The following is a 218,931-nucleotide window of genomic DNA, read 5'->3' as shown; positions in this document are numbered from 1 at the left end:
GCCATATTGCTGCTCTTGCAAAGAATCCTGTGTTTTTTCTCAGGTTTCAGCTCCATAAAAGCTACGTCGATTACGACCCCGTCATTGAAAACATCCATCATGCACAACATCACCCAGCAAAGTTGGACCAGTCTTTATGGATGCTAACAAAGTCATGATAGCTGAGCTGAATAACTCACATAAATAATTCTGTTTGGTTGTATTGTGTAAATTCATTTTGCTGGTTGTATAGACACATTTAGGTTGCTTGATCTAAAAACTTTGAATTCAGAAAGTTTCCTTTCACTTGCCTCATTTGTTCTTACTGCCCACACAGTCACCTGGAGTCTCATATATTGCCTTCCTGTCTGTGTGTTACTAATGCACACAGTCATGCAGTGACTCACTGCAGATCAGAACTAAACTTATGGTCTAATAAGTAACGACATTTCCTAGAATCAGGCACAGCCGTGTCGTCATGTGAGTCTGCTGATATTGACTTATTGGCAGCTCGGTAATGCTATCCATTACTAACCCCAAATGGGATAAAAAGAAATTTTGATTCAGTTGATGATCAGGAAAACTGAAAAATATAAACTTTTCACCACATTACCATCAGCCCTAAAACATACATATTAAAGCCAAATATTATTGTGGCTATATTTTGTGTTTTATTTCAATTGGAAACATGTCCCAAAGTTAAGATAACTCGGAAAGATTTGCTGTGAAGAAACAATTAAACAATAACATTTTGAGTCTGTAAAAAGAAAACTGTATTCTGGGAGCAACATCAGTATATTCAAACGTGAACTCCAAAGGGATGTTAAAGCAGGCGAAGCAGAGGGCACAAAGTGTCATGAACCACACTGGACTTGACTTCCAGCATCTTGCTGTCTGAACAGGACACGGCTCCAGATTTGAGACTGCCATCTTGTGGTTCACTCAGCTTCTTGCATGGTGCATGAATTCTCACAGCAGGTTAATACCAATTAGTGTGAAGCACTGCATGTATGAAAGATGCTTTATAAATAAGTTAAATAATTTTAAAAAAAAATCTCTGTAGAACTATCCCACCTGTCACCAGAGTTTGTGCTGCCATACACAGAATCAAGAGGCTTAAAGGTGCAGGGAAAGTCATATTGCATATGTACAATATCACCTACTGTAGGTTTAAATCCAGACAAATTCATGTCTGCAAATTAAGAGATAAAAGTTACAATATACTGAAAGGTTGGTGACACATTTTATGTTTTAAATTATCTTTGCTTTGTTGCTGCTAGTGGTTATTGCCTTTTCATTGAGTAGTCCCTGTGATGAGGGGAACGTGCAGAGAAGAGCAGGTTCAGGTGATGGGCAGGAACGAGGAACTGAAGACTTGACATACATACATACATCTCAGATATATTTATTAAAGTATACTTACATTTTAGATATATTTTAGTTTTAGATTTTAGATTTAGGGTTGCACAGTGGTGCAGTGGTTAGCGCTGTCGCCTCACAACTAGAAGGTTCCTAGTTCAAATCCTGGTTTGGATGTAGTCGAGTTTGCACGCTCTCCCTGTGCATACGTGGGTTCTCTCAGGGTACTCCGGCTTCCTCCCACAGGCCATAGACATGCTCATTAGGTTCATTGATGACTCTACATTTCCTGTAGGTGTGAACATGACTGTGAAAGGTTGTCTGTCTCTGTGCGTCAGCCCTGTGATTGACTGGCAGCCAGTCCAGGTATAACCCCGCCTCTCACTCAATGACAGCTGGGATAGGCTCCCACGTGACCCTGAACAGGATCAGCGGTATAGATAATGGTGGGATTTTAAATGTATTAAAGTATATTTAAATTATTGGTGTTACTAGTGTAAGGATTATTTACTGGGTGTTCATTTTCTCCAGTGGTCCAGGGAGGAGAGAAGTTCCGGAAAAGTGAGATAGAGCAGGTGTTGTCATGGCAGGCTGCTAATCACAGTGTTTAGTTTGAATTACTAAACTATCAGAATAATCAGAATATCTCAGGATCGTGTCGTGCTGTTTTTTGTTTTCTTTAAGTACACAACAGTTTATCTGCTGTCTAATAAAAGCTTGCCCTCCTTTTTTAAGTAACACATGAAATCTTTTATATCTGAATAATATTTACAGTACTAAATTTGTGTACTACAGAGTGTTACTATTATAATGACTTCAATTACCTGTCCATGTAAACAAAGGAAATGGGAACATCAGAGTCAGACTGCTGCGTTTTATTCTTAAAGAGAAAACTGAATGAGGAAATGTTTTTACTTCACTCAGCCTTTTGTAGAGGAGATGTTTGTGTGTGTTTGTGTATGTTTTGTAGGGGGTTAATGTACCTTGAATGGTCCTAAGCAACCCCCCCCCCCCCCCCCTCTCTCAGCTGCATGTGTGATGTCCAGCAGGATGAGTGTTCACGTGTTGCCGCTGACCACTCTCATTATTCACTCCCACTGACTCCACGCACACTGAACATCGCACACTGGAGCTGGATGACAGGTGCTGCTGTAGGTGTGTGTGGCAGTCAGCAGCCTTGGCGCGTGTGTTTTTACTGAATGGTATTGTTGCAGCCACGTGCTGCTGATGGGGGACGCTGTGCACCAGGCAGAGATGGAGGGTAGGAGGCAGAGAGTCTCAGTTATACAACCGTTTCTGTTATTTGATATTAATGGAAGAAAAGGAACTGCAGAGGATGAATAACTGCAGAACAGAGGAAAAGACGTTCGAGAGGGCCATTCACAATCCTGACATTTACCCGATTAAAAATTAAGATACTTGAAAACAGTGGACAGACCTTTTGAATGAATTTGACGTAAAAAGCAGATGATACACTCAAACATAAACGTTTGTTTTCTTAGAGCTGCTGTGGAGGTGTCCAATTCTTTCAAGTCAACTTTTATTGTCATTCATCTACATACTCGGTATACAGCTGACGGAAATGTCGTTTCTCACGGACAAGGTGCTAAGAAATAGTACAAATAAGACAGTAAACAGACAAAACAAGATAGACAGACAAGACTGTGAGGGCTGGTGCGTTGTGTATGGTGATGAGTATAACATTTAGTTATGGAAAAATATATAAATACGGAATGTAAATGTACCAATTTATCTTGTGTCATATCATTTATTTTTTTACAAGGCCATTAGCCAAATTCTGGCTTCTTAGTGAACTCAGTCTTTTGTGCTAGTTTTTGGGGTCCAATATCCCACACTGTTGGCATTAGTCGGGCCTTGACCTTGGTCTTTTGGTTTTCCTTTTTTAATCACAAAGGTAGACTACTACAGAATGGTACTAAGAGTTACTTCCTCTCACATAGGAGCATAGCATACATGTTAAGTGTAGTGTGTTTAAAGCAGTTTTCCCTTTGGTCAAAAAACCTGCTAACACCCAGCTTTTTTGCTTCATGGGAAAGGCTACAATCGGCATTCAGACCCGGGTCCAATGACTCTGCAGTAGACCCGGGTAATTATCGCCTCGGCTCCGATCAGCATTGATGGGAACACAAAAACCGGGTCAACACACTAACCTCCGCCCCCTTTCCAGCGCGATGCTATGCTCTGTCGGTAACTTCTGCATCATCTCTTTGCAGGGCTCAAACATCTTTCCGAATTTGTCGGCGCCGAGTTTGATAAATATACTGAATGAGTAATGGATACAATAAAGACCTAACCACCGTAACATCTTCACTTTTTATTAACCCCGTCTCCGGTGCGTTTGTGACGTCAGAAAGAGACCGACAGGAGGACACTCCACTGGTAATGGGAAAAGAGACAATCTGCATCTATAAGCGGGTCTTCCCGAGTGTGAAAAAACCGCGGCAACCCGCTAATTTTGAATGGAATGGAGTATAAGTTGACCTTCTTGACCAGGCACAGGCGACCTGAGAGGACTCAATAGTCAAGCTCACCTGCTGCTAGTTCTTTGATGTCGGTTTGTTGTATCTGGTGCTCCAACGTCCAGTGTGTAAGTCCCTTCTAGTGGTGAGGTTGCAAATTGCATCTGCCTGATAACCAGTCACCCGATGCTTATACATTTTTGGTCTGTCTGTTCAGGGCGACTCTGTACAAGCGGGCCGTCCACCTCTGTAGATTTATAGGCTCATTCTAAGGTGAAAAAAGCACTACCATTGTTATTTTCATGTGATAATACACTATAAAAAACATGGATATTATATTCCATTACATTTATAGATGCCCATATATCTACACACTGGTCCTTTAATCTAATCTTATTCTGTTTAATACCTTTGTACATTTTTGAACCAACGTAAATAGCAATGATGAAATTTATAGAAGCAAAAGAGACATTTTATTTTAGTAGAAAATGTCACTATTTTCTGTCCTGTTTATGTTTGTTTTAGTGGGGTTTTTTTGCCTGTATGGTATGTCACTGTGACAGCACAAAGGAATGTGAAGCATTATGAACAGTGTCCTAGGGAAACTATTGAGACTCACCCCACTCTAAGAAGTGTCTGCAGAATCGCTGCAGGCCATCTGATCATCAGCCAGGACTGTGGGGCAGCTCTCACGTGTTCCTGTCTGTCATCAAACAAAAACAACAGCTTGTATAACACTCTGCACATCCTCCCTCCCTCGCTCTTCTTCTTCCTTTACTTTAACCAACATAATCAATAATTATCATAATATCATGTTTACTTCATGTCCTTCAGCAAATATTCTCCAACAGATCAGAAGAGACATTTTATCTGAGACTCGTTCAGCTTGTTTGTTGGGAGCCGTTCTTGTTGTTCACGTCCATTTTTAGTTTCGGTTTTGTGGTTGACCTCTTTGGATTAGTTCCAGTTATTATTTCTAATTCATTTGGCATTTAAAGCAACCACTAAACCACTCAGAATCAGATAGATGAGTTTTTTACCCTGTGTCTCTCAATTTAAACAAAGATCACAGTGTTTTCTGCTTTTTGAACCACCAAAATAAAAGCCGTATTTTAGTACACATACTTTGTAGTCTAAAAATAAATGTGCTTTATTTATTCTTTATCTTTTTACAAATCAAAGACAATAGGATCCTCTGAAAAAATGCTGCTCTACACCTTCCACAAATGTGCACTAGAAAATAAAAATAGGAACACTTTTTAGGAACTAGCTTGAAATTCTCCTGTTAGAAATAACTCCCTCCATCAATGTTGAAGCTTTTCTCCAAACACCTGAGTTATTGTGCATATAATATAGGCCAAGACCAGGTAGTTTGTCTTTTTCAAACGTGTACTTATATTTAGCAAACTGGGTCAGAGTACAGCTGCATTCAACCATGCTTCTGTTTGCACGTAAAACCTGTAAAAAGAAAAAACGATGAGACTCCGTATAAGTGGTTTTAGTTTGAGCCTTCTAGGAATGTGTCTGTGGCTTTCCTATTTCAGATTCAGGTCAAAGTCTGAGTGTGATGTGTTTACATGTCTTCCATCTGGCCTTTGACTCCCCAACCAGGTCATGTGATCATATAAATAATCAAAGTGCAATTTATGTAAACGCTTCCTAGAACAACACAGACGATTTTTTTTTGTTATCAAATGAGGAAGTGAAAACAGCTTGATGGTTATGACTCTGTTTATAGCCCTGATGGCTGGTGTCATGCTCACATGTGAGCTTCCTCATTAGTCAGTAGGCGTGTTGGAAATGATGTGTGACTATTGGACTATAATCCCAAAGCTTACAGTCCAACAGAGAACCCCTTAGGTGTGGGTGGCGATTACCACATGGATTAAGACATAAGGTGTTGGTTGGAGTGGCTTCAGATGTTGGCAGTCTGTGTGGGCACCTGACCAAGGCTTGACAGCCTATATTTAAACATAATAGACGAAAATGTCACGTCAAACCTCAGCATCTGATTGAACTGATTGTTCATTTTAAAATTTTATGTCATAACTTTTTTTAAATCAGACTTACAAAAATGAGATTTGTAGCGCGAGAAGTTTAAATATATTGAACTTAGAAGAATTCTGGTGCCTTCTCATCAATCAATTTTCTGCACACTCTTCCTCCATCTGTTTTGAAAAGTTGTTTATCTCTTACAGGAACTTTAAACTGTGATAAGCAGGGTTCTCTTGGAGCAGGAAACCACCACTTATGGTCGAGTTGTAGGAAACTTCCGTCACGTGAGCATCTCGTTCATTATTTTCAGGGGAAAGAAATGGATTTCCTGTCAAAGTCAGCTGTCGTGAATTTCATGGGAGAAAAAGAAGTGATACAACTTGTAAACTATAATTGTATGCAGCCTATATAATGTGTAAAACAGTACGTCTAAAAGTAGTGTAGGTGCTTTTTTGTTTACCAAATGAGCAGGGTTATACAGAAGCAAATATATTAACTAACATTTATAAACCCAAAATATAAACAGTAAAAGACTAGATATTAATAATTTTCCTTCGATGTACCCTCACTCATATGGTAGCATGGTAAATGCTCACGTTATAAATTAGGCGTAACAAGCTTGTTAGTGTTGTAGGCTTGTATATTGGGTGCAAGAGCTATATGGTGGTTGTGGCCTGTGAGGTAGACTGTGTTGTCTGCATGTTAAAGTGTCTTTAGGGAAGATGCTGAAGCCTTCGCAGTCTCCGCCTTAGTGTATGAATGTGTGTGTTAATGTGGTTAATTTTATCATGCCATGTGTTTAATATGATACAATCATTACAAATGTACTGTATTAAAGCTGGACTGGTCCTTTAGGGAGGTAAACTCCATCTTAGAAAAGAATGTAAAGTTGAAAATGAATAAATATTCCTCACACACCTAATTACAGTATACAAGTAAAATGTCAGCAAAATAAGTACAGAAATAAACAACATGTGCAACCGATTATGCAGCTCGATAACTGTAGATGACCTTTAACTCATAAACGCTGCTTTCATAAGCGAGTTTTATGACAGCTTGTTTGTCATCATGAGTCATGCTCGCAGGCTGACTGAGCATGAAGAAGAGTGTATTAGATTGATCATCCACATTAAGACATGCCACGTGTTTTACTTCAAGAATGAAATAAGAGACTGTTTGGACAAGTAAGACAGTTGTGATGTCATTGTTCTTGGAATAATATAGTTTTGTGGTAGCCTAAATGCTTATATCAGACCTTCTGTGTACAACCTGCATCAGTCACTTAGTGTCACCATCTAGTGGATGTAATCTGCCATCATAAATATTTCTGCAGAAGTTCAAACTTTGTTTTTGGTCTTGAACTGACACATTTGATTGATTTTGTCCCCAACAACAATATTGCTAAACTTTTGAGGATATAATCTTTAACATTTTGTCTGTTGTCTGAGTATGGGCTGCTAAGCTTAAAAACTGTAACTGTCGTGTTTGTCTGAATTTAGCTTGTAGTCAGTGTAACCCATGATCGGATGGGTTACACCAAGATTGGGACCCTGGACATTTTTTACAAACTGTGCTCTGTGGTTTAATGTTTATTTAACAGTTAAAGGGTCCTTTATGTGAAACCATTTAAGAAAGCTTATAACATACTGACCATTTGTGTGCAGCGGCAGAGAAGTGGATGATGCTGCACTTTACAAGCAAATGGGAGCCCATTTCTGATAGTAACTATTATGTATACATTTAGTTTTATTTTTTCCTCAGTGCTTATAAAGAATATGATTTCAATTAATAAGGATTATTCCCATATTGGGATAAAAGTGTCCATCTAGTTCTGTAGAAACACTGATAAGCAAATAAAGGGGAACTAATTTTAGGTCAAGTAGGAATCTATACAGTTCATGATGAGTCTGAAAAAGTTTCAAGCTGTAAACACATTAATATTTATGACATATCACATACTGTTTCATATAGGCTAAATGAATTGAATTTGACAACATTGATGCCATCTGTCTCATTTAATTTACTGATATTAATTGGTGCTGACAGAATCATTTGATGCTCTGATGAAGTCTTTAACCTTGTAAACAGCTCCATGTGGTTTTTCTCATGTGCTACAAGCAGATGAAAGCGTTTGCATTTGCAGTATTATAGTCTGTGGTGAGCAATCTACTATGGCTGAACAAACACAGAAAAGATCGATGACCAGAGATACAACTTCAAAAAAATCCAAAGAAAAAGAAACAAATTCGACGCTCAGATGAAGGCAAACAGTCTAAAAAGGAAAGCGGCCGTCAGCGAGGAAAGTCAAGAGTAACGACCTTAACAAAGGGAGCAAACCACGGACGTCTGGTTAAACTGGGAAGTGTCCTCCTGCCACTACCGCCTATCGCCAAAGGTGCCACCAAAGAGAACACACCTGAAATCTTCAAGATTAGACCTTTAACGTTTCTACCACTAATTACTAAATTTCAAGCTAGCTAAGTTTCAACAAGTTGCCACTAAACGATGGCAGAGACGTGTTTTGTTTTTGGCTGTAATTTTAGGAGACACGTAGTATATAGTGGGCGTGGACAGATTCTGGAATTTTCAATAAAGGAGAAGGAGGAGGTGCTTTGGGAGGATTTTTACAACGTAGTTAAACATTTGTTATTGGAAGTTTTAAAACTGCACATTTACACTTAGACTTTTAATCTTCTTCTGTTCTATTCTGTCTCAATCTGACACCCCAGGCAAATCAGAAACATCATTTCCAGTAGCATTTTTAATAACAGCTTTAGTGAGTGAGACAGAACAGCAGAAAAACCTATAATTATTTTGGATGACGGCAACAAGCTGGTTGTTTTTCTGTGTTCTGCTCTCTAGTGGGTGTACCTTCCACCTCCTCCGTTTTTTTTTATTACGTGTACTGAAAGCATCTTCTGTCTTATCCTTCTGAATTATTACTGAAAGGCTAATGTCTAATTAAAGTCCAAATCAGTGGGTGTCATCTCAAGCTGGGCTCCGCAGTGAAAAGAAAATGATTCATCACCATCACCTCATGTGCTGACACACTTCTCCGACAGGCTGCGTTATGAAGCGCTCCAGCTCTTCCATTTCAAACGTGAGATCTGTGTCAAGAAATTACAAAACGCACGAAAGTTCAGAATGTGGGTCGCTCGGGCCTGTTTCATAAGGTAATAACTTACTAAAGAAGGCACAGCGCTGTATGTAAGCAGGGAAAAATAGACCGTGTCATAACACTCACTATCAGGCACACACTGTGGCTCCATGAGGAGTGTGCGGTATTTGCATATTTAAGCGAGCATGAGCACAGGTGCCCTACATGCGTCTGCACATGTCTGTACCTGTGTGCGTGTGCAGGTTGTATTACCCTACGATACCTCAACAACACACGCACACATTTCCTGCAGGGCGTGCTGAATAGAGAGCACAGCAGTGATGTTATGGTTCTTTCGGGAGGCGCGTGTCATCCTTATACAACTGTACAGTTATGAAAACCTCAAAGTGGAAAGTTTTTGAGGGAGATGTTAAGCAGAACATGCTCTCGAATTAATTTAATAGCTATAGATTCATGTAGCAATTTTTATTTGTCAGTAAAATCCTACAGTAGAAAACCATTTTACCTGTGGTTTCCAAATGCTAACAAGACATATTTTCTGGAGTGAAATGAAGGTAGTTTTAGGTTTTTTTTTAAAAAAGGTTTTGAGATATAACATTTGGCTCAATCTCCCCTTAAAGGATAACGTCGGGATTTTCAACCTAGACCCTACTTTCCCATGTGTTTGTGTGTACGTAACCAGTGGAGACAACAATTATTGAACTCGATCCAGTATTCAGGGAGGGAGCACCTCCCTTTAGATACAATGTAACTAAACGGAAGAAAGAGAGAGGAGTGAGAGAAGACGAAGAGGGAGAGGGATCTTCAATCTTTTGGATAGCACTGAGCAACGCTTTCTGTACTCCAACACCACAAACGGCACCTCTCCCTCTTCGTCTTCTCTCACTCCTCTCTCCTTCTTCCTGCAACAACTACGGTCTCGCGCGAGATTTCAGCGCGAGACTTCTCCGTGAGCGAGACTTGGTTACAGACAACAACAGAGAGCGTAAGGTAAAGTAGCATGGCTGCCACAGTGTTGTCAGACACTTATTATAACGATCTGAGCCTGTCAGCAGCAAAAACAAGCGTGGCTGTATATTGGCGTATGCCCGGTGCCCCATTTAGTTACATAGTATCTCATTTCACAGCTGCCGGCCGGTGCTCCCTCCCTGAATACTGGATCGATCGAGGTTGAAAAATCCCGAAGTTATCCTTTAATTACACTACATAATTAAGAATGCAAGGAAAAATGTACATTAAAGCTCCTGTGAGGATTTTTGGTTTGTCTTGATTTTGGCGCCCCCTGTGGACAAAGCCGTACCTCTTATCCCTTTGCTTATTTTGTCCTGTACATGCTCAAGTGGTGGTTTTTAACAAAAAATCTCATCCTGCTTTCTTAAACAGTCACATGCATCACTCACTTAAAATTTCTGCAGCGTGCAGTTAATCGCTTCGTCTGACACCTACCCCCCACCAACAGATTCAGGCCTTAAAAGTAACTACATAGAAATTATCAATCTTGTCGCTGATGGTCTGGTTTGCTTTTGTAGGTCATATAGAGACATCAGAATTAATTTCAGTCTGTTTCATAACCAGCAAAAAAACTCCTCACAGGAGCTTTAATCGACATCAAACATATGTAAATACACCCGATTTAGCTTAAAGGCTATTGGCAGTCCCTCTGCCTGGTGTTGTTAGGAGGCCTTTGTGTTGTTCACGACAGTGAAAAATCTAATTGAAAAGAAATACCAGAGCAGCATATGTTTTTATAGAGAGTGTCCTAGTTACCCTGTTCAATCCATTGACCTTCATGTTGAGAGCTATAATCATAACCACGTTCTGCCAAACAGAATAGCACACCCAAAAATACTGGGAGATCAACAGTTCACCTCCTTTGTAGTATGGTGGAGGAAGAAAAAACCTGGAAGCTGTGTATCTCAAAATAGGCTGAAGCTATTATTGTACTCTCTGCAAAGAAATGATTGGAGTTCTATTTTTCATTGAGGTGAAGCAACCTTTTAAAGGTGACCAGCAATTGAAACACCTCTCAGTGTTAAAGGATACAGGCCAACCTAAAAAAAAGGGACAACATTGTCATGGCCATTCTAACCTGCTTTTGGGTCCTTGGGAAAAAATAAACCGTGGGCCCCAAACTGACCTGCTGCTTCTCTGTATAACGTGAGAATCCTGTTGCCAACAACTTCCCAAAAACAACAGTACATACAGCATGTCAAACTATAGGTAGCTTTATTTTACTTAAAGTTAAAGAAATCAACAGGTGGTCCTTAACCTCACTCTGGTCCGTCTTTTAAAGTAATAATCTCAAAGATTTTCGTTTAAATAAATGTCTGTTAAGTCTCTATCTATCGCCGAATGAGGTAACACAATGGTGACTCAGCCTATGGCCCACTGATGAAAGCCTTTGCATTTGCCGTATATACCGTTATCATTATTATTATGGACTGGGTGTCTAGTGCAGCTTTTGTGGGAAAAATCCCAAGCGACGCCCAGTTAGTGACCCCTTTTCCATCACCCAGCAGTGGTTGGTGGCGGAGCTAAGCAGCTGCTTTTCCGGTCTTTGCAAGTGTTGCGAGTAAACAGTAACAAACAAAGAAAAGATGGATGACTACAGATACAACTTCAAAAACAAGTGAAAATCCAAAGAAAAAGAAATAAATTTGACGCTCAGATGAAGCAAACAGTCTGAAAAGGAAAGCGACTGTCAGCCAGGAAAATCAAGAGTTACAACCGGAGCCGACCGTGGACGTCACACATGTAACACTGTCAGGATATCTGGGAAGTTTGCTCCCGCAATTACCGCTTATCGCTGCAACTGTAACCGGGCTTAAAAGATTCCATGCTATAGTGTTCCAACAGTTTTATATTTGACTCCTGTGTTAATTAAAAATAGATTTTGAACTTCTAAAACATTTAAAATGTTGTCTGCACTCAACAGGAGCAGCTGGAGGACTTATCAATTGAGTCTTAAAGTTATGTTGTTATTAATGCTTAGATAAAACTAGTGTTGTTACTGACAACTCAACATTTTAGTGTTACATATACTGAAAAAGTCTTTCTTTATTGCTGTCAGAATTGTTAGGTGATTACAATTACTTTAAATGTGAATTGAATATTCAAATAGAGATCTTAGAGGTTAAGAAATTACAGTTCAGAGAGAATGAATGTTTAAAATGTAGGTCACTCAAGCCTGTTTCATAAGGTAAAGATCTACTGAGGGAAGCAATGTCTTGTATGTAAGCATGAATACTTAACTGTGTCACTCACCATCAGGCATTCACCTTTGCTCCAACGGGTGTTAAACAATAGGAGGCTGAAAGACGGGTTGTTACGAGACTATGCTGACCTTAAAACAGAAGTCAGAGCTTGTACTACATCTGATCTTGTGGAAAGGCTCCTTAGGGTCCTGATTGATTGGTGACCAAAGATTTTTCCTGAAAACTCAGTCATTTGAAAACTTGGATGACTGATAATCCTCGTCAAAGCAGCATTTTATTACTACTATTTAAGTTCCTGTTTCTAAGTTAGGAAGATCGAAGTGAGAGGAGGAATTTCATTAATTCACACTTTTTATTTCCGTAAGATTTTACATTTAAGTTTTTTCAAAAGTTAACAAGGAATAGACCCAACTTTCCCCCAGTGATTCTTAAAGACAGCAGAAATTAAATTGACTTCTCTTTCTTGTGACGTTGGTTTACGTTGTGTTCATCAGTTTAAGTTCAGTTTAAACTGTAATATATAACTTGTCCTAGTATGGTTCACATCCTGTAGTACACTTTGCCTGCCAAATGTGCTGTGCCCCAATTCCATAATCTTCACTGATTATATAAATCAAATATTATTTTTCAGTTAATAAATGCTTTTTTTGCGGTGACAGAGGACCTAATCAAGTCACCCAAACAGTTTAAACACTTAAATATACATTTTAATTATTTTAAAAGGCAAGGTTAATGAAAGTAAGTAAATTCAGAGGTTTGAAGCCCCCGTGCAAATCCTGACCTAAATTGTATCCCCCCTTAATTTTTTTATTTTGAGTATCCTAAATGGGATATAAATTGCATTGGTGAAATAATTTGCCTTGATTTGTCCAAGTTTTATAGGTCACATTGTATAATTTGTTGCATGCTGCATATGTAAGAATTGGAACACAATTATGTGGGCTATATAACATTTAAGTATGTCGTCTGAGCTCGGGGCCCCATGCAGTTACTAAATGGTAAAGTCTGCTCCTGGGGGCAGGATCAGCTCAGCCTCCAGTTACTCTGAAAGGATCCAACTCTGTGGGCTGGGTCATGTGGAGAATCTTGGTCCCTGAATTGGGTCACAGCTGAATAACACCACAAAGTTTGAGATTGGTTCAAATCCAGACTGGATGTTTCTATTTTTTTTTAGTTTATTTTGGCTCAGTATGATCAGTCTGAACCTTGATATGTATTCAGGTGCTTTACATTTATTTAACAACTCCAAAACTAGACTTGTAACACTGCTTATATAAAGCATTACATAAACAATGAATCAATCCCACAGCCGGAAGTAAGGGTTAACCTGGGACAAAGTGATAATTCGGGGTCATTAAGAAACACTGTGATTTTATTTAACCTGAATGTGTCTTATTGTGTTAGCAAGTGTGAAATCTCAACATTAAATATGAGCCTCTTTTGGTGAAACTCACAGACATGCATATACCGCTGTCTGAGTCTGAGAGGTTATACAATATAATTGCGTTATATAAGTGAGCCACATATCGGACCAATGGCAGCACGCCTCGTGCGTCACGTGACGCCCTGCGTTTGCCTCAGCGAATGATACGTGAAATCCGAAGAAGCAACAACCTTTAGCCAGAGAAGCTAGCTGGCTAGCGACCAAGATGGAATACCCAAGTGGCTGTTTTGTTTTCATCGGGGATTTCTCATCTTGTGAGAAGAGGACATGACACCTGGATTCATCGAAATATACGAGATTTGGGACAATAGGTTAAAAAGACTTTGCTTATGGAGTTCGACGAGAGAGAGGAAGAGAGACGGGGCGATCGGTGTTAGCTTGCCGTAACGTTTGCTAGCTCTCGGGTTTAGTGCTCCCAGGGTCTCTTACATAAAAACAACAGCCGATCAGCTGCGGTTCACTGGAGTAAAGACTGGCGTGTGGATCTGTAGCAAGGATATATTCTTTATATATTCGACTTGTGTTTACCGTACATTATTGTAAACTTGAAACTTTGCCTTTATTGAGTTTATTTGTTATCTAAACGACGAGTTCGCAAGACAGACCAAATGGAAATTAAGCTTCTTACTTGCTAAGCGCGGAGGACTTTACCCACCGGCTGTTGAGTAAATATAAAAATACTGTAGATTAATTTCCGTGTTTTCAGAAAAAGTAACATTATCTGGAAAGTTTCCAACTGTAACCGTGAGACGTTATCAGACCGCCTCCTTGCTGTAAAGAGGGCGGAAACAACACCGACCTTCTACCTCACAGAGCCGGTGTTTGTATGACAACCACGTCTCGTACTGGCTTCATTGGTGAAGAGGACATAGTTGTTTGTTTGTGGGACTTTGACACGGACTAACTATATTACACAGACGTCCTATTTTATCGGGGTTGAGGTCGTATGACTCGGAATGAGTCCTAGTCTACTTATAATGGCCTTCAGTGAAATCTGGCACGATTCGGGGACTGGTGATAGTTTGAGCAATGATTTCTGAAAAGCTCTGGGAGTTAGGTCTGCTTTTGCAAGACTATCATTGAACCTAGTAGCCGTCCAAGTATCTTATTTTCTCTTCGGAAGATGGAGACGAGCGTAAGACCCCACCAGGGTGAGCTCTTCCTCCACCCGCTCTCCAACCCTGGGGCTGCGGGGATCTGCCCCGAAATGCTGGAGGTAGCGGAGGAAGCCAACCGGGCTGGGGACTATAGCCTGGCAGTGGAGATCTACAGCTCCCAGCTCGCAGACCTCCCGCATCCGGACCGGGGCTTGTGTCTGAGGAAAGCGGACTCTCTAGCCCGTGCTGGGCGGATATCTGAGGCGCTGGACTCGTACTGCACAGCGGCCAACCTGGGTAAGCTGCGCCCAGACGAGCTGCCCCTCTTGGTGGACACTATTGCTCGGACTCTACGTGAAAAAGAGCTGGGCATCTCCGGGACGTTAAACGTACTGACTAAATGCAGCAGTAGTGGAGAGGATGGAGTTGAAAATGATGGCGAGTTTGGAGAGGACGAAACATTGGACTTGTTTTCATGTCGTCTCTGCAAATGTCTCCTCCACGAGCCCACCACAGTGGAGTGCGGACACACTTTCTGCAAACGCTGCCTGGAGGACGACGCTGTGAAAGAGTGTGTGCAATGCAAACAAAAGTTGAACAAAAAAGATGGACTACCAAACGGAAGGAGATTGAATGTCGTTCTCAGCGGCCTGCTGGATAAACTGTTTGCAACTGAGAGCAAAGCTAGGAAATTCTGGATCGAAGGGGAAGTTTTGTGGAAGAAACAAAACCTCTCCGATGCCTTGGAGAAGTACAATGCAGCAGTGGATCTAGGTAAGAAGGCACATATTTCATTTATGCATTGGTATTTAATGTGCATGTTTCTGTGTAAAACGTGGCACGTTTCGCACCCAAACTGCAGAGCTTATATATATGACCTACTTTTTTCACTCTTCAGTGTCACCGATAGGTGGCGCATCTCTTACATAGCCTGACTGCAGTGAGGTCAGGCGTTATGTGACACACCAAACCTCATCATTACCTAAGCAGCACACATACTGATCATCTGCCTTCAATGGCACCTTTACATCATTTTTCCTGTGTCTACTCTGCAATGTTTTAATAGAGAAGCTACAAGAAAGGGATTTATTCCACACTTTTGCCAGTTTCCTCTGTATATTTCTAAAATACTATATTTATTTGAAAGTAGCTTATATAGGCTATTGCATTCATACATTCCTTAGTTGTGACAGACGGTGCGTGAATCTAGCCTTAACCAACCCCTCCCCCGGTTGTGTTTCATAAGCAGCCGGTTAATGATGTGTTGGATAACAAGCAGTGAAAATAGGGTAAACTGTAGCTATAAACTAAATAAGTAAAACAGCTGTCTTTAGCAGTTAAAAGGTCCTCTTTTCCCTCTTTTCTATGTTCCATCTTTTGGGGACAGTTGTGTCACTTTAAGCAGCTGTTATCCTGAACCTCCGCAGCCGAAATGCGGAATGTTCTGTCCCCCTGGCACATTACATAAATAGTGCCAGTGGGTTTCGTTAATTGTGTGCCAGGGCAGGTCTCATGTTGCACAGTTTGAATCCTAAAAGACAGTTGAACTGCCCTCCTTCCACCTCTGTCCTACATAAGAGGCACACATTAAAAATCCATTTCCTGTCTGTGGTCCTTGAAAAGCTTAAGGGGTGTTAAAGGTGCTGCCACAGCTGTCCATCTCTGATACTTAGACTCACGTTGGTTAAAGCCTTCATCAATTGGAGAGGAAATTGTCTAGCAAAAGGATGTAATCCATCTTTTTTGTCATTTGGAGCATTCCAATGGCAATTTTTCAGACGTTTCTCTCCCCAGATCAATATTGATTCATGCCTTCTGTCTTGTGAAGGACTTTGGGTGACATGAGGACAGAGTGCCTTCACAGCTCTGTCAGTGTTTTCCCAACAAACGCAGAAGGAGGCCGTCTGGTATCTGGGATGCAGGAAGAGCATAATGGGCTCATGATGTCAGCAGTAGTGCTGCAGCTGTTATCCAACCTGTGCCATTTAGGCAAAGCTTTGTCTTGTTGCTGGTTGATTTGCACAACAATGCATGCAGAAAGGGATGTCATATTTTACTGTCTGTGTTTGGTGCAATATTGCGTACTTAAAAAGAGATTGCAGTCGTTCTTTTATGTACCCACTTTTGCTCTGTGTTTATGCCTTAAGCAATAAAGGGTGAAAAAAATGAATAAGACTAAATAAAAATAGTAATTATATAACAATAATAGTCAGAATGACCTGAAAAAAAGAAGAAAAAATTACAATTTAGCTGTAAAAGTTAATACAATCTGAATTTAATTATGACTATGTGATGAAAATATTAAAGCATTGTACAGGCTTAAAACGCCCAGAGATTTGTAACATTGGGAGAAACAAAATGCCCATTTTTTTCGTGACGTGCTCTGTTAAAGCAGACATGAACTACATTTTGATGTAACAATAAAGTTACTACTAAATTCCACCAAAAAATATAGACTGAAAGAGATTGTAGTATGTTTTGCAAAGTAAGAAAACCCAGACAAAGCCTACATTTTTGGAAATCGTTTCAGTTTTTAAAGAGATGAATAACTTATAGGATAACAGTAATTCAATTAAAAAAAAACCCCAAAAGAAATAAACTTTATCTGCCCAGAAGAAAGAAAACAGACTGTCTACAGCAGGACTGAAACAGGGGAAAACCTGATGCTAAAAAGCAGCAAGATAACCTCTTGTGACTGCTCCTTCTGGATCTCTTGAGCTATGAGGATTTAGGTCATCCACCTTCTGTTGAAGCACCTCCATCTTGAGGAGCTGCAGTCTCCTCTCCATCATAGCTGAGCTAATGCACTCTCACAGCCATGTTACTGTGAATTGTCATTCCTGCCAAGTTTGTTGTTGCTCTGGTGAGTCAGATGTTCTTGGTCTTGATGGATCAAACTTCCCATCATAGAGCACTGACACTCCAAGGATAGGAGTAAACAATGCCCACCAGCTTTGTGAGCAATGATAGGACATGCTGGTGTAGTTTTACCTCGTTGCCCAAGAGGGAGTCTAACTCGGGAAGATGTTTCCTTCTCATAACCAACACCTTGATGTTTACGTCAGGTTTTAGCTTGTTTTTTAAAATACAGTGAAAAGATTTTATAGAGTCATGGTGCCACCTTGATTAAATTGACATTTGATTTGATAACATCTTAACATATATCTGCTTACTGTTCATTTACAAGAGATATGACTCTAGGTATGCACTTAAGTCTCTTTGACTAAAGCCCTTTTCCCACTGGTCAAAAAACCCGCTTACACTTGGCTTTTTTGCTCAGTTGGAAAGGCTACAATCGGCATTTAGACCCGGGTCTGAAAAACCCGCGTCAACACGCTAATTTCAGTGGGAAAGGGGTATATCTGTGACATTCCCCCACTCCTACTGAGGGATACCAATAGATTTCTGCTGCAGCAAATCCTACAAATGTGTTTCAATAAAATACAATATATATATTGTCGGTCCTCAACTGACTCAGCTCAGGCAAACTTTTCACCTTACGTTCAGTTTTCAGGAAAGATGAGTGTTCGAGCCTTTGGATAAATATAACTCAAAGAACTTTCAAAAGGGTTTCAGTATCCAAAGTTCCACCTATGAGGTGCCAAAGCCAGAAGCCAGTAACTTTTTAGTTGGAAAATGAGTTAGGGTCACCAACTTAGCGGGCTGGAAGGAACACACTGTGTTGATGCCAGGTTTGTTCTTTTCCAAAATGTTGGAAAATAATTACTTTGAATCAAACCAAGGATGGAAAAGCAGAGTTATGTAAGTTATGATATGATATAAGTTTAGTTGCAGGGCAAACTCTTTAAACATGTTTATGAAAAATGAAGAAAACAACTTGTCGGGTAGTTTAGATGTCACTGTCCTGTTTCTTTACAGGCTTGTGCAATATTGAATATTGTGTGTGTACGTAATACACATTTATTTAGTGTTTAAGTTAACTGTCAGGTTTGATTCTTCAAGATGAGAAAGATTTCTGTTAAAAAATGCTCCGCTGAACAAACAGCAGCACCAAGTTAATCTATTATTTATCATATTTATATGTTAACAAATACTATATTATCAAAGGATGAAATAGCGCTCTCGTAACACCCAAGCTTCTTGGTTCGGATAGGAGAAAAAAAATGAGGACAGACAGGATTAAAAGAGGTGCCAAAAGTCCAAATAAGGTATATAAGGTGCTTATGTAACAATTAGTAAGGAGTTTAATTTGTAAATGGGGCAAACGGACATCTGTGTGACAATGCAGTGTCTGGGTCTACAGCTGAACCAGACGTAGTCGTCCTCTGACCTGACCGGCATCAGAGTTATTATAGGACACAAGTTACATAGCATTCTGATACATAAAATAGGTCTCATGTCGCATTGTTGCCCTACTTCTGTTAGACCTAGAAAAAGCACGCCCATCCCCTGGAGGCCTGTCCACTGACCTGATGCTGTATGTGTCTGTTTCTCTGTGGTGTATAGCGCCCTCTTCAGGCAGACTGCTGTGTCAACGGGCTGAATTGCACATGGAGATGAGGGAATTCAGTCAGGCAGTGCAGGACGCCGGCAGCCTCTGCAGGATGAAACCTCTCTGGACAAAGGTGAGACACAATTTAGGAAACCGAAGCTGTTGATTGTGATGCACAAGTTAGCAATAAAGTACTATTGCTTTTTAAGTAGAACTACATAATGTCTGTTTTTGTTTAAAGTGAAGAATATAAGTTAGGAGATATCTTCATATTTTTGCCGACTTGCAACCTTGCGGCAGCTTTGAAAAGATGTTGCCAAACAAGGAAAAATGTGGTTTAAAGGTTGTGTTTCTAATAAAGTTGCAGTGAAATTTCTTTTGCATTTAGAAAGAAAATCATGGTTAATGTTAATCACAGTCTCATACAATTCTTTTCTTTCAGGCTCACTGTCTTAAAGCTACAGCACTGAGTAAAGCAGGACGTAACGATGAGGCCTTGCAGGAATACTTGATGTGTGCGGCACTAAAGCCAGACTGGACCAAAGTCAAACTGGAGGCTCAGAAGGTAAGAAAAGCGCGAATGCAAATCGCAGACATCTGGAAAAAACCAAAGTCAACAACAACTACTTCTGTGTGTATTGTGAACTTAATTCATTTGTGTGTTTCATCCTGCAGGTTCTCAGCGAGGTGTTCTCCTCTGTGTTTGAGAATGAGGACATGCCAACGCATCTGCACCCACTTCAGGGGGGGATGGCCACCCGCCTCATCAAACCGCCAGCCTTGCTCAGGACCCTGAGGCCGCTCACACAGAGAACTGGCTCCTCCTCCTGTTCCTCCTCCGCACAGGTAACTGACCAAACAACAGACATTTTATGTAAAGCTTTGACCTAATGAATTAAGTTTCCTTTATCGCCTTTATTTTGGGTTCGTCAGTTTAAAGGGGTTTTTAGAAATCGATAGACATGCTCCTCTTATCTGAGATCATCTTACTGAGCTTTACCTGCTTGTATAATAATGTATTTTCTAAATCCCTTATCCCAAGAGATCCAAACACTTCTGTATGAAAGGACAACATTTCAAAACATGACAGGCCTGTTCCCCATTTGTGTAATTATGAAGATTAGTGTGAATGAGGCTGAGCGGGGGAGGACATTGTGATTTAATCTGAGTTGTAGGGGTGTTTATGTCAGCAGGATCATATGTAACCGATTGTATCTTGGCACATGGATAGACAATCTGTCTCCACATATATAACGGTGTTGAATAACAGTTTTATTTTCAAAAAGTACAGGAAGTGCTATAAAAGCTGCTGTGGTAGCATCCAAACCTATATGAGAACATACATATTTCTTCCTCCCTGCTCTAGGCTAAAAGTTGTAATAAAAAATGTACACATTAGTCTTGAAATTTTGATTACAGTTCATCATATTTCCTTCCTATTTGCCATGCTCACTAATCTATGTGTGTGTCTGTGTGTTCAGGACTCAGAGTTCAGCGTGACGAAAAGTGCTCCAGTGGAGGACTCATCCTCCAGACTGTCTGCACCGTCTCCTAGCAAATCGGACGCTGCTGCTGCTGCAGGGGAGGAGAGCACCAAGAGCCTGGCTGGAGTTCTGGCTGCACTGCCAGCACCCCCTAGTGGCCTCAAGAGGAAACACAGCGGAGATGGACCCTCAGCGTTATTCAACACTCCCTCCAAACTACCCAGACCTGGTAGGAGAATTGAAATTTTATTCCAAAATGTTGCTATCTCTCAATTTTCTTTTCTTTTATTTAAATTGTAAGAAAGCAAATGCTGGTCTAATTTCAGTACACACATTACTGTAACTATTCTCCCTGTTGCATTTGAGGGAAGTGGGAAAAATCAGCATTTGAAATAGCACATGAGCAAGAAAAAAAACCTGGAAATATGAAATTAAGGATGTAGATATAATTTTAAACAAGGAAGCATTACACAGTAATTTCAGGATGCAATGCAGATTGGAACAAGAAGCACAGCTGATTACTAAGTTTATGAAGTTTACGGATGTGTCCTGTCTCTTGTTCAAACAATCCAGTGCTGCTTCATCCCACAGCCTGCATCCGTGTAATGAACCAGTTAGACTACTTTTCTATTCAGGTTCAATTCAAAGATCTTTATTCAACTATGCTCCATAACATAAACATTTTTTACAGCTTTTGAGACAGAGCTCAATAGTCAATCCATAAAAATACCAAGCAGCAAATAGGCCACGTGATACAATCTATAAATGGTTGCTGTGAGAGTGTTATGAGCCATGGCGGGGAAACACACTGAGTCACAAGAGGCACAGCGTGCCATCTCTCCTCCGTAGACTATAGATAACCTGAGCTCTTTCCGAGAAATATTTATCCTGATGTTGTGATGTTTTTGCACAGACGAGGTGAGCCGCCCTCACAAGGCCGCAGTGTGTGGAGGAAGGATGGTTCCTGCCGAGCTGCTGGACAGTGGAGACATGGAGTGTTCTCTCTGCATGAGGTGAGCGCACACAGTCCAACTTTCCAACACAAACACCACCTGCATGAGTACTCAGCATTCAGTAGCTGTGGTAACAGCTCAGAACAAATGTTTGTCTTTTCTTTCTTTGCCTAAATACAATTGTGTAATCATAGGGGTGTAGCTGTATGTGAAACACGCAGGCATGATGTCAATTGGCTAACAGCCAGAGTTGGCGGGTGCAGCATGTTAACAATCCTTCCATGTGCTTTCTGACGTCTGTCCTGCAGGTTGTTCTACGAGCCGGTGGCCACTCCCTGCGGTCACACCTTCTGCCTCAAATGTCTGGAGCGCTGCCTGGACCACAACTCCAACTGCCCCCTGTGCAAAGAGAATCTCTCTGAGGTAAACACACACATTTCATATAGTCAAATGTGCTTCAAATGTAGGGCTTCATCACTTTATTATGGTTGAGAATAATATAGATTCATCATAAAAAAACAATTGTTTTTTGTAGCTCTAGAATGTAACAGTGCACATACTGACTGTGCTTGGGTGTTGTCATTGCAGTATCTGGCCACCAGGGGCTACAACATAACAGTGCTGATGGAGGAAGTGCTGCAGCGTTACCTAGGAGACGAGCTGACAGAGAGGAAGAAAATCCATGAAGAGGAGATGAAGGAGCTGTCCAAGTAAGTTTTAAGTCAATGGATTATATATGATACATCTGATGTATTTTATACCCATTCAAACATACAGATTTGATTTTCTAGTTCCAGAAAGTTCTTTTGAAAAGCCTTCTAAAGTAATTTCATTTGTTTGTCTCTTGCAGCCTGAACCAGGAAGTGCCCATCTTTGTGTGCACCATGGCCTTCCCCACCATCCCCTGCCCGCTGCACGTGTTTGAGCCGCGCTACCGCCTCATGATCCGCCGCTCAATGGAGACTGGGACCAAGCAGTTCGGCATGTGTATAGCTGACGAGCTCAAAGGCTTTGCAGACCACGGCTGCATGCTGCAGGTGGGTGTCTGCCATTAGAGCGTGCATTCGATGTCATTTACTTTAACAACATGCAGTCAAATGAAAGAGAATTCCATCAGTGTTAATATTAGTTATTCTGTGTTTCAGGTGCGAGATGTAAAGTTTTTTCCTGATGGTCGCTCAGTCGTCGACACCATCGGCGTGTCACGGTTCAAGGTGCTCAGCCACGGCCAGAGAGACGGCTACAACATCGCCAAGATCGAGTACCTGGAAGACAAGAAGGTGGGCTGAGAGAAGGCTCTGTGGGTGTGCTGTCTTTTACAGCTTGATGTCTCGGGCACTTCCCATCATGCTGCTGTCAAGCTAATGTCACAGAGTAGAAGTAGAACTAGCTTTTGCCTGAAGCAGCTCTGTGACAGTTGAGCAGCGGAGAGAAAAAAATGCATGTCTGAGTTCTTTCTCTGTGCCAATGGCAATTTTTCTGCATATATAAACACATAGTTTTACTGATGATGATAAATATGAACAAATTATTCTCTTTTTAGTCAGGTTGAAGGTTTTTTTCATGGGAAATGAGGCAAACTTGTGTTTAAAGAAAATGAAAACTTATATCTGTGTCTGTCTCATCAGATGGAGGGGGAGGAGCTGACGGAGCTTGTGAAGCTGCACGATGCTGTGTACGAGCAGGCCAACAGCTGGTTCACCTCCCTGAAAGACAACATGAAGAGCCAGATCCTCAGCCACTTTGGACACCTTCCCAGCAAAGACACCGACCCACAGGTAAAGATGCCATAGTTTCACCACTTTCATAACAATTTGATCATTTTTTATGAAAGATTTGCACGATTTCTGAGAAGTTGAACCAAGTAGGGATTTTGCCTTGGTATAATTTTGGATATGCAACTTTTTTTTAAATGCCTGAAGAGGTGAAACAGCTGCTCATTATTTTACAATTAAGACCAAAGTGTTTAGGGAAAAGTAAAAACATTATTTTGTGCAGCCAAATTTGCATTTTGCTCGAAGGTTGCATAAAAATACAGATAAAAAGCTCCGCGCTGAAAAGAAACGTGGCCATGAATCCACTTAAGCCTCTGAAATCAGATATTTTTAAAGAGATCCCTGAAGGACGCCACTTCTTTAAGCTCTGTCTAAAAACTATATTTATTGTTTTCTCTCCTGCAGGCGAGTCCCAGCGGTCCGGCCTGGTGCTGGTGGCTCCTCGCTGTCCTTCCGTTGGAGAATCGAGCCCAGCTCACCATCCTGTCCATGACCTCACTCAAGGACCGCCTCATCGCCATCCGCAGGGTCCTCATCTTCGTCACGCGCAAGAGGCCGCGGTGATCGGTCATCGGCTCGAGCTTCCATGCAGTTCATCCATTAGTTGTTCGGTCATCCGTTTGTTTAATTTGACTGATTCATCCACTCATTTCTACGAGTGTTTACTCGTCCATTTACTAACATCAAGTCGTTCTCTCAGATGCTCATGAACTCTGAGGAAAAAGTTGAGAGCGGCAGGTGGGCAGGGGTGCTTTTCATGCAGCCTCCCCCCCCCACTTGCCTCCTCTCACTGGATGAATTAAGCTACAACACATCTCTGAACGAGTGACCTCTGACCTCTCGGCTGTCTGACCAAGCTGCGTCACCTCTGGGGGAATCTGCCTGACTCTCTGTTATGAAGGAACAAAAACTTGTGTGTGTGTGCGTGTGTGAGCAAAAAGGTTCAAGAGGATTGATTCTCTCCGACATATACAAACCAGTATTCTCATAAGCTGGAACAAAAGATGGCCGACCACAGCGCCGCGTGGCATCCTCAATCCATCTCTGACAGTTGTTCCAGGTGCAGTCCAAACACAGACTCATGCAACTGAAATATGAAGCAAAAACAGAAACACTTGGCGTGACGGCAACACACAAACGTGAATGTACTGGTCTGGCTGTATTAGGTGGACATTTTTCTTTTCCTCTACCATTTACAAAATCCGTTCAGCAAGTTGCACATGAGGTCAGATTCCTGTACGCGTTCATGCGACAGAAAATCGAAAATCTTCCTGACTGAGCGTAAATCCACGTGCAGAAACCTGGAGCGCTCTTTATCTGCTGCCTCACCCGGCTCGTACCTCAGACTGTCTCATAGAAAGTAACGGACTGCAAAGTGTGAGATCGACTCTGCAACGTCTCTCTGCTGGTTCTGAAAGGAAAGACGCACGTGGGGCTATCGCACAAGCTCTCGTCGCATTTAGGAAATGCAAATACAAATGCATCCTCCCAGATTCACTTGATCTGGAACTCTCTGTCCTGTTGTAGCATATCTCTGGGACTTCAAATACAGACTTAGTTTTAGGGGTTGATTGTGTATTTTTTTTTCTGTTTCTCTCTCTGCTATGCCCTTAAGTGTAAGTGTATGGTGAAATCTTATTTTGGGTGATTTTATATGTATATCAATGTAACTCGGAGGCCTTTGTAATGTTTTATTTAAGGAGCGTTTCACCCTCTATCCACCTCTCTCTCTCTCTCTCTTTCTCTGTCAGTACATTTACATGCACACAGTAAGACAATTACAAAGCTGAAAGTTACAAGAGTGTTTATACTCAGTGTTTCTCACTTAAACACATTGTTTGTCTCCTTGAGGCCTAAAAAAAGATTTTCCTTTCTCATACAGTATTTGCAAACAGATTTTTTTCCCCACACATTCTCACATTGTTATTCTTTCTTCTTACCCTTCACCGGCATATTTCTCTCGCTCTTAACATCATTAACTGTTCCTCCATTGGCAGGAATGTTTTATGTCTCCGTAACACTTCCAAACTTTACAGGCAACTTTGAAAAAGAAATGTGACCCATACTTAATAAAAGCCCATTTTTATACGATTGGATTAGCGCTACCATATTCAATTTTTACCACTAGTAGTTCTGTAGAGCAATGTTTTTATGAGTGGGGCCCTGTTTTGTTTATCTTCCATCCCAGTGCCAGCAGGTGAGCCCATACTAGCCGTGTCCTGGTTTGATTTAACATGTTAAACCAGCCAAGAAAATGTGCAGCAAGAAGACGAGCGCAAACTGAATTTACATAAAGATATACAAAAGTAAAACAAAAGTTTTTACCAGGATTCAATTAGTTTTTGGTGAGAAACACTGAACATAAACTTTCCTGTGTTTGTTTAAGATGAATTCCAAATGAATGGCGATGAAAGTTTAAATATTTCTGCAATTCAAAACAGGAAATGAAATCCCACTTATTCCACATTTTAAAGAAAACTCTCAGTCACTTTGTTCCGTTATGAGCCCTCTGTTTGTAATTGCATTCTGGGCGTGCGTGTAAATGCACTGTTTCTCTGTATAATTCTGTCCTTCCAGATGTTTGTGACTCCACTGCAGTCGGTCGCTCTCCGTACGGGGGCGGGGGTTCACAACGTGCTGCATTTCCCTGGTATATTTGTAAAGGGAGATCTTATACCTATTTTTTATCGCAAATAAAGAAAAACACATTCAGTCCCGTCTCTGGTTGTCTTTTGTATCAGTGGATAAAGTTCCTTAAACCAACATAAAAATGCTTTTCAAAATAAACACGTACATTTGGAAAAGTTCGGGCTGCACGGTGGTGCAGTGGTTAGCGCTGTCGCCTCACAGCTAGAAGGTCCCTGGTTAGAATCCCAGTACTGATGTAGGGGGCCTTTCTGTGTGGAGTTTGCATATTCTCCCCATACATGCATGGGTTCCTCCTCCATCCAGGTACTCCTCCTTCCTCACACAGACTAAAGACATGCTTGTTAAATTCATTGACTCTAAATGGGCGATCAGTCCAGGGTATTTCTATACGTCCCTTTGGGTTTTATTTCACTCAGTGAGGTGGAGAACAGTTACTGTTTCCACAATCCAAAACAAACATATTTTCTTCATTATACAAAAGTAGTAAAAGTTACTGTAAGTCCAACATCTCTTTGGTTAAAAATCTTATACTGTAAAAAGGTTACCTGACTAACAGGGAAGGTTGAAGAGAGGTCGTGAAATGAGTTCAGTCTGAGGAGCAGGAGCCTCGATCGGTTCACTGTGTCTGTCTCACAGGTGCAGGTCTCCTCCCTTTTCTCCCCTCACAAAGTGTTTCAGAGTTTTATCTGCAGGAATCGGTGATACAGGCTGAACAGGTTGACAGACTCTGATGCTCACGTAAGTAGAAAGTTCCCAGACTTCCAACAGGTAAATATTATTTTGATGGCAGATTTAGAAATGTACTTTATTTGTATGTGTGAATATGGAGGGCAGATGCAGGTGCAACAATCGAACACCTGATTCCACAGACGAAACATGGACCATAGTTTAGCTAACATTGTGTGGAACTGAGTCACACCTCGACTAAGAGAGAGAGAGAGAGAGAGAGAGAGAGGGAGGCCTGAGATTCAACCTGAGCTCTCCAGGCTTGTCATAGACTGTCAGGATGCAGCAGCCTATTTCTACCATGCTTCAAAAACTGGAAGATGTTGGAGAGCAGATCGATGATGCTCTCATCCAAGAACGATGATGCAGTTTTGTCTGGTGTCTGTTCTCGACACTATGAGCATCTTCCTGCTTCCTTTCCAGGCTGAAGCTGTTTTATATAGTCTGACTGTTGCTGGGCAAAATGAACTCGAGCTGTTTCTTTTTATACAATATCTCCCCGCTCGCCTGTTGGATAGAGTAGCGTCTGCTGACCACAAGGGGGCAGTGTTTGTTAATGAAATATATAATAAGGAGGGCATTGAGTTCACTCAGGGTTGTCTCAGAGAGAAGAGACAGCAGACAGACAAAAACAGAAGCTGACATCCCAGATCGCTCATTTCGGTAAGAATGACTTATTTCATGTTCCTGGGAGGAAACATGTCCTGAAGTAACGCCGTTAACACGTCCATACACGACATCAGACACAAACAGTTTGAAGTTATATAAAGAGCATTATATAAGCTGAGCTCTAGTCATCGTCCTATATGCATCCTCACAGCAGAGTCACCGGGACGCTCGACATCATTACACACAAAAAAATGGTGTTAAAAACCATCAACATTTACAGCACAACACTAAAGAGTCTTTTCTTATCACCTCCCCAGGTATGCTGCATTTGAACCACCAGAATGTGCAGCACCTGTAGGGAACATCATCTAATCTTACACTGACTGAAAACACTTGAGTGTTGACTCTGCTGCAGCAGGTAGAAATCCTCCCTCAGTATGTAAGGACTGAACGATACAAAGGACACTTTATCAAAGAGAGGGATTTTCTTCCTGCTTACTTCTTATCTTATCTGTCAGTGCTCCTGTCACGTACGCCGTCAGTCTTCAGGTAAATTGATCAGGAGAAGTGGGCTCCTGGTTTGGACGTAGGGGGCCTTTCTGCGTGGAGTTTGAGTTAGACTCATCAGAGCAGGAAAAGCACGGGTGGATTTAATAACATTGGTGATGGCTTCCCATTAAGTGTCCCAGTTAGCCTTGCGAGTGAGCGAGCATGTACGCTATCAGAGGTTGTACGTAAGAGGAGAGAGTGTCGTTGTAGTCGCTCTGATCCAGCTCTGGAGCTCCGCCCTGCTTCCATTCAGACCGAACACACCTTCAGTCCTGGCTATACGAGTAGAAACAATGGTGTGGCTTTGCTCAAGGGCATCAGGGCAGAGCTGTGGAGCTCAAACTGGTTCTGTTGTTTTAATATAATATCAGTTTAATGTGGTGACAGACCTGATGTTCCACTTGACGCAGCTCTTACTCACCTTCTTCTTTTTGAGCAGAAAAGAGGAAGCAGTTGCGAATCAAAGGCAAACAGACTGTGTTTGCTCAGAGTTTGACCCACTTACACACACACACACACACACACACACACAGACACACACACACACACACGGGCAGTTGAACACACACGATGGAGATAAAAGAGGAAGTAGGGGATTCTTTTGATTCTTTTTAAAGAACTAATAATGATAGATGTGAAAATCGTTTAAACCTAGAATTAAGGACTGTAAGGAGTCATACTTTAGTGTTCATGCATGTAATCCGTAAAATCCCTGTAAACTGTTTTTATTGGAGCTTAAAGTTTCACTTCAAGTTTGCATCGGGATCATGGCAAAAAGTAGAACCTCAGCAAACCAACGGCTCGATTTGAAGTGTGAAAAATGTTTTTGTGGGGGCAGAAATGAACCTACAACCTTTTAATTATAGTAATAATAACTTTACTGATATAGCACCTTGAACAACAGAGTTTACAAAGTGCACTGACAAAGCAAAAGCAGGATATAAAGATGTCAGTATAATAGAAACACAAAATGAAGATTAGAGAATAGATAATAGGATGATGAATGATGACAATAAAAAACATTAAAAACTGTAAATATGAATAAATACATCACAAGAATACAGGATTAAAGATATAATCTCAAAGGTCTCAGTTTCGTTCTCTTTGGCGGCACCTATGGTGATAAACGGTAATTGCAGGAGTTTGCCTTCAACTGAGCGTCGAGTTTGTTTCTTTTTCTTTGTATTTTCACTTATTTTTGAAGTTGTATCTGTAGTCATCCATTACTCGCAACACTTGCAGAGAGCGGAAAAGCAGCCGCTTAGCTCCGCCTACCCTCTCTGGCAGACCAACCACTGCTGGTTGATGGAAAACGTGTAACTGGGCGCCGTTTGTGACACCCAGTCTGTAATACTGCAAATGCAAAGGCTTTCATCAGTGGGCCATAGGCTCAATCACCATTGTGTTGCCTCATTCGCCGAGAGATAGAGACCTAACAGACATTTATTTAAAGGGAAATCTTCGCGATCACTTTAAAGCAATAAAAACACATGAATGCAAGTAAATAAAAGTAAGACGTCAGTGATCCTGTGAGCCTCATCTCTCCTGACAGGTTGTTTTAAAGGCAATGAGCTTCTCTCTGTCGCGGGCAGCAGGGCCCCGCCTGAGGCTCTACGGATGTGAAGTGGGTCATAAGGTGCGACCATGTTTGTAGTCTAGTGTTTTTATTGTCTACTTTATTCTATTCAAGTTTCTCGACAGCAGAGGATCAGCTGTTTACTTTGCTTCCTATTATTTTTTCTGTTTCTGTGTTTGTGTTGCACCGAAACAACAAGAAGGACTTCCTGTATGTGTGTATGCTAACCCCACTGCGGCTCTGACCTTGATATTTCCTCTGTGTATAAAGAAGTCAGGAGCACACACACACGTTTAATCTTGACCTGAGTGAGAACTGTTGTTGTTGTCACCATGTTTATGAGTTGTATCTGTTTTACTGATGTATTTACTACAGGCAAGCGGACACACATTCACACAGGTGCACATGCCACACACACGCACACACACACTCTTATACCTAGTAGGATAGGCCTGCACAAGCCTGTAGTAGCAGCCTGCCAATAATACACCCACTTTATTTCTGTCTGGTTTGTGTCATTAACGTTCACACACATCACCCATAGAAATGAACAAATCTACAGCAGTGGCCATTGTCCATCCCGAAGGTGTGAAAGCATGGAGGAGGGAGTGTTTACAGCAGAGATTAAGCAGCGTTGTTGCTCATTACAGGTGCAGCCAAGTCGCATTGTAAGACAACATGTCCATTCTCACCACCCACAGCTTTCAGGCCGTCTCCTCTGCTATTTTTATTTAGTCACATCGCTGCATCAACATGAGTCACATGACGCTGCCTGACAGGACGCAGAGATGATCAACATCTCCCCTTTCCATCAAATATTATGTTCAAGTACTTTAACGACTGTTCTCGTCTACTATTACAAATCATTATTCCATGAAGACAGAAAGACAGAAACATTGTAAACCTTAAAGGAGCAGTCCGCCCCCGTGAAAAGCCTCTGTCAGTCAAAGCTGGAGTTCTCTGTAATCAATAGAAGCAATAATATTTGAAATTGGCGCCATAGCTGTGGAGAAAGTTGTACAAACAGCTCGTGGTTTCGCCCATTCTACATTCCTACAACACCCAGCATGCATTGCGCCCCTCCCTCTGAAAGAAACGGCCCAGTGAGAGACGCTGGAGTGAAATACGACTGTTTCTGCTGCAGGCAACGGCTCAGAGTGGTACAGAATCTAAAATACGACGACAATATACCGGTGGATCGTCTAAATAATCTTCAGGTCTGCAGTCTACATTTCAAACCTGACGATTTTGAACGAGACATGACTTCGGAGGCGGGCCTCCTCCAGATGACGCGTTTTACGTAGTCTGGTGGAGGTTTTCCAGGGCCCACTGGAGAAGCGGATAGCTTCCTCCAAAGGCGCAGAGCCAAATTGCATATTTTTTTCCCACCATGATTAGCTCCCCATAATAGCATGATAGGACTGAGGTTGAAAATCGGCAAACTGGTCTATTATTATCACACCCTGCTAATATGAAGCAACATTAGCATTCACTTTGAGTCTTATATTTAGCCACCCGATGAATGTAAACCCAGTATTAATTTTGCTTTGAGCTCTATTTTTGGTCTCCACCAACATCTTGTGTTCGAAAGCTACAGTAGGTGCTTATGTTGTTTGTTGGCTGTTTCGTTCGTAGAAAGCAACAAGCTGTGTTTTTGTTTTTGCTGATATCTGTCGCTTGTTGATGCCAAAAATGACACCAGCGAGGAATGAGTGAACGGAAACAGTAAAATTAGAAAACCAAATGAAACAAACCGGAACAAGGAGCTGAGAGACGCTTAAAACCTGCACGAAGTTGCAGGAAAATGCAGTCGAGTGTTTGATTCTCTATATATACACACATTTAATACTTTATTATTATATAAACATAGATTATAACTGTTCCCACACTATACCGTCTCTTCTTTCCATATATCTTAGACGAATAAAAACACATTTGATACAATGTAAGTCTTGAAAAAGAAACTGAAATTTGGACCAAAATTGGCACATTTGATGAAAAATGACACACAAGTCTAAACTCGGAGTCTCTTTCCAGGTCTGAAATAAACTCACTAATTTAGACGTCCAAACAGCTTGAAGTCCTGGAAATATCCGCGCTATAGATAACACATGAAAGCAGGGCACACCCAGTGGGCGATACTTTGATGTCTGCGGGTCGTCCCCCTCCATCACCTTCAAAGGAGAGACTCGCTGCAGAGCGGAGCTCAAGTTCTACAACATTACACAGAAGGCCTTTAATATTTAACGTCCAAGTACGAGAATGTATTTCAGATTAGTTTTATGAATGTCGTCTGATGTCTTTATATTTTACTTTGCTCAATATTGCTGTGAACTGTGAGCTGCTTTTCAGGAGAATAATGTTGAAATATAAGAAGTTAAAAACAGGTTTGATGCTTAAATTTTCCTGTTTCTTTACAAAAAAATAAAATGAATACATGGCAAAATACTAAACTTATGTCTGTTTGCTTGAACGCATTATGTATGTAATATAATACCCATAATCACTGCATGCATGTCCCGCTCTGTGCCAGTTAAATGACTCTGAAGTCCTGTGGTTTCTGTGCCAACAGATGCTCATTTTTCGGCATTTGTGGAGCAGAATTAAAGTGAGTGCGGCGGTGGAATAAGCTTTAACATCTGGATAACCAGCATCATTAACAGGCAGCAGTAAAACTGTGTTAGAGCAGCAGACAGCCCCATGTAAAAGAAAATACAAAGAATTGAAGTTACACCAGAAGTTGAGAGAAAGTTTAAGAGCATAGCACGGGGAAATCTTCTGCAGACACAACTTTAAACAAACGGCTGAAGATGAAAGAAAAGAGAAGTAAATGTGTCAAAGCTAAGAGGTGAGAAAGTTTTTGTCTACTGAAACTTACACTTCATTTTGTGTCAAGGATTTTAACACTTATTCTAGCAGCTCTATAGATGTCTGTTCTCTATAACTTGGACAGATGCTGTCTCTCTGAACGGGTTGTAATAATAGACTACCCGACTCTTAATCCAGCACCAACACCAAGTCAAACTCTAAGAATGAACAATACTTCAGTTTATGACCAAATACCTGCAATTAATGCTATAAACAAATGTTTGCATGTCATCACACAAGATCCCAGGAAGCTGCCCACACTTTGAAACCAATGACAGTGTCCCAATCCAGGGGCTGCATCCTTCAAGGGGCACATCGAAAACTGTCCCAATTCGAAGGCTCCTTCGGATGCGTCCTCCTTCCATCAGGTGCATCCTTCACGGCCCAAATGTATCCTGAGATTCATTGCACACCAATTAAAACAAGATGGCGGACTCTACGCGGCAGAGGAATACTTTAAATTAAACTCAGTCGTATAACTACTGTTACAACTGTTAAAAATAACGAAAGGGGCCTTGAAACTTTAAATTATCTTCAAAATATTAGCCTAAGTAACGTGACGTGAGTTACGTTAGCTAGTTAGCCAGCTAGCTACCTGTTGCTAGGCGACACAAATCGGAAATCCTCCATAGACCATGCCGTTTAATTTCAGTTCGGCTTTAGCGTCTACACAGGCTATGAATGACTCATCCTTTGTAGACCGCGTCCTTCGAAGGACACAGCCCCGGAATTGCAACACAGCTATCGTCACATAGTGGCCAACAGCGGAATTACAACTTCCTGGTCTGTCACATGATGCGTATTGGCCCTATCAACTTCTTTCCCATCTACTAACATCTTGCTTCGTAATCCATCAGAGGCATGGGTGTTGGGAGGCGGGGTTAAAGGAAATGCTGGTGCGTTTGCTCTATTGGTCCCATGCTTCGGAAGCTATCTGGAAGATCTGAATGCTCCTACAGTGAAGAGACCTTGAGTGTGTAACTACAGTGCTTGAGTGAATACATTTAGTAACGTTACACCAGGTTCAGTTACGGCCTCTGACAGGTACGAGCGACGTCAGCAGGATGTAATAATGCAGACTGTCTGGGTATCATCCCCTCTAACTGAACAGCAGAGCACTGACAGCTGTACTGAAATATTTATCACTGTTTCCATTTCACATGCTCTAATTGTTCTGTGTCTGACAGGGAGACAGGGGAGGAGACGCAAACAATGTCGGAGAGAAGACAAGATAGTAAATCAATTACACTGTTAGTTAGGAGTGCTTATCGTTTTGGATCCTGAGGCGAGACGTCTGATTGTATTGATCTTTTTATTAGAATATCAACTAAAAATAAATATACTTGCATGATATTTCATTATGTTTCTCTCGGCGTCCTCTTCGGGTGCGAGGGGGCGGTCAAATTCTGTTCAGGGCCCCCAAAAAGCTTGGGCTGTCCCTGCTGGAGAGCGAGGAAAGGGGCGGGGAAAGAAGAGAGAGAGGGAGAGAGAGACATGAGGACAGACTGCGAGGGAGAGAGGGCGGAGAATAGAGGTAGAGAGAGGATACACAAACAGTGAGGGAGAGAGGGCGAGAGAGTAGTGTTGGGAATTACGACTCTTTGAAGGGAGTCGGATCTTATGGCCTTTCCGAGAACCGGTGCTCGGAAAGGAACGGAGCTGAGGTGAGAGAGTGGTTGGACACGTGCCTGCACTCTTTTCTCCCGTGTCAACACACACACACACACATATTTAAAATTCTACACTTTTAATATTTAAAAGGAAACAGCAGAACAATGTAGGAACAATTAATCAATGTCATTGATTTGCCAATAATTTATGACACAACTGACTACAGAGATGCCAACAAAAAAACAACAGACTTGGCGGGAGGATTATAATGTTGCTCTCCGTCTGCGCTATGTTGTAGTGATATGATATGATTCCGCTGCAAGTGACCTCGTATAGCTGAGTTGCAGTTATAAAAAGCTGCCTGTGGTCATTTGGCATAAAGGGGAGTGGATCTAGTTGCGGGCAGTGAAATTTGGGCACAACTACAGAAAGAACGGCTCTCACCTTCGACTCGGTTCGTTCGCACCAAAGAGCCGTTCAAAAGAATCGGATCGTCCGCGAACGTCACACCACTAAAGAGCAGGCTGAGGCTCAGCTCTGGCAGTTGGTCGGTATGTAGCAGCAGTAGCGGAGCTTCTGCCTGGGATTACAAAGAGGGGAAAAACGCGCCTTGGAGAGCAAATATCACCAACGGGATTAAATATACAACCACCCGAGGATGAGACACACACCGTCCCCCTGAAGGAGACTTAAAAAACGCCGTTTTTCTTCTTATTTAGCACCGTTTTTTTACGAAAATGGCGAACGACTCACCGGCCAAGAGTCTGGTGGATATAGACCTGGCATCCCTGAGGGTGAGTGCGTGAGAAACAGACATTTTCAGAGTCATTTTTATTTTTTCATAATCAGAAATAAACACACATTCATGCTGCAAGCTGTACAGTTGTTGACACAGCCCTGCAGTTGCTGTTCTTTGTCTTATATATTCGCTGGCATGGAGAGGCCAGTAAAACGGGCGCAGCCGGCTCTTACATCGAGCGAACCCGATTTTAATATTATAGGGAATTGATTTATCTAGTTTGTTTAATATGTGTTTGTTTTGTATGCTTTTTAAACACAGGATCCGGCTGGGATTTTCGAGTTAGTGGAAGTGGTCGGAAATGGCACCTATGGACAAGTCTACAAGGTTGGTTTAAACCTCCGTTTATGTGTGTGTGTTTGTGTGTGTGCGTTAAAGCCTCATCCGAGAGAACAAACGGGCGGAAACTGGAGCACAAACATGCATTTATGTATTTCTTCCCCTCTCACGGTCTCAGGAACACGTTTATTCTAACATGTCCCCTCCCCTGCTTCACTGGGGACCGGTGCGGTCTGGACTGGATTATCTCTTTGGCCTCTCGCCGCTTCACATCCATTCATTATGTTTTATTTCAGCGCTGCAAACATCCATCCTCCCTGTAGCAACACCTATTTTTGGTCCCTCCTCCCTCATCTCCTCTCTTCATCCACACCCCTGTCAACTATTCCCTGCATACTGCACGCTGTGCATTGCACTGATATCGGGCCAGCCCCATCCGTGCATCATGACAGCCTTTTCCACGCTGACCGACTTGTGCGCCATTGGGTGGGCGGTGTTTCATTGCGCATTTGTGCACACCATTGCCCAGCAGGCCTTTTGCTGGAGTGGCTCTGTGCTGCATTAATAGGGATAGGCCTTTGCATCCCATCCCTCTTTCTTACACACACACACGCGCGCGCACACGCACGCACGCAGCGAATAAGGCATATGATGGAGATCTGGTGCTCGTGCAGCCCAGATTTCCAGCTCCATTGCCCCCATCAGAGATGAGCAGCGACATCCTCCTGCTGTTGCCTGGTAGAAATAAGAGCAGAGGAAAGAGGAGCTGATGGATCATCTACCTAATTGTTAACATGGACGTCTCTGCATCTACATGTTGTTGAGAGAATCACATAAAATTGCTCTTGAACGCCCCCTCGAGTTGCAACAACAACCCGGAAAGTCAGAGAAATTTTGGTACCCGACTTGGCTTCAAATTATGATGGCTTGCTAAGCATTAAATGCTGTCCACGTAGAGTGACCTAGATTAGTTCTAAGGCATACAATCCGACATGTATTGGTTGTGAAGTGTGTGATGTGCATTTTGTTGTTGAAAGTGGCTGATCAAAACCAGTCCTCTGTGTTTCTGCACTGCATCAAAGCTTTGGCATTTGTGTAAGCAAGTGTGTCGGCTGCAGGGAAACGGTTTGTTTAGAATTACGGCCGATTAATGTCGTGTGAGACAGAAGACGGCAATTTACCTCATTCACACAGCAGCCATTTTCCTATGACATCACACTCAGGACGGGGCGCTCAAGTGTCTGACATAAGGTTATCCTGTAACCACTTTCTGACTGATTAGCATCTGAAAAGACGATGTATAGTTAAAATCTGGAGGCTAATTCATCCATATTTAAAAGAAAACAACCTATTTGCGACAGCTAATCAACAGCTAACGTTAGCATATAGCTACTTCCTAGCTAACACTACCGATACGACAGGAAAGGCGTAAATTAACTCTGACATACCATCATGGCCTTGCGTGAGAATATCATTTAAATAAGGAAACAGTGTAAGAAGTAGTTAAATAATTTTTCAACATATTGTGCAACATTATCAAGTATTAGCTTGGATGTGGGAGATGCTAACGCTAGCTGTCTAGCATTAGCATAAAAGTGGGTTTTGTGCAAACCCAGAGAGTGACATCATAGGAAAATGGCGGCCTTGTTCGTATGTTGAATAGGTTATAACCAGTGAGTATTCACACCATTCAACCATACATGCAGACATTTGCCTGCAACAACCTGCAAGTCAAACAGGTGATTGACTCTCATTTGTTTGTGGCAGGAAAATAAACATCACTTTCTTTGCATTGAATATTTGTCTTTTCTAGCATCGAGCACTGTTTGTATGATATAGTCGATCATGTGAGAGTAAAAAACAGACTGCATTCACTAAATAAGCATTTAACTATAACTTAATTACCTTAAATTATTGACACTCTTATTGACTCCCTCTAAAATGAGATTACCAGCTGTGCTGTTTGGAAGTCGATGCGAGCAGCTAAATATTCCCTGTGACGCTGAGGGCTGCATTGGTGTAGGACATCTGGAGGTGATTGTGTCACCTCAGGGTGAGAAAACACACCTGGAGACGAGTCGACGTTGTGGAGGAGGAGAGCTGCAAGATCTGCACAATCCCTCTCCCTCCTTTTGCTTTCTTATTACTAATACTGCAGCTTCTGTGCTTAAGGCCTTATTGTTTGACATACTCAAATGTCTTCTGACGTGTTCTTGAAGGTATCATAATGCTGTTGGATGTGGCTGATGTTAGCTGCTTTGTAGCAGGTGTTTTCATGCTGCAGATGTCTCGTGCACTGAAATGCTAGAATAAGACATTTGTGTTTTTGCATTTTGATGCCACAAACTTAAGACAAACTTTACATTGAACAGTGATTTTGCTTTGAGTTCGAAGGCTGCAGAATGGAACCGCTTCCTGATGACTGAGGTGAATGTTTTGGAAAGACTTCCTCCACAGCTCACGCCACACTCTTGAAATATTACTGTGTTTGTCCACTTTGTTTGTGGTTGATTTATAATGACACTGACATGTCATCCTTTAAAGCCCTGATAGAGTCAGAACTGGAAGCAGATAGTGACATGGTTCTCTTTAATCTAAACCCGGTTTCTCTGCATCAAGACTTCTTCACACGTGCGGTCACAGAGTCGTCATTTTTGGGCTGCGTGAGTCCACTAGTGTCCACGTGGACGCTGCAGACACGTGCAGATTGAATGCAGAGAGTGTCCTGCAAGCTTTATTCTACTTCCTGTTTGAGATAAACTGCTTCAGTTTATTGCTCATGGTAAACAACACCTGAATCGCTGCATTAAAACCAGGTTGCTACATGTGAGCTGCTGCACACATTAGAGCCAGTCGACTTCCTGTCACATGACAACTAGAGATACTCAGCAGAAGAATATCCAGGAGTTTGAGCAGGCACGTAAACAGTTTGAGTTGCCTCTCACAGCGGGCCTCGCAGGGTTAATTTACTCATGTACAGTGTGGCGTCGGTGTCCACTGGACTATCTCAAGGTCTACTGTATCTCCAGTTCTGCCTCTGAGTATTACACAAGAGACCAGCAGCATCCAACCGTCCCTCTGCTGAGACCAGTGTCACTTTGAATCAGATATTCTGGTCGTGGACGAAGAGGACGGGCCCGAGGCGAGCTTTAAAGAGCGCCTGCTCTGATGTTACCTCACAGTGTGAACAATAAAACGTCTCCCCGTACTTGAGCACAGTGGCCGCGGTAGGGTTGCATTTAGTCTCATGTTTCTGTGCCGGGAGAGACAATGGGACTGAGTTCACATCTTGATTTGCTTCGCTTTGTTTATGTTGTGTTTTATTTGTGCCCTTTTGTGGCTCAGGGGAGAATGGCGGCTGCTGTAAACGTTTCATTAAAGCCGGGGACAAGTGGTTGTGGAAACGCTCAGATGCTCTGGAACACAAATTAACCTTGACATTTTGAGTTTAGTTCCTCAGGATTCGATGAATCATAACCACGTGTGCCATGCGAGGATGAACTGAGCTCCGTTTCTGTCTGCGCTGCCTGCCTCGCAAACATCTGACCCAAAATCTTCTGTGTGTGTGTGAGAGAGAGAGTGTTTGTGTGTGTGTGTATGGGTCTGCACATGTGCACTTGATCCTCAACACTTGGCGATTGGTTGGGTTTCCCAGGCTGGCGAATAGCTGCAGAGCGGCTGACTGAGGCTCGTTGCAGCTGTGAGTCGACAACAGCTGTCGGATGGAAAAATAAAGTAGAGGGAGGCGGGGGGAGAAAAGGAACTCACCCTTTAATCAAAAAAGTGATCCATCTTAAAACTCAGTCCATGCATGAGTTCAGAATTTTTACTAACAAGTGAAAACATCTGTCAGTATCTTTTACTTCCAATTTTAGAACCAGTTTGCTCTCGGCGGATGAGGATTAAGCCTCTGGGTCTGCAGGCAAAGATTTCAGGGCTTCCAGTGTAGCCAGAAGATATCCCGATAATTACATGGGATACCTGGGCCAAAACTTCCTCTTCCATGTTCTGGTCATTGTTTACAATCCGACTAGTAACTTCAGACACACGAGTGGAGTTTGAGTTGAGAGACAACATCTATGACCGAGCTGTTATCTTGTTTATTAGGTACACTTTGTGTGCACCGGGCAGGACCCCCTTTGGCCTTCAGAACTGCCTTAATTCTTGGTGGCGTCGGTTCAACAAGCTGCTGGAAACATTCCTCAGAGATTTTGGTCCATGTTGACGTGACAGCATCACGCATTTGCTGCAGATTTGTCGGCTGCACATCCATGATGCAAATCTCCCGTTCCACCACATCCCACAGGTGCTCTATTGGACTGAGATCTGGTGACTGTGATGGGCATTGATGGATGTGCAGATACTGTATTTGTTTATAGAGATTAATAAAACCAATGATAGCCGATGGGTTCCTGGTAGAGATGTTCCGATCTTCCTTACTGATACCTAGACTTGAGCATTAGCAACAATCTGATACTAATGCATTAAAAAATGTTCATGATACTGCTAGAAAAACTCTGATTGTTGACATGTTTGGTAGCTTTCACTAACCTTACACTCACTGCTAACAGCAAACTGTTTGTTTGTTGTTTTTGCACAATCGTTTACCCCCAAACCCGTTGATTTTTTTAAACTAACTGGTTATGGTTTAGATCGATGCACTGAATTGCATTCACCTGCATACGATCCAACACGAGTGGTTGATACTACTCGGACTACAAACAAGACTAAACCCCTGCTCCCTCTCCTACAGAGTTTTCTTTTCATAGAGTTTAGACTTAAACTTTTTCAAAGATGGTGCCAGATATTTCTAGAAAATTAATCAGGGGACAGTCAGAACATATTCTAATTATATGTATACTTCAAAAACTAATTGGCAGAATGTAAAAGTTAGTTAAATCGGAGAAAACGATGTTTGGTTTCACAGCAAAGCGTGAGTTAGAGGGGAAAAAATCAAGGCAGTAAATTGAAAATGTCCGTCAAGAACACATCAATCAGTGTGAGAGAAAAAAACATAATTGCAAACAATCCTAATAGTAGAATTAACTAAATTGCATCAACAGCAACTGTGTGTTAAAAGGTCAAAGGTCACAGTTTCCATTAAACAGTGGGAGTTGGAGGAGAAATTCAATCAGAGCTGCACAAAGAGGCAGAGTGAATTTTAAAAACCCTGGGGTAAGACCACACTGAGCATGTGGGGCGGGGAATCCCCCCTCTCTGAGGAATGGTTTAACCCATTTTAGTCTCACAGAGCTTCTGTCTTCAAACCACAGCTGTGATCGTCTCCGCCACACAGACACGGTTTATAAAACGTCCGATACGAGCGAACAAATCAAACTTTTCATCTTCTATCGTAACATAAAGCAGCGCTGTAGTTGGTTCCCCGTGTGTGTGCGTGGAGGATGTTTGTGAGGAAGAAGTGAAACGGCGGAAGTCATGAGAGCTGGGGGGAGAAGTCAGTGGCTTCTCTGTGATTAGAAAGCAGATTAGAAACCACAGCGCTGTTCCTGTCGCTCTTTCATGTTTCCACATTAAAAGTGTGAAAAATGACAGCATGAAACTCCCCGCTGAGCGCTGTGATGTGTCATACTGATACGTTTATTGTTCGGATAATTTGTGTGGATGTTTTTAACAGTTTGAATTAACATCAGTTAGTCATGGTGAAGAAAACCAAACAGCAGTTTAAACTTTTACAAGACCAGAGTTATTATTTCCATTTGCAATGAGTCTGATCTGTAGTCAGGATTATTAGGTTCAACATTCGGTAACAGTAAAGATATTACAGATATTAGTTTATTGGTCCAGCCAACAGTTGAAAACACCATAAACATCACATAAAAAATAATTTAAACAAAAGCACAAAACCATCACTGTTGAAAGGCTACAGCGAATGTTCAGCATTTTTTCAGCCTTTCAGGGCGTTCGTACCGTACCCGAGTACAGTTGCCCCCCTCTCTTCTCTCCCCCGCCGGTTAGCTTTCACATGAATAATTTCGTACTGTACCCGAATACAGTTGCGGTAGGAATCAAGTGCGGGGTCAAGTTGGGGTCAAGTGTGCTCCGATCCGGGCACGAGTCCCTAATGTGAAAGCCCCCTCAGTCATTCTGTTCGTAGTTGTTGTAGACTTCTAATATGCTAGTTTTACCTTTCAAATTGTTTTCGATGAGTTCCACACAGAACCGTCTCTGCATTTTTCTCCAGTTCCGAATCTCACAGCTCAGCGCCTGTTTTGCTTTCTTCTTCTTTTGTTATTTAATGGCAGCTAGCAAACAGCTCTCAGACACGCCACCGTCTGGTGGTAGTGCAGCACCAGGCGCCGGTAAAAGCAACGGGAACAAACATATTTATAAGATGAGATAATAGTTGCTTGAACTTTTGATTTGGTTATAAATTAAGGACTATTTGAATAATCGAAATTCATGCCCCATCCCTGGTGTCCATAGAAAATATCCACCTCCACACCACGTAAAAAAGACTCACAACATTAACGGGTTATGAAAACTGCTTTCACTTGTTTCCTGTCGATTAAATCTACTATCTATATATCATACGACTGTAAGAAAAAAAATAAATCAAAAGAAATCTGTAAATTTTCTCGTGAAAGTAAAAAAACGGAAATAAAGAGCTTTATTTATTTATTTTTTGGGCCTTTTCTGCCTTCAGTTCGAGAGCGGGGACAGTGAAAAGTGTTGGAGACCACTGCATCGAGAGCCTAGTAACATGATGTAACCACTGAGCTAAACCGAAGCCCCAACAGGTTATTAATGAAAAAACAGAACTAGGCTGAAAACTGATTTTCTATAAATGGAGATAAAAACCAGATTTCCCTGCAGGTGATGTGAGCAGGTGATGAAACCCTGCATCACATCAGAGGTGCGATAATGCATCATCTCTCTCTGATGCTCTGTGCTGTAATCTTAGCTCCCTAACCTGTCATCTCACAGGAATGTGAGGATTCCTCTGCGGTCTTCCCGTTTCTTCAACAGGGGAAAATCCAGTGTGGGATTATCACCTCAGATGGAGGCTGAAATGTCCATTTGTGTCTCTTCAGTCAATTGTATCTTACATCCACGCAGCATATTCATGAAAACTGCATTCAATCAAAATGTATTAGCCAGACCACACAGGTGTTTATGCCTTTTGACGTCACAGGAAGACAGCAGAGGAAACGAGAGTAGATGGGATATCATAAAGATGTTGCAGCAGCAGTTTGCATCAGCTGGAGGCTGGAAACATTTGTGTTTTTAAGAGTGTTTTGAGTTACTTGATTTATCTTGATGAAATTGTGACATTCGAGAAGCTGAAAACAGGAAGTAAGATGAAGAAAATGATGCACACATGAAGATAAAAGAACAGACAGCTGTTCAAAGCTCTTTCACTTCCTCTCTTCTCCTCGCTCAGGCTTCATAACAGGAAAGATGCTCGTTTGTTGTCTGTTGCCGATAAAGTGAAGCCGGGCGTGGCTCTCCATCTGAAGCCTGTCAGGACCGTGGCTCCATCAGAGCAGATGCACAACAGCACTTAGCTGTGTAAAAAGAGGCAGATCTGTCAGATGCATGCACGTCTGAGTGCCATTCTTCCTCATCCTCCTTTTTTAGTCCAAATCTGAAGCTGCAGAAACACAGCTGGGCATGTTTCAGTGTTTTCATGGACTTGTTCGAGCAGGGCTGAAAGATAAGAAATGTGGTTTATCAGGACGTCACACTGGCCTTACTTTACATGCAGAATATCGACCACTTACTTTATGTGGCCACAAACGCAAGACAGTAAAACATATCATGAATTTTGTTGCCTATTTTAATAATACATTGAGAATTACATATGTTTGTAATTTGAAGAAGTTTTACCTCCTGTTTTTTTTAAGGAAAATTATGACGATAAATATTCGTCAACGACCTTTTTTCCATGAAGAACTTTGTCTGTTAACCCAGGTGCTCTGCTTCAGGCCCTGTGCGCTCAGAAAAAGGCTTGCTGTATTTGACGCGTCTTCCTCACAAAAAGGAGCGATCATCGGCTGTCTGCATAAAACGTTTGGACTAAAAGAAGGGATACACCGATAACGATACCAGTATCGGAACTTCAGTACTTGTACTCGTAAAACTACGACGAGTACCGCACCTGAATACCACTTTACGGCTTGACGTTAGCCTCCCGTTAGTTAAGCAGGTCGGCGGAGAAGGAGCACTTTTCACAGCACTAACTCACGGCCAAACTGAAGCTAACAGAGAGTAACATTAACATTAAAGCAAACTAACTCACATATTCATGGACGCACACACAACAGAAAGAGTCCGTCGGCGATCACTGATGTCTCCGTTGTAGCTGCAGTAAACAAGTCCGGGCATGTCTCCCTCACTGCCGAGTTTCAGGGGATGCGCTGCATTTTTTTAGACTATATTTGGTATGTTGTGTGAGGAACATCTGATGAAATGAAACTTGCTTTTAAAGTCATTCTGAGAACTGTAATGATATTAAGTACTCATATCGGTACTCGGTCCAACTTTAAGTACTTGTACTTGGTCTGAAAGAAAGTGGTATAGTTGCATCCTTGACTAAAAGTAATGACTACACTACACTGATCACTTTTTATTGACTAAAAATGTACTAACTAAAATGTTTTGAGTTGTTGTCGACTGAAACTAAAAAGGGTAAAAATAACTAAAATCTAAAATTGCTGCCCAAACAAACGCTAGTTTGGTGCATCATTCTGACTTTTACAGGAACTGAAAACTAGGATTTGATTATATTTAATACTTTCTCAATTATTGTTTGTAATTTAATTAACTTGCTTGTTTTTCTTCTTACCAACTTCCTAAAATCTCTTAATATTAAATTTCCACAAATCCTGACATGCAAGACATATAAACCAATAAATTATTGGCATTTTTTAAATAATAAATGGCCAAGTATTAGATTAGGAAACATTTTCAATCTAAAGTTTCAGCAGAGCATCCTTTATCTTAACAAGAGCAACTTTTTGCTTGATATTAAGAATTTAAATCAATCTTAATTAAAGATATCAACCTAAAATATCGTCTATCAACTGCTTTAAATGACACCAGACAAAGTAAGGTATCAACAGAACACGTCTTAAACTCCTATTGTTTTCCACTTCTCCAGCTCTATGGGCTCTATTTATAGCCCGGCCTCCGCGCCGTGAAGCGGTAGAACTACAAAGCTGTCAGGAGGAATACACTCATGCAAAGCTGCCTCACCGACCTTCCGGCTATTCAAACTGGAATGTTAGTTGTGTCTGCTGTGACCTTTCACAGAACAGGAAGTGAAGTACGGCCGCGACCGACAACAACAGCAGCAGCAGTAAAAACTGTGCCCGCACCAGGAACTTTGATAGCAGCGGTTATCTGCTGTGACCTTTGCCCGCAGGAGAAGTGGAAGCCGAAAGCAGCGACGGGAACTTGACTTTGTCACGATTTGGGACGCAGACGTTTGTGTTCTTTAACCAGGGCTGCTCCTTATCTTTGCTTTTAATGTGGAGGAACAAACAGAGGGATTTCTGTAAACTGCTTTATTGTTCCGTCAGCGCTTTGACGGCCAGAAGTTGGCTTAAGAGAAGCATCTATAAGTGGCAGAAATATACACTTAAATAAAGTATAAAAATACTTCTTACACTCAGGTGACTTTAGTCTTCGTAAACGTGTTAATGAGTGTGTTAGCCGTGTTTAGCTCGGCTGCTAGCTTCAGTGAAGCTAAAAATAAGCCTCAGTCAGTATCTGGGTCACGCTCTTTGATGCTCTCTGTGTGGACTGATGCAGTGACGCTGCTGCTGCTGCTGCTGCTGGTGGTGACTCTCAGGACACGCTCCGACATCAGAAGCATCATTTCTGTGTTCGCTTCATGTTCGCAGACTTTTTGACACATTTGTGCCGTTTATTTTTACACGACAGTCAGAAGAGCACAAGACAAGTGATGGGAATTACGGGTTTAATCTCTGCTCGCTCTGATTCCTTTCCAAGAGCCCTTTATGAAGAACGTGTCATCTTCTTTTTCACGGGGCTTTGACATTAAGCTCCCCGAGGTAACACCGAGTCTGTGAATCTTCACCCAAAACAGGAGTACATCTTGTGATTGTTTATGAGTGATTGACGAGCCTTAGAAGTCCATTAGGGCCAGCGACAGGGCTGGAGCACAACAAGGAAACAAGGAGAGGAGATTTAGGGCGACGATAAAAAGAAGGGCTTCAAAGTTCGACAATTTGAACCAAAGATTCACACAAAATAAGCAAATCATTTGCAAATGTATCAGATCTGCACCTCTGACCATGGCAGGGTTTGTGGGTACAGGAATCAGAGCTTACCTTCCCTATATATAGTCCAGATTTTCTTGTTTTCACCTGAACACAGCTTTGATTTCAGACACCTGCCTCCCCATGTGCTGTCACCTTGTCGTGGTGGGGACACTCTGTTTGCTATACCCGCAGGGGTCATACCCCCAGCAGGTTCAACCAAGCCGGGCAAGTTTCAGAGGCCAGACCAACTGCACCACCTGGCCCTCCAGGTTGGGGGTTGGGCCTTGGGTTAACAACTCCACCCTGTAAAACACCATCTAGTTACAGAAGCTACGACATGCTAAAACGAAGCAGATAGTCGCAGCCTTATGTTCCAAAGAGAACGTAGCACCAAGCTGACATAGCTGTCGTTCTGCTGCTCTGCTCTTTGTAACAGAGCTCCAGGTGTGACGGAGGGCGGAGCAGACAGACACACAGTCGACTTCGGCCTATAAAAACTAAACCCTGTACCTTGCTGCGGGGTCGTACGGAGGTGAAGGCGTATGATGTCTTATTTCTCTGTTTCGCTCGCTCTCTTCACTTCCTGTATATGTTGCACAGCTGCTTTATCTCTTTGGCTTGCGGCAGCTTTGGGTTGAAAATCTGACTGTAGATTTTTTTTTTTTCCAAAGCTTCGATTCTATCAAATGTAAATATAATGGAGATCGTATCATATTAAAACTCGTGGTATCAAAAAGTATCGAAGTATCGAACATTTTGACAACATTTAGTTGTTCATTAAAGCAAACTAACTCACATATTCATGGACGCACACGATAGAAAGAGTCCGTCAGCGATCACTGATGTCTCCGTAGTAGGTGCAGTAAACAAGTCCGGGCATGTCTCCCCTCACTGCCGTGTGTCAGGGGATCACCTAACCTGCTTTGGCTGCCATGAACCTATATCACACACCTGCACTCAACTCATGACAACATGCTTAGTAGATGTAAATGTTTTATCCGCTTACAGGCAGCAGGGTGTGAACGCACAGACAGGAGAGGCTGTGACAGAGATCATAACGCTGCAGGGACCACAGCTAGCTCAGCTGCTGAGATGCTGCTGAGAAGAGCTCTCTGTTTCCTCCTCCCTCAGCCCACCCAGCCTCTCACCCTGGACGAAGATGGAAAAAGCTTTTCCTCCTCTTCTCCTGCGACTTAGAGCCCGTCCTCGATGTGGAATTTAAAGGTCAGGCTGCAGAGGAGGAAGAGGAGAGATGTTGGGATTAAGAGCTGCGAAGTGAGGGATGGATTCAGGAAGGGGAAAAAGAGCAGCAGAGGAAGGTCGGTCACCCCCGAGCATCCCTCCTCCTCTTCAGCCCTGGTCACATGTTTCTGAGGAGGAGGAGGAGGAGGAGGAGGAGGAGGAGGAGGGGGGGGGGGGGGTGATGGAAGGCACCACGGTGGCTGTAATCCCTCAGCAAGAGACGACACACGCTGGGAGGAAGAGGAGCGTGCCACTTGTCAAACACGTACATGTTTTTAAGATGTGATGTCGGAAATAGAGCGAAAATTAGCTGCTTTCACTGCTTGTAATGTTTTATAAAAAGACACGAGAGTTTGTAAAAGGGTGGAGGCTACATCCTTCCTCTTTAACTAATTATAAAGACTGTATTAGGGTTCTTACTTCAGAAGATGGAGCAGCCATTTGTTTGTTGACACTGCAGCTGTTTATTTTTTACTGAAAAAATGCAGCGTGGAGTAAAGTAGCTGTTTGTTTTTATGGTCTATTTGATAGAGTACATTACTTAAACTACATGAGATCAATCAGTTAGTTGTGGTAGCTGAAAGGCATATTGATAATCAACATATTCTTCAATCACTTATCAAGTAAAATTACTTAATATTCTCTAGTTTCAGGCCCTAAAATGTAAAGATTTTGTGCTTTTCTTGAATATCTTTTTGCTTTTGGACTGTTGGTCTGACAGAACGAGTACGACTACCTGGCTGTTTGTATTTTACGGCCTTTCTGAAATTATTTGAGATTAATGGGTTAGTAGGTTTTTTTGTAAGCTTATATTTTGGTTGACGAGAGATAGGAAATTCTGGGAGAAGAGAGTGATAGATGACATGTAGCAAAGGGCCGAGGGTGGGAGTCGAGCCTGCAGCCGCTGCGTCGAGGCGCCTGCTCTACCCACTGAGCCAAACCAACGCCCTGTTGTAGTAGTTTTAAGGGGTATTGATAATCAATCAAAACTTTTGTCACTTATGAAGCAAAATGAATTAATATTCGCTCGTTCCAGCCCCTAAGATGTAAAGATTTTGTGCTTCTTTGTATTTATTTCTTTGTTAGTTGAATCTTATTTTTTAATGAAATCTGCTGGTGTGACAAAAACAAGCATTTTGAAGACATTACTTTGAGCTCTGTGAAGCTGTGATGATTTTATAGATCAAATAAAAACAAGTTTGATCAATATGGAGAATAATTGATAGTCAGTTACACAGCCCTGGTGTGGTATCAATCTTACTTTTTTGCTTTTATAATCAATTTAACATGGAAACTGGGTCATAACCTGGTATGTGACCAGGTCAATGTGCGCTTTTGTGGGCAACACTGGAAGCGTGGCGTGTGCGTGACGGCTGCAGGACGTGTTCATTTCCACTTGGAATGCATGAAAACAGATGAGAGTCTTCACAATGCTGGCGTGACACGCGTGTATCTCGCACGACTCATGCGCCGAAAATGTAGAGAAGAATAGGAGGCTCGCCTATTTTTACTGCGCGCCGCTCGCGGTTCTCGGTCAAAGTACACGGTGTAAATGAATTGTGATGAGTCCCATTGATCTCTGACGGCGATATCAACATCTCTTCCTGTCGTAAAAGTCACAGGCACGGAGAGTAAAGTAGGTCAACACTTCCGGTATGCTTTTTCAAAGTAAAAGCCCGATCTGGAGTTCTGACTCCCCTCGTTTCTACACAATGCTTTTATTTTGAAGTGTTTCCTGGACCGTTGTTTTTAAAAAAAATTTTTTTATTTGGCTCTGAAAGCACCGTCACTCACTCACTCACTCACTCAGTGAGTCAGTTACTCACTCAGTCACGTACAGACCCAAACAAAATAAAGCAGCACCTTTCTTTTACAGCATTTTGTACACATTCAAGTTTGAAAAAGATCTGCAGTGTACCCTTGAGATGTTAGAGAGTTTTATATTTATCGCAGAGTCATTAGAATGAAAAAGAAAGTCCCATTATAATGTTGATGATTTTCTATCGGCCTCTCAGAATCAGTTAAATGCCCCAAATTAAAAGAGAAATCCAGACAGCGTTATCCGCCGTGTGTTTGTCCCGCTGACACTGCTAAAATAAACTCATCATAATGAACAAATTAGGCCTTTTTATTGTTCTGGATTTGTGTGTCTGCTGGCTCCTGTAATTGCTGTTCTATAATCCATCCACAGTACCGTGTTGCTGTGGGGTTGGGTGGAGCGCTGGCTGCGCGCAGACCGTGCAGACAGATGGCCTGTTTCTGTAGCAGCGAGGCCGTGATGCTGAGGAAACATGGAGGGTGTTAACTCTGACTGTCCGTTGTGTCGAGTGTTGATGGTGAATTATGTTAAAGGAAGTAAATAACTGAGCTCTTATGTTGAAAAGCAACAAGATGTAGCTGCTAGACCTAATTTTTTTTAACCAATTTATTTGCTTATCTATTTCTACAAGATCACACCAAAGAAGGTTTCTTTGTGGTATCAAAACCGCACAAAATTCAAGGCCTCATTTTCGTTTATTTCAGTGTGCTTTTATTTTGGAAAATTGTGAATAAGGACAAAAATAAACCACTTCTTTTACAAGCAATAAAAACCAATGCGGCAAAGATGAATAAAAGTAGTTACTCCTTGTGATCCTGTGCTGTTCGTACGCTGTGAGCAGATGGCAGCAGATTGTATGAAAACATTTTTAATCTTTTATTTTAATTTAACATTTAAACCTGTTCGATATGTTTCCTGTCAGAATCAGGTTTAATCTTGACGCTTATTTGAATGTGCCAACCAGTTTATCCACAGATCCTCCTTCCTCTTCCTCATCCGTTTCCTCCTTTGCTTCCTCAACTCTCCTCGCTTTGTGTTCTTCTTCTCGTTATTTGTAAACTAAAAACGCCTGAAATTTATTAAAATTATTATAACTCCTCCTGGGCGCGTCAATTGTGTTATTTATTATTTTTTCCTCACATTTTCAGCCAAATTACTCTCATTTCTGTCTTTAAACGCTACATGGTTTAAGTTTGGATCCCACCGTGCTACAAAAGATTACTCTTCAGCCTCAGTGGTTCCCATTGTACGTCTCCATGCAGAAGAGTGTCTGAAATGTAATTTGCTGAGGTTGTGGGGTTGCCTCTCTTCATGAACAGGCTGTTGTTTGACTTATAAGACGGGCGATTTGTAGTTTATTAGGTTGATTATGTCTCCTCTTATGAACAGACATCCCTTTGTGTTTGCTGCAGTCACACTGACGAGCAGACACACAGACAGACGAACTAATGTAGGTCTCTGTTTAACTGCAGCTTCATGTAGAAGAGCTGTAATGTGTTTTAAACTGCTCCGAGCAACAGAGAAATGTTTTCAGGGTTTCAGTTTGCTGTATGGTAAATCAATCACGCTTCAAAAACTGCTGACCAGCAAAAACCTCTTCAAATACTCGACGTCCATGTGACCGAAACTGAAGTCCAGATGGCAAAGCAGCGTCAGGAAAAAGGATAATCCAGCAAAATATAAAAGAACAAATCCAACCGATGTTCAAGAGCTGACGCCACAAAACATTTTCAACTAGAGGTTTGTCATTACGTCAAGTAATCAGATCAGTTTGACGTAATTGCTGGTTGTAGCTTTAAATTAGTCCAGTCGGTCACGTTGGTAGGACCTCGTATGGTTGGGTCATCAGGCCTTGAACCATGGAATACATCAGTACATTAAGACGTTTTGTTGGACTCAATCATGTAAAATATTGTAGACACCAGTTCAGAAGATGATTTAGAGTCTACAGCGCTGCTAGCTGCACTGTGAGCCTGTACTTTGAGCTAAATGCTAAGGCAACAATGCTACAAATGACAGCAGATAGCAGCTAACATGCTGATGTTACATCGGTATAATAATCCTACTATGTTCGACATCTTAGTGTAGCATGTTAGCACGTGGACACTTGCAACATAGCAAAACCAACTGAGAATCATTGGAAGCTGATTAAGTTATTTGGTCATAAACAGACATTTTTTTTGACCTCATATCAGTGCTTGTGTTAACCAGTTTCATGGTGATCCATCCACCAGTTGTTGAGCCATTTAATTTAAGTGTCAGCCTGATAATGTGTGCCAGAGGAAAAGGCTAAGCATCAAAGTTTTTAGAAGAATCCTCTGGGAACCATGAACATCCATCCCAACTTTGATGCCAATCTGCCCAGTAGATATTTAGACATGTCAAAGGTCAGGGTTGAAATTTGAGCTGCTTTTGGCACTAGAGGAAATTAGAGGATCATCAAAGACATTAGGATCAATCCTCTTAGGACCATGATTGTTTATACAAAAGTTCATGGTATTTCATTTAATAGTTGTTTAGATATTTAACTCGAAACCACAAATTAGCCTCATGGTGCCGTTGACGGCTAACTCAGAAGACCATCAGAGACTTTAAGATTCATAATCTGGGAACAATGAACATCCATACCAAGTTTGATGCCAATCTGCCCAGTAGACATTTAGATATGTCAAAGGACCGGCAGGCATTTGAGCTGCTTTTGGCACAATAAAAAATCTTGGGATCACCAAAGACATTGGGATTAATCCTCTGGGAATCGTGAATGTCTGTACAAAATATCATCCAAACCAACAAATGTTGAGACATTTTACTCAAAATCTGAAATGTTAGCCTCATGGTGGCGCTAGAAGAAAAGTCAGAAGCTCATTTAATTCTTAAGGATCTATCATCTGTGAACCATGAACATCCACACCAAATTTGATACCTTTCATTTTTGTAGATTGTCAGATATTTTAAAGAACAAGAGAAAGTTTTGACCTTCTTTTGGCAGTAGAGGAATATGCCAGGGATCACCAAAGTCATTAGGATTAATCCTCTTGGAACCATGAATGTTTTTCCAAAACTCCATGGCATTCCATTCAACAGTCGTTTAGATATTTCTCTCAAAGACACGGATGTCAGCCTCATGTTGGCGCTAGAGGAATTGTCAGAGGATGATCAAAGTCTTCAGGATTTATCATCTGTGAACCATGAACATTTCTACCAAATTGAATGCCAATCCATCCAGTAGATATTAAGTGAAAATGTGGACCTAGCTTTTGACTTCCCAAAGTGATTAGGATTAATCCTCTGGGGACCATGAATACCAAAACAAAGATTCAATTAATTCAACCTTATAGTTGTTGAAATATAACAGCCCAGAACAAAGTGGTTGAGGCTGCTGGAGGCCACAGTTTGTGTCCTCATCTTGCCCCTTTTGTTAGCATAGCATTTAAACTACGGTAATAAAAACAAGAGTAAAGTCCAACAGATGTTTTTTAATGTGGATCATTGTTTGTCCTCTTGAGGCTCTTGTGCTTTAAACCAGATGGTTTATCAGTAAATCCAATCTTCCACTTTAAGCTGCCAGTGCCCACCAGAGAATTAGAGAAGGAACTTCTGGTGTTTAGTTTGGACACGGAGCTGAAAATATGTGTGCTGCGACGATGCTGAACCTAAGATTTAGTCTATATACTCAGACGAAGAGAAAACTTGAAACACATTCGTGAGCTCGGTATCTGAGTCATTCATTTTTCTTCCATCCTTGGGTTTGAGCTCAGCTGAATGGTCATGAGTACACTCACTCAATCACATTGCCAAGGTCGGAGCATCAGTCATGCGTGCCCGGGGTTTCTAGATGTGTTTCATGCCTGCCTCTCTCTCTCTCTCTCTCCCGCTCTGTTATCCCAGGACTCCACCCTTATTGATTTTCCACAGCAGTAACTAGCCTGGTGTACAACAGCCCCTTCATTCTGTTATCTGTGACCTGCTCCTGCCTGATAAAACCCAGTGAAAGCCGCTCTGTTAGGAGCCAAAATGGCCGACTCCCGGGCGCCCGAGCTCTGAGTTCAGCCGTTGAGATGATCATGTGTGCACGTGTGCTCTCGTAAACGTGTGTTTACCAGTGAGGCTGTGTCAAAGCAACACAATTATTTTTGTTTAAAAATGGAGTTTATTGTGGCTATAAATCTGCATAATAATCACATTGTGGGTTATACTGTTATTCTTGCAACCTGTTGCCGTACAGTAATCCTACAGCCCTGCCTGCAGTGTAATGAACTTTTGTTGACTCGCGTGTCTTTAAAAAATCTCTACCTTTTGCTTTAAACCTGCAGCTCAAAGCTTGTAAGAAAACAGGAACTGGATATCCAGCTTGGCCTCTCCACATTTCTGTTGATTGTCGAGGCCTCTCCCTTTTTCCATCTGAGAAGAATATTGTGTTTATATCCAAGAAAAGGTGTTATATCTGTCATGCTCTCATTGCCATTATTGTTGTTTTTTCCTACAAGATTGTGCCGTCTAAATTCGGAGAAAACCGAGTTAAAAACCTTTTGTGTCAGTGGATTTTATTTGATTTAAGAATGCATTTGCTGTATCATGATTAATGACATCTGTCACTCCCAGAACGACATCCACTTTGATACAGTGATATTGATTTCGATCTTGCCCGGACGGTATCAGTGTTTCCCACAGCTTCAATTGATCTGAGCAGTGACTGTGTGTTACAGAATCGGCTATTGTAAAGTGATCTGTCGCATTGTTCCCAAAGAGAAATCCTTTACTGCTGTCTTCAATTTAAGGCTGTTTACAGTCTCACTGCGCGTTCACACCGAACACGGAGCGAATGTTGGCCTCATGTGACGCGCATGAGTTTGACCGCCGGATCAAAATTAGTGTTTAGATAACAGGCGGATATTCAGCCCTCGCTTCCGGAATGGAGGAGAGGAAGCGGGGCTTATCTCCATGGTTACCAATGCCGTCAGGAGAATCTCGACGCTGATAGGCTTTTGCTACACCACATGATGCGTATTCGCCGAGGAATTAAAATGTTTTAAACTTGATGAATTTGCGTCGCGATCATTCACATGCCGCAGATTCGTGTCTATTCCCGTATGGTGTGAATGCACAGTTAGGCTGCAGCCTGAAATGCATATAACGCTCTACTACATACCCCAATATGTGTACTATTGTCAATGTACGTACATACATTAAGTATAGCAAAGCTGAACTATAAACGTACACTTAAACTGAAGGTCGCTCTCCCCCATTGTCTTTTATTTTGGTATTGTTGTTGCTTCATGACATAGTGGACTATCTCTGCAGGCGTAGTGTCCCGTGCTTGCATAGTGTATTATTTCTCTGGGAGTAGTACGCACTTTAAGTACTATAACTTTCATACTGAAGTTCTGTACATGCTAGATGCAGCTTAATGAAGCTTTAAGCCGCAGGTGGATGCAGAGGTTTGCTGTGAGGGTGTTATGGTCCGTTATAGGATTTAAAACATACGGTACATATACCTTCTACCTGATCCCTGTGGATAGTTGGGTTTATGCTGAAGTACTGGTTCACTGCGTTCATTATTTAGTCGGGAAGGTTAAAGTTCAAACTCATTTCCAGTTAAACCTTTGTCTGCAAGTTTGTCTCCATGAAATGTTTCTGTCTTGTGAGGATGAATGTAAAAAACAAACATAGATTTGAAGCAGTGACGGTACTCGGGCCACACAGGTAATGCTTTCTCACTTTATAGCCAGACTGTAAGTTTTGTTGAGTCCAAAGTTAGAACAGTTGGTTAAAAACGGTAGATATTACATCATTTAACATGACCCTGGGAATATGTTGCATTAGGGTGCAATGAAGCGCGTCAGATTAAAGATCTTATTTGGAGAAAATCTAAATTCTTCTCCAGGATTTAGAAACGTCTTGACCTGGCCTTCCTTCAATGAATCTGGCACTGGCTGAATTCTGGACTTGTAGGACTGAATAAGAAGTAGACTAACTGGCCCGCCGGATAAAGGCGCATGCCAAGGTCCCTCCTGCTGGCCTATTAAAGCCCCTCCCCCCCGACACACGCCAGCTAACTCCCAGCGTCTGCTCGAGCCTCTTAATGACAGTTGTCGGCCTGTCTGAGCTTCTGTGGTTTAAACGGGTGGACATGGTGGACTTTAATGTATGTGTGTGTTGTGGGTGTGTGTGGGGGGGTATGTGTTACTGTATGGGTGGCCATCTGGAGAGGCAAAACAAAGCTGCTATTGGGCAGAGGGGTGCAGGGGGGGCTGTTTGTCCTGGGACCAGCTTTGGAGAAGTCTTGCAGAGCAGATTGTTGAACTGAGGCAGAAGTTTGTCTTTTAGTTCAAAGCCTCAATATGAAACTTTGTGTGTGTACGTGTGCATTTGTCTTCAAACTAAAAACACACTCGGCAGCTGTCCTCAAATTGTTGCCAAATTTCTTCCAGCACAGAGATCCGTATCTGGGTAGATTTGAGGTGAAGGAAAGGACATCCAGTTGCAGCGTGAAGGTTCATTTTCATGTGCAATCACGCCGAGTTAAAGTAGTCCTTATCGAGCTTTGGGATTATTGGATGGAGGGCAGCCAGGTTTGTCATCAGGTAAATGTTTGGTGAATGGTCCCGTACCTGCCTGAGCCTCCAGACGTAAACCAGGCTTATGGTAATCTTGTTGGAGAGCTGAGCGTGCAGGACGAACCAAAAAGCCCCCAGTGCAATTTTCCAACAGGACTTTTTATGCTTTTGATTTTTTATTCGCATCATAAAATGTCAGAAAACAATTTCCCAATCTGAAATGATATAAAACATAGAAAAGCAGCAAATCCGAATCATGGAGAAGCTAGGACATACAAATATTAGCTCTTATCTTCTCTAATCTTCTTACAAATTATTGAACTAATTGTCGGACCAAGTGTCCTATCAGTGCCAAAAAAGAGGCTCTAAAGAAATGGAGATTATTTCCTTTTCTTTTGCTGTTTTAAGGCAATTTAACATTTAACAATAAGTTGGAAGGCCTGCTTTGTAAGGCTGCCAATAAGCTGTCATCGTGATATGAACAGACACGACAAACGTCCCAAATGCCTGAAACTCAATGAATATGAACACCATAAAATTCAGGATGCAAACATTTGACCTCTCAGTTTGACCCCAGCCTGTCCATCATCACTGTTTGGTCCAAACTATAAAATCAAAATACACTTCAAATACATTTTTCTCAAACATTATAGTTAGTTCTTATCATGCTGATTTACGTCCAAGTGTTCGTTTTTCTGACAGAGTATTATTAATTAGTTATTGGATGCTGTAAAAAGGATGATTGACAGCTCTGTTGACCAATCCGGCTCCTGCAGTTGGTCTGTTCCGGATTAGCAGAGTGTCGGAGGAACGGTGAGAGGAGACGTAACTAAAACAATCACTACAGTCACTGAACTTTCCATAACCATGTTGCTTCAGACCAACACAACAATCTGTTAAATATGCTGTTTTTTTCCCACAGTAAGTTAAGTGTGTGTTTTGGTTAGCTGTGGCTACGCCGGCTCCACCCGCCGACCTTTATTGCTCATGCAGCTCTGGCTCCAAATGACGTCACCGGCGCTATGATGGCAGCGCCTCTCATGGGGAGTATTTCAATTCCCGTACAGTGAGAGTAGACTGAGACGCGTCGCCCGTCTTTATATACAGTCATTGCTTTGGTCAATCGGAGGAGGCTCAGGCTGATGTCAGATAAGTTGGTGGCGCCTGCGAGAAGAGTGAGGGAGATATAAATGATGAAGACCCTGTGGTGAAAAAGGACTTCTGCTATTTAAAGCTGTACTGTGAACAACATACAGACACAGGAACTCTAATTTTATCACATGATGCACAATTTATCTTAGTTTATTTTGTGCTGTAGTCATGTGGTAATCGCAGTCTAGACCAATGTTATTGCACATGGTGGATTTTTCTCATATCGTGCAGGACTTCTGCTTTTATTGGGCTGAAGCAACAGACTTTGAGGTTTGCTCGGAAAGTTTTACCTCCCTCACAGATAAAAGGACAAACTAGACACTGGGTTATCTCTGTTAGAAGTCCAGAAGTGTTTAACAGAAGTTTCATCACTTTTTGTTACTTTTAATTTAAAGAATCTTTGCACCGAATTAAACAAATCAAACCGACACTGAGGTCAGATCATGATATAATTCTTCCTCTCGTGAATGTTTTTAGAAATCTAAACTTCTTTTCATCCTTCATACACTTGCTTTTGTCTTCATTATCTCTCATGCACACGTGTTTGTTGCAGTAGTGGTAATAAAGCTGCTCTCTTTCATGCAGCTCTGTACTTTCTTTCAGCCTCGTGCACACACACACTCTCACACACACACGCACAGCGAGGCAGCTGGCAGGGACGACTGACAGCCTCATTAGCTTTTGTTTTCATCTGCTTCAAAACACCACTGTGAGCCGGTCTGAGCCGGTCACCTGACCGCAAACCCCGACGCCTGATTGGACCGCGGCGATGAGCCTCAGCCAGCTGACCAGAACCGAGGCCTGTGATTGGGCCAGAGTTTATCAAAGCACTTCCTCCTGTAGCCGGGCAGACTCTGTGCAAACTCCCATGAGTGCTGAGAGGTTTGAAAACACATATAGGCTGCAGTCAAGAGGAAGACAGCTAGAAGTATTGTATATTAATAATCTGCAACAGTTCGACAACCATATAGTGATCATTTCACTTCCTATCAGACTGTCTGGAGCTGCAAAGATCAGCTCTACTGGATGTTTACATGTATTTTAAAGGTTTTAAAAAGCAGAGCGAGAGACACGTAGTCCTTCAGCTGAAAACATGAATGTTATCTAAGCTGTGAGGTTTTCCTCTCACTGTTTCTACATTTTGGAAAACCTCAGGAAAGCAGGCGCTGTGGTCGTGACTCTGAGACTGTTTGTGTTTCCAGGCAGATACAGAAAATCAAATGATGGAGGGAGGGAGAAGCTGCTGGAACTGTTAAAGGAATAGTGGAGACATTTCTTGTTTGCCCTCAAAGGCTGAATCACCGGAGAGAATCAATATGAGTTTCATCTCTGTGCTTTAGATCCAAAGATAGATCAGGTGTAGCTTAGCTTAGCATAGTTTAGGGGCTGCAATCGGGAGTTATTCTTGCATAATATTGTGATTTCTGCGAATCCTGCAGCCTATGAAGTTTAAAGTTCAAGGGTTTTGTGCAGATATGGAGAAGATGAATGAAGCTGTGAACACAGAGCAGGTGGAGACACGGCACCTGTTAGCGTGAAAATACATCATCCATTTAGAAAGGATTTTATTTTACTGTTTTGTGGAAAAAAGAAAATAAGATGTTTCATGGTAGAAGATCTCGGTCATATCCCCCAACCTGATTCGACGTACAGTGAATCTTTTTGTCTGATTTTGGGTTCGACAGAGAGCGTGCATGTTTTCAAATATGTTGAATTTGCAGTATCAAAAATAAACATACTTACTGTATCCAAAGTGGAAAACTGAGGAAAAGACATCCTAACAACCATTAATATCTCAAAAGGAGACGCCTCTCTATCATCTCCTCTGTCATCTGTTTACAAAGAACTCTCTTAAAGGGCCAGTTCATCGATTTTCATCCTCAGTCCTATCATGGCTCTTTGCCTTTGGAGGACGCTATCCGCTGCTCCAATGGGCCCTGGAGGCCAGGGAGCTCGCTAAACTACACTTCCTCAATCTAGGACGCCCGCCTCCGATGTCATGTGTCGTTCAAAATCGCCAGGTTTGAAATGTGGACTGATTTTTCTTTAGACGATCCAGCGGTATATTCTCGTCGTATTTCAGAGTCTGTCCCGCTCTGAGACGTTGCCTGCAGCGAAAACAGTAGTATTTCACTCCAGCGTCTCTTGCTGGGCCGTTCCTTTCAGAGGGAGGGGCGCAATGCATGCTGGGTGTTGTAGGAATGTAGAGTGGGCGAAACCACGAGCTGTTTGTACAACTTTCTCCACAGCTATGCCGCCACTTTCAAGTATTACTGCTTCTATCGATTACAGAGAACAGAGTGACTTTTTCCAGGGGTGAACGGCTCCTTTAACTCCCCCTAATACTAAATGCACTAATAAATCCTGTCATTTGTGCACATCTCTTTTCTTACTTCCGGACACACACACACACACACACTTGTGTTCTCCTGCAGTGTATGCGCGATGATGTCAAGCTCAGTCTGTGAGGAGCCTGTGTTTTGTTGTGGTGGGCGTTAAGAGGCCTGTTGCTCTGCCTCCAGCACGCTGTCAGCAGCTGGTACGCGGGTTACTGTAGGGTCAGATCTGCCAGCGATGCCCGCCCACTGCTGTTTTTCTCCTGGCCGTGTACGACCCCCCCGTCCCCTCCCTCCCCTCCGACCATCCTCTGTTCACCCGGCTGCCATGGAGACTGACTGGAGCGTTTAGTAGTCTGATGTTTGGCTTGAAGTAAGGAGGGGATCCTGCAAGTGTGTTACAGGGTCTGACGCTGCATAGACGAGCTATCTGATGATTGTAGATCGATTATTGAAGGCTTTAATAATGGACGTTTAAATCACTAAACTTTATAAAGACAGTTTGCTTTATAAATAAACTTTATTCTCCTATTATTGATCATATATTAACTTAATTATAACAATTTGATATTGATTTTTGTTGGGGGTATTTCAGTTACAATATCAGTGCACCTCTAACCTGATGATGATTTTTGTTTACAATAAGAATTGACCCCAAAGAAGTCACATCATGTACTTTTTATTAACACGACAAACACACAGCAGTCAAAACAATATTAACATTGTTATGAATTAGACACCGTATGAAGTTTTTATCCAGTTCAGATTTTTAGTCTGAACATCTGGCTCATGGTTTTGATTAAACGAACTGGGCTTCAACTTGCGCAAGATTTGGCCACGAGATCTCATAGTGCGAAGAACAAAGCCACACAAGAGTTAAAGGGAAAGGCATACTGTATAGCAACACGCCGAAAGCACACTCGCGGCCAAAGCCGACGCTAACGGAGAGTAACATAAACATCAAACTAACTTACACGTTCATGGACGCACACACGATAAATAGAGTCCGTCTGCGATCACTGATGTCTCCGTAGTAGCTGCAGTAAACAAGTGCGGGCATGTCTCCCTCACCGCTGTGTTTCGAGGGGATGTGCTGAGTCGTGCTGCGTTCAGGAGCGCTCAGAAACGTGAGTGATCAGACACGTTTTTACACAAAGATCGATCTCTGGATTTTTGAATCGATATGGGGTCATTCAAATGAGAATCAATTCAAATCGGACATTGACACCCAGCCCTATATATTATTGAAGCATAGTATTGAGCCTTTCTTAAGGGGCATGTGCGACACTTGTGAATGTATATTCTCCTCTTATTTTTTATTCAGCTTTATGTCTCTTATATTTAATATTTAGCCTTTCTCTTAGAGCCTCCCAGCATAAGAGTTTCACATGATTGTTCTTGTATAACCGGAGTGATAATAAACATCTTGAATCTCGAATCATTGCAAACAATTTTTGCAGCTCAAATGCAGCTTTGAACCAAAACAGCTGCACTTCATAAGCGTGTTGCACCTCTAAAAAAATGCACTTATTGGCACAAAACAGCAGATTTTAGTTTTACTGATCTAGGAGCTGCTGTCTTTCTATTTTGTTTTGTCTCTTGTTTTTAAAATTGAAATATTTTAAAGGACCACCAAGAGGCGTTTTGTAGGGCTGCACAATAAATCTCAATTTCATCATAATCGCAATAAACACATCGTAAAAGGGTGAATTTATTGCGATGTATTTTGTAAGCTGTGCTTTCTCACAAAAAGAGCAATTACAATATTTTGGAGAAGGACTAACCAGTTGTACTCTGGGTCGTGCAACAGCTTCCTGTAGAGAAAGTGACGTGTATCAGGAAAGGGAAACAGGATATGTTCGAAAGTCTCTGGGGACTGTTTACTGCCTTTGTGAAAGATTCATCAGATAGTGAAGGAGAGGTATGAGCGTTCCTGAGAGGAAACTTTGGACAAGGTTAAATTGAGATGAAACCCAAGCAGCTATCGGCTCCCCTCAGATTAACTGCTGTCAATCAAGTGATGATAAAAAAAAGCGGGAGAGGGACATGTTGCAGATATTGTGTAAAATGTGTTTATTTATTGCGGTCCAGTGTTTTGTCAGCTGATGTTTTAAAGTAAACCAACGAGGACTCCATGAAGCCGACGCAGATCCATCAAAAGATGACTGGCTGTGGATAGAGTTGGGACTTCCTGAGCGCTGAAGCTTTGTGGCGGCATGTGGGCGGATGTTTCCTCCATCATCGTGCTGCAAGGAGCTGACGAGTCTTCAGCTGCTTTTCTTATGTTGCATTGATGTGGTTTCAAGAATCTCACAATGCTTACAGAGTCTTTCCCTACGTGGTTAGCTGCTGCTTCACGCACAAGTCGCTCTACATTGTATGTTACTGTTCATAACGTGCTCTTTAAACAAGAGGGGGAAAATATTTAGTCTTCAGAGTCCTGTTGTTTTGTGAAATGCTCCCGTACGCTTCTCTGTGAGTGGAGCAGCAGGATTTACTTTACTTACTCTTTCCGTCAGTACTCCGCCTCTGTTTAAAAAAAAAAACCACAGACGAAAAGGCTGCAGGAGGCGTTCAATGCTCAGTGAACCGTCGTAAAAGTCGGCTCCAGCCTCTTAGAAACACCTGATCCAGAACTAACTCTCTTCTGTCTCCTCAAAGCTCAGCGACAACCTGCAGAGCTCGGGGACAAGCCCGGACACGTCTGAGGGGAACGCTCACTGCTAGAGTGCAGAGAGTGTGTGACAGAAGGAGACATGTCCCAGCTACACATATACAGTAAACCTCGGCTGTGATTTGAGTCAATATTTTGTCTCTACTTTTCCAAATAGACTCCACATGAGTGTACGGTATATCTTGGCAGGTAAACATCATAGTGTGTACACAAAACACAAAATCTATCCATCCTGTGTGCACTGTTTTCCACCGTCATGTTGCTGTTACAGGTGCATGCAATATGAACGATATTTGAACTGAATCTGGAAGAGTAAAGCCGGAGATATACTCGCATTTAACTACGCATTTGAGTGCGCGTGCTGGCTGCCACACGTTCCCTGCGTCTGTTTGGAGCGTCCGCTGTGCACGTCCTCCAAAAATGAACGCTATGTCAACGCAAGGTGCAGTATGCACATGAACTCTAGGGTAGTGTAGAGGCAGAGGGGATGTGACAGGATCAGCACAGCAGCAGGGACAACACGACAAGCTGATAGAAGTCTACAATTATCAACATCTGTGCGATGAGTCATTGCCACTGCACAGCGACAAACATGCCTGTCAAACAGCTGCAGACAGATCGACGTGGAAACCTGCAAAATCCGTTACGTCCGTGCACGGAGGAAGGTGTTGAGAAACAGAGTTGGGACGGTGCAGACGGCGTGTTCTGTCCACCGCTCATCAGTCGCTTGAGCTGGGCCACTGAGAATGCAGAATGAGCATCACAGTAACCTCCTCGAGTGCCGCCATCTCTCTTGTTTACATCCCGCTCATACGGTAGTTGCATACGGTGTGAGCTCTCTGGTGTGTGTATCCTCCAATAACAGGCGTAGTGCATAGAGAAGTGAGAAATGATACCCTGCAGGTGAATATTACTCTGTAGCTGAATGTGTGTGTGTGTTTATTCAGCTCAGTGCCCTTCTGAAATAACTTTGACCCCCTCAGATCTGTGTGGATGGATTGCCTATTTGCCGCCACGCTGCACATTTGGGCCTTTCTTTGGTTTCAAGTTGAAATGCATTCTAACCTGTTGGTGCTCTGAATCATGACCTGAAACGATCGTCTCCTCAGCTCTCACATTTCTCTGGAATATTTGAATCTGATGTGAACCACAGAGGAGCATGATGACAGGTTTTAGATCCCGTGTTCGGCAGCATAGGCTGGTTAAACAGAATTTGGACTCAGTCATGATATTGGAAAGTTCTTTATGAATTATTTATCTCATCCAACCAAGCTTTTTGATCAAAATGAGTCAAATAAAATGCGAGCAAATACTATGGCAGTATGTTTTCAGTAAATAAAGTTTGTTCTGTGAAAAAAATATAAATATTAACGGGGCGCCGGTTTAGCTCAGCGTTTAAAATCGTGCACCACAGGCTGCGTGTCCTCCCCACTCTCTCCTCCCCCGTCTCAGACACTATCCACTCTCCCCTCCATCTTCATAACGGCATAAAAATAATCTTTTAAAGAAAATAAAAGTTTTTATTTGCAAAATTATACAAGTGGGGAAATCTTTCCCTCCACGTACGGACGCTTTACCGCTCTTTAAACAGCTGCTTGAGTCCAGTGAATGTTCATCTGTTGGTTAATAAACTCCCTCTCTTCTCGTCTCTTCACGGAGGAGAGAGAGGCAGTGATGGAGAGGTGCTGGCATGTATGCACAGATCTCAGGGCTCCTTCACACCCATAAAGTCATAAAGTCACATGACCACTGAATAAACACTCGCAGAGTTTTCTTTTTTATTTTAATGAAGGAAATTGAAGGCAGAACGTTTTTTAAATGTTTGTTTCTCTCCCCGTAGATCCGTTTATCGAGTTGTGTGTGTATAAATTGCGAAACCCTCTGAGACAAACTTGTGATCTTTAGCTCTATAAATATACTCGGCTTGACTTAACTTGTCTACAGGGGAAAGTGTGTGTTTGTGTGTGTGTGTGTGTCTGTGTGCGTATTTACGAGCAGTGGAAGCATCAGTGGAAGTCTGGAACTTTGTCAACAGATTGAAGGACAAAATAAAAGGCGAGAATGAACAGAAGATCTGCCGACACACACACACACACACACACACACACACACACTGTAAATCACTCAGTCAAGCCACAGGGCTTCTGTTTTATCATCCTGGCATTTCTCTACAGTGAAATCACCCTCCTCCTCCTCCTCCTCCTCTTCCTCCTTCATCATGTGATCTAAACAAATACCCTCCTCCCCTGCCATTAGACCTTGTGGTAACTTGTGATGCATGCTGGGATTGGCGATCTTTGGCCTCTCAGCTGATGAGCCCTGCAGGCCTCAGGCAGGAAACGGTTAAACGCTTTAATTGGGAAGTGTTAACGGCAAAGTGGTCGATAGGTTTTAATGGTATTTATGTGTGTGCGCACGCCTGTGTGTGTGTGTGTGTGTGTGTGGTCTTTGGGGTTTTAGCCTCTGGTCTGATCAATATGTCACCCTTTCACTGAACCAGATAGAAAGTTTTGACTTTATTGAAGGATGAAGTTCACGTCACTGACGTGCGATTGGAGCCACTCTCCACTGTCCCTCAGATTAGATGGCTAAAACATGGAGCCACTGTGAATGCAAATCAGTCCAAACTAATCTGTCATCACACCTGTTTCTCTGACCGGAGATCACATGAATTAAGAGCTGAACAGCTTCAGTCCCAGTGTGTAAAATCGATCCATTGGTCTATACTGGCTCTGTGAACACAACAAAGATACATAAACAGTGTACTTTTGTGGGATGAGAGTCTCTAACAGCCCTAAAAGTTCGTCTCTATTTCGTTTGGAGTTGCTGGTCAGCGTCGGCATAGTAACGGAGCTCGTGCTGGACTTGCTGCACGGACACGGCATCCCGGTGCCGACGCCGGAGTGTTGGAAGCTGCAGCCGAGCGTGGAGCACGGAGTCCGTGATGGGGTCTGACCGAGGCGACAGCAGCGATGCCGGGCGCAGACAGTGCTGACTGTATCTTGTGTTTTGAGGTGATTTTCTTGTGGTTGCACTTGTTCCTGTATACTGATAGTTGATAGTTGCTTTTAAGCAAAATTTCGACCTCCAGGTTCTCAAATATGAGGGGTTTTTCTTTGTCTTTTGTGCTGGTAAGCAGACTATCTTTGGGTTTTAGACTGTTGGTTGTTTGAAACGGGACTAAATAATTCAAAGATGAGTCGATAAAATGATTCTCGGGGCGCTGGTTTAGCTCAGCGCTTAAATCGGGCTAAAGTCCTCGATGAGGCGGCCCCAGGTTCGACCCTTTGCCGCGTGTCGTCCCCACTCTCTCTTAGCCTGTTTCCGACAGTATTCACTCTCCTCTCTATCAATTAAAGGCATAAAAGACCAAAAAAACAATCTTAAAAAATGTATAAATAAATAAATGAGCTTTACATGAACTCTATCTTGGTTCAGCAGCGATCTGAAATACATTTAGTAAGCCGAAAACATTTCTGAGGCAGATTTGTTTGTTTTTGTGGATGAAACATGAGCTCTAGATTCTCTGAGATGCTTCTGAACAACAGTTTTTGATCTGCCTCCTGGTGACTAATGACTCAGCCAGTCTGCTGATCTCTGTCTGCATGAGGAGCCTGCAGCAGGGAGGTCGTCTACAGGACGGACCGCCTCGCCTGCCAGTCAGTCCGTCCTGCTGTCGCGCCATGTGGGTCGAGACGGGAGTGCACACAGCGAATGTGTGACATCATTCCAGACTTTAAAATTAACCAGCGGGGTGGATGATGCAAGCTCGGTGCAAGCCCACCTGAGTGGAAACCTGAAGACCCGAGGAGGATTTACAGACGGTCTCTGTGTGTCCGACTCTCCTCCTGCTGGCTCAATAAATCATGCGAGGCTCAGAGTGTCGGAGGGTTTGTGTTGTCAGATGAGAGGCTGTGGGGATTATCGGCAGCAGAGCAGAACGGAAGGTTTGACACTTTTTTCTTCTTCTCTGGGTGCGTTCACGCTGCAGCTCCTGAATCTGATGTTTGATTTCCTTTGACACCTTTTTACTCCTTTTTAATGATGTTGATTTCGCTCTGGAGTCATTTGAGGCTGCAGTGTGTTTGGCAGATTTAGGCCCCGTGTCCACACTGCGCCTTTTTTTGGGGGAGCGCTGGGATGAAGCGCCGGTTTTGTTTCTATGGCAACAATAAGTTTGACTTACTACAGAGCTAACAACAAGCTTACAACGCATAGGGCGATAAAAGCACAACACTTAACAGCAACATTTAGTTTCCAGCCAATCGGCTTTTCGGTCTCTATTGTGATACTGTTTGTTTGTCATACCGTGCAGCTCCGGTCGACAGAAACAGCCAAAACAAGTTGCTCCTCCATGTTTGGTGGTAACCAGGGTTACGTGTGGCGCCTCATCTGATAGGTTGCCTGAAAAACGCGGTGGTGACAACACCAGTGCCTTTCGGAGAAGTTCAGAGATTTTCAACTGGAAGCGCTCGGAGCGGCCGCACGAAAAAGGCGGAGCGCTCTGAAAAAAAGACGCTGGGTGCAGCGCTTCATGGACACGAGGCCTTACATCATACTTTGTCCAACTACAGTCATACGTTTGAATCCGGGCAAAGATTTGAGTCCCTTCATCATTAATAGCAGATGTTTTGTTCTCTTTTAACTGATCAAATGTTTTTGATTGATGTTATTTCATTATGTCATGCATAAATAATATGCCCAGCCCAAAACAAGTTTACTTTAACGTTTGATTAAATCTGTAGTAATAATTAATTGACCTTGTTACTTTTTTGACCTAAATTTGTCCACGTCAGAGTCTCATACGTGCCCATCATTCAAACAGTGCAAGATATAAACTCCAAATATCCCTATTTTAAACCTTTATGCAGAAACAACTCAACGATATATATTTAAAAGATCAATTAATCATGAAAGTTCTTCATCGCTTTATGTTCCCATCATTTAACCCTCTGTGCTTGAATGTCCCTCTGCTGAGGATCAGTCCAGTTCACGTCGTCAGTTTTATTGGAGGTCGTTCTCTGATCTTCTGACCCGCTTTGCTCCCAATAACTCTCGTCCGTCTGAGGTCACCTGGTGTGAAAGGCGGGCGCTGTAACTCATCAGTCTGGAGGACAGATGGATGGGACTTCCTGTGGCTGCTGATTACTTGCAGCTCCTTTCATCGCTGCACGCTCTTCATACTGCTGCAACGTCTGAGTTACATGTGCAGAAATCAGATATTTGAGCATCGTTATCGTCAGATTGGAGCTCGATGATCTCATGTTTGTTTCTGTCCTCTCCCTCTGCGCTGCCCTTTCATTCTCTCCCTTCCTCCCTCCCTCCCTCCCTCCCTCCCTCCCTCCCTCGCTGTAGGTTAAATCTCTGTCTATTTATAGCGCGCAGCAGCAGAGCTGAATTGTGGGTCAGTATGTTGAGAAGGAGGAGGGGCCGCTGCCGCGTGGCGCATCATAACTTGGCTCCATGTCTCGAAGGAGAGAAGAAAAATGGCCGTGTTGATCGTTACAAGAGAAGAAGAAAAGAAGTCTTCTGGGGGATTTACAAAAACAAATTGAAGCAATTTGTTGCACAAACATTAAAATAGGTCACTGAAGATCCAGCAACTATTAAAGTGTTTCTCTTTATTATTTGTGTTCATGTTTATGCTGTGTAATCAATAACACACCAGCCTACTGTACCTGTCATAAAGCATGTTAATGTTGACAGGAGGAGATGGTTGGATGGAGCTGAATCCAGGTCAGCAGGCGATGCTCTATTATTAGCTCCACCAGCAGCCAGCTATAAAACAAACACTGCAGAGTGTAATGAGAATGATTTAATCGAATCTGCATGGAGAACTTTTTCTGCATTTTTTAAACACTTGTAACAAAAGAAGTGGGATTTGTCCGACAGCAGGGATTCTGTGGTGGATTCGAGAGCTGTGTCAAAGTAAAAGCAAAATAAAAACAACCTCATTTGACAGATTTTTAACTGAAGTGACTTTATTTATTTTTATGACAGGAAAACAAAAAGTCTATTTTAGGGATGCACGATATTGGATTTTTTGCCGATATCCGATATGCCGATAATTTACAACTCATTTAGCCAATAACCGATACCGATATTTTTTTCCCGCACACCTAATTGCAGAGATCATCAACTCTCTTCTATATTCGAATTAGCGTACAGTATAATGGTGATACTCTTATCACATTTGTTGCAACGGTCGGGGTGACGGGTCTTGAGATGGTTAATCAAGTTTGTAGTGTTGAAAGACTTTGCCTTGGCTCCTCCTCGCATCACCGAAGCTGAGCAGTCATTGCAAATAGCAGTGTTGCTATCTACTTCCACACCACGGACATTTTGGCTCTCTCATGCTGCAGGTAGACGCACGTGACGTCATCACGCTCTGCCGTGCAGGTCTTCTTTGCGCCGGGGACATTGCGCCGAGGTCGGGCATTTAATCAAGTATGCAGCAGTTTATCGGATAATTATATCGGCGGATATCGGCGTGTTGGCTGATGTCCGATAGTTAATTTTTAAGCCAATATCGGCCGATACCGATAACGTGCCGATAATATCGTACAACTCTAGCCTATTTTATTCCAATTTCAATAGAAATAGAAAATGCTTTATTGCATGCAAAGGGCAGAAGTGTGTCATATAAAACATAGTAACACATTTACACAAGGTGGTACATTTAAAACCATTCAAAATAGTTAAAACACAACTCGAATATAATGAAAACAATAGTGCAACATTAAAGGAGGTGGATATTAAAGGGGTGTTCAATAATAATATAAAGAGCTATGTGCAGTATGATAGCAGGCTGACAAAGCAGACAAACTCTCTTTAAACTTTAATGAGAACATTAAATGAACAACACAGTGAATCAAAACAGTTGTTTTGATATATTTTTAATCACATTTTAGTTGTAAAAAAAAAAAGTAGCACTCATTAAAAAGCTTCAAATGCTTCATTTGTAAACAAGAAATTCTTCACTGAAAACACACGTGGACCAATGTTTAGGGCCAAATTATAATAACGCTCAAATAATTTTTTTCTGAAACGTTAAAAAATATAAGAATATCTGTCCGAGCATCACTGGAGCTCATTTACATCTCAGGACTGAAACTTCAGCTGCTGAAACATTGTATTAGCGTTGTTCGAGTATCTCTGCTCTGATGCCCTCTGTAACCTGATTTCTGTTTTTAACCCCAAAATATTTTCCTGTCTGCTTGGAAAAAGCTTAAAGACACATCATTGTAAAAACAGAATACTTAAAGTTGTCTGTTTTTAGCAGCACAGTTGGTGTTCTGTCCGTGTGGTTCTTTATCCACTAGCCGTGTTATGCTAGCAGCTAATCTGACCCGGATCAGCGTCCCTCCTTCAGCAGTGAGCGTGAACGTTTGTGCGCTCTCTGTTGACTTTAAGGCTTTTCTGAATTACCCTTTATTCCTCATAATCCCACAGCTCTGTACACAGCAGCTCTGTGCTGCGTTTAAGGAGCGTTTTCATCCCCAAAACTGAACCCTGAGCTGTTTTTAGCCGCCGCTTTGGAACACCGCTCTGAATAGTTCTCACTGCGGCCGTTCAACGTGTGGTCGTGAGTCTTTGTTTTGAAATCCTACAAAGGTCTTTTCACTGCAGTGAGCACCACCAGTTTGCTTATGTGTGATGTGATTACACATGAAAGCATAATTTTGCGCCGGAGCCTAAAAAACGCAGACAGAAAAGTGGCCAGATTGATGCAGCTTTGCAGGACCTTTACGAGGTCTTAAATTGTCTGCAGGATTTCTGGACACTAACTTTCTGATAAATTGGGCAGGTTTAAGGTCTTCCAGGTTGTTGACATGCTGGTATGCTGGGGGCGCTTTGAAGACAGAAATTAAACACCATTATTGGTTCGACCTTTGCCGTCTTTATGGCGACCTTTTGTAATGGTTGTCACAAGGACAGCGGTGCAGAAAACCCTCTTTGTGCTGGTTTGCTCCGAGCGCTAACAGAGTCGGCACTGTGTGCTGTTTTAATATATGAAGTAAAGAGGCTGCTCTCTGCAGTGACAGAAAACCACAGGCTCATCCTGAGCAGCGGTTTGGTTCTGACGACCTTTGTGCAAGTGATGTTTTTGTTGTTAGGAAACTCTGACACTACATTTTCCTGGTTGTGTTTCAACAGTCAGTGTTTGTTACTTAACTATCCTTTTCTGTTTTATGTGCTTGAACTAGTGCACAAGTCAGAGTTACATAAAAGCTACAGTTTTCAGCTTCTGACGTTGAAAAGTTCTGACAGTGTGATGTTTTTTAGACACATGCAGCCTCACGTGGACTTTTCTTGATGAAAAAAAAAGGGAAAATTGACACATGCAAACCTGACGAGTCATTCATCGCAAATGATTTGTTGCTTCAGCCCTTTTTGCTGCTCTGACAGAGGTTAGATACTCTCAAACATTTTAAGGCCGTTTTACTCGACTGATCAACTTCTAGCAGATCATGGTCACATTAAGAGACACACTGACAACCTTTAGACTCGTGTCTTGCATGGCCGTGTGGTTTTAAATGAGGTTTGGACAGAGCACTCTGTAACCCCGACAGGGTGATGATTATTTTCCGTTTTCACTTTGAAAATAGTCCGTTACACTCACTGTGAGAGCTGCGTCCATAGCAACCGTTAACTCTGTAGCCTTCTTAAAATGTTAATGGGAACATTTCCTTTGATGGTGAAGAAGCTCAAGGTGAACAGGGCCGCAGGACTCAGCAGCTGATTGAGGTTTTCTGTCTCGTCACTGTCGGAGTCTGTTGACATTTTCTTTTCCGTTCACCGTCTTTAAACACCGCCGTATCCCGCACTGTGTTCTGCTGTTTCGTCTCTTTTCTTTTTTCCCTCTGTAATCAGGCTAATGTCAAATTAACCGGACTTCTTTAGGCAGATTGATATGATTAGTTAGTCCTCCGGATTGTGTGATAAGAGCTGCATCCCTAGCAACAGTCTGTTCTTCATAGCAAAGGTGTGTTATCAAGTAATATCAGACCTCGGAATGTCGTCATTAACCAATCAGAATCAAGTATTTAACGCAGCAGATATCCTGGGTAATATCAGGACATGAAGTCAGATCAGTGCATCAGTAGTTGTGTTTTTTAAAGGAGGAAAAGTTGCCTTTTAAAGTGTCACACTGCAGTCTGATTTGTTCCAGTAAATTTATACAACAGATGATTTAAACTCGTGCAAAAGTCAAGTGATTTATCCGTCATTGCAGCTCATCTTGTCGGCGTGAGAGCTCGGATATCTGGAGGGATTTCTGTTGTTTTGTTCCTCGGTGAGGTTTTGAAGTCATCGACAGTGATTTAAAAGTGTTGCTCTCTTTCTCTGTTGTGGTTAAATGTTTCTTTAAGCCCCTTTTTTAAGGATTTTTGCTTCTCTATGTTTGTTTTCATCTCCCTTTTTAGCTTTCTACCTCTTGTCCAAACATCATCGGGCTGAAAAGTGCTGAACAGAGTGATGAGTGAGAGAGACTCCGTGTTATCCAATCCTCGGTGTAAAATTTCCCTTCTGTGCAGCCCTGCTTGTCTTTTTTCAGCTGTGTGTTTTCACTGGCGGTTAAAACATCTCCGTCTTAATTAAGTGCGCCTCACCCTTCCCCGCGCTGCAAAAAGAGCCGCTCTCTTTTATTACAGCCCGCTGCGAACGTGAAACCTCCTTCAGACCTCACTCCTCGCCATCGCAGGGCCCTATATTTACCAGAGCCGCCACCCGGCCCCCCTCACACCCCCTCATTACACTTACAGGCCTTTTGAAGAGGTGATAAAAATGCCAGTGTAGAAAGTTCCAGTGGTTTGGATGTCGCCCTGCCCTTGTGTCTGGAAATGAAGGGTGTAGTCGGCATCCTTGGCTGCAACCTTGTAGGAATCATAGCGAGGAGATGTTACAGGCTGGTAGCATCATTCCCGTAACCATCACTTCCTGTCACTTCTCGTAACGTCCTGTTGCTTTGCCAGTTTGTCTGGCAGAATCTTCCTGAGGTGAACGAGTTCAAGACTTTTCATTAAACGACAGATCCGGAGGAGGAAAAGAGAGTTCATGGAGAAGATGGATCGTTTTCCTTTCTCTGAAAGGTTTGGCTCTCTTCTCCTCTCTTTGAAGATCTCCTCCCATCTCCCTGTCTTCCTTCCACTTGTACGTTCAGAGGATTCTTCCAGCGCTCTAAACACTGCAGTACCCTATGCACCATCCATCAAAGGGCCGAGTCATCAATGGAGCCAGGGTTTGGTTTGGAACTGGGCCGAGCTCTTCTGCTCAGTCAGGCACTTCTATATATTCCCCACTGCAGGGGAATCTTCCTCTCTTCCTGTCTATTCCCGTGTCTCTCTTTTCTTAATTTAACTTCCATCCTGATGGTCTGTAGGTTTGTATTTAAAGCGAGAGGACGGTGGATGGTGACGGAAACAGGGGACGAGAGAGTGGGGATGACACGCAGCAAAGAAGGGTGGGAGTCGAACCCTGGGCCGCCGTATCGAGGACTGTAGCCTCTGTGTGTGGGACATGTAATTGAACGGCTGAGCTAAACCGGCGCCCCTACAACCTTTCTTTTAAAGTGGACAGCGGTTGTGTTATTTCACTGGGAGGCTTTCAGGTCCAAATCAATGCAAATTCATGCAACAAACCAGAAGTCGACTATGAATGTGCAGCAGGACGAAGATCATGGCTGCAGCAGAGTGCAGCTCTCCTTCTGTGGCCGCTGGCAGCTTCATCTGCCAACAACCTGAACCATACACGTACTCTAATCTAGCTTAGTAGCATTAGGCTTGTAGCTTAAAGTAGACAACAATTTGACATAATTATAATGCAAATTTAGCTGAAAATAATCATAAATATTGTTTTTGGCCCAAAAAACCTCCTCAAACTTTAGAGCTGAAGTTGCTTCACGACAGTTTTTTAGATTGATACGTTTAATTTCCTTTGAAGCCGTGTTCATTTTGGCAGCTATTTTAGATTTAGTCCGTCTACAGACGAAAATGCTTCTTAGTTTTAGTCACATTTTTTACTTTATAGGTTCGTCTGGTTTCAGTCGTCAAAAACACAAAACATTTGAGTCCAGTTTTTGTGGATAAAAAGTCACATTTGAGACATGACTTTGAGTCGAAACGTTTTCTCTCTTGGAAAAATATGACGCCCCCGCCCACCTCCCGTCTCCTGTTTCCCCTTTCTCTTATTTACCTGTTTGCTTCAGGTAAAATTAAATAAATACATTTAAAGACTTAGAAAATACAAGAACGATGAAGACACCGCATCTAAAGATTACTTTTCATCATCGCTTTGAATTTAAACTGTCTGACTGAAGCATACAGCCGACGATCGCTCCTTTTTAACTCATCATCATCTCGTCGTCTTCGTGGAAAAAAGATCATTGACGAACATTTTTCGTCATTATTTTTAACGACATTAACACTGCTTTGAAGAGGTTCATATTTCAGGAAACATCGTAGACTATTAAAATAATCTCCTGCATTTTTGCGGTTGTAAATTCTTGCTCTTCAAACCAAGAGTTTTATCTTCTTATCTTTAATGGAGACCTTCTGCCTCAGAACCAGGAAATAAAGACTTTAACTAATAAAACCTTCACAGACGTCTGAATCTACCAATAAATCAAGCTGCATTTTTCTGTCTGCAGGATTCCTCCTTGAGTTCTGTCCTGACCTGACTTTGTTTCAGCAGGAAACACATCACGTTATGTATCCTCAGATGCCTTTTCACTGACACAGAATGTTTTTATTCAAACTCACATCATCCCTGAATAAAACATGCAGGCGGAGAGACTCTAAATATGAACATCTTTAACTCACGTGTCTGTATATAACCTCTTGAGTCGACACTGTGTAAGTAAGGACACACACTGCATGTAACAGAGCGTCCATAAGTCTACCCACGCTGTGCTTCTACCTGTTCCAGCGTCGGATGTTTCAAGAGAGGTGATATAAATTTAGAAGAAAGGGTTCATGACCTTTGACCCCCCCCCTTTTTAAATCACATCCTCAGTCTCAGTTTGCTCTGTTTCCATGGTGATGCAGTGAGCGGTGCTGCAACTGCTGGAGGGGCAGATGCATTATGGGAATGAGTGCTTTAGTACCCTACCACACACACACACACACACACACACACACACACACACACACTCAGAGGTACATTAACAAATGCCCTGCAGCTCTTTCCATAATGTCAATGCAAAGGAAAAGCTATAGATGGAAAGATGGAACACACACACACACACACACACACACACACACACACACACAAACAGGGCTTTTAAATTTACTCAACTTTATTACCGTTGGGTTTCCATTGATTTAAAATATCTTAATTATGAGAAATATAACATTACTCATGGCTGCTGCAAAATTACGCGACAGTCCAGGAGGCCAACAGAGCCAGACTGAGCCTGTGCAGCCTGACGTGCCATTATACAGTGTTGCTTTACATCTTGAAGATCTCAGCTTCGTTGTCTTTGGCGACACCTATGGCGATAAACGGTAATTGCGGGAGCACACTTCCCAGATATCCAGACAGTGCTGCATGTGTGACGTCCACGGTTGGCTCCGGTTGTAACTCTTGATTTTCCTGGCTGTCGGTCGCTTTCCTTTTTAGACTGTTTGCTTCATCTGAGCGTCGAGTTTGTTTCTTTTTCTTTGGATTCTCACTTATTGTTGAAGTTGTATCTGTAGTCATCCATCTTTTCTTTGTTTGTTCAGCCATAGTAGATTACTGTTTACTCGCAACACTTGCAGAGAGCGGAAAAGCAGCCGCTTAGCTCCGCCTACCCTCTCTGACAGACCAAACCACTGCTGGCTGATGGAAAACGCGTCACTAACTGGGCGCCGCTTGCAAATGCAAAGGCTTTTATCAGTGGACCATAGTCTCAAGATTATTACTTTAACAATTTAAACCAAAAAGAAAACGTAACTAGAAGCCCTAACCTCAACTGGACATAAATAGATGAATAAGTAAGTTTCTGCTCTGCACTTGATTTGCGTGGGAATGTTCTTGGAGACTTTCCTGACAGCCTACCTGCTCAGGAGAAATAAAATTTGCTGTACTTACCAGGAGGAATCTGGAGTCTGTTCCTTTTAATACAACCTGGGAGAGGCAGGGAGGGTGTTGTCAGGGACATGCCTCAAAGACCAACCCAACGACTGACTTGTGTTCTCGGAGATGACCATCAGGCCACGTTGCGACGACATTACGACACATCTTCAGTCCCTCTGTATAACACACCAGCTGTCACAATATAGACAAAAAAACAGTAAAAAGAAACCTTACTCTAAACTGGACATGAAGGTGACATCTTCAAGCTGATCCTCATTTTGTTCCAACATCACTCCAGCATTTAATTATTTGCTGTCTGTGTGCCTCCTCATTCTGTACAGCCTGTCGTAGGAGTGGCCATCTTGCATCCGAGGCCGGGGAAAGTAGGCCACCGGCCGCTTTCACTCAGCGCAGACAGACAGGGCCGAGCGGACACACAGCTGATCTCTCGCAGCGCACGCGTGTCATCAAAACGAGCCGTGTCTGACATGGCCGACTGCACGCACATGCTGCACTTCCACTCTCGCTCTGCTTCCCGTCGTCAGATGGAGCCGACACCGCGTGAAGCGGCACAGGCGCGCAGTGATTGATGCTTCTGAAGCAGCAAAGATTAAACAGTAAATCAAAATCTTTAAATAGATTTCTCCGTATTTTGCTTTCACTGAGATTTCTCAGGATGCTCCATCTTGCTGCTGTTTTTTTTATGTAATCTCCTCCTCCTTATTAGCCTTTATCATCATATATTTTAATCCCTCAGAGGAAGAATATCCCTCCGTCATTAAGAGCATTACAGTATCGTGCTATCTGACTACATTGCCAATCTCGAATAAGTGAAAGATTGGGTGGTAGCTTAGCAGTTAGCGCTCCGCACTCTCTTCAGGGAGCAGAGAGGCTAAAAACACAGCCAACCCCGGCTAATAAGCTAATTAATTTAGCACTTTAGCCTGACGCCGCCCTGCTCTGATTAAGCTCAGCGTTGGTTTCCAGGTTGAATGTAAGCAGCTTCGACCCCCCGTGGATTAGCCAGCCTTGCTCCAACAATGCTCAGCTCCTTCCTCTTGTTTCACTGCAGATTTTTTACTCACATCGTTTACATTTTGGAGTTTTTCAGAAAGCCCACAGTGGGTAGCTAGCGAGAGGATTTAAATCCCCAAACTGTGCTAAAGAAATTAATAGTTTAAGCCGCTGGTGCCCACACAGAGTCCCTGCAAGAAGGCGGTAGATACAGAATCTGTGGAGATTTTTGTAATTAGTGTACTTAAACCATGATTAATCAGATTGCTACTCATCTATACTCCCGTCATTATCTTCTCATTCACTATAAAACCAAATCTAATTGAAATGCTTGCAGAATCAGCAGGATTGAGTGTCCCTTCGGTGAACTCGTGCTCCTGTTTATAAGCAGGACGTAAACAGTCCCAGTGTCTCGTCTGATGTTGAGGCGGTGGGTGGAGGTTTTCTTAAGCCGGGCAGGATTTAAGTTAGTGTGTGTGTGGGAGTTGTGGGTCACTGAGGGAGCTGCAGGAGGCAGTGAGCCAACCAGGAGAAAAAAAACAGATGCTGTGTAGTCGATGTTGCTGGTGTCCGACTTCTCTCTGAGTGTTCGGCCCACAGGACACATTCTGTTCCTCTTTCTTCTAAGTTCCTCTTCATGTTAAAGGGGAGGTGTTCTGGGTCTGGAGCTTTGAAATGATACTTTAAGAAATTAATAGATATGGGAAGAGGATGGACAGAATAATACATGTTAGAATACAAGAGATTTACTTCAGGACAACCGACACTTATTAAACAACTGTTAACCAAGACTGTACATTCACACATCTTTTAACTAACATAATGCTTTAGGATCCAGCTTGTCCTGTTTGCCCTTAAAATATATGTTTAATGATATCAGGGACATCTGCTACAGTAGAGTACAGGAGGGGCCTTCAGGGAACCTAATCCTACCACAAGGTGATAATGAACAGACCTGTTCCAGAGTCAAAAGTGTACAGCTCCACAAAAGAATAAGAGACCACTCCAAATCTCTCCCTTCATGTCACGGCCAGCCCAGTCCAGATCTGAACCCCTTTGAAAAACCTCCTGTATGTGATCAAGAGGAAGATGAGCTGCTCCAAGAGCGGCCTATCGTCACCCAACAGCACTGTGACAGACTGGTGGAGAGCATGCAGAGACGCATGACAGCTGTGGTTAAAAACCAGGTTATTACACCAAATACTGATTTGTGAACTCTTCCTGAGTTAAAACATTCTGTTGTTTAAACATGAACATTAACTTGTTTTCTTTGCATCATTCGACATCTTTTGGTTTTCTTAACCAGTCGCCATTTTCTGCAAATAGAAGACCTGAATGAAAATATTTGGTTTGGAAGTAGGAAAAAATATTGATTACAATAAAACAAAAGTTCATTTTACTCAAACGCAAACCTTTAAGTAGAAGAACCACAGAAGAACCGACTAAAAGTCAACAGCCAATGCTAATATGCTAATATGCTACAGTAATAATGCCAACATTGAAATGATAAGTTGGTATAATGTTTACCATGTTCACCATCTTATTATAGCATGCTAAAACTTGCTTATCAGCACTTAACAAGCTTACGTTGATGAGAATGTCATTAGTGTTAAAGTTATTCAGACAAATTCAAAGTTTGACCCAATGATGTCGTGAGACGGAAGGTCAAAGGGTCACCAAAGTCGCTTGGATTCATCCTCTGGGGACCTTGAATGGCTGCACCAAATTTCTTGGCGATCCATCCAAAACTCGTGAAGGCATTTCAGTTTGGACTAAAGTGGTGGACCAACTGAAAGTGCCATTTAAAGAGGTAGTGATGTGTGTGTTCAAGACCATGAAGCAAACTCAACCATGAGTGCAAGAAAATCTGATTTGATTTTACACTCTGTTTAAACACGTGTCCACCAGTAGCTGAGGTTTTCACCAACATCCGCCTTTCGACTGAATTCAATTTCCTCCCAGTGAATGGCTTTAGCTTCTTTCCTACAAAACAAACTTGTATCACTTTATCTAGCTTCATCCTAAGCCTCTCGAGCAGGCCTCTCTAACAGGATTTGTTTAATGGCGTTCTACTCCCTGATTCATATCTCTGCAACCCCCAGTCAGCCAACATCAACACTAATGAGTCTCTGAGAGAGAGTAATGAGCCTCCAGCAGTCGCTCGACTGTGTCTTCTCTGGATGAGGCGGGACAGCGTGTGGAGGCGGAGTCAGCGCCCAATCTTGTAACAACAGGGGTAATGGCGTCTGACAGCGAGTCAATTCCTCTGGTGTACTCAGCCGCTTCATCTGGGCTGCGTCCAGAAAGACCTGGAGACCTGATGATTCAAAGAGACGATTCTTGGTTTCTTTACTTTCTCTTTATGGGACGAATGCAGAACTTAAGTTTATTTTGAGTACAAAGGCAAACAGTCAACCCCAAGAACTTTTAATCTGACAAGGAGTTGATATAACTTTGAAAACCATTAAAGACTTATAGGTATCATTCTGCAGAACATTCAAGACTACAGCTATTGATGTGGTCCAAAACTATGTTGTGTTTCTACAGGTTTGCACATCGATACAGCATTCTTTTAAACATCAGTTCAACATATGTCTTTTATATATTTTAAATTGCTTAAAAAGTTGACCAAGAAATGCTAAATCCAGATCTCCGTCTCAAAAAGGATCCAGTTGGGACAGTATTTAGAGGTTCAACTTCGACGTTTGATCTTGAATTTGCGACGCTGACTTCAGTGGACGATGTCTGAAGTTTAACCCTGAACAAACACCTGAAGAAAGGTTGATCAAACATGGCTTGTTCGTGTCAAACAGAGCGGATACAACCCAAACAAAAGCTTATCCTCTGGTTTGAACCAAATGCACCACAGAGCAGCCTTTATCCTTCTTGTCTTTCTTTTCTTCCATCCAATCCCATCACCTTTCTGTACTTGATTCTCTCCTCTCTGCCTTTGTCTCCTCCACTGTGTTGTGTTGTCTCTGCTGATCCCCCTTGACTAAAGACGGCTAATGGAGGAATGTGATGATAAAAGGAGCAATGAGAGGACGTCTGGTCGTCTCGTGTCTGGACGTCCTCGGACCGTACGCTCAGGGCATGCGGCGGCACCTCCTCTTGTCTTTGTGGCTTTGAACTTCAGCTGGAGGCAGGAAACAGAAGAAGCTGCTTCAGCTGGTTTTCTTCTCAATCTACTTTTGCTTGTTTCAAGTCGCACCAGAATGTCACACCACAATCTTTAGCTTTTTACAGACTCAAACATGATCTGACGCTGCGTATTTTAAATGTGTATGTGCAGGAAGTCCTCCAACACATGACCATATGAGTTGTTTGTTCCCACACTCTAATATGACCCATAGATTTAATGTAGAAGCAGGCAACATATCCTATTACCTACACGATCGTACCAACAAAATAAAAGCCATGTGAAATGGTGGTTACGATAGGTTTAGTCACCAAAACTACAAATATTATGGTTTCATTAAGATAGGTGTGCTAGTTACCTTTTTATCAAGTGATGGTACAAACATAAGTGAGCTTTGGTACATTTGTGACGCGACGTGAGTTAGTGACGTGCGCTTAAAGTCGAGCTGAAACAGCATTTCGAGAGTATCTAGCTTCCGTATCGTGACGTATTTCCGAGTGAAACAGGACGTGCAGGCGGGACATATCATTAGAGGGATTTGATTTGATCGTTGAGAAGTGGGTGTAGACAGACGTTCTCCACAGCGCAGTAGCTAGCTAACTGACCGAGCGTTCTTGGTGCTCTGCGGCTAAATGTTGCAGATTGATTGGTTGAAATTGTTTGGTGCTAACTTACGTAAGCACGCGTGAAATTTAGTTTTACCGGAAGAAAAAAACGATCGGATTTTGATATAAGAATACGAAGACATTGATTTTCTTATTAAAATTACATTTTTCATTTCACCTCGACTTTAACTAAAACAAATTAAATGTTGACTCTTGGTTTCACAATGGACTTGAACTCTGGTCTCCTTGATGAATGTGTTGTTGGTTTGACTTTCATGCTACGTCACCTGACTACAACCTTTTTTTCCCCTGTCATAATTGTATAATCCGCCAGAGGATGCCACCTAATTCTATGCAAATAAGGAACCTAATGAGCCACTGCACAGGAAACCTTTACAGTCTCCAAAAGGGACTTGTTTGATTCGGCTACATCTCAGGAATTGAATTACCCAGAATCCAATAAGGCTTACAAAAGATTTTAAAGTACTTTTGCCACTAAACAATACCTTGACTTACAGAACAATTATCTGTTGGTATGACATAGTTATTATCTCCCTACCAAACCTTTTAGAAAGAAGCAGAGAACTGTTGCTCCTCAGACATGCTTTGAGTCGCTCTTTGAAAGGACTCAGCGCTTTCCCTGCATGGCTTTTTAAAAGTCCTGATGTTGTGGTTTGTCGGACCGGTCATAAGCGGTGTCCGTTTCGCCGGCGGTCATTCCCCCCTGTGAGGCTAAAAATGGTGCGATAGCCGGTTACGTTATGGAAAGTTGCACCAGTGCCCAGAATGTAACCCCCTTACTACTACCAGATCTGATTACAGCAGCTATGCAACACTGCCTGTCTCTCTTACTGCCTGTCTGTCCTCTCTCTGTCCTTATCTAACTGTGTGTCTGTCTTTGACTCTCTAACCTCCTTGCTTTACCCTTTTCTGCTTCTTTCTGGATCTTTTAACTCTAAAGATCTTGCTTGAAAAGCTTTGTATGCTCTGTAGTGCCAACATCCCAAAAACAGAGGGACCAAAGAAGAACAAATATATTGATATGTAATTTACATTTTCAATCAGAAATGTAAATTTGAAAGAAGAATCAAAGGAAGGAGTAACACATTGATCTGTCCTCATAGTTGTGTGTTTCTTATCAGTGTAGCAAAGGAGCAGACCCTCCCCTGGTTTCAGCTGCACCCCAGTGATCAATACAGATTTCTAAATGACCGGCCTTCTTCTTCGTCTTCTTCTTCTCTTTCTCTCTGCGTCTCTGTGACTCTCCCCGGAGTGAGCCTGTTTTCTTGGCCTACTTACACTGAGCGTCCTGTTTGAACACTCAGGCGGAGCCAAGCAGCAACAGAAAGTGAGCTAAAGAGAGCAACATCTCTTCATCCCTCACTAACGGTTTTTCAGCCTGAGATGTGCCCCGAACTGAACCTCTTCACCTCTTTCCTTCTCAACGTTTGTTTGACTCCCCCCGCCCCCAAAAAACAGCATCTGTAAAGGCTGCGAAAACACAGAATGAACAACAAACTGTCTTTGGTTTTATTGACACTGTGTTAGATAGTGTGTTGATTCAAATCTGTGGTCACTTTAAAGGCCGTGGTTTGTCACGAGACATCTAATGGAAGGATGTTTCCGAGGAAAAGACATGACATCTTAAATATAAATATGTTCCCTGAACACACCAAACTGCAAATACCATAAAGCCTCAACTCACATCTCTTTGAAGCTTTTCTTGGGGATATTTATACTCTCCTCGCTGTCGCCGTCGCTCTCTGTCTCTTTAAAGAAAAGGCCGTGCTGGTCTTCCTCAGGGATTTCTGTTAAACATCTCAACACCGGAGACGTTTTATGTTTAGTGTGTGTGTTTCTGTCTTTGAAAGCAGCTCATCAGCACAAACTGAGACGATGCGTCTGCAGCAACTATGGGATCACATGAAAAGCTTGTAGACTGATTGTGTGAAAAGATCATTCAACCCTGTGTTGGAGAATCCCACTCTGTCCATGTGTATGTCATAAATGAATATCTGGACAAAAACTAAAAATGATACAAAGCATCTCCTTTTAATGTCCAGTGTTGCATTTAGCAGCAGTATGAGCCTTCAGCACATTATAACCACAACATTAAGGGATAATTTACTCTAAAATACTCCATCATTGAGCGACCTGTGTGCCTGCTTGTTCTTCCAAAGCAAACAGAGTTAAAACCCTCAAACAGTCGATTCACCTATAAGTCCATTGACCAGTTAACGGCTTCCCAAACCTTTACTGGTCCCAGTTCCTCAGATGTAAAGCTCTCTTTTACTTAATTTAAAGGCAGTTAGAAAGTGTCACCTACAATTTGGGAACTTGTGTTGAGCGGCTGCAGCTGCAAAAGAGAGAGAAGCGGCGTGGGAAGAAACTGCTGCTCGAGTAAATGTGCAAGTTTGAACTGGTCTATTTATTTAATACTTAATCACGACCGGAAGCTAAAATGTATATTAAGTTAGGAGCAATCCAGCAGGAGAAAAAAACGTACATGGAAGCACTTCAATCATATTTTAAATATTAGACTAATGAAATATCATTCAGTGGCTGTTTTAATGTGCATTAGCTTTATCCCTAACATGATGCTGACTTTACATTCATTATAATTCATGTTGATTAAACTGAATGTGTTAGTTTAAAAAAAAAAAATTTGATAACTCACGGCGTCTTATTTGAGTGCTCTCTGCAGTGGTGGTGGAAAATCTACAAATGATGACTTTGACACAGATTTGTATTTTGATTTTTTTTTATCATAATTATAAAAGACTTTTGCAAAGCGGTCAGAGCAGCACAGAGACGCAACGTTTCTTCTTTTAATTCGGTAACCGCTCAAACACACGCGTGAGACGGGCTGAATGAATGAGGAAGTCGAATGAGGGTTTTATATTCTAGAGGGAGGAGACAGAGCGAAACTCTGAGTTTCCTGAAAACCTGCTCACGACCAGGTTTGGTTCATAGAGTCTGTTACTACGGTAACTGACCGAGAGCTTAAGTTACCTCTCTCTGTGAAACAGGCTAGAGTTACCCCTCTTTCTCTGGTTTGAGTTACCTCCCTTTGTGAAACGGAAAACTCAGAGTTTCCCTCATTTCAGGGTTAACAGACTCAGAGTTTTCAATAAACCTGCTTTGTGAAACGGACCCCTGGTTGTAACAGTGAAGCTTTCCTTGCTGCTGTTGTTGTTAATAAAGTGTGAGAAGAAGTGCAGCAGCAGCTGCTGTCTGCTCGCTCATCTGGACCCATCCAGAAATATTTAAATCCTCCTCTGGACCTCATCGTTCAGATTATTTTCCGCCCCCGACTGTGTGTGTGTGAGTGTGTGTCTTTCGGTTGTGTATGCGGCCTGTATCGAGCTGCTGTTGGGCGTGTGAGAAACAGCCCGAGGTGTGGAAACCCGTCGTTAACGCTGATGATTAGCGTCATTTTCATAACTCAACGCATCACTGATTCAATCAATAGAGACTGTTAGCGAGAGTTTCACTTTCTGAGCTGCAGCAAAGGGGTGTGTGTGTGTGTGTGTGTGTGTGTGTTTCCATGTGCACAAGACTGTGTGTTTGTGTGTTTGTGTGTGTGTGTACCAAAGCTTGCACCTGGCTCCTTGTATGTGCCCCAAAGCCCAGAGGGGTGCAATAAAGAACGCCTTGTCCCAAAAAGTGCAATGCATGACACACACACATACACACACACAAACTATGCAGGTGTGTTGACAACAGATGATTATGTGAAAGTGTGTGTGACCTGTTTAAGATGGCACATACATGCGTGAGAAACTTCTGCTGTGTGTGTGTGTGTGTGTGTGTGTGTGTGTGTGTGTGTGTGTGTGTGTGTTGGTCCGGGATGACTCCACTCCCCTGGCATTTCCTTGGGGGGGAAGTCGCGTTTCCCTCGTCTTGCTTCTAACTGGCTCTCATCTTCCACACAAACACGCACACACAAAATGTTATCCCGACTTCTTCCTCTTCCTCCTCCTCTTTAAACTCTCTGACACTGAGCCTTCTCTCTCTCCTTCCTCCTCCTGCTCATCTTCACGTTCTTTCTTTCTTTCTGTTTCCAGACTTCCTGCGTTTTCTGGCAGCAGCTGAAGAGTATGGATAACAAATTATTTCCAGAAAGGAAAAGAACAGATTAAAAATGTTTGAAAAAGTGGGAGGAGAAAAATGTTGCTATGAGATGTTGCGGCCAGTATTTCTTTTCTTTTAATCAGACAGAAGTGAGAAAGCAGGGAAGAAAACATGTGTAACGTCTTTGTTTCCATGCACACAAATGTTCCACTGTTGTTGTATATTCGTCACTACTCTGGAGTTTTATGTAGGTCATGTAGACGGTATACAGACTTGCTGATATTGATCAAGTTGTAGGCGCATTCTTTGCACATGTGCACCATGCATTTGGAATTCAAGTCTTTGTTGTTGTTTTTCCGTCAGTTTGTGACACCTGTGCTCTTTCTTGTCCCCGATCAGCACTGTATGTTGTAAACAGAACAACTAGCCAACAGCTTGCCAACCAGGCTGGAGTTAGAGTATGCATGGCTGCATGTGATAGAGATTATTAGTGGAATATTCATTTTACATTAGACATGTAAACAGCTCAGTAGGAATATTGTCTCTTTTTGAAAAAGGGCAAAAACTGTATTTTATACATGTTATGTTGTGGTAGAATAATTATCAAAGGTTAACCCTTTAAACTTATAATCTTGAACATTTCACTTTCGTTCTCTTTGGCGACACCTGTGGTGATAAACAGTAATTGCGGGAGCACACTTCCCAGATATCCAGACAGTGCTGCATGTGTGACGTCCACGGTTGGCTCCGGTTGTACCTCTTGATTTTACTGGCTGACGGTCGCTTTCCTTTTCAGACTGTTTGCTTCATCTGAGCGTCAAGTTTAACTTATTTTTGAAGTTGTATCTGTAGTCATCCATCTTTTCTTTGTTTGTTCAGCCAGAGTAGATTACTGTTTACTCGCAACACTTACAGAGAGCGGAAAAGCAGCCGCTTAGCTCCGCCTACCCTCTCTGGCAGACCAACCACTGCTGGCTGATGGAAAACGCGTCGCTAACTGGGCGCTGCTTGGGATTTTTTCGCCACAGACACCCAGTCTGTAATACTGCAAATGCAAAGGCTTTCACCAGTGAAATAAAAAGCTTCGACATTATTGCTTTAATTCCAAGTCATACTTTCCTACAACGGATGAATGTAAAAGCAGTAATCACTTCTTGTTCACTTCCAACTCCTGTTGTAATTCGCCTCTTTAGCTGCTAAATGAGCCACTATGTTCACCAGCGAGTCGCTAACTGTGTCTGGTTTGGTGCTGAGCAGGTAGCAGGCAGTGTACAGCGTGTTTTTAAAGCTCATTAACTGGAAAGAACTTCCTGCTGCAGTTGGAAACAAGACAATAAGAGCGGGCAGACTGAAACAAAATAATAAAGTGGCAGTAAAGCAAAAAACAAATGTTGTCGTTGAGTCAAAATGATTTAAACAGAAACCATCAAATCCAAACTGGCAACAGAACACAGTCTGTTCTCTGAGCCCTTCAGCACGCAGCATCCAAACTGACCACAGATCAGTGTCTGGCTTCAGCTCTTTCATTTTAATGAGAAGCACAGATCTCCGTCTTCCCTTCCCCATTTGAGTGGAAGCTTAAAGGTCAAAGGTCACGCCAGCTGGAGGATCATGAAGGGGGGTCTGCCTTATGAACTGAGGGGTCAGGTCCCCGCAGTCTGAGCGAGGGACCTCATTAAATCTGTTGTCTGCTGCGTTGGAGGGTCAGGATCGGAGCTGAGGAGGGATCAGAGCGGCGGAAGCTCTCAAGGTTAAGATGCGACTGTTTGAAAGGTCCGCTTAGGGACTCGTTAAGACTTCATGACGGTGGTTTTAATTACCTGCTTTTATTGTTTCAAACTGCTGCAGACGTGCTTCAGCAGCAACAGTCTGTGAAACTGTCGGCACATAAACGAGTGACCCCACGTGTCTCTAAGGAAGCAGGTTGGAGGCCGGTGAGCGTTCGTCAAAGATACAGGAAGTAGTGCTTTACAACCAATGAATGAATACATTATCTTGAGATCAAACCATGAAAACACTGATTGATAACGATGAAGAGAAAGATGTGAGGATTTTCTTTGACTTATGTGATTGGAAACTGAATAACTTTAGGAAGCTGTGGACGTTTTATAAACAATACTGAAGAAGAGGAAAAATGATCTGCAGACGACTTCAGCAAATCATCAGCTGAAGCCGCAGTGCTGACGTTCCCCTGGGCTCTTTAAGATCCTGATGCACATTTCTAATATTTTGTGACCATTTATAGAAATTTTCAGTAATAAAGAACAGGAATAGTAGTTGCAGAGTCTGCACTTTGTAACACATGCTGTATACAGTCCACATTCTGCATGTGCATGCTCTCCTGCTGCGCTGAAGCTGTCTGAATCAGGCCAAAGATGCTTTAACCGCCGACCTTTATATACTCCATCAAATAGAAAAATTGTGCATATTTGTTTGTTTTTATTGTATATATTGACTGAAATTGAGAATGAATTGCTGTTTGAAACATGTGGACAGGAGAAATATTTCTCAGGGAAACTCTGTAGAATCTCTGTAGATTCCAGCTTGAATTCAGAGACGTTAAATGATTTGACTCGTACTCGACTGTGAAAATCCACAGAAGCTCAAACCACGGGTGTATTGTTGTCTGAGACTTTGAGTAAAGCAAACCATCTCCCACAAACACTAACCTCCCTCGAGGGCGTCTGAAAAAGTGTGTAGAGACCATGTGAGTGTAAAACTCTCAGTGTAAGGCCTCTCGCCTGCCGAGCCCTGCGGGCTTATTCATGAAGGGTAACTCAGGTCCAGACGTCCCGCACAGACTCGGCCGAGCGCTGGATCCTGGTCATGGGAGAGTCTGATGACAGAGTGGAGTCAGCTGGGAGTGTTAACAGAGACCTTCAATAACGACGTTATTTAAATTCATGGGTTGTAAAAGCTTTGAATCTCTTAGATCTGCTGTTTGTCCCGTAGGAAACAGCAGCATGCAGATGCTCTTTAATAGAACCACAGCAGCTTTTTTCCACATGTTTTCCTTTTCAGTTCAGTTCCTAGAAATCTTGTAGTGTGGCTTCAGTGAAGAACTTAATTCCCCCCCGGATAATGTGTGGTTGAGGTGAAGAGGTTCAAGGATCACAGCTGAGTCTGGTTTTCTGTGGACTAAGCACTTAATTACGGCTGTTCTGTGAGAATATTTGAGCAGCGAAACCAGAATTTTAATGGGAGAAATTGAAGTATAAAACAAAGTGGATTTGTCATTAAGATATCTGCTTCTAAAGGTATACAGACGTTGCTTACAGATTAGTAAATATGAAGGGTGTAAGGATGCAGTGGGATCACTACAAATGGGCAGGAATATATTCTTACAGAGCTAAATAACGGCCCACAATGGCTTGTTGGAAAGATCGGGAGTTGTACAGATTGAGGCGACAACCACACATGTATGTTTTTCTTTTAAAGTGTCACATTTTTGCCACGTTAAAGGCTGTTGTTGAGACTTCTTTGGTGTTTTTGTGCCTTTAAAACTGAGACTTTTGAACATGTTTCAGTTTGTAAACTGCAGCATTGCATTTCAGTCAGACAACTCACGTTTGTAATAGTTTGAAACATTTATTGCAGCAGCAGGACGTAGCTTGTGTTTGCCATCTGAACCCCGACCTCATCGCTCCTTGCTGATCTATTATACATGCAGAAATGTAAAGACGCTTGAGTCACCTGCCTGAAGTAGCTCGCAGACGTGCTTAAAAGGAGACTTTTGAAAAACAATGATGTAGACTCCTGACGTAACTTCCTGAGTGGGTCTTAAAGGAGCAGTTCGCCCCTGGAAAAAGCCACTGTCATTCAAAGCTGGTGTTCTCTGTAATCAGTAGAAGCAATAATATTTGAAGTTGGTGCCATAGCTGCGGAGAAAGTTGTACAAACAGCTCGTGGTTTCGCCCATTCTGCATTCCTACAACACCCAGAGTGCATTGCGCCCCTCCCTCTGAAAGGAACGGCCCAGTGAGAGACGCTGGAGTGAAATACTACCGTTTCTCTGCAGGCGGTACAGAATCTGAAATACGACGAGAATATACCTGTGGATCGTCTAAATCGGAGGCGGGCGTCCTAGATTGAGGAAGTGTAGTTTAGCGAGCTCCCTGGCCTCCGCCAGATGTACGCGCTTTACTTAGTCTGGTTGTGGTTTTCCAGGGCCCGTTGGAGAAGCGGATAGCGTCCTACAAAGCTTTCCGTAATAGCATGTTAGGACTGAGGTTGATAATCAGCGTACTGGCCCTTTAACAGTCTTAATGTGGCCTTCCACAATTCGTCAATCCCCTCTTGACACCAGCTTTGACTGTGAGCATTGAATTCAACACGAATAACTCGTTACAAGTGCTGCTGACCTTGTTGCCTTTATGCTTCTAAAATCTTTTGCTTACACACAAAAGATGCTTGAACACGTGTGCGGATGGAGATCGTTATCCTCTCTAAACACTGGACGTGGCCTGACTTCCTGTACTCACCATAGTTGTGCATGTTCAGGGTTTTTCTGTGCAGTCAGTGATTCCTGATGTATCCCCACATCTCATTAATAACCATTACTGGGAGATGATATCATACCTGAAAAGGACTGATGGTTAGAACCATAAAACCCAGGTGATAGAAACCAACCTGGAATTTTCCTTCAAGCTACAAAAAGCTTCAACAGCTGACTCCGTCTCCTCTCCTGATGGACTGTCCCTCCGTCTCTGTCCTGCCTTTCATGTGTCCATTCTGACCAGGTGTGTGTGACTGACTGTGTGTGTGTGTGTGTGTGTGTGTGTGTGTGTCTCGATTCTGAACAAAGAAACCAGAGAAGATGATGATGTCATCCTTTAACCGTTGTGAGGCTGTCTGTGTGTCGGCGGCTGGGGGGGGATTCTGTAATTATTACAGTCTGCTTTCTGAGGTCACCTTTTTCACACACGCAGAGGAGACACATGCACACACACACACACACACACACGCACACACACACACAGGAATTTTCTTGTTGATTGTTTCCTTCGACCAGCAGCTTCAGATAAAGAAAAAAATCCGGATGCGGATGCAGTAAAATCTGTTTTCACGCTGAATCTCTTCCTTCAGGTTTAACACCAAGACATCGCTGTCAGAACACACACCTTCTCCTTTACACACGTGCACACACACACACACACACACACACACACACACACACACACACACACACACACACACACACACACACACACGCACACACACACCATTAGTGGTTTGTTTCCCCTCCAGGACTCGTATGAAACTGAAACTAAGGAGGGAAAGAGACGTGTGTGTGAAGATATTCATTCATCAGCGTCTGTCATGATGTCATCGTTCGCCGTTCATGCAGAAGCTCCTGTGCAGTGTGTAGGCCTCAGCGTGAGTGTGTGTGTGTCTGTCAGGTTGGGAGGTGTGTAGCACTAAATGTGTGTGTGCAGAAATTAAGTCTTCAGTTTGGACAAATGATGTACACTGTAAGAGCGTACAATGTGTGTGTGTGTGTGTGTGTGTGTGTGTGTGTGTGTGTGTTATGAATAAACTCAGTTAACACTCATTTTTAAGAGAGATGTCAGTACCTCTGTGTGTGTGCGTGCGTGTGTGTGTGTGTGTGTGTGTGTGTATGTGTGTATGTGTGTGACTTAGAAAGCGATGACTCAGCAGTGCTACAGTAAGATGGATGCTGGAGTTTAATGGAGCCTGATGGAGGTCGGTGTGTGCTGACCTTCTGTGGCTGAAAAGAACAGAGACACCACACTCTTAAAACACACACACACACACACACACACACACACACACACACACACACACACACACACACACACACACACACACACACACTAGTCCACTACATTTCCATTTACACACCACAGTTCAAGGATGACCAAATCACTTTCAGGACTTCGGCCTGTTTTTGGTTTCATCTTCTGTTAAGTCCAAGTCACTGATTTGTTTATCTCATTTTTTCCAAGCAGCAGAAAATCAAAATGTCACTGAGGTTTTTGTTTAACAAAATAGTTCATACGTAAATACTTTTTCTGACAACTCACAGAAATATAGTCCTGACATATCATCACTTTAGAAAGTTGTTGTGGCTAACATGTTAGAAGAAGAAGAAAGAAGAAGATGTACTTTATTAATCCCTTTTGGGAGATTACATTTTTCACTGTTAGTACAAACATGCTGCACACACATAGACCCGAAGTACACAAACAGGTCTCTTGTTTGGGGTTTTTAGTGCCTTACACAAGGAAATGAACTTGCACCCCTCCAGCTACTAGCCCCAATTCCATGCTTGGGACTACCGGGACTTGAATTTGCCACCCTTGAACTCGCCACCCTCTGGTTCATGAGCCTACCCCAATGTAGCCAACATTTCCCTCTGTACAGATCAAGCAGAAGATAATTTAGCACCAACTTTGGCCCTCCTTTTAACTCTGGTTTGGTCTCTACAGCATCCTGAGAAATGATATCCCCCTTTAGCTGCTAGATGCTCCGCCATTTTCACCAGCTAACTCTGTCCTTGTGCAGTTTGGTGCTGCAGAGGTGGTGCAGAATTTATCTGGATAAGCGACCCCTTACTGCAACCAACCCCTTTCAAAGTGCTATTTTCTGGATTCATTTCTATCTTAAAACTGTTCTTTAATGCAAGTTAAGTTTTAATATGTGAATCTTAAAGTCTAAATTATCATAACTTTACGAAGCTGCTCCATATTAGATTCAACAAAGTGCTTTAAAGGATTTAGTTTCAAAGACTTTCAGTAACTTTCCCTGTGAAGGAACTCTTTAGTCTCCTCTGCCCTGAAACTGCTCTGTTTATCTTTCCCTTCCACTCCCCTTCACTGCTGTTTGTCCTGTCCCTCAACTGTCCCTCCTTTCCCTTTGTTTTGATACATCTGATACTGTTCGACATCAGCCCACCTACACTTTGCTTTTATCGCTATGTTTCCAAGTTCACTCTGCACCATCGCTCCTCTTTTCTTGCTTATAACTTCCAGATTCACACAAGACGTCATGTGTCCTCCTCCGTTATCTTTACTGTTTCTTTTAATCTTTGCCTTCTGCTTGTTGCATCATGAGTTTCCCTCGAGTTCGGTTCACTCTCTCCTCCGGTTTCTCTCCTCCTGCACCTCTCCGTTCCCATCCAGTTGTTCCCACAGTCAGACACCAGCAGAGATTTGCTTCCTCGTCATCTCTGCAGTCTCTCAATCAGCCCTGACCTTTTGGCCTGCCTCCACACACACACACACACACACATACGTCCCTTTTGGCTAAACCAAAATAGGTTAATCCTTCATCACTCAAACTGTGGACCGCGCCAACTCATTCAGGAGCGGGGGGGATCGGAGGCTCAGGTGTCACAGTCCCGTTTCACATAAAGGAAACTTGATCATGGTGCAGTTCAGACACACACAGACTAAGAACATAATGCAGACAGACTCACACGCTCGCTCTCTGTCTGTTAGTTTTCCTCTCCAGTTTTCCATCTGTGAAAACATTTGAGCTAATGTTGTTAACACACAGAGGTTTTGTGTTAATCAAAGTACTGACCTGTGCTGCTAGCATAATGGTATGCTAGCGCTATTTTAGAGGCAATAAAAGTTTACTCTGTTAACAGTATTTACTCGAAGAATACGTTTTGGGTTTTTTTAACTTGATTTTGGAGGATGTTAATCATTATTCTTTACATACTGCAGCTTTTCCTCTCGTTGTGTTGTACATTAATTTGTTACACAGGTTAGCCAGAGCTAACGTGACGCTTCCACAGTCCAAGTTTGCTGATAGAAGTTGTTTGCTAAAGTTTCATCCATGTTTATGAACGTATTTTTCTTAATATTTGCTCAGATTGTGTTTGTGGTTGTGCTTTGGTGGAGCAAGTATTACTGGTAGTCGTGTGTAGTTTCCTTACATCGCTGAAAGAATCACAGATTTGTTGTTTTGGTCCATGTTTCTATGTTAGCATAGCGCTAAGCTAATGCTAGTCTGAATGCAGGCTTAGGTAAAGTGTAATATTATTTCTAAGAGATTTAAACAAGAAATTCTAACACCTTTATTACATTATCTGTACTGGCATCTTGCTGACTCCTAAAACAAAAAGTTGATATTAGCTTAAAATAAGTCCTGTTAGCTTCTTGCTATTTGATGTGAAACAATTCCAGAGGCAATCATCCCTTGGGTACCTCTTGACAGTAATTTTATCTGCAGGTGTAAAAAACAAAATATAAAAGCTCTTGAATGGAGTTGTTAAACAAAAAAGTGTCTGTAGTTAGTTAGCTTCTTACAAAAAGCAACTGTTAGCTTATAGCTTCTTTCTAGCTTATTTTGAGCCTAATTTAGGGTCTTTTACACTTCTTGTCTTCCTTCTTTTTGGGCTGAATTTCATAAGTGCCTCAAGAGTTGGATTATTCTGCTTGAACATGCTTAAGGCTACATCCTTGTTGGATAAAGCTAATGTAGAAGAAATGTTACCTATTGCTGACTCGCCTTTTCAAAGTATTTACAGTCTCTCATTTATGACGGAACCTTGCAGTTTAGGAGCAACAGAGGCCCAACTTTCACACATAGTTAAACTCTCACACTTCTGCATGAGGCTCACTGTCCTTCCCTTCCCTCGGCTCACATAATATTTCACGCCTTCGTGTCATTTATGTTCTGGGAAAATCAAACTTTTTAACCAGGTTTTTGAATGTTGACTCTGTGCCTGTAAAATCAAAGAGTTGTGTTTGTGTTGCTCGCACTCGTCCCACTGAACGTTTGCTCGGTTATGCATTGCTGAAGGTTTGGACCCTCGCCTGTGATTGTCCACGCTATTGTCGAGGCAAATCACTTGTTATGAATGTGGTTTTTGTTTTCTCATGACCAACCAAATCACCCTGAATGTTTTCTCTGCCTGTGTCTGAAAATAGCTTTGATTCCTAGCAGCAATTTGCACTGTTGCTTTTGCTGTTATTGCTTCTGGCTTCTTTTAGCAACACTGAAAAAGAAAAGTACCATTCGCTTTGTCATATTGTTCTGTGAATTGTCTTATAACTGAGGTATTTAAAGTTTAACAAAAAGCAAGTTGGCTCAAGAGTTTACCTTTAACTTATCTCTCCTCTCATCTGTTTTTCTCTGCAGGGTCGACATGTCAAGACGGGGCAGCTGGCGGCCATCAAGGTCATGGACGTCACCGAGGTCAGTAAACACAGCCAGATGTATATCTTTTAATATTTTGTTGTCGTTAGTTTTTAGGTTTTCTCATTCAAATTTAATTCAATTTTAGGATGAATACATCAGTTGTTTTACAGGTTAGAGAATCAGAAATACTTTATCAATCCCCGGGGGGGAATTTGGGCATTACAGAGAAAGCATAGAGAAATGTATGGCATAAAATAGGAGTAAGAAAAATTACAATATGTGCATTAAATAAACAATAAAAAAACTCATCACTACAGGAGATATACGATACAATGGCTCACATTTTGCAGTTTGCAGTAGTTCCTTAAGACAAACAGCTGCAGGTGCTTACTCTCCACTCAAGTGCCTCTTAAACTAGTTGCAGTCAAACCTTGCTGCAAAATAATGCAGATGCAGAATAATGCAGAGAATTTGAGGAAGATTACTCCCATCATCGCTCCTCAGACGTCTGATGGATGTTAAAGTCACATGCAGTTATTGATACACAAAGTTTTCCACTTTAGCAAAGCATAAAGACTTTTTTGCAAGATTTGAAGGGTTTTATTTTCTACACTTTTAACCAATGTTCATATTTTTTAACAGCATGATGGTGCTTTTGCCGAATTGTCGAATCTTGCAGAAAATATAAAAGCTTAGTTCTGTTGTGCATCATGCAAAGTGGTTCTTCTGTTGGCTCTGTTGTTTGAGAGATGTTAAAGTTTGCTTTTACTCGCTTATGGTAAAAGATTTCCACTGTGGAGAGAACTGAGTACAGTTGTTATTTGGGATGAATGCATGTAAAGTGCATGAGGTGGGACTAATACAGAGGCTGAAGCAGATACAAGACTCACCTGAGCAGCTGCAAAATACAGCTTTTAAAGTTTCCTGGCGTTAATCTTTATAGATAAGAAGCCATTCTTTACTCAAGCATGCAATATAACGGTTAACTGTTAATCCGACTCCTCACTGCACTCTGATTTGAATGTTTCGCTCCATAAATAGGCATCATTTTCAGCTCTATAACCAAACGGTTTCCAACCGTCTTAGAAGTTTTTTTCCTTCATTGGATGAAGCCGAGTTTGTGTTTGAAGCTCAACAGATTTTCAATTTCCTGAGGGGAGTTCAGCCAATAGTCTTTAAGATTGAAGATTAGCGTCTGACACTGGTTTTTTGTTTGTGTGTGTGTGTGTGAGTGTTTCGGAGCCCATGGGTGCATGCTTGTCAGCTTAGCACAAAGTTGAGTCAGGAGCCAGAGGGCTGTTTCTGCTGTGTAATCGGAGTCTGTGTTCCTTTGTGTGTGTTACACGCAGAGACGTCCTGCTAGTCTTATAAAACATCTCACTGCGTCCACGGTGGAAGCTGTTGGGGTATTTTTGCTGCCTTTCCTGTTACTCACCTCGACGTGAAAATGAGACAATGAGGAAAATATTCACAAACACATATTTGAGGTCCTTGACCATTTCCTGCCCAGACGCCTTAAAGAGGACCGAGTGTATCATCAAATCCTTTAATCTGGGTCAGCTGCTGCATGAAGAGGATTGTGCTGTCTGTGTTTAAGGACCCTGCTGGTTTGAGCCGTGTCTTTAAAAACTCTCATACTTAAGATATATAAGGCCACATTTACACTCAGTTCAAGCCTTGTATCAGGGTAAAATCCAGATGAGATTTAAGACATTTCATTCAAACATTTCTGCGTCTTTGATGATACAATCCGTCGTGTTTTCCTGGCACTACGTGCAAGTCAGGGTCGGCGCTCATCTCGTCCAGGAGGAGGGGGCGTCTGAAGCTGGTAGAAGAAGAAACTCTGCTACAGTTAAACAGTTTAGTAACAACAATAACAGTTTGGCTTGCTTATGCTAACAACCGTCCACAAGCTATACCACAGAAAACAGGAGTTCAATAGTATTTATATATCGGCCAGGCAGAGGTTTGATCATCTTCACAGGCTCTAAATAACTCCCCCTCCCACACAGATCAATACTGTCTCACCCACACGTCTCATTCAGATGGTGAGCTGATCAGGAGTCAGCTCGGTTCTGCAGCTCAGCGCAGCCTGAGTCTCATGTAAACATATACGAGTCTGTATTCACATATATGTTAACACTTCTAAGTTCTCCTCTGGGCGCCAAGTAGCTGATGTTAGAGTTTAAACAAACTGGAAATATGATAAAACACACACTGTTCAACTTACAATTTACAATTTAATAACTTTAATTTTGACAGTTTCCTGCATTTTAAAAGTCCAGGTTAGCACTGTAAGTTACTTATCATAGTATTGTTACACAACACAAAACTGGAAACAGAAAATTTACAGTACAAAATGTATGTTTGAATATAATCATATAAATAACAAATGTATAATTTCACTGTACATGAACAATAACTTAAAATATCTATCTGCTTCATTAATAAGGTAATCATTGATGTAGCATTTCAAATCTATTAATTATGTTTAATATAATTTGATATCTAAAAATATTCTTTAATTTTCAGTTAAATTTCATTTTCAGGACTTTATAACAGGTTAAAGGTCAAGATACAATACAGAGTAAGTTATACATGAGAGCACAAGAAGAGTTCATGGTTTGAAATGTAAGATATATAAACAGTTGTGTCTTTAAAGAGGCAGATTAACCAGCGTCGACGGAGCTGGGAGTGGTAGCGGTTACAGTGAAGAGACTTGAAGTCGGCAAATAAAAGTACAATTTAGAGAAACATCAGAGAAAGTAAACCTGATCGAGATTTGACAATCTTTGTAGCAAACAGTTGCTGACTAACACATCCAGCAAACATGCCGAACATTTAGCTTTTATTTAGAGTTCTGCTTCAGCCCATAAACACGACTCCAAATGATGGAGTACAAGTCCGACATATTCCGTCTGTCCCTGCTTTGTTTTTGCTCTTCTGCAAGTCCTGAGGGAAAGAGATCCGTATTCAGAATCAGCTGATATTCAAACCTTTGCACCGAGAAAGTGAAATTGGTGCTTTTTTGTTGAAACGAGTTAAATGCTGCAGCTGACAAGGATTCTGCAGGGTTTAAAGCTGCAGAACGTACAGTCAAAACAAACTGATAAGCTGAACTCCACAGAGTCAGGTGATCACTCTCTGTAGGTTTGTCAATACGAGCATCAGAATATGGATTATAGCCTCTTTAAAAGGTGTCTTACTAACACTGAATATACTACAGGAAGGTTTACATTTGTATCCCCGTGTCCTCTGTGGTGACTAGTTAACTTGCTGTAGCTGCACTGAGGCAGGTAACCAGACATCACTTTAAAAGGCCGCTTCAAAAAGGGAGTTCATGGAGAAATATTGAAGAGTGTTCATCCCTCTGCAGCCAGCAGGCACAAATCTCCATTCCCAGCTGCACAGATTAAAGAGAGGACATGAAGAAGGATGAGGAGCATGTGATGGGAAAATGTTTATGTATTCATACGAGCCGAGCGGCTGAAGAGAAACACACATGTAGGGAATATTCAGGACACGGCGGGTACTTTCTTTTTTTCGTGTTTACAGAGCTCCCTCTCCTCCCGCTTCAGACGCTCTCTAAAATAAACATTCTCGGTTTGTCTGGATGTTTGCCAAGAATGACAGCGGGGCAGAGGAAGTTGTTTGCAGTGGAAAAGCTCGAGATTTTCACGTGCACACGCATGTATCATTAACTCGTATGTGTGCGTGAGACCTGTGAAGGAAACCACGGGAGCTTTCGTAAACTCACGTGTCACAGATTCATAACACGGCCATACATCTCCTCTCCTGTGTGTGTGTGTGTGTGTGTGTGTGTGCGTCCAGTCTGCGTCCCGGTGCACATCCCAGCATATGTTATCTGACCCACATTCCACTTCCTGTTCCATATACAAAGTGAGAGAGCGGCTGAGGAGGGAAGAGAGACTCTACAGCGAGCCGGGCTGGACTTTATAGGCATTTTGTTATATAATTAATGACTTATTTTAGTTGAGATTAAATATTTTGTTGCATTTTCTCAAAGTAAAGAAGAATCTGATTGCAAAAAACGGGCTGGAAACAGAACTATTAAAAAACAAATGAACCTAAAATGACATTATTTGGCTGTCACTCCTTGTCGTTTAAAGACATGTGTGCCGTCATAGAGCTGAGTTACCCTCCTCAGTCAGTTGTAGTCCTCAGCATATACGCTGCATCTCTGCATCGTGTCTTTTGCAGTGGATGAGCAGCAGCATGTGTGCGGTCTTGAGGCTGTAACATGCTCCTTCATGCAGAACGTGGGGGGGAATGTGCCGAGGGTCGTGCAGGGACGTTCACGCAGCTTCTTCATGATTCTTGTGTTAACTGTCCTGATAACTTGTTTTTATTTGCACTTTATATTTGCGTCCTTTACCTTCTGAAATGTGAGAAACTGCTGCTGCTAATTTTCACATTTCCTCATTAATCGCTCTCGTATTTATTCGCTCTTGTATGCACTCTGTTGGAATGTTTTATCGCTCTGTTTGCACCCTGACTCGACAAAAGCTGAATCAACCAATCAGGTGGTTTAATGCGCAGCTCAGCACGGCGCTTTGTTGGGTGTGTGTGTGTGTGTGTGTGTGTGTGTGTGTGCATCGGCTCCCCTGCAGGCCGACAGTTGGTGAGGATTCAGATTGAAATCAGCCGTGCGTTCAGCAGCACACGAGGGCTGAACTGTCGAGTGTAACGACGACACGATGAGAAACAGGAAGTGTATTTTACAGATGAATCAGTTAATTTATTATCAGACGCCAGAAGCAGATTGAAATACTCACAGAGAGGATTTTACAACTGTGGAAAGGATGTCACTCATTGTGACATTTGCATTGTAAATTATAGAAGTACTGTGCTCTACTGCATCATTGGACTCCCTCCATTTGAATGAAGAGGACCACAAAGGGAACTCTAAGTGGCCTTACCTTAAGCGCCTACCTTAATGTAGGTTCAAGTCGTGCTCCAAGAGTGGCATTGTGGCTGGTAGCTGGAGAGGTGCCAGCTCCTTACCCAGCCTCCGTCGAGGTGTCACCGAATCCCCAACTGCTCGTGGTGCATGTCCTTGTGCAGCCCCCTCGCTCTGACATCTCTCCATTAGTTCGTCTCCACACAGTCCTGTTTGTGTATTTCAGGCCTATGTTTGTAAAAACAGAGTGAAAACATTGGATTTCCCCTCGGGGATGATTTAAGTATCGCTTCCTCTTCTTCTTTGCGCAATCGTGACTCCAGTTTTAAAAGTGTGGAAGAAGAAGATGCAGAGAGATTTGAGTTTGTTCTTCAATCTCTCGTTCCAGGGGACGGGTCAAACCGCTGACCTTTGTAACCCTAAGCTCTCCCTCTGCTTGCTTTTGGTGATACACACAATTTTCTGTGTTTGTCTGTGAATGCAGCAGTACGCTTTGTGTCAGGGTGTTCGTATCAAAAGTATAGACACAGGACTGACGTGGCTTATCATGAGAGCTAAGGTTTTGGGGCATTTTGTCTTTATTTATAGGACAGCTGAAGATAGAAATATTGGGAGGACGGAGTGGAGGATGACATGCAGCAAATGGCCGAGGGCGGGAGTAGAGAACTGTGGCCTCTGTATATTAGGCGCCTGTTCTACCAGCTGAGCTAAATCAGCTACGGTTTTAATGCCACTTTTTGTGTCCTGTTTGATGGGTTCGAAGCAGCATTGTTTTTGTGGTGTGATATGCTGTAAAGCAGCATACCCATACATCCATTATCTACAGCACTCATCCTGTTCAGGGTCGCGTGGAGGCTGGAGCCTGTCTCAGCTGTCATTGGGCGAGAGGCAGGGTTACACCTGGACTCACACACAGAGACAGACAACCTTTCATGCCCACATTCACACCAATTTAGAGTCACCAGTGAACCCACGCATGCCCGGGAGAGCATGCAAACTCCACACAGAAAGGCCCCCTACGTCCAAACTGCAGCGATGTGAGGCGACACCACTGCACCACCGTGCAGCCAGCATTGTATCTCTGTATATCAATATTTCCTCTCCAGGAATCTTTTAATTGTGCGTGTATAATGTGTCTCTGGGTGGTAAGAGCAGCTGATACAAGGGGAGGAATATCAGCGAGTGAAACCTTAGACAGAGCGAGCGAGCGAGCTGAGATAAGGAGAGAGAATCAGCGAGAGAAGGTTCAGATGAAGTGCAGTGGGATTATGGGAGGGGCTACCGCTGCTCGCCTGTTCCTCTGTCCACCTCCATCGCTCACATTTATACGCTTTACTCCTCTGTCCATCCGTCCCTCCCTCTGTTTTTTGTTGCAATCGTCCACATTCTTGCCTCTGTTTTCTCCTCTTCTCTTCCCTTTTCTTGCACACACCCTGCTCGTTCTCCTCTCCTTCCCATCCCACGCCATCTTTCTTTCACCTCAGACTGGTTTCTGTGTGCAGCGAGAGAGACAGTAAGAGTAGACAGAGAGTGAAGTCACCGTCATCTCTACAAGGAAACAGGAGAGGGAAAGATGAGACAGAGATGTAGGTGCAGCAGCTCTGCATTCAGAGCCTCTCCGCTGCTGTGGACTCGATGTAATCCAGCGGGATTCACTCGGGGAAAATAGATCGATCTTGATTAGAGGAAAAACTCCACAGCCAGCATCTTTATCTCCCTCGGTCCCCCGGGGAATGTAATGCTTTTCTCACCATATTCTCGCGCCTCTTATTTCTCTGTCTGCGAATTTTGCACCTGAAACAAACCAGGCGCAGGAAAGCAAGTCGCTCTCTCTGTCACCTCCCACTGCTCCCCCGTCCACTCAGGAGGTGTGAAAGTGAAAAGTGGGAAGGTGTTGAAGGAATTGCATGTTTGTCTCGGGGAGTCTGCTTTCCTTGAAATGACGCTAGCTGCAGGGTGGTGGAGATATTAATGTCACTCAGTTGGTCAGTCTGCAGGGAAGCATCCCTCATTGGATGGATGGTCACGAGATTTGATCCTCGTGGAATAATCCTGGTTTTGTGTTCAGACCAAAGATGGAGGTTTAACTGCTTAACACTTTAAAACGGTGCCGAAATAACTGAATTGTGACGCTGATTGCTGAAAAGTCTGGATTCAAGCTTTGTTAGGTCAGACTGCAGGACAGCTCTAAAAATGCTTGTTTTAATGTATGCAGTTTGGTGTGACCATTGCTTATTCAACATCATATCAACGCTCATAGACACAGTCTCACATGAATTTGGTCTCTGAATAAATTCTTGTCCAGCGTGAAGTCACATCTTCACTGATTGGACCCGTTTTTTTCAGCAAGACTCAAAGGGAACTTTTGGCTTCAACGTTTATTTAGCTATATTCTAATTTTTTTAATTTACAATCAGTGTTTTGTAACTTGTTATGTTACTGCGTTACCTACTGATAAAAGAAATGCACTAGATCCCAAAAATGAACCCTCTTTGCGACTCGTTGCACACGTGGTTAATACTGTCTGTACTGTGTGTAGCCTGCTGTAGGTCTACCTTTGAATGTGTTGACTCTACCGTCATTGCACAGCCTCGTTTACTGCCCATAATCTGTAACTCTGCAGCCTGATAACAGGAATGACAGACGCAGCATCACCTCTACAGCTCTTTATTATGCTAACAATCTGTGTGCCGAGAATATTTTAACTTGACCACAGAAACAAACTTGTGGTGAATTCATTGTTAAAAATATTCCCTCCAGGTTCCTGTCGGCCTGTTAAAGACATGTCGACCTCTCTCGCCTCTGTCGAAGCCAAACTCTTCCTCCCACTCTGCTTCCATTTTCCATTATGCTTCCATTTTGCAGCCGTCCGCTCCCCAGGGGGCCGTGGTTCTGTTCACTCTGTGTGCTGTTGTACTTCAGCAGCAGTATGGCCGCCACCGAGCATCCCAAACATTTCATGGCCAGGAATGATAATGAGTAGCTTCTTGTTTTGAGCGACGGACGGAGATGCATCGTTCAGGGAGAGACAGAGAGAGAGAGAGAGAGAGGGCGAGGTGTTGTAATGATGGGAAACATGAACGTGGGAATAAAGTAATTACAGGAGACAGTAATGGAAAGTGATGCTGCAACGACAAGCGTGATGGAGACAATGAGGGTCCAAAATAAGCCAACAAATAAGGGAGAGAGAGAGAGAGAGAGAGAGAGGTGGTAAACATATGACAGAGACAGGTAGAGAGAGGATGATGTCACCGTCTCCTTTTCGAAGCAGCTGTGTCTCGGCTTCCTGGTCATTTTCAGCACCGCCTCTTCATCCCTCTCACACACACATTAGTCCGTGTGTGTGTGTGTGTGTGTGTGTTTCTGTGTGTGTCCTGGTGCATCCAAATGAGGCTCTGTGACAGACTGACATTGACTGTATGGCTGGAGGAGCTCAGCATAGAAAAACAGTCAGGCTCTGAAAACTGGCAACAAACTCCGGACCAGATTGTTGATTAGTCATCGGACTGAATGTCAATCAAGAGCGATTTTAAACACGGAATAATCTGAGTTTCAGCTTCTCAGTTTGCCTCAAGCAATGAACCTGTCGATTGTTGTTCCATCTATTAATGATCTAATGACTTAAAGGAGCAGTTCTCCCCTGGTCAGTCAAAGCTGGTGTTCTCTGTAATCAATAGAACATTTGAAATTGGCGCTATAGCTGTGGAGAAAGTTGTACACAAACAGCTCGTGGTTTCACCCGTTCCTACATTCCTACAACACCCAGCATGCATTGTTTCTCTTCAGGCCTTCAGTCTGCATTTCAAACCTGACGATTATGACACAGGTCACGTTTACAGGTCCCTGTGGCAGCACAGAGAAAACAGTCGGACCTGAATGCAGTGAGACCTTTCTCCATTGATCCCGAGAGAGTGAAAGTGAAAACTAAACTAAAGAGTAAAACTTAACTTTGGTCGAGAAAGACGGTAGAAAGACGGCGGGAGGAAGAAGGTAAACGATCAGTCACGGTCAGTTGATCAGGATGAAGGATAAAGACACCACAGTGAGTGACAGGAGGTACGAGAAGGACTTGTGTTGGCTTTGTAGATGGTAATGAAGTTTTGAAAAAGGATGATAACCATGCGGTTAGTGTTCCACTGCGGTTAGTTATTGACTCTTACCAGGACGTTTTATTTTCTGTAGCACCGACATGGACAGTTTAATTGCGTCTTTCCAATGTATGTTTTAGCAAAGCTTCCTTTTCCCCTTAATTTAAACATTCTGCATTACCTTGTTTCTCTGCTCTTTCCCTCTTTCAGCTCTTATTCGTGTCTCTTGAATGGCGTGCTGCTGTTTTTCTCCTCCTCGCGTCTGTAATTATTCTGACTCGTTCTAAAAACTCTCACATGACTGACAGTTTGTGGGCGTCGGGACGTTGCGATGACCAAAGAAGGAGCTGTTTGCCTGCTTTTGTTTACTTCCTGTTGCATCTTTTAGATTCCTGAAAAGTCCTGCTTTCATTTTCCCGAATTCCCGTCTAAATATCTCTCTGACCCACTTCCCGGTTGACTGACGGGTCGGCTGGCTCACCTGCTGGGTGACTGATGGTCTGCTGCTGATGAGTGGATTAACAGAAGGACTAGCGGTCTGCTTTGTTGGCTTCCTGACTCACTCACTGGCAGGCTGCCTGGTTAAATGACTGGCTGCCTGGTCGGAGCGGTAAGCAAATGGCCGGCTGAGTCAAGGGATTGGCTGACTGACCGAGCGGATGACCTCATCATCCTTACGGACGGTCAGAACTCCAGCTGAACTCTTTCAACAGACTCAGCAGATTAAAGCAAAATAAATACAAGGCAAACAGCTTTTTGTGGTGGACAGAATCGGCTCAATCCCAGCTCACGCAAACCTGCAGCTTACTTTGGAAAAACGTCACTTTTGTAGCTTAAAACTGGCAAGAAAATATGAAGAGTTTTGTTCCGTTTGCACTGTTTTAAAATCCTCTCCAAATGACTGACGGCACAGAAACTGCTGCTTCTTAAACAATCGTAGATAACTTCAGGTTAACTGGCTGTTCTGCGTGTGAAAGATAGTGAGACTGAGCTGCAGGTTGTGTTTTACAGACGGTGTTTTCTCCTTTCATCTTGAAATGCCGTAGTTTGGCTGAATTGCCCTTTAAGCTCTGGACCCGACTCAGAAATGTCAGCCGAGTCGCCGGCTGCCTGTCGTCTGTTGCTCCTGCAGCTGCAGAGCTCGATAAGACGTGAATTCATGCTTTAAGTAACATTTAACACCAAACATATCCTCTAAATGAGAAGCAGGAAACAACTCTGACTTGTTGTGACAGCCGACAGAAGGAAGCAGCTCCCTGCAGTGATAAATATAAATGCTGAATAATGTCTTGGCATCGAGCATCACCGGTGTGAAGAAATATTTATTCAATAAAGTTGCATTCAAAGCAGAACGACATGTCGCTCTTACAGTTACAACACTTCTTATATAAGTTAACGTTCTGCATGTTCCACTTTCAGTGTTACGTAACTGATTCGAGTCCCTTTGCACGATACAGCGTTTACTTCTCAGGACACTTTGTTGTCATCGTGCTCAGCTCAGAGCTCTGCTGTGATTGGTCAGAAGATTTGCTCGGCTGACTGCAGAACTTTGGGGCTGTGTTATGTATTACATGTTTCTGGTGCTGATTCTTAACAGAGTGAATGACTGAAATTCTATGGGTGTAAAATGAAAGCACATCAGTTCATCCAGCAGATTTTTTATTTAATGATCAACACTTTTGTGTAACACCATAATTAGTAATAGAGCAATAATTTTAGTCCACCGCCCTTTAACCTTCGTTTAGACCTCCGAAGCCTGCAGTGTAATAATTTACAGAGAGATTGCTGGTAAGTGGTTCTATATTATTTGATGGTTTAGCTTTGCTAGCTGTTGGTTGGTTGGTTCACCACTTTGGGACAGGCTGCATTATCTTAGCAAAAGTGTTCAAGTCATCTTTGCTCAAGTTTCAAGCAAGTCTCGAGTCATTTTTTCAAGTCGAGTCCTTAGTTAAGGCAAGTCAAGTCCCGAGTCAAGTCACTTTTTTTTCCACCCAAGATCCAGCACTCTCACCTGTAGCATCCGGTCTTTATAAAGAGAAAAGACAAGGTGTTAGCAGCTCATGATTGGGTCATATCATTGCTCTCCACTCCACAAATAATACAGCTAACATTTCTACAAAATGTCCAAAGTTTCAGTAACAAAATCCAAACCGTTTCCCTCTCAGTTCCTCGGAGCGTTTCCTCTGTGGACAGTCGAGGTTTTTTCAGCGCTCCGTTTCCTCTGGAGTCCGGGCCTCAGCCGCCTCTCACCCTGCGTCTTATCGCCTGCCCCTGTGATAACAGTGAAAAATGTCGTGTTGTGTCAGCTCTGATCGGCCGGCGGGATCAGAGGCACAGACTCGGTTGATGCAAATCACACGCAAATAAATGTCACACAGCCTCCGTGACGCCGCAGTGATTGGGAAATAATCGCTTGATCTGTGTCTGCATGTGTGTCTGAGTCTGCTCTGTAATATCCTGAGAGGGGCTGCGTATCATTTCAGTTCAGGCTCTGTGTCTCCAGTAATATCCGTTTGTTGGACAGGTGTGAACATTGTTTCCTTGCTTGGCTCTTCAGCATGACTTTTTTTAGAGCGACTGAATACAACCGAGGAGGAAAGTTCCAGTTGTAGCTTTGGCTCCTGCGACTAACACAACCTGCTCTTAGTCCTTCCTGTCTTTTCTTTACTGTTTTTATGACTTAAAGGTCCCTCTGGGAAAAGGGCCAAAGCCAGACATCATACAACAAAGCCTGAAAATCATTGGCTGGTACTTCTAAGACGCTATAAATATAAGGGGGAAAGCGTTTTCTTATTGGGTTAGCATTCGCTGGCAGGGGAAATTCCCCTCCTCCCCCTCTTTTGTGTCGAGCTACTTGACATCCAGCAGCAAAAAAAAGTTTGTGCATTTCATTAAAGCTTATTAAAACGTGTTGAAAAGTGTAGAGAATAAAGAAGAAGTGTCAAAAAGTGAACATATTTTACCCCCTGCCTCTGCCGCCATCTTCCCTGATTACTGTTATTTACCTGTCAGACTGTTCTTGCTCTAATTTTCCGTCCTTCCTCTGTGTCTCCGGCTTTAACGACCCTACCAGCAGAACCTGGACTTCCCACAGGTAAAAAGAGCGTGTAAACTCCTCACTGATGTCTCTCTCTCTGTGTCTCTTGTTTACAGGATGAAGAGGAGGAAATTAAGCTGGAAATCAACATGCTGAAGAAGTACTCCCACCACAGAAACATCGCCACCTACTACGGAGCCTTCATCAAGAAGAGTCCGCCCGGCCATGACGACCAGCTATGGGTGAGTCCGCTGGTACCAGTAATAATGATGGAGTCACTTTACACAGCTCCGTGAAACAAAGGCTACATCGCACCATAGATGTTGTACCAACGTCAACACGGAGGCCACTGTAGGCAGTGTTCATGGTTTCATTTATAAGCTGATGGAAGGCATGAAAGTAATGAGCAGATGATCAGAAGGACGCCAAATGATCAGTTACGGCTTTTTTTGTGGTTGAATGATCAGCGTCATGGATCAGACATTTGGATCGTCAGCAAGGTTATTAAAGTTAACGAAAACTAACGAAATAACGAAAACTAAATTGTCAAAAACATTTTTGTTAACTGAAATTAAAATAAAAACTAGTTCAAAACTAACTAAAACGAAATAAAATTATAGCGAAAATGTGCTTAGTATACATATGCCCGAAGCATTTTCAAAAGATAAAAATTAAACTAAACTTACAAACTAGCATTGAAAACTAATTAAAACTTCAAATTCAAGTCAAAATGAAATAAAAACAAAAACTGAAGAAAAATTAACTATTATAACCTTGATTGTCGGTGACGTAAACGTTGCACGATGTCCAATACAACTGTTCCAGAGTATCTGTGCCTCCTGCAGCCTGAAGGCTGCTGTGGACCATGTTGTGCTTTCAAAGGACATTTAAATCGCTCGTTCAGCTCTGAACCATTGATGCCTCATTTCTGTATTATTTATCTCTGTATATTGGTTATATCGATCAGGGCTGTGCTGTGTTTAATATCTACTCTCCTTCTTTTATGTATGTGCTGTGTCATTGTGTCGTAGGGCCGAATTTAACCAAAGGATCACGCAACTTTTGCGTCCGCTAAACCTGTGTGAATCAGAATCAGCTTTATCCGCCAAGCGTGTGAACACATACAAGGAATTTGACTCTATGTGCAGAAACAAATACACAATAATAAAGTAGTGCAGAGGAAAGGAGCGCAAAAGATGAACAGCTATGGAATAACTATATTAAATAAACAAAAAGACTCCCCCTAAGTCTCCAAGCACACGCAGAGGGTTGAACGCACCCCAAAGTACGCTGCAGAGCGTCTCTGCGCTCCGGTGCCGTTTTCGCGTATTTAAAAGCTAACAGCACCGCGCAGTTAGAGGGAAAATATAACGGTCTGCAGAGAGCTGACAACAATTCCACTTTTTGTGTGAACAAAACAACTAAAACTGTTTCTTTATATTAGAGAAGATGTTTTGATATTCTGATAAATAAAATGAAGCGACTTGTTGTGTGACTTCTAAAAACAGCAGCACACGACACTCTTAATTATTGGATGTTCCCTAATTTATAACTGCCGCTATTTTTCTCACAATTAATGGAGCGATGCCCGCGAGCTAGTTCAGGCAGGCGACTGGAGCTGCACTGATTTCACGCTTGACATGCGTCATTCTCCACAATCACCCGACAAACACTTCCTCCCAATGTGGCGTCTATTTTAGCTGCAAGATTCCCAGTCTCTCTCCCTATGCTCATTGCCTCCTCTGCCCTGCACCAGTGCTGCGCTCTTACTTTCAGCCTCAGCATCCACCTGCAGGCTCCGGCTCGAGGGGGGTTTGAGATATTACCTCATCACTCCTCAGTGTTTCTGCATGTGAAATAAATCAGCGAGGAGGGATGAGGTCGGAGCCTGGTGGTGTTGATTAGTGACAGTCAATCAGAGATCAAACTCTGCAGCAGTTATTCAGACCAGTTACTGTACCTCTATTTGCTCTGTCTACAGATAGAACATGCTTGCACCCTTTATTAACACACTTTATTGCTTGCAAACAACAACCGCTAATACAACATAAATTACTTTCCCCAACATTACAGCGCTCGTATCGGAGGAGAAAGGGGAGTCAGACAGGAGAGAAGAGAGCCATAAAAACCACAACAAATCAAAGACAACAGAGGCGAGGCCGTGCAGAGGAAATGAACAAAACAAATGAAGCAAAATGAGAAACCAACAGGAGAGAGGAGGGGAAGATTTACAGCACAGTTACCTCGTTTATGACCCTGAGAGGAGAGGTCTCACTCTCAGCCCGCAACACGGGCCTGTATTTGTTTTTACAGCTGCATCCGCGACCTCTTTACGACCCCGCTAATGTGGCTTCACGCTGGCTGCTGTTTGTGTTTGTGTGTCACTTTTTCCTGCATCGAACATCACAAAGCTGCAGAGTTTGTAAAGCACGTATCCTCGGGTTAACGTGTCAAACACAATCCACGATGAGCTCCTGTATGTTTAAATATTAATGAACAATGCAGAGGCAAAGCAGACGACTGTTCTGCTCATCAGGACGGCTTCAGAGATCACAAGTAAAATGTTATCATGTCGTTGTGTTCCCTTCAGAGGGGAAAGTACACACATTCTTTACTCAAGGACAAGTACAGATACTTAAAACACTGGTATCCGTCATGGTTATGAAGGTGTCATGTCAGTCTTATGCGCACACTTCAAAGAAAGTGTCACCACAAGGTTTACGGTTAAAGTAGAAGAACTGATTCTTCACTGAAGTCAAAGTGAAGTATGAAGAGGCCCTCTAAAGGACATTTACACGGGCTGTTTTTGTTCAAAGCAAACTGAACCTCACGTCATCTTTAAATGAAAGTGATGATAATATACTGAAAGTTCTAATTAGGGATGCACGATATTATCGGCATGTTATCAGTATCGGCCGATATTGGCTTAAAACACGCCGATATAATTAACCGATAAAATAATGGGCTGCTGCATACTTGATTAAATGCCCGACCTCGGCGCAATGTCCCCGGTGCGAAGAAGACCTGCGCGGTGCAGCGTGATGACGTCACGTGTGTCTACCTGCAGCGTGAGAGAGTTGGAAACCAAAATGTCCGTGGTGTGGAAGTTTTTCAAAGTGTCCGAAATAGATCGCAAAACTGCTGTTTGCAATGACTGCTCAGCTTCGGTGATGCGAGGAGGAGCCAAGGCAAAGTCTTTCAACGCTACAAACTTGATTAACCATCTCAAGACCCGTCACCCCGACCGTTGTAACAAATGTGATAAGAGTATCACCATTATACTGTACGCTAATTCCAATACAGAAGAGAGTTGATGATCTCTGCAATTAGGTGTGTGGGAAAAAAATATCGGTATCAGTAATCGGCTAAATTAATTGTAAAATATCAGCATATCGGATATCGGCAAAAAATCCAATATCGTGCATCCCTAGTTCTAATCATTAACTTTAGATGGTGGCTCAGTCTGTACAGGCTTGGCCTGAGAACCGGAGGGCGGCCTGTTAAAGTCCGAGTACAGACCAAGCATGGAATTGTGGCTGGTCACTGTCGAGGTTTCCCTTGAGCAAGGCACCGAATCCCCCAGCTGCTTGGGGCACTTGTCCCCGTGCAGCCCCCTCACTCTCTCCATTAATGCATGTCCATAGAGTCCTGTTTGTGCACGTGTGTATTTGGTGCCTATGTGTGTGCAGCATGTTTGTAATAACAGAGTGAAAAAACTGAAGTTCCCCTCTGGGATTAAGAAAGTCTTCTTTGCTCCAAAGTGGGAATCAGCAGCAAAGAAGATAAATAAATCAAAACTTAAATATTGAGCCAGTTTTGAAAAGTAAGAAGTAGAAAGTCGAGATATTTGTGTCAAAGTGTTCGAGGTAAAAGTAAAATACCTGAAAATCAGAATCAAAATCAAGTTTGTTGCCAAGTATCGGATCAAACCAAAGAAGGGAAATGGAAAGGTAATGCTAAGCTAATTAATGCTAGCAGAGACGGACACTTTCCTCAGTGATTGCGTTGTTTGTCGGAGTAGCTCATACTACAAAAGGAATGTCTAAATATAACAGCTCAAATGCTGCGTTCAGCACCTCTTACGGATCCACAGTCTGCGTGTTTGTGAACGTCCACAGTCGTCTGATTATTTCCCGCTCTCTCCTCCAGCTGGTGATGGAGTTCTGCGGCGCCGGTTCCATCACAGATCTGGTGAAGAACACCAAAGGAAACACGCTGAAGGAGGACTGGATCGCCTACATCTCCCGAGAGATCCTCAGGGTCAGTCAACGGTTTCCAATTCAAAGATGAAGTAAAAGTGTTTTAAGTGAAGGCTAAACAGGATGTGTGTTTGTCTTGCTGATAAAGTGTCAAAGTGGAGTCAAATTTAACTGCATCTAATAGGTTGTTTGTTTGTTCTCCCTGCAGGGATTAGCTCACCTGCACGCTCATCACGTCATCCACCGTGACATCAAGGGACAGAACGTGCTGCTGACTGAAAACGCTGAAGTCAAACTGGGTAAGTGTGGTTTTATTTTGGTCCAAAGTGGGCTGCAGTCTGGGAGCACAGCCTGCACTGAGGTCCGGATGACCGCACTGAGAAAATACTGCAGCACCAGATCTGAGTCAGCACCGAGCGAGTGCCAGCAGCAGCTTTTCAGAACCAGAGTTGTTTTGTCGTTGTTTACAAGAACCCACAGTTTCTTGGCCTGAATAGAAGTCTCATTCAGTGAAGGAAATGCTTTAAAAAATGCTGATTTGTCGGCTCAGTTTGCATTTATTAAAGTTTACTGGAAGCTTCTTAACTAGAACTGTAGTTACTCTTTTCATCAACAAGGCTCTGTGGCCCTCACAAAGTTATATGTCTATACAGTATGTCCATTTATCGACACACAAAAAGAGCTAAACTGTACGCAAAGGAAAAGCTCTCTGGTGTTAGAAGTTTCTGTATATACAGTAGCTGTGTCCCAATTCGGGGCTGGACCTATTTGAAGGCCGATTGCGTCACAAAGGCTGTCCCACTTCGAAGACTCCTTCAGATGCGTCCTCCTTTTCCGGGGCCATGAAGGATCCATCAGGTGCATCCTTCGTGCCCCAACGTATCCTGAGATTCATCGCGCGCTAATTCAAAACCTTTACTTAAAATGTAAAAGTTTTAGGTTTCAACCTGATCGAATAGCTTGCGTTCCAAATGTTAAAATGGCTAGTTATGATGGCTAGTTAGCCCTCTAGCTACTGGTTGCTAGGCAACAGGACATGTTAAGGATAGGAACAGCTGATGACCTCCGTAGACCAGACCGTCACACTTCAGTTCAGCCTTAGCGTCTACACAGGCTACGAATGACTCATCCTCCATAGACCGCGTCCTTCGAAGGACGCAGCCCCTGAATTGAGACACAGCTGCTGTGTAGTGATCACGTCTGAGTGGGCTTGTGGAGATTAAAAGAGGCGGATCGCATCCAGGAAGTGACCTTCTATCATTGGGGGGAAAACGTAGCTTTGATTAATCTGTATAAAAGCCTGAGATGGTATTAAAAGAAATATTTTCTCCTTCCGGTCTCATCGTCTCTTCATGTCATGTTTGTTTGGGTCCAGGTCACATTAATTATCGATCAGGAATTATTATTTACTGCTGGAAAAAAGTGCTGCAAAAAAGTCATTCAAGGCCGTATCCTCTCTCCTGCTTTGCCTTCATACTCTCATTCTTTGGCTCGGTATGACCGTGAAAAAAGTGTTATAAATTGCATTCTTAAATTTACCTCGATGATCCCTTCAGGAACCTTGTAAATAACCGTGTCCATCTCATCCACTTGTGTCCTCGTTTTTCAATCGCAATGTTTCCGCCTCTGGCTCTGGGAGATAAAGCTGCTGTTCATGTTTCTACCTGTAAACCTTTAATTTAACCGCCAGGATGTTTTTGACATTAATGAGCAGAACACCAGAACTGTTTGAATTCCTGAGATAAAAACAGACGTCATTTTCCCAGTTTGAGCGCTTCAACCTCCACTTCCAGTTTCTGTGGTTGTTTAAAGCTCCTTCCTTCTATCTTTATACATCAGAACTTCCCATCATCAATCTTGTTTGTCTGGTTAGATAACTATAAAAATCAAACTAGTCTTTGTGACGTCATTGATTGCCGTCAGTTATTAGCTTAGCTAACTGAAGAGCTCTGTGACCTCTCCACTCGACTCAGGCTGAGGACGAGTCGGGTGGCTTCAACGTGACGAGGGAACAAGTCAAATTTTAATTAACATGGTCGCAGGCCAAGAGGCTCAATCTTTAATGTAGCTCCGGGGCTGAATTTTGAACGACCTCTCCGACAACGTTGGTCTGCAATGTCAGTTACTTCCTATAGACGATGCAGGTATTGAAAAAATGTGTGAACCAATAATAATTGATGTTTACTTCCTGTTCCTCAGTGGACTTTGGTGTGAGCGCTCAGCTGGACCGGACAGTAGGTCGGAGGAACACGTTCATCGGGACGCCATATTGGATGGCTCCAGAGGTCATCGCTTGTGATGAAAACCCAGATGCTACCTACGACTACAGGGTAAGAACTGAGTCTGGATCTGAAGGGAAACGATGATGGACCAACTGTGTGACATTACATTAGGGGCTGGACTCTATAAACAGACTCTAGGATAATTTAGATGAACGTGAAAGAAAGAAAATCAGCCAGTCGGTGAGGGTCCACTCAGACAATTCTCTAGGTATGTATGTAGATGTGTTAACGACGTGTTCCTGACACCTGGGATGGATAGATGCAACATTTGTGATTATATTTAAAGCTTCTTCTGTAGGTATCTGTTCGTAGTTTATATGTTTCTAGTGCCTTATCTTTCTTTATAGTGTTGCACATACAGTCCTACATCCATATTGGTCTTGACATATATATATAGTTATATTTGTGCTACTTAATTCTTCCCATAGTCAGCTTGATACCCTGTCTGCTCCCTGCTGCTCTTAGTTTTTTAGTTGTGTCCTTTTGGTGTCTTATTCTTTCATTGTAATGTTTTATAAGCTGCTACTGCGACCCCATCTCCCCTCAGGGGTTAATAAAGTACTCTGTATATCTATAATAGTGAAAAGGTCATTGCAGAAAAAAACTGTCGTGTATCCGAGGCATATACAGGATTTATTTGGACGGGTTAAGGTGCTGAGACTTCTGCTGCAGAGTAGTTTGTGGGTCACTCACATTAACCGAGACGCTGTCTGTGGGATCAGATATTTATGTCTAACATCCCGGGAGTGTCAGACATCACCGTGTGGGATCAGAGTTTAATATTCTCCCGTCTGTTCCAGCAAACGCTGAAATTGCTTCATTTCAAATGATTTAAAAGTTGAGAATCATTCCAACTTTGATACAGCAGATGAACTCTCTGATAGAAACAGAACTCATTGACTGATGTCCTCCTCTGTCCTGCAGAGCGACCTGTGGTCCTGTGGAATCACAGCCATAGAGATGGCTGAGGGAGCTCCCCGTAAGTACATGTCACATATTTGTCTCATTTTCAGAACATGAAGCTATTAGAAATTACCGTATTGGTCTGAATATAAGACAGACTTTTTTCCCTTTTAAATGCATCTCAAAAAGACGGCGCCATTTATCTGTAGAGCGAGTGTAGCCATCACCGTCAACGACAGAATCAGGGGGATGAAAGATGGAGAGACACGGTGATCGTCCAGAACGAAGTGGCTCAAAAGTCGGCCAAGTTAACCGACAGCTGAGGCGGAGCTATGATGATGATTTTAAGAGAATGTTTATCGAGCAGAGTCATTAAACAACTGTCAAACAGCCAAGAAATATGCTGTCACAGAGCGTAATGTCCCAATACAGCAAGCCCTTAAAAATGCTAACATGTTAGCTAACAGATGCTAACAGACAAAATGCTACTGTGGTAGATAGACCTTACTTCATTGGTTAATGATTTATTGAAATTTTGATCACATTTTGTTTAATTTAAAAAGATAAAATAAAATTGTTTCCTTATAAAAACAAGTTTGGACTTTTTTCTTTTTTAATTACTCTTGAAAAGGGGTGTCGTCTCATAATCAGGGCCGTCATATATTCGGACCAATACAGTACAAAACGAGACACAGCAAAACAACAAAGATTTTAGTTTCTGTTGATGATGATATGAAAGAAAAAAGGATCCTGAACTTCTTTGTAAAGTGCAAACATTTGACCTTGACCTCTCCTCTCTGTTTTGTCTCATCCAGCTCTTTGCGACATGCACCCAATGAGAGCTCTCTTCCTCATTCCCAGAAACCCTCCTCCTCGACTCAAGTCCAAAAAATGGTGGGCCAAGTTTCATTCTCTGTCGCCTCTCTCAAAACAATCTCAGAGCATCTCACAGCTCAACTCGTCACGTGTAACTTTTACAGGTCAAAGAAGTTCTTCAGCTTCATCGAGGGCTGCCTGGTGAAGAACTACACCCAGCGTCCTCCCACCGAGCAGCTGCTCAAACACCCCTTCATCCGGGACCAGCCCAACGAGAGGCAGGTCCGCATCCAGCTCAAAGACCACATCGACCGGACCAAGAAGAAGAGGGGAGAGAAGGGTGAGTCAGCGAAAGACACCGAACACATTCTCTTGTATGAATGCATTCACTTGTTGCAACTTTTCAACAACGTTAACGAGCTGTTACGTTAATTTTCCTCACAATTCTCAGATGAGACGGAGTATGAATACAGCGGCAGTGAAGAGGAGGAGGAAGAGGCCTCTGAGCAGGAAGGAGAGCCGAGGTAAGTCCACATTATCACAGTCCATTTTTATTTTGCAAGACTGCCAAATGGGAGCTAATATACGGACTAAAATCATCTCACTGCGTCCTTCGTACAGCTCCATAGTCAACGTGCCGGGCGAGTCGACTTTGCGCCGTGACTTCATCCGCCTGCAGCAGGAGAACAAGGAGCGCTCGGAGGCGCTGCGTCGCCAGCAGCTCCTCCAGGAGCAGCAGCTCCGCGAGCAGGAGGAGTACAAGCGCCAGCTGCTGGCTGAGAGGCAGAAACGTATCGAGCAGCAGAAGGAGCAAAGGAGGCGGCTGGAGGAGGTGAGCACACGCGGGCCGGGGCCTCTTAATCAACTTGTTTTAATTCAGCCTGAATGTAAAGGAGAGAAAAGATGTGCAGCTGAGTGACATCTTTGATATCTAATGTCTCTATTTGGAAAAGAAAAAGAGGCGAATACTGAATTCATTATCCACATATTGCAAAAGTCCATCAGGCTAACTGAGTGTTGACACTGCAGTGATGCAGTCCTTTTTTTTTTTACTATATTTAGTTTATTTACAACCAAACTTTTTATAAATCTAAACGCAGACTTCATTCAGCATTTCAGGTGCACAATTAAAGCTCTATTCAAGCCTTTTCAAGGAACCTTAACCAAAAATGTCGACACCCTACACACAAAAATGTGTCCATTAATCAGTAAGTTATTTGACCATTATAAGAGATTATGTTGTGAACATTGACCTTGTATAAAACAAGGAGAGATGTATTGCACTGTGTCTTAGCAAATTAGCAAATCCCGCATTTCCCCCCCGGGGATCAATAAAGGATTATCTTCTCTTGAAGTGCTGTTTGCTGCCTGTAGTCTCTGGGATTAAGTCATTTATCAAGGATGATGCTGTTCCTTCTCTTTTAAATGTAGATACTATTCATATATTTATACAGTATATCAGTGTAAACTCAACAACTTTTTAGAATGTTTTTGACACATTTTCTGCTTTTGGACGGCCGAAACATTCAACCCAAGAAGGGACTTTAGTTAATAGGAAATGATGACACAAGCCTTGTGATCGACTGGTGATCAGTCCAGGGTGTAACCCCGCCTCTCGCCCATTGACGGCCGGGTTCGCCTCCAGCCTCCCTGAACAGGATAAGCCGTGTAGATAATGAATGGATGGAAATTATGATGCACATTTGTGAAGCTTTTTTTGTAAAACATGAGAAGCTACTGCCACAACCCAAACAAACATTTTAGAAAATCAAACTTATTTCCTCTCCACATCATAGAGTCTTTGTTGGACATGTAAACAGTGGAAAAACTTTGTGCTCCTCTAGTGAGGTAAACACGTTTTTTTTATGTGTCTCTGTAACCTTTAGAGGAATCGGATCATTTTGTTTTATTTGTCCATGTTTTCAGGTTTCCAGTTTCTGTCTACACTTTTATAAAAGGAGACCAGTTGAAAACAGAGAAGACTTATGTTAAAACATTTGACATCTCTCACGAGTATCAGTCCCCCTGTTAGTTGGATAAAATCGACCAGCTCTAAATAGGCACTATTTCTTGGGGGGATATAACCCGTCAGTCAGGTGCAGTTATCATGTTTGTGTTATCTTGCAGGTTTAGATTTTTGCTGGATAATTTTCTATAATAGGCTCTAAAATCAATTTTAGGCTGCTGCGGGGGAAAGAATTAATTGGTTTCCCCAGAGGACGAGTTTGAAACCCCTTTCAGTAATTATCCTTTATCTGTCTGAGCTGTGGATCTTCTCTGTTAGTGTGTGTGTGAGCCGCGCTCCTCACTTCTCCTAAAGGAAGAGAGGAAAACATGTAGTAATAGGAGAGAGACGGAGGGAGACGTTTGCAGAGAGATGATTATAAAGTTGGACAGAAGTGGACTAAACGAAATTCTCTGGAAGGAAGAAGAGAGAGAGACCTAAATACTGTAAGAGGGAGTGTCACTCAGAGGAACGGCTAGAAGAAGGAAATATAAAGCGACGACTGCCGTGAGTCTCTGCGTTTAAATTCACTAAACCTGAAGGAGCAACGCCTCTGTGGCAAGAGAGGAAAAAAAGTAGTATTCCAGCTCCTGTTTTCCCACAGTGTGTGCAGCTCCGGGCTGTTGGTGACTCATGACGGTGCTGTGAGACAGCAGAAGCTGCAGCTGAACCCGAGCCATGTCAGAGACATCCAGCTGCTCGTGCGCTCTCCCGTTCGTAACGACCCCCTCCTCCTGTGGAAGCGCTGAGCTCTGAATTTGTACAAACACGATGCGTCACGATTTCTGCAGCCAAAAAGCGATGTCCTGCAGCTTAAACTGCACCTTCTACCAGCATGACAGACAGGAATCAGAGTAATGTCTTCATCTGTCTGCTGGAAGAGCCAAGTCTGAGATATCCGCCCGTCAGACTTAAGATGTTACTCTGATTAAACGATTTAAGTCTAAATTCAGCGCCTGAAATGTTCCTCCTGTCACTTCAGCTCATCTACAGTCTGTATTTATTCATATTTCCTCCAATAAAACAGGTAAATACTGGCTTTTTGTCCGACACCGTTGTGTGTTCTGTCTATGAGGGAGGTTCAAAGAACTCAGGGAACAGTTTGCATCATTTTAAGGGCTGTTAAAATCCCAACTGCAGGCTCCAGAAGTTCAGCTTTAAAAATCCTAGACAGCTTGTTGAGGAAAATTGCACATGTGGTGGAACAGATGGTCTCGAATTAACTGCAATTTTTTAAAGTTAGAACATTAAAGTGAGGCTTACCCACAGCAAGACACCGGCAGCTCAAAATTCAAAGATATTCCAGCTACTAGAAGACGAAGAGGAGCAGAAAATGTTCACACGTGAGACGCTGGAACCAGCAAATGTTTAGCTTTAAGGTCTCATCATAGTCATAAGGACCAAATGGAGCCTCTTTGATGTCTTGCATAATACATTCTCTTCATTACTTTATTTATACCTGTAGGTAGATTTTTTTTGAAGTGAGAGGGTCGGCCTCCTTTTACACACAACAAACAGCACAAAACAGACGTGTAAAGCCTGATACACAAAGTGACGAAAGTGCTCAAGACTAAAAGGGTAACCCTTAGTAAAAAGAAGATAAAAATAAAGTTAAATAAAACCGGATACAAAACATATACATATTTACATATTTTTTATTTTAAAGTTTCTATATTTCTTCATCCTTCTTGTCTGTATTGAGAAACTGCAACGCACAAATGTCCCCTCAGGGATAGATAAAGTGATTCTGATTTATTTGTATGGATGAAATCATAGCAGCTTTTAAGCTCACACTTCATAACAAAGTTAACTTCTATAAATGGACTCAATGATCATCAATAATATCACAGGTATGAAAACATCACAAAGACTGAAATAGGTGGTGTCTCGTTGTTTATGCTAACGCTGCTCAGCCGAGTGTAAGGTCACTGATGGAGCTTACAGCAACAACAAATCACTCTTCTGTCCAGGATCAGATTCAGTATCACAACACTAAAAGCTCTCTCTGCCTTTGGTGTTAAAGTGAATTAAAAAAGTCACTGTCACATATGACTAGACAAGAATCAGAAGTAGGACATTCTGTCAGCTGGGACATGAACAGGTTTCTCCTCCTGTCTCCTCCCGCAGCAACAACGGCGCGAGCGCGAGATGAGGAGGCAGCAGGAGCGGGAGCAGCGCCGGCGTGAGCAGGAGGAGAAGAGACGCGTCGAGGAGATGGAGCGACGCCGCAAAGAGGAGGAAGAGCGCAGGAGGGCCGAGGAGGAGAAGAGGAGGGCCGACCGAGAACAGGTACGCCGAGCCGAAATCATGGAGAGAGTAGCAGTGGGGAAAGTTATTTTTACAAGTTTAAACGCATCAATTAAAAGTTTTCTACCTGTCTACCTGTTAAGTCTAGGATCTTGTAGAGTTAATTTTTTTGTGCTCCTATATTTTCTGACTCGGGGTCTGTGTTTTATGAACAGGAGTACATCCGTCGTCAGCTGGAGGAGGAGCAGAGGCACCTGGAGATCCTGCAGCAGCAGCTGCTCCATGAACAGGCCATGCTGCTGGTGAGTGTTTGGCCGCCCTGTTTGATCCCAGAGCGTCGGATTTATAGCTGCATTCTGGTTTCTAAAACTTTGGCCCTTTTTTAGACCCAAATTTCCTTTTCGATACAAAAGTTTTGACATTAACCCGGTATTCGGCATCAGCTCAGTGTCTGAAACATAACTTTCAGAATCCCACAGAGATAGCCTTTGTGTTAATGAGAGAGATCCCTCTTTATTAGGAAGCAGCCATTACTCTTCAAAGCCACCAAACTCCACTGACAAAAACAGCATTTAAACCTTTTAGAACATGGGCGTTGCTGCTCTACCTCTACATAGTTAGTTTGTTTATGTTATCTGGTGACTTTTGAATCGTTTCTTTCGATTCAACACAATGTTTGTGTCACACACGATACCACACCACAAACGAACTGATGAAGGCAGCGGCAGTCGAGCAACACTTGTGATCCTCAAGGTGAAATAACTGGTTTTGTCAATGGAGTCTTGTTGCTGCGAACAGGGCGGTGCATCAGCTAGGTTGCAGCCAGTGTCTCACAGCTGCCAGCTTAAGATATCTACAGAAACCCTTTTTTTTCTTCATTAAGATACCAAAACATGTGAAACAAATTGGCCCCAGGTTTAAAAAATATAACCCTTAAATCCACACACATTTTTTTCTTACTTCTCTGAGTCCTGACGATAGTATTCTCCCTCCTTTTCCTTCAGTGTCTTTCTTAAAATAGTTCCTCTAATAAATCTACAAGATTTCCTGAATGTTTTTTCCACCAGTTTCAGTCCCAAGTGGTTCCTTTAATGTTTCCACAGCTCCCAGGCTGTTAAATTTCATAACGCACGTCCTTATTATTCCTCCGTTACACAAACTTTCCTGACTCAGTTTTCCTTCCGAACTTACACTGAATCAAGTTTTTGGGACTGACTTATGACTTTTGTCGATCCGAGGGGACCCATCAAGAGTCGAGGCTGAAACATAATAAGTATTTTGGTGTTTTTACTGGGGGAGCTGGGATGTTTACAGGGCCCTTAGTCATGGTGGTGTCGTCACCAGGAAACCAGTGATACAATGGGAAGAGAGGGCTTCCCCTGTTTTTCTTCCAGATGTTACAGAGGACAGGATCTGGGTTATCTTGACCGGTTTGTATGACTTGATGTTTTTTATTTAAGGGTTCAAATCCTCTGGGATTTATAGAGGATACTCATATAAAGACCGGATATAACTACTCATATCCTTCACACCATCCCTCCACCATTGGCTGCCCGCCCTGGTTCCTCCACACTTACCTTTTATAAACTTATTTCCTTTACATCATGATTGGCTCTCGCACTCGGAAACTGCTGGTTTAAGTAGCCCGACGTTTTCTATTGCCAGATTAATAAACTTTATACATCTCATTTAACAACCTTCTGCTGTTTCAGAAGCAGCTGCTGGCAATGAGCACCAAAACTCAGAGAAATCATTACTGTTTTAACGGCTCAGTGGCAACAGCAGCTCTCTAACCGATGTGCTGTTGGACACTTTGGACTTTTTGCTCCACAACTTCACAGCTAACCTTTAAAGACAGCAAAACCCTCCCAAAAGTTATTAATAATTGAAACACATTTAACAGCTTTTTGCTTTCCTGAACATTCCCCTTCGTTAAGATCAAGCGGACTTTAAAATTCCCAAAGCTTTGAATGTTTCAGGGATCTTGAAGGGAATTAAAGACGCTGAGGTTCCATCTAAAGGGGCCCCTAAATAATAAAGTATTGAAAATAGCTGGTCGTTGTGTATGTAATGGAAAGCGTACAGCTGTCCCATCGCCTCTCTGTCAGAGGTTTTTGGTTAAACGTGACCCTTCCTGCTCTCAGGAGTATAAATGGCGGGAGCTCGAGGAGCAGCGCCAAGCCCAGAAGCTCCAGCAGCAGCTGCAGCAGGAGCAGGCCTACCTGCTGTCCCTGCAGCAGAACCAGAACCTGGACGGTAACAAAGCCGCCCCGCAGCAGAGCAGCAAACCTCCTCAGAGCCTGGAGCAGGACAGGATAAAGCCTCCGCAGAACCCTGAGCCTGATCCGACAAAACCGCTGCAGAGCGCTGACTCTGAAAGGACCAGGTCCGCTCAGAATCACAGTCTGGAGAAAACTACGGAACCCAGGCTTCCTGTTTCTGACCTCCGAGGCCCCGCCCCCGACTCTGAGCCAATCAGAGAGGTGATCCCTCGCAGCTCGTCGCCCTCACACTGACTGCTGTAGAATGCTTCCTTTGCTTGTGTGTACTCGTTCACACTGCTTTGGGTGTGTGATGTGAACATGGTGATGGCTAGCTGCTGGTGTGGGACGCTTGTTAGATGAGCTAAGCGACTAAAATCTAATCTAAATGTGTTAATCTAATATTTATACTGGTCCACCATGAAAACATACTCCACTGATGTTGAGCCAGAAGCAGAGGCTTCACTGATCACACGATAAACAGATAGAAGGGAGACAAGATATCAGGTATTTATCAGGCCTCATATCTGCAGCTGTCTTTGGTTTTATAAATCGAGTGAACGTGGCGCCATTCCTTGAGAGAGCAAAAACCCTTTACCTCACTTGTGAGTGAAGATCTCTGCTAGCGTTGAAAATAAACAATTACCTAGGCCGATCAAAGGAAAGTGCAAATCAAACAATCATCTCTTAAATTAAGATGATATGAGTCATGGCTCTGCTGTATGCGGTGTCCAGTATTTCTTCTAAAATATCAACAAAGCATCTCATGTCTTGTCTCCTCTGTGAGGAAACACTAGTAGACATCACTCGAGAGTTTTTCCCCTCCTGACTGAATGTTCTGGAGGAAGACTTTGCAGTAAAATTCACCACCTTCCTTTCTCAGTGAGGGCACCCCTGCCTCCCTGTTGTCTTTGCCAAGTTATTAATGAAGGAACTGTAATAATAAGCCACCTCATTAGTGCTCAGTGTGACTCCCTGCCTCTATTTTTGGCAACCTGCTGTTGCCATTTAGCACCTGGTGGGGGAGGAAAAGGAGAGAGACGCCAAACAGATCTGAAAGAACCAAGTGGCCGAATGCTTGTGGTTGTTTTGCAGTTTTTTTGGGGCAGGAATGGGTGTGGCGTTTACTGCAGAGGGCAACGCAAGAGATCTTTTAACGTTGCAGATTCTGCAGCTTCAAATATTTATTTGTCTGCCCAAAAGTGATGCACAACCTTTGGTTTACAAGCATCAAATATTCTGAGTTGACATGGTGCGGGATGCTTTTTGAGTTCCACTTAAGAGCAGTCATTTGTGAAATTGTGTTGCAGCCTTCTCTATTATTAACTTTAACTTAATAAATCAACATTTAGGACAATAACTCGTCTTTTCCACACAACAAACCCTGAATCAATAACACTGAGTCCTGGACCTCTGTGTGTGTCCTAACCTTTATGTTTTCTCTACATGAAAAATGCATGACACTCCTCGCTGGTCATGGCGCTGTTGTCCTACTAGCAGGGATGTGGGAATATCATGACAACAATAACACTGCTGCCCTTGAGGGAAGTGCTTTGTTGCTCCTCTGGTGTGCCTGTTTCAGCGGACGACTTTCTCTCACAGCTCGTACAAAACGTCTGTGCTCTGCAGGGGGAGACTAACAAACCGTAGTCCGTAATGGCTTCTGTCCACTAACTCTCCGTTCATGTCCTCACCCTGACCTGCAGTCACAAACCACAGCTCATGTGTGCCCTTCATTGCGTCCTCTTTAGGCTGATGAGCGATACAGGAAGAACATCCAGGGTTCTCCTCAGGCCGCTCAGACCAAACCACAGCAGCCTCCTGTGCCGCCGCGCTCCGAGTCTTCCTACCCCAACGGGAACTCAGCATCCGAGGCGCCTGCCATGCACCGGCCCGTGGAACCACAGGTAACCATCATGTCTTTGAACTCCTTCACCCTTTTCTAGAATTATTCCTCGTCTTTGAAAGTTTTTGTACACAGGCAGCATTTTGAGTTGGGTCAACTATTCACCTTCCTCTGGTGCCTTTTCTCTTGCAAGATTCAGCTGTGTTGTAGCTTAGTGGCTAGATGGAGCTTAAAGAGGCTAAGGCTGACCAAATCTGGTGTCTTCTATTCTGTTTGTCCACAACAAAGAGTATATATTATATTGAGACTCAAAAACCCCACAAACCAAAAAGTAAACTTATATGGAGTCACATGACATGCTTGTATTTCAAATAATGCCTCTTCATAATTTAATATGGCAAACAGAGGTCTTCCTGTTTTCTTAACTGCCCTTTCCATACTATTGAAGCGGCAATGTTGTTTTTTTATTTCAAGAGTAGGACTTCCTGTTAAGTCTTCAAATTAAAAGCCTTCCACTGGTAGTTTTTAGTGTGAGGGTGCTGCAGGAAATGTTGACGGCTTTGCTGAGATTTACGAGCAACTCGTTTTGTTTATTATAGACCGGGTCATTCTTCTGTATGTTTTTAAAATTCAGTTCAGATCAGTTTATAATGTTGCATGTAAAGTGCTGGGTGAAGTTTGCTATACCGTGTCCACATTATGGACCCCAAACACAGCAGGTATCCCAACTGATTTCAGCTGTAAGAGTGAATAGGTGGCAGTTATGATACACCTATAGAACGGCTATATGTGTTTACTAGGTTCTTAAATATTGTTATTTTAATCTCTTTATAAATCAACACAAAAACTTTTCCTTTAGATTTGAAACCTTCCAAGTTACGTTTCTTTTAGAGGATGCTTTGAGCCCTACAAAGTGTGGACACTGATTTCTAACCAGAGCTGGCCGCACGTAGAGTTATGGATTAATGTAATGTCACTGTGCAACATTCACTGCATGGTGTCTATTTTATTGAAAACATTGTATCTCCAAAATGCGGGTTTATTAGGAAACAAGAAAAACAGCCTCGTCTGTAGCTTTAAATTTACGTGGCTGCGCCTCCCGTCTGCACTCACTCCAGATGTTGCCTGTGTTTTTACCTTTAATACCCTTTTCTCTCATAGTCTCTCTCTTTAAGGGTTTCTCTCTCAGGTGATCTGAGTGTTTGAAGCTTTTCTGGAGTGAAATTTGTTTTAAATATGTGAGTGTGTTCCCTAGATGTGCAGCTGTTCTGTGATGTCCTTGTGTCTTTGGCGTAACTGAACTCTTTCAGGTTTTTACGTCTGGACGATGGATCCAACAATCTGCTGCTGTTAAACTTCTATTACTTTAACTTATATTACTGTGCTGTTAAAGTTCTCTTTTTGCTAAAATTTCTGTGGCATTGAAAATGAAACGATAACAGCCCTGATTATAGACTCCTCTCCCATGATTAACTCTTTGATTGACAGGTGGTCCTCCCTCCCTTCAAAGCAAACAAAAGCACTTTCAGCAAATGTGTAATTATTCCGTGTGAACATGAGAATGATTGTTTGGTGGTATGTTACTGGGTTGTGTGTCTTTACTTCACATACTGTACCTCCTAATTGTGTGCTGGTGATTTCAGACATCCATAATTCATGGGCACCCAGATTTGCAGCGATGTGACTCAGTGTTAGTCATCTTCCCAGCGAAGGATTCAAACCACTAAGCATGAATAATCACAGTTCATTGAAGTCAATCTGTTTTGAATATGTCACACAGATTAAATTATACAGAAACGATGCTGTAACTTGGGAGAATGAGGGTGATGATGTCACTCACTAGTGCGTTATGAATCATTTGCTATAATGTTAGAAGAGAATTAATCAGGTTGCTCTCATTAGAAGCAGCCAGCAGGCTCAGCTGTGGCGTCGTGTTTTCACATTGGTACACGTTTGTATTTATCGTTAACTGAATCAAACTCACACGGGGTCATGTTGAGGTCTTCTGTTGGAGATAATGAAATAAAAAATTATAGTCAGAGCTACTTTCCATGCTACAAGAAGCTGCAGTCAGAGAGTATTCACTGCTGAAACTGGACGTGAAACTGGATCTTCCTAATTGACACACATGATTGTTGAGCTGTTGTTGATTTGACACCTCTGTGGTTTAGGTTTGGTTATCTTATTATCTTATTAAAACTACTTTATTAAAGTCAAATCACGCTCACGGTTGAGGTGAAGGAAAGTCAAAGTCACAGGCCCCCCCCTCCAACCCCACCACCAAACCATGGATGTTACGCGTGCTGTACGACCTGTATGTTGTTCTGCCTACATGTATGTGTGCATGCCGACTTTTGTCGTTAATGCAGTTCATCTTCCTGCTCTTTACTTGTGATGAGGCTGAATCCTCCTGAGACGAGGGGTTGCAACTCCCTAAACATCAATGACATGTTAATATGCAGGCTCAAAGAGCGTGATGTAAATAAAACTGGATATAAAGCTAAATTTAAAGCAGAAATCTCTTTTCAGAGTCTCTTTCAAGGGCTTACATTGTCAGTGAAGTTACATTTGGCTCAATTAGAGGAATGTACAGGCTTTTGCTGAGATAAACTTTGTCATCTTCTCATTTCTAATTTATATAAAAAGTCTCAAATGTATGTAAATGTCACCGAGTAGAGTCCGACCCCGTATTCGTCTCAGGATGCTTTCAGCTTCATCTCTCAGCTTTGCTTTTTAATGTTGTTTTAATGTCTTTTATTTTCTCCCTGTGTCACTCAAAAGTATTTCAGTGATACCTTTTGTCGCACAGGCTGCACCTTTTCCACCAAATAACTCATTAAAGTTTGTGAATTAAAGCTCTGACAGTGAACGTCACATTGCCCTTTTCTGTCCCTTCAAAAGGTGCAGCCTTAGCGACAACAGGTATTTGTACATGTGTGTGTACTTTTATTTTGTGAGTGTTCTTTTGCTTCCATTGCACTCATATAAAACGTGGGGTCTTTAGGGGCTTTGTGAGACTTTGGAGCCACTGAGGTCAAAAAGGTCTTCCAGTTAATTTCCCCAAAGCTAAACATTAAAGCAGCAGATTTTAATAGACAGTCCCTTTTAGCTTAAGCCAAATTAATAAATTAGAACAGCTGCCTTGATGTGAAGGTTATCCAGCATGTTTCCTAAATTTGTTTTATATATATATTCAGCAGAAATAGTTATAATTCAGTAATAGCAAAACTGAAAATCACTGTTGGAGTCTAAAAACAGAGATGTCTCTAACTCCTGTCAGAAATGCATGTCGTTAAGTAAACGTGGTGGTACTTTTACACCGTGGACTCTTGTCTGAATAAGAGCCTCTGTCACTTTAACATAAAAGTCACATTACTTAGATGTACCTGTAACATCTCCACCTTCCATCACTTTCAACACGGAGCGTGTGTGAATCGAACGCGGTCAGATTAACCTAAAGGCTCCAGCTGCACGCGGTTAAATACACCGAAAGAGATTAAATGCAAGTCTTAAAAGCTTGCTAATAAATCTGGCACTTAATTATAATCTCTACATTTTCATCCATGCTGACTGTAAGGATGATATTTTTCAAATTCCAGCAGAACGCTTTAAATTAAACACATCAGCAAACAAGAGTTAAATAAGACACCACATGTATCTTGTCATTCTCTGCTTTGCATAATTTGCTCTAGTAAAAATAAGAACATTTATTTGTGGATTTGGAATATTTAAGAGGTAATTGATAAAGCCTTTAATATCAGAATAACCTTTAAGAGAACACTCTTTGATAACATTTATTAACAACTCGCTGCTGGTACCTTTTCGTGCACCAACGAAGCCAGTAATTCCTTGTATTCCATGTCCGAATAGGGCTCATGTTTTAACCTTCATTCACTGGGGTGTTTGTACAGCTATTTTGATGTGAAATGGCAAAAAAAAATCATGTTATTATTTCAGGGAGAAAGTACTAAGTCAGATAGAGGGTGTTGGCTTCATAGCGCTAAAAACACTTCTACAATTAGATGCTATTTTTATGATTAGATGTTGTATTTTGATTGTATGGAAGTTTACGTTACGCAGATGATACCCTCTTCTCTTAAAGCAAAACAATAATTCTATACATCTATTGTAATGAACTTTTTGTAAACAGTCTTTTAAACATAGGATGATGAAAAAAAGGAAATATGTATATTCAACTTCTTTACAAAGTAGAATGCCCTTAAACAATGAAGGTTTTTACAGAGGAGTTCCTCAAGGAACAGTTCTAGGCCCCTTTATGGCTCCAATCTGACAAACCCCTAAAGGCACCCTGAAGCCCCTGTCCCTGTCATGATGCACTGCATGCAGACTGACCCGTCCTCCCCCGATGTGTTCTTGTTGTCTGTAAGGTCCGTTCCCATCTGGCTGCTTTAAAGAGCAGCGTGGTCTCGTCAAACTCCTCCGCTACAGCCCCGCCCCTTGTGTCGCGGTCACACTCCTTCACTGAGCCACTCGCCCCTAGCTTTGAAAACCTTCACCTCCGCAACAGCCAGGAACCCCATCAACACCATTACCCTCCATCTTCATCACCATCCTCATCATCAACGCCTGCACGCACTGACCCACAGCCCCACCCCCAGCCTAGGCCCTCAGCCCATGAACCAGCCCCTTCAGAGGAAGCCCCGCCCAGGGTAAGGACAGGAAGAAAACCCCAGGTGTAGACTGGCAGCAGTACTTTCTATTAACTGATTAAACGGGGTTATTGTCGCAGTTTCATTATCCTGAACTGTTTAACTCATTACTTTAATAGCTTTCCACCCTCTGCCTGCTTCTTTATGCTATCAATTATTCATTTTTTATTGGATTTCCTTTCCTTCTTGAGCAGGAAAAAGCTTGTAGGGGAATTATAGACGATTTAATTAAATCCACTTTAACTTAACATACAAGTTTTTGAAATGAACAAGTTGGTTGGCAGCTTTAAATAATTTTTCTCCACAATACAAAGATCCTGTCTCTACCTTAGGTTTCCCTCGATAGACAGAATATCACGAGAAAGAGGAAATTCAGGTCAATCTGTGTGATTTAATCAATGCTGAGGTAGCTCACTGTTAATATAAACCACAAGTCTGTGACCTCTTTATCGACCAGCACCGTGTACTGTGACGATGCTGAACATTAGACCGCCTCACCAGCCTTTTACTGTACAACCACAAAAGGACATACAGTAAAAAGGAGAGGAGAGAAAAATAAGCAAATGTGGAGATGGTTCTGCATTTAGGTTACACTCTCCCCACCTATATGTATAGCGTGTTGGGCGCTAAGTAAGGAAAGACAGGAATGCTATATGCTACCACCCACAGACGTTTAAATTCACTCCACTGAGCCAAAGTTAGAGGCCCACCAGAAAAACAAACCCTCTGCTGCCAAGCTGAACCACAAACCTGTCAGGACTTAAATGTATAGTACATGGAGTTTAAATACAACATAAAGCTCTCCACAGGCATCTTTACAGCCTTTAAATAAAACAGAAGCATGCTACTACAGATTTATTAACATCAGTCCATATCTTTTCCATTTGTCCCGAACTGGAACGGCTAAACGAAGCGAAATAATGGCTCTTAACATTAACAGTCAATGCTGTGACTGGAAGTCTGCTCTGCATTGCTTTGTTGTGTCGAGCTTTGGATGCTGCCAAACGTTCCTCTGAGCTTTAACTGAATTTACATGCGACTCTGGAAGGGGAAAAGGTGCGATGGTTTTGTTTAGCAGTGGTGCTCCGGGGCGTGGAGATGAGCGGTTTAATTGGTGGAGGATGACTTTTTCAGAACATGTGTTTTGCGGTGCATGAGTGGAATTGAAAAGTATGTATTTTAGGGACATATGGTCCGCAGTTTCAGTCTGCAAGCATTTATTCAGATGAGAATGGTGCATCATATCAACAGCAGAGTGCCCTGCTTGAAACGAATCTGATAATCATGCTCGGTATAAGACTGTTTACTCTCTCTTCAGTGAACACAATTTACTAAAAGATGTTTCTTGGATAAATATGTATTATTGCTGAATTAGCCAAAGAGATGGCCACTAGGTTTTCCTTTGCAGAAGGGTGGTGGTGAGTTGTTGTGATGCTTCTGCAAACCCCTTACAAAAGGTCTAATGAAATGTTGCACTATGTTGTTGTTTTTATGTATTTGGTGCACTATCAAGCACATTCAGTCTCACCAAAGTGTTTATGTGTGAGGTGGTTATTGTCTTTATCACAAAAGGTCCCTGTCAGGACTACATCAAGGTCCCCCGTGTTGTCTAGGCGAGATTCGCCACATCATCACGGCAATGTCTCACACAGTGGCCATGCTGTGCATCGCAGTGCTGCCAGGTAAACTGAAATAACCGCTCTGTTCTGTGTGATTCTGTTTCTTCAATCAAAACGTCATTTGGATGGTTTAACGTGGTTCTGTGGGATTCTTAAATGTGGAATAACTCATAAATATATCATTTAGGAATAAAAAACTGATGATATTAAATACATATTTATAGTTCTAATAAATAAATCTACATACAATACATGAGTGATGCCAACATTTGTATCAAAATACAGATCAGATGAAAAAATGACTGGGCCCACAATAGTGCCCTGTGGGACTCCACTGGTTTTATCCTTAAAAGAGAATATAGAACTGCAGCTACCGAGAGTTTACAGAGAACATTTTATGGGAGCTGAATCAGTCTTGGGCTCTGACGCAGATAAGATCTTAAGGAAGTAAAACTCCACAATGTCAATCTGTCAAAGAAAGTCATTCGCAGCCTCCGGGAGAAGAGCCTCGGAGCTGTGAAGCAGTGTGAAACCAGGCTGCTGTTTTCAACCACCCAATTAAAAAGGCATGAAAAGGAATGACTTTCAAAAACACTCACCTCGTTTGGAGATGGATCACACACACACAAACACACTCGCACACACAGAGGATTGCGTCCTTACATTCAGTGAACTCACTGCCTGTTTGTGCTGCTACAGTCTTTGTCTTCTGAGTTGTGTGGGAGGGTTTATGTAATAGTGCTAGCTGTCTAAGCTTGTTTACTTGTGTGTCAGTGTGTGTGCAGAATTGTGTATTTCCAAACCACAAGTCTTCTCATGAGATTCCTTATCAGTGATTTATCTCCTTTCGGGTAACCCCGTGGGTGTATATATCAAGACAAGCACTCTGTTCTTACTGTACCATTACTTATTCAGCGTGTTTGCAATTCCTCTCGTGGACATTACGTGTAATTTATAGCCCCTTCAGTGCAAAACTAAGAGTGTTTTTTTGTGTATGTTCAGGTGAATGTTCTGTTATCTGTCTATATTACAAGTTTAAAACTAAACCACTCATCTTTTAGAGTAACTTTGGATAGTGTGATGTGTACCCCAAACGAAATATGCCCAAATTTGCCTGAAATACCCCAAAATAAAGCAAAATATGTAAAAAAAAAAAAATGTTGTTTCTCCCTCAGATTATTAAGCATATTCTTTGCTATCAGAGGGATATTTGGATTAAATTCATTATAATTTAAGATATCAAACATCGGCCCAAAATATACGCTGTTGGCATCTGGAAAGCAAAACACCAAACAGTTTAAAAGTCACATCTGCTGCAACACTTCTGCGATCCTACCAGTTAGAAGTCGCTCTCCATCCTTGGCTTCATCTCTGCCTTTCTTGACTCTCGTGTCTGTTGGCTCTACAGCACGGCAGAGCCTCGGCTGCTGTGGGAGCGGGTGGAGAAACTGGTTCCCAGACAGACCAGTAACAGCGGCAGTGGAGGCTCCAGTTCCTCCAGCAGCTCCAGTAACTCCAGCTCTCAGCCCGGTTCTCACTGCGGCTCTGGAGAGAGGTTCAGGGCCCGCTGTGAGTCCAAACACACAAATCAGCACTTAGAAACATGCAGGAGGTGGACAATATAACTGAGACACAACCTTGAAATATAGTTACAGACTGACCTTTTCACCTCCACCTCCTTCAGCCTCCTCCAAATCGGAGGGCTCACCCCTCCAACGGCCGGAGAATGCTGGGAAAAAACCAGAGGAGAGGAGGGACTTGGTCAGGCCGAGCAGACCAGCGGTGAGAGTTGACTCGAAGCTGACTAGCCAGCACTGTAGCTCGCTAGCTGGGATAGATCTAGACCTAGAGCTGCAGGAGTGTGTTAAATCATTTGCTGTGGCCTGAGATCTCTCTCAGCTGGATTGTGTGTGAATGATGATAAACTAGCTCCTTTGGATGGTGTCATGTGACCTTCTAACCCCCCGGTAGAGTGAAGTGATGAGACTTTGTGAAATGGTTGTTTCATACTTGGATTGAGCTCACTGGCTGCACTTATCGCTTCCTTTCTCTCCACTGGTCTTTCTGCCCGGGTGGCGGCCATCTTGCCTTCTCTCACCTCGATAAAGGATTTACTTTTTCTTCTTTACTGTTTTTCATCTTTGCAGCTCCAATGATCGTGTCATTATTAGAATTAACCCACTAACCCTACCGACAGTAGCTCGAAGAGCATCAGCTGTGTGCGGTATGACAGTTAACCCTTTCTTTGCTTCATCTTTTGGCTTCGCTGCTCTCACGTTGGCTTCTCATTGGCTGACGTTCCTCTATAACCTTCCTCTTCTTCTCCAGCAGCTTTCTTCTTTACATCTCACATGGAATGCCTGGATGATTAATGGACAAAATTTCAACAAAGTGAGAGAAATGAAAAATCAGTTCTTTGACCTGTTTTACATTTCCCCTCCTGACCTGTAGGACCTCACGGCTCTGGCCAAGGAGCTGCGTGCAGTGGATGACGTTCGTCCCCCAAATAAGGTGACAGATTATTCATCCTCCAGTGAAGATTCGGACACCACGGATGAAGATGACGATGAAGAGGTGGACCAGGAGGCAGGCGAAGAGTCGACCTCCGGCCCAGAGGACTCCAGAGCTGTGTATGTACACATCAACAACCTCAGATCACGCACACTTTTACTTAAACATGGATCAATGAGAACAGAATGCATTAGCTTAGGGTCGGTGCTTGTGTTGAATGCTTCTTCTCTTCTGCAGATCTTCCAGGTTGAGTAACGGAGAGACGGAGTCAGTGAAAACAATGATCGTTCACGATGAAGGCGAGAGCGACGCAGGCTCGACGCCCTGCAAAGACAGCACGCTGATCGTCAGACAGGTACTGTTTAAGAAGAGTCCAACGAACCAATCATTTACGTCGTACTTTCAGTTGTTCGGTTTTGCATTTTGTTCATTCATCCCCCAGGTGTTTTTTCCATTTTGTTGGTATGTTGTGTTGATCATGTTCTGTTCTGTCATTCTTTGTGGCCGGTGTGAGCAGCTCGGTTTTATAAAGTGAAGACGCTTTAGTTTGGTTTCGGTAATAAACCACAATGCTATGATCTTTTCCCTAAGCTTAAACTGCTAGTGTTTGTGCCTTAACCAAACCAAACTGTGACCTTTTCACTGCCACGTACTTTGGTAAGTTTAGGCATCAAAACTACAAGGTTAGGTTAAAGACAAGAACGTGGTTTGGGTTACAATATCGAGATAATCTGGACTTAATCAAGACATGATCAGCAGCCTCCTGGGTGAGAGACCTTTGTTTAACCTGCTTTCATAGCAAAGATACCACAGTGATACTAGCCAATCACAGCACAGGAGGGCGGGATTAGGACACTTAGTTTTGCAGATGATTAATTACAACTTATCACCCAAATAATATTTTGTAGTACAAATTAAAAAAGGAAAATAACATATTATTCTATATAATTGACTGCTAACAACAGTTTTCTTCCCGCCTGTAGAACATCCACTGTAGGTTGCCCTTTGCTCTAGCTAACACCTTCCCGTCTCCTGAACTCATCAGGCACACATCTAGACCCAAAGTCGTGTACCCCTCTTTCTACTTCCAGAGTGCAGGTGACAACAGAAAGCGCCCAGGCCCCGGCCCGGGCCAAACCCAGACCCCCCCGGGTCTGCTCACAGGCTTTGCCCCGAGTCCCGGCTCGATGCCGGGCCCGGGCCTCGTCCACCACACCCCCAGCCCCCATCATCATCATCACCACCACCACCATCACCCCACACAGCACTCGGACAGGAACGGCTTTGCTGGCCGCATCCACCACCTCCCAGACCTGATCCAGCAGAGCCACCATTCCTCCCCCTCCTCCTCTGCATCCAACTCCCCTTCCTCCTCAAGCCTTGCCAGCCCCTCCATGTCCCCCCAGAGTCCCCTGGAAAAGCTCGGCATCCTCATAGAGGTATGTCTCTCAGACCCAACGCCGAAACCTGCTTAGGGGTGACATTTAAAGTGTTATCTTGAACAGGAGGAGCAAAGAGAGGTTGAAATCGTCATAGACTGTGTATAAGAAGTGGAATTAGCCCCGACCACCAAATGTGCCTTGAACCTGCATTCTTTTAAATGACCAGCAGGGGGCGACTGCACTGGTTGCAAAAAGAATTTTCATCCAAGGGAACCAATGGAGGAAATTACCCTTCTTTTCAGTTGGTTTGCTACCCGAGTAAACATTTTTTGTTTGGCCTTGATCACGTTAAAGTAAGGTCCCATTTCAAGTTGAATAGATGATAAAGCAGGGTTTGCTTTAGGGCATGGCTACCTGTGATTTACAAGTCACCAGCTCTGCGACCTTTCAACCAGGAGAAAGGGAGAAGGACGTTAAAATGTGTCCTTCCTCTCATCCAAACATGGTCACTTCTGGCTTCAAAAACCAAGATGGCGACGGCCAAATTTCAGATCAAGACTTTAAAACCAACCTGACGTCACAGAGGCTACCTCCACTTCTTCTACACAGACTATGGGCTCCACTCGTTCTTACTTTTTGTTCTTTACTGACATGCACAGAGACGGTGGTGTTGGAGGAAGCTGCATTTTAGATAATATTTGGACAAATGACTGGAACAGAAAGCACTTCCTGTTGATTTTTTTTGCACATATTTCGAAGTGCTTTGGTTTTAAAGTACCACAAACATAAATTAACATCAGTTATTCACCGCTGTTCTATCGCCCCTCTGCGAGAACTGGTTCACATTCAGTGTCCTCCGAGGCTCGTTGTGGTTTTACAAGCTCTCCCACAAACATCAGAATCTCATCTTATTCCTTCATGTTGCCTATTTCCAGCAAACGAGTCATATGTTCACATTCCCCAGACAATAAATCATAGCACTCAGGGCAGTTAGGAGCACGACGGCAAGTATGTTTCCCATGGAAATCCTTATTTTTGTGAACAGCCCTCCATATGTTTGACCCTCCACCATTGTTTCTCAGTATTTATAATTTTACCCTCCAGTTGAATGTCCATCGACTTGCATGCACCACACATAGAAACACCTCAGTTTGCCTGCTTTGTCTATTTTCTGTTTTTATCTGTTTGCATCTTTGCTGTATTTTATTGTCTATCTTTCAAAAATATCTCATATAAAGTCCTGATGTTCTGCCATCACTGACTCTCACCCTCTCTCACTGTAGAGCCAGTCGAGTAACAACATGCAGAAACACAAGTCTTCTTCCTCCTTCACCCCGTTTATCGACCCACGCCTCCTCCAAGTCTCTCCATCCACCGGCAGCGCCCTCAACAACGTCGGTAAGTCCCGAGTTTTAGGTACTTTTGAAAGGATCCTAGAACTAAATTTCAGGAGCTAAAAACTTTCGGATCTACAAAAGCTCCTTGAGTGGATTGTGCTGCGGCACGTCGGGCTCATGAACATTAAGTTTCAGAACTAAAAAAAGCTGTGACATTTAGGGTTGCCAACAATAGAAGCCTGTACTTTAACCATCTATACCTTTTTATTTTGAGGTACAATTAAGTTTTCTTTATCACAAAGCAGTGTTATTTCGTTAACAAGAATAATGACGAGAAATGTTCGTCTACTACCTTTTTCCCACGACGACGACGAGACGTTGCAGAGCTAAAAAACTCAGACGACACGTATGTTTTATTTGCGTTAACGAGACGGGACTAAAATGTTAGTGGTCGGTTGTCGGACATTCACAATGCATATTTCCCCCCACTGTGCATCTAATCTGTCTGTCGGTATCCCTGTTGGAGATAACGGGTATCACGAAGGTGGTCGTGAACTTCCCGTGTTAACTTTCTGCTTCAGGCTCTGTGCACGGTCACAGAAAAAGGGGGCGTTTTACGCGTCATTTGAAGCTTCTTCCGCACAGTAAGGAGTGACAATCGGCTGTCTGCTTCAGTCAGACTCTTAAAATGAGAAGCGATGATGAAAAGTGAAAAGTGAAAAGACTAAAGTCTGAAGACTAAATCTCAAATAGCTGCAGTCACAAACGATACAAAAAGTTTGGGATTGTCATAAATCTTTTGACTGACTAATAGATTGACCGATCGTGTTCATGTTTGCAAACTAAATCCTCAATTATTTGAAGCCTGAAATCAGACTTTCAAAAAGTGGTTCCTCTGAAGGGGACAGAGCTAAAGACCCTGATCCTTTAAGAGAAGAATATGAACTAAAATCACTTTCAGCATGGACTCTAGAAAAGCTTGTTAGCGGCCAAACTTTTTTTATCAACGCAGTCCTTTCCATTCTCCGTCAGATGATTGGCCATCTGCAAGGCTGGATCTTTAAGGACTCGGCTTTGCTGAGCCATTACCTCACCTGACGCAGCTGGTGAGCAGCCACTGACCCCTAAAGTTTACAAGATTGTCCAGTCTGCATTTAATCACTGATTTGATGAGTTTAGATTTTCCTACAAAGGTCCAGCTGGCAGTTTAAGAGGCAGAGCGGAGTGGTAACATGAAGCCACGGCTGCAGACGCATTCTGAGGTTGCCGAGCTGTTTATGTGTCACAGTTTGAACCAATTTATGAAAACAAATAGAAACTTTTCTCGTCTTCCGCTTGTTGCTCTTAGATAGGTGACCTCAAACCACAAACAAGATAAAAGTTCGTCATATGCTGGAATCCTTTTCTCAGATTATGATCAATTCATGCTTGTTATAGAGACTCCTTCCCAGCCACAATGTCAGATATAAAGTATGTCAAATCCTGTACTCATGATTAAAGACAACAGAGGAGAGACACCCAGTTTTCTAATGTTGAACCATCTGACTGACCCCCACCCTGCCCGCTGAATTCTACATCCTACACTGTCCTACCTAAGCCCTTCCCTTTGACCTTTTAGGCTACGCTAACGACGCCCGGCTGGCAGAGGCGCTGAGGGCCGACCCGTCTCGGAAAGGCTCCGTGGTCAACGTGAACCCGGTCAACACTCGCCCGCAGAGCGACACGCCCGAGATCCGCAAGTACAAGAAGAGGTTCAACTCTGAGATCCTGTGTGCTGCACTCTGGGGTAAGAACAACTCATGAGTTAGGTTTATTATTTATTTAGGTTAAGAAGAAAAAATTCAAGAAGAACAAGATGGTGTATATGAGGGTCAGCTGACTAAAAACCAGCCCGGGGCTTGTAGAGTGGCGTTCTTTATGCAGTATATAAAAGGAGATAATAACAGCCATGAGAACATTCTTATTTATGTTTCTACAAAGCCTGTTAATTGTAACATCACCGTGTACCAGACAGAAAGCATCTCAGATAAATTAAATGTTAAGAGCTGTCAGGTTTTCTGGAAGTCATAGCAATAAACGTCTTCACCACCAGGTGGCAGCAGCGCCCCTGTAAAGCTGCATGATGCATTTTTCATCCCAATCTGCACCCTGTATTTCCAGCTTTTTGTCAGTGTTTTTGGTGTTCTCATTTCTGTGTGTGTGTGTGTGTGTGTGTGTGTGCGCGCGCGCAGGAGTGAACCTGTTGGTGGGAACAGAGAGCGGGCTGATGCTGCTGGATCGCAGCGGTCAGGGGAAAGTTTACCCTCTGATCAACAGACGGCGCTTCCAGCAGATGGACGTCCTGGAGGGGCTCAACGTCCTGGTCACTATATCAGGTGAACACACACACACACCAGCATACACAGAGAAAGTGCAGAAAGGTTGTTTATTACACTTTATGGGCTTTTTTCCACAGCAGATATTTCTACATCCAACAGGAGGAAAGCACAGGTGTTTATAATAACTTTCTATTCAGGTGTATGAGAAAGCAATGACAGGCAGGCAGCATGCACACAGCCAGGACCATGAAATTGAAGCAGCTAAATGGAATGCAGCCATCATTAAAGAGTAGCTGCACACTTAAACATGTGTTTTGAGCTTTGATGAATAAAAAAATCGGCATTTCATGGGCTGGAAATGGCTCAACACACCATCCACGGTTATATATCAGACACGACCAGATTACATCGTGAATGTCAACACCTGTCAATCAGAGGTGAGCAGTACACCCCCCCGGCCCCGTCTTTGAGACACACCATTCACTAGAGTTTACACTATATTTGCGAGCACACTGTACATTAATTAGCCTTCTAGCTAACGTTACGTTACCACTCAGAGACTGCGCCTAATCTCTCCTCAGAATCAGAAATAACTGTAACAGGCTGCACGTGCGGTCGGCGCATGCTCACTTGCATTGACTCAGCTCCAAAAGCTCCGGCTTCAGGCATTAGAGGGGCTGGAGCCGACTGCTCAACCTGATAGAGCTCAGGACCGCAGCGGTCCTCCACCGCACTGAAGTGCTCTTCAGGGGACTCTGGAGGGGAGAGGTCCTCCACCTCAAACGAGCCCTCTGTGGCACATGTGCCTTTTGACTCCATTTTTCTCTGGCCAGCGGAGGGGACGTCACTGAGCGGCCGGACACTCTCAGCCCCTTACCCTCTTTGAGCATTTTACAAAACAGTGGGTGGAGTTATGGTCAGACCTGTGGGTGCAGTTCCACTTCAATGCTACTGTGTGCTTTTCCTCCTGTTGGATGTCAAAATGTCTGCTGTGAAAAAGGCCTGTGCAGCTTAATGAGTCCCACTGGGATGAACGCTTGATGAATGAGATGAACTGAAGCGCGTTCATTTCAACAGAAACAAACATGATGCGTGCAGGTGTTTGTACATAGAAAGAGGTGGCCGAACACACACACACACACACACACACACACACACACACTGTTAAAACTACAGAATGTTATTTGAGGTAACGACTAAAGACTGAGGATCAGTTTCACTTCCTGTTTATGCTGCTATGTCAGTTCATAGTGCACTGTCACGCTCAAGTATGTGTGTGTGTTTGTGAGTGTGTTCTGTCTGGTCTGCTTCTCTTCCAGGCTCGTGCACACACCCACACACCTGCAAGCACACTCTGAAACCTGTTACATCCTACATATTCTCAGACAAGTTGTGTCGTTGCATCAACATTTTTTCCAAGATTTGTCAGACTGAAAGCACCTTCAGGCTCTTACTTCTCCTCTTTCTTAAATATTCTCCCACAAACACACACACACACACTTTGCAGACACGAGTGTCTCAACAGATATTTTGAGCAAATCGGAAATTGAGTAAATGCCAGCTTGTCGAGGACACGTCACGTGTGTGTACGTTAAGTAATGCTGACACTAGCTCGAGCTTTCCATGATGGAAGTAAACACACCGCAGAGCGACACGCGTCTGTTTCCTCTCGTGAATCTCGTTTGCGTTGTTCACATTTAAACATATGCATCATGGAAAGTTTCATCCACTCACTGTTTGAGAGGCAAACGAAACTTCTTTACGGCAACTCTGACCACATCCTTACGGCATCCCATCGTTTGTCATCACATTACTAGGAGACGGTCTAAACAAAAGCCTCTCACACTAAATGTGCAGTCGTGTCATGTGTGTGTGAAGCTTAATTTGCTAATCGTGCATCATTTCTTATGACACAAGTTTATGTGGTTGATGTAGGGGGTTGTCTCTGTGATAATGCAAACAATAGAATGCGTGAACAAAAGGCACTATTTTGGAGCGCTGGTTTAGCTCAGTGGGTAGCGGAGGCAGCCCATATACAGAGGCTACAGTCCTCAACACAGCGGCCACAGGTTCAATTCCCGCCCTCAGCCCTTTGCTGCACGTCATCCCCCACTCTCTCCTCCCAATACTTCCCATCTGTCTTCAGCTGCCTATATAACAAAGGCAAAAAGGCCTTAAAAAAAAAAAGAGCACTCTATTCATGGTCCAGTGCTTCCATACGATACTACCTACAGTAACAAAATGAGATGTTGTTGGGGGTTTAGTTACACAAAGACATCACTGAGCACAATTATGAACTGAGTAGAACCGTAAAATTCGGTGTCTAAGACGCATTTGTAACACATTTATTTAATCTGTGGTGACATTCGCGGGAAAATTCACAAGCGGCGCCCAGTTAGTGACCCGTTTTCCATCAGCCAGCAGTGGTTGGTCTGTCAGAGAGGGTAGGCGGAGCTAAGCGGCTGCTTTTCTGCTCTATGCAAGTGTTGCGAGTAAACAGTAATCTACTATGGCTGAACAAACAAAGAAAAGATGGATGACTACAGATACAACTTCAACAAGAAGTGAAAATCCAAAGAAGAAGAAACAAACTCGACGCTCAGATGAAGAAAACAGTCTGAAAAGGAAAGCGACCGTCAGCCAGGAAAATCAAGAGTTACAACCGGAGCCAACCGAGGACGTCACACATGCAGCACTGTCTGGATATCTGGGAAGTGTGCTCCTGTAATTACCGCTTATCGCCACAGGTGGCGCCAAAGAGAACGAAACTGAGATCTTCAAGATTACAACTTTAATAAATAGCTGTAGAAAACCTTTTCCCTCCGGGGTAACCCCAGAAAGACGGCGACAGACTGCGTCTTTTATTCTGATGAGATAAAACAGTCGACCAGAAACTAAAGTTTTAAGCACATCCATAATAACACTGGCATGATAATATTCACATCATTCATTCGGGTAAATGGACCAAAACTCTTTCAATTATTAACATTATTTTCTTATTTTCTTAGTTAAAAGTGGGCTGCTGACCATTTATTGTTTTTCTGTCTGCATGTATTTGCGCACACTGACGCACTTCCAAACAGGCTGGGACACACACACGCACACACACGCGTGCTCATGCGCTTGCAATAATCAACTTCCTGAGATGTTGCAAATCACACAGCAGACGTATAGAACAGAGGCAGAAACCTTTACTATAAAGGTTGTCCTCTTACATCACTTACAGCAGAGAAGAAGGCGCTCGTTCAGACGGATGTCACATTCAAAGTTGCTCAACGTTGGCCTAAAGGAAATCTCAGTGAGCACACTTGTACAATAAAGAACTCTAAACTTAATCCAAGAGGCAACTGAACTTGGTTGAAGTTCTAGAAGACGTTTCATCTCTCATCTGAAAGGCTTCTTCAGTTCTGACTGACTGGTAGACAGAGCTAGAAATATAAGCCTCTGTAGGTCCTTAGTTTGCTAATAGATGTGTAATCTGGGTGAGTCGTTAGCCTGAGCTGTGAACCCAGTATCACCCACTGGTTTGTTAAGATCACATGATCCCGAGTGTGATCTCAGCTGTTTGAGCGGAGTATTCAACACTGCATTGTAAGTGGGTGATACGTGGTGTCTAAGGCTTTTTCCAGCTTAACATCGATGGCTTCCTTGACACCGCTTTCGAACCAACGGCCTTCTCTGGCCAGGATGTGAACCTTGCTGTCTTCAAAGGAGTGTCCTTTGTCCTTTAGATGTAGGTAACCTGTCAGCCTCTGATGAGAGGTGAAATGTCTTCATGAACTTCAACTAAGTCCAGTTGCCTTTTGGATTTAGCTAAGACTTACCATGACCGGGATGACTGAGAACCTTCACAGATATAAAGAACATTATTGCTCATCAGGGTGTGCAGAGACCGACTTTGGATACGAAGATTAGGCCGTCAAAATCCATAAATGCAAAGTTTGCAGAGTCAGTAGCAACACAAGATTAAGGAGATGATTTAGCTTTATTATTTGTGCCTCTCCACATTCTTAAGAAGTTGATGAGGAAAACAGGTTTAACTTATTTTTGATCAATGACAGGCAAGAAGAACAAGCTGCGTGTGTACTACCTGTCCTGGCTGAGGAACAAGATCCTGCACAATGACCCCGAGGTGGAGAAGAAGCAGGGTTGGACCACCGTAGGAGACCTGGAGGGCGCCGTCCACTACAAAGTTGGTAGGTCACATGCTCTCAGCCTATGTTTCTTTATATGGGCAGAAATTATGCAATTGACCAAACCGGTAAATTGGAAGAATGCCTGAGAGTAAGAGTGGTCTTGGGTTCTCTGAATGGTCTGAGATGCTTACCTGTATTTGCAACCACCTGGATGGGACCCTTTGTGGCCTGGCACAATCTGTGTCTGCTCCCATCAAATGAAGGCACTCATGTTATCTTATGTTAAACAATAAGCCTTGAGAAGATTAAGTTTAGGTTTAATTTTTATAAACATCACAAACACAGAGTTATTATACGCGTACAAGACTGATGTGCCAACGATAAATGATGGAAGGAAAGCCCTTTATGGAGTAATTGTGCCTTAAACATCAGAGTGGACCTTCCTTTCTAAAACTCAGAATGTCCTTGGTGATGGAAGTGCCGCTGTGCAAAACACCAGCACTTCCTGTTGGAAACTCCTCGTCAATGATCATAGATGTCAGTCGTGCAATAGATTTCCTGTCGAGAAGTTTTATTCATGCGTGTTCGTCGACTCCTGGTCACATTAACTTTTTGTAACCACAACATGCAGATGCTGAAACGACACTTGGAAAGTACACAAGACAGACTTTAACAAAATGCAGATTTGCACACATTTCTGTGAAGGTGACGCAATGATCAATTTTGGTTGATTTTATTGCACATTATTAAGACTAAATCAAGAACATTATTTACTTGTGTTTCATTTAACCTTTCTAAAGTCTTCTTGCACACATGTTTGATTAAAGAACTGCAATATAAGGAAGTAAAAGTTGTGTCTTCATGCCTGCTGCAGATCAAATTTCCTTCGGGATAAAAATAAAGTTGAAGAAAATCAGTAACATGTCGTGTCAGACCAGGAAGTCTATTGTCAATGAGCCCTCCTGTTTGTTACAGAAACATAATCTACCTGTTGTTTTGTGTTTACCAATCAAGTTTAAAAAGCTTCCGACTTATTTCCTCGTGCAGCTGATCCTGGTTTTTGCATCGATGGCACCAGCGCTCTTTCATTTTGATTGAATGTTTCCTTTGTATTTGTGTCCCCCAGTAAAATACGAGAGGATCAAATTTTTGGTTCTGGCTCTGAAGAACTCGGTGGAGGTCTACGCCTGGGCACCCAAACCCTACCACAAGTTCATGGCCTTCAAGGCGAGTCACTCCACGAGCTGAGCTTCTCTGTTAGAACATACACGATTAGACCTTTCCAATGTTTTAATTTTCACTGCATTATTATTCACATTGCATGTTTATGCAAAGGTTTAAAAGAGTTGTGTAGTAATGTAAGTGTTGTTTTCACTACAGATGAGTTGAAACTGTTTGTACAGCCTGCGATCAGAACAGACTTCTCCACCCAGGAAAATATTTACTTACCTGTCCAAGAGATTAAAAACTTTCTCTCTAACCCTTGTGCTTCAGTCTTTCGGTGACCTGGTGCACAAGCCCCTGCTTGTCGACCTGACCGTGGAGGAAGGTCAGAGGTTAAAGGTAATCTACGGCTCATGCTCAGGGTTCCACGCTGTGGATGTGGACTCTGGAGCTGTCTACGACATCTACCTGCCTACACACGTAAGAACACACGTAGTATCTCACATGCATGATTTATGTGTCTTAAATGATGTATATTTTAAAAAGGCAGCACAGCAGTAGAAAAAATATTTTTCCGGGCCTGACTTTCTGTACTTACTACGCCAATGTCTACGTTTGGTTAATCATGAATTCAAATATTAACATAGGTGATAACAGGAGGTCACATGGTCATAAAGATAGAGTCCAGCTGACAGCATGTCGGCGTTGTGTGTCCTTGTAGATCCAGACCAACATCCAGTCTCACGCCATCATCATCCTGCCCAACACCGACGGCATCGAGCTGCTGGTGTGCTACGAGGACGAGGGTGTTTACGTCAACACCTACGGACGAATTACCAAGGACGTGGTGCTGCAGTGGGGGGAGATGCCGACCTCAGTGGGTAAGCAACACAAACACAAACCTGTTCTCAACCCTCACAACCTCCATCCAACAATGACGTAATATCTAAGTGCAGCCCCGTCTTTACATCTGGGGTTTAAAGGCCACTAAAGTTGAAGGCAGATAATACACCTTTTTATTCTGTAACTCTGCACATTGTTGGTCAACATTTTCCTGATAGATTAAACTCTTCATGACGTTTTGTTGATCATTGATTACTCGTTATCTAACACATGCTCACACAAGCACTCAGCTATCGTATTTCACCTGCCCCGGCCTCTTGCATTGATTATTTGTCCTGTAGCTGCAGAGGAAACATATACAGACAACCACACACACATTATTAGTACATCAGTACATCTGTTAACTTGTTTACCTCTTTGCAGCCTACATTCGTTCCAACCAGATCATGGGTTGGGGAGAGAAGGCCATAGAGATCCGCTCGGTGGAGACCGGCCATCTGGACGGCGTCTTCATGCACAAGAGAGCCCAGAGACTCAAGTTCCTCTGTGAAAGAAACGACAAGGTGAGACATCCATGTAGACGTTCAGCAACACATCCTGATCTGACATCAATGTCTTAATCTTCTGGTGTTCCTGAATGATACTGTAGATCTCACAGCCTGCTTTTGGCTTGCTAGATGAGCAAACAATGGGGGCGATGTAAGAAATATCTTTAAACGCAACATCTTAAAAGTTGAAACTATCCACAGCACAAGAGCTTCTTGTTTGTTTGCAATGCTCATTCTTGTATCCCCTCGCATTCAAAATGAATTAGTTTATACAGCATATTGCTAAGCTAATTAATCCTCACTGCATAAACACACACCAGTTTCCACACAGAGCATCAAACATGTCGGATGTAATCAGCTAAACTCCTTGAGGTCTTCCAAAGTCACTTCCTGTTCCTGTTCTGCGTCTGTTGCTTCAGCTCTTCCCTGGCGGTGGAAGCAACTTCAAACTCTCTAGTTCTCTGTTGTAGTTTCGCTTCCCTCCACTTTGCTGTTTAAACTAAGAGAGCTCCTTCTACGTGACTGCATGTATTCAGTATGGCCGCTTACACAAGAGGAATGATTCAACAGATTTGACCAAAACTTTCAATGGAAAATGTCTATTTGTAGACTTATATTTAGAATGTAAATCTTTATTATTCTGATTAATTTAAACTCCATATTCTCAGATTAAGACTCTTTTCCCAATCCAAACAGAGACAGGAAGCTGATTATTGACTGCTCAATTAGTTTGACATGAACCCAAGTTCAAGTTCAGATGAAAAACAATGGTACTTTCCATTATTTAGATTGCTTTGTTATCAATGTAATAAATAATTCAAGTCAAATTAAATGGCACTCGTTTGCAGATCTCTGAATACGATGGGGATCAGCCTGATTAGAACAGAATCTTTTGTGTGTCGATGTTGTGTTTGTGTCTTGAAACGCACCATATTAGATTTTGTGGATTATGAAGTTTAATCCAAACCAAAGTCAGGGCCGGATGTTCAGGAATATGATCTGATTCAGCTATGGGATGTGATGGGTTTTTCCAAAGAGAGAAAAGATTCTATCGTCAGTTAAGATCGATGTTATCCAGTTTCGGTTGGTGTAGCAGTGGTTAGCGCTGCTACATTACAGCTAGAAGGTTTGAATCCCAGTTCGGAGGTAGGGGGCCTTTCTGTGTGGAGTTTGCATGTGGGTTCCCTCCGGGTACTCTGGCTTCCTCCCACAGTCCAAACACATGCTCATTAGGCTTATTGGTGACTCTAAAATAGCCCTTAGGTGTGAATGTGACAGGTTGTCTGTCTCTATGTGTCAGCCCTGTGATTGACTGGTGATCAGTCCAGGGTGTAACCCCGCCTCTCGCCCGATGACAGGGGATTGGCTCCAGCCCCCCTGTGACCCTGGACAGGATAAGTGGTATAGATAATGGATGGATCATGGTGATCCAGTCTACTGTTGTTTTGAAAATCCAGCATGAAGGTAGAATGGATTAGCTGATCCTGGATAGTTAAAGACGGTACTTTTAAAGAACTGGGCCAGTGGATAATCTGTTTTCAGGATCTGTAACAAAGCTTGATCAGGATGTCATCGAGATAAATGTCGATTCCATTCCAATGTTGGCTGCGTCCTGTGTTCAGACTGTACTTAGTTTCTGCCTGTGTCTCCTCTTCAGGTGTTCTTCGCCTCCGTGCGGTCCGGGGGCTCCAGCCAGGTCTACTTCATGACCCTGGGTCGAAGCAACCTGCTCAGCTGGTAGAGGTCCACACCCTGCCCTCTTCCTCCTCCTTCTCCTCATCCTCCTCATTGTCCTCCACCCTCGCTAACACTGGATCTCAGAACCCACCGTCGATGTCTTGTCAGCACTCGGACAACCAAAAGAGAACAAAAACCAACCACCAACCAGCCCTTTGAAGCAGTCAACAACAATGACTTCACCTTCCCGGTGGAGCTGCCTGCAATGCAGCCACTACCACGTCACGCAGTAGTCTCCTACTTTAAAGGCTGAAGTGACACATGGGTACAAAATGAAATCAATGATTAATAAATATATATAAGAAGGAAGAAATAAATTAAATGTGAATCTACTAAAGAAAAGGGGGCAATCAACTCTTGGATCCCATTTTCTTGGTGCGCATCAAACCGCGATGGGATAGATTTTTGTACCGCTGCATCTTCTCCGCGCTGCTGGGCTGGTCAGTAAGCTTGAGGTCTAATACTGCTACCACAATATTACTACTTCTACTACTGCTACTACCTTCTGCAGGTCTGCCTCTTGTAAGAAAGTTCCCCCATGTTCCTGCCCTCCGCCCTTTCTTATGAGCGTTTCATGGGGCTGGTGGGATGGGAGTCTGTTGTATTAATGCTACAGTAGTGTGTGTCAATGTACTTCTGTTTGGTCCAATTACTGCTGACATGCTGGTTAGAGGGCGAGACTGTCTGCTGGGGCTATAATGTAAGAACCCCGGAGGCAGTTGGACTGGCAGGTGAAAGGGGCCTAGTATTGGAGGTTGTACTGTAAGTCTGATTGATGGGACTCGACAGGAGGGCGTATGTGTGTCGTTGAAGTATTGTGTTGTTCGGACAGGTGCTTTAAGAAGGGGGGATGATAGAGAGAGAAAGAGAGAGACGTTGAAGCAGAAGGCTTTCAGAATAGTATTTTTTGAATTATTGCTATGATTATTATTATTCCTTGAAGATAAGTGTAACTATGTGGAGTAAAACATGTCTTTTACCTTGTTTTTTAAGATTTACGCACATCCACCCACAGTTTGCTTGCTTTTACTCTGAACCCACAGAAGTGCAAGGTGTGTTTGTCCGAGGACGAAGTGATGTGGGTGCAGTCCGTAAAATAGAAATAAAGGTGTCTATGTATAATAAAATTTCATTTAATCTTCCAGATATTGTCAGTGGTCATGTTTTTTCCCCTCATCCATCAAACATGACGACCTAAACTCAAGAAACTTGAACTGCTGTGAATAGCGGAGATATTAAATGAAAAGAATATGCTAATGGAGCGACGAGTTGGAGAAGAAAGTTCAGTATGTGTGTGTGAGTGCGGACGGAGAGTCAAGTGTCATCGACGTATTGGAGTCTCGGGGCAGAGAGGTAAACGTAGGTCAGCAGGTTAGTTTCAACAGAGGAGTTTTTCCTGGAAGGCGTTTTTTTAAATCTTCCATCTCCTCTCAAATTAATTTTTCATTTGTACCATTTGTATGAATGCAATGCACTAAGTGTCAAGAATGTAGAAAGACTTATTACTGTGTGGTGGTCCAAGGCATGAGATGATGTTTTTTGCTTTGTTTCTTGTCACAAGTGATCAATCCTAGATGTTCGATTTCGAGTAACGACCATTGACAAGCTGCAGCAGCGGAGCCTCTACGTCAGGTGTAGATATTTTCCGGTTGGGGGGGGTGGGTGGGACTTGTTTGTTTTGCAACCTTTTCCACAGCTGTGATGATATGAGTGGGAGCAAACGCCTAGAGTGCGTCAGAGCTGAGGAGGGTTTTAATCTCATCCTGCGAGTTCTGCTCGCATATGGTCGATCTTTCCCATCAAACGAGGATGTAAACCTTCAATTCAACACTCTGGATTTCAGTGTTTCTGTGATGAAGTGAGGCAACACGGAGCAGAACTTTCCCTCGCTCGGCCGTTTGTAAAGAAACTGAATCCCACTTTTCCTGGAAGGACTGGTTTTCTCTACTCTGTGCTCCCTACTTCCTGCTCCAGCTGATATTTAAGTTGTCTGTATATGTGAAAGACTGAGCAGCACACTGCAGCACCGATCTCCTTCAGGACATCTGCCGAGCTGGATTTCCCTCCGTCTCTGCCGGACTCTGAGAGATTCCACAGTGTTGAACGAAAACAGGCGCGCAAGAGAGTCCAACTGGCGCTCTGTCCAAACATCCTCGTCAGGTAACAAGCGAGTTAACCTTGGATGTGTGTTTCCCCTGGCGATAACAGTTACACACGTGAGCAGTGTTTTGACATGTGAAGAGGTTACTGCCGGTCACTCGGTAACCGTTTCCTTCAGAAACTTTAACCTCCCCTCGTACAGACAAGCCGTTTGGACCCCAATGCCGTGTCGTCTGAGGTCTGTGTGTGCAGTAGTACCCAGTGTGTGTCTCTTATTGCATCAAGGCCTTGATGAGTGGCTGTTTTGGCTTCATGAAAAAATTGTGATTATTGATATTCTTAACGGGCTAAAATGGTTGAGAGATATAAGTCTGTATTTGAAAAGCAGTCGCTTGTCGGCTCACATTGGAACAAGTGCCAAGAGGGCAGCATTTAAAAGTGTAAACCTATTGTTATGAAAACCACTACTTGGAAATCCTTTAAAAAAAGAGAACTCACTTGAAGCATTGTGTATTTTTCAGTTTTAGAGCTAGAAGCTTAACAATAGTTTCTGTTGTTTCTGTATGTCTATGTACACGTAAATATGCGACTGCGGTGGTTTAATATTATTACGCTCACCTTAGGTGGAGAAAATGTTTACAGAGACGATGTTTTGTTACACTAATGTGCATCACAGTATTTATGTTTAATGCATATGCGTCTTTAATTCTTTGTTTTTGCTTTTTGAGCCGGTTTTTATTGGATATCTTCATTTTTCCGTCATCTCCCCCTACCTTCTAAATAACCTACTCACAAAACAATAAAGAACACACGTGCTGTTCATTTCAGGTATTCACATAGCGCTGCTTCGACGTGGAAACTTTGCAGTAACGTTCCCTGCAGGCTTGGACGTGAGGCAACGTGTTTTCCCTCTGCTGTTTCTGCCATGCTACTCTAACTTATGTCCTCTCTGTGTATGACAGGAAGTCGTGTATTTCCTGAAGGTTTCTTTTCTTTGAATAAACTTTAAAAGTAATTTTAAATGAAGAGTGTTTCCTCGTACCTCTGAAAGACTGCTGCTGCTGTTTGTTCCTAAATCACACATGCAAACATGTTGAAAAGAGACATTTTGTAACACATGTTGGGCAACTGAAAGACTTGACACGTCAAGTTGCACATTTGGGTCAATTGCAAAAGACATTTTTTCTAATGAACACAACTTAATATTTCCCAGGAAACAGCTTTTCAAGGGGGCGATTGGTGGAATTATTTAACAGGGACACTTTTCACGAACAATGCAGTTATGGTGGATTAGCCATTTGCATGAAGAGAAGAAGAAGAGGCTAAAAAGAAAAAGTATCAGTGTGTTGTAAACGTTGAATTCTTGTTGAGGACGTGTGGTTGTGTTTGCATGTCTGAGTGCGTGTCTGAGCTCTGCTGAAAAGAGAAGTAATGAAATGTGTAATATTCAAAGGAGGTCTTAAGTAAGATGCCATTCATATGCATGAACAGTGTGTCATCTGGAAGACGACGTGGTTCTTTTACGAACAATTTACGTAGCACAGTTTATACAATGTGGTGAACACAACGCATAAGTTTTAAGGTTGCTTAAAACCGTGTTGGTGTTCAGTACTCTTGTGTCCCATCGCCTTCAATTTTAAAAATGCACTTCATCACTTTAAGCCAAATGAAATGTTTGGATGTGTAAAGTAATCTACAGATTGGGGCTCAAGTCGCAGAAATAAATACTGTATTAATGCCTATAATAAGGAGTGTAAGTTTGTTGGTAGGATTACAGATTTTCATGAAACGAAGTTGAAAGATGAAGCATGGGCCAAGGAAAAATCTCTTGAAGCAGATCCGGATCTAACTCAGGAACAAGCAAAAATATAGATCAAACTGTAACATCCATCCATCTATCATCGATACCGCTTATCCTGTTCAGGGTCGCGGGGCTGGTACCTATCGCAGCCGTCATTGGGCGAGAGGCGGGGTACACCCTGGACTGATCGCCAGTCAATCACAGGGCTGACACATAGAGACAGACAACCTTTCACTTTCACAGGGTCACAGATGAACCTAACGAGCATGTCTTTGGACCAGGGGTCTCCAACCCTGCTCCTGGCGAGCTACCTTCCTGCATGTTTTAGGTTTCTCTGTACTGTAACACACGTGATTCTAATGTTTTGCTCATTATCAAAAATGTGTTAACATTAGAGACAGGTGTGTTAGGGTACGGAGGGTCAGGGTTGGAGACCCCTGCTTTGGACTGTGGGAGGAAGCCGGAGTACCCAAAGGGAACCCACTCATGCACGGGGAGAACATGCAAACGCCACACAGAAAGGCCCCCTACGTCTAAACTGAGATTCGAACTATGAACCTTCTAGCTGTGAGGTGTAAGCGCTAACCACTGCACCACAGTGCAGCCCCAAACTGCAACACTGGTGTCAAAATGATAGCGGTTCAGACTCCTAAAAACAAGCAAACAAAGCAGCGGATAGTAGTAATAAAAGCGGATCCGTCCAAATTAAAACACCGGTGTATATGGCAAAATGAATGGCATGGTGCAACTTATATATAACTATAACCAACTGGAACATCTCTGTAGAAATAAATGCAGCAGGTAGCCGATGTAAGAGGTCTGCAATCTCCCCTGTTCTAGGAGGCGCTTTTACAACATAATACTTATTAAAACAGGATTTTCTTTCAAGAAAGAATGACAACAAGCTTTACATGAATCAGCAGTTATTTACTGTTGTTTGTTTACATGACTTAATGAACTAATTAATTACCTTTGCCAGTTTTGCCATACATTTCTGGATATTTTTCAGCCCAGTGTTCAATAAGGGTAAGATCATTGGTTTGCTTTGGTTACATAACTTTAGTGATAGTTAGGGGAGGTTTTTTGCTCATGTCACTGTAATGGTAAAAACTACTCTGGTGGAGTCCACAGGTCTGCAGTTTGGTTACAGAATAAAGGCCTTTACTTTCTGTGAGAGCCGCCGTCTGCAGGACGCAGGACTTCAAAACTCCCCAGGAAGTATCTTTACGATATGCACATATAACTGACCAGAGCTGTTGTTTCAGTTGAACACTGAAGATCACAGACGTTTTAGCTTATTTAACTCTTCATGCTGCAGTTTAGCTTAGCCACCAAGGGGAGCTGATATTTCCAGAGATAGACGACATGGTCTGCCCACAGTCTTAAACCCATATGCGTGCAGTTTGGCTCACAGTGCAATCAAGGTTCATGGTAACTTTCTTATCCCCGAGGGGCAATTTACTGTACAGCCAGCAGTGCGCACACAACAATCAGCACAAAACAACAATAAATAGGAAGTAGTATAAACATACTACGAGAACAAGGAAGTACAATTCTATGTTGTGTAACCATTTAAAAAGCCGATGGCAGCAGGGACAAAGGAGTGTTTGTGTCTGTCGGTGCTGCATCTTGGCATAATGTTTCTGCAGCCTGACGGAAGCAGCAAGAACTCACCGGCCTTTCTTAGAGTTCTGACCTTGTGCAGGTCTGTGAGGTCGTTCAGGTTAATACCTGCAATTCTGCTGCACACTGTTACAATACCCTGCAGTCTGCGTTTGTTTTTGAGGGAAAGTGAGCCGCACCAGCAGATAAAAGAAAAGAACAGATTCAATAAAACAAGAATAAAGATAAGATGTTTCAGCAGATTAAACATAAAGCAGATCTGTCAAACTGCTTATTCATCTGTCCAGTGTTGTTGACTATCAGGATATATCAGATAATGAGGCAGTCTGGAGAATTCCCAAAATATGCAACACCTTCCGCTTTCTCAACAGCCAGTATTTGAGTTTAATGAACAGTGAGTCCTGTGTCCATCACCTCTAACCTGCATTTGTAAAGCTACAGGGAAAAACACTCCTACTGCGTGTAAGAGGCCTGTTTTTCTGCTCGGACCAGAGAATGAGTCGATGTTTGAACAAATCAATAAATAATAGTGCAAAAGTTCATGGGCAGAAAAAGTTTAAGGATGCAGCTCCTCGTGCATGAAAGTCTGAGCAGAATCAGGCAGTCTGAACTCTTCCTCTATATGTTTCCAACATTAAGCAAGTCGTTACAGAAAGCTTCCTAATCTAGACGCGAGAATTACAAACTGAAGTTGTACTTAAAGTATCTGCTAAAACACAACAGATGGACAAGCATCACAGGCTACCTTAAAAATGGTAATTACAGGTCATGTGGCTTTTGTTTGCAAGTGCGGATTCTGTTTTTGAGAGACAAAATGCAGTTTACATCCGCCACTTTTTCCTCCAGATGACGCTAAACCGTGGCCAGGAAGATTGATATATTTGCATTTTGGAAGACAGAATTCAATTTGAAGAAAACACAACACTAAAAACAAAACAATGGTATAAGAAAGGGTCGGACCACTATCATTTACAGAGGGGGAAATGATACCAGAGAACAACTATTGTCTCTGCAGATCATGTGATCGTCTCGGTGACCCTTCTGGCAACAGCAAGATTGCCAAAGATTGATACACTTGAGGCATTCACAGTGACATTGACCTTTGACCTTTTACCACCAAAATTGAATCACTACATCATTGAGTCCAAGTTGACGTTTGTACCAAATTTGAAGTTACTCCCTCCAGGCGTTCATGAGGTATCCTCTTCACAGTACACTGGTGCAGAGGCAAACCAAACCCGCACTAATGTGTGGGTTTCTATGACGAACGATTCCATCCTCCTGCTTGCATCACCGAACTGTACTGATGACAATGCACAATGGATGTTGCCGTAGTTTCTATGCGGAGAGATTGCAGAACAGTGAGTCACATCATTTGCCATCATTTGTTTGCATAGTTTGTAGTTATTCGAGTGCCAAAATGTTCTTCAGCATTTAGAGTTTTAGATGTAGCCACGATAAATCCACAAGCTGTGTGCCTTTACAGTTGTTTTGCACCACAACCCAAGATGCCTTCAATACAGTTAGGCTGTTAGCGTTCAGTATCTTCTTTCACATATCTGCACCGGAGTTTCACAACCTGGCTAAGGTTCTATTAGCTGCAGTTTTAGACTAAGGTAGGACAGCCTTCTCCCACAGCTCCACAGTTATCTAAAACCTACATTCACTCAGAGTTTCTCAGTATACAGGTGAGATACTAACTACTTCCATTGCATGCACTACACGGGGACTGTATCAATACATTCAGACATTTGACCTGCTAAAAGCAGCTCGGCCGCTTCAACACTCTGTCTTTGTAGGCTGTGAGCACACATTTTGGGCGAAGGAGATGTCAGAGCATATGGAGGGTCAATTATACAGTATAAGTAATTGCAAACTAACACACAGCCAGGAAGGTGCACTGCAGCAGTGGGATTTACTGCAGCTGATGTCCTGTTTCCATAGAAGGACGTTTAAAATAGTAAAAAATGAAATTAACAATGTAAACGTTACTTCTTTGGTTCCTTTTAAGAACAAAAAAACTGTCCGACGGGATCTTTCTCATTCGATTATACAAAGAAAACAAAGTTCAGACAACATTCATTAAAAAACGAAATATTTCATAATTCAGTGCATTAAAAAATGAAGCTATTTTACTCCTACTCTGACAGTTCCTCAGTAAAAAAATACTCATTTACTTTATAAAATGAATAAAAAAGGACAAAGACAAAAGTACAAGCTTGTCTCTGTCATGTATTATCTTTTAATTAAACTACAATATTTAGTTTTTAGTTCGTTTTGGAACACTTCTGTTTATGCCTGCAAAAAAAGATTTTTCCAGATGTAAGTTAAGATGTGAAACATATTTTACAGCTTATCAGTTAAATTTGTCTTCATGAATGTTAAAAGTACTGAATTATGACCCCAGGATCCCACATTAGTTATTAACACAGTGACAACTATTCTTCCTGGGGTCCGTATAAAAGAAAAGAAGACTACACAGCAGACAACCTCAGTTTGCTACGCTCTGTCCTCATCTGGCTAAAGGCATATACAGTCCATGCAACAGTTCAGGATGCCTCATACACAATGCAATCAGACAAAGATCCCTAACATACTACACTTGAAAAAAAAACAAGCCTGAATGCAGCCTGACCTTGAAACAAAAGCCCCTTTCTGGTGACAGAAATCTGCCTCGTCACATACTGTAAAAAACAGTCACCTCCCCGCCTGGTTTACTGCAATATCAAATTGTACCTGCCCTTGTGAGTGTGCACGTGCTCACGTACTGCTACACAAAAAATAGGGAGTGTTGCATATTTCATTACAGTTACGGATGCTTTTGTTCACTGATCAGCAGGTTTGAATGCTGAAGAAACAATACAGAAGCTGTCACCACCACCTGCGAGGTGTGATCCTCCAGGGAAACCATGACAAACACTTTTCCCTTTGGTAAAATGATTCATCCAACAGCTCCTAAACCAGTCAAGACCACATTAAATGATCAAATTCAAAGCTTAATATGACAGCCTGCTAGTGGTGAGAATTGATTTTTGTAAGGTGTGTGAACAAACAGGGCTGCAACTGATTAGCTCACTGTCAACTGTCATGAGATCATAGTTTCCCAAAGCCCAAGATAGCGTCTTCAAATGTCTTGTTTTATCAACAATGCAAATATATTCAGTTCAAGTCATTGGGGAGTAAAGAATTCAGAAATGTTCAGATTCAAGAAGCTGGTATCAGAGAATTTTGACTTCCAAAATTGTAGTTGATTGATAGCCGAGTTATCGATTAATCGTTGCAGCTCTATGAACGAGCGTTTAATGGTTATCTCTCTCTCTCATGTGTGTATAGCTGGTGTGTGTTTGTACTAAAACAAACACAGAGATGTCGGCCAGTGACGCAAGAGAGAAACGGATACAGCAGCTGTAAACATTTGTAAAACGTCCCTGCCTTTTTTTCTCAATGAACCTGCAAGAATTCTCTGGACTACAAATCAGCTTTTCTGTCACAAATTACAAAATGTTGCACACATGAGTAATAGTGTGTATATACCGTGTGTATGTGTGTTGAGGAATCAGCCGACATGAGTGGTGAGCGGTGCAGTACACTGCGTTACATTGGGAAACCTGAGAAATTTCCATCTCAGAGGGGTGGGAACGTTGAAAAGAGAGCGCAGGTTCCCACTGAGTGGCAGGAAACTGACCACATGCTTCTCCAGTCCACGCTGTCACCACATCTGCCTGTCATCTCTGTGAGACTGCCGGGGCCACGCTCACCTCCACACTGTGAGTATACTGTACTGCGTGTGTGTGTGTTATCATCTGCTGTCATCATATGGATACATATGTTTATATATGTGTGTGTGTGTGTGTGTGTGTGATGTATGTGCATATATTTATGTTTATTTATACTATTAATATGTTTATGTGTTGCATGTATGTGTATTTGTTTACAAATTTAATATTGTTAATTATGTTAATTAAGAGTATTTATGTGCTATACACTATGCAGTTTATATATACAAGATGACATATAGAAGATGTATAGGTACACGTATATATCATTTGCATTTATGTATATTTATATATTGACAAAAGGTTATATACAGTCTATAAAACTCAGTGTGTCTTCTATTAATTTACGACAGTGTCAGATGAATAAAATGCTCAAATAATTTGTGACTAAACTTTTAACAAAGTTAATTTAAACTGCAGAAAAAATACTTAAAAAGCATATATTACAAGTTATATTACCGTATATATTATATTATATTACTTATATAAAAACTAATATTAATATAAGTATGTCTGTTCCTTCTTAAGTACATCATAATTTAAAATGATAAGGAATTAATACTTTTTAAAAAAAAATGTTTTATCGTCAGCGAACATAAATCTATTCTTTATCATAAAAAACAATTAATCATTTACAGTAAATGCAACAGCAAGCATAAGCACACATAAACTGTATATACTATAATATGTGTAATATGTAATCATCACACATTAATATATGACTACTTATTGAAAGATAAGCTCAGGTTAAATATCTTATGCTTTCATTGATACTATCTGTGTGCCATCGTTTCCATTCAATCCCAGCGTCACACTTAGTCGTTTATGCCCTTTACTCTACAACAAGACGCCCACAGATTTTATGAGTGAGACTGCCATTTGACGACACACTGATCAGAAGATTTCACCAGGGAAAAGATTCATCACATGTGCCCGTGCGTGTGTGTGGGAAAGTGGGGCTGCCTGTCAGAAGCAGAAGTGAAAATGAGGATTATCCTGGAAATGATGATTTAATTCTGCGGTAAAAAATTATCGCCATGAAATTGAGGATTCACCTCCATGTACGACAAAGCACAGACTAAATGGAAAGATAATTCTGACGAGAAACGAATGTTGTGTGACATAATACAAAACAGAATATATTCAATCAAAATGTGATCAAATAAACAGGATATAAAGAGTATTTTTTAGAGAAAGCTGTTAAGTGTAGTCACTTAAAGTATTAACAATTAACAATATTCATGGGGTTATGGGGTTTTTTGCAACAAAAAGTTTTGTTGTCAATATAAATTTTGCTGCCATCTGATTGAAGTGACCTTTAACCAATATAAGTGACTCATCTGATGCTGGTAAACCCCGGAGCTTAAATTCGGGCTGCTGAGCGAGGGGGCGGGATGACAGGGAGTGCTGCCGTTTACATGACGACTGCTGTGATGTCACAAGTTCAACAAAAGAGTTTAAATTAAAGCTGGATGACTTAATTGCAAATACTCTCGATGGAAACAACATCAACAGCTTAAATATAGAGAGAAAAGTGACCTAATTATTAAGTATTAAACCCAATATTAGTTGGAAAGCTCAAAAACAAATCGTGCTCCCTCCAATGTCCCGCACCTTCGTGTCGACATCTCTCTACATTTTAAAAGCAGATCTTTAATCTTAGATATCTGTTTCACTGCAGACTGCCATCATGGTCCGCCTGGTGTTGATCTTCGCTGTGGCCATGATCGAATATGTTTATGGACGTCCACCACTACCTCCTCTGCCTATGAAAGGTGAGTTTATATTTTATTCACTTGTTGACTTATTAACCCTAACCCTTTGGCCATGTGTAGAAGTACATTGGCTCTCTGTATCTGTTTTGTTAATAGTTTAATTTTCACTGACAAAATGGACCTGGGCATGATTAAACTTAAAGTATTTGCCCATAATTCAATCAGGTTCAATCAACATGAGAGGTAAGAAAAGCTAAGTAGGGTCTAAAGCGTGACGATATTGGGTTTATTTCAATCTCGGATCCCATCGGCTACAGTCTGAGACGATACAGACTCTGGGGACACCGGTAACCGATAATCGACTTCCTTTTCCGCGTGCTGCATTGTTACAGAAAGAGAAACCGTTTTCTTGTGGTTGACTTGTTATTAACGGGTCTTACCTTTGCTGAAGTTTCAACATCATGAGGCTGATTTGTAAGAAGTATAAATTCAAGCTTTGTCAGGTCTGTCCTCAAGAGGAGGAGAAAACTTTTCCTTTGCTATCTGTTGCATTCGAGGAAGTCGGGAAATCTGAACGCTTTCTTGACACAAAGTTAAGGGAATTCATCTCAAGTTAAATTTTGTCTGTTTATAGAGATTAATAAGAAGCTAAATCGTCGTTAGATCATGCTGATGGGAGCCGGGATATCATTACAGCAGATTGTTCTTGCATACGCCGCAGCCTGCTGATACGTGATTGGTCAATATTACTCAGACTACAAGAGTAGTTCAAATGGAAACCAGAGCACTTGCCTTCCCGGAAGTCCACGTCCCTGCCTACAGAATCTACGATGTAGAATCCGTAACAGGGATTAGGTTTATTTAAAAGATGATTTATTTTTAGCCTTTTTGCCTTTATTGGATAGGACAGCTGAAGAGAGACGGGAAATGTGGGGAGTAGAGAGTGGGGGATGACGTGCATCAAATGATCACAGACCGTTTCTCAGAAGGCTTTTTTTTCTTTAAGAGTTAACTTATGAAAGAAAGTTCACTGTTATATCACATTGTCGACCAGTACTTTTGGAGATCATCGTCTGATTATCTGTGGGCTCTGCACGTGTCCTGCAGAAAGTGCTGAGACGATTGTAATACCAGTTGAACTATGCGTCGACACCATTTCTAAATCAACCCACGCATTGTTTTTTGCATTCTATGATTTTGTATTAGCAAAACATGTTGTCATAACCACAAAGTGTTTTAATGTTCCTCTGCAGACGGCTGCTACATCGTGTCTCCAGAGGTGCCGATATACAGAATGGAGGGGGATGCCATTATCTTCTCCTTCCCAATGTTCATGAGAGTGCTCCATGTTCGCAAGATTGCCAATGAAACAGCAAAGTACTCACTCACCAAGGACAATGGGACAGAAGGCGTGGCCTATCACGGCGAGGGGCGGATCCAGCAGCATGACAAGCAGCTGTGGTTTCTACCAGCTCAGGCTTCAGACTCAGGGGAATATATCTGCACCTACAGGTAGGCGTTAAAAACTGTTACCTGACCTGTGCGGCCATTTTCTTTAGGCTCTTTAGGCTAATGTAGACAGTGACTAAAAAAACTTCACAGTCTTGCATGCAATAAGTGATAAGTCAATTATTTGCTTAGCTGGAGGTTCATCCGAAGCTCACAGTTAATAATTAAAATGTCTGTCAAAACCACTTTTACATCTTTATTGGAATATAAGCTGTAAAAGTTTTGCTTGCCATCAAAAGGATTCAAACCTCATATTTGAAAAGAGATTTCTTCATTTTCTTCACCTTCTTGTTGCTTCTAATTTAACATTTTTTCCTCACTTTTGTCTCCAGAAATGAAACCTACTGTGTAACAGGAAGTATCACCCTGAAAGTGTACCAGTCCAGCTCTGTCGACATGGAGAAACTGTGCTATTCAATCTCACACACAGTGGGAGAGAACGTGAAATTCAGCTGTCCGGATCTAAGTGACTTCAACAAGACAGACAGACTGATAGAGTGGCGCAAGGTGAGAGGACAAATACTGAGACTCTGATCTTGTAAAACTAAATTTCAAACTTTGTGAAATAGAGTCGTGTTTCCAATGTTGGCACCACGCTCTTTGATTGATGCAGTGTGTTGCTTCCTGACAGAACTCTAGCCTAAATACAGTTCAGAAAGGCAGAGCGGGCTCCTTCAGCGGGGACAGTGGTGAACTACTGATACCTGCCGTGAAGCGATCCAACGCAGGTCTGTACACCTGCCAGATCAGAGTGCTCATCAACAACCAGCAGTACAAAGTCAGCAGAGCCGTCAAGCTCAATGTGCAAGGTGAGTGACTCCCTTTTCAAAACCAGGGTTTTAAACTGAAACCTAATTATGAATACTAATATAAAAGAGGGTTGAGCAGTGTTGCTGTGGTTCAGTGGTAGAGTCGATTGTTGGAAGGCTGGTGGTTCGATCCCCAGCTCCCTCAGTCCAGTGTCCTTGGGCAAGACACTGAACCCCAAATTGCTCCTGGTGTCATAGCCATCGGCGTGTGAATGCGATGACTGATTGACAGTTGGGCACTTTAGGTAGCAGCCTCTGTTATCAGTGTGTGAATGGTTGAATGTCACTGTGTAGTATAAAAGCACTTTGAGTGGTCGCAAGACTAGAAAAGCGCTATATATAAGTCCATTTACCATTTTATGTAAGCATTTTATGTGGACTGATTACAATACCTCCCCAGCCATGTTATATTTCGGCTCAGTTAAATGATAAAAATATCAACAAGGACCTGTGAATTTGGAATTATTTGATTACAAATGAACACATATTTGTATTTAAAAATGGCACAAAATAATCAGTACAAGTATGAATGAATATTTCAAAGAGACCTGCTGTATGTAGAGTGTCATCACATTACTTTTGTTGTAATTTGGTGCATAAATAAATTGATTATATGACAATAAAACATATGTAATCTAATTAAGCAATATCACATGAGAGGGAGTGATGTTGTACCGAATACCATCACAGCTGGGATTCAGTCGTAGGCACAAGTGTCGCAGATAATCACAGCCGCAAATAGTAGTAAACAGTAACAATCCACCAACTCTGTGCCTACAGGTGACCACAGATCAGCTGTTTTTTTACCATGTTGTTAATCTGTAGGTTTAAATGTATCATCAACCAGTGAAATAAGAGTCTGCTGTGCGATTCAGATGTACCAGCTTGATTAACGTAGACATACACGGCGCTGTAATGTCTATTAACAGTATTCAGAACAATGTTCTCTCTACGCACTCATGGAGGCCTCTTATCTAAACAGATTACTTCCTCACCAAAGCACCATAAACAGTTAGCCTGCCCTGCCCTCTACTGGTCAAATAAGTCAAATACACTGGCTAAGCTTATCTCCACACAACTCATTCTTACAAACCACTGTTACCTGCTCCCATAATATTATCATTATGTAAAATAAGTCAAGTCGCAGTCATTTTAAAGGTTATTTTTACACCTTTCTAAATCTGTGTCTGTGCATTTGAAGATCCCAACCCTGTGATCACTACCGCTGTGCCTGATCCCTCCATGACCTCTGACCCAGGCCTCATTGGCAGCAGCTCCAACACTGTTCATAGTGAGTTTTTTTTAGCGTTTCTGTTTCACTTTGTAGAATCCAAATATCACCATGGACAAATACAACTAATGCTGCTTCTTAAATGTGTCTTAGCTCCTGTAATTCAACCACCCGTGATTGTCTCACCACCGAATGGAACCATTTATGAAGGTCTGCACGGTAAGTAATAAAAATGTTTAATCTTAATATATAAAATATTATGCTTTAATGTATATACATTATACTTAGATTCAACTGAGGTTGATTTACCTTTGTCTTCTTTAAGGTTTAGGCCTGGAACTGTTTTGCAAGGTGCTCGCTGACTGTCAGATGGCAAATTCCACTCTGGTCACATGGTGGGTCAACGGCCAATCAGTGGAGTCATCATACCTTGATGGGCGGGCTCTGCAAGGGGGAAGGAGGTAATTGTTATGTTATTTTGTAGATGATAGATATTTCCTCTCAGTGCTAAAACCTGGTAAAGAAAAGGGGAAATTTAATCTTAAACCTCAGACAAAAGAAGCAGAAGAGCAAAGCTTCTCTCCAACTAAGCACAGTATACAAGTAGTGGAAGTAGTCGCCGTGATGTCGCTTGTTGACTACTGTTCTGAAACCTCAATTTCTATCTGGGTTTTTTCCCACTGGTCAAAAACCCACCAACACTCGGCTTTTTTGCTTAGTGTGAAAGTCAACAATCGGCATTCAGTCCCAGGTCAAATGACTCTGCAGTAGACCTGGGTAATTATCGCCTTGGCTCCAATTGGCAATGATGGGAACACAAAACCCGGGTCGACAGGCTAATCTCTGCCCCCTTTCCGGCACGTTGCTATGACGCGCATCGAAGTTCCAGCCGCTGCTGCGTAAATAGAGAAGAACAACATACATCGGCGAATCAGTTGATTGTTTCGTGCAAGATGAAGCAACACTGGCAAGACAGTGAGGTGAGAGAGCTTCTTGTGATCCGAGGGGAAGAAGAAGTGAGGCGACAGGTTCCTGGTGCGTTTGCAGAAAAGAGACTGAAAGGATTATACTTCACTGGCAATGGGAAAAGAGACAATATAAGTCTTCACGGGTCTGAAAAACCCACATCCGCACATTCATTTTGGTGGGAAAGAGTGTTCTGTTGGACAGTCATGAGGTTTTAGCAAGCACTAAGTTATCAGCTTGCAAAAGCTCTAACTTGTTTAGCAAAGTGCATTTAAAATTCATGTTGACTGAAATACTGGGACTCCAAACGCTAAACAGGTGCTATTCAGGTAGCCTGGTAAATACTTGTAGGTCACAAGGTAGCCACGCCCTGAATCACACCATGTTTTTTCATCTATTTTAAACAATACGGGACCACAATTTGAAAATGTTTACTGAGTTAATTAAGAAGGGAGAAAAAAGGCCATTTTCTCATCTGCTTCCATATAAATTTGACGTCTTTCTGAAACCAGTGGAGTCACCCCCTGCTGGCCATGACTAAGATAGATGATTAGGATACTTCTGCGTTGCTTTCCACGTACCCCAAGGCTACGTGAACATCTTGCTAAGATCCAGCTTTGAGTTACTTCCACTAGAATGAAATAGCTCTTTGCCTCCTCTGTCAAACTACGTTAACAGATGAATATGTTGTTCTCAATGTTTCAGGGTAACCCGTGTGTCTGAAGGCTGCCAGATTGAGTTAGGGCTAGCCTTCGTAGAAATAACAGAAGAAGATTCAAAGACGGAGCTGAAGTGTGTCACCCAGAACCGAGGAGGACGACAGGAAGTTGTCGTACAGCTTCAACTAGAAGGTGAGTTGTGTAGGTGTTTATTGTGTGTACACTTAAGAAAGTCCTACTGACAATAGGCTTTGTAAGTGTGGCAGACATTTGATTTCCTGCCTTACTTCTTGTTTTGTTTTACTTTATTTAAAAAATATGTTCAAGTTTCCTACTTAGTAGAATGAAATACCCCAAGATTAGTTTGTGTTTCACCAGGAACGTACACAGAATGTGTCTCTGTAAACACTATTAACATGAGTACCGTGTAGACCTGCTGTGTACATAAATGTCACATATTTACCTGCGTGTCTCTTTGCAGACTCCACGTTTACGTGGCTGGTGGTTGCTGCTGTGGCCGTGTCCTGTTTCTTGACTGTGGTTTCTGTCTTCCTCTACGTCCTCTTTAAACCTAAACGGAAAAAGAAAATGGATTACTTTCTAGCTCGGCAGAATAGCACCTTTTAACTCTGCTGGTGTGCACACTCGCTCCGCAAACAAAGACCTTCAACACTGGTGTCCAACGCTCCTTTTACAGGGATTCAGTGTAGTTTTATGTAGGTATCTAATGTACTTTTTATTATCCTAGACTGAGTATTACACAGGGAGTTTTTGTTACTCTAAATGGTATTGTACTATGTGCTTATGTGGTAATTGCACGCATATGATTTGTATTATAGCTGCAGCCATTGTGGAAGTTTTCTTTGCATGCATCTATCCATATTGGTTCGGCAGAAATAGAAATATGATGCATAAACATATTAAGGGAACGATGGCAACATCTGCATATACATGTATAAAACAGAAAGTGAAGTCTTTGTTTTTTGGTCATTCAAGTATTACAGAAGAGTTTGAAAACTTAACCAGAAGTTTGTAAATAAATTCCTATTGCACTGTATGTGGTTATTGCTGAGATTGTAATTTGCAGTTGTTTCTAATGTTTTTCTCACCCAAACTGTTTCATCAGGAGGGAAATTAATGCCTCTTGAGATTGTACGACTGACCTGTTACATTTGGTTGCACTGAATTGGGCAAACATTCAATAAAAGGGCCACTGGATGTTTATACATGTGGTATCTGTGTTTATTTTTCTAAATGCAATTAAGTTCGTCAGGGAAGTATCTTGAACAACAGAAAAGGCTGATGTTTGGTGTGCCCCAGGGGTCAATCCTGGGTCCTTTTCTATTCTATCTGTACATGCTCCCCCTTGGTTCCTTAATAAGTACATTTAAGGGCATTTCTCATCACAAAAAGACACAGCTATACTTTTCAATTTAAATGACCTTGGTCAACACTCCATCTTTTGAAGACTAACTACAGCTATCAAGGATTGGATTTCAGATAACTTCGTCCAACTTATCCCTGCCAACACAGAAGTCCTTATCCTGCAACGACCTGAACCTGTGAGATCACTTTTTCTTCTATTGACCAAGTCCTTCGCAGCTCCAACCCTTTGGAAGCCACTTTCCCCGGTTGTAAAAAGCACAGAGTCAGTGGATAGTTTTAAAAAACTGTCAAAACTCCACTGTTTTTAAAGCGCCATGCCCTCAAATGTGTGTAATCTATGTGGTTCTTTAAGCTCCTGCGAGGAACTTTCGGTTGGTGTTGATTTTGGCGACCCCTGTGGACAAAGCCGTACCTCTTATCTCTCTGCTGGTTTTTGTCCTGTACATTCGTAAGTGGTGGTTTTAAACTAAAAAACACACTCGATATTTATCGCTCACCCTTAATTTTTGCCCTGGAAAATGTAAGCAAAGGCAGCGTGTGGTTAACGACTTCGTCTGACACCTACCCCCCACCAGCTGTTTCAGGCATTAAAAATAACTGATTATATAGAAATGATCAATCTTGTCGCTGATGGTCTGTTTGCCTTTGTAGGTCATATAGACTAATCAGAATGAATGTTTCATAACCAGCGAAAAAACTCCTCACAGGGGCTTTAAGCATTTGTGGAAAAGCATGACATTGTCAGTAGGGATAGGCCGATTATCGGCGCCGATATTCGGCATTTTGACGCATATCGGCATCGGCCTTTTTTTTTTTTAATCCGACGGCCGATAAGAGATCAATTTAAAACTGGGTTCTTTTGGCTCTGATGCATATGCTTAAAGGCATTTAAACAAAGTTAAGTGTTGGAGTTTGTGTTAAAAATTTTGAACCCAATATTTTCACTTTTACTGCAAATGAATATCGGCTTCAAATATCGGTTATCGGCCTCCTTGACTACTAATAATGGGTATCTGTATCGGCCCTGAAAAAACCATATCAGTCTATCTCTAATTGTCAGTGGGGAATGTGTATTAAGACACGTGTATGCGTGTGCATCCTTGTGTACAAACTTTATCTTTGTCTTCATAAACAACCCATAATGCAACTGTCTCGGTGTGAAATGTGATTGTATGTCTTAATTACACTGTTTACAAAGAAACAAAATGACAGCTTCCCACGTTATCAGAGGAATATATGTGAAGAAGTTCTCATTGGCTGTGGGTAGGAAGAGAAAAAGTTAAACAATATTTGGTTCATGACACTGAAAAGACATGAGAGTTTATCTTCCATATTTTGACTGTGGATGTCGTTCATGTTTTACACAGTGCATTTTGTTAAAAGACGTGACATTTACTCTGGGATTGTGGTAAACGGGACTGACTCATACTTTAGTAAACTCCAGTGTCCTGGGAAATTCCTCTATTGAGGGGGGAAACCCTTGTAGGACTGCAAAGCATCCCTGGGTTAGTTTAGTTTTTGGTAACCAAAACTCGAGATGAGAACTAGAGGTGATGCTCCATCTTAGTCTTACGGCCCCCTTAGTTTTTCAAATTAGGAGACTGTAGACATATTTGATCAAATGGTTTGTAACAAAACGTGGGTATCTATGTAATATGTCCTTCTGTATGTCTTCAATGAGACACATTATTCCTCTGTGAAAGCTGTAGAATCTTTGAGGGTTAAAATCTGGGAACAAGGTTTGAGATAACAGATGAAAAGCACACATGTTCTGTCATATTCTATAAAAAGGTTTATTTAAGACAGTACTTCAAATTTTTACATTCAAAGTAAATGAAGTTGCAGCGAGAGTAGTTTAGTCAATTAGGTTATGGAGAATTCAGTTGCCGTGTGGTTATTTTGGTTAGGGTTAATGAGGTTCTCTTCATAGATTTCTCAATTCTACAGGTGCACTCCACTTTCCAACCACTGTTTCCTGTGCTGTCAATCTTCTGTGTCACAAAGAGGTGGGAAAGGCAGCGGTTGAGTTGCACAGTTAAAGGGGGAGGTTTCCTCTGGTAGCTCATCCTTCCTACGACTGTTCAGTGTCTCTGTGTTGCTTTCTCGCAGGTGAGTCAATTCTCTGTACTTTTGCTTAACTGAAGTTGTTTTCTTTGTTGTGAATTTGGCTTTTTTTGCCTTTATTCGATAGGAAAGCTGAAGAGAGACAGGAAATGTGGGGAGTAGAGCATGGGGGCTGACATGCACAAATGATCGGCAGGCCGGGAGTCGAACCTGCGATCAGTGCGACGAGGACTGTAGCCTCTGTATATGGGGCGCCTGCTCTACCGACTGAGCTATACCAGCGCCCCTTATCTTCCATATTTTGACTGTGGATGTCGTTCATGTTTTACACAGTGCATTTTGTTAAAAGACATGTGACATTTACTCTGGGATTTTCTTTGTTGTGTCACATTTAAGGATGAGGAACTGGCTGCCTTTTGATCTTCAAAGGTCAATTACAAGGCCACTGTGACATCATGTCCATCCCATTCTCATTGATGCAATATATCAGCAACAAGTTGGTGGAATTTTATTACATCTGAAGAGAAAATAGCCTTTGATAATAAACATATAAACATCTCTCTTCGCTCTGTCTGTTCTGCTGAGAAGGAAGGAACATATGCTCCTCAGAGAAAACCTGGATAAAGAGGAATAAAGACAGTCCATGTTCATTCTACAAATTATTGTGACGGGACCTTTCATGTGTAGTGTGGGCCCATGAATAGCAAATGGTAAATGGACTGTACTTATATAGCACTTTGCTAGTCTTTCAACTCAAAGCTGCTTTCACACTACATATCACATTCACCCATTCACGGCACAGTAATGGCTACGTAAAGTGCCCAACAATCAGTTCTCACATTCATACACCGGGAGCAATTTGGGGTTCAGTGTCTTGCCCAAGGACACTTCGACATGTAGCCTGAGGGAGCTGGGGATCGAAAAACCATGCTGCCTTTTGAACTGAACCAAAAGATATTTTTGGGGAGAATTCATCTCAACCCTTATGAAATCTATTTTATAATATTTAATAGTTTATTGATGTTGTGTATTTTTGTCCTCAAGTATGGTTTGTTTTATGAGATATTTTTATACTTATGCGAAGGTTGTCTGGCACCTCAGGGATGCAATCCTAGTGTTTCTGTGTTCTGTTGATGTATTCGCTTCCTAAGATGGGGATCGGCCCGTTTAAACAGCGATGTCAGCATTTAAAGAAAAAGAGTAAGATCTGATCTGAGGTTTTGAACCTCCGATCTTCGGATTGAAAGACGACCGACTCTACCTCTGAGCCACAGCCACACGGTACTCTTTCAAAGGTACACATCTACAGTATCCCCTGCCTCTGTCACAGTTACGCTCTCACTCTGCCTGAAACACTGATAGATGTAAACTGCAACGTTAGATCTTTCCGCTTGTGTTATCTCAATAATCATGTACGCCAAATACAGCAACACCTTTTTGTTCACATCATGCGCATCTGGGCTAAGCAACCAGGAAACTGTTGGTTAGGAACAAATTTGCATCATAAGGCGCCCACATTTTTCACAGAGATAGACAAATTGAAAGTAACGTTAGCCACATTGTATATCACAGTTTGACACCTTATTCTATTTACGGGTACTGTTCATCTCCTGTTCTGTGTTTCTGTAGCATTACGTTTAAGCACTGCAGTTTGTTTGACTGGTTTGACACTTCAGGAAACTTGGCTCGTTATCTTATTGAGGTTCTTGCAAATGTTGCATTGCTGCAAATCTCTCCACCTTTTCTGTTAAATGCAGACTACACTGCACAGTATGTTCACATGCATTTTGCTGCACACCCTTTTTCAAGTGTAAAAAATGAACTGCAGTGGAAAAACCAAACCACCACTAGTTTTACAGAGAACCTAACTGCAAAAACCACAGTGGCCAGATGTTTCTGAGAAGTGTTATTTTTTTCACCTCACAGTAAAAATGGTGGGAAACAATGAATGCGTCATAGAGTCCAAGTTCTTCATTAATCTAAATTTATCACACAAATGACCTTTGAAAGGATATTTTTAAACATTTGATATTGGGTTTCCCCACAAAGGGGCTAAAATTAGGTACTTATGTTCAATCAAATTTTATTTGCACAGCGCCAAATCATAACCAAAGTTATCTCAAGACGCTTTACAAAAAGAGCAGGTCTAGACCGTACTCTTTGTTATGTTACTTAAAGAGAGGCCCGAAATGAATCACCATGAGCAGCACTTAGCAACATTAGCAGGAAATCTTCCATTTAACAGGCAGAAACCTCGGCTCATGTTGAACAGCCGTCTGCCTCGACTGGATGGGGATAGAGGGAGATGCAGTATATTGAAATTATTCCCAAGTTGTTTTGTTCCTTATCGGTCCACAGGAGTACTGCTGAGACTGCTGATACACACTAATTTTAAAAGATGACCACTGCATCGGCTGTTATCATTTGGTTTATAGGTGATTTTATCATCCACCCAGATGCCCACATGTCTATAACATCGCAGTCTTTCCATGAATGCACCATTTACTGTACTGTAGTCAACGTCTTTCAGGCTAGTAAGGGGCTTTTGCAAAGAGTTAAATGTGGGCAGCAGATTTGATCTGATTTTAAAATGTCAGCACAACAGTAAGAAGCAGTGTCCTCCACAGAGAGGTGAACATTACAGGGCTTTGTCATTTATATAACTTGTGAGCAGGTCTGATCCCACGATTGAATCTTGTGGAGATCATTTTGTTAAGTCTAATTCAACATTTCTCTCTCTCTGCAAGAGATGACATTTTAAAGGCTGTGATAACAAAATTGTCAGATCAAGTGAGTTACCAGTCTGTCTGTATGACCTAACGTCCTCTAGGTTTGCTTATAAAAAGTCAGTCACCTGATCCGGCCAGAATGAACTGACCCACAGTTCAAAGGCCCTGAGGTAGTCAGACAAACCTGAAAGTAAAACTTGCAATGATCATAAAGTTGTGCACACCACATGCTGGAGGTGAGACTCAAACCACAGAACTGACAGCACGCACATTCACTGCATCCTGCTTAACCGCCTGTAGCTTTATCTGCTAATCATTGTTCCTGTAAGTGCCTCTTGAGTAGGGGAGTCTTCCTGTTAAAAGATGTGGTTTAGATTATCTTCAAACATCTTCTTCTCCCACCAGCAGTTACACACGTATTTTGTTGCTTCTGTTTTCTTCGAAAGCTGTTCTGCCTGCCTTAGCCCTCTGTTGTCAGAAACTTTCAAATCTTCACTTATTTAGGTCAACGGTTTAACCAACAACATTTTCACAGGTTAGCAGAGGTGTGGGGGCGAGCCCTAACCTCAGCAGGGGTGTTACTCATAAACATTTTCTGCAACAGGTTTTGCCACTGCAAACACACTGACCTGATCGTTTAACGGACAAAAAAAAGTTGTTTACATCAGAAAATGTCATATCTTATTACGCTACCAGAGCCACCCATTACCACAAATATTAATGTAGCCAGTCAGTGACAGTCAGGGGCAGACGGGCTATCTGGATGTTCTGGAGGATCACAGAATGGCCGGTAGTCCAGCGCATCTAACAGCCGGCACGCATGAGTTGTTGCAAACGTCAATGCATCCCTCACTTGCTTCTTTCACTTCCCTCCCACCAGAGAGGCACGGAGAGCCCAGAGGAAGCCAGGAGAGGAGAGAGGAAACGAGGGAATATGATTTATGAGACAATGGGCCTCATGCAGCAACAGTTCCTTAAATGTTCTCGTAATTTTCTGTTAAGAGAAAAAATAAGAGAAGTTAACGCCGGATGCACCAAACGTTCTCAACCATCCCAATCTGCTCTTACCCAGGAGAGCTGAATGATGAATCTCACTTGATCTCAAACTGGAGCGGCATGGTTGATTTTTTGTAATTAGATAGGTAATTAAATAGGTAACGCCCATTAAACACCATATAAGGGCAGGTGCATCCTGTGCCTTGTGAAAATCGGGCAGAAAGAGATGAAGAAATGAGAAGAGATGAAGAAAAGTACTTTTAAATCAACTTAAAGATATAATCTGGAAATTACTGAAATAAAAAAAAAGTGCTTTGGCATGATTGGCATTGATTATATGATGCATTTTTTATGTTTCTCAGTTTTAAAACGTATATTTTCGTGCATTGGACAAACAATTTGTGGACTGTGAAAACCAGACTTTTTTTTCTTATCTTGGTAGGAGCGCTCTCCAGGGCGCCAGTTTAGCTCAGCGGTTAAATAATCTGATTATTATTATTTTGTAAACCTGAATACATTTATGGAGTCAAATAAACTACAGAAGTTATTTATCAGTCTAAAACTTTCAGGTGAAATCTCGTTATGCTGATAAAACCTGACGCACGTTTATCATCAGCCTCACATGTGACTAGATAGATAGAAAGTGTTCCCTGCTGACAGAGAGACTCTCCTGCTCTCTCTGACTTTAATTCATTCATAATAAAGAAGAGCAGGTAAAAATAAGGAGATCGTTTTTTAAATGAAATTTAAGCTATGCTCAGTATTTCATCCTAAATACGATCCCAGTCATAGTCGATTTCAAGGCACCCTTAAAAGTCTCTTAAGGCTATGAGTTAAGATTAAGTCATTGTGACATGGCACCTTGCGTTTCTATGGCACCCATTAATATGGGCTGGGCTTGGTCAGAGTCCAGGGCTGTTTCTCATTGCCAGTCCGTCCCTGGTGATAGTAGAGGTGTTTCAGTAAGTTGTCATGATTTTGGGCGGTAGCTTTTTCTCCAGCACCTTTTTCCTCCTGGTGTGTTGTGTTAATTCATTTCAACCTGTTGTTTTCATCCATGTTTTTCAGCCATGGGCCTGAGTTCAACACTTACAAGCCTCCTGCTCTTCGTCGGGCTGTGTGGGATCTGTTCAGGATTTGTTCAAGGTGAGTTGAGTCACACTGGTTTCTCAAACACAAACATTAGAGAAAGAGAGAGTGTATGTATGTACACTCTGGGCTCACATTTAAAACAGTTTTACGGGTAATGTTGTAAGTCTAACTTAAACCGCTGCCTTCAGCCTGTATGTAAACATTGTGCCGCCCTCTTGTGGACTCTCGTGTAGCTGCAGACACGTGTGCCAGACCTGTGTCCCTGATAGATTTCAGATCTCTTCCAAAGTCTTTGTTGGACCACCAGGTTGTGATGGGGATGGCGGGGGTTAGATTCTGACAAACCAACAAAGTTACACTCTATGAAGCTGCTCAGACAGGATGTGCAGCTAAAATCCTGAAGGTCCATATGTTTATATGTTTTGGGAGGACTTACTTGTTCTAGCTGAGTGAACCTGAGGACTTTCACTTAAAGCTACAAAGACTGGTGAGCCAGGCACTCCGTGGTGACCATTAATGGTGGAGAGTGGTCACACACAGGGGAAACTTACGGCACTTTTTGCTAACCTAATTATTTTCTGACATGCAGAATTAACTTTCGCTTTTACATTTTAGTTGCAGCCTCAGTTATCTCAGCGGTATATGATGGTCAAAAGGATTTAGAGTTCAATGTCGGGGGTAAAAACAAACGACAAAAAGGAAACGTGCAGCAGAAAGAAGTTTACAGTATTCTAATGACAATAGTTAGTATATATAAGTGAAAATCATTGAGTTTCTTGCATGCAAAATAAGTTAAACAAAGTAAAGATTAGAGCTCTATTGATGTTGAACGGCTGAATAAATAATCCGATCCTCATTGATTATTGTTTTGCAGCGAACTGTACCAACAAAAAAATTTTCTATGATAGAATTTACTCCATTCCCGGGAAAGTAGCTATGCTGGACAGCAATCTGGTAGACGTCACCGGCGTGCCTTCAAACATCACCTGGTACGACTCAAAGACGGGACAAGAAATGAGCAACCAGACGGGTCGAATCCTGGTGCTAGGGAAGACTCTGTGGTTTCTAAACACAACACAGGACTACAATAGCAAATATGTGATCATCCTGAGGTACAGAGCACCACTAACTCATGTGCATATCTAAGGCAGAATGTTGCGGCCCCTTAGTTTTGGACTTGAACATTTCTGACTGTGGATAATTCGAATGCACTTGAACAGAAACAGAAACAACAAGTTTGATGTCCTGAACGTGTGAAGCTCTGATTCAACTGCTCATTGTAAAAATCTCCCCACAGCACACCCTCTCGGTGCTACAGGCAGGCCTTCACGCTGACCGTAGAAGCACCAGTCGCTGGAGAATGTAGGATGCCACGGAACATTACTCAGAGTCTCAATAAGGGGATCAATGACCAGCTGTCCTGCCCTATGAGTGACTACATCAAAAAGCTAGACAGCTACAACATCACTTCCTCCCTCAAGTGGTACAAAGTGAGTTATGGGAAGGTCTTTTTGAGCTCTACTTTATGCATATTGTGAGAGGACTCCTTTGCTCTGTCTGGGTTTATTTCAGCAATAATGGCCCACACTGTGCATTATCCTGCTTGTTACACAGCTTCGTCCTAACTACGATCCCATTCACAGGCGGTTTCAAGGCACCATTAAAAGTCTCTTAAGGCTATGAGTTAAGATGAAGTCATCATGACATTGCACCTTGCGTTTCTATGGCACCCATTAATATGGGCTGGGCTTGGTCAGAGTCCAGGGTCTGTTTCTTCTCTCTTCTCTTCGTACAAGAGAAATCCATCATTTGAGACGTTTGACACATATTTGGACATTATTTAAAAATTATATTTGTTTCCGTTAAAAAACAGTCAGTTACTAAAAAAGTAAAGTTTTTAAACAGTCAGTGTCAACTCAGTGACAACTACTGAGTTTACCTACGGTTTTGTCAGAGAGTCAAGAGCTGTGTCTCAACTCAGGGACCGCGTCCTTCGAAGGACGCGGTATACGGAGGACGAGACATTCAGAGCCTGTGTAGACGCTAAGGCAGAACTGAAATGAGACGCTCTGGTCTACGGAGCATTTCCTGTTTGCGTCACCAGCTGCTCCCACCCTTAACCTTGCGTCACCAAACGCCACTCCTGTCGCCTAGCAACATGTAGCTAACAAAGGGAAGTAACGATACACTCAACTCACGATTCGATACAAATCCCGATTCTGGGTTCACGATACGATTTACTCACGATACAATTTTCTCATATTTATAAAGAAATATAAATTTAAACGATCATTTTAATTTTGAGGTTGTATAGTGTAACTGAAAGCCCTGAAAGCGTAACCTAGCCGACATTGCGTGTGACAGCAGCAGCAGCGTCGCGTGCCAAACGTTTACATGCAGGAGACAAAACACGATCGTTTGGACTCGTCACTAACATGTATCGATTTTTAACTGCATTGCGAGGTGTCGTTACATCCCTAGTTGGGATGCACCTGATACATGATGGATGGATCTTTTGTGGCCCGGGAAAAGGAGGATACATGTGTAGGAGTCTTCAAAATAGGACAGCCCTTTGAAGCTCCGCAGTGATCCAATCGGCCTTCAAATATATCCTTTAAAGGATGCAGCCCCTGAATTGGGACACAGCTTGTATAGTGAAGCCATAATGGTAAATCTAAAACTCCGTCTTCAAGTGACTATATCTCCATTTTCTGTGCTGAAAATTGTTCGCCGTCCACTTTATCCAGTAGGAAAAAAGTCCTCTTACATACAGTCAAGTTCTTTCTTCATAAACTTTTATTAATTTTACCACTGCCAACTGGCTCCCTTTACGGAAACTTCCTTTACCTGTCTGAAGACGGCATTAGTTCATATGAATCACTGGATTGACACTTCCTAATATCACTAGAGGCGTTGTAAAAAGCAGGAAATACTTCATCTGAATTGGATTTGTCTGAAGATACTGTCTTACTCTGCTTACCAGGCTGATACTTAAAAGGCTGTCTACAATCATATAAAAATAGTGCTTTCAATGCCATGTCATTGTGAAAATCCTGACTTTCATGTTTCCCCTCATCTAGGGTTGTGACCTCATAGAAGATGAGACAGGAGGTTATACCTACATTAAAGAAGACCTGAGGATTGAGGGGGTGAATTCTAAAAACAACGGCTCTTACACCTGTACATTGACCTTCACTCTCGGTGGCATTACGGGATCTACGTCAGAGACAATCGAGGCACGAGTTAAAGGTGGGAACAGAGATAAGAACTTTAGTCTATTTAAGAGGGATACTTTTTTGTATCACTCTATATCCAACCTATTTCTGTGACTTTGTTACTGTATTTCATTCTTCCTGTCTTTCAGGTGATTACAGTTGGGTTCCACAAGTGCGTGAACCAGCCAATGACACAATCAAGGAACAGATCGGTGAGTCTCTGTGGGCCATATGTCTTTATAAATATGGTGCAATTTAAATGTCGTACTAACTAACATTTCCCTTGTCTCCTGCAGAACAAATTAACTGTGTTCGGCCTTGTAAAGTCCTTTCTTATTGTTTTGTAAAACCCTGTGTGACACTTTGCAGCTTGATAAGTGTTCATACGCCTGTGTAGGAAACACTATTTGGGAAACATTTTCAGACTTTAAATCTAGTTTTATATGTGTTTAGGATCCAATTTCAGCAAGCGGTGCCAGATTTTTGTGCCGGGTTTTGCGAAGCCCGAGATTGATATCCACTGGTTGGTGGGAGGTGAATTTGTTTCCAATACCCCTTCCGACCGCGTCTACACACCAAAAAAACGGTTTGCACTATTACCTTTCCTATTCATTGTTTTGTTTTAGCTGCTTTTAAAAAAGGCAGATGATTGAGTTTTAATGAGGTGCCTGTTTTCCGAGACAATGGGGTTTGGGTTGCACAAAATCTTAAGCTGTGTCCCAATCCAGGGGCCGCATCCTTCGAAGGTTGTATTTGATGGACGATTGTGTCACAGTGGTGCGTCGAAAGCTTTACTAATTCAAAGGCTCCTTCAGATGCGCCCGACAAGTGCGTCCTCCTTTTCCTGGGCCACAAAGGATCCATCGGGTGCATCCTTCACTGCCCAACATATCCCAAGATTCATTGCACGGCAATTCAAACGACATGGCGGTCTCTTAAGCGGCTGAGAGATACACTTCGAAATGTAAAAGTTTTTGGTTTCAACTCAATCAGCATTTGGTGACGCAAGGGTGATGCAAATGGGAAATCCTCTGTAGACCAGACCATCTCATTTCAGTTCGGCCTTAGCGTCTACACAGGCTGTGAATGACTCATCCTCCGTGGACCGCCTCCTTCAAAGGATGCAGCACAAGCATTGGGACACAGTCATAGTTAGCCCCCAACTTTGCAGAAATATTTAAAAGTTAATGCTGCGTTCAAGACAACTGGAAATTTCTGACTTTCGATGGTGAAGTCGGGGTGGATGAATCTGCTCTGAGTACACACGTAGGAACTCCGTCTTTGAATGGTGTTCCATTGCAATATTTTTATAGTCGGAAGTTGGAAAAATGCTGCGTTCAAATTTCTACTCGAAAGTTGCCGATTTCCCAGGTGTCTCGAACGCAGCATTAGTTTTGTGTCAGTTTTCAATTCACTACTTTATCAACATAAAAATACAACAAGCACTAAAACAGATAGGAGGTAGAATATTTGTATTTAAATTAAAGCATAAACTACTTCTGTTGCATCACCTTAGTTTTTTCTCATCTGTCTGTCCTCAGCAGGGTGACGGGGCCTGAGGAAGGTGCGTCTTTTGAGCGGCTGCTGATCATTTCTGAGCTGAGGGAGGAGGATTTCCACATCAACTACACATGTAGAGTTTGTAGCGACAGGAAATGTGTATTTGGATACTTTACTCTCCTACCAGCAGGTAAAAACACAATTTCAGCCTTTTGTGTTTGGAACATTACTCTTAGAGCTTTGGGCTGTCAGGGAGCACGCCTGGGCGCCATTTTGAAAACTCTTTTGTGCTATTTGCCAGAGACCAAGACAACACTTCACTTCTCTTTATATCACTATTATTAGGTAGTTTAAAGAAGAAGGTGAAGTAAGGTATTTGAATCTCCCATGTGTGATAGATGTGGTTCTGCAGAAGGATCACTATCACACTTATTGTGGCATTGCCCAGTGCTTTCTGGAGTGATATCTTTAAACAATATGAAATAAACATTCAGCCACACTGTAATCTGGCAATATTTGGCTGCTCTGCCAGCACAAGCTCCCGTCCCTCCCATCAAAAAACAGGCCGTTAATGCGGGCATGGTTGCAGCTAAAAATCATATTACTAAACTGGAAGTGTCCAGCATCCCCATGTTTCAAGAGCTGGCTCAACGCAAAGCTTTCTATTGCTAAGATGGAACAGATTCGCTTTAGCAGAAGGAATTCACAAAGTTATTTACAAAAGGTGTGGAAGCTGTTTTTGATGTATGAATCATGATCTCTGCTGCCATGTTCTGTATTTACTCTGCCTTATCTTGTACACTGGCTGATATTATGGCTGATCCCCACCCAAGTGTGTGTGTCTTTGGTGCGGTTTGCTTTTTGTTTTGCTTTCTTTTTAACACAAGAGACGGGCAAGTCTTCCTACTACTGCAAATACTGCTGTCGAGTGGCAGCTCTAGACTATGTTGGGTCCACTATTTTAAACATGTGTTCCCTTTTTCTTTCTTCTCTTTTGTATAATGGTACTAGGTGCCAGTGGCATGCTCGGGCTGTTTGAAGGGCAGGGGCTAGAAAGGCTTTATGCCATAGGGCACCAGCGTGCAGAAAGTTGTGATGCAAAACAAGAAGGCATTTTTTGCTCCACAGGCACACCATGAGGGCACATTGTCTCACACGTAGGAGTGTGCGGAGGCAAACTCTTTTTCCAACATGTATCATTTACTCGCTGGAAGGACACCAAGAGGCCACTTTGGCATCTATGAGGGCACTTTCACAGCAATTATAAGACATGGGGGCACCAAGGGGGGCGACTGAGTGCACCACTGCTGGGTGCTTTGTGTCTGTGTATGTGTGTTTTATTGTAAAGAAAAGTTACCAAAAAAAGGGGAAAAAAAGAAGGTAAAATAATAAGATTTGGTATTCAGTACGATGCTTGCTTTTTTCCAGTTTAGCACGACACCAAACTCCTACATCAGCCTCCATGAGTCTCATGTTTTACCCCTGACAAAGGTTTATGAGAGTTTTCTGTTAGCACCAACTGTCCGCCAGAATTTAACGCATTGCCAACTGAGTACTTTCTAAGTCACTTTATGGTACAGTCATTTTTTAACTAAATCACCATAAAGAAGGTTTTAGTCAGATATTAAGGCAAAATTAGCTGCAGCTGGCCTGAAGCCCTAAAGCCCGCCTGAAGAGCCTTTGAGAAACACCAATTCTAAATATTAATCTTGTGTATTCAGTTCTTTTATCGCTTATCACCAGGTTAGTTTGTTTTGGAAGGAGGAGACTTCTGCTAATAATCTTCCTCTGGGTAAAAATCTTTTCAAGTACGAACACTTAAGGGTCATTTTGAGACTCGGTTTGTAACGCTAACAGACTGTTGCTCCCGCACAGCTCTGTTCACAAAGTCAGAGTCGACTGACTCACATGAGGGTATTCACTGCTGATAATTCAAACCGTTGTCTTTGAGTTGAACTTGAAATCAAGAATAAAATAGTAAAATTGTTTGTCTGGTATGTGTAATCCTCATCTCTACAGATCCCAACCTCATAGTGCCCGTTGGATTGGTGCTCGGTGGTGTGATGATTTTCTTCATCATCAGTGTCATCGTCTACTACGTTTTCAAGGTTGACATCGTGCTGTGGTTCAGGAGCGCGTTTCCAGTCCTCTATGCAAATAACGGTATGATTTCACAGCAGGTGTAGTAATACGTTATGTTTCCTCTATGTGCTGATGATGTCACTCTACTGTAAACACAATGGGAGGCAGTATTTCTAGGTTTCCGCCCTTACATTGCAACTAGCTCCTAGAAAACCAATGTGCAAAGACTTCAATTTGTCTTAAATTAATTTTTCCCTGTGTCAGATTTGGATGGGAAGCTGTATGACGCCTACGTGGCGTACCCACAGCCCTGTGACATCGGATTCAGCGAGGAAGTGGAGGCGTTCGCTCTAAACACACTTCCTCAAGTGTTGGAAAAGTCCTGTGGCTACAGACTCTTCATAGCAGGCCGTGACAGTCTGCCAGGGAAGGGTGAGTCATCATGGCAGAGTCAGTATTTCACTAGCCTCATTTAGAGAGAAGACAAATGTTCACTGTGGAAAAAAACATGTTTTTTACTTTAACTGCTCTAAAAAATGTCAGCAAGTGTGTCACTTCATGCTCTGTTGCCTCCTGCAGCCATAGTGGACTCAGTGGAGGACAACTTACAAGCCAGTCACCGTGTCCTTCTGCTCTACACCGCCTCCACCTTCATCAGCAAGAGACACACAAGCAGCACCACTAGCAACAATAACAACAACCTCAAGAGCAGTGACTGTAGCGAGAACAGTGAAAGCAAGACCACAGACAACAACGGCATGAGTTATGATGGTGGTGAAGAAGTCTACACAGACACAAGGCAGCAGTTGGAGTGTGTGGCAGCGATGCACAGAGCGCTGCTGGAGGGATCGCTCAAGGTGAGACAACTAACTTTTCAAAGCATTACCTTGACAAAAGAAATCTACAAACTACTGTCCACACATACAGCACATGACTTGTTGTATGTACTTGTAACTGCTCCAAAGAATCTAATTTGAGCGCTGCTTTACAGGTGATTCTGGTGGAGTTAGAAGAGATCAGCCCCGCTCAGCTCGCTCTCTTCCCAGAGTCGGTGCGTCAGCTGAGGAAGAAGCAGGGCGCCGTGTGCTGGTGGAAGAACCTGAGGAAGAGGCAAAGGTCTGGGACATGTATGAGGAGGAGCGAGGACGAGGAGAAAGGCGGACAGGACACAAAGCTGTCTCCTTCCATCTCCCCGTCCTCCAGGTTTTGGAAGGAGATGAGGTATCATATGCCCGTGAGGGGAAAGAGGGAGAAAGAGAGCGGGAGAGAGGGAACACTGCCCTGCTGAACCTGGACTAGAGATAGAACGATATGTTTTTTTCAGGGCCGATACCGATACCGATTATTAGTAGTCAAGGAGGCCGATAACCGATATTTGGAGCCGATATTAATTTGCAGTAAAAGTGAAAATATTGGCGTCAAAAGTTTGAAAAATACAAAGTCCAACACTTAACTTTGTTTAAATGCCTTTAAGCATATGTTTATGAAACAGTTCCCAGGGTCAGCAGCATCTCTTATAAAGTTAACTGAAAATTTAAATAAATAAATAAATAACTTCCTGAAGTTTTATTAAGTAAATAAAACAAAGTTAAATAAAATTTGCAAAGAAATGAACTTTTTCTCCTCTCCGCCGTGTGTGAGAGCACTGAGCAAATAATAAAATAAAATAAAATAAAATAAAATAAATAAAAGGCCGATGCCGATATTCGGTCTATCCCTAACCTGGACTGATGACTTTCCCTTCAGGTGAAGACTGAAGAATAACAAAATGTGAGCTTCATGAGCCCTTTATTCGATATCAGTGAAGAGCAACAGCCAAATGAGGGAGAAAGAGGTTATTCTTGTTAAAGGTTGCTTATGAAACTGAATGAAAAGAATACAGCTGCTTCTATATGAGCTACAAAAGCAAACAAGACCATCAGCGACAACATGTTTATATCCATGTAGTTATGTAGGTCCTCACGCTTCTTTTCTATATTTTATATTCATATTTATTTATAGTTTTTTTTTCAGTTTCTATTTAAGCTATGCAATTAATTTTATATTATTCTAATGTGTTTTTGATTCATGCTTTCACATGTACAGGATAAGGTCAGCATAGAGATAAGAGAACCACTTTGTCCACAGGGGGGCGCCAAAATCAACACAAACCGAAAGTTCATCAAAGGAAGCAAACAAAAGAGACCTCACTCTGTGCTGGTATTTTTCCATAATAGTGATTATTTCCATTTCATGCCGAACAATGTAGCGTGGTAATAGTCTGCTGTTTACCTTACTGTGTTGTTTTTAGTAGCATGCCAAAGCTTGTCGGTCAATACTGACTGTACACTGCCATATAGACACAGCAGGGTTTTTCCTGCATAGAGACATTTCTGACGTTCAATCCAGCACCAAAGGAAAATCTCCAGCGCCAAAATCATATGAATTAGGAATGAAAAAACAAAACATCAAATCCTCTCATCATCTTCTCTTAGTCGCCTTCAACTTGTGCAAACGCTGCTGCTCGTCTCTTAACCAACACTAACAGACGAGAGCACATCACTCCTGTTCTTAACTCCCTTCATTGGCTTCCTGTCCATTATAGAATTGATTTTAAACTGTTGTCTTTAAAGCTCTTAATGGCCTTGCCCCATCTTATTTATCTGAGCTTTTAACCGTTCGTGAACTTCTGTTGGAAGTGTCCAGGTCAAAAAACAAACAATGGGGTGACCAAGCCTTTTCTGTTGCTGCTCCCAGGCTCTGGAATAAGCTCCCCACCGAAATGCGTCTTATTTCTGACCCGGGCCTCTTCAAGTCTAGACTGAAAACCTATTTATTTAGGATGGCTTTTAATACCCAGTAGTGTGGTGACACTTTTACTGTTATTTTAATTTAATTTAATTGTATTGTTTTTATTGTGTTATTTATTGTTTTTATTTATTCCTTTTTATTTACTATCTATTGTAAAGTACTCTGGTCCACCGAAAGGGTTGTTGTAAAGGGCTGTATAAATAAAGAACATTTACTTATACAAATAACTGTTGAACAGGCAGAACGTAGACTAAAATAACAGGTCTTTGACTTCCAGCCGTCGACTCTCCTCCGCTATATTTTACACATGCGGCTGACGGTGCATTGTTTTCACTGAAGCTGAACGTTAAGCCAGCGCTAATGGGAGAGCGGACTTCCTGTGAGTTCTCATAAAGTAAAAGTCGTTTTATTTCTGATGGAAAGTTTGAAGCGCCGAGAACGCATCTGACACAACAATCTCCTGTTGTGTGCTTTAATTTTTAAAAGGGAAACTCCGGAAATTGTCCCGACCCGATCTCCGGACATTTTAAGCTAGCAAACTTTTTGAAAGACCGTCACAGATCACCTGCGAGGTTTTTCTCCAGCAGGAAACCTGCGGCGGGGCGCTGAGGAGCTGAGGAGCGCTTCATCATCCCAGCGTATGTTTTGCATTAACAGCATTATCTTGACAACAGGTCAGCACTCAAAGTGCTGCAGCATGAAAACGTCAGTGACGGCAACATGACGCCTATCTGAAAGTTAATTATCAATATATTGTAGCTGCCGATACATTTTCTGCCGATCAATTGTTTCAGCTTCACTTGTACATTTATGTGTAAAAAATATATTTCTCTGTGAAATGTTGCTGAGTAGAAGTAGGAAGTTGCATTAAATGTAAAGTGTAGTACTTGAGTTAATGTACCTTTCCACCACTGCCCTCCCGTCTCCAAACTCCACACCCCTCTCCCTTTAACTCACCTCCCTCCCCCTCTCCAAATGTTCGATGTATTATTTTTTTAACCAGTTTTGTACATTGGGTTTTCATTTGCTCTTGTAAATTTACTGAAGCATGATAGACATTTTACCAAATGATCAGAAATAACAGGAAAATGCAGATTTCTGTCAAATAAGGTAACTGACGTATTGCCGTTATTGTACGCGGATCGATTATGCTGTTGTGCGTCGCGGCCCCCCAAAGGCCCATCTGAGCCAGGAAAAACCCTGGTAATAAAACACCAAGTTACAGTGGAGCTGTGAAAGATTCATCTGTCAATAAATAAAGTATATCTATAGTTGTAACGTTTATAATTTTGTTTGTCTTTCTTCATTAAAGAGTCCGTTTGTTCAGGTGATTTAGCATGTTCACAATATAAATCTAAACATAGAAATATGTGCAAGATGTTGCAGGCATGTTCATCTCAAGTTGCCTCTCTGTGCAGCCACCAGAGGTCTCACAATGACAGAGCTTGTAACTGGGCCTTGAATGACGCAATAATATAAAGCAGAGGTCCAGGAGACAGCTGCACTCAGCAAACAGAGATTTAATAGTTCTGTTAATGATTACAGAACGGGGTAGGACACCTTACAGTCTGTTTATGAAAGTTATGTTGTATAAGTTAGCGTGTGTCCTTTAAAAAACAAGCTCTGTGTGTGTATGAATCACATGTACAGCAGAATCCGGGCTGCTCTCCTCCCAGTTATTGCTCAACAGATTAGGACACACACTGGCTTTCAAAAGGTCCATGAAAAGGAAATTGCAACATGTGCAGAAGTCTCCACAAAAGAGGAAGTCTCAGCTGGAGAACACTTGTCTCAACCTAGAGCTAAGTTTTTTTGTGTTTTTTATAAGGCAGAAGATGTTTTCGCAGGATTTTCACGTGACCTGAGGCGGCTCTTGCCTTCACAGAAGGACTGGAACAACATCAGGCTGGTGAGTTCTCCGTCTTGACAACAACAAACTAAGAGCCGGGACAACTTGACTCCTCTGTGATCCAAATTTGACATCCCTGTTACTGTGTGTGACGTCACTGTAGGACTGCCTGCTCCTCGTAAGCTCCAGATCAATACTGTAGAGCCATGCCAAGCTGGATTTTGTTTGAGCAAACACTGGCCCCTCTCCCTCTCACCAAACACCAGAGCGGCTTTAGTTTGTTTGTTTGTCTCTCAACCTGAACGCAGTTTGTAAAGATTCCCGGGGTAACGTTTGTTCTTTGATGGAGGTGGATAACTCTAAAGTACCTTTACAAAGTCAAACAATTTCCAGTCTTTCCCACTTTTCGAAAGTTTATCCAAATACATCAGCAATTCGGTGCTCATGGATAAGACCTCAAGTCTACCTGCAGTCTTTTTCACCTTACTCGATGTTTTGGAAATGCTGTTCTGTTGGATTTTTAAGTATCTCCAACTCCTACCTGATTAACCTGTCCCCTCCCAGTCTCAGCTCCTATTCATTCTGCCCATGAGCAGCCAAACTCTACAGCATCCGTCCCCCTTTCTACTAGAGATGCTGACTGTTTTTCACAGATTTGAAAGGTCAAGTAATATACTTGATTCCAGATAAAGTAAATGCATCTGGTTATTTATGATTATGTCCTGGTATTAGACAACCTTCATAGCCCTAAGCTCCCACATTTGTGTGGTTAGTTGTGCAGATTTCTGAGAGCATTTTGCTTTTGTCTTTTTGAGCTCCCCGTCATCAATGACATAATTCATTCTTGACAGAGTGATGGATGATTCAGTGCCTGGTGTGATCCTGTCGACAAGTGTGAACTAGTCAGTAATTTAGATCCTACGTGGCTGTAAAATGTTTCTTTTGATATCTTGTGAAAACAGATGCACATTGTTCTGTGCATAATTCTATGTATGTTCACGTTTAATGTACTAGCTTCTAATTAGGGATAGACCGATTATCGGTGCCGATATGCGGCATTTTGACGCATATCGGCATCGGCCTTTTTATTTTATTTCATTTGTGCAGAGTGCTCACACACACGGCGGAGAGGACAAAAAGTTCATTTCTTTGCAAATATTATTTAACTTAAATTCTCAGTTAACTTTATAAGAGATGCTGCTGACCCTGGGAACTCCCTGCGCTTTTTGTTTGTTTGTTTAATAAACATGTGCTTAAAGGCATTTAAACAAAGTTAAGTGTTGGAGTTTGTATAATTCAAAAGTTTGACGCCAATATTTTCACTTTTACTGCAAATGAATATCGGCTCCAAATATCGGTTATCGGCCTCCTTGACTACTTATAATCGGTATCGGCCCTGAAAAAAACATACCGGTCTATCTCTACTTCTAATCCTCCGACATGACCAGGCATGTCCTACAGATGCACAAGGTGGCTTCTGTTAGGCGTCTGGTTGACGGTAAACTTTAGCTTGTTTACATCCTTTCCAATATCTTGGGTCTCATTTATAAAACAGTGCAAAGGATCCGTACTGTATATGCACAACCTAAAAATGGTTATTTAACTCCCTTCATGACTACATCCAGTCATAGTCACAGTATTTGGAGTGATCGCGTGGCCCCTCCCTGAGTGCGATCCCACGTGGAGCGGGAGCGGGAGCGGCCGCGCTGCACTGTCACTCCAAAGTTGATGGGAACATAGCTGCTCTCGGATCGGTTACTGCAACTGTCACTGCAAAGCAAGCATCTCGTGACTGTTGCAATGCCGGGTGATAAATGCTTCTTTACGGTGAATCATAAGAAAACAACCGATGAATCTTTCTGACACAGACGCCCGGGTGCTTGTGAGTGAGGTGGATGTTAGAAAGCAGGAATTGTTCAGTGGCCACATAAAGAATTCACTTTGTCTCAAGCAGTGCCACTGCATCCACCAGCAGCATTACACATTAGTGTCACGCATGTATTCATGTTTACCACAGTGGTGGAATTATATAATAACTATATAATAACTGATCCCACACCATCACTAAATGATAAAACACAGTGTCCTTTGCAACCAGCATAATCAACTGAACCTCAGAGTGATGTTTTGCGCACACAGACGTTACCATGAGCGGTGGGAAAAAAGAAAGAAAAATAAATCAACCTAGCTGAAACAGTTTTGTAATGAGTCAGAAAAGAGAACAGAGACCTTGTTAGCTTTGTTCTCTAGCCACCAGATTGTTGCTGTGAATGCACTTCACTTTTTAAGCATCCGGTTTGAAAAGTGACATATACTAAGAGATTGGTGCAGACTGGGAATGACTCATAGTTGGATAACGCGTGCATAAGCAGTAGATTCCTTCATCCAGCAGGTCTGACTACAAGACTGTAATTTCTTGAACATTTCAAGCCCTATTTTCACAAAACTTATTGTTTAAACCTTTGTAGCTTTAAATCTCACATCAATATAACCTGGCAGCTGTTGAGAAAGGATATGAAAAGCACAAGTTCAGCCATATTGTATAAAAAGGCAAATTTAAGTAGCATCTACTAGAAGGTGAAAATGTTCTGAATGTAACTGAAACATTTAAATTATTTATTAACTTAAGGTAAAAAAAGGTCATTCAGATTTAGGGAAGTTATTTATGTTGAGCTAAATGTCTGTTGTTTTGTTCAGAGGAAGGTTTTGTCGATGGTTTAAGGGTGTGTTGAAATGCAAAGGAAGGTGAACACAGACTACAGAGGTGCAATCCAAACACGCTCTTCCTCCTCTTTGCCGTTGTTGTCTGTGCTTTCGTCCCATGGAGGTGGGCGGATGAGTCACTGGCTGAGCTGCACGGTCCAGACTCCACTCAGCACGCGAGGGTCAGAGGTGAGGTTTCCTCTGGTAGCTCTGCTGTGTTGTGTAAACTCTCCCATCCTTCCTTCAGTCCATTTCTCTGCATCTGTGTCACTTTCTCCGCTGCGAGGTGAGTCACTACATTCTGCTCACGTTTGCTTAATGACAGACTTAAAATTTAGTTTACTTCTAATTTCTTGTTTGTTTTATAAAGATTATTTTTGAGGAATATTTTTCCTTTATTGGAAAGTAACACCTTGTGATATAAACACTCTTTGCCGGGTTGCATGTTGACTCTTTTAGAGAAGTGTAATTGTAACCACAAACTTCCTTTTACGCTAATTTAGAGGTTTCTGCCTAAACCAACAAAGATTTTTGTACAGATAGAGAATCAAAATCACGTTACAAAAAAAGGTAAAGAAGAGATTCATGCAAGAAGTGATGCATTGTGGTTGGTTGTTTAGTGTGGGTTAAAATGCCTCCTATGTTCCAGCTGGTTATGTCAAACATTTGTAGAAATTGTACAGGGTTTCTTTATGCTCCTGTTTTAAATATAAAAGCTGTGCAGGTGTTTTCTCTATCATAGCATTAGAGTACTGTACGCATGCATTTGTTCGCGTCCTGCACGTTTGAGCTGGGCACCTGGAACACAGGGCTGGTGCGTTGCAGTTTGTTAAAACTTTGCAATATAAATGGATGGCCGCAGTGCCTACGCTGGTGTGTTTGCTTACTGTGATGTCACCTCTTGGGGTATTTTTAAAAGCTTTATATCCCTAAAAATAACTAAATAAACCTTATCACTGATCAAAGTGTTTTTATATGCTGAATAAAAACACAGAACTGATTGAACTGACTGAAACGATGGAGCAGAAAATTCTGAAAGTCACAACAAGAGCAAAAAAACCTCATAAGTTCATTTTTATGAGCAGAGTGGAAACTTTGATTAAACCTACAATATAAATATTCATTTGTATTTGTACTTAATGTAATCTCATTCCTATCATTCATTGTGCTCTCCGTTTATAGATCTAAATTAGTTTGGGGTAATTTCCCCAAAGAGTAAACAGAAATAAAACAGAAAACAGAGATAATGAAACCTGCCTGTAATCACAGAGTGTCTCACCGCAAAATCAAGAAACATTTGAGCTACTGAGAAATGCCTTTTTCTTTCACAACACACTGAAAACAAGTCTTCAGCGGGAAACATCACGAGTCTGTCTTGGCAGTCCTGCGTGCTGCTGTGAGAAGGGTAACTCCCATCGTTTTCCCTTTTCAAGCGCCTACAGTGAGTCATGTAGTAGCATAACCTCCTACATGCCAAATGGGTTAAATCTCTCCATCAATCCTAATTTAAAGTTTGTACCTATCACTCAAACTACCCTAGGAAGGATATTTAAAACATTAGATATACAGGCTTTTGGCATGTCCTCACTTAGGGGCTGACGTTCATCATTTCTACTGAGATATTCCCATGTTGTTTTGTCCTCAATAAGTCCAGCAGAGCAGTATTTACTGCTGTGTCTTGACACTTCCGATCCCTGACGATAGTGAGTCTTTAATTTCAAAGATATTTTCTCAGGCAATAAACTTTAGAGGCAGAGCATGAGACGGAGATGAAGAGGGCTCCTCTAATGGTCAGCATGAGAGGAGAATCCTAATCTGATGTTTCACAGAATGAAGATGCATTTAAAATCTGATGCAAAATAACCTCATACATACATAAAATGTATGACTCTCCGCAGTCATGCAGGGTGTGCTGTTCATATAGTTGCTGCTTGTATTGCAGGTTTTGAAGTCATGCATTAAACGTCTGGGTTTCAATTCTCCATCATCGTTCTGGAGCACATCCTCTTCCCCTTCAGAAAAACTGCTTTGCTTAGCAGTCTATGCACATGAGATTGTCAAAACTGAGTAGCTGACTGACAGTTTCCCATAAGCACCTTTTCTTGTTTCCGCAAAAGCTAAGATCATCTCAGGGCTAAAGAGTTAGCACTTCCTAAAACCAAATCAGTCGCACCAGCAATGTTGGTTGAGTTGCGTGAGATTTGCTGCTGTTCTGGTCAATGGACAGAAAATAATCCGCAACAATTTGAGTGATTGATTAATGGCTGCAGTCATTATTCAAGCAAGAATGACAAACTTTTCGACCTCTTTCAAACGGCGTCAGGAATTCGCTGCATTTCTTTTTGTATCTTTAGGGGCACACGCCTTCAGCTCGATATTTTATAATCAAAGATATTATATTAAAATAATAAATATGAACCCATTCCTCAAGTACAGAAACAGCGTATTCACCAATAATGGAAAATAACTAGTGTGTTGCAGCCGTCGTTATTTTAAAATCTTTGACAGTTGATTGGAGAAAACAAGCTTTTTGAAGATGTCCTCTTTGGGCCGAAGTAACCTTTAAAGTTTAAAGAACAGATTCTAAAATCGATCCCCTTTTTTTTACTGAGAGTAAAATAGGACACTGGACCAGATGAGTCAGTTTCTGATTTTCTGTTTACAGCAGGTGAAAGTACATTTTGTTACTGCTGCATCACATTTGTCTCATCAGTGACTCATGAATGGTATGCATGTTAATGATGACTCATATCAGCACAATATTCAACCACTGTTCAGGCTAAATCAGTGCTATCACTGCTTCCCATTACATATACTAGATACATAGACATAAAATATTCTGATTTCCTGTTTGTCAGCTGCTGTCAGAGCCTTGGACCTGTGATCGCTCGGTGTTGTAACTCCTGCTCCACAAACAGACGGACAAAGTTCGCACCAATGAGCAGATTTGTAGGCCAACACACCCGATTACCGCTTCACCAAACACAAACAGACAAAATGGACATTCGTTCCTCTCTCTCACTTTGTTGTAGTGAGGTCAAACATTGCACAAATTTGTTCAGTTAGTGAGACACGTTTCCCAACTATCACTGTCTTGTTTCTACCGTGGAAGGAGTTTTAACAACTCTGCCCTCGAGCTTGGTGAGTACATCTTATGAGTAGAAAAATTCCTTTCGTAATCTAACATTTGTAGAGCAGTAATTTATCCAGCAGCATCTCCCTCTCCTGTCGACGTAATTTTTACAATTGCCTTTTTCCAACTCCCCCATCTGCTTTCTCGAGATGCCAAAAGCCTTAGTCAGTTTTCTCTGGAAGAGCAGCCTCCTCTATTTCCTCCTAACTGGCTTAAAATAACTGTCCCATTCCAGAGGCTCAATCCTCCAGGGACTAAATTTCTGGACCAGGAAGATCAAAATGTTCAAAAGCCTCTTTAAAAACAGCCAAAAAAGGGTGGCCTTCTTTAATCTGAATGCGGGGCACGTAAATGTTGTATCCTTTGCGCTTTCTACATCTATGATCTGCATTCATTTCTTACAGTATAATCATGAGTGCAAAAGCTTCAAAACGGCTTTACAATATTTGCTTCATTGATCAATATTTAAAGGTACGCGTGTGTGTACAAAAAGATCTTCTAACGTAGCTGTTTAGCACAAGTCTAAGGGCCCGATCAGCTTCAACAAAAACGCGTTGTGGTGCGCCTCGCGTTTTACAGGCTGCAAAACGTGCTCTGTCTGATCGGGCCCTGAAGGTATATTTAGGCAAGAAACATCCAATCAGTGACACACTTCTAACAACTAACGCCTTATGATGCTGTGTTGTCACACATTATACCTTTATCAAAAAAATGTTAGCTTCTGTATTTTGATATTGCACTTGGTCACGTTGTCATTTTGTCAATATGTCATTAATTACACCGCCATACTGAAGACTGTCTGGTGTTGTGGAACAGGTTCAGCCTGGCCTTCAGCTCTGAGGGACAGTCTTTCATGAGCCAGGTCCTTCCCTGAACTTGGGATACATCCAGTGCAGATGAGAAGCTGATAGAGGGTACCAGTCCTTGATGTAATGGCCTTGTCTTGTTATACTAATAGAACCAAACACTTGAAATCTAAACTGCTGCTCACTCAACTGTATTTTCAATCTTCAATCATGTTTGAGAAGAAAGGTCAGTGTTGTAGCTTTGAGGTTAGAAAAGCAGTTGTGGTTATATAAACACACTACATCCACACTACAGTCTTGGCAGGACGAACTCTTTTCCTCTTTTTTCAGCGTCCTGCCAGGAAGCCAAATTTCCATAAGCCGCTGTCTGCTGTGGAGTGTAAAGTAGGTTTCCAGTAATATCAGGAGGTGCAGATAAGATAAGCTGCTGTGAAGTGGAATACTAGAGATGACTTGTTGTGGTGTACAGTCACTCTAAAATATGTGGTCTTTCATAATTGAATGAAATTAAAAAAACAAACATGTATTATGTCAGCTAACCTTAGTAAACAACAGGGACTGAATCACTGCTCAACATAATACACAGCCAACCACTGATGCTTGTACGGGTTGTAAGGGAAAGCGTTTGCCAGAAGTTTCTCTCCTCTATGTGACACAGTTGGTTACATCCATTCATCCGACCATGAGTTACTCCCACATGCACCACTGCGGGCTGAACCGACTGAGCTCTTCCCACGCTCCTCTCTGCCCGGGCTTGTCCCAGAGAAACTAAGGCATCCAGAGTCCTAAAACCACTGAGGCAGCATAAAGAACATCCGGAGATAGAGGTCTCGACCTGTGTGTACTAATATAAAAATTATACAACTCTAACTGCTCCTAATTTTCCAGAAAGTAGTTTGTTTACCCGAGGAGCACTTATCCTCCAGCTTGTGATTGCAAAATGTATCGAGTATTACCTCTGGGTTCCACAGGATCCGTCTCCGGCGCGTTCCGTGTGCGCCGCCACCTCCGGAGTCGATTGCGCCCATTCAAGTCAATGATCGTGATTCCGCAGCACGCGCCGCGGTTTGCGTGACGGAGGCCGCTTCAAACACGCGTCCAAGCTCAACAGAGCAGATCGTTCCAGACAGGAAGTCACACACGAAAGCAGCATACAGCATCCGGTCATTTCAAAATAAAACACCGTGTTCAGACCGGTACAGACTCCCGTTTTTTCCCGTTTATGTTAAGATCAACACACTGAAACACCTTTAATTAAGTAGTGTACTCAGCCATGGTGGAAGCACAAAAATCATGGAATGATTTCCAAATGAGCAGATAATCAACCCCGGATGTGCAAACTGAACTGTAGTTTGTGTGTTGCTCTGTTAACATTGATGTTATCTCGTGACTTCTCAATTCTCGCACGATAATGTAGTTCTCCCATGATCTTGTGATCTCGTGAATCCAGCTGCTTGGGCCAGCGCTCCGCTGCGCTGCGGACCAGACACGCTTCCTGTGGGCGAAGGTTTGCGCCGTTGACGGACAAGAAACGCGGCGCAGACGGAACGCGCCGGAGATAATGTATCTATCAGTGGTTTTGTGAGATATATCTGCAATATGATGATGGTTAAGTGCCGTTTATGTATCTCGTAAGCCTACATCTAACAAGTTGGTTGCTCAGAAATCATTATGTTGTTAAAGCTAAAGCCCTTAACATTCCCAAATTGTTGCATACGTGGGCTCTTTCCATCTGCGTGCCACAAAAAGACAAGGATCCACCAAGACATACTCATAACAAAATAGTTATTATTTTTATAGATGTAAAAATCTACAATGAAATCACTGACTGACTCAGATCATAACGGTAAATGCAGCAACTTAACAAGTCTGAAACAAAGAGGAGACCAGTTTCCCCAAGGATCCAATCAGGGCTTTACAGGCAAGGCTGAGTGTGAACGTTTGCTGACGTTAGGCAGTGTTCAGGAATGCTCGGCCTACTTCCACTTCCAAAGCGTTACGCAGCGTGTTGTAAGAGGCTTCACCACAATTGACTACTGAAATACCAGAGCGTTTGTCATTTATGTGGGAGGCAGAAAGGTGCAGGGAAAAAGCAGGCAGGGGAAGAGACAGACGTGCTTTAACAGGCATTTGGTGGAATTCATGGGGGAATAAAGGGGAAATAAAACTGCTGATTATTGCTGGTTTTTAAAAGGGACACTGGACAGAAGTGTTCCAGTAAGTGGTCTTTTTCTCCAATGAGGTCACTTTTTCACCCCGGCATGTTGTATTTATTAATTTCTAACTGTTGTTTTTATGTGTTTTCCAGCCATGGGCCTGGTCTCAACACTGAGAAGCCTTCTGTTGTTCCTCGGGCCACTTGGGATCTGTTCAGCATTTGTACAAGGTGAGCTAAGTCACAAAAATACTGGTTTCTTTATACTATTACAGTTCATATGTTTGGCCAAGTCTACCTGTAACAGCAGCCTTCAGTCTGCACAGAAGCATTGTGTCGCCTTCTTGTGGCCACCGGTCTGACTGCAGGTACTTGTGTAACTGTTGGCCAAGTCCTCCGTGTTTCTGAAAGATGTGCGCTCGTCAGAGGTCTCACACTGACTTTCATGATTTTTTCTTTTAAGATGATTTCTTTGGCCTTTATTAAACGGACAGCTGAAGAGGGACAGGAAATATGGGGAAAAGAGGGTGCATGCAACAAAGGGCAGCAAATGTGTTAGCACTGTAGAGCTCCTTTGATTGAGTACATCCTAGCAGTCAAAAAAGTTGGCTTCTGATCAGAAGTAAGGCTGCTAGTTCTAATCCTGGAAACCCCTTAAAGGAAATTTAGCGGGATTAGAACCTCAGTTTTCTTGTACTGAAATGTGCTGTATAAATAAATTGTCTTAGAGCACAAACTGGCAGGCTCTCTCAGAGCTCTACTGATGATGAATGGCTGAATAAATGATCCAGTCCCCCCTGATGATTGTGTTGCAGAGAACTGTACCAACTACAAACTCCAGTTTGAGAGGGTTTTCTCCATTCCCGGGGATATAGCCATGTTGAACAGCACCCTGGTGTCCCCAGACGTCATTGACTTCACAAGCGTGCCTTACAACATCACCTGGTACGACTCAAAGACGGGACAAGAAATACGCAATGAGACCGGTCGAATCCTGGTGCAAGGGGAGACTCTGTGGTTTCTAAACATCACACTGGAAGACGATGGTGAATATGTGACCGTCCTGAGGTACAGTGGCATCAATAGATTATCCTTATGTGTTCTAATGTGTATTGTTCTTTAAAATAACTTTGGCAACTCCTTGTGACACATTTGAGTAAAAAACTACATAAATATCCTTCAGATCTAGCTTGGTTTTAATACTGAACCACATCATCATCATGCATTCAGATGAACTTAAACAGAAACAGAAAAGGGGGGTGATTTTAAAAGGTGAAATGATATTATTTCCAGTGTTATTCCTGGCCTGTTTAGAGCCTAAATGTTTGATTGACTAGGCTCACAAAGGCTTGTCATCCTAACCTGAGACGCTCCTGATTCAGCTGCTCTTTGCTTAGAGATAAAAAGAGAATCACTGACCATTGTTACAAAAAAATTCTCCTTAACGTTCAACAGGACTCCCTCTCGGTGCTACATGCAGGCTACCAAGCTGGTAGTGGATCTGCCAGTTGCTGGAGAATGTGGGAGGCCATGGAAAGTGGCTCAAAGTCTTACAAAGGGAGTCACTGACAAGCTGTCCTGCCCTCTGTGGGACCAAATCAACAAACTGAATAGCTACAATATACCCATCTCCATCAAGTGGTACCAAGTGAGTTCTGGAATAGTCTTCTTTCATTCATTAACCTAGTGACTTTTCTCCAGATGGTGTTGCAGTAGTAGTTCGGCTTGGCCAGGTCTATACAGACAACATACCGTTCCCAAGACGGTTTTAAAAGTAATTCTTTGTCTCTCATCTAGGGCTGTGAAACGATAGAGGACGGACAAGGAAAGTATACCTACTGGGATATGACCAAACTCAAGATTGATGGAGTGGATTCTCAAAACAAGGGCTCCTACACCTGCACCTTGACCTTCACTATAGGTGGAGTTACTGGATCCATGTCAGAGACCATTGACGCATGGGTCGGAGGTAAGAATAGACTTACACTACATGTTAGCGGACACCCAACCATCACATCTATAATAGAAAAGTATTGAACAATCACATATCAGCAGGCTTTGGTTGAATGCAGGACTTTATTCTGTGTTTTTTGTCTTTTCAGAGGAGTACACTTTGGTTCCACAAGTGTATGAACCGGCCAATGAAATAATCAAGGCACAGATAGGTGAGATTCAAGATATTTTAGAAGAATATGATTGAGTGCAATTGCCTATTGCTGTTACAGAATCAGCATTTATTAAAAAAATGTTAATTTAGCTTAATAGAGTAACAAGTTTTGTGACGTATAATTTATGTTTATGTTTCTGCGTGTGTTCAGGCTCTAATCTCAGCAGGCGGTGCCTGGTTTTTGTGCCTTGTGTTGGGACGCCCGTGGTTGATATCATGTGGTTGGCGAAAAACAATTTCATTGTCAATACCAACCCTTCCGACCGCGTCTACATATCAGATGAACGGTCAGCATCCCTACCTTTACTTTGATTTGTATTGTTTAATCTGCTGCTTTTGTTGCAGGTTGTCTGCAGGTTTGTTGTTGTTTATGAAGAATAGAGACAGGGACTGCAAATTAGCTCAGTTTATAAATAATGTGGTTTGTTGAAAAGTTTTACATGTAACTTACTTAAATAAATAATATAATAAATAAATGAATAAGAGGTTTAAAATGTTTAATTATCAAGAATTTGAGACATATTTTCACATTTTGCATTACTTTACTTTTTGTCTGCCAGTGTGTGGAGCCAGGATGGTCCTAGGAAAGGCGTGTGGTTCGAGCGACTGCTGATGATCTCTGAGCTGAGGGAGGAGGATTTCAACATCAACTACACTTGTCGAGCGTACAGTTACAGAGGCTCACCTGAGGGATACTTCACTCTACTACCAGCAGGTATATAACACAGAGTAAGCCTTTCCAACTGAAACTAAAGACCGACGGCCAAGTTGATAACTTACATTGATAGATTTACCCATAAAGTCTCAAATCTTTAGACACTAATTTTCTATCATAGAAGAGAAAAACAACCAGCACATATTCACAATTTAGAAGGTCAAAGAATTTTGGGAAATCCTGCAAATGGATGGACTTCCTCAAGGAAACATTAAGTAATTCAAATGTATTCAAATGTTTCTTATTTGTTTAATGCAGATTATTGTAATAATTAACTGGTTAGAACATTTTGGCATGGCATAAAGATTACCAGTAGAGGGCGTAAGTTGACATCTTTCCTCCAGTCTTAGTCTTGAACACACTTACAGAAGAGGAACACTGATCCGTACACCTCCATTAAAGGGAACATTTGTAAAACAGCTGTAAAGATTCATTTGTTTAACTGTCACAAATGTTTGTATTATATCTGTATTAAATAAATATATATTATAAATAAATGTATTAAATCTTTGTTTTATTTTATTATATGTATTAAAGCATATTATTACAATGCTTAGAATTAGAATGAATGAGGCATCACATAACGTAGTATCTACTCTTCTTAACACTTCAATGGTGGACACTAGTGCTGTCAAAAATTGGTGTTCGATTATTCCTTAAAAAAGCACCCAAAATGTTCAAACTATTCGAATATCTATTTTTGCACAATATGTCCACAAGAGGACAAACCAACACAACGAGAGGCAAACTTTCTTGCAAAGATATATTGATTTAAACAGAGACGTGCCTTTTAAAAGATCCTACACCGTGCAAAATAAACAAATTAAGTAATTAGGTTACGCTTAAACGGACATTCAGTGTTCCAAGTGAGCTGTGCTGCGACAGGTGTATTTATTGAAACACAGTCTGCCTGTCTGTCATGCTGGGGGTTAGAATCTCTCTGTCTGCCCGGGCCGGGATTTCAATTCTCTGACATCATTACCGCACGCCACACGGTTGTTGTTTTAGCTCGTTTCAGCGAGACTAAAGTTAATTATTAATGCATCATAGTGACGTTGTGATGCATTCAAGGATGCCCCGTAACCAAGAGTGCGCATGACGACATGCGAGAACCTGCGAGCTCGCAAACAGCCGCGGTAGTGCTGATTTTTTTGTCACAACAAATATTAATTTTAATATCCGAATATAAGTTTTTTATTACAATTTGATTATATATTGGAATTTAGAATATTCGTTGACAGCCCTAGTGGACACACAACTTTTAAAACGTATGTTCATCTCTACAGATCCCAACATCATACTACCCATTGGATTGGTGCTCGGTGGTGTGATGGTTCTCTTCATCAACAGTGTCATCATCTACTACCTTTTTAAGGTTGACATTGTGCTGTGGTTCAGGAGAGCGTTTCCAGTCCTCTATGCGAATAAAGGTAAGATTTCACTGCAGGTGAAAAGTTTGTAATGTGGTCTGTATTATCAACACTTACTGCTTTAATGCTTAATCACAGCGTTTCATACAGACGCACAACGTAGCACCTGTTTCCTTCCTTCTAAGAAGAACTTAACGGAAATTATCTGTTTGGTTTGTTTTAGCTGCAAAAATTACTTTTGGTTGTACACACTAAATCCTGCACTGTTTGACCCATCCGTGGCCCCCCGACCTCTACAGATCTCTAGGTCTATATAACATGCCGGATACAACACTTTTTCAGAACACTTGAAAATGAGAATGGGCAGGTTTTATATATAGTATGCCACGCCATGTCGTGATAAAGAAAACCCAGAGCGTATACTGTAACACTCAACCCAAACCACAATGCTCACTGATGGAAAAACCCAAAGTGATGCTTGACCTTAGAGCCCACACATACAGTTCCCACACATATATCATAACTGACAGAGTTTACTGCTACACCTCATACCTTCCTCCATGTTTCAACAGTGAGGGCTGACAAAGGAAACAAACTAACCACAAGACTGCCTGCAGTAGTTTTGATGAAAAGTCACCAGCTGCATGCACTACGAGTACAATTACTATCAGGACTGTATGTGAACATTTTGCCTTTTTGTATTATCCTCTAAAAACGGTTTAAAAGGTTATATATGAAGTGTGTATTAGCCTAAGCGTGGTAAGCTTAAGCCTCCATGCCAGTATCAACAAAAAAAACTAAACTGTTTGCAGAAATTAAAGTAAACCACAGTCCTGCCCCTGATGTTTGATGTGCAGAAAGTGGGGCATGAACAGTAAAACAAGGGTCACTAAGCAACAGAGACACAGACTCACAGAGTAGCTTGTTTCGTTTGGGAAATTTGGGTCACTACCTTGCAGTTAATTACATTTTTTAAATTTTATTTACCCTTTATTTAACCAGGAAATTATCCCATTGAGATGCAAGATCTCTTTTACAAGGGAGTCCTGGCCAAGACGGCAGCATAAAAAGTTTCACACAAACAGACAACAGATTTAAGACGGCAACATACAAGTTTCAAATACAGAACAATCGACCGCCTAAAAACAGCAACATAAACGTTTTAAGTGCTGAGCAGGCAACTGACTAAGACAGGCAAGAAATCCCTCAACCAACAGCTCAATAGCATTCAGCACTAGGACAATTGCAGTTACTGATCAAATGCTCCTTAATTCGGCTTTTAAAGACTTCCAAGTTAATTAATTTCTCCAGTTTGAAGTGACCCTGTAGCTCGAACCATGACGAGGGAGCAAAGACATTAAAAGCATAGAACATATGAAAATATTTACTCGTCTGAGAACTTCACTCTCAAATTCTTTTTTATTCCGTGTCAGATTTGGATGGGAAGCTGTATGACGCCTACGTTGCATACCCACAGCCCTGTGCTATCGGATTCAGCGAGGAAGTGGAGGAGTTTGCTCTTGTCACGCTTCCTCAGGTGTTGGAAAAGTCCTGTGGCTACAGACTCTTCTTAGCAGGCCGTGACTGTCTGCCCGGGAAGGGTGAGTTAACTACATGGCAGAGAGACTATTGTTGTACTTCTTTCTTCTACAGACGTGTTATTAAGACGTGGATACCAGACGCAAAGCAGGACCCTATTTGGTCCAAAAGAATTAAAATTTGTTGTAAGAAGGCCTAATGCTAAACTCAATACATTGGATTGCATTTTGAACAACTAACAGGAAACCCCAGAAAAGTGTACAGCCGAGTTAGATGTACTCGTTTTGATTAGCAGCAATGTTTTTCTTCTTAAATGTCCAGGGGGCCGTTTCAAAAAGCAGGTTAAGTGACAACCCGGGTTTGTTCGCCCTGAAACGAGGGGAAACCACGGGCTTGCCGTTTCAGAAAGAGAGATAACTGAGTCGCTTACTATGGTAACGGTGTCTGTGAACCTAACCTGGTCAGGAGCGAGTTCCTTTTTTTTTCCTCCGTCTCCTCCCTCTAGGCTATAAAACCCTCATTCGACTTCCTCATTCATTCAGCCCGTCTCACGCGCGTGTTTGAGCAGTTGCCGAATTAAAAAAACGTTTCTCGCGTCTCTGTGGTGCTCTGACCCCTTTGCAAAAGTCTTTTATAATTATAATAAAATAATCAAAATACAAATCTGTGTCAAAGTCATCATTTGTAGATTTTCCACCACCACTGCAGAGAGCGCTCAAATAAGACATATTGGTCATTTATTTGGTCCTCTTCATTTCCTACAAATACAAACGCAGCTGTTTATTTTAAAACTAACACAATTCAGTTTAATCAACTGAACAGGATTTAGGTGAGAGGACATAATGTATGTGAAATCAGCATTATGTTAGGGATAAAGCTAATGCACATTAAAACAGCCACTAAATTATATTTAGTTTGTTCAATATTTAAAATGATTGAAGTGAGGTTCAGCCAACCTTTGACTGATGTTCTGGTATTTTATTTTTGACAGTTTCTTCCCACGCAGCTTCTCTCTCTTTTGCAGCTGCAGCCGTGTTACTTTCTTTTTCTAAAAACACTCGCTCGTATTCGCGGGGCGTCCGCGTGAGTATTTCGAGCTACACTGGTGTGACGTAGGAGGACCTCTTTTTGTGTACCGTTGCCATGGTGAATCGTGGTATCGGGACTACATTTATGCTGGCTTTTTATAGTCAGCGTGCACACACTTGGCTCAGGCTGAACCTACTCAGGGTTGATTGACTCAGATCAGATGTTCTGAAACCAAAAAGCCAGCGACTTTCAGCTCAGGGAAAACCAAACCAAGGTCTTGGTTAGACTGAGGGTTTGTTGAACCTCCCTTATGAAACGGAGCCCTGGTAATTGTCATGAACCCGTTCAGATCTTGCAACACATTCAGAACAAGTGGTCAGGAGGAACTACTGGTGAATAATGGTTAAAGCACTTATCTCACTGTCTAACAACACTGTGTCTCCATTTCCTCCTGCAGCCATAGTGGACTCAGTGGAGGACAACTTACAAGCCAGTCGCCGTGTCCTTCTGCTCTACACCGCCTCCTCCTTCATCAGCAAGAGACACACAAGCAGCACCAGTAGCAACAATAACAACAACCTCAAGAGCAGTGACTGTAGCGAGAACAATGAAAGCAAGACCACAGACAACAACAACGACATGAGTTATGATGGTGGTGAAGGACTCTACACAGACACAAGGCAGCAGTTGGAGTGTGTGGCAGCGATGCACAGAGCGCTGCTGGAGGGATCGCTCAAGGTGAGAGAACTAACTTGTCAAAGCATTACCCTGACAAGAGAAATCTACAAACTAGTGTACACACAGTTTGTATGCTTATATAGTGTGTATGTAAGAACACTCTCAGCACATGACTTGTTGTATGTACTTGTAACTGCTCCAAAGAATCTAATTTGAGCGCTGCTTTACAGGTGATTCTGGTGGAGTTAGAAGAGATCAGCCCCGCTCAGCTCGCTCTCTTCCCAGAGTCGGTGCGTCAGCTGAGGAAGAAGCAGGGCGCCGTGTGTTGGTGGAAGAACCTGAGGAAGAGGCAAAGGTCTGGGACATGTATGAGGAGGAGCGAGGACGAGGAGAAAGGCGGACAGGACACAAAGCTGTCTCCTTCCCTCTCCCCGTCCTCCAGGTTTTGGAAGGAGATGAGGTATCATATGCCCGTGAGGGGAAAGAGGGCGATGTTTCCTGAGAAAACTGCCCTGCTGAACTTATGATGGGGTGATTTTCTGATACAAATGTGAATGGCATTTAATCCCTCACAGAAAGACAATTCAGAAATCCTGTTGTAAATTGAAGCTGTGGCGTTACAACAAAAGATCCTCCAATCACACTGTTACTGCAAATGTCACCGCGACAGGTTTTTCTTTGCATCAAATTGTGCAACTTCTCAAGACAATTTGACAATTTTGGAAAATGTAACTGATGAAAAAGGGAAAGATGCTTTGCTCAAAGAATCAACAACAGCAGCTCACACCTGATGTGCAGATCCTCACAGTGTTCGGCCTATCGCTGCGATTGTACAAAGTGTTGATGTTCTCTCGCAGGTTGAGAATGATGTGCACAACGGACTATTCAAATGAAATGATCCTGTTTAGCTTTGAAATGTACATATGTAAGTATGACAAAAGTGTAAATATGTAAATAAGCAAGTGCCTACAGTATTGTAAGTAGTCAGGCAGCAAACTGGGAGCTTCATATTAAATGTACGGTCATGTGATACAGAAAAGGAACTGGAACAAGCAAGGAACAAAGAATGGAAGAAAATGTATTTATTCTTATCAAATGTTATTTATAAATGCAGATTTCCAGCAACAAAGCAGCACAAGGATTATTTATGTTTCCTGCAGAACAATTTGAAGTATTCTGTGATTCCCTTGGTACATATTAGTACGAGAAAGTCTCTGAATATGTATTGACTGCGGACTGCTTGAGGAACACATTTTCCACCACATACTGTATATTTAACGGTGAGGAAACCCGTGGTAAAAGTGTTGCCTTGAAACAAGTTTCACTTCCTGATGAGGGTCTCTGTATAAAGCTTGACTAGTCTGTTAATAAATGGGAAATCTTCAAAGGAAACCCTAAGTGGGAGACTTCTTCCATTTTGAACGTGATCGTCATTTCTCGTTTAGAATACAGGGCACCATTCATTTCGCAGGTATTAGTACGTATCATACAAAGTTCCCAAACTTCTGCTGAACATTTAATAGAGCGCATCACTCTTCTTTATTTCAATACTTCCAAAATGTGCCTCCAAATTTCCTTGGTAGTTTTTCAAATGTTACCACATAAAGTAGTTATAAAGGGACAGGGACTCTACTTAAACTATCACTGTTAATACACGTGAATAGACACTGTATATTACATTAAAAGATACTATAACATTCAAAGAAAGCTGCGACAGTCATCTGTAAAAATAAAAAATGTTATTATGAAATCAAACCCACACGGCAAACATCGATATGAAAATGACACATTGATTTTTAAATTAGGCCCGTCTCTTAATGATTCTTTACACTTGAACGATTATAACCTGACAAGTCAAAGTTTAAATGTAACTTCAGGTTTGATAGTCGTTGTTATTTGATTGCTAAAATATCTGTGATGGCCTTTATGTGTTTAGAGGGGTTATTTTAATCACTGAATACAGTGTCAGGTCCCTAGTAAAGATTTTCTTATCAGGAAGAAGTATCTTAATCCAACAATACATGTTTATCTTAACTAGGTACATGTGGAGAATCAAGAAGCGCGATGAGGTTTTTATTTCAGGGAAAAATCTGCAGCTTTACTTTCACATCGTACATGAATGAGGTCAGGTGGCCTGTATATGAGCACCAGCTCTATTGAGAGGTGTGTGGAGGGGGGGGGGAATCATTGCAGCGCACCTAGAATGCAAAGCAAGTGGTATTTTTTCTCACGTTGAGTGGAAAAGTCATGCAGGGGTAAGAGGTATAAAATGATGTGGAGACGGGAGGGGGAATAACCCAGCAGCTCTTCAGAAGTGTAGTTCGAGTAACGAGAAGGTGTTTTTTATTCTCAACCTTCAGACTGGTAAGTTATAATTATCACCAATATTACAGTCAGTACAGACCGAACCACAGACACCTCCTGAGGTGAGTTTACATGATGGTGTATGATTGTTCTGTAGTATATATACTGTATAAGGTAGGCTATCATCTTTCTTAACATGTTATCAGTGTATGTAAAAACTGGTTTCACACTGATTTAATATTATGCTATCTGTCATAAATTCTTTCTTACATAATGTCAAATTATATTATTTTTACCAAAACTCAAAACTTATTTGATCTGACGTTTTTCTGACTGTTCAGCAGTGCATGAGGGTGTATCAGAGAGATGGATCTTAGTTCTTTGTGGCGTACCACTTCAAAAGAGACTTTAAAAAAAGTTTGATGAAGTATGACGATTTAGGAAAAACATTTCAGTACACAATTGTAAATAATTATGTATGTATGATTTCTAAAACCAGCTTTGGGTTTTAACGGCTTATAAAGCTAAGGATCACTTTGGATACGGAGAATATGGGGAGTTTAACCTGTATTTGCACATGTAACAGCATATTCATTACAAACTCACACACAAAGTTTGCAATTATAATTGTTTTTAAGACTTCAACACGTAACATAAACTCCGGCAGTGTGATGGGTCTTCCCTTACCCTGCCGGTGTTTATGTCTGCAATAACGACCTGCTCGCTGTGCATTATCACGCTTCTGCTATACAGAAATAACACACTGAAGAATGGCGTAATTTACCAATCAGAGTCTAGAGTCTAACAAAGCTGAGTGATGATCCATTTCATACAACCCTGTTGCAGACAAAGCACTCTTTTGGGTCAATATTGGCACTTAAAAAATTGGCTTCAAGTTTGTTTTTTTTCTTTTATAAAAAGTACTATTGTAATAATAATAATACCTTTGATTTATATAGCGCTTCAAAAGGTACTCAAAGGCACTTTACATGAGAGAAAGAACAGAAGCAACAATAGCAAAGACATTAAGAACATATACAATGAAAAACAATCAAAGTACAAGACTTACAGTTAAATAAAATATGTATATAAAGGTAAGAGTTAAAAAGAAATAATAAGAGATCAAAGGTTAAAAGCAGATTTAAACAGGTGGGTTTTGAGTGCAGTTTTGAAGGACGGGAGTGAGGCAGAGTTTCTGAGGTGTTGGGGGAGAGGGTTCCAGAGGGAGGGGGCAGCAATGGAAAAGGCTCTGTCCCCACAGGTTCGGGTGAGAGGCGTGAGGAGCATCAGTAGATCTTAGGCTGCGGGTGGGAGCGTATTGGTGAAGGAGGTCAGTGAGGTAGGAAGGGGGCAAGATTGTGAAGGGCCTTGTAGGTGATTAGAAGGATTCTGAATTGGAGGGGAAGCCAGTGGAGGTGTTGAAGGACAGGGGTGATGTGGTCTCTGGTGCGAGAGTGGTCGAGCAGACGGGCGGCAGAGTTTTGGATGTGTTGCAGTTAATGCATTAATGGCCGTCAAGCATAATTGGCGGCTAATCTTAACATTTTATATATTTTAAACAGTAAAAATCAGTCCAAACAGTAATATTATAAGAATATCATATTGCAAATTAATATTGAAAGTACAATAATGAATGACAAAGACTGCTGAATCAGTCCATGAAGATTAACAGAGAGATAAGGATAGACACGGGTCAAGAGATAAAGGCGATGACACGTACAGACAAAGCTCCTTTTCCAGATAACCACCAATCAGTGGAACTTCCTGGGACTTTACTGGGAGTGTTTGCTCCCTGCCTTCCTTGTGTTAGCTGTTCTTAACTGAATGTCTCACTTCCCTTTATTAGCTGTTTGGCCAGTTTGCCTGTCAGGAAATGTCTCAAGCAGCCTTATTTATTGCAGTCAGTGTGGCTAACAACATGTCTGAAAGATCACACAGGACTTCTTTCCCCACAGATAAGGACCATGGCAGCTGCAGGTTGGGTCTTGGTTCTCGCTGCACTGTCGTCTCTGGGATTTTCAGTGGCACATAGTAAGTACTGATCATCACAATTCTTTTAAGCCTATTACAGACTAAGGACAGCTGCTTTGGGGAATCGTTTCTAAAACCAGACTCTGACCGCTTCACAAGAAATGTATAACACAACCCTGTTAATATTAATAATAATCATTAAGTTTCAGCATTTTTCCAAAGTTAAAAATGTGAATGACTTTAGGGTCAAGACAGAATTTCACACAGGTGAAACTAAAATCCATGAACCATCTTAAACGGCGGTTACGGAGACATAAAAGGCTATAACCTGAACCTTCTGAAACCATATCTGTTAAACAACAAACTGAAAGTAAAGCACAGGCATTGAGCTGTAACGCTGCTTTTCCTGTTTATGACCTGTTAAACAGGCAGTTGAGAAACTTGCTGGAGTGTCAAATAAAGCCTTCTTCAGACACTTTACCTAACAGGAAATAAGATGGACTGTTTGTGAAATGACTGTGAAATTTCACACAAACGGGTACCAACTTTATCTTGGAAAACTATTCCTGAATCTACAAGTGTCATGATTTAAACAAAAACCTACAAAAGCATAAAGCGATGCTTAAACAACACTAATAAGCAAAACTTTGATTTTCCTCTAGATGGTCTCTCTCCCTCTTGAGTTTGGTCGCCAATTCAAAATACCTTTTGTCCTTGTAGAGACATGGGTCGGGAAAAAATTTAATGTATTTCCAAAAAGTAAGTCAATACAACTGCAAGATCTACAAAGTAGGATTGTCACGACACTAGAATTTAAAACTTTGAGACAACACCAGTATAAAAGATGATAGTCAATAGCGCAAAAAGGGCTGGCTATTGCACAACAACAGCAGTCTAAAGGTGAGACATCAGACTTGGTGGAAAAGCAAAAAAGCAGGCCTCATGCACAACATTCATCTCATGATGAAAAACAACTTTTTGACAGATGTTCAGATGCAAAAGTTGGCAAGAACAGTGGGTTCTTTCAAGCTGCCTCCGTTGTCACTAAATAGGTCATTTACTGCAAATGTTTACCCTCACTCTGTCATGGTTTAGTCTCCAGGAAATCCTTTATGCGAAATACGTAAGCAGAGCCTTACAAAGGAAACTGTATACTCATTGTGAAGTTACACAATAAATGCATGGAAGGCTAAAGATTTATTATATGTAAAAGATTCTTCCTTTAAGAACAACCACACCAGCTGCAGTCAAGTTTTCACTCATTGAGAAAGAGAGAGAGAGAGATTCTTAGAGATCAATTATTCTCATATTCTTGTGGTGCTACAGCTGGACGCAAGGAACAACTTATAAAACCCTTGTCTGAGCAATCAAAGACTTCAAAGACATACGAGTCAGTTACAGAAAAGGCATGCTGCGTCCTCAATAAAAACTAGGATTCTCAATGTCAAGCAAGATTTCAATCTCCGGGGGATGATTTTCATTCAATCAGGAAACGAAGGGAAAACAATGGCTGCCTGAAGAAAGTACACCACTTATAAAAATAGCTGAAATAGTCCCCAGTCATGTAAAAAGTCAAACATCTGTGGTTGATGGGATGAAACCAGCAGAAATGTATGGCTCTTAAAAATGAAAATGTTCATCAAACAACTGCAAATATTTTGCTGGAGGAGAAGGGGTGAGACAAAATATCGATATCGCGATACATCGTCGTCCCGACTGGTGTGATGCAGTTATTGTATTGCTGGTGCCAAATATCAGTATGTTAATTTTTTTTAAAAATCAGTGCTCTAAACAGATCTCCCTGCCAATTTGAGTCACCGCATGATTGCTTATCTCAATTTGTGTCAAAATCTGTGAAACTGACACCCAGTTGCAGTGAATAAATACATTAATCCTGCAATTGGTATTTTTCAGTTAATCAGATATTGTGATGTATCATTATAGGATTGTCTTGCAATATATGAATTATCACAGAATCACTGTACTGTGATATTATTGTTATTGTGGTCCACGCATCGTATCGTGAGTTAACCTGTGATTCACACCCCTATGGAGGAGGGAGATATTTAAATCAGAGTTTTATGGCAGAAAATAAATACAAACTTATAATCCAACCAAATAACTTGCAGCTTAATACTAAATTTTAACAGTCCTTCTAATACTGTCGTTATCACAGCTTCACCTTTAGCTCCTCAGCCTTGTTTGACATCAATAAACTAATGTAATAAGTTAATGGCATCTAGGCAGCGACGTCATTTCTGGTTCGTGTCATAGTGGTTCTACTGGTAGCATTTACAAGTATGCCTGGAACATACAATTTAGCCTATTACACAAATCATAAAGCTTTAGGCTAATAGCAAAAATTCTCAAAACAATGTGTGCACCTGTGTTATATTTTATGAGTAATCTTATGTGTTATACGGCAAGAAAATGGAACCAAATCCTGAGCTGTTGAAAGACATACTGCCAACAGAGAGGCCTGTAAACAAGTAGAGAGAAAACTATCCTTCAATGCATATAGTCTATTTCGAAATAATGCTGTTTGCTATAATATAAATACAAATCTGAAATCCAATGCCAACATACATTAGATTAAAGCACCTGTATGTGTCAATAAAGGATTTACTGAGCATATAATCAACTGCAAGTAATAAATTAACCACACACCAGTCAATCACTAACCATGCTGTGCATCTGTTGAAAACATTCTCTTAAAAATAATTTTAAAAATGCAGTAAGTTCCTATTTAAATCCACAAGACCCGAATTGCACAAGCGCCTAGCCTGTGCATTAATTTACCATGGCAACAAGAAGAACAGCAAGAACAATCAGAATCCAGTATGCTCAAAGAATATAGTGATAAAAGGAAAAAGGAAGGATAAGAGAAACAAACGCAAATATGAGATTGACTACAAAGCATTAAAATATCGCTTTTTATACACCACTAAACTAGTTCAGTCTAGTTTTATAAGACTTATAAAATATACTACCGTTAAAGTGGGTGGAGTCTTATTTACGTAATAACCAAACAATCGCACAGCCCTCCTCACGGAACTGCTGTGACACACAAGCTAGCAGTAAACATTAGCGGATGTGAACAGAGTCTGCTGTCTTACCTTTTGTGTGTCCTTCCTCTGAGCCAAGGCAAATATTTCCCAGGCTTGTCTTGGTATTTGGAAATCACTTTCCCAACTTGTTAAGGAGGATGCACGTATATTTAAGCTAGGAGCAGCTAGCTAGCATCAACTCAAGCATCCCAGTCTACCGTTACTTCACTACCGCTGCCGCTAGCCGTTTTAATCCTCCGAAATGTCCCGTAAATATGTTATTTCGCCTAATTTTCAATTTGTGGCTCTCCATGTCTACGTGGGCTTCTTTATCTCACTTCTGAAGCCGATAATCCTTCCTCCAACTTCGCCTTCGTTCGCAGTCGTTAAGGTTACGTCCACGGTCTAGTTTGCTAGCTATCTGAGACCTGTCTTGCGCTGCGTTCAAGTGAGCTCATAAATACGAAAACCACTTCAGAAATTCCACTTAGCCTACAAGTTGAAAAGTGAAATATGTTTAACTATGATTACTCCAGCGTAACATAACTAAAGACTATGAAATACCCACTGCACAATGACAAAACCCAACTCGAACGCAGCTATTCGGCAATGTATCATACTGTACTAAAATTGTTGCCACAACGTTTTTCCCAATCTGCTGTATTTCCATGAATGCAGCATAACAATGTATTTCCAACAGTGCCCCCTTGTGATAGTCAGAGAAGAAGCGTCACAATTTAGAGCTCAGATCGGCTTTTAAAGGCTATATACCTCTAAAAAAGATTAAAACGTGCACTTTCAGCATTATTTATCATTTATCTTTTCATGTAAAACACACATTTTGATTAATAGAAACTCAGTCTCTGAGAATTTTCCATCAATTTCGTGCCACTTTCATAAATGAATGATTGTGTCGATAGTTGGCAGTAGGGAAACTGTACTGTACACCATTTAACAGCAGTTGTGCTACTGATTTCACTTTACAGAACTTTCTGAAGTGTGGGCAGTCAATGTTGGCATCAATGTTATCAGTCATCTGAGATTTTTTTTCAGTGACTCCTTCATTTCCTGCCTAACCTGTTGATTTTTTGTGACAGTTTAACCTCACAAATGTCCCTTCATACATCATGAATACTTACATACAGATGAGCCTCGCCATGGCAGCAGCCTATCTTTGAGTATCTCATACTTCAAAATGTAATTAATTAATTAATGGATGGATAAAAATGAAGGACAAAAATGAGGTATTTCCCCCCTTTTCTGCGTGCAAAAGGCTAACTTGTGCCAGAACTGTTTCACTGCAGAATCAAGTCATCCTTGTACACTGGAATCTTTAATATTTACCCCTGACATTGACTTAATAATGACTGTTCTCCCTCTGCACTGTCACATCCAGACCACATTGGGGAGGCAGAGATCTACCATGTGAGTGTCGGCCATCTCTTCCTGCTGAGGTGTCCCATTGCTGAGGGTAACACCAATGTAACCTGGAGCCGAGTGGGGAGGCACAACCTGAGCCTGCCTGCTGGAGTGGAAGTCAGAGACGGGTTACTGTGGTTTCTACCTGTGCAGGTGTCTCATAATGGATCCTACACCTGTGAGAAAAGGTAGAGAAACTCCTGTAGGTCATGATAAGTTTCACTGCTCCTCATTCTGACTCCATCAGGCGCTGAAAGCTACTTCTTAAGTATTGTAACAAATACTGTTAATAGTTATATTCTGTCTCCACTTCATTTTCTATAAAGCTCTCATTAAGGCCATTTGTTTTCCTTAATTATTTCATGTAGGAGTGTATGCTGGACAAATCTACTTACAACTTAACAATCATTCCCAAGACAGTATAAGTCCTAAATGAAATTGAATCTCAGTGTGTCACAGCCTTCCTCTGTCTCTTCAGGGACGAGTCTGGATCATTCAGGGTGAACTTTGGGGTGTCAGTGTCGAGTGGAGAGTGTCCTGATCCACCTGAGACCATTTCCATCCAAGTGGAAGTCAGTAACGGTCTTCCCTGCAAACAGAGAGAGATATTTGAGCTGAATAACACGAGCAACATTCGATGGATGAAGGTATACACAGCTCTGTAGCGTTCATGTGCTGTTTTCACTGCATTTATGTACTTTACTTTCTATCTTTGTCTTTATTTGGCTCCCTCTTAAGTCTGGTTTGCACCACGTAAAGATAAAGCTTAAAGGATTGTTGTCATCAAGCAAATGACTGATTAACAGTAGTGACATTATTTTCCATATATCTAGGTTTTAAAAGAAACTGTTGTGTGGGGTTATCTGCATTATGTCCTCTACATTATATCCTGTTAAATGCAACACTGCCCCCTCCTGTACGCATCAGGAACATGTCCGTGTGAAAACTTTATGTACAAAACATGTCCTCTCTGCTCACGATTTAGACGTTGGTTTCTGTACACAAGCAGGTCAAGATTGGGCCCATGTATCATGTCACAAATAGTACAATGGAAAGCCAAAGGACATACTTCCAGAACGTTCCCTGGCTATGCAAAGTATTGTATTTAGCATCAGAAAACCTCAGGAAAGTCTGCAGGAATTTCCTTTATACACCAGTTTATATGCAAAAAAGCAAATCAAAGGAATGAAATAACAGACAAGGGTATCAAATAAAGATGGACAATAGAGGAAACTACGGAAGCCCTTAGCGGACATGCATCCATACATTACATTTATTCCGTTTACCCGTGATAGCAAGCTTTTTCTGGTTGTTTTAACGACGCGGCACCACCATAACGTCAGATAAACGAACATAGAAACAAGCTTAACCTCCCTCATTAGTGTCTGCAATGGCAGCACGTCGTGTGGTGGTCTGTAACATCACAGTGAGCAGCCTGTTCTTTTGTTTTCTAGGTCGCCAGAAAATTATCCTGTTATCACAAGAAAACAAGCTTTTTTATCTCGAGATAATGGGACAAATTAATCCGTTATAATGGGAAAACCAGCTTTGTTTTCTTGAGATAGCAAGGAAAAATAGGGCGAGATCTCCAGGAAATGACCAGAAAGTACTCGTTATCACGGGAAAACAAAAAAAAAATAAATAAAATGTATGTCCGCTTAGGGCTTCCGTAGGAAACAAAAGAACTATAAGACAAACTTTACAAAATAATCAAGATTATTCTTAAAAAGATTATTCTTTAAATGGTAAAAGATGTTACCATCTCTCTCTTTAGCATTTAGCTTAAAGGATAAGGTTGGTGATATTTTATATTTTTCATATTTTCTGCCAACAAATACCACAAAAAAGACTAGAATATAATATGTTAAGACAAGTGCCCATAGGGGAACACTGGGACTAACATTGCATGTTTGCCCAATGCTTTTAGAACAGAACAGCGCTGTTCATGAATAGCACTAACAAAGCTGCAGAGCATTGTTTCATCCATCTATTATCTACACCGCTTATCCTATAGATAATAGATGATAGATGTGATTGACTCGTCACCAGTCAATCACAGGGCTGACACTGAGAGACAACATTCACGCTCACATTGACACTTTTAGAATCACCATTTGACCGATGCACGCATGCACAGGGAGAACATGCAGACTCCACACAGAGAGGCCAAAACCGGCATTCAAACCAGTCACCTTCCAGTTGTGAGGCGACAGCGCTAACCACTGCACCACTGCGCAGACCAAAGCATTCTTGTTTTGGAAAAATATTAATACGACATTTTTTATATTGTCTCAGTGTCCCACAGAACAGGGAGGTCGGAAAAGTCCTGGACGGAAAGTCACAGAGCATGTTGCCAAACCAAAGCAGACAGTCTGCGTCACTCACTGCGTCATTCACTCCCAGAAAACAGTAACAATTCACAAATAAACACAAAGTTCTTTGCAGCTTTCAGACATTGACGAAGTTAGATGAGAAGACGGGTACCGATGTCTGTTAAACATGAAGCTACAGCGAGCCGATACAGTCGTTAGCTTCGCTTACTCAGTGTAGGCAGGGCAAACAGCTAGCCTGGCTCTATCCAAAGCTAACAAACTCAGTCCACCAGTGGCTCTTAATCTCTCTAATTTAACAATGACACCTTATTTCATCCATACTACTTATGTCAAAGTTTGTCTTTATCATCGCATTGTAAGAAATAATTACATTGTGTGTTTCTGCGTGTAGGACTGCGGCCCTGTGCAGCGGCAGGGTGAGAACATCTCTGTGCACGAGGACGGCTTCATGAGACTGCCTGCTGCCTCACAGAGGGATGCTGGGATTTACACCTGCCTGGTGGACATCAGCTTAGACGGCAGGAAGTACACCGCTGCACGTAGCATCAAGCTGACTGTCAACAATGGTGTGTACAGTAGGCCACTGATGCTGGAAGTGACGTCCCAGTGTCAGTAGATGTCACTGTTTGTATTGTTTGTCACGCTGACTGTGTGTCTTTCGATTGCAGAAACAGTTATTCCAGAGCCCGTGTTGATTTACCCTCATGAGAAAGTGGTTGTAGTTGAAGTTGGTAAGTATCACTCACAAGTATCACAAATGATGGCCACTGTTACCACAGCACATTCACACTTTACGTCAGTCAGGTCTGAGATTACAATGTGTCACCTGCTGTGGCTGTAACCTCTTACTGTGGGTTGACTTATGTTCTGAGTCCTAGTCTGTCTTCTGTTTTATCAGCATTTAGAAAATTACCTTTAGGAAAAATACTGCTTAAATGAAGAAGTTCAAGAAAACAGTCATCTGGACTGTGGTTTTAAAGGCATTTTGGGCATTGTAATTTTGTTTTGTTTTTTAAGTCAGAAATGACCATATTTGGACCAGAAGTTAGATGCCAGAAAAGTCAAGTTCAGTGACTGTAAACAGCAGATGTGACTAGTGACTCAAAGCAGCCATGCCTCTAACTGTGACTAACTTTAAGCCTTGATTAATCTTAAACAGGCAATTTTAGTCATGAAGAAATTAATTAGCTGTAGAGACCAAAACTGTTTTTGTACCAGGCTGTAAACGTGTAACTCTGCTATAAAGTCCAGTATTTTAATATGGGCTGAATGTCGGATCCCATCGGCTACAGTCTGACGATGATATAGCCTCCGCGTGCTGCATTCTTTACAGAAAAAGAAACAGTTTTTCTTGTGATTGACTTTCATTAACGGCTCTTAAGTTTGCTGAAATAACATCAATATGCAGATTAGCAACAAGTCAACATGAAGCTTTATCAGGTCTGTCCTCAAGAGGAGAAGAAAACTACTTTTAAAATGCTTGTTTGTTGAACGGAGGTCGGATCGATCATTTCTGATGCATTCGAGGAAGTCGGGAAATATTGAATGCTGAACGGCTTTTGTGACACAACGACAAGGGAATTTATCTCAAGTTGAATGTTACATCTAGAACAGATTGTTAGCTGTTAGCATGCAGATGTCTGTTTTTAGAGATTAATAAGAAGCTAAATCATCATCGGTTGGCCGCTGTTGGGAGATGTAATGTCATTACGGCGCATTACGTCCCGCCTCCTCACAGACTGTTTTTCCTGCATACGCCGCAGCCTGCTGATATGTGATTGGTCGATATCATTCGGACGACAAGCGTAGCACAAACGGAAACCAGAACACTTCCATCCCTAAAATCCGCGTCCCTGCCTGTGAATAGAGATTAATATGGGCTTAATGGAAATTTACTCTTTCTTGGAGCTAGCCTCCAGTGGCCACTCGAGGAACTGCAGTTTTGGCACCTCTGAAAGACTTCAGCCTGGGATGTTGCAAGAGTTCAAGTCAATACTCACCCAATTACTTTTAGATTACAGCGAAAGGCTCAAACAGAAAAGTGTTTAGCCCTGTAAAGAGTGAGACAAAGTGCATTCATTAAATGAAAATCACTTTAAAAGACCTTTCCATCCCAGCACAGGGCTGTTTGACTCACATCTGCTCTGTTTCTCAACCTCTCTGATGAACAGGCAAGAGAGCGGAGCTGAATTGTTCAGCCTACGTCGGCTCCAGCGAGGACAACGAGATTTCTATTTACTGGACCGTCGATGAGACCTACGTTGAGGACCTGGAGGAACTCCGCGAGTCCTGGAAATAGTGAGTCTATAATTCCTGTAACGGACTTAGAAGGGGCAGTTTGTTGACACATAAACTAGACCTCTGGGGAAAAGCACTTGAACTACACATAAACATCTTTGTCAGCTAATTAATCACAACAAGTTTTATTTGGCTTAACAAAAAACATTGACATTTTTTCTCTTGGGTGCCTGATTCATTATCTGACTAACTGATTAACTGATCGATTGGTTCTGTCTCTTTTAGTTCTCACGACGACAGCGGGGTGTACGCTCTGTCCACTCTGTCCATCTCTAAAGTTGCCCGTCGCTTCTTGAACGTCCCCATCTGCTGCCATGTGATGAACCCAACTGGAGTGAAAGTCGGCTTTGTGTGGCTTATAGAAGGTATTTCCTGCTCTTCTCCTTTATTTATATTCAACCAATTATGTATAGTGATGTGCAGGAAACCAATCCATCAGGTGGTTGGAGGACGTTTCAGGTCTAATTTCAGGAAACAACATTAATATTCAAACATGATTAAGTGCTCTCTAAAATAAAGAGAGGGTAATGAAGGGGCCTCTAAGTGCTCTTCTATGCATTGTCCTCTAGGCTGCACTTATAAAGGAGAAAACAAAGAGTCCTCAGGTTGGCCAATCATTGGACAAAAGGGACCTGTGTCCAGAATGATCCAGTGCAACACAAGTTAATGGATCTGTCACATAGTGTTTACGTAAGGATACAGGCGGATCCGATCCATCACGCGCTTAAAACACCAGATCCATTTATCACAGTGTTACCAGATTATAATCGGCTGTAACAGGCCTGGTAACCTTCCCGAAACCATCTCGATATCCACTTCTGAGATGCACGTCTTTTTCTTTCAAATCGTCACATTGGTGTCTTGCCTTTGGTTTTTTAAGGGTCCGATCTTGTTTGAAATCTTGTCTCAAAATATTCCCTCAAGTATCTAGTGTGTAATCTTGCAGATGTTAAATCTTTGAAGAATACGAACCTGTTACTACCTTGCATAGTGCATGACAATGTGCAAGAAAATGTCATGTTCTATTTGGCGGCACCTAATGGCGATAAAAAGGCAGCGGGTGCACCTGTCCCATACAACCAGACGTCCACAGCTGGCTCCGGTTGTAACTCTTGATTTTCCTCGCTGACGGTCGCTTTCCTTTTTAGCCTTCATCTGAGCGTCGAGTTTGTTTCCTTTCTTTGGATTCACACATGCAACACTGTCTGGATATCTGGGAAGTGTGCTCCCGCAATTACCGTTTATCACCATACGGTGGCGCCAAAGAGAGCAATCTGAGATCATCGAGATTATCACTTCAGTTTAAGAACATTGTGGTTATTATATCAAAACCCCTGTAAACATGTTTTATGCCATTTATAGTTTTTTATGCCAAAAAAATGATTTTCAACAACTTAACTTTTTGTATTGTTCTTTGTAGCATCTTTGCACCAAACGTAAAGTATGTATCACAAGTTTGTCTGCACAAAATGAGGCCAAACAGGAAAACACAACATTATCTGCCCACACATTTTACTTACAGGAAAAGAAAAGATAAGAGAAAAAGGACTGCAAACCTCAACTCTACAAAGATATGAAAGTTAGAGGAGTGCAAGAAACATTACACATAAATGAGAAGCTGAAAAAGTTTGAGTGAAATGTTGCTCGGTTTGTACATCTTAAAGACAAACAGTGTCACATTGTTTGAAATGTGACACTGACAAACTGCTTAGTTTCCTATGAATATCAGCATCATTCCTTCCCAGACTACTTGAAGCCAGCTTTGTTTATTTGTCCCTTCAAACTGCAGATTTGAGAGTTTAATCTAGTCCTCCTTCTCCTTCTCTTCCTCCCTGCAGCTGACCACAGCGCCCTCTACACCAGCGTGGCTCTCTGCATCGCTGCCCCGCTGACCGTTCTGATCCTGGCTGTAGCCCTCCTCTTCTGTAAGGTCGACCTCGTGCTGGCTTACAGGAAACTGTTGAGACATTTTGCCAAACAACAAGGTGAATGTTTCATCAGTAGGAGGTTCACTTTCCTGTGAAATCATCTGACTGGAAACTTCCAGGAACTTTATTGTTTGCTTTACTACACAAGAACAAAACTACCAGTAGAGGCTAACTGTTGCTTTACATGATCAGGAAGGGAGTAACGAAACACAACGTTAGCTTAATGAACAAAAACAACAGAAAGAAATAATAGCAGATCAATTGGATCTTGATAATAGGTATCCTCAGATGTACAGATTTAACGCTGTCTTCTCAACAGCTCCAGATGGGAAGCTCTATGACGCCTACGTGAGCTTCCTCCATCCCGACTCTCTGAGTTCAGCTGAGACGGAGAGGTTCGCCCTGCAGATCCTGCCGGAGGAGCTGGAGAACAAACATGGCTACTCGCTGTACATCAGAGGACGGGACGACTGCCCCGGAGAAGGTCAGGAGAAGAGACTCAGCTCACTGAAATTTGTTCCACAGCGGCTCAAGAAATTAAAATCTCCACAGGACAGCTCGTGATCTTTGCTGTTAGGAAATCAGACGGTTTCTGCACATACTGTGGTTCTTTTATTACTTATGAGACAGTTTTGTTATTCTGGTAGTTTTACTCACAAATAACCTTTAAGTGGACTTTCCAATGGAAAAAAACATTCAGCCTCTCTGTATTAATCCGCTACACCAAACGTGCATGCTCATTTTGAAACTGGTGCGTGCCACGCAGCTGTTGTGCGGTGAGTCTCTCTGCAGCCCTGAGGCATGAGAGAGAGAGAGAGAGAGAGAGAGAGAGGAGAGATGTTGTTTATTCCAAGAAGTATAATTAATCGCTGGCAAAATGACTAAAGTCTACTTAAGTTCTCATTCTAGTTCTGATTCTCGGTGTGGATCACCTTTTTACCTATCAAGCCGTTTTCCCACTGGTCCTAAGACCCGCTAACACCCAGCTTTTGTGCCTGATGGGAAAGGCTACAATCGGCATTCAGACCCGGGTAATTATCGTCTCGGCTCCGACCGGCATCGATAGGAACACAAAACCAGAGTCAACACGCTAATCTCCGCCCTCTTTCCGGCGCGATGCTGTGCTCCGTCGGTAACTTCTGCGACTCCTCGTCATCTCAGCTACAAATTCAACCCCTCTCCGTCCAAGCAGCCAAGCTTTGATCCACAGACTGAATGAGTAACAGATACAATAAAGACCTAACCACCGTAACATCGTCACTGTTTACTAACCCTGTCTCCGGCGCATTTGTGATGTCAGACGGTGACGCAGCAGAAAAGAGACCGAAAGCAGGAAACTCCACTGGCAATGGGAAAATCGGCATCTCTAAGCAGGTCTTCCCGGGTCTGAAAAACTTGCGTCAAAGTGCTTATTTTGGTGGGAAAATGGTATAGGTGTTGGAGCTCAGTGCTACCGTTAGCTGTTACTGTAAGAGCTACAGGGCAACCTCTGCATCGCTTTGCTCTTCAGCCCCTTACACTCCCACTCCCACTCGTGTAACTTTGTAGCTTTTTTCTCCTCCTTCTTTTTGCTTCTTTAGCAGTTTATGCCGTTGTCGACAAAGGACGTACAGGAAATGTGCTGTTGCCATAGCTCCTGACTGACACGACGTCTGCGTGCGCGCTGCCGACACAAAATTCTTCTGACATAAAGTTGCCTACTGTAGCTTTAACTCGTGAATAATTACAGTTTGTTGGTGACCTTTTTTCACTCAGACGCCGCTCATGCAGCCGCTTGTCTTCAACCTGCAGGAATACCGAATGCACTTGAGATAACAAATCCTTTACAGAGAATAATTCATCACAGTTGTTTGTTTTTTTTGTCTTATTGCAATTGGTCTACGAGTTCTACGAGACACCCTTGCATTCGTTGTTTCTTGTCGAAATGTGTAGCACAGAATATTTCACAGGCCCAGAAAGATCAAATGTCTCTGTGTAATATGAGCGAACTGACTTCAAACCTTGACAAAGTTTCCGGTCATGCATTGCTTTTAAGATTGAAACAATTGTTGCCGAGAACTTGAGGAGGGAAAAAAGTTACCTTTTACCTAAAAGCTAGGCTGCAATGTTGAGAGTTGTAGCTCACAGTGATGACCTATATTTCCTTTCCTGTGTTTGATCTCTTACAGCGGTGCATGATGCTGTAGCTGCTGCACTGAGCCAGTGCCGCAGACTGATAATCATCCTCTCACCTGTGACCAAATCCTCCCCTGGAGTAAAACGAGAGGAAGAGCCCATATGTGATAACCGCAACCAGCTGTGCTACGACCATAAAGTCGGCCTCTACAACGCTTTGACGCAGAACAGCCAGCGGGTGATTCTGGTGGAAATCGGTGAGGACGAACCCAGCTGTGCCTCGTTACAGTAGAGACTCTTTTTACTGCATCTGGATGCTCATTGAGTCACTAGAAGTTGCACAATGATTCAAAGAGGCTGCATTTCACGGAATGTAAATCCACCCTCATCAGAAGTGAATTCATTACATTTTTTTGGTATTGACGGAAGAAGTTTTCCCACAGGACACATTTGACACAAAAAACAGCCTCACTGAGGAATGCACTGAATGTGGGAAGTTTGCATGTTCTCCCCGTGCATGCGTGGGTTCCCTCCGGGTACTCCGGCTTCCTCCCACAGTCAATGCTCGTTAGTTTCAATGGTGACTCTAAAGCGTGAGAAGTTGTCTCTCTATAGCCCCTTAGACCTGTTTCTTTTCGTGTTCTATGTGAAACGCACACACGTGGCGCATGGTGGGGTGAAGTCGTTCCGTCTCTGAGCCGGCATCGGAGGTAGTAGCAGAGGCGTAACGCCGTCAGTGTAGACATCGGAGGGTGGAGCAGCGCCGTGCGTGTGTATGTGAAGCATTTACAAGCGTGTACACCAAAGCCAGAATGCTATTTAAAAACACACACTGGCTGCTTTCCTTGGTTCAATGTAAAATGGCAAAGGCGGCTTGCGAGAGAGCTTCGTTACGGCGCAGAGGCTGAACCGCAATGTAAAAAGGGCTTTTATGTCAGCCCTGTGATTGACCGGCAACCAGTCCAGTCCTCTCGCCCAATGACAGCTGGGATCGCTTCCAGCCCCCTGCGACCCTGAACAGGATCCTGCATCCTCTGTTCACACACATAGACAACTAGCAAACTGCTACTGTTTCTGCCTAGCCACTGCTACCTCCTGGTCTGCTGTTCTGTGCAGTTGAACCCATCTGGAGCTTTCTTATAGTAGTGATAACAACTGATAACAGGTAATTGAATGCGCTGATAATATCCAAAGCAGGTGCACCTGAAATGCTAAAGGTCAAGGTGCCTTTTGACAGGACTTTCAGGAAGCTGCTTCCCTTTGTTTCCCTTCTTATGCTAAGCTAAGCTAACTGGCTGCTCGCATTAGCTTTTTATTTACCATAAAGACACGACTCAACAGGAAAAAGGAAAATAGTTTGTTTTCTCACTAATCATTGTAGAGATTAGATCAAATATAGCTGTCATACATTAAACATGCAGATTATAACACTATATTCTGTTCCTTCAGATGGTCCGGTGGATTACAGCCTCCTCCCAGAGTCTCTGCGCTACATCAAGAGGAAACAAGGAGCTCTGAAGTGGAGGAAATCTCCCGCTGGAACACATAAACTCAACAGATTACACTCAAATAGAAACCTGTGGAAGAATCTGAGGTACCACATGCCCTCAGTGCCTGCAGGGAGACTCAAGACTACAGTCTAAAAAAAAAGCTTTTATAGACATTTTGTTTGCTACATCGGGACTTTCAGGCAGGTGTGCTGGAAAGATGTTGGACATTTGGAAACGAGATGGAAACATACCGTACATTATACATCACTGACAAACAACAAGACCTGTTGCCTTGCTAAATGGCAGCGTGCACAGTGAGGTTCATATGTGCAATCAGGTCGGGAGGACATCTACCGAGTACAACATAAGCCTACTGTACAAATGAAACAGCTTTACACGTGACACTTTTACACATTTTGCTATCCTGCTCTTTGAAACAAAGGCGTTGATGTATCATTTAACTATTAAGAGATGCTGCATGTAAGTGACAAAATGTGTGAGAGAGAGAGCAGAAAAAAAAGTCTGTTTTCAGTTGATAGATAATGATCAGAACACAGTGCACTTGGCACACATATCTACACAGCTGTGGTGAGGAAGAAAAACTAACAGCACACTTTCAGCAGGCTTTATCTGCAATGACCAAGTTTGACCTCATTTTTGTCGGCTCTCTCATTAACTTTGAGAGCAGCCATGGTTATTAACGGTAATTACGGGAACACACACCCAGATATCCAGACAGTGCTGCATGTGTGACGTCCATGGTCGGCTCCGGTTGTAACTCTTGATTTTCCTGGCTGACGGTCGCTTTCCTTTTCAGACTGTTTGCTTCATCTGAGCGTCGAGTTTGTTTCTTCTTCTTTGGATTTTCACTTCTTGTTGAAGTTGTATCTGTAGTCATCCATCTTTTCTTTGTTTGTTCAGCCATAGTAGATTACTGTTTACTCGCAACACTTGCAGAGACTGGAAAAGCAGCCGCTTAGCTCCGCCTACCCTCTCTGGCAGACCAACCACTGCTGGATGATGGAAAAACGCGTCACTAACTGGGCGCCGCTTGTGAGTTTTTTCTGACACCCAGTTCATAAAACTAATAATAAAAGTTTAGACCACCTCTTGAGGTTTGTTCTGGTTGGACAATATAGCAATTACCTTTATTTATTAGATAGTTCTTCACAAAAAGATACAGAAATGAATCAAATAAGAGATTAAAGCTTTTTTAAAGATGAATGTTTTAAGAGAATAAGAAGCAGTGATGGATTCAGCGAGCCAGATTTCAGCAGGTCAGTCGTTCCAGAGTTTTGGCCCCCAGACTTAGAGACTTGTTTGTCTCTGTGAACGACTATGAAAGCACCAGAAGCCGATCTAACAATTGTGTCCCACCAGTGGTAAGATCGTGGATGTGCCCAGACAACATGCGACCTCCGCCTCGCCACCAGCATTACGACAAACGTAGTGTTTTATAAACACCAGTATAGTCGATGCTAAACAACAAGCTAAACTTGAGCTAGCGGGCTAGCAGAGAGGCTAACAACATATAAATAATATTTCTCTGGAACGTGCAAAAAGTCTGAGCTCCAGCTTTTCAATGAGTTAAATGCTAGTATTATTGATATATATTTTTTGTACTAAGTAGGAGGTATACTGTGCTTGCCTTACCTGGCTTTTTAGCATGTTCAGTGTTTATCATTTATTTATTCGTTGGCCAGTGCAGGAGTCAGAAGTTGGAATTTCCTTGGAAAGATTACAGCAGACCACAGTGATGAGAAGACTGGTGGTTTTAAGTTTCCTGGTACGCGTCACCCCACTGCTATCAAAACCAGCGAGCGAGCAGCGAGTCCAAAATGATCTCCTCTGTGGGAAACATAAAGTTAAACCATCAAGGAGCTCATTGATCAGACGCAGACTGTTTAGCTTTGATGACTTGCTGTTTGCCAACGCCTCACTCCTCTGCATTCTCCACCATCTCATTCAAATATTATCACTTCAGGCTCCAGTAAACCAACATGCTTGCGGCCATATCCTGGCTTCATTTACACAGAAACCAATGGGTGACCAGATGAGTTTGGGACGTTCTGTTCTCTCATTAAACTTCTTGTGACTGACTGAATGTGTGTGAATAGGAGGGCAGGGCATGGTTGAAATTGTTTCTATTAACAATTAATAATTGTTCACATACTTGTCTCTGCGTGTCACTGGAGGATACGTCTAGAGTATGTGCGCATTCTGCACGCCAAACAGATGCAGGGAACGTGCCGCAGCCATCAGGTTTTAATGTTTCCTGTGTGTCTTGGTTTGCTTCCTGCCTTTGTGCGTTTTCCCGCCTTTCAGTTTGTGTGCCCTGCCATCATTGTTTTCACCTGTGTTTATTAGTCTCACCAGTCCCTGATTACCCTGTGTGTATTTATGTAACCGGTGGGCTTCTGCGTTGTGTTGTGTTAATAAGGTTGTCACACCGGGACTCTTTCAGTGAATTTATTCTGCCACGGTAGTAAACAGAAAGACAGACAGAACCTCCGTTACATCTCCAAGCCCGCTCCAGCTCCTCTCTCCCACAAGGGGATTTTACAAAAGGGCATATAACATTAAACATGGCTAAAGAAAACTACATACAAAACAAAGCATACCTGGTAAACAGAAAGACAGAACCTCCGTTACATCTCCCAGCCCGCTCCAGCTCCTCTACAGACAAAATTAAGTTAGCTTAAAATGGCCGCCCACAATTTAGCTTAACGTACCGCGCAAGCTAGCTCACAGACGGTAAATTTGACATTTACAGGATTTTCAAATTAGATGATCACATCGACAAGTAATAATGGACACCGTCGGACATTGTAGGAAATAAAAATATATACACAAAGAATACCATAAATAATACAATAGATAAGACATAGCTTCAGCTAAACAATGGACACTCGCCTCTCCCACAGGGGAATTTTACAAAAGGGGAGAGGGGAGGGGGGAGGGGAGGGGGGCCAAAAGGAATATAAAACGAAAACCAAAGAAGAAGAAACAGAGAAGGAGGAGGAGCTATATACAACACTACCAAATGGAGTGCTGAGGTACTCTCTTTCACACACTCAACACCAGGTATATTTTGTGTAATCATAACAGCAACTTTGAAAATACAGGATATTCATGACCCTGTTACGTTTAGTCTCTTGCTGTGTCCGAAATCAAACACTTACTCACTACTCCCTACTTCGTACATAGTGAATTGATTATAGTGGTCCATATAAACACATAAAACGTGCAGCTCAACACCGGTTGGGATCAATAATAAATAACAACATGAATTTCAGTAATAACTAATATTATATGGAGCGTATTTCCACAAAATAAAACAATACATCATAACTTCAATAAAAAAATGAAACCAGATTTTCACGTCACGTTTCATTCTTTTATATCCATCCGTTTAAACACAGCTCTACAAAATGTAAGAACAAGTAACGAATATATTAAAAACAAGACACACATATATCAATATAATTTTTTTCAAGAAAATTGTAGCTACGATAAAATTACACATCACAGTAAGAAACGCATTCAGAAGAATCTGACACGTCTCATCCGGCTGCAGCAGCAAAGTGAAGAGCAGAATATGTTTGGCCACATCGCCGTCGCTCCCCGAACAGAATAAAATAAACTTACAACTGATTCAGCCCCCGTCTGGCTTAACGTTGGCAGTGCTGCCTATGGCAACTGCTATACATAACAAGGCTAAAGGCTAACGTTAGCAATCTGGATCGCTAGCCGTGATTAGTACTGTAGTGGCATAATTTATAAATAAAATTCACAACCTAATACGTGGATAAGAAACCAGTTAAACACACTTCATGATCAAAAATTAAAGTTACTTTTAAAATTACTGACATTGTACGTCAGCTCACGCTGGTCGCGCTCCTCTCGTCTCCTCTTGCGCAATGCATTGCATTATGATATATATTGCTTGGTTAGTGACCATCGGCTGTACACTACTTTTCACATTGCATTGTGGGATACAGTGAGGCCACTATATAGGGTATAATTCTCACTCAGAATTCGGACAGCACTACAAAATGGCAAATACCCTATATAATGCTCTATATAGTGAGTAGTGGGTAGCCTCCTTAGTGTTGGGATGATTTATGAGAGATTCTACACAGTCATACCGCAGATTCATTTCAGGGTGTCACTTGCTGTAACAGCTGACACATCCTTTCAGTAATCTAGTTTTCTGGAAAAGGGCTGGTCTGTATCAATCTGGAACCTGCTCTGTAATACCCAGGAATCTTTGTTTAGTATCCTACCGGCTCGCTGACTAATCTGTCCGTCCGTTATCTCTGTTTTCACTTAAACCAGTTGGTGTTTCATAACCTGCAGAGTTTAACCTTTGATTGGAATTGCCCTCTACAGGCCGACATGACCAATACGTCATTATATACGTTATTTTCCATGTCAGAGTGTTGAGTTTTCCGTCACTTGGCATAAACAGAGCAGACATGTAATACCCCTTCATGCACCATTTGCATGTAGTTGATTTATGAGGTACATTTGTGCCAGTATTAGAGGTTAAGAGGTCTTGAAGAATTCTGTTTTTTCTTTTGTTCATTGTATTCATGAGAGCTGTCGCTTCTTGTCGAACAGTTCAACCTTTTGGCTTTCTGTCAGAGAAACTTGCACATTAACCAGCCTCATGTTTGTGTCTCAAAGCACTGGAAGCAGAGGGAAACAGCAGGCCTGTCTCTGTGTAACTTTCCAGAGGAAACCAGCAGCTTTACAGCCCACATTCAGAGATATGTTGTTAGATTTAGCTGGAACTGTTGCACAGAAGACTCCACTGACTGGAGGGATTGTACCGATTGCAACTATTGTACATATTTAATTTGTAATCCACCAATCATTTGTGTTTTAGACCAGTGATTGTATAAACGGATGATGCATTTCCA

At 42.2% G+C, this 218,931-nt stretch overlaps 6 protein-coding genes across 12 annotated transcripts; all 6 read left to right on the top strand.

Annotated features, from left to right (window-relative positions):
• Positions 1 to 13,759: 13,759 nt before the first annotated feature.
• On the top strand, positions 13,760 to 26,064 carry lonrf2 (LON peptidase N-terminal domain and ring finger 2). The gene is made up of 12 exons (XM_069663100.1): positions 13,760 to 15,461; positions 19,155 to 19,273; positions 19,583 to 19,705; positions 19,816 to 19,986; positions 20,622 to 20,853; positions 21,538 to 21,637; positions 21,886 to 22,000; positions 22,166 to 22,287; positions 22,428 to 22,614; positions 22,723 to 22,857; positions 23,206 to 23,355; positions 23,758 to 26,064. The coding sequence occupies exons 1-12, from the start codon at positions 14,714 to 14,716 to the stop codon at positions 23,914 to 23,916; spliced, it is 2,361 nt and encodes a 786-aa protein (XP_069519201.1). The 5' UTR covers positions 13,760 to 14,713; the 3' UTR covers positions 23,917 to 26,064.
• An 8,439-nt stretch (positions 26,065 to 34,503) lies between these two features.
• map4k4 (mitogen-activated protein kinase kinase kinase kinase 4) lies at positions 34,504 to 144,056 on the top strand. 6 transcript variants are annotated; one of them, XM_069662857.1, is made up of 32 exons: positions 34,504 to 34,734; positions 35,001 to 35,066; positions 92,045 to 92,101; positions 104,207 to 104,332; positions 108,240 to 108,350; positions 108,498 to 108,588; positions 110,489 to 110,619; positions 111,496 to 111,550; positions 112,290 to 112,368; positions 112,455 to 112,630; positions 112,742 to 112,814; positions 112,912 to 113,122; positions 116,423 to 116,584; positions 116,758 to 116,844; positions 118,687 to 119,025; positions 120,555 to 120,710; positions 125,038 to 125,319; positions 126,892 to 127,001; positions 128,347 to 128,507; positions 128,623 to 128,720; positions 129,390 to 129,568; positions 129,687 to 129,804; positions 130,541 to 130,888; positions 132,115 to 132,229; positions 133,787 to 133,954; positions 134,400 to 134,543; positions 138,548 to 138,682; positions 139,749 to 139,849; positions 140,117 to 140,266; positions 140,508 to 140,667; positions 141,053 to 141,192; positions 142,835 to 144,056. In XM_069662857.1, the coding sequence occupies exons 1-32, from the start codon at positions 34,678 to 34,680 to the stop codon at positions 142,916 to 142,918; spliced, it is 4,470 nt and encodes a 1,489-aa protein (XP_069518958.1). In that variant the 5' UTR covers positions 34,504 to 34,677; the 3' UTR covers positions 142,919 to 144,056. The 6 variants fall into 6 exon arrangements, with proteins under 6 accessions (XP_069518958.1, XP_069518953.1, XP_069518954.1 ...); XM_069662852.1 differs by lacking the exon at positions 125,038 to 125,319; XM_069662853.1 differs by lacking the exons at positions 118,687 to 119,025; positions 125,038 to 125,319.
• An 8,140-nt stretch (positions 144,057 to 152,196) lies between these two features.
• LOC138592699 (interleukin-1 receptor type 2) lies at positions 152,197 to 160,316 on the top strand. The gene is made up of 10 exons (XM_069663553.1): positions 152,197 to 152,205; positions 153,896 to 153,989; positions 155,183 to 155,441; positions 155,771 to 155,945; positions 156,070 to 156,247; positions 157,449 to 157,538; positions 157,632 to 157,697; positions 157,804 to 157,939; positions 159,150 to 159,295; positions 159,585 to 160,316. The coding sequence occupies exons 2-10, from the start codon at positions 153,905 to 153,907 to the stop codon at positions 159,728 to 159,730; spliced, it is 1,281 nt and encodes a 426-aa protein (XP_069519654.1). The 5' UTR covers positions 152,197 to 152,205; positions 153,896 to 153,904; the 3' UTR covers positions 159,731 to 160,316.
• Positions 160,317 to 167,348: 7,032 nt separating this feature from the next.
• Positions 167,349 to 175,660, top strand: LOC138592754 (interleukin-1 receptor type 1-like). The gene is made up of 11 exons (XM_069663624.1): positions 167,349 to 167,424; positions 168,245 to 168,482; positions 168,668 to 168,860; positions 170,451 to 170,619; positions 170,735 to 170,797; positions 171,039 to 171,171; positions 172,127 to 172,275; positions 174,105 to 174,248; positions 174,432 to 174,599; positions 174,747 to 175,024; positions 175,159 to 175,660. Exons 1-11 carry the CDS (start codon positions 167,349 to 167,351, stop codon positions 175,453 to 175,455), a joined length of 1,908 nt encoding a protein of 635 aa, XP_069519725.1. The 3' UTR covers positions 175,456 to 175,660.
• Positions 175,661 to 178,717: 3,057 nt separating this feature from the next.
• Positions 178,718 to 196,493, top strand: LOC138592338 (interleukin-1 receptor type 1-like). 2 transcript variants are annotated; one of them, XM_069663111.1, is made up of 12 exons: positions 178,718 to 178,866; positions 187,757 to 187,834; positions 188,419 to 188,671; positions 189,059 to 189,251; positions 189,401 to 189,572; positions 189,706 to 189,768; positions 189,922 to 190,057; positions 190,331 to 190,485; positions 191,772 to 191,915; positions 193,289 to 193,456; positions 194,881 to 195,161; positions 195,332 to 196,493. In XM_069663111.1, the coding sequence occupies exons 2-12, from the start codon at positions 187,759 to 187,761 to the stop codon at positions 195,626 to 195,628; spliced, it is 1,938 nt and encodes a 645-aa protein (XP_069519212.1). In that variant the 5' UTR covers positions 178,718 to 178,866; positions 187,757 to 187,758; the 3' UTR covers positions 195,629 to 196,493. The 2 variants fall into 2 exon arrangements, with proteins under 2 accessions (XP_069519212.1, XP_069519211.1); XM_069663110.1 differs by lacking the exon at positions 178,718 to 178,866 and adding an exon at positions 187,485 to 187,665.
• Positions 196,494 to 199,366: 2,873 nt separating this feature from the next.
• On the top strand, positions 199,367 to 215,557 carry il1rl2 (interleukin 1 receptor-like 2). The gene is made up of 11 exons (XM_069663367.1): positions 199,367 to 199,436; positions 203,820 to 204,030; positions 204,321 to 204,489; positions 206,567 to 206,741; positions 206,844 to 206,906; positions 208,347 to 208,473; positions 208,699 to 208,838; positions 210,312 to 210,458; positions 210,721 to 210,885; positions 212,570 to 212,773; positions 213,966 to 215,557. Exons 1-11 carry the CDS (start codon positions 199,370 to 199,372, stop codon positions 214,157 to 214,159), a joined length of 1,662 nt encoding a protein of 553 aa, XP_069519468.1. The 5' UTR covers positions 199,367 to 199,369; the 3' UTR covers positions 214,160 to 215,557.
• Positions 215,558 to 218,931: the final 3,374 nt, after the last annotated feature.

The sequence above is a fragment of the Semicossyphus pulcher genome, unplaced genomic scaffold, assembly GCF_022749685.1.
Source record: "Semicossyphus pulcher isolate SPU_LCO1_2020_fin unplaced genomic scaffold, fSemPul1.0.p SCAF_15, whole genome shotgun sequence".
In the NCBI taxonomy this organism is placed as follows: Eukaryota; Metazoa; Chordata; class Actinopteri; order Labriformes; family Labridae; genus Semicossyphus; species Semicossyphus pulcher.
Note: the sequence above shows the minus strand (reverse complement) of the source record. Positions and strands in the feature narration are given on the sequence as shown.

Coding starts and splice junctions, on each gene's coding strand:
- LOC138592754 (XM_069663624.1), top strand. CDS start 167,349: ATGGGCCTGAGTTCAACACTTACAAGCCTCCTGCTCTTCGTCGGGCTG. Junction 170,620..170,734: donor AATCGAGGCACGAGTTAAAG/GTGGGAACAGAG, acceptor CCTGTCTTTCAG/GTGATTACAGTTGGGTTCCA. Junction 170,798..171,038: donor CACAATCAAGGAACAGATCG/GTGAGTCTCTGT, acceptor ATATGTGTTTAG/GATCCAATTTCAGCAAGCGG.
- map4k4 (XM_069662857.1), top strand. CDS start 34,678: ATGGCGAACGACTCACCGGCCAAGAGTCTGGTGGATATAGACCTGGCA. Junction 112,631..112,741: donor GAAGAAGAGGGGAGAGAAGG/GTGAGTCAGCGA, acceptor CACAATTCTCAG/ATGAGACGGAGTATGAATAC. Junction 138,683..139,748: donor CGCCGTCCACTACAAAGTTG/GTAGGTCACATG, acceptor TGTGTCCCCCAG/TAAAATACGAGAGGATCAAA.
- il1rl2 (XM_069663367.1), top strand. CDS start 199,370: ATGGCAGCTGCAGGTTGGGTCTTGGTTCTCGCTGCACTGTCGTCTCTG. Junction 210,459..210,720: donor ACATTTTGCCAAACAACAAG/GTGAATGTTTCA, acceptor TCTTCTCAACAG/CTCCAGATGGGAAGCTCTAT. Junction 210,886..212,569: donor GGACGACTGCCCCGGAGAAG/GTCAGGAGAAGA, acceptor GATCTCTTACAG/CGGTGCATGATGCTGTAGCT.
- LOC138592338 (XM_069663111.1), top strand. CDS start 187,759: ATGGGCCTGGTCTCAACACTGAGAAGCCTTCTGTTGTTCCTCGGGCCA. Junction 188,672..189,058: donor GAATATGTGACCGTCCTGAG/GTACAGTGGCAT, acceptor AACGTTCAACAG/GACTCCCTCTCGGTGCTACA. Junction 189,769..189,921: donor AATAATCAAGGCACAGATAG/GTGAGATTCAAG, acceptor GCGTGTGTTCAG/GCTCTAATCTCAGCAGGCGG.
- LOC138592699 (XM_069663553.1), top strand. CDS start 153,905: ATGGTCCGCCTGGTGTTGATCTTCGCTGTGGCCATGATCGAATATGTT. Junction 156,248..157,448: donor CGTCAAGCTCAATGTGCAAG/GTGAGTGACTCC, acceptor GTGCATTTGAAG/ATCCCAACCCTGTGATCACT. Junction 157,940..159,149: donor GCTCTGCAAGGGGGAAGGAG/GTAATTGTTATG, acceptor TCAATGTTTCAG/GGTAACCCGTGTGTCTGAAG.
- lonrf2 (XM_069663100.1), top strand. CDS start 14,714: ATGGAGACGAGCGTAAGACCCCACCAGGGTGAGCTCTTCCTCCACCCG. Junction 21,638..21,885: donor GAGTGTTCTCTCTGCATGAG/GTGAGCGCACAC, acceptor TCTGTCCTGCAG/GTTGTTCTACGAGCCGGTGG. Junction 23,356..23,757: donor GCAAAGACACCGACCCACAG/GTAAAGATGCCA, acceptor TCTCTCCTGCAG/GCGAGTCCCAGCGGTCCGGC.